The sequence below is a fragment of the Frieseomelitta varia genome, unplaced genomic scaffold (genome assembly GCF_011392965.1).
Source record: "Frieseomelitta varia isolate USP_RPSP 00005682 unplaced genomic scaffold, Fvar_1.2 scaffold_247, whole genome shotgun sequence".
Classification (NCBI taxonomy): Eukaryota; Metazoa; Arthropoda; class Insecta; order Hymenoptera; family Apidae; genus Frieseomelitta; species Frieseomelitta varia.
The window spans coordinates 978,941-1,255,134 of NW_025109976.1; the positions used below are offsets into that span (position 1 = coordinate 978,941).

Below are 276,194 nucleotides of genomic sequence, written 5' to 3' on the forward strand. Positions count from 1 at the left end.
GTAAGTTGAATTTCGAACGATTCAATCCCGTGTTGAAATACGGCCGCGCGTGTACGGCAACTTTGTCTGTCATTGCGTCGTATTCGTCGAAAACGTTAAAAGAGCAAGTATTCGATGCCACTCGCGATTCCACTCTCAGCAAGCCAATCCAAACAAATTCGAAGAAGAAACATTTCAACTTCGTCGTCAGGATTCACCTCGTGTTTTACTTGTCGGTTGAATCTACGAATGCTTCGATCTGGCAATGTGAAGGAAAAAGGACACCTTGTCGACAGCCTGATGGCCGCACATGTTGCAAGTGAACGGCTCATTGTAACCGTGATATCCCATATGAACGGTATACATTACCACATTGCCAAATATGATGTCGCAGTACTGACAAGTAAACTCGTGGTTATTCCCGAAACTGCACGACCCGTTAGCAGTTGACGACTGGGCTGACTGTTGCTGTTCTCCAAATTGTTGCGGCTCCTGTTGCATCGTCACCTGTTGTTCGTCGTCCGTGTCTTCCTCGAGTACCCGACGATCCAGTTTCACAGCCTTTCCCTTGCGTCTGCTGGTGCCGGTCTTCTGTTTGACGGCTGACTTTGACGGCGCGCTCGCGTTGCATTTTCTCAAATCCAGCGGCTCGACGTTGACGTCCATGCTTTCGGACGCGTTCGACGAGCTGGCCGTCCCGAAAAACGCAGGTTCCGCCGTTTTCGCTCCCGTATCGTCAGCTACCTCCTGAGTAACGCTAGTACTGCACGAGGCGATGTTTCCATCGGGACATCGGACCACCAGATTTTGTGGCGCGTCCTTCGGTACGCTCTCTTGGTCCATCGATTTCTCATATAAATATTCCATTAAGCCGTTAGATCTCATGTGATCCAATTGTCTGTCGACGTTGTTGTCTTCAGTTGAGTTCATGAACGGTAATTGGGGGAGTAAGTGAGTATAGGAGAATGGGAATTGGTTTTGCACGAATCCGGTCAGGCCGTTTATAGGAGCGGTACCGTTACTCACAACATCCATGCCATTCGTCGGAAAACTCGGTTGCCAATAGTGGTTTACGGGGGAAGGATTGGTGGTTTCAGGACTGAATTGAGTAGAAGTCACCGTAGCCTGTCCACCGTTATCGTCTGTCAAGTTATTTTTTGACATGCTACTGTGAGCGGCCTGTTGCCGAAACTTGACTCGGGATTTCGGTTTAGGACCGCGACGCGTCCCGTAAACGTCGATAACCGGCAGCGGGTTTGGCGAACCGTCAATGTTCAACACTATCGCGGGATCGTGTTTGTACTTTCTCAAGTGAAGTTTCAGGGAGTGGCAATACTTCGTAACATAGGAACAGTTGGCGCATCTATATTGATAAACGTTGGAGTGTGATTTCAAGTGACTGTTAAGCATTGATTTGTTCACACACGTATACGGACACTTGTCACACTTGAACGGTTTCGAGCCGAAGTGATTGCGCAAGTGATACTCGAGATGGTGTTTGTACTCGGTGACGAAAGGGCATTTCGGACAGGTGAGAAGCCTCTCGGCTTTGATATGACTGCGGCTGTGATCCCAAAACTCGAGTTTCGTGATTGCCACAAAGTTGCACTGTTTGCATTTGAATGTTTTCACTTTACCCTGAGAGTTCAATCGTGGAACACGGAGCCCTGGCTCTTCCGTTTCCTCCAGTTCCTGTTCCGAGCGTTCCGAGCGTTCCGAGCGTTCCGAGCGTTCCGAGGGTTCCGAGCGTTCCGAGCGTGCCGAGCTTTGATTTGGCGACATTCTGCTCTCATCCTGAACCGAAAGATGATTAAACACCGTTTTTACAAAGTCCGTCGCCTCGAACTTTGCCGCGTAATGGGTGGTCAAGTGTTCGGCCAACATTACTCTATGGAGAAAAAGGAAAGAAAAATTTCGTTGCTTCGCGCTTGTTTGTTTGTTTTTTTTTTTTTATTACAAGCGCGTGAAATTATAAAACGGATTATACGTTACCTATTCGGCGATGAGAAACTGCAAACGGGACATTGTAACAAGTCCTGGCTAGGATTTGAGTCCTCGCTGCCCTGTTGCATCGCGTTAGAAGTTGCAACGTTCATCGCCTGTTCCGGCTGAGGTTCGTTCACGTTACGCGATTTCTCATACTCGCCAGACGAATCGCCGTTCTGCGTGTTGTGCCCGAATTGCGTGTTGTTCTGCATGTTGTTCCAATCCTGAGAAATCGCGCTTTCCGGTGACAAGCTGCAATTAGCAGTGGACGTTGACGCTCTGCTCATCGGAGATGTGGAATTGTTCGTATAATGATCAGGTGATATCCCTGAATCGTTGTTTCTGTCTTCGGTAGATTTCTGTCTCTAAAAGATTATCGCGTGCATTAAGATTTTCACTCTGAAACACCTTCTCTCCAAAAGAATCTCTCTTGGCGAGACAAAGAAATAGGAAACAGAAAGACGACGACAAAAATTTTACAATAAAAAATACAAGTGAGCATTCGAAGAGCATTCAAGTCTCTAAAAACACAGTCACACTACGTTGCGAGTGAAGAAACGTTTCTGTAAAAAAAAAAAAAGAAAAAGAAAAAAAGAAAAGAAATGACCGATTGATCATTTTGATCGAAGTAGTTCGAGGATTGAGCCAAGCTTCGGCAAAATGAAGCGGAGCTAATCGAGTCCCTCGAGTTAGGTTGAGACGACATCTTGTCGAATGGCGGAAGGGGAAACAAGAGATGGCTACCGCTCGGGGAGGGTGAAAAAGAAAAAAGAAAAAATACGGGAGGGTGGACGAAGGGGAAACGCGTGGAGCGTAGAGAAAACGAGAGCGACGAACGAGTTAAAAGAGACGAAGAGATTCGATTAGAGAGAGGGGTTGAAACGATTAGTCACCACGGTTTTATCGACGCTACACCAACCGGGCGTGGTTGGCAAATGGTGAGATTCTTGATTTTTGACAATGTGTTGTTCCTGTTGCTGATCCGATGTCGAAGATCCTTGCCAATTGCCTGTCATTTTGTCGTCCTATTTATCAAAGGTAAACAACAGATTATTAATCGCGTTTAACCACGCGCTCGGTGTTGCTTCGACACCTTTTTTTTCCTTCTTCTTCTTCTTGTCGAATGTCGAGCATGTTTGAACAGGAATTCAAAGCAATCGTAATCGAACCGATAACGATGGAACGTCACCGATACTTTCGATTGTTATAACTTTACGAAAAAAAATATCGTACGACAATCGATCTCGTTTTCAAAGCGTGAATTTTCTATCTCGGCAGTGTCAGGTTCTTTTCTCCTCGAACGTGTTTCTAAGAATTGGAAAAATTGGAAAAATTATAAGAATTTCAAACGGCTGTGTGAAAGCATTGAACAATTTTGTTTATAAATATTTTGATTCTTCAAGATCGAAAGCATTCCTTTGAATCTTACTGCGCGATCTTTTCCCATCACCATTTCATTGAACTTTGAACATTAAACGACGGAATGTTGGAATCTCGTGAATTTTTGTCATTTAATCGTAATGCTCGAGATTTCATAAAATGGCGAAAAATGATCATGCAGCAAGATTCAAATAGAATTCCTTGAGAATGAGAGACTTTGATGTTCAAGAGCAATGCGCGTCTGATCGTGAGAAAAATTTTTCGATGTTATCACAGTTTTATCGTTCGATTCTTCTTGCTTCTTTATTATACATGTCTAAGATTTTTTTAGCGACAGTGTAATTTACTATTCTGGTAATTAGAGAAAATTAGAAAGTAGAAGGGTAAACGTGAAAATTCAAGAATAAATTTCGAAAGTTGAATATTTGTTTAAAGAAAGAAAAAAAAAAAACAGACAGGACTGTCCGACATGGATCAATCTTCAGATACAATACACGGTCTACGCGAAGGGTTAGCATTTGCTATGCGACCGTACGAATTTCCTTGAAGAAACGGTACAGACTGTGGACAGCAGCCTAGCCTGTGCCTATTCTAAAGCAAATTCCGAGTAAAATCATTTCACAATGTTTGTCTGTTGTCCTCGTCGTCCTTTCGTCTCGCGTCTGTTAGAAGAACAAATCACCTGCGATGTATGGATAATCAGAGAAATTAATTGAGCTCGTAACAAGCGAAAGAGCAATAATAAAATTGTTCCGACACAAAATTGTCCCTGTACCACTGGACGATTCCGAAAAACACAAAACGACATCCTATATATTAAGCATTATTATTTGTAATTTGCATTGATAATCCAATTAATTCTAGGCACCAGCTGCTTTAATAATGAAAGTCCGTTGAACGATTCCATTAATCTGAACAATTTTTCGCAAACGTTCAAGCTCGTATTTGTGAAAATAGCAAAAATTTCTTTGCTGTAAGTAAATAACAACGGATTATAGTTTAGTTCATTTGTCAAAGCAGGGCACGCAAGCCTAAGTGTTCGAAGATTCTGTTCTTGACTTTTGCATGGAAATTCCATTGTTCGTTTCACCCCGTACGAAGATGGCCATAAATAAAGCTCGAAGGCTATCTTTTCCCAATTGTTCTGAGCTACTTCGGGTACCGAGCTGAAAATAAAACAACCTTTTGCGAGGAATAAGATTTATTTAACTCAAACCCTTGGATTGCATGCAAATATCGGGTGAAGTGAGAAACAGATTTCAACTGGAACAGTGACAGAAATTTTTTACTCTGGTGTTATACGATCTTAATTAACACGTATGGTAATTTATTATGTAATTTAAACGTAACATTACGTTATATTACATCCGACAGATGTAAATTCGCGAAGTACGAGAATCGTAAGAGATTCGAAGAATATCGTCGTCGATTTTGCCCGCTACGGGGCAAAATTCTTTCCGCGACGCCCAAACACTCGCATTCCATAACACACGCACGCTTAACACAAGTCGATTAAGACCAACTCCTCGTTTGAACAAGAACAAAAAGACTTTGGCAAAGGTCGACGAAAGAGAAACTTTCGAAATTCTCAGCACAATCACAACAGTAAATAGAAAACTTATGACGGGAAGACGAAGCGGATACATGCTCGCTTGTAAACGCGAACGGAAAGAGGGAAAACGAAGTTATCGAAAATAACATTGAATGATCGTGTCGTACATTATTATTACTTGGTTATTTTTTTTTTTCCTTCTTTCTTTCTTTCTTTTTTCTTCTTTTCTTTTTTACAGAATTCAAATCGAAAACCGCTACGGGATATTATTGGAAGTATAAAACTATCAATCGACGATATCGAAAAGCAAACCTTTACAAACATACGTGATGTTTATTTGTACAAAGTTGAAACTCGTACATGGCCTGTGCTAGGCTAGAACACAACATATTATGGACATATCAGGACGAATAAGTGTAAATTCAAAAGACTGATTTAATGAGACGACGCGATGGGACAAACGTAAATTTCTATCCGCGTGTCGCCGTGTCGACGAACGCGAGCCATCGCGATTGAGAAAAACGATCGTCGACGAGTGTCGTTTTGCCGAGAAGAAAGACTTCGCCGGCTGCCTCGTGTCTTTTTTTAATGAAAATGAAAAAGAAAGAAAGGAGAGAGGAAAAAAAACGAAGAAACACAATGGAAGATTCGCGACCACGTTCAGGAGGGAAATATATAACGTTTTGTTTTTCCAACATCCTTGTCGCTCTCCCGACATGTTGAATTTCCTCCGTGTTTGTTTCGATCCTGTAACGCGATGTTATTGCCGTGTATCCGACACTTTTCGAAACACGCGAGCGAAACGAAACGAGACGAAACGAAACGAAACGGCTGACTTCGACGCGCGCGTGTATACCTTCGCCGGAGGAACGTTAACTGGCTCTCGCGTGGCAACTCTCGAGGAGAGATTTAAAATCGGCGTGCCGTTGCACGAATCTGCGCGAATTGAACGCGACGCACGATGGATATTGAAACGTTTTATTTTATCCGTTGTGGAACAAACGAGCAGCGTAAAAAAACGCATGCTCGAATGCCGGCCGAACGATCGGAGACCGGCGCGAAAGAGAAGAACCACGGCATCTCGTTTCACGATCGGCGACCTTCCTTTTGCAAAACAGGATTCTGCCCTTTTAAGTCGCATCATCGTGCTCGGGTCGTACTTGCAACATCGTAACAGGCAACGTTTGCTCGAGATAAATTTGAAAGAAACGAAAAACTTACCCGAAACATGGAGTGTCAAACTTCTGTCGCTTCCGTTCTGCTTCAATGATGAAGTGATCGCGGTCGTCGATGTGATTAATCCATAAAATTGGGAATTAATTCTTCCTCGTACTCACTAACAGTTAAATAATAATTGCTAACTTGATAAACGTTGGTTCCGTCACATGCTTCAATGTTTAACGAGAGAATGGTTAAACGAAACTACACAGGAATGGAATGACACAGAACAGAACAACACGCAAGGGAAGCTATCCCGCACTTCACGATCCTTCGATTCGGACTTCGATCACGAGACTGTTGTAAAAGTACTAACAACTAAGTCCCAAAAATAGCCGAAGGGGCAGTTACCCTCTCCCTTCTTCGGAGCTCGTCCAATCGCAACTAGGCCATCGTCCGGATTCACAGAGGTTTTTCAATGCCCCACCCTTAACAACACCGTGACTCCTGCGAATTCAAAGCTTCCCGCACTTTTTTGCCAACCAACCACTTCGCTGACCCTTCTACCACTTCCTGACTTTAACCACTCGTCCCCACATTGTCGGACATTTTTTTCCCGCCTTCTCGCCATTCTCCAACCCTTTTCAATTTTTTTTTTATTCTAGCCACGCCTGTGCAGATCGACGTTCTATCACCTCGGGACTTTGTCTACAGCGCGAAATAATAAATAAAATTGAATTGAAGCGACGTAAAATTACTTACGGAGAATTGTCACAAACAGGAACGGAAACTCTTTAAATTTGTAAAATTATTTATGAAATTGTTTAAAATCATATTCGGGTTGGAATTCTTTCATCTTTCTTTCTCTTCTTTCCTTTTCTTCTGGATAGTTTTCGAAATTTTAGAAGCAAGAAAAATGCTTCTAATTAGCACGAGAGATTTCGAGCCCGGTGGAAAATAACAGAGGTATAGGTAGGTACGAGTGTGCAGCCTTTTCTTTTTTTCGTCGAGCGCAGTGTGCTTTCTCTTCTGTTAGACAGATCGTCCACCCTTTTATGTTTGACGAAACTATTAGCCAAACTTAATATTCCCAAAGTTATTGAACGTTCAAAGAAGTTGTTAAAGACTTTGACAGAAAGTGAGGAAGAAAATGAAAAATTGAAAGGTATAAATACTTTATTTTTCCAAGGGTACAATTTTCGGAATAAGAGGAAGATGAAAAATAAAGGGAAACAAAAGTTTTCTAAAATTTACTGTCTGCTATATTTTAGAAAAGATATGCAAAGCTGGAATGAAGAATATAATAGAGGAAATGAATGAATAGAAAAATGTCGAGGCCCTTGACTAAGCAGTACATTAAGTACCGTAAATTTTAACCTCTTGATCCTATAACTCCTTCACAACTGAAGGGAGAAAAAATGTCAAGGCCATAAATGCTTTGTCAAAACTTTCTCTTTAACCCTTTCTTTCTAATCTGTTGTTCAAACGGAAGCACCTCCGCTGCAGTGTTTACGCGGGTTTTTACAGTTACGTACCATCTATCTTTCGAGTGAAAACGAAAAAGGCGTATGCGTTTCCAACAGTTTTACCCTGTTTCTTACACGCAACAACCGTACGACGACCTTGTTTTTTCAAAACTTAGAAAAAATTCAGCTTCGTCGTAAATTCTCCTCCCGTCGATGCTCGAAAATTTTTATGTCTCGTCAAAAAAAAAAGAGAAAATTACGCTTTGCGTGACGACATTTTGAAATTTGATCACTTTCATTTGATTTCAATTTAATTCTCAATCCGGCAAGGCACACAGATAGGGATCAATGATTATTGGATCATCACTTGTTCGACCATAAATATCATCTCTTACATTGTCTGAAATAAACTTAATATTTATGTGTATACACATATTTAAAGACAGTTATTGCTCTACTTTTAGCAAACGTAAAAGAGAAACTAAATCAACTTTACAGCGGAACAATCGATCATAATACAAATTGGTCTGGTTATTTAGGGATCTGTAACCCTCAGGGACGACTTTGCTTTCAAGAAAACCTTGAATAAAAGTAAAACCGTTCGCAGGGACCCAGAGACGAGATGTAGTAAATAATTTTTACATTTGCAAGGAAACTTTTCACCTCCTTCACATTTCCAAGGTTTCCACCGTATTTTACCTCGGTCTTCATCTTTTCGCGATAAAACTAACGAAAACTCAATAAGCGAGAATATCTGTTTAAGTCAACGACTATCTCCGTACTAGCAAACGATTAATCCACCGCACGCTAAATTTCTGAGGATTTGGACAACACGTGCTGAGGACTAGCACAATTATTCTGTCAGACAATAAACGCCAGCTTTACTTTCTAAAATATCCTTCTGCGATCCTTTTGTATTAGAAAATTTTCTGCAATCACTCGTCCAATATTTTTCCTCTAATTCTTCTTTATTCAATTTGCCGCTATTGTAGCGATAAGACTCTCCAAGCGCTAAGGAAAATATATTGAAAAATATATATACTGTGTAGTACAGTATATGCTTCAGTAATAAAAAAAAAGAGAAAAAAAGAATCTAATCGTAGGTGCTGCGTTGAACTCGTTCGTCCGAATTTACCTACTCGGCCTTTCAACTATAGCTAATAGGTTAATACCTGAACCGGCTGGAAATGACTTTAATTTAAAAGCCTTCTTACACTTTACTGCAACGACTTCGATCAAATTTTATTGGAGCAATTAGAGATATTGTGTTAAATGTCATACTAGATGAAAAGTAGTCCACCGCTTCTCACAGGTCTATGTTTACTTCCATTATCTCCAAGTAATAAATTAAATATGATGAATAGACTCATGGATTCACCTGTCGAGTCGTGGTACAAGTGAATTTACCAAAAGACCAAAAGAAAAAGAAAAACATCAATAAATTTGTCTCGCGAGAAAAGAAACTTTAGTAATTTAACAATTCGCAGGTACAATACTATTATTGTTTGCTGAAAAAATACAAGACTCAACTCGCAAGCCTTCAAATTAGAAAGTCTTGAGCTCCCATATTTATAATTTATGACACCGGAACAATCTGGCGAAACTTTCAAGCTCAATCTCTCAGCTATCTGTTTTTTCCATTTACTTCTTTTCTCTAACAATTTTCTTTGTTACTGCTATTTATTATTATTGCTTCCTTCAATCTGTGCTTTGCGAAAGCACCATCAGTTTTTTGTAAAGAGATGTTAACTGGTTACGCGGCAATGTTTTTCATTTTCGATCCGGGGTCGAAATCCAAAAATTTAGAGGGAAAGGGGAGAACCTTGCTGAAACGAGAAAGAAAGATGAGGGACAGAATATCTCACATTGTTAACCGTGTTGACTGGCATGGGCGGGGATTATGGGTCCACCCTTTTCACTCTTTTTTCCATCACAGTCGACCGTTCTGTCTTTCACCCTTGTTGACAAGAAAAAGAACTTATCGAGTTTACACTGTTGCGAATATATATAATTTGCGATCTTCATTTTCTGGAGTTCTCAATAATCGTCTCATTAATGAGAATTAATATCTCTCATCAATGTCTTCCCTCGAGATATCTCTATGCAACTTCCTTCGTTCAAATTTTAAGTTACACCAGTCTTTCAATTCGAACACTCAATCAAATTCTCTTTTTTTTTTTTTTTTCATCAGTCAAACGTTTTAGTAATTCTCTTCGTTCGTCCAAAGGATCTCTCCTCGCGAACTTGCACAATAATTGTCTAATAGTGCAAGTTGCGTATCGAAAAAGATTGTTCGCCGTGAATAACAACGAGAGATGGGAAAAACTCGAACGATTCACGTAAAAAAAAAAAATCGATCGGCGGAAGCGTGCATCCCCTTACCTGAGCGCGGGTGTGTCGAAGCTCGTTTAAACAGCTGCTCCGTAACCCCTTTCGCACCCCTCTCTCGAGACTCTCGAAATTTTGCCAGAAAAATATTTTTCCGCTCTGCCCCGCAGCAGCCACACGATAAATATATTGCACCCTCCCTAGAAAACTATTCTCTGTGTACATACATTGAACCCGTTGCCGAACCTGGTCGCCGTTCCCCATCTCGACGCGAGAAAACATCTATCTGTTGTTCTCGACGAACGATCTCGAAACGACTATGGAAATTTGCGGAAAAGGTGGGTAATTTTCCAGCAAATTCCAATTTCCAGAGATGATAATCGAGGAACTCGAGGAATGTTGACCCGTACACGCATTTTAATGAGCGCTCGTGGGTAAACGAGTTAGAAAATACATAACGAGCCGCGTTATCACAGATCCAACATGCGATCTAACAGTCTCTATCTTTTTAAAACCCGCTTTGACTCATCGCTCAGACTAATGCCGTTTTCTTTTTTTTTTTTTTTTTTTTTTTTTTATCACACAGTTGACCCTTGATTCTTCGTTGTCGCGACCAACTAATCGATTTCGACTCTTTGTGCAAACAAATACAGTTCCTCCGTTTGTTGTTGAACGATGAGAAGTGGAACGTTTTCTCGGGCAATTTTATGATAAAGAGATCCTCCTCTTCTTGTATTTAACTATCGAAAATTCGACGTTTCAGCAAATGTGAAAACTACGATAGCTGAATCTAACGTCACGGTGTTAATGAAATTTCAAAGTTTCACGTAACAAAATTTCATTTTACGTAACACGCTTGCGTAATATATTCACGAAAAAAAGGTTCTTCTTCCTCGAAATGTACCAAAAACCTACCGCGAGTAATTACATCTTTATTACGGATCCAGTCACTGGCTTTTATGCGTTCGTTATGCGAAGGTAAAAGCTCTAACAACGTCTTGCTCCGTTAAAGAAACCGGACTCACTGGTCCAACGGATCGGATGTTTCTAAGGGCGCAAGGTGTTTTTTCTACCACAATCCCCAATAATGCACCTCTCGGCTGTATTATTCTTTCGTTCGGGATTAGTCGAGACCATAAAACGATAATCTCAGAAACCCACGAGACAATGGTCGTTTGTTATCTTGTTTGGACGTTGTCTGTTTATCTCGGCAACTTACTCAGAAAAAAAAGAAGAAAGGAAAAAAGAGAGAACGGAGTCATCAATGTTTTTTCGGGATAAAATCCGATATGTGAAAAAAAGCGATACGATGCCGATGACGTGTGCTCTCTTAGTAAACTCTCGCTGTTCTCTCAAAACGAGGCTTGAAACGTCGAATACAAACGCCGCAGCTCCTTAACTTTTGATCGGGCCATTAAATGCCGCAATCGATCGTTAACGTTGTTATATCGTCTTTCAACGAGGGAAATTTTCGTTCTAAACTAAATTAGAAAGATAAAGCGAAGTTGAAAATCCACACAAGGGTTAAACGCGAGCTGGAAAAGAGGATTAACGTGCGGGAGATTTCCGCTCGGATAAAAAGAGAGGGGGCCGTTTTCTCTCCCTCGAGGATTTTTTAACGAAAGAATCGCATTTCCAAGAAAACGAGCGGAACGGTGAATGAGACGAGAAGTTTCGTGGCCCGAATTTCTGTACAACGGTTGTTCAGGGGTCCGAGAGAACTCGGCGAAATGAATAGAAAAAACGGCAGAACGGTGGCCAAGGTTTGTGTCGTCGAGGCATCGGTGACCGGTCGTTCGCGGCTGCAGCGCAGCCTGCAACGCACAAATGGTGCTCTTCTCTATAAGGACAAACAACTAACAGCTGACCCACGCTCGTGCTGGCTTGACCTACACTTATGGTTCATCTGCTGACACCATCCCTGCCCCTCTTTTTTTTTTTTCTTTTTTTATTTCGCAATATATACTTGCGACTCTCGATCGCGACAACGTCAGACATTTTTTGACATTTTGTTGTACACACCTTTTTTTCGTTTTTCATCTTTCACGAAAGTGACGTTCCGCACTGTATGTTTTTTTCCCCGTTGGAAAAAATATGTATGTAAAATGTAGAAATATTGTTATATATTATATACAATTACAGTATATTACATATACATTACGTGTACAGTGATATATCTCTGATTACAACACGTTACGAGTCTCGTTTTAACACTGTGAATCTTTCCCGGTTACCTGTAGCGCTTTATTTACAGCATAGAACACTCGTGACGTCGTAAAATTATATCGGATATAGCCAAAACTATATTAACTTATTCAAATTTAGACAGTTGAAAACTATCCACAGAATAGTCCGAATAGTTCGTTAACACTGAATTGAGACCGAGCGATTCGAGGCTCGTCTGAAAAAGGAAAGGGTTAGGCAGACCCTTTCGTCTTATCAACTGCTAGATCTTTCAAAACATAATACGCTCCCGTTGTAACAATTTCAAAATAGATAATGATTTCACCCAACTAAATAAACGTTTTCACCGATAAGATTATTTTTCGCAGCACCGAAATCTCTCAATTATTTCCAATTAGTAGAAATCTCTAATTAGTTAATTATATTTAAAAACTCGTACTCAAAAAAGTCGCAAGTTTGCGATATTCGTTTGAAATGCAGCTTGCTCCCGCCGAAAAGTAAAGGGTGCCGCCGCGGTCGTGTCAAGGGAAATGTCACCTCCCCGTATCATCGTCGGTTGAAAAAAAAGAGGGGTACAAACGTTCCTCAATATGCGAGGATCGATCCTTCCAACAGAAAGTTCCAGGAGCTTGGACATTAATCTCACTTTGCCGGGCATCGAAGCATTTTGCGATGGGAGGGGAGGGGGAGGGGGAGGGGGGAAAGAGGAAGAGGAGAAAAGAAAGGAAAAAATGGTGGCGTCGGAAAGAAACCCGTAAGTGACGACTTGGCGGTCAGCGGCGAGGTCGATGGCAGTCGCTTTTCGAAATGGATTTTTTTTCTCCCCCTGACGCATCTCCCCCATCCCCCCTCCCCCTCCCCACTCCCCCTTCCCTCGTCCCACCCTCCCGCGTGAAGCGGTCTGTCCGGATACTGCCTGCGGATTGAAGGGCTCTCGATATTCAGTGGCCGAATCCACTCCGTGCCAGTTCTACCCACAGAGTAGTCCGCGTGTTCTTTTTCGACCCCCTCGTCTTTCCCAGCCCTCGTCCTTTCTTCCTTTCTCCCCGGCTTTTTACCGAAGCCCGTAAATCGGGAAAACGGGCGTTCGTCTCTCTCTCTCTCTCCTCTCTTCCCCATCATCTCCCTTGTTCTTCCCTTTTTTCTTCTCTTTCTCTCTGTCTCTCTCTCTTTCTCGACTAGCTTTTTCCAAGCGCGTGGCGCGACTCACATCGCGTATAATAAACACACTCTGGTTCTGGGGGATCGTTAGTCGGCTGTCAGCCACGGAACAAAACGGCTCCCGTGAATCGAGAGCACTACGAGCATAGAAGAGAAAAAAAAAAAAGAAAAAGAGAAGATTATTAGACGGAAGGAACAGGTTTACAAAAAATTCGACTCACCCCCTGGGATCGTAACAAGGGGATCGATCTGACTGAGGGCACGAGTACGATGAAAAAAATTTTTTTTACAGGCTCCTCTCATCGGGGGGGGCGCAAGGTGTCGTTCAACAAGAATATTAGCTCGATATTAGCCTGCATACAAGCTTTCGGCCATCTCCGAAGATGTTCCTCTCGAATTATTTCCTATAAAGTAACTAGAAAGAATGCTGTTTGAAGCATCTGGCTCGTGCTTCATTCACGAGATCGGCGACCCCGATCGATAGATTTCGATCTCGGAGTTTTTCTTCTCTCTCCTTCAGAGTTAGGTTACGCACATCCCCGTGGACAAATATTATATTTGTTTGCGCAAATATTAATATAACAATTGAAAAATTTTATTGTCCAATATTGGAAGTACGAATGTATCTTTGTTGAACGCTCGCTCCCATCAAATTACCACGAGCAAACAAGCAGTTAAAAATCAGGACCGCGTGGCTCTCTTTCGGAAATCGGGAATACAACGAATACTCGGCGAGACGAATGGCAACGATGACACTTTCGGATCGGTAGAGACATTTTCGCGAAGGGCGCGCGGTTTCACGGTGCGAAAGCGCGAGCGAGAAAGGGGGAGGGAAACTCTGGGGCCGATGACGGGTCCAGATTCGACAGGACGGGATTGTAGATCGGTTACGAGCGGTGCGACTCGTAACCTGATAAATAAGAAAGCCGGGGGTCACGGTACCACGAGAGGGGTCAACTATTGAACAATACCGGGTGCGCGGCCTTTTCACCCCTGGGTTAATATGCGGGCGACTAAACATCAGCGCCGGACAATGCAAGATTTATAGATGGAAGCATACGTGACCATTGTCCAGCCAGATTCCGGATTGTCCAGCCCTAGCGCTAGAACCGAGAAGGATTTTTGCCGGGAAAACGGCTGCTTGCAGCCGTCCGTTCGCCTGAATCCGCGACGATTGCCGGGTGAGAAAGGCCGGGAATCGCATTTTCACCCCACATTACGAAAAATCGGACACCCCCGGCGGTCTGTGCGACCTTAATGACTGACCGGCTCTAATAACGAAATACGTTTCAACGTATTTACGATCCGAGAAAGCTGCGACCATTCACCGGGACGAAACGAAAAAAATCAGGCGGCCAGTCTCTCGGTGCACGTATCGATATTACACGTGTGGTAGAACACCATGTTCGTTTATATCAATCGCCTCGAGAGTAAATATCAGATAATCGAAAACACCTTCGGACAATTTTTGGTAAAATTTCGTAGGACTTGTTGAATTACAATCAGCCAAAAGTCAAAAAATTTTCATGCATACTATATTACACAAATATACGTGGGTTAATTAAGAAGTATCTTTGTCTTTTCTCAACAGTAGATGGTCATACGCGAAATAATATAATTTATCAACAAAATAAAGAGGTTGGTATAATTTTTGGTTTCTATAGACGGGAAAATGTTTAAATGTTGCATTTATACAACGTTGATCGTTAACGAATGAATCTCAAGCAGAATTTTAGTTCAAACAGCAAGTAAAGTCCATGTAAATGGCGTTCTACTTTACATTCCTCGAAACTAAAGTACAGTGTCATCGATTTGTCTCTAATCACCGTGACTGACAGCCGTATAAACAAAACAGCCGCGTAATCCGCCGGTCATTACAACGGATTTACGTTGTTGGATAACGTTCATCGTTTTCGGTCGAGCCGCGTAATCGGATTTCGTTCCTGCGAAACGAGGAGAGCGTGGATCTTGTCCACGTGGAGTTCCGATCATTTTCATTTATAGGCTTCCTTTTTTCTCTTTTTTTTTTTTTTTTTTTTTTTTGTATCGACTGGCGAGGGGCGAGTCGGCCCTCAAAGGGCGGAGCATGGGGCTGCTGCACCCTCCTGGCACCCCAAGCTACAGGGGTGGACAGGCGGGAGAAAAGGGAGGTCGTCGCAGGGTGACCAAGGCGCACGCGTTAATTCCGACCACTTTTCAAAACGTCCAGCTGAGTTTCTTTTTTTTTTCCCTTCCTTCCTTCCTTATTTCCGTATTCTTTTCGTTCGTGATCACCTTGACACGCGTATTCCGAAGTATCGCACTGCATCGAAAGTTAGACAGATGTTGTTAATAACAAAGAACACAATTGTTATCTTTACGAAAAAGAACACGTACTATTACGCGTTCGTGAAATATGTACAAAATATCGAAAACAGAGAGTCTGTTACAATGTTCGGTAGATAAAGCAAATGTCTGTTGCGGTCGTAAGAAGATAAAAATGTATAAAAATCCGCAATCAAGAATGATGAGATCTTTAATGTATATATTCCACACACATGCGTCTCTGACTGTACGCACGATCTTTTGCTTTGGAAATTCGTCGAGGGAAAAAGAAAAACAGGAATAAAAAATCAATTTTCTTTCATCTGCATTTCTGATCATTTTCAAAGGACAAAGGAATTCTCGGAAAATCCGCAAAAAGGGAACATCGAACGCCCATCGATGCCGACTCGGCTCTCGAACGTCCTCCTTCTCCTCCCTTGCTGGTTTTCCTCTCTTTTTCTTTTTTTTTTTTTTTTTTCTCTCGTCTTTTTGTTACCCTGCCACGACACACGATACGACCCCAAACGCGTGCTTTCCCCGTGATTTCCGCTTTCCGCCTCAGCTGCGCCTCTCCTACCCTATTTATAGAGCCATTTTACGTATATAACCGAGGATCTTGAAAAGAACACGGAACTCGACGCGCGCGCCAAGGTGCCTGCCCCCCCGTCAGTAAATTTCCTCGGGGATTCCAGCGAAGACACGCGTCGCCTCAAAAAATCGCGCACCCAAACCTCCTTCCTCTACCCACTTATCGCCTGAGTCGAAACACCCTGGACGTCAACGAGGATTAACAGCTTCTCTAACATGGTTAACCAGACTTAAACGAGCAATATCGCGTCTAATGGAAAAATTCTTTCCCCTTCCTTTAGATTTAATTTGATCTTCGTGCAATTCATACTTTGCGAGAACGTAACAAGTAAATTTGCATTATCGCAGAGTCTCACGAAATCTGCAGTCAAGTCGACATAGAGTCGACATAAGGAACGCGCGTTAAAGACTGAAAACTTTTTCTCTGTAGAAATGGCACCAGCTGATAATTTCTAAACGTCGAATGACGCGGACGTGGAGAGATCTATTGGAAAAACATTTTCTCCATTTTTTCTCGATTTTTCTTTACGAGTTTTTGCAGATCACTGGGATGAAGAAGCGATGTGACGTTTAAATGGGAAGCAGTCGACAAAAGGTCCGAAATCGTGGCCATTGAGAATACGTTTTAATGTACTGTGCCACGGTGGAAAGTAGCGTGGAGCAACGGAGAAACGCGCATAAAAAAAGAGGAGGTTCCCCGGTGCAAATGAAATCCGCATCATTCCGGACCGGATCGATCGATCTGCAACGTCATCCCACGATTGTTGACTGTTGGCTGCGCGAACGCCGACATATGGACGATTCTTAACGAGCCGCACGTTTTTCCGGAAAATGGTATTGTAGAATACCGCTTCTGAAACATTGATCCAGCATTCACAGCTGCGTTCGAACGTAAATAAGAACGTAAAATAATGAACTACGTGGAATTGAGAGGAAAATTCGAACTGTGTCGACTTCTGACTCTCAATTGGAGATTTAGTAAATCACAGATTTAGTAAATGTCCAAGTCTTTATATGTCACATTTTTCGCGACAGAGATCAGCTAGCGAGATTGAATCAAATGAAAAACTCGAAATCCAAGTAACATGACTCGAAATAATAAACTGTCACGTTTCTCAATGGCTCAATGAAGGTTGAGAGTGAAACAGAGAAATCACTGTTGCAAACCTGTAATCGAGTATTTTGATAGGGGAGGATTTGAAAGGGTAAAATAGATTTCAACAGGGACGATTATAAAGCCCCTTCGGTGAATGGGTCACCTGTTGCTCGGAGGGATGTTTTAATTCTTTTTTTTCTTTTTTTTACGTACACATCGATCTCACATTACAACCTGCTTGCACAATGGGTATCAACCTGTTGAGAGAAGGGGAGTTTTTTTGCTTCTATTAGACGCGATACACCATAGGGGAACAGCGTCGAGTTTTTTCGATCGACAAAAAATCACCCTGCATCGGATCGCTCGAACACAAGTGCAATTAATACCTGTATCGTTCCTAATGTCAAAGCTCACACACACACACACACGCGCGCGCGCGCGCACACACACACACACACAAATCTAGGATTTGCACCTAGAATTCAGCGATTTATTTTTAGCGTAAAAATAACAATACTTTCCCCGTTTATGACTCCTCCACGTTTTTTTTTTTTTTTAAACAAAAAAGTTAATCCTAAAAATAAGCTTGAGAGTTGCAATTTACGTTGCGATAAATGCACCATCGGTCGCGCAGAGCCTTCCTCTTTGATGCTCAATGTTTTTGTTGTTAAATAAAAAAAAAATATACGGGGGATAATTTTTTCCGAATGTAACCCTTTACCGTTACGTTGCAAAAAACGCGTGCCTCCTCAATCTTGCTGATGCTTTTTCTTTCGACCAATGGCGAAGGTACACGGAGGATTATCCGTTCTTGCGTGGTACGGGCAAGCTTCTGAGGGCACTTAAAAAACTGTGGACGCCGACAATCCAAGGCCCTGAATACTTTCTATTGCTGAAAAGATGCGCGAAGAAAGGGTTGAAAAAGTCCAGGTATCCGGTCGCTAATCTTCGTCTAACCCACGCGGATGGTTTTTTTACCTCGACAATGGGACCGTTTCTTCTTCGCTCAACTCGATTTGCTACGGATTTAGCCTGCAAATGTGTTGGCGAGAGGAAAAAAGAACGTTTGGAACCGAAATTTTTGCGCGTGTTAGGCCATTTCGCTCTTTGCTTCGTCGGAAAGTTTGCGAGAAAAACTACAAGAATTTCTTCGCTCAAAGGAACCGTCTCTTAATGAAAAAAATATCCCATCTTTGAGGCATTTATGAGGCATCGTTTCCTCCATCGAGGATGTAATTCTCTTCAATCCATTTGCATCACAGCTTCATTCAGCTTGTATTTATATACGAGTGGTTTATCAAATCGTTCGCATGTTGTACCGATTAAAAATATTTACTATTCGAGTTCGCGATGCGAACGAGTTAATCGAAACGGGACGACGCTGTAGACGGTCGTTCGAACACAGCCACATCTTTGTCAAGTATCCGTGAGGGAACGAGTAAGCGAGGCATACGTAAATAGGATGAGGCATTTGGAATGATCGAACGCATTTGGAAGAATCCATAAAAATACTCGTGAAGCATGCAGGACGTCATGGGGTTCGTAGCCACCCTCGCGCAAACTGCCACCGTTCCTTCCCTCATCGGTGTACAATCCCACCCCTTGCCAAATCAGAAATCTGCCGCTTCCATCTCGTCCCGGCAGCGATGGCTGATGCTCCTCGCATCGTGGAAAAAGAACACATCGGCACGGGCATTACCGTTTTTCTCTCCCGTTTCTTCTCGTCGATCGATCATTTCGCTGGGCCGAGACGGCCACGATGACTAACAACAATGGCGAATCGGGAACGCAAGGACGGACACAGAGGAAAACGAGAGGAGGCTTGGGTGCCTCGCAATTTGCGTGGGACGACGGTAAATGGGACATACCTATCGAGACAGACTTCGTCTACGTGGGTTACATACATGCGTATAGATACTTCCATTAAATCACCGATCAAAATATAGGTACAGATTCCAATATCAATAATACGATTTCCTCGTATTTCGAGTATTTCAATGGGAAATGAACGTGTCCGTCGTTTAATAATATGGACAAAAAAATACGCAAAAATTAACAAATAATGAAATGAATTGAACTGGATATGAAGTGTAAATGTGTGCTCTACACGTATGTACATCTTACGATCTTAGGATTTAAACATGCGAGATTTAGATAAAGGTATCCGGGAGGACAGAAGAACTAGCATCGTTTGTCAGTAAGTAAACAATATATATTTTTCATTATCGTTATTGCTAAGGCACTTGTTACCATTATAAAAATGTATACGTCACAAATTATTGCCAATGAGCATATTTAAATACTGATATTAAACTAATTCCTTCTCATAGCATAATCTCAGATATTATAGATATGTCCGCCCAAGGAGGATTCTTGCTGATTTATTTTCATTTTTCTGTTTCTGTTATTCGACTGTTATTGACAAAACGCTTTTCACCCTCGTGAAGTAGCACGTATTTTATTTCTTTTTTTTTTTTTTGTTTTTTTTCCTCCACGTTAACTCAAAGGCACTTCTGCTGGAGGCCCCCCTACCTCCCTCCCCCCCCCCTCCTCCTTACCTCTCTGCCCGCCACTGAACGTAACAATTAAATGGAGTTTAAACTAAAAGCAAGATACGGTATGGTAATATTAATATTATCGTTAACTAGCAATAAAAATAATACATTATATCTATCTGACTTGACACGCCTGGAAGCTATCGCATCGAAAGTAACGCAACGTCAGTTTCACGATTCTCGTTAACGATGGTAACTTTCCTGGATCGCGCTCGAGAATGAGTATTTGTATGTAATACAAACTTCACGCTACGATCGAGCATAATATACCATTGAACAGAAAACATAGCAGACACTGATAATAGGAAAGAAGATTTTGTGCCTTTTGACAAGGTTAAGATTGTGTGTACAATCAAACATATAAACTTTCGACATCAACCTCACAAGCCACGAGCGTCTTCTTTTACAGGTTACAGTATCGCTACGTAGGAATTTCTGATATCTCAGTGCGACAAAGAATCGAGTGAAACGATGATATCGCGCCAGATATTTTAAACAATTGTACAAATTGTTATTAATTTAATTTTAATGCCGATAATATGAAGCGTCTACCATGTTTTATGTCTCTGCGCGTAATTACTATACAGCGATCGCTTTCCAAGTTTCAGTCAAATGATACAAATAGTAACACAAATATCGAATGAATATTACATAATCGTTTTATTACTTCATTAAAAAAGTAAAAAGAGGTCGAATACTCGCGCCAGTCGTACAACTACAGTTGTAACAATAAAAAGATGAAAACCAAGCGTGCGAACAACCATAGAAACAAAAATCTAACTCGCGTCTCCAGGACTTTTCCTTGCTGCGAGAAAAGACAGAGGAGAGCTTATAGCTTTTCTTTTCATCTTTTCTTCTCACGTTTTCTTTTTTCTTTCTTTTTTCTTAAATTTATCAGCTTACAAACTCATACTCAACAAACGACCGCTATTGGCAGACGTAACTATGACGATTCAATTCAAAAATGATTAAGAAGACAACGTTAACAACGTTAATTTCAGTTATTCTCGAGAAAAATAAAATCTCCTTTTTCGTGTACTTTCAACCGCAAAAAAGAAACAAAAGTAAAACATGAAATAAATCAGTCGGATAAAATTAACGTGATCGTTATCTCTGACGCAGAGCACTTATCAACGTTATCGCCGCATTATTTCAACAAAAGAAAGTTACGTCAATCTAGGCTTTTTTTTTCTTTTCTTCGTTCTTTTTTCCTTCTTTCTTCTTCATTCTTTCCTTCTTTTGTGACATGTGCATACTCTTCAGCTGCCATGTAATTAAATACAGATATACGCATGTTGTCTCCTCTTTACCGTGTCGCTTTGATTACTGCGTTGTTTCGCGAAAAAACGATTACAAGATCAACGGCCTCTTTTTTTTTTTTTTTTTCCTTCGACGTTCTACTCCCAAAAGCAACAAGAAGTAAGAACGCGAAAAATCCTTAAGACTAAAAATATTCAAAGATACTCTATAAATATCATATACTCTCGTTTTTGTAATCTCGATTATAACGTATGTATGTAGTATAAAATGTAAGAGAATTTTACAATCTAACAATGATTTGAGAATACCAATAACTGCAATTCGTAACAAGTATAGACTTTACATATAAAAAAAATATATATATATATATATCCATTTTATGTTCCCCTCTTCAAAATATTTAAAAGGGTCTAAAAATGTGTTTGCTTAGTTTAACAATTACCACATGTTCATATAAACATCTCGTATAGGCGGACGGTTATTGCTTGAAAAGACAACGATCAATATTGTCACTCTCTTCGATTGCAAAGAAAAGGCACTTCGTTTAAGCATATCGCTTGTAAAGTAGTCTGAACATTATCGGTACTCGATTGCAGTGTATATATATATGTGTGTGCGTATATAGATATATACGGGGTGCGAAAAAAATAGGTGGCCAAACTTTGGTACCTACTCTATTAAAATCGAAAAATGTCTACAACTTGGGAAAGAAGAATTTTCCGATGAATGTTTACTCGACCCTTTTTGTTCCTTAGACACGGTAGAACACAATACCAAAGTTTGACCATCTGTTTCTTTGACACCGTGCATATACTTTGGACGCACGATTCTGTTTCGAATCTGAATCATACACGTAACACGATTTGTTCCGTATGCCAACCTCAAAGTATAGACAAGTGTCCGTTTGTTAAAAATGCTTCGATACTTTTAGACGCCGTTGCTTCCATAAAGATCGTATAAAGATAACACCGCTACATAAATCGACAAATATCGATTTATCGAACATTATACCCTCATTTGTATATATTGATATAAAGATTTCATAATAATTGCACTTCGTTCTCGTTTCATTTCACGAGTTGACAAACTCCGTGAACACAGCAGGTATGGTGTTTCTTCTCTTGTTAAATTTAAATCACACGCGAGATCCATGATCGTAAAAAAATCTGATATGTCATGATATCAGATTTCTCTTGTAAACCAACATGGTATAAATATAATTAAACAACAAGTTACTTGTCTACTATTGGGAAATATCATCAAGCTTTCTTCGTTCATTGCGTTCTCCTTCATTGGCCCGAACGATACGAACATTAAATAATGTATTATCCATAATATTCAGTCCTCTTTCTCGCTCTCTGTCATACGATGCTTTAGTATAGGAATACAAACTTATATACAAAATGTTGGAGGCAAATGCACTCACACACGCATACAAACATACAAACATTCAAGTAATTCAAACAAATCAGTAAGAGAGAAAGAGAAAGAGCCGAATACACATTTTCATTAACATGCAAGATGCCCTAAAAATCTTCAAATATAACGTCAAAGATCGTATTCTCCATCCAACAATTCCAATTGTTCTACGCAACAGGTGGCAAAAGAAAAGTGATAAGAAAACTCGTTCCACGAGAAGCCTCAACGATAATTACGGCCTGCTCAACACTCTCAATTCCTCAGGAAGACTCAACAAGCCTGCCATAAACACTAGATTTTAAGGCTTCGAATTTCACACTATTCTTTACCACCTCTCATCCGTTCAACAAACATGACGCATAACAAGAAATTCGTGATATACAGCTCAATAAGAAGTGTACAATCTTTCGAATTATCGTTCATATTTCTAGGACATCCCGTAAATGTTTCTGTATGCACATTTCTTTATATACGTTGAGCATAGCGCGTTTTGCAATTCAGTTTCATTCGACTTAAACTTTAAAATTTTTCTCGTCCACGTGCGTTTCTATCTTTTTCTTTTTTTTGTTTTTTTTTTTTGTTTTTTTTATGGAATTATCGTTGCTTTACTGATAAGATCCTTTAGAATCGTTCCATTCAGTTTTGTATCGTATTGAAATTGCAATTTTTTTTTTTTTTTCCTTTTTAACGAATCGATTTCATAAATTGCTTGCCTGTCATAGACAATTCTTTCCTCCATATTACAGCCATGTCAGCACGTTTTCAGGTTTTGTCGTATTAGGGTTTATCAACGATTGCACGTCGTCCAATATGTCGCTGCTAAAATCTTCGCTCAGCTAAAAACGAAATTACAAACACGTGAATATACGAATATTCGCAACAACCCTTGCAACTACATTTATCACATTGAGAGATTTAACAAGTACCTGCAACGATGGAACAAGATCGTCGGTCGAATCGATGTTATCGCTCAGAGTGGAGAGATCTGGGGTCTCCATGGGTGCGCCACCATCTGCGAAAGAGAAAAGCTTTTAATTTTACCGTTACGAAACGGGTGCAAAGTTTATGGTAAACGAGTCGTTGTCTCTTCCTGCGTGAGACATCGCATACAAGAACACCTCTTACCGCTTGTACCGTCCATGTTATCGTCGATATTTGCAAGAAAATCTTCCGGCGTGTGAGGAAGAGAATAAGCAGAACCGAGTCCCAGACCGCTGTCCGCGCTTTCCTGACGCGCATGTTGCTCGTTGATCCCTGATAAAAATGGGTCCATGGCGGCGTCGGTGGTGCTCTGTCGAAGCATCAACTCTTGCTGCAAGACGTGAATGATCGCGCATTTATTATCGCACGGACAAGAGGCGATCAATCGAACACGAGCAAGCAACAGTTCTCACCTGACGTATAATTTCCTGTTGCCGTTGTTTCAGACGCTCGCGTTCCATCTGTAGCGACTGGAGACGAAGTTTCTGTTGACACGCCTGCAATGTTTGATTACTCTGAATACCACCGCCGGTGGGCTGTTGAAGCCAACTTTGTGGTAACATGGCACCTGAAGTCGGAGGCCTTTGCAGATGCGTGGCTGAAATGAGAAAAACAGCGCGGCTAGAACACCCGACGAAGTATGAAAATGAAAGACTCGAGACTCTTAAGAAGCGATCTTTGGCAACAACTTACGCGATAAGAAAAAAAAGAAAAAAAAGAGAGAGAAACTTACGGATTCTTGGATCGAACCACGAAGTGGTGCGTGTCTGATGATTAATAAAGTAGATTTCTCCTTCGGGAGTACGCGCTTGCTCCCATCCGTCAGGCAATGGACCTAGAGAATTAGTGGCGCCGGTCGTGGATTTCCCATTGTCGACGGCGGCAGCCGCGGCCGCCACGTTCGCCGCGGCCGCTGTTTTTCGTGGATCCTCCCATGTCGTGGTTCGCGTCAGGTGGCTGGAAAATAAAATTATAACACGTTCAGACGTCGTGCTATTTTGCACGTATAGCGTGGTGGCCCCGTGCAGAAACTGAATACGCCACAGCAACGTACAGTTATCCACATATAGTAGGCGCATTCTAAAAATAGTTCCATTCAAAAGACGACGCGAAGGAGTAACCAGCAGGCGCCTTGGCGGTAGTTAAACGCACGAGTTTCCAACAGCATCGAATAAAACGTGTGAATTTCAAGAAATTTCCCTCGACCATCGATTTGTATAATATTGTACCACGTCCACGTCACGATCTCGTCGTCAATAAGGAACGACAGATGAACGCGTCATTTAATTCGCAGAAACGATCAGTCTTCTTTTTATTTATCCGTCGCGTGGTAGGTGGCGGAATCGAAGAATTGAGAAAGAAAGACAGTGGCACGAAATACACGATAATTCGAACGTGCATCACGATCGTATTTTCAACGATCGTTTCGCGGAAAACAAAAGGCTGTATGTATATCGTGTTTCTTTCTGAACTACCCGTTTTGAGAAGTTACCGAAACACACGACCGATCTGTGACTGAACGATGCTACGTGGGTCCTTGAAATGGATAGCCGTGTCTTCGATCGTTCAACTAATTCCTTCGGCTGAATAGGATCGAGGATCGTGGTTAATTAAATCGCAAATCGTCGAGAGACAGCGGTAGCAGTGGCGGCGACGGTGATAGCTTAGGACACGAGGACGTGATCGGAGTCGTGATCGTTTTGTCCGAAACGGCTTTACTTGCACGAAAACACTACGTCGTCGTTCTCTCTCTCGCTCTCTCTCTCTCTTTTGGGTCGACAAAAATAGCTGCTAATGGCTGTGATTGCCGATCTCCGTCGTCTCTCCTCTACCTAACGTATTTACCTTACTCACGTGTCATTTTTCAACCGGGGAGGAAGTGGAAAATACTACACCGTGCACAACCACCGCTCCTATTTACCATCGTGAAACGAATACCTTTGCGAACCGGCTACCATACCCGACTCCAAAGAAATTTTAGACAACGGGCGAACATGCGGCGCGCTTAAACACGACACCGATGGTTCGAGCTCCGAAAATTTTCCAACCGGGCCAATACGGACGTGTGTCGTGTCGCGCGAATGTCCAATCCCCGATCGATCCGCTCCTGTGACAGGTGAGCAAATTTCATCGGTGCAGTAGAAAGAGGTAAAACTGTCGAAACGGGAGCACGTTCTTATAATTCGAATAATTCGTCATGAGTTTCGAATCACCGATTCGCAGAGATATCGGATCGCTCGACATTTTGCCAAAAGTGTCGTTCCGTGGACGATGACTTAACGAGTCTTAAGTCATCGGGCGAGGGGGGGGCAGCAAACAAGTTGTCTAAATCCGCATCGGGACATGATATTTATCGTGTGTGCGTTACGTTGCGGTTCGCAGTATTTCCCGGCGAGAAACAAATCTCTTTACATACGGGTTAATAATACCCGTGGAACGGAACGCGTTTGACGTAGATTTTAACATTAAGAGCATTATCCAATCGGGATATATCTGATCGGGCGTGTTAAGCCGCGCCGTCGTTTCCCCCGAGATCCGTCGCCGTGCAGCTGCGGATCTCGAAAAGAATACGAGCAAAACACGGCGGCCTCTGGTCAATTCCTTCGACGCGATCTTCGGATAACAACGGGCGCGCGTGTGCGATCGAACCGCGAGACTTTCAAGTTCCCGCCTCGAGCTAGACAACAGAAAGAGTTGCCATCTCTCCAATTGCCCCGTGACTTTTCTCGAACATGACCCCTATCTCGTGGTCCAAAGAAATCTCCCCCCCCCTCCCCCCTCCCCCGTTGAAAATAACAGGAAAATCATATGGCTCTAATTATAGAGTAAGAAAGAGAGAGAGAGAGAATATTGAAAATCTATCGCCGAGAGGTGTGATCGGTGGCATAGCAAAATACAGAACGGCGGCGTGTTCCAAAAGCTACATGTCGCGGGTCTCTCCGGGAGCAGTTGGATGCGTTCCAAGAGAACCTGAGGTAGAGAGACAGAGAAAAGCGAGCGAACAACAACGAGAGAGAGAGAGAGAGAGAGAGAGAGAGGGAGAGAGGGAGGGAGAGACAGAGAGAGCTAGGTGACCGAGAGGCAAGAGTAGAGAAAGGAAAGAAGCGAGAAGAGGAAAAGAGGGAGAAGTAAGCAAGCAGACAAGCAAGCAAGCAAGCAAGCAAGGAAGCAAGCAAGCAAGCAAGCAAGCAAGCAAGCAAGCAAGCAAGCAAGCAAGCAAGCNAAGGAAGCAAGCAAGCAAGCAGGCAAGCTAGTAGGCGAACAGGCAACCAGGGAGCCGAGCAGGCAGCTCGAGAGCATTGGAGAATTACAAGAGGGTTTCTGTGTGGCGTACAGCATACGGACTACGATGTATTTTTACTCCGGACATCACGGCGCCGGACAACTCGTAAATAGACACTCTCGCACCGAGGCTCTCTTTCGCTTGCTTGCTCTTCTCTCCCGTCGTCGTCGTCGTCGTCGTCGTCGTCGTCGTCCTCGTCGTCGTCCTCGTCGTCGTCCTCGTCGTCGTCGTTGTTGTCGTTGTTGTCGTCCTCGTCTTCGCGTTCGTAGTCGTCGTCGTACGATTCTCATTGCATCCTTTCAGTACTCTCTTCCTAACCATCTATCTCGAGAAACTAACAACAACAAGACTATGATCGATTTATCCGAAAAGATCGACTGTTTTAATGGCTTGACAAGAACAAAACCTCTCGGCGTAAATAATGCTGTGAAGTATTCCTCCTCGTCGCAGCGTTTCGAAAATTGAAGCGACCTCTTTGTTTCGGAGTTGAGCGTACGAAACGTCAATAACGAGCATCGAACGCTCGATGCGAGACAGCGCGAGAAAGCAAAGGCCTCTTTGAATGAACGGAACCTACGAGTTCAGACACAACACCGGGCGGTGTACCAATTGAGGATCTTCGCTTCGGGAGTATATAAATTGTAGTTACAGAAGCACATACGCAGCGAATGAAACACCGGCCGCATCCAGCAAAAATACAAAAACCTACAGATATGAAACGACACGATCACGTGTATAAACAAAAAAATCTGCAAACATCGCAGTGATTAGCAGTAACGTAGAAACACTGTAACAGTTTTCTAATTGATGTGTCGTAAAATTCCCGCAACCGCTCGGATCGGCCGAAGCGATAAGTTATTCAATCGGCTGACAAAACATCGTAAATCGGCCGGAGAAACAAAATGACGAAGGGGAACAGAGAGCAGAAAGTTGGTGTTGTGTTGGTCGGTTGGACGGTTTAATAGTCGGATGGTTTAATGGCGATGCGGCGAAGGAAGCGGCGAGAGCGAATCTCGGCTCGGAGGACGTTCGATTCGCCTTGAACTTTCGATACATTCGTGGTATTCCCCGGAGATTTGTCCTCCTATCTGGCGTTCGCGTTCGCGCAACGCGAGAGACTCTCTCGTCCACGGTCTACAGGTGTGTCTACGGGGTCTTTAGCCTGGCCGTAGTGGCCGAGTAAAAACCTCCGCGGCGATCCTTACGCGAACGTCTCGGGCGTTATAACGCCGTTTGCGGAAAAGAGCACGACCTACTCCCCGTTCGGTGGAAAACATCGATTGCTATATAACCAACGTGCGCATAATATGACCGATGGAACTGCAACGCGTGGTGCGCGCTCGCTCGCGCGCGCGCGCGCGCGCACACACGCATACACGCGAGCGCGCGTTTGTAATACAAATAGATCGAACGTGACGCGCGCGTAAAATAAAGTCTGCCGTGTGTCGTTTATCTCGCGTTTTTAGCTCTCCTCGCGTCACGAATGTTATTTATCGTTCTGTTACCTTTCGCTTATCGAGAGGAACGTCTTTCGAGAGACACGGGCAGCAGGCACACCAAATGAGAAACGGATTATTCTCATTCGACACGCCACGGAAATGTGGCCGTTTCACGAGCAATCAGCACATAGTTGCCACTTGAATTTCTCGAATAGTTCTCCTCTCCGTGTGTTTCTTTCTCCTCTGCCTTTTTTCACTCTGCCTTCTCCTTTTTATCTTTACTGTCTTTTTTCTTTTCTTTTCCAGATAAAAGCTTGAAACACACGGGACCGACCGAGAGAGATAAAACATCGGGCACGACCGAAAGGAAAAAAACCGGTGGAAAACGCGTGTCCGTGTTGTCCGAACTGACCCTGAACACAACAGGATGCCGATGTCGCGCGCACGCGCGCAACTTTCACTACATTCGAAAATGCATAACTAAACGTCCTCGAAATGAATTTACGAGTAAAACGGCACGGAATACGTCGGTTCTCGTATTGCCGGTCGATTCCAACGAGCGGCCTCGCGGTTGTTATCGACGAGTTCGCAAGAGATTCCACAGGTTCGCACGAGGAAGTAGCCGCGAATCAATTGCCATTAGCATCATCAACTCAAGCCGCGCGATTACACCTCGCGTGTAACAGTATTTTCGATTCCTCGACCATTTCGAGCGCGGGCGTAGCTTATTACTCGCCCGATCGCCAGCAGCCTGGAATAGAAATATCGGCGTAGAAAAAAATGGGCATCGTGCGAGAGCCGAGCGACGAACGTGGGCTTTTCTGACGCGTAATACCCACTTTCGAAGCGATCTCTTTGTTCGCGCTACGCCCGATAGCGTAACCTTATTGGTAGGACGCGCATGTCCCAGACATTTTTGCGAAATTTCAGGAATACGTAAAACTCGGAGCAGAGCTATCGTTATCAGTTGGCAGAGATGAAACGAGATTCTATTCAGGCTCTACTTCCTTGAACTATAGAACTTCGAAAAAAAATACAAGATTACGCAACCGTTCCACCTTGTGGCTCGATTTTTCAAACTCTCCAGGAACTTTACTCGAAAAGTCAGCCCGCCAAAAATAAATCTGAAGAGAAACGAACGAACGAACGAACGAACGAACGAACGAACTCGAGTGAAGGAGTGGCCACAGCATTGTTGGTGAAACGAGCACGACAAACGAGATCCGTTTGGAGCAAACAAGAGGCCGAAGAGGGCCGTTTAGATTCCACGGATAAAACGTGATTCTACTCTCTGGTGACTAATGTTTCGTCAAATTGTACAGTTGACGGAAAACCTTGGACGCCTGGCTCGTCTCGTGTCTCGTGCGTTTACCTGGCGGCGAAACGTGGTTCTCGTAGCTGGCAACAGATCTCTTGTTCGAGGTAGTAGTGCGCGTCGATGAAACGCGAAGAGAAAAACAGAAAAAAAGAAAAGGAACGAAGAATGATCCCTCCCCGCTGGTTCGTGTTTAGTTTCGTTTCGTTTCGTTTCGACAGAACACCGTTGCTCCTCCTCGCTGGTATGTAATACGCGAACCTAGCTAACGGGATCGACGTATAACATTATACGAGGCGAGGCGGTAACAACGCGCGTGCTGCGCGTCGATCGCGCGGTAAACGAAAAATCCAAAAAAAGATCCCGACGAACGCTTCTACGATATTATATTGGTCGAATCGCGTGAAATTTCGCGTTCACAGGGGAACTCGGCTGTGATACCAGCGTCGTCGCTTTTTTTCTCGTTATTTTCTCTTGGCGCAATATAGAACACGCGGAGGATAAGGCGACGACGGAGAAAGGGGGGGAACGAGGCGAAACACTTCCTAGAAGGATTCAAAGAATCAGTTTGTTCGCGACTCGAATCGCACGTTTCAATTACGCAAATTAGATTCTAATAAGTCCCGCTTCTGGATAAGATCCAAAAAGCTCGGCGAGAGACGGGCCAGAGGTAATTGGACGAACGCGGCTGAGAAGAGAGAAGAGGGAATAAGAGAGAAGACACGGGTGCCGTCACGGCAGTCATTACTGCATAATACAACAACCGTGCGGCTGTTGGTTGGCTGCACTTCTTTTACCATCGGCCATTACCACCGAGCGACTCTACTCGCGGCCGCTCTGTTACGTCTCGTCTATCGACAACAGAGAGAATGCCATTGCTTTTTCTCGTTTCACGGACGATAATTCATAGTACCACTGGCGCACGGCAATTATTACTACACCCTACTGAACGATTAGACGATATATATATATATATATATGTATTTAACGTTGGATCGAACGCAGTTGGAATATACCATAAACCGATCAGAGAGAGAGAGAGAGAGAGAGAGGGAGGGAGAGAAGCGCGAGCCGAGAAACGCGATTAACCATCGTCGATACAAGGCTGCTCTCAAGCAAACGTAATTACGAGCGCCAAGCCGCTCCTTTCTTTTCTTTACCTTTTCCATATCCCTGCTTCCTGCATTGCAAATGATCGCGTTACCGATACCTACCACCGATTGACAAAAGGTTTTCCCTTTCGCAGAAACGGAAACAAACAGTTTCTCGCAGGAGATGCGTTTTAAAAAACAATGTTTCAAAGATTCACGCGCGAGTCTTTTCTTTAAAAACGTATTCGTGGTTAAAGTTGGGAAGGGAATCCTTTTAGAAACGTACGGAACGAACGGCGTTACGAACGTTAAAGAAGTTACGGTTAAAAAAGATAGACGGGAGAGATTGTCTAATTACGTTTTTACGTAACATTTCGATGGGACTCGCTGGCTCGCGAGCAATTATTAAGGACGATACATACCAGGAACGATTAAATAACGATTAACGAGAAAGGCCAGAACAGTCGTAAAATACGCATAAACGAGAAACGTTTTATCGAAAAATCGGCCGATTACGGTGACGATACCTATCGACGAGTTCTACAACTTTCACGATGCTATCTCGAGCAAAGGCACGATGTCCATTCGAGTTTCACACGTCGAAATCGCAGAACGTAAATGAAAACGATTTCCCTGAAAGAGATCTTAAGGGGAACGACGACGTCGATCCTGATTATACAGCTTTCGAGCTTGTCGGGTATGATTTACAGGGTATCATTTACAGTACACCTGGAAATTTTCATTTAGTTGAGTAAGGCACTGGCGTTTATTGTCTCAGTGAAATAAAAATGAAAGTCGAAGAAAATCCGGAGAGGGACGGAAGGAGAGAAGGGAACGGGTATCTGGTGGAGAAAAAAATGAAAAGGGACATGAATGAAAAATTCTCACGAACGGTGAATTGCAAATTCTCAGTATTCCGAAAACCTAGCCTAACGAGCATTCATTCTCACGAACTTTTAGCGGCAGGTAGAATTCGCAGGTAAAACAGGAATAGACGAGACACGTATAGTAAGTTCAGGTAAAAACTTTCTGAAAGAAAACGCACAGAGGACTTCTCGGAGTTCTTTTCCACCTTCTCTGTAAATCTCTCCCGTTCCTCCCGTTCGCAGAGAAGAAAAGGAGAGAAGAAAAAGACGAGACGGAGGAGAGCGAGATGACAATACTTGGAAACGAGGCGAAGAACAATACCGACTAAAGCGAATGAAAGCCCTTTCAGAGAGGCGAACGGTTGAAAGGAAGACATTGATGAATATTTACAAAAGCACACAGGTACAACTGAATGAACGAGAATCCCCTCGGCAGCAAGTATAATCGTTATCGACGAGCAGAAGCAAAGCGTATCGATTATCGCGGGGATATCTCTACGTGACATCAGCCACTCGATCAACGAAATCGTAATCAGGCGTGGACGAAGCAAACAAGAAAGAAAGTGTAACACGGTCGCGATCGATCGATGCCGAGGAAAACATGTAAACTCAAAGAAACTGAACGCGGCGATACTATACGGCGAACCTATATAGATATAATGCTTTAAATTTTTGTTACCACATCGAAAATCATTTTCCTCGCGGGGAAGATATTTCTCTATAAAGAGAACGAGCCAAACTTGGCTAGATGTACGATCTCTGAAAACTGTCTTCGTCACGAAAATCGTGGAAGATTGAGAATTGAACGCGAAGACTCGAGAAAATGAAAAAAAGACGTGAAAAGTGGGTGGAAGGAAGCGCACGGAGGAGGCGACAAAGCAGGCGAAGAACGTTTCCCACGACAGGTGACACGTGGGAATCTTAGCGACAGCGCAGGTGGATCAGGTTAAACGAGTGAGACGGAAAAGAGAAGGAGAAGGGGACTGGCAGAGATATCGAGTAGGCGGCTCGAGGGATTGACAAAGAAAACCGAGCTAAGAAAAAGACGAGACGACGGGATCAACGGCGGGGACAAGAAGGATACACGAACGGTCGGCAGTGGGGAGAGCCGAGAAATGGAGGAACGAAGAACAACGATGAGTAATCCGAGGTGGTGATAAAGACAGTAACGGCCTTGAGGTATGTGAGGGACCGCAACACACGACGAAAATGCGAACCAACCAACCAACCAACCAACCAACCAGCAGCAGTCGCGTACAACGGTGAACTGTTCCTATTCGGAGTAGGATTGTTTATTCAATGGTCACAGATAGGATCCACTTGGAGATGAGTCAATGATGTTGTGAAATGACTAAGAAAACGTCAGATCGATGTCGTCTGCTCTCATCCTTTTTCGTGTCTTCTGACTCGTCGTAAGGGGATCGGGCAAGCGTGAAACTAGCGTTTACCGAGAAAACCATAGAAGCTTCTCGTTCTTCATGAACGAGAGTTCTCTGTCGATAGATAACTAGTCAGGTTCCGTGCAATCATCTTGGAAAATTTTTCAGAAACCTGCGTGATTCGATCGATTAGTAATGAGAAAATACCCCCGGCCGGGTATAATGAATAGGAAGACGAATGTTGCGGGAATTAAGAAGAGAGGAAAGAGAAATTAGAGCAAAGTTCGAAAAGCGAACAAAAAAAGAAAAAAAAAGGAAAAAAGGGAGAAAGTGGACTCACTTGAGGAAGTAGATTTGTCCCTCGGGGGTGCGCGCCTGTTCCCATCCATGCGGCAGAGGACCTAGGTCGTCGACCGTACTGATGACGTCGTAACTGCGTTGCTTCTGGTGATGATGATGACGCGCGTGCGGCTGAGGCGCGTGCTGAGGCGCCTGCTGAGCCGAGGCGTAGGTTTGCTGAAGAGATGCCGGGCTGCTGTGGGCGCGAGGATGAGCAACGGTGAGGCTGGCAACGGCCGCGGCCGCGACTGCAGCCGCGGCCGCACCTGCAGCGTTCGATCCGGTACCAGTGGTGTTTCCACTTCCACCAGTAGCCGCACCTGCTGCTCCGGTAGCCGGTGTACCGGTCGCGTTACCACCGGGTGTTGGCCCGGCACCACCGACCGCCACCGCCGCGACCGCTGTACCGAACGCCGAATCTGCCGAATTCTCCCGGGAATGCGAAATCGAGGGACTCTTGCTACCAGTCGACGGTGGATTAAAGAAGGAATCTGGTAGATTGCGCATGCGCAGTGGCACTTGCAGCGGACGCTTCGAGTCTGGCTTCAGGACGCTGTCGAACAGCGCTTGTAGATCCGATTCTGAATTCTGATCGATTCTTACTACCAGATTACTCTTCGACAACTGGTCCACGTCCTGGTTCAGCGCCATTTTGGATCACGCACTCTACGCGCCTCGGCTGTGTCTTCTCTCTCTCTCTCTCTCTCTCTCTCTCTCTCTCTCTCTCTCTCTCTCTCTCTCTCTCTTTCTCTCTCTCTCTTTCTCTTTCCTCGTATCCTGTACACTCTGCTGCTACCTTTCGTTCTTCTTTGGTTTCCTCTCTCTCTCTTTCTTATACTCTTCTTTCCTCCTTTCCGTCTTCTCGCCTATCCTATCTGTTTCCTGTCCTTTTCTTTCGTCACCGTCGTTCCAAATCTTCTTCCCACCTCTGTCCCTCTCCGTTTATGCTACGCTTGCTCTTCTATGATACACCTATGGGCATTCGTACACAGTGCACCACCAGTCTCTTCTCTATTTGACCTGTACACCACACAGGCTCGCTCTCTTCCGTCACTCCTCGATCCCTCAACAACGCGATAGCCTCTTCTCTTTTCCACCTGCGCGTTTCGCGAGAAACAACAAAACAAGCAGGACAATGCCGCCGCCGCCGCCACCGCCACCGCCGCCGCCGTCGTCGTCGCCGTTGTTGTCGTCGTCGTCGTCGTCGTCGTCGTCGCTGCCGCTTTCGTATTAACTATCACAAGGTCCCCTTGTAATACTACCTTTGACAGTACCCTCAAGTTCCTCGATGAGTAATGTCTCCTCTACCTCTTACCATGGAATCGCGCACCAGGAGAAATCGACTCGTTTTGCTAGCCGGCCGTCTAGCAAACGAGTGCTAACGTTCACCGTGCGTGGACACGCGATTACGTACAAGGAGTAGAAACTCCGATGTATTCAACTGATGCTCCACTTTCCGCGCTATCTGCTGTCGGACACTCCTACTATGTTATATCCGCGGTATTTTCAAAATTTTAGCACATATCACCGATCAAATAACTTTCCCATCACTGAAACAACTTTCCAATTACGAAAATAAAGTCACTTTTGAACGAGAATGATACTATTTCGTTATTATGTTTTAGTCAATTCGACGAACGTAATTATAAAAGAATCGAAAAACTTACACGTTTTTCCTTGCTGTCTTCGATAGCTTTTTTAAATGAATATACTCTTGAAGCCTTTATTAATCGATTCTCTTACATTAAGATTTCAAAAGTTTGACAAAACAGAAAAAGGTTACACAAAAATAAGAAAAGTTTAATTTATGCCATTTGTATTCTTGCACTGTGAGATACATACTATTTTCCCTTTTTATTTCACTTAAATGTCAAGTTTAAGTTACCCGAACGTTGATAGCGGCAAAAATAAAAAACAACACAGCATATTTACAAAACCACTTTCTCTCGTTTATCGTTTGAATGATACTATAGTCTCATACTTGAATTATAATTTACAAAATTGAGAAAACTGCATGTACGTCGTGTAGTTTTGTAGCCAACTGATTGGTCAGCGCTTATTTGAGTCTTATTTTTTAAATATAATTTACATTGACGGCTTCCTTCATTGAAAATGAAATAATTCATTCATTCAAAATAAAAATTGTATCTTTATCTCTATTTCTACTTGTTCCTTCGTCGCTTGTTAAATAAGATGAATATAATCAACTCTCCTAAATTCAGAAACATTTCAGTTAGCTCTGCTATCTAGAAGACTGGATAGTCGATGGTTTCGATATTTCGGTTGTATGGTTACTTTAATTTATTGACAAAAATGTAACACTTCTATTTTAAATTGACTATGTTTTTACAACCGGAATGATATCTGTTTTATCCATATTAAGTTATTTGTGTAAATATTGAAGGTGTTTTTATTCAAGTAGGAACTCAAATTGACACAATAAGTGAAAATGTCTTCGAAGAGGTATTTAATTGTTTTTCCTTCGTGTTTTTAAACTTGCAGAACTTTACGAACTTGTAGATGGAAGTTATTTGTAGCCAGAAGGAGTCTCCTTTCGATCTGTAGCTTGTTTCGCTTGTTACATGAAACAATTGTACAGTATCGATTCTTTATTTCTTTGTTAACCTGCATTATCAATTTATTCATATTATTTATTATATCTAAAATTAGTTTATCTTTTGTGAATAATTTTGAAAAATATTGGTCTTACGAGTCTTTTGATTTGTTTCGAAATCGTTAAATCTATTTATCTAATACACTTATAGTTCAATTTTAATAGAAATAATAATACATCTATATGTAACACATCATCTATGTTACATATGTACATAGTGAGAATAAAAAAAAGTACATCCGAGTATTTTTATTGTTTTACATATCATGTGTCACAAATATCATTTATCTTACTGATTAGATATTAACATTTTTTTAGTGAATTAAAAAAGTTGTCTGAAGAAAGTTTAACTAGACAACCTGAAGAAGTATTTGATATAATATGCAAGTTAGGAGAAGGGTAAGTAAATAAAGATATAAAATGGCATTTAAAATCATTTTATTTCAATTGTTTTAATATCTTTCATTTTCATGTAGATCTTATGGATCAGTTTACAAAGCACTACATAAAGAAAGTGGACAAGTACTTGCTATTAAACAAGTACCTGTTGATACAGATTTACAAGAAATCATAAAAGAAATTTCTATCATGCAACAGTGTGATTCTCCGTATGTTGTTAAATATTATGGAAGTTACTTTAAAAACACTGATTTATGGGTAACTTCAAATATTAATAACGTAACAAACTATATTTTTTTATCTCTCTTATGTATGTAATCACAATGTGATTTCATAGATTGTAATGGAATATTGTGGAGCTGGATCTGTTAGTGATATCATGAGGTTAAGAAAGAAAACCCTTCAAGAAGATGAAATAGCAACGATTCTCAGTGATACCTTAAAAGGTTTAGAATACCTTCATTTAAGAAGGAAAATACATAGAGACATTAAAGCAGGAAATATTTTACTCAATAATGAAGGACATGCGAAATTAGCTGATTTTGGAGTAGCAGGACAATTAACTGTAAGCTATGAGATATAATTTTTATGTATATATATATATATTATGTATATATATTAATTTTAAAAAATATTTTCTAGGATACAATGGCAAAACGTAATACAGTTATAGGAACTCCATTTTGGATGGCTCCAGAAGTTATACAGGAAATTGGATATGACTGTGTCGCAGACATATGGTCTCTTGGTATAACTGCTTTAGAAATGGCAGAAGGCAAACCACCATATGGTGACATACATCCAATGAGAGCAATATTTATGATTCCAACTAAACCACCACCTAGCTTTAGAGAACCTGATCAGTGGAGTCCTGAATTTATAGATTTTGTCAGTGGGTGCCTTGTTAAAAATCCAGAAGAAAGAGCTACAGCAACTGAGTTGCTAAATCACGAATTTATAGGTAATATTTATGATAGTGAAACAAACTCATTTTGTTTTTTTACATGTATTATTCAACATGATATTTTATTACAGGTAATGCAAAGCAACCAAGTATTCTAAGTCAAATGATTGCGGAGGCTCATGAAATACGGGAAAAACAAAGCGTACATCGTGCTCATGTTATAAATAATGTGGCAATTAAAAATCAAAATCAAACAGAAGATTCGGTATTTATTTATGGGATTTATTATATGTGCGTATGTTCATGTGCTAACATTCATAGTAAATATTTGATGTTATAATTATAAGGACGAAGAAGATTGTAGTGGAACAATGAAACCTCTGCCAGAAGACACGGGAACTTTAGTACCGAGTCATGATCTTCCAGATACAGGTACACTTGTTTCAGCAATGTTAGACTTGGGAACAATGGTTATTAATAGTGACACCGATACCGAAGCTACTATGAAACGTAAGCACATAATATAACGAAACACGACAAGACATTAACAAAGAAAACAGGGTAATAAATGTCATTTATTTATAGGACACAATACAGGATCAGTGGAATCCGGAAAAAAATATCGGCCACTATTTTTAGATCATTTCGACAAGAAGGAAGCACCTGAAATAGGAAAGGTATAAGATAATAAGTATATCATACTATGTATATCATATTATATATAATACGTATATGCATAAAATTAATTCCTTAATCATTAGGGAAATGGACAAATTCTTGGAGTACACAATCAAGATAATGAAAATAAATTAGAATTACGAAGCCCTACAGAATCTCAGAGGTTTCAAAGTCATCTACAATTACAACTTAACCAGATTTCTCATCCTGTACAAGAACAACCTCATAATAACATATCCAAGTTCCAAAATGTTTTTACAGAACGTGATTTCGATTTCGTAAGTAATAATACACTTGCAAATTCTTACAGGAGATTAAAAGTTAGATTAAGGACTATTCTAGTACTTTCTTAGTACTTAAGTTCGATCGATATAGTGCCAATTTAGGCATCATTAAAAAGAACTTGAATATAGATAAACAACCATATCCTGCAGCTGAAGTTTCTCTCATACGAGGAACTACAGCAACGAATGGCTAATCTGGATGCAGAAATGGAAAGAGAAATTGATGAGTTGAGAAGAAGGTACCAAACGAAGAGACAACCGATTCTTGATGCCATGGATACGAAGCGAAAACGTCAGCAAAACTTCTAACAGTTTGGTTACTTTTTTTTATGCAAATAAGTGTGATGATGATAGATAAAGGGTGTACAGTTGTATAAATGAATAGATTTTATTCATCTCGTTCTTAGTTTCATCAAAGAGAAGAACATTGTTTACTGGCTAAATGTCTACCTGAAAAAAATAAGTAATAACAATTAAAAGTATTTTCTTCTGAAACAATGTTTTATCTCTTTTGGAATCAAGTACGAGTAATACTAGCCAATAGCCTCACGTCACCAATGTAAATTATTATACATGATTTAGGTGAACAAGTAATCATACTTAATTTTTTGTCATTATGTTTATCTATGTACTGTTATGCTATTATTATAGAAATATTATAAAATCGCTTTAATATTTTTTTTTAAATTAAAACTCACAGATTGATAATATAAATGAGAATAATTATACCATGTTCGCAATTTTATTTTTGGTGTAAAAAGAAATTGTGAAATTGATATTTGATTTTCATCTTATGCTAGTCACGTATTATGCCATTTATTTTACTAATAATATTACATTATTAATATCATCACTCACACGAAACTTACGCATGGAAGTTAGTCCGAAAATATATTTGTATAAGCTTATACGCTATTGTGTCGTTTACTTATGAAACAATTTCAAACAAATGATTGAACTTAGAACATATTGAAAAATTTTTTCCTTTACTGCCATAGATATGTTGAACGTTTATCTATTGATATAATTAAGTTACAAAATACCCAATTTTAAAGTTTCATGAATACAAATCAGAAATCTTTTAATAATATTATTGCACCATGCAAAATTACTTTGAGAGTGATAATATTTCAATGTGAAATACTTGACAAATTAACTTACTAAAATTAGTCTTCCGTATTAGAACGTATTTTGATATTTCAATTTGTTAAGTCAGTATTTAAATTGTTGAGATAATAGTCATAAAGTAATGGCAAGAGTCGTAATATTTTTTAGACCTATATAATATAAATTATAATATAATTTTTATTATAGTAAAACACATTTTTTATTATCATATTTGAAATCTTCAAATAAATTATCATTATTTTTTGTATTGATAAAGATTTCAATACACATTTTATACGTAACGCATGTTGAATGCACTCGTTATAAACATTATGACATAGTGGCATAATTTTTTGCTGACGTTGGGCTATTTTACAAGTAGCGGAAATAGATTTATAATACTTAAATACTATAGCCAGAACTGACTTTTTTGTTTATTTAGGAAGTAACAATACAGAATAACAACATATTTTTGATATAGAAGATATGCACATTATGGTCAGAAAAGATTTAAATATTAATTATTAAATCTAGTCTTTATATGGCCCTACCATGACACAAAAGATTATTAAAACAATAGTACTGAGTTTATTATTGAAACAATAGTATTTTCAATAAGAAAATCGGATAAGTTATATTCTTCAAAAAAAGTATTACTGTTCGAGAAAAAAATAGAGCGCACCAATCACTGCGACATACAATATATAAACGTGTTGCAATATTCTAACAGAAACAAATAAATTTTACTCATACAGAATTACACATTTGATAGAATATAAATACGTTTGTAGTAACAAATTTTCTATGTTCATCTTCCACGTGTATTATAAAATGAAAAAAAAAAAATCATGCGGAAGTAATATTGTAAAAAATAGTTATGCATTTCCATATATTTACCTATTATCTAACATTTAAAAAACGCGATAAAAATTTTTTTCTATAAAAACTTAAATAGTCCATGAAATAGAGATCTATGATATTTATGAATATACAATAATATACACATGTAGAAGTCTATTTCATAGGACAATAGCGAATCTGTTTACTTTTCATGTTAGAAAATGCTATCCTTTTATATTACAGTTTATAATTATTTGTTTACGAAGTCGTTCTAATTTTACGTTTTTCTTATGAATTGTACCATTCTCTATATGTTTGGGCAAAATATACAGACTGAAGGCAGAAAATTGTCTTTCGAACAAGCAATTACCTATCTAGTTAGTATTATAATCTCATTATACAGCGTAACCTATGAATTACTCTTGTTTAGTATTAAAGTAACATATTATATTAATTTTCATTTAAAACGAAGTAAAATGAAATACATCTGTTAATATGACACTGCCTTTTACATATTTGATTTGAACAATAATAAAGTATTATAAATACTACAATTTATTTTAGTTTTGTTTATCTATTTCACGAAATATTTGCATTAATTCTCAAATTTTTTTTATTATCAACAATATATTTATATATCGTACAATTGTTACAAGTTTTGATATCTAAGTTTGATATTTTACATTATTTGAAAATTAAAAATAAAAATAGCAAAAATATGAGTTAAATATTAATTTAAAAAATTTAAAACATTTCTGATATATTTCCATCTTATAGTTCCAGTATATTTATAAGTCATCATCACCGATCATACGAAATGCATTATTTTCCATATCGTATTCCATTGTTTGTTTTCCTTGAACCTTGCCCCTTGTATTACTTTTAACATCATTAGATTTTTTTACTTTTACTACTGAGAATCTGTCCGCAAGTTTCTTCATAATTGGTTCAGATTTAGAAGGTTGTGTAATACAACGATTCTGAAATAAAACCCAACATTATAAATAAATAAAATATAAATATTATTAAATTATCACCTTTTTACTTTCTTCAGATTCCTCATTTGAGCTTGACCCTATTATAATACTTTGGCCATTTCTCATGACATAGGTCCAGGATTTTTGAGGTATCTCCTATGAACAAGATATCTAATGTTTAGCAAAAACAATTTTACTTAGTAAATAAAATAACTTAGTAATTAATAATATTTTTTATTAACCTGAGTCTTATTACTATCAACAGTCTTTGATAATAATTCATCAATCATAGCTTGCAAGCATACAGACATTAAAATAGCTTGTTCTGAAGTAATTGTAATCCATTGTAATTGATTTTTAGCGATTAAATATTCAAAAGACAATTCTAAACTAAAATCCTCGCTTTCTTCATCGCCTCTTTCAGATCCCTAAAATTAAAATAAACTGAAACATGTTTCATAACATTAAAATTGACATGTATTAAAATATATCTTTCTTTTACAATTATTTACATTTTGCAATGTAGTTATACGCCAACAACGCATTCGTGAAACCTTAAATACTTCTTCACATTGTTCCCCATCATATAATATACGCAAATTTAATTCATTTCTACCTATAGCAACTAATACCTTTGAATTTGGTTGAGGATAATCACAAAAACATGGAGCAAACTGAATATACCCATGGTACTTTGAAACACGTACTATATCCAGATACTAAAACAATCACATTTAAATTTAATATTGTTAATTATTTATTCATGCATTGTATATATAGACTGCGAATGTTTATACACATAAAAATGTACAAGGTATATGCAAATATGTACAAAAAACATACAAAAGATGTATCAGATATGCACAAAAAATAAATATGTACAAGTATGCATCAAAAATAAACAAATATGCATGGATAATAAATAAATATACAAAATATGCTTTAATAAACATTAAAATTTGGGCAATTTATACCTGTTGTAATATATTCTGAGCAATTGTATCATTAATATTATCACTTTCACGTGTTGTTTAATATCAACACCAGTAGAAAATAGAAATCGTATTATTATGTATATTACGATTATCGCTAATGTCATATAACGATTTGACAATTTTATTCATCTATAATTGCAGCCAAATACAATCAAATAAATATAAAAATAATATATGCCTTTCAACATATTATTTTATATATCACATGTGCATTTAAAATTTGCATTTGCTTAAATATCCGCAATCAATGTACAAATATATATATGTATAAACATACTTCTTTTTTCTTTCCATGCTTTTGTAAATCAGTCAACTGATTTTTTAATTCATCTGTAATAAGAATCCATCCCCAGTGAATTTCTGCAACTGCTTGAATATATAATAAATTCATTGCCACTTCATCATTCATTAATTTAAGATCATATTCTATATCCCAATAATTTTTCCCCAGTACAATTTTACTTCCATTAATGTGTAGATGCTTAATAGTTATAAATGGAGATTCAAAATTTTGCAATTTTCGTAGTACTAAAAATAAGGAATGATGTATTCATTAATCATGTATGAAATATTGTAACAAAGACGTACTTACAATGAATACCATTTGTTTCATCTTGAGCAACAATAAATAGTACAAAATATGAGTAATATTGTTCAGATAGCCTAAGATTTTTGTATACCTTCTGTTAAATAAAATATGTTAATTCATTCTTAATTACTTTATACACTCATAGTTTGATATACAAAAAAAGTTACCTCTAAAACACTGCCAGAGTGATCTGCTGTAGAAACACTTATAGTTATTTTACAGCCATTCATGAGAAATATGTCTATAAATTCATTATTAGATGGGCCTCTAATAGTTTCTTGTTGCGCATTTAATAAAAATCCATTTAATATTTCTGAATTACTAACAACTGGATTTTGACCGATCGTTTGAATATATTTTTCCAAAGAAAGACGACGTTCCTCTTGCTGATTTGTTGTTAAAGAAAAAAATTTTTTAGGTGGAAATGTTGGAAGAGATACATCCAAATCTTTTGCTAATTGTTCATGAAGACTATGCAGTTGTTTATATCTCACAGTGCAATGAAATAATCCATTTATATAAATATTGTAACCCTGAAAGTTAAGATAAAATAAATATATATTAATATATAATAATACGTTGTAAAAGAAGTATACTTACCACATATGAACCAGCTGTATCAATAAATTCTTGTGTATCTGGTATAGAAAAGTGCATTTTTTATAAAATATAATATCAGTGTTTAAAATTTCTTTTATAATTAAAATGCATTATATATAGAGCACTACAATATAACAAATTTATAATAAATTATAATTTATACATGAAATTCATATTGTTATACATTGTTTTTTTATAAATACAAATGTTACTTAACAAAAACTTTCGACAAAATTAATATATGTAAACAGATAATCCAAAATGTACAAAAATATATATATAAATATTCCACATTATACATGGATATCAATCAAAATGTGTTTGTTTAAAGATATATGTAAATATATCCCGAAATATTACTCCATCTGGAAAATAAAATAATAATGAAGTATAAGGAAACTATATCAAATTCAAAGATATTTCAACTGTATGTTATCATGTAATGTGACAGATATTACAATGATTTAAATTCAAATTCACATATACTCGTTAATATAAATTATACATAATACTATTTCAATTTTGTATTATTTCAATCAATTAACCAAATATTAATTATATGAAGAATATGCATATTCTTTACTTACTTTCCCATCATTATTTATGACGATAGGCGTATTCATTTTACACCCACTCAGCAACTATATTTCTAGTGATTAACAGTGACGCATTTTTTAATACTTAATGTAAAATATTACAATGATTAATGATACAATCGAATATAATTTATGAGGTATTTTTTAGAAAAAATATATTTTGTAATTTATGTTTCACTTATATTTTATGTATATTTCTAATGTACAGTTTCCTAAATATCATTCATAACGTTATTTTTTGATGTTTTAAAATATATTTGATTTTTCTCATTTTTAATACTTTGTTTTGTAATTTCATAGGCGCCACAGCGCCTATTAATAACTTCTATTTTTAAATACACTAGATTAGACACTTATTTGAAAATTTCAGCCTATACAAAACTTTTTACTAGTACAAAAAATATTTTAACATTTCACTATTAATAAATATCTAAAATTTATATTCTGTATAATATAAATATACATATTCATGCAATAAAGTTACATTCTCTGAATCACTAAAACGAACAGATTCATATATTAAATTTTGGTGATATATAATATTTAGATTTTACAGGATTAGACAAAATAAAAATTTATAATTTTGCATAGGAGAATTATATTTTTAATGTGAAAATTAAAATAAATTTATATAATGTTTTCATTATACTGCCAGTTCCGGTTAATCTCGAACGATATATCGATTTGTACAGATGGCATGTTGAGTGTCTGAAACTTCTCTTTCCCATAGAAGGCTCGCGTTGAAATGTCAGGTGTGTTACACTCTTTCGAATATCTATTTTAATCACGTTTATCTTTCAATTTGTTGAAAAAATAAGAAATTTATTAAAGTATTTAATTAGTAACAAAGTGAAGAATTATTATACGATTCATATTTTTATTCACTATTGTAACAAACAATATTGACATTATAGAGCTAACCTAAAAGAATGTTTGTATTTTTGCAAGTACAATATTAATTTATAATATTAACATCTTCTCCACTATAATGGAACAAAAATCATTGTGTTAAAAATTGTTTACGATAGTTATAATATAAAAGTTACACCTTTGTATAATTATTTGTACATGATAAATTGAACAAATCTTATATTTTATTATTTATTATTCTTTCCTTGTTTATAATCTGAAATAATTATATCACTAAATTAACAATAATTAATTTTTATTTTTTTATTATTTTTAGAATGTTGATGCCAAAAAAGAATCGTGTAGCAATTTATGAATACCTTTTCAAAGAAGGTGTTATGGTTGCAAAAAAAGATTATCATGCACCAAAACACCCAGAATTGGAATGTATTCCAAATCTTCAAGTTATTAAGGCTATGCAGGTAATAATTACACATGATCTTCTGCTTGATTAGTATCATAAAATTTATTATAAAATTTGAGATCTATTCTATTTCTTATTTACTTTTTTAGTCTTTGAAGTCTAAAGGTTATGTCAAAGAGCAATTTGCCTGGAGACATTTTTATTGGTATTTGACAAATGAAGGCATTGAATATTTACGTGGATACCTGCATTTACCTCCTGAAATTGTACCTTCCACACTTAAAAGGCAAACTAGATCAGAAACTACAAGACCAAGACCTGCAACAGGTGCAAGGAGTGAAACATCTAGACCTACAGAAGATCGTGCTGGATATAGACGTGGCCCTGGAGGTCCAACAGGTCCTGGTGATAAAAAAGCTGATGTTGGTGCTGGTACTGGAGATGTTGAATTCCGTGGTGGTTTTGGTCGTGGTAAACCACAATAATATTTTAATGTAAGATAAATAAACATTTCTTAATATACAAGCATTGTTGTTTCAATTTCCCTTTTTAAATAAGGTATATATAAATAAGATTGACAAACAAAAATCAAGATTTATCATAATAACTTTTTAATTTATCTTTTGTTGTATTATAAAATTGTACATTTACTTACAAATTGTATAATTATATTTGTTATTAATATGTAAATTTATAAATGGAAGCAAATGGTAGGCAATTATTATAGAATTACAAAATGTTGAAATAAGTTTGATAAACAAATATATCATTTCTGACAATATGTGACAAAACCATAGTTTAAAGCGGAACATTACAGATATATATCTGTACTAAAGTAAGGTTCTCATTACAAATTTTTTATAATTTTATTGGAGATACAATTTTTTTGGAAAACAGATTTATATATATATATTAGCAGTACAATGTTGCTTTTCTTTTTAATTTTCTGATCTTATGTGAAATTTGTCGAATTCTTTTTGATTATATTATCAGAATCTTCTACTTTTTCCATTTTTGTACTAAAATACTAGTACCTATATTTATAACATAGCACAATGTGCATTTCCATGTCCATTTTCCATGTTTGCTATGCTTCAAAAAATAAATACATAGAAATTACTAGTCATCACTTGTAAATTTTACATAAAATTGACTTTAGATATATATTGAAATGAAGTAACTTAAACTTTATGGTTTAGCGCAATATATAATTTTATCGCTTGTCATATTTAATCAATGAATGTTATTAAGTTATTTTATATTTATATGTATTTCATTATAATGTAATATCCTCAATTTCTTAATTTGATAATTAGCAATTATACTACTACATTATTTATTAATATAAGCAATATCTCAATTTAAATATTTAATTACATATTTCAAAATTTTTAATATTTGCCAATTGTGAATTCCAATTAAAGAACAATTTGATAAATTTATTTAATTAAAGAAACTGCAGAAACATTGATTTTTTAGATATATAATTTTGTAGGAAAATACTTGAAATACAAAAAAATAATGTTATGCTCAGGATTAAACTAAATGGAATTAATCTTAGTTATATAAATACAAAATATTTTAAGTCTGCAATATTGAATTGTCATAATTTTACACTTGGAAGTTTTTTAATTTCATGCAAATCTTTTGTGATCTAGCAAGTTTGAATGTTTTATGATCTGTATGTATAAATACATGTTCTTATAAGCATAATCGCATACATATGTACATATAGAAATATATATATCATATGTAACACCTATAAAAACTACGATTAAAACCATAAAATCATATTTGCGTAGATTCATATTCATATGTAAGATTCATACATATGTAATACATATGAATTCTCTGAATAAGTTATGTTATCAATGAATTAGACATATTTTTTTAAAAGAAATAAAAATGGAGGCAATTTTTTAATCTAGAATGAACGTCCTAATAATCTTAGCTATTGTCACATCTCACTGTATCACAATTTGTACTCCAAAGGAGACAATTACCAATGCCACTATAACAAATTAGGAAAACTGCAAGAAGGAATACTAAACTACAAACAGTGCATGGTTTTCGTTCTAGGAAGAATCCAATTAGATAAAGTGCCATAAACATGACATGCGTTTGCAGTAGTGTCGGATTTACTGGCTTTGGTATCAGCAGCACTGGAATTAACCACTGTAGGCAATACATCTTCTTTACTTTGTTGTTAGAGATGTATTTGAACTAGTTGTTTCATCTATGGCAAAATCTCTGAAAAGGAGTGTATAAATTACTTTCTCTTAGTTTATTCGTAAATTCACTTTTTACATGCGCTACGACTTTTTCGTACCTTATTTGGAAGCACCATAATGTTCTCGAAACATCTCGTCCTTCAAAATTGAAACAATTTAATTACATATACCCATGCTAGTACAAAATATTTCTACTCTGAATTTTTCCAAATACATATAAGATTACACACATCTATAAATCAGATAGGAGCATACAGCTTACATTAACAGTTTAGCCTACTGTTTCATGAAAACAACCTTTAGATTATCTTTCAAAGTAAAAAAAATTTTTCAGTAAATTATTTTATCGTTATTTGACGTAATCTTTGTTAATAATGACTATATTTAATATTTATTATGTATATTTATTATCCTTTAATTTAACTTTTTCCATTCATTGACTAGAAATGAAATTGAGATGTCAAGTTTGCTTCATAGTATTAATTAAAAAATTTCTATTATTCTATTTAACGCGGGAACACCAAATAGCACTAAAATTTCTAAGTACAAAAAGCATAATATAACGAAAATAGATTTTGTTATTCGTAACTGTAATTGATCGAGAATTAGTGGATATTATGTCCTATATTATAATAACAAAATATTTTGAGTAAGATATTATATTATATAACTGTCTAATATGTATCGTAATAATCCAAACAAAAGTTCAAAACCAATTTTAAAATGTCAACAACAAACATGTGTCAAATCTAACGAAAGTTTAGAAAATATTAATGTTTTATCAGAAAAATCAGAGCGAACTTTTATTAGAAGTACTACTAAAATTCTTAATTTAATTAAAAAGCCTGTTACAAGTCATAAGGAAGAGAAACAAGAAAACAATATTTTAACTAAAGAAAAAGAAAATAATGCAGTTGTTATTAAGGAAGATTCATCCACTGATAGTAATACAATGTACATTTAATAACATGAATGTTTAATTTACTATAATACAGATCGCATTTAATTAATAATTTAATTTAATCATTTTATTTTCTAGTATTTTTAATGTAGTAATAGGCAAGAAATCTATGAGAAAACATAAAAAATGGGAAGATGACGGAACATTGGAAGTTACAGGAAAACATGCAATCCTAAAGGTGATTTATTCAGGAAACTATATATGTACACGAGTTTTTTATTAAAGTTATGAATAAGTTATATTTTTAAATTGAACAGAATACCGAAGGTAATATTATTCATAAAACCACAGTAAATCCAGAAGTTTTGATAGAAGGCTTTAGAATGTATATAGATAATAAAGAAATTGAGGTAAAAATAAGTATATACATTTTAATAATTTATCTGTATGAATTATTATACAAAATTGATATTAAAATATTTATAGATAATTGACAGGGTAAACTCTAAATACATGCCAAATAAATGTATTCCAGAAGTAATTTCAGAACCACCCACAAAGAAGTTGAAAACTTCAGGTTCTAAGCCATATCTTCCTTTAGGATCTTTACACAAAGGTATAATATATTAAACCAAATAAAAGATACTTTGAAACTAAATTTTATAATATATAAAATACATTAATTTTTATACATTATTAAAGATATGAAATTAAGATGCTGTCCATTGATAATGCCATCTATAAGTATTTCAAAAAATTGGGAAGTGAATGATGTATCAAAAAATGAAAAAGAAGTATCTGTAGATACTTGTTTAGTAAATGTACTCAGACAACATCAACGTCACGGTATTGTATTTTTATATGAATGTATTATGGGCTTAAAGGTACCTAACTATTTTGGAGCAATTTTGGCTGATGAAATGGGACTTGGTAAAACATTACAATGCATTACAATTATTTGGACGTTGTTAAAGAAAGGGCCGTATGGACATCCAATACTAAAATATATATTAATAGTAACTCCTAGCAGTTTATGTTATAATTGGAATAAAGAGTTCAAACATTGGTTGGGATTCCATAGAATATCTCCATATGTTGTAAATGCTAAAAACAAGCCAGAAGATTTCAAAAAACACATAAGGAACTCGGTTTTAATTATTAGTTATGATATGCTTATCAAATACAAACAAGAAATTGAACAAATACCTTTTGATTTAATCATATGTGATGAAGGTCATAGATTAAAAAATAATGATATAAAAACAGCAAAAGTATAAAATTCAATTTTAATTTAAGACCAATACGTGGTATAAAGTTTTATATTAAAGTTATATATTATATTTTTTTCAGATTTTATATAACTTGAATTGTAAAAGAAGAATTCTTTTAACTGGAACTCCAATACAAAATGACTTGCAAGAATTTTTTGCTTTGATTGATTTTGTAAATCCTGCTATATTGGGAAATAACATTGAATTTAAAAATTATTATGAAAAACCTATTGTTGCATCACAATGTCCTAATGCATCAAATAATATTGTATCTCTTGGAACTGAAAGAGCTAGTGAGTTATATGAAAAGACTAAATGTTTTATATTACGACGTACACAAGAAACTATTAATAAGTATTTACCTTCTAAACATGAATTTATTGTATTTTGCCGCTTATCAAATGAACAAGAAGATTTATATTCTCGAGTTACAGACTCGTGGTTTAATAAAACTGTATTACCAAATAATAGCATACCACATTTAACAATAATAACAGCTCTAAAAAAAATTTGCAATCATCCAGAATTATTTAATAATGAAAAAACTGAGTTTTTAAATATTGATACAAAAGCTACAAATAAAATTCCTAATATAAAAGATGTTACGAAAAAAACGTACTGTGGAAAAATTTCAATTGTACAAACATTACTAAGAAATTTAAAAAAAACGGATGAGAAATTAGTATTAATTTCATATTATACACAAACACTCGATCTATTGGAAACTGTTTGTGATACAGAAGGCTTACAATTTCTTAGATTAGATGGTACTACAACAAGCAATACAAGATCTAAGATTATAGAACGGTTCAATTCAACCACTGACAATAGTAGTTAGTATAGTCAATATTATTTGTGATTTGATTTAACTTAATTTAATAATTACTGGTAATATCCAATTTACACATAGGCTAAGTAAAAGTAATCAGTAAACAATTTTCTGAATATTTACATATCTATTGTAGAAATATTTTTATTAAGTGCAAAAGCTGGTGGAGTTGGATTAAATTTACCTGGTGCATCTCGACTTATATTATTTGATTCAGACTGGAATCCAGCATCTGATTCACAAGCTATGGCAAGAATTTGGAGGGATGGTCAAAAAAAAGATGTTTACATGTTACGGTTTGAATATTTCAAATTATAAATAAATATCAACATGTCACAAATATTCTTATAGTAATATAAATAAAATTTATAGATTACTAACTACTGGAACTATTGAAGAGAAGATCTTTCAAAGACAAATTAGCAAAGCAAGCTTAAGTGAAACTGTAGTAGACTTAAATTCATCCTCTTCGCTTAAATTGTCTACAGATGAACTAAAGGTTTGTTTGTAAACAATGTATTTTAAACAATATATATTTTAAAACAATGTGAAAAAAATAATATCTATATCTGTAGGATTTATTTACATTGGCAACAAATACAAATTGTTTAACACATGATTTAATGAAATGTTCTTGCAATGGCTATAAGAAATCAGAAGAAAAATCAGAAGAATCATATCAAAAAGATGACAGAGAATATCAATTTCTAGGAGATAAAGTGACAAAATCAAATTTAACTATAAACCAGCTTTTAAAATGGGAACATTACCAACAACCAATTTCGGATGAAATAATTCAAGTAGGAATAATTTAATATTGGATACTAAAATACTAAATATTACACTAACAATTTTTAAATGTTTTGTAGGAAATTATGTTATCAGAAGCATCTGATAATATAACGTTTATATTGAAAAATTCTGTAAATAAGAGTAAATAAGAGATTCAATTAATAAAAATATTTATTCCATATCCCATAAAAATAATAAGTATATAATTATAAAAGATATATAATTAAATTTTTATAATTTGTTTTTATATAAAATAATACTAATCCGTTCCAAGAAGTCAGGAGATTGTAAACGTTTTACAAGTTCAACTGTTTCTTCTGCATTAACTTTCAATAAAATGTCCTGATTCCATCTTTGAACTAAACGTTTAGTTGCCAATATAGACTAAAAATAGCATTTATTTAATGTAAATATATTAAAAAATGATATTTACAACTTATATAGAATAGATAATATTAAAGTATACTTCTGATGAAAGTTCTGTTAATTTTTGCAAATATGTCCAAACTTTGTTTAAATTTTCATATTCATATATTTCATTAACAAAGCCATAATGTTTAGCTTCAAGTGCAGTCATCTTGTGTCCTAAATACAACATGTCACTAGCCTAAAAATTATTTGAGTATTATAAATTTATTGAAAGTATAACATAATTTTAAATTAGATTACCTTAGATTTCCCAAAAATATTAGAAAACGTATATGTAGAACATCCTTCTGCAACAAGTCCTAATTTTGAAAATGGTGTTTGAAAGTAAGTCTGCAATGCAACATCTGTATATTAATTATAATTTAGTGAAAGTAAGAACTAAATAACATGTAATATAAAATTACGGTATTTGATGCATATATCAGATCAAATAATGCAAGCATTGTTACTGCAATTCCAATTGCGGGACCATTTACAACAGCTATTAAAAGCTTAGGATATGTAATTAATGTATCTATAAATTCTCTGAAAAATTATTATTAAAGTTTGTAAATTTGTAAGATTAAAGATTTAAAATTCATAAGTATATATATATATATATATACATACTTACTTATAGATATTAATTGTACTTTCAATATTGAAAGCACTATCATTTTGATTCATTAGATATTTAAAATCATTTCCAATACTAAAAAAGATTCCTGTACCAGTTAAAGTTACTACATATATTGTACTATCTTGAATAGAATTGTGTAAAATTCGTATTAAATCTTTGAACATCTATAAAATTGTGTAAATTTGTATTAAATCTTTATAAAAGTGTAAAAGTTTAATATTATAATATTATCTAATATTAATTAGATGTTAATTATATACAAAGAGTTTCAGACCTGAAAAATAATGACTGCGAAAAAATAAGTTGAAAAAAAAAGAATAAAATTTTTTCATTTCCGTTTTTGAAAAAATCGAGTTTGAATATTTTTGAAATACAAAAGATAAAAGTTAATAGTTATTCCACCTACCAAAATAAATAAAAAGTGTAGAATTTTTCCATATAACACATCTTGTCTTCAAGAAAATAGAATTTGAACGTGCTTAGTTAAAAATTGGCATAGCACAGATATGTATTTAAAATTCAATTTTCTCAAAAACAAAAGGTGAAAAAATTATATCCTACACTTTATACTGACTTATTTTTACAGCAAAATAACTCTCTTCGTTACTCATTTTTAACCAGTCCAAAATTTAATACTAGATAAATTTTTAAACTTTATTTTCTCGAAAACGGAGCTTTAAATGAAGAAATTTTGTTCTTTTTGTTTGACATATTTTTTAATTAGAATTATCGTTTCTGGTTCACCACCGGATCGGAAACATTCTGTTTAATGTGATGATTGATGTAAAATTATTATTATTATAAAAACTATATTTGTATTTGTTCTTTTACTTAAAATTTACATTTGCACCATTATATAATATTGTATTATATTATATTCAAATGAAATATTACTTACAGCAATAGTAATGGCATTTTTATTTTTTGGTCGATTTAACATAATTTTTAACATTCCGTTATCTATCGAACACAAAATATCGGATGAATTTTCATTATTCATTACGTATCAAACTATTTAAATTTTTAAATGCACACCGTTGCAAATTTGCAATTTACTTTAAATCTGACTTTATATCTGAAAAAACTAGAGTTGACATATATATATGTATTTCTACATAGCTCATGACTCATGAATCATAAAACAAGTGATTTATCTTTTATTTGCATGTCTTCCTATATATACAGAATATTATCTGCAACACGACGAACGATATGAGTTTTGAATTTGTATCGATGTTCTCTACAATAAGGTGGAAAAAAATTGTGTTCCTATTTGTTTAACCCAAAGTGACTTTGATTTAGCTATGAAAACAGTTTTCGAAATTTTTTTTTATTGAGACCTACTGTACACCCTGTACCGTTCAACTTTTGTTCTTCTCAACAAACTTTTTGTTAGATGCTGTAATAATTAATTTTAATTTTTCACGCCACAAACTTGCACTCCACAAGCATATATTTCAAAGATAATGCTATCAATTCCGCAAATAAATCTGAATCAAATATTCACTATAGTTTCTGAGAAATTATGCGCACACCACCGGCACTACTACTAACATAAACGAAAGTTGAATTTTTTTTCAATAGATCGAAGGATGTCCTTCTCGCACACTGTTGCTTTCTTTGTCTAGCGTCATTAAACAAGGAAAGCACTATCGTGCGACAAGGACAGACATATATGTGCGGTGGACAAGGAGAGCACTAGCATGCGACAAGGACAGACATACATGCGCGATAGAGGGCGATAGCGTGCGACAAAGACAGACATATACAGGGTGTTGTAATGCGATGCACCCACGCGATTTTTCACCCACTTACAGCCATTTGACAACAAAAAGTTTAGAACAAAAGTTGAACGGTACAGGGTGTACAGTAGGTCTCAATAAAAAAAATTTCGAAAACTGTTTGTTTTCATAGCTAAATTAAAGTCACTTTGGGTTAAATAGGAACACATAATTTTTTTCCACCCTATTGTAGAGAATATCGAGACAAATTCAAAACTCATATCGTGCGTCGTGTTACGGATCCGTCGTGTTAATATCCTGTATATATATATAGGAAGACTTATGCAAATAAATCACTTGTTTCATGATTCATATATGTATTATGCAATATAAATTAGGACTTCGTACGTAAATAAAAATTAGTGATATAAGTATCTAATATTTGAAAAAGTTATTAAAATATATTTCTTTTTCTTGTATAAGACACAATGAAATATTCATTTAAGTAAATAATAATATTATCTTTTACAATAAATTAATAATGTAAATAAATTATGAAAATATAAAATATCCATAAAAAGCAAATTTAAAAATATTGGATATATTTTAGATTTCGTAGCATTAAATTACTTGATTTAATATTGTTAATGAAATATATTTTTTCACATAATTTATACAAATCAAAAGATTTATTGTTCTGTAATAATAATATACACACTATAATTTTTAAACAAAAAGATCAAATAACATAGGAAAGTTCATTATGTATTTACAATGTTTATATTTTACTTTCATAAATAAATATAAAAGAAAAAAAGTAGTTATTTAACAAGTCTGATCTGTTGTTTTAATAATACAAGTAAATGTTACAAATGATCATCCTTATTTTTTATTACATAACTAGTATTGCTTATCAGTTAAATACTTGTTTTATAACTGATCATAATAGTGATTCTTTTTATTCTTAATAGTACCATTTGAGTAAACCTAAAATGTAAGATCTATCAAGATAGTACTTTTGCACTATACATGTGTTTATGATGTTATTATATTTGACATATATATTTATTCACGACTAGCATTTGCAACATGCTGTCTACTAAAAATTACCATGTTTATTGATTTCAAAATTATATTTTGTAATCACAGATTACATGGCCATATTACTGTCCCTACATATTTCTACAAAAATTATCATTTCATAAATAGCAATGTTTGTACATTATATATGATTTATATAAAACATAAATTTTATAAAGAATATTTAAATGCTTCTATAGTTAAGACTTAAAAATTTTAATTAAACAATTTTCACGCAGTACAATTAAACTAATGAAAATTATTACGTCCATTGAGAAGAGGAAGCTTTATTTGGAAATTAATCATAAATGTTTTCTATCAAGAAGATAGAAACTGTTTCAATTATTTAGTATTATACAAAGTGCGCAGTGCGAATTAAAAAAAAAAAGTTGTAATTCTATAAAAAAATGCATTTAAGATACATTTATTATATCTTATTATCTTTTATGTATAGTAAAGCATTTAGAATTAGATGTAAGAATCTCCTGATAAGTTAATTCGTAGTGTAAAATTATAAATTAGAAATATTACAATAACTTTGGTATCGTGAAATAGAAATAATTCATTCAAATATAATTTACACAAATAATTCATTGCTGCTATTTTGCTTTCCTTCTTTAATATTAAAACCATTTCCATCTACTACTGTCTTTACTCCTTCACCAAGCACTAGAATTAATAGAAGTAACAATGGAAAAGTTGGAAGTAATTAATTTTTAATAAAGAACAATAAAGTAATAAGTTTAATATTTAAAATATTAATATATTTAAGAAAACTATTACGGCTTCAAAACTTTTTCAATGAATTTCTTCATGTCACGCATCTCCTGTGAAAGTATTATTATTATATGAAATAATTAAGATATTATAATTTCACAACTATTATGATACTGCCTACCTCGTCGCAAGATGCGTGCATCATCCCTCTATATGTTTTGAATTCTGTTTGTGTCATGAATTGTTTGAGGACTGATGCAGTCAATTGACCCCATCTGTATGGTACTATTGGATCACAATCACCATGACATTGCAATAGTGGAGTATTTTTATTTCCTATTGCTTCCTATAAAATATGTAATATTAGTGATCATAAAATTATTAAGTATGATTTTAGTGTGAATATACACACAGCAGGAAATTTTTGATGCAAAGGAAGCCAAGCTGATAAAGCTATAACACCAGCTAAGGGTTCTGGGAATGTAAGAGCACTATATATAGCAAGAGCACCACCCTGACTGAAACCTCCAAGAACAATACGTTTTGTGGGTATTCCTGCTGCAACTTCCTCTGCAATTAAAGAATGTACCATTTCTGCAGCTCTACGAATACCTTCTTCATCTTCAGGACCACTTGGTTCCAAAGATCGTAAATCAAACCTATATTTATTATTTATTATTAATGTTGCATGAATTACTCTATATATTTATACGACTAATGAAAATTCATTACATACATATATTACTTACCAAGAAGGCATTCTAAATCCTGCATTTAATGTCACTGGCACTGTAGGCCTAAAATGATAAAGCTAAATAATATATTCACTTAGATAAAATTATTTAGAGTTCTTATTGAGTTATATAATGTAATTTTGATATCTATTATACATACGCAGTTGGACAAATAACTTTAATGTGAGGAGATCTAACTGCTCCCATTGAACTAGCCCAGCCATGACTATAGAACACATTAAATGCATAAAAATTATAAAGTTATACTGATTGAATTTAATTATACAAATTGCTATTTACCCTGTATCACCCAATCCGTGGAAAAATATAATCTAGAACAAAAATAAGATTATATTACATAAAAGTAATAAAATTACTTGTATAAATGTATATCATTAATTTCTTATATTCCAAATCCTACACGTATTTATTACATAAAGGTACTTGAATAGTACAAGTATTAATTTTTTTTTTTATTATTTTTAATAATGATAGATTTTAATCTTACGAAGATATATAAGTTTTAAATATAAGGAAAAATGAAAGCTAGAGTAGTACGAATATCACTCACACATTTAGAATTTATGTAATAAAATTATATTAAGAATAATTAACTTATGGTTAATTGAAAATCACTTTGCGTCAGGCATAACCAAAAAAGAGACATCTTGAAGAGATTTTCTGCTTACAGTTGCTGTATGTCTGGCCGTAGCTGCTATCACTACAGGACTCACTGTTGTCATTGTTCCTCGCTTTTTTGGACGGGCTGCGAGAAAACAGATAAAACGTATAACAATTCGGTAAAAATCGTAAATATAGAATGGCGGAAGATTCTTCTTTACACCGCTTGAAATTCCCCAAAGCAAAAAGAGAGGGGTAGATAAAAGTTATGCGCATGCTTTACGAAACCTCTTTTAAATGAAAATCTAAATTATTATGCGAACCTGCAAAATTGCCCATTATCAACGCATAACTGCAAAATATTTTTTTATTGATATAACGAAGTACCTAAAAATTCTGCAATTGATTCTTCTCGTAGTCGTTTGAAATTATCAAACAATCATAAATTAATATTTATAACAATAGTAGTCAGAGAATATGCATTTTCAAGAAGTGTTATAATTTCCAATCAAAATTTTTTTCTTTTTCTTTTTGTATGAAAATATTCATAATGAAATGAAATCAATGTTTAATAAGCTTGGTGCAAATGCAACAGAAAGAAAAATTCTCGCAACTCATAGACTATCTTTCATTTAAAATTAAGATTTCTTTAAAAGATTATCTTCTCTTGAAATACTAGTTAATTTTTACGTTCTTTATAGAGAAAAGAGAAAAAAATACATCGAAGGTATTGCAATTTAAAATAAACGATTCAGACCTTAGAAGCGGTCGAATCTTTGATTCTTGAATTTCAATTAAAACACATCAAAAGAAGGAAATGCAAAGGGACGCCACCTTGCAACGTATCGACCAATCAGAAACGAAGAGTGTCGGATTAGTTGAGCCTGCGACGTATACATTTTGGAATGCAAGTAGTGACCAGTGAAAAGATGGTGCTTTAATGGTGAGATATTCGTTCCGTGGTCGTTCCTAGCATCCTAGCCGACAAACCGTGGTTGCCAGCCATATTGTTTTACCGCAGTGTTTGTTTTGGTGCAGCCTAGTCAGAACACGAAGAAATCCGAAGGGATCGACAGAAAGGAAGACGGCAGAACTAGAGTGCAGTTAAAGAAACTATCCAGGCAGTGCGCGTATACGGTGATTTTGCTGTATTTTCCGGCATAATCATCGTACCTCGCGGGCTAAGCCCATAATCTGAGTGTCAGTTGTGAACGGGACGGTAGAAGAGAGAAATGGCCTGCGCCACACTAAAAAGATCTTTGGAGTTCGACCCGGTACATAGTCATGGTCGTCCTAGTAAACGACGACGATGTGTACCAATGTGTATTTCCCCTGGCACATCGACCCAAGCTAATTCCAGGCCACAAAATCCTTCGCCCTTCGGCGAAGTAACCCATAAACTGACGCCTGGTAATTACTTATAAGTTACGGCCATTTTCCTTTTTTTTTCCTTTCTATTTCGTTCTTTCTTACCGCGATATGACAGAGAAAAAATGAATGGTTAAATCGTAACAGCGATTTAAAACTTGAATTCGCGACGTTTAAATGGGGGGAAAGGTGCGGCGTTTAAGTAGGGGAAGGTGGATAAATCATATGGTAATGTAGTAACGGACATAGAGGATCAAGTCCCCTTTTTTCCGTATTTATAAACGTGTTTTCAGACAATTGTCTGATTTTATAATATTATAAATCGGCTGTTGAAATAAAATATGTTTATGTTTCAATGCGTCCCGTCTCTAGTATTTTTTAAAATGTTCTGCCCAAGTAATTAATTTGCAACAAATTATTAAATACTATTAATCAAGATTTTAAAAACTATATTATTTCAAATTTAGAAATTATCGTAATTGTCTTTTTTTTAATTGAACATATATATAACTAAATCTTTGAACAAAATTTAATATTCTAAAAAAATACAATACTTTGAATGAAAATAATCTATTTGTATACAGAAAAAATGGCTGCCAACATAAGAGAAGAGATTCGGAGACTGCATCGACGCAAACAATTGCATTTTAGTCCTCAAAACAATACTGGTGATTCTTCAGACATGGAAGGCCCTCCTTCTAGTCCATCTGCTTGTGGTTCAAATTCATGTAGTTATAGTGGAAAAGAGAAACCTTTATTTACATTCAGACAGGTGATTTACAATTTATCAGTTTAATTATTTTCTCAAACAAAAAAAAAACCTGTTCAACTAATCAATGATTTTATAGGTGGGATTGATCTGTGAACGAATGCTTAAAGAACAGGAGACACAAATTCGAGAAGAATATGATCAGATTTTAAATATGAAACTTTCTGAGCAATATGATGCTTTTGTTAAATTCACCTATGATCAGATACAAAAGAGATTTGAATCTGCAGCTGCGCCAAGCTGTAAATAATATTCATTAATTTGTTAATTTTTGAACAAATTTTCTTTATATTTTCAGATATATATTTATAATCTTTTTTTAATATTTCAGATCTATCCTAAAACCAGATTTTTAATTATAAGGATACGTTTCTGTGAAAAATATTAGGTAAGATATATATAATATGTCCATTTTAAGTGTTTACATGTAATTATTTCTATAAATATCAGAAATATAAAAAATGTTTCAGATAAAAGTTATGTGGTATTAAAGTGGTTATATTATGATAATAATTGTTTGACTTTGATTAATATCAGAATGTCACATTTAAATTTTTAAATGGATCGCTATATTTTTTATTGCTTATTTTTATAGCTAATATTGAGATGTATTCAAAATGTTGTTTTATATTTTCCATAGATTCCTATTGAGTTATCAACCCTAAAAATTTTCGCGTTGTCGGCATTAACCATTTAAAACGGACATATATAATGTTCACATAAGATTAAATTGTACACTTAACACCAGTAGAAAAAATATTTCATTTATTAATGATTATAATAAAATTTTCTATTAGTTTTTTTTATTATAGATTTCTACTGTGTGAGAAAAATTTTGCTTGAAATTTAAGTCGAGGAATGCAGCACCACTTCGTTCAAGAACATCTTTAAGAAATTCAAACTACGACTTACATTAAAAAATGTGTCTGGTAAAAACAAAAAAAAAAATATAAAAAAAATTAGTGATGTAAGTTTAGTAGATTTGCAGCAAACAGCAATCATACTACAAAAATTTACAATGTATACTATTAAAACTAACAATATTTGTACTGGCCAATGTTAGAAATGCGCTGGTATCAGGGAACTGTACTGAGATTCTAGTTATGTACAAACATGTAGGAATTATACACAGTGCATGATTATGCTTGGAGTCAAGAGCTTGACTTGCACAGGGTTCTGTAATATCACGTAATTGAAAATAGATCAAACTGTTCATTTCTTGCCCATTTTAACAAAAGATGAAATGACAAAGAATGATACAGATAATTCCTTAATTTAATAATACATGTATTAGATATTGCTCAATCATATGCGAATACTCTTGTAACGCAAATATAAAATAATGTATATTGAGGTTTGGCAGAAAGTACTGTGCATATGAAGAGATATTACATAATTAAATTATCTCTCGGGGAAAGTTGTTTTCGTTGAATCTTAGTGGTATTTTATTTTTGAAAATTGTAAGATAATTATATGCAATCTATTCAGAAAATCATATTTCAATGTTCTTTTGCGTATATGATTCATTGTCTATAAATTTTCAATGTAAGCAACATTTCCCGTATGGATGTGTTCGAATTTAAATAACGTACATAACTTGTAGAACTATGTACATTATTCGATATTTCGTTCCTTGAAGTCAAAAATTGATTTTTAAAATTTCAAGTCATTGATTTGTCGCGTTTACTTAAATTTTGTTGAGTTTTTGTTATGTGTTAATTTTTTTCTAGCAAAAATATTCCTTTATTTAATATACGAATATAAAAGTTTGTAAAGAATTCAAGATAAGATATAGTATGTAGCATTGTACGAACATATTGTCAAAAATGAATATTTGAAATAAAGATTTCATAAAATTTCGCAAATATTTCTGTTCCCTGGTAGCAACGACTTTCTTTATCATAATAAAGCAGTAAATAATGAATATATAATACTTATACCTTAATTGTGCCTATTAGATGCGATACATATTATCTAATGTTATTGATTTTTAAATTTTTAGTTTATACTCTCTCATTTTTATATTATATCTCGTGTTCCCTTGTTTTTTTTTTTTTTTGTATTTAAATAAATGAGGAAGCAATATGAATGAGGCTTTCTTGGTTGCTGCATGCATTTTGCTTTGTTGTAGCATGACATTTACTCACTGAAAAAACATTAGGTACCAAGAAATATTTATTCAAGAAAATTTCTGTGAACTTGTTACAATTTATTTTCATTCTAATATTTGTACATTGGAAGAGAGAAATTTTGTTTTCCTACCTATAAAATTACATTTTGAAAAAGGGCATTAAGAATTGCCTTATTCATTCCCGAAAGAAAGGTGTCTTTCAGTTACCAGAACAATTTGGGAACACAATGTTAGTGTTCATACACGATAATATACATAATATGTCAAATGTTTTCTTAGTGCAAAGTGCGAAAAAAGAAAGGAATATAAGTGGTTCTAATTGTCAATAATAAGTAATATCTACTTCAGAAAAACACTGTTTTCCATTAAGAAAAATTTTGTGAAAATATATTGACGAGATTCTTTAAGAACTCAAGGGATTAATTTCAATTAAAATACCTCCATATTATATTATGTAAACACTTATTATTGAAATAAATATAAATATAAGACTGATCACATGTATTTCTTTATTTTAACCTACTTAAATTAATTGAATGTAGTTCAACATATTTTTTTTTTGTATAAATGTTTAAAAAATAATTCATATATTGTACAAAAATATTCACACTACTGTTTAACCATGTTTTCTAGTTGAAAGTGCATGAACTACTGAGTCAGTTCCACAATATGTATAACAAAATTCTTACATACATGTTCCAATCTCATTAACTAACTTGTGTAATAAACTAATGCTATTAGTAGTATGGCTTCAAGTAAAGAAGCCCTTCCAAGACTATATGAAGTTCCCTGTTCTTGCTAAGAGACTGTCACTTCTGGGCGGGAAATAAACTTCTGGTAGTTCATTTAATTGGAGAAAGGGTGCCAAATGTTTCCTCTCTTGTTTTTGGCTTTTGTTGTAGCCATCAAAGTATTTAAGAAAACAACTCCAAATGGTAAGTTACAAAATATTAGCATCAATATGTAACAATGCAATATTTTTCCATAAACAATATTTAAAAAATTAGTAGCTTTATTTGAGCAATTTGTTTTTAAATTATAATTTCTTATTAATTACAGGAAAAGTCACAGTTTACCTTGGTAAAAGAGATTTCATTGATCACTTGGATAGCATAGATCCCATTGATGGTATTGTTGTTGTTGAAAATGATTATCTTCAGGGCCGAAAAATTTATGGACAGGTAAAAAATAAAAAATCTATATAAGATTATATATACATTCCTATATCATACATCATATGAAAAGAACTTTATTGCTTTATTCTTCAGGTAACAACAATTTTTCGCTATGGACGGGAGGAAGATGAAGTTATGGGTGTTAAATTTAGCAGAGAACTGGTTTTATGCCGGGAACAAATAGTTCCAATAAAAAAGGAAAAGCAAGATATGACACCAGTTCAAGAACGTCTTCTAAAACGTCTTGGAGCAAATGCATATCCATTTTTATTTCAATTTCCACAAAGTTCTCCTAGTTCTGTTACATTGCAACCTGGTGATGATGATCAGGGAAAACCATTAGGAGTAGAATATACTGTTCGAATATATGTTGGTGAACATGAAGAAGACAAGGTAATGTCCATAATTAAATATTTATATATAATACATATATATATGTATGTATATGTATATATGTAAATGTATGTATGTAATTTATAATTTATATATAGGGACATAAAAGATCATCTGTTGCATTAGCTATAAAAAAATTACAATATGCCCCACCTACAAGAGGACGTAAATTGCCTAGTTCTCTGGTTTCAAAAGGATTTACTTTCTCTCAAGGTAAACTGAATTTGGAAGTTACACTTGATAGGGAAATATATTATCATGGAGAAAAAGTAGCTGCAAATGTTATAGTTACTAACAATTCTCGAAAGGCAGTAAAAAATATTAAGGTATATATAAATATATGTAAATATATATACATATATAATGGCATAGTATTGTATTTAGCATAATTTTAATAACTAAATATTTTAGCTCTTTGTGGTACAACATTGCGAGGTAACAATGGTTAATACTCAATTTTCTCGACACGTGGCTAGTTTGGAAACACGCGAAGGTTGTCCAATTACACCTGGAGCATCCTTTACGAAGCAATTTTATCTTGTTCCATTAGCCAGTAGCAATAAAGATCGTCGTGGAATTGCTCTTGACGGTCATTTGAAGGTATGGTAAAAATAATATGATTCAATAAATAAATAAATATAACTCTCGTTGCATTCACTCTGTATATCTTTGTTGATATTTTAGGATGACGATGTAAATCTTGCATCTTCAACTCTTGTCGCAGATGGTAAAACTCCTAGTGATGCTATGGGTATTGTTATTTCTTATTCTATTCGAGTAAAATTGAATTGTGGAACATTGGGAGGTGAATTAGTTACAGATGTTCCATTTAAACTAATGCATCCAGCTCCTGGTAAATAAATTTTATTATTGAACACAATATTACTAATTAATTTAATATTTAACATATTCAGTAAAAAAATGATACTAAATAATTTATTTTTTATTTAATTTTTTTATTTATTAATTCCTTTATCTTTACAGGAGCTGTAGAAAAAGAAAAAGCTACTTTGAAGAAGAATAAGAGCATTGAAAGGGCACGATATGAGAATTCTTGTTATTCAAATGATGATGATGACAATATCGTGTTTGAGGATTTTGCTCGTTTGCGTTTGAATGAACCAGAGTAAAAAACAGCACTTGAAAAAAGAAAAATACTTATTTTGAAAGAATCTTAGATTCACAATTCTTTGTAGTAATTTTAAATCAAAATGTAATAGAAGTATATGCATATATGTAGAATTCGTCGATTCTAGGATTCTTTTGATATGAGTTATATCTAACAACTGAAAAAATAATAAAAGTACGGAAGGTAAAAAAAATTAGAATATCCATATATGACTATTGGTATATGGAACTGAATATTAATATATCAAGAACAATATAATAAAAAAAAAGTACAAAAAAAGCGAAAAGCATCATAAAAAATGTATATCGTCTTATAATTTCTATCCGGTAGTGGTGGTCGGTTAGAAATTCACATAAAGACGAAAAAAAAAAAGATTTTAAGTAAGCTTAATAAGTAATTTATATTTGGCTAAGATTAAAATTTTCCCGCCTTACCAGAAGTGACATGTATGCTATTAACTTTGATTTATGGTGATTATAACGTGTCTGTAAAATGTTCGTTTATTACAAACTGACATTGTTGAGCTATATCTGTATATTAGAAGAAAAATATAAAAATTTCAAAATGTTAATTTCTGAGTTTGTTTGCTTTATATTTAATTAAAAATATTAATTGTTTTGAATGAAAATAAGAAAAATGAATATTTACCAAACCCAGAAAATTATTTATTTTATAACTATACAAAATATTACAAGAATTTTAATAATCGCTCAGTCTTGTAAAGCATTGTTTATCAATGCTGACTGCATTTTGATTAGTCATACATATGTGAATAATATTCTTGATATGTTTGAATATATGCTTCTTTTTCCACTGGTGTCATTTCTGCTATTAATGCATCATTTACATCTGCAATAGCAACTGTTTTTCCTGCAACAGTTACAGTTGGTACAAGATCTTCATCTTCAGAATCCATTGTTTCTACTTCTCCTAAAAAAATTTTAGAAAATTTCGTAATTTAATTTTAATGTTAAAATGATAATTTTACAAGCTATTTAATACATTTTACAAAAATAATACCTGTATCAATAGCTTGCATTTCTGCAACTTCTTCATTGTCACTGCTATCACTAGATTCTTGAGGTAATACAGATTTTATAGCAGCTGTTGAATTTGTTCCTCCTTTTTTCTCATGAGCCAGTAATACAGACATTATATCTTCCCCTTGTTTATTATTAGTTGTGGTTGTATTAGTAGCAGTAGCTGCAGCTTTATCCAAAATATTTTCTTGTGCGTTAACTCCATCAGGCTAAAACAATATAAAAAGTAAGGCAAAAAATATTGCTGAAAGATATAACAAAATAATTTTTAAAACAAAAAAAACTAAATTTTTAACCAAAATTTACCTGTGAATCAGCGTTAATAACAGTACTTTCCATCATCCAAATTGGTCTTTCCTTTCTCCTGCTTGCTGCATTATCATCAATAGAATCATCGCCAATTGTAACATCTACTCTTGTATCTTCTACCATGAAGCCAGATGATGACCTTGTAGCTTCACCAGACCATTGTTCACCAGGTGCTCTTAGACTACTTGGTTTTCTTGTATCGATACTAAAAAAGGAGAATATAAATAATATGCAAGAACGTTGGTGCATTAATAACAATTTTATTAAAAATCTGTACCCTTTAATGGTATTTATATCAACTGGTTCAGGTTCTAATACTTCAGGAGCTAATTTGATACCTTCAACTTCCCTTAATAAAATATAAAGAGGTTCTAATTGTTCATTGAATTTAGCTAATAATAATCTTGAATCTTTTTTAGGAAGGGCAGACTGATCTTCTTCTACTACTTCACGGCAATATGTACATCTAAATTCACCAGTAGTCATATCAAATAACTGATCTGCCTATATTATATCATAGTAATAAGTATTTTATTATCAGTAAGTTTATAAGGTAATAAATCTATGTTTTACAAATATTCCTCATGTTTTATCTCTTTTACTTTTATTTGTTATATAACTAAAATATTTGAGAAATTATAATTTACAATTTATAATTTACCTCAAGATCAGTAAAAGTTTTTAAACAATTTGTACATTTAAAACTGGCTCTACTAGTTGCATCTCTTTCTTCAGTTTCCATTCTTTTTCTCATTAAATCTAATTTATATTTAACCACATTTACAAAAGTCTAAAATATAAAATGTAAAATAATTAATTTGATAAAAAAAAAAAAATAAAGGCTTTGTCTTACCTTATAATTAATAAAATAATAGTTGACTTTTTGTGCTTTTCCATCTGATCCAGTTTCCATTTTTAATCTAACTTGTATAAATTTATCATTACGTAATGTAGATATTCTAGCTCTTAACATTTTACGTTCAAACTTTAAAAGTTCACAAATATCATCTTCTTTCATACCTAATAAAATACGATAATGAAATGTTGTAATTACAATATTACTATACGTATATAGAATGTACTTACATGGATTTCTAACCAACATATCAACAATTAATGCATCTTCTATTGTATAAAATCCACGCACTACTAAACGTGCTAATTGCTTTAAACTACTGGGAACTTCTGTGACAAGTCTTTCTTCACTACTCATCTTGTTTTTAGTTACATGGAATAAAATATGAGAATTACTGCAAAAATTTTGATAAATCATTATAATTTTTACATAAATTATATTTATATTTCTGTTTGTATAATATACTTTATAAACACTTAGCACTTTATTAATTTCACAATTATATTGAAATGATGTTATTAATTATATATTTCATACAATTTACTATTTTCAGTTTAATTTGTCGTAAAAAATACTAACCTTTAAAGTAGTATAAGTAATATATTTATCATTAAATATTTCAAATAAATATCAATATAAACAAAATAAATTATATATTACAATATTAAATGTATATTCTTTCAAAATAAATAAAAAACCAATGGAAGAAAATACATTATTTCATTGTTTGATTAAATATGACAAAGCACCGTTCTAACGGACGCTTCTTTATCAGTATAATAGTTTTTAGGTTATGTATTCTTAATACAAAATTATCAAAAACTATCTGTCAAACAACAGGAATAAAGGAACAAAAAGATATATCTTTTTCATGTAATTTCATAAAAATTACTAATGGCTGCAATCGATAAAGTTAAGATTATTGTTGTTGGTGATTCTGGTAAGAATATATATATATATAAAGCAATTCTATAATACTTTTTGTTATTGTCATTACTTATTATATTATCTATCTATCTATCATTATCTATTATTTTGTTAATTACAACATAAATATTATATTTATTACTAAAATATGTTATAATTGCATAATTTACTTATATATAAAATTGTATTTCATATATTTCGTACATATTTCTATGACATCATTTGTAGGTTATCTATTACTTTTTTGACACACATACACACGCACGCGCGTTCGCACGTGATTAGATAATTATTAAAGATTTTTTTTTTTTTATATTTAGGTGTTGGAAAAACATCATTAACACATTTAATATGTCAACAACAACCTATTAGGAATCCTTCATGGACTATAGGTTGCTCAGTGGAAGTTAAATTACATGAATATAAAGAAGGAACCCCTAATCAGAGGAGATATTTTATTGAATTATGGGATGTTGGAGGAAGTCAAAATCATAAAAATACAAGATCTGTTTTTTATAACCCTACAAATGGTATAAACATAAAATATATAACAATGAAATAAAAATTTAACAATTATTAATCACTATTAATAATATAGGTATCATATTAGTCCATGATTTAACAAACAGAAAATCACAACAAAATCTTCAAAAGTGGCTTGAAGAAGTTTTAAGCAAAGATAGTAATTATATGAAATCAAAGCCATTTGATGATTTTGATCCTGAAAAATTTGTAGGATCTACGCAGGTAATATAAATCATTCCTAACATAATTTCATAATCTTTTAGCATGTTCTTTTATATAAATAAAATAATTTTTCCAGATACCAATTTTAGTTATTGGTACTAAATTAGATTTAATTGCTGAAGTCAGATCAAGTATACATAGACGTTCTTCAACTATTGCAGAGGAATGTGGTGCTGATGAAATATTTTTGGTATATCATTTGTTTTTTAATTATTATACATTGGTATTATTTGCTTCAAGTTAATGTTGTTTTTAGGATTGTCATCAAGTGAGATCACTAGCTGCTGGTTCTAGCTCTTCTGTCAAATTGAGTAGATTTTTTGATAAAGTCATTGAAAGACGATATTATTCATTAAAAGAAGGAATCAGTCCTGACAAACGAAGACTGCCAATGAGTAGTGTTCCTTATAGTTCTAAAATTTATCATAATGATTGAAATTCAGAGAAAATCCATTGTATCTATTTTTATCATTAATAGAATTTTTGTTCCTAAATTTCTTATACTACATTCCTAATTTGTATGAGATATATATTTGTTGTTATTGAAATATATATCTAAACTATTAAAATAAAATATTACAAATAATTATTTAAAGACTATTGTTAAGATATTTATGTATAAAATATAATAAAAATATACATTTTAAATTAAAATATTAAATATGTTTTATTTCTTATATAATTATATATAAATATAAAATATTTATTTAGTTGAAATATTCAAAATGAATGGTATTTTATATTTTGTTATTTTTACATAATATAGTTTGTGAACAAGGCTTTAAGCATCAGTATAAATTCTTATGAACGAATCATGTTTGATGATTCCATATTACTTTTTTAATTACGTCATGACAAAACGCGCGATAGATAACTTTTGAAATTGAATTTCTCTGTAGACGAAATTTTTTTTTAATAATATTAAAACATCATGAAAGAATCAATTTTGATAAATAACAAGAAAGGATGTAAACAGAAGCGTAAGTACATATAATTTGGTTATACATTTGCCAATTATTCAGTTTATCAAATTTATCAATATCATACTTCACACCTACCTTTTTCAATTTCCTAGTGTGCGTATTCTATTTTAAGGTAGATACATGTGATATGTTTTTATACGTAATATAAAGGTTATCATACATCATCTGTCAGCTAAAATTCGATAAATATGTGAATATTTTTAATCCTACTCATTAGACAATTTTTCTATATTTTGCTAATTTTTTAAATTAAATGTATATTTATCAAATATTTGTTCGTAAGAGTGAACATTTTTCTAATCTAATTATTAATAATATGTATAAGTAATGTACATAAGTAATAAATTATGACCTTTTCCTTAGGACATCTTTCTCTATGATGACTTACTTGTTACCAAAAAAATTTTTCAATCAAAACTATTTTACAAATTTGTCCAACAAATTTGTGCAACATATTCAAAGTCATGGATATGTTCATGATGTTGGTTTAATCGAAAAAGGCCCAGTTGCTATGTTAAAAAATAAAATTGCCAAAGGAGAGTTAATGGAAGATGAACATCAAATAAATGTTGCTAAAACATTACAAAGTATTTATGAAGAAATAAATGGATATAAACCTGAAGAATTCAACTTATTGGACAAATGGCTAGGTAGAAAAAGGAAACAACCACCAAAAGGGCTATATATTTATGGAGCAGTTGGTGGAGGTAAAACAATGTTAATGGATCTTTTCTATGAATGTTGCCAGGTATTATACTCTATAGTTCATATAATTATGGCATGTGGTTTTACCATCATTAATTAAATCAGCATATAATTGAAATATATTATTTTAGATAGAAAATAAGAAAAGAGTCCATTTTCACTCTTTTATGGTGGATGTACATAATAAAGTTCATGAAGTAAAGAAAAATATTGTACGAGATGTTAGTAGTACTAAACTTCAACCATTTGATCCAATACCACCAGTTGCCAAAAGTATTACTGAAGAAGCATGGTTACTTTGTTTTGATGAATTTCAGGTTTAATTCTAAAACATACAACTAATTATTTATGATTTAATTTAATATATATTAATAAAAGTTTATATATCATAGGTAACTGATATTGCAGATGCTATGATACTGAAACGATTATTTACTGAACTCTTTAATAATGGTGTAATAGTTATTGCAACTAGTAATAGAGCACCTGATGATTTATATAAAAATGGATTACAAAGAGGAAATTTTATTCCATTTATACAGGTTTTAAAAAATTATTGTATTATAAATTCTCTAGATTCTGGTATAGATTATAGACTAAAAACAGGACTTACAGATGAAAAGATTTATTTCATGTATGTCCACTTATGTACAGATAAAACATATAGTAAGATATTTTTTTTTAAAGAAAGATTAATTATTACAGAAAAGGAAAAGATGCAACAAGTGATGTGGACAAAGTGTTTAAATATTTATGCTCACAGGAAAATGATGTTGTGAGGTCTCGGACTATTTCTATAAGAGGTCGTAATGTTACGTTTGAAAGAACCTGTGGTCAAGTATTGGATTCAACCTTTGCAGAATTATGTGATAGAGTAGGTTTATTATTAAAAACTTTCATTACTTGTTTACAACATTATTATAAATAAATTTTCATTTGTAGCCACTTGGTGCTAGTGATTATTTAGAACTAAGTCAAGCATTTCATACAGTCATTATAAGAGACGTACCACAATTAGATTTTCGTCTTAAATCACAAACTAGAAGATTTATTACATTAATTGATACACTATATGATAATAAGGTAGGCTGAAATATATTTTATTTATTTTACACATTTAATCATTTAAATTATTATAAATATTTATACTGATATGAGCAAACATTTGTCAGGTACGAGTTGTAATATCTGCAGCTGTTCCACATACAAAACTTTTCGTGCCAGAAGGAGATAATGAATATACAGATGAAAAACGAATGCTAATGGATGATTTAAAAATATCGCATGGTTCAGTAAGTTATGAAACAATCATCATTATGCAGTTATTATTTTCCACTGTATAATTTTATAATTTTGTATTTTGTATCTTTAATAGGATGATCATAAATCTAATCTTTTTACTGGAGAAGAAGAACTTTTTGCTTTCGATCGCACTGTATCACGACTTTCTGAGATGCAAACAGCGCGATATTGGGAACAATGGCAACATTATAGATAATAATAATTTAAATTAATAAAAATTTCAATAGTTTTGTTTAGGAATTTTTTCATTTAGGTGATCAAATCGCGAACTATTGGTAGTTAACTTGTTGGTAATCAATTTTCAAAAAAGGTACAGTATTAATTTGAAAAGAATAATAAATACTTTCAAGTACGCTATATTAGAGATATATTAAATTTGCATAAAATATATCACAATGTATTTCAGAAAATATTTATAATATTTATTTCTAGTACATAAATTTATTTATTTTGTATTCCATTCATAAATGGATATTCAGCAATAAAGAATTGATATAATAAAAATTTAAGTATTAAATAATATCTAATAATAATTTAAATAATATCTAATATACTTATTAATAATTAGAAAATCGATCATTTTTCATTTTAGCAATCATTACAAAACAACTTCTTTATTTAAACTCGAATATCTTTAATGCTTTCCCAAATCAAAATTAATAATTAATAATGAAAAAATTAAAAATTACACTGATTAATGATTTGCATTTTAGAATAAACATTTTTTAATTTGAAAAAAGAGTATTTTAATTTTCGCGGGGTATATATGATGCATGTAATGTAGCATTGAATGAAAGTTGTATCATAATATTAGAGTAAAGTGGGAGAAGGATTATTAAGATAAAACTGAAAGATATTTATATATGTATATAGATAAATACATACATAAATTTTTTTTACTTTATCATCTGCTAATCGTAAGTTACAGGTCATTTCAATGTTATCAGTTTCTAAACAAAATTTATAAATATAAAGCAATCACATTTCTCTTACGTGTTGTTGTTACATTTACGCATTCAAAAAGATCAAATATTTTTGTAAGTTTTAAGAAAGGTATAATGGATATCCAAAAATTGGCTAATGGTAAGTTGAATTTAAAAATTTTTAATTTTTTCATGTTTTTAATTTTTATATATTTATGTTTTAGCTACAATGAATTTCGATCAATCTGCAATAGATGAAAAAGTTAATTCTATACGTTCTAAAGTTAATAAATTGGAGAATCATGTTAAAACTGCTTGGTTGGTAAAGGCAATAGGTTTCCTAGATTTGACTACTTTAGGAGGTGATGATACACCTTCAAAAATTGAAACTTTGTGTGCTAAAGTAATATTTAATTTTCTGTTAAAACTTCTGATATTTTAAATATAATGTATAAAAATTTTATTATAATTTATATATATATATTTATAATTACAGGCAGCAAATCCCCTTAAGTTACTAAATTATTCACATTTACATACTGCATCTGTATATGTGTATCCTATGAGATTTGTGGATGCAGTATCTGCATTAGAAAAACTTGATAAAGAACATAAAATATCCAGAGCTACTGGTAAATAATAAAATTTTATTTGAATAACTTAAATCAAAATGCAATGAAATATATTAAATATATTATTTAAATAGTGGGTGGAGGATTTCCATCTGGACAATTTCCATTGGAAACACGTCTTCGTGAAGTAGAAATAGGTGTTGAATTAGGAGCTGACGAAATTGATATTGTTATTAACAGACCATTAGCTTTGATGCAACAATGGAAAGAACTATATGAAGAACTAAAATCATTTCGTGCTGCTTGTGGCAATAAATGTTTAAAAGTTATACTTGCCACAGGAGAACTAGGTAATTTGGACAATGTATATAAAGCATCTATGATAGCAATGATGGCTGGAGCAGATTTTATTAAAACATCTACTGGAAAAGAAGTAATAAATGCTACCTTGTCTGCTGGAATTATTATGTGCCAGGCAATTAAGGATTATCATGAATCCACAAAAAGAAAGGTATAAATCTTTGTTTAACTAAAAGAAGAACAAAAAACAATATTATATAATGTTTCAGGTTGGTTTAAAACCTGCTGGTGGTATTAAGATTCCACAGGAGGCTTTAGAATGGATGATGTTGGTCCAAACGGAATTAGGAGAGGAATGGTTGTCTAAAGATTTATTTAGAATTGGGTCATCCAATTTAATAGATAACATAGTCGAAGCGTTACAATCAAATTAATATGAAATTTTTTAATTGTTTTTAAAATTTTAACTTTCAGAAACTCTTTTGTATAATGTTATTTCTATTTCCTATTTAATAAATGAATTATCTTACAATTAGTATTCCATTTCGGACATGGCGTTATTTATTAACGAAACTAATAAATTTTTAAATATTTATATATGCATTTCTACAAATTAGAATACAAATTTCTACAAATTAACTAAAGTATAGAAAAAAAAGTTGAGGACCTAATTAACAAAATACAATTACAGAAGTTCTCAAATTAATTCTTTAAATTAGTTTTTTTGCAAATAAAAATTTATTCAATTCACGGATATAAAATTCTTGAATTGAGGCACAAATTACATATGATTAATTAATTAGGTAGAAAATTGTGTAAGTAATATTTCTTAGAGTTAAATTTTTAATTTACTTCCAAGATAGATTATTTAAATTAATATTTAATTTAGACCGACAAATTTAATTTTCAAATTTAGTCGTGAAGAGATTAGTTCCAGTTTTTCATCACTATGTGGCACTAGTGTTTCTAGTATGAACAATTTTTATTTGTAAAAAGCCTTAATTTGGAATTTAGAAGATTAATTTGTGAATTTTTATAATTGTGTATTTCGTATCTTTATCTCTCTTCTTATGTACCGTTTGATACTGTTTATAAAATATACATGTAAAGAATTTTACAAATTTTGTTCTATAAATCATTTCATGTCGAGACCAAGAAATATAAATTTTATGGTTTTAAAAATTTAATAAAAATTAATTTGCATTTGAAAGCTGATGCTGAAAGCACATCTATGTTCCATGTTGATTCAAGTTTATCAGAAAATAAACATTATTTATATGAACGCTTCAATTTATTGAACAGAATTTTTATATATGCATTTTACATGTCAAATGGAATAAAAAAGAAAGTTGAAGAAGATTCAGAAACGTAGATATAATTATAAAAATTGATAAATTAATTCTTTTAATTAATTCTTTTTTGCAAATGAAAGTATGATTATTAATTATTTTGGCCACAGTGGCGCTGTAGAAAACTTTGAATGTGTGTAGTCTAGATGCGAAACTCATAGCCGATGGGCCACAGACGCTTCTCTCTTTTCCTGCTGTAGATTATCATTCTTTGAACGTTCCTTTCCTTTTTAGAAAACCAAAATGGTAAGTACGATTATTTGTTGTCAATATAAAATCCGTTTGCATCGACTGTATTATGTCCTGTATTTTTTAATATATGTGTAGAGTATAAACTAAATGAATTAAAGTGAATATTCCTATATGATGTGTTAAATTTATTTCATTATTATTAAACATGACATACGGCTAAGATGTGTATGTGTAGATTATCTTTTTATAACGAATCAATTTCTCATACGTATGTATAATAATAATTTTCTTATAAAAATAAATTTTTAATTTAACAATCTATGTGTATTATATTTTGAAGAAATAGAAGAAACGTGTAAATTCTAACCTAACCTATAATGTATAGACAGTATACATTAAATTGAATAATATTTTTGGTATTGAAAAGGCTGCAAAATTTATATAAATTGTTTTATTTAAAATGATGAAATGAAATGTGTAAAATTTGATTTTAGGCTCGTGGGCCCAAGAAACATTTAAAGCGTCTCAACGCACCTAAAGCATGGATGTTAGACAAACTTGGTGGTGTATATGCTCCACGTCCATCCACGGGACCTCATAAATTGAGAGAATCTCTTCCTCTTGTTATTTTTCTTCGCAATAGATTGAAATATGCATTAACTAATTGTGAAGTAACAAAAATTGTAATGCAACGTTTGATTAAAGTTGATGGTAAAGTTAGAACTGATCCCAACTATCCTGCAGGTTTCATGGGTAAGTTTATGAGACATTTTTATTTACTTGTTATATATACAAGGCTATATCGAAGCTATAATATTTTTTAAATGAAATATTATAGTCATACATTAGCCAAAAGTAAAATAAAAGTTCTTTATTTTGGTCACAGATTGAGTTAAATATTTTTTCTGTATTACCCAAAAAGTGCACATTTTATATATTATTTAAAAAAATATATATATATTTAAGAGAGACAGAAAATTAAATGTTGTTAATGAATTAAATTTGCTTTTTAGATGTCATTACCATTAATAAGACTGGAGAATATTTTCGATTAATTTATGATGTTAAAGGACGATTTACCACTCATAGAATTACTGCAGAAGAAGCCAAGGTTAATCAGTAACAAAAAATTCATTAATAATTCGTTAAAATATATTTATTTAATTGAAAAATTAAATATTTCTTCTTGCAGTATAAATTGTGCAAGGTAAAACGGGTTCAAACAGGACCAAAAGGTATTCCATTCCTGGTAACACATGATGGAAGAACAATTCGTTATCCAGATCCCTTAATTAAAGTTAATGACACTATTCACTTGGATATAGCATCTGGCAAAATTTTGGATTCTATTCGATTCGATTCAGGTATAATATTTTTTTGTTTTAAATTTTTATTTCAAATAAAAAATATGAAACTTACTAATTAATTGTTATTTTTTAGGTAATCTTTGTATGATCACTGGTGGTAGAAATTTGGGACGAGTAGGCACAGTTGTTAGCCGGGAGCGTCATCCCGGTTCATTTGATATCTGTCATATTAAGGATTCTCAGGGACATACATTTGCCACAAGGTATATTAAATATTTGTATTCTATTAATATTCATACATATATTCTATTTATATCTGTCTTGCACATTTTTTATTTTAAATTTTTACACGAAAAAGATTAAATTTCTTTTTATGATGGCCATAATAGAAGCTATAATACATTATAAAAAATATTGTAGTCAAAAGTTGGCCAAAATGAATTTCCTCCATATTTGGTCACTGATTGTTTTCACATAGACATGTTACATAGCATTACCCATTTAGGAAACATGAGTATTTTATATGTTGGCTAATTGTACCGGTTATTTAGGTTGAACAACGTATTTATCATTGGCAAAGGTACGAAGCCGTACATTAGCTTACCAAGAGACAAAGGTGTAAAGCTTTCTATTGCTGAGGAACGCGACAAGAGGTTAGCAGCAAAGGGAGTGAATTAATGTACAGAAAATGTTCAATAAACCGAGAATGATTTGGTGAATATAGATGTTCTTCATCTTTATCCCATATAATATTTACAAATAGTATTTTAGAACACATTAGAATAGCATGTGATTGTTCTTCATTAATCTCTCTCTTCCTCTCTGTTTCTACCACAATCATGTTTAAAACATCTTAAAACATATTCCGCTATTAAAAATACTGAGAAATATTTTTGGCTGTTAAAAATATGGTTCGGCTAAATATAGTGTTATAAAATCACGTAATTGGTCAAAGCATATTGTGCTGATTTGTTTAAATGATAAAAAGAAATATAAAGATAAAAGATGCGAGTATCCGTTGTTTATACTAAAGTTATTTCGATGGCAGCCAGATTTCAGTATTTAATTCTAATATTTTTCGTAACGTAGCATTATATTGTTCATCTCTATATTTTTCATTCTTCTTGTGGACTTCTTTGGCAGCTTTCAAGTATCTGTAAAGCAAGTTGATCGTGTATATTTTTTTCATATTTAAAATGATAAAAATTTATTGATATTGTTACTTTTGTATGGAAAGAACCACATTTCTGGTTTCCTTTTCTGCGATTTTTGTAGTGTCCGATAAAGATGATACGTAATCAACGGTGTTCTCAGATTTTATTCGCATCAGCGGATAAATGCGAACCCATCCTCCCTCCCTCGCACATGGTGTACTCCAATCTTTACCATTATCCCATATCGATGTTTTATTGTTGCTTTCTGGGTTATTACCCTGAAAACCTCGTGGAACGTACTTATCCACTAATAAGGGATTGTAACGAGACCACAAATTTGAAGAATTGTTGATAGTCGATTGTCTAAGCTGATGATTAAAATAAATATAAAATATAGTATTTCTGTCAATAGTTCAATATCTATCAATATTCCACTTTAGATGCATACGGTAGGCTGAAGTTCCGTGCATATGTTTAAAAAACCATCAGTTTCCCGATAAGTTCTCGATTTCTTTTTCACAGTTCGGTTTGTACAAAACTTGGAAGACTCTTCCGCCTCATCGTTAATCGAACTCGTTGACCATATTGTGAAAAGGGAGAGTCCAGTATTACATACTGGAAGACCTAATAAATCGAATAAATCGTGCAGCAGAGGTTTCTTCACTTCAGAGTCGATCTCGCAGTCATTACTTAGAGCCGGGCTAAGATTGACCTATCAAGATTGAAATATCAATTATCAGACAGTGGGAATAATTTTATTAACAGTTCAAACGAATAGGATGTCTGTTAACCTCCAGTAACCATGGTTTTAAATTTCTGTCGATTAATACGTCAAATCCGAAGAATTCGAAGCAATTGGAAGATTTTGGTATGCTCGCAGCTTGGCTCAGTATTGTTAAAGTAATTAAACAGGCTATCCGCTGCCAGAGAAACCAATCGTAGTATCCGGCTTGTTCGAAATATCTTCTCAATTGTCTAAAAGTCCATTTGCAACCTGTAAAATTCCGAATTATACTAGTTGTGATATAATTTACTAATTAACTTAACTAACGACTTTGGTGCTTTTATACCAGAACCGACGCGTTCCTTTTTCTCGGAATATCCTGGGCCCAATTTGTTCAACGAGAAGTTAGTGAGATGTCGGAAAGGATCGTTCAAATGCTCTAGTGAAAATTTTTCTGTAGCGAAACGTGCCAGTCCTTCCTTGTACAAATATATTGTCAAAGGGCGATACGATGGTACGCACACGTATAGTCGTAGATCGAATTTGTAACCACCGATTAGAAAGGGATTCTCAATATATCTTTGAACCACTGCGGCATTGTCGTATGTAAGATCGCTTAATTTCTGTAAACATTAGATTATGCATTTAACAAATTCATTGGAAGTTTTTTTTTTTTGTGTGTTCAAATCATTAATGTTCTTACACGAAACAAAAAGATTCCTTTTCCCTGACTTTGACCAGCTGGCTTACAGATCCAAACTCTATCATGCTCGCAACGGTTGCACTCTTCCGCTAATTTAGTATATTCCGAAGGCAAATTATATCCTACAGGACTAATGCGTCATATTTTTGACAACGATTGAACACGATTCTCACAATTTCTTCACTTCATATTCATAGATGATCATACCTGAAATCGTAGATCGACCCATGCATCTTCTTCATGCATCTAAGATGACGTATGAGATTGTCTTTCCTACAGATCGAACTCCCTTTCGGAATTCTGTTGATAAACTAAAATTTATGAGATTGAAAGCCGACGTTTCGCTTTGCAATTTTCAAATAGAAGATTTAGAACGCGTCATTACCTGCCACGGGAGTAATAGCTTGTAATGGGGTAAGGGGAAACCGCCGGACCGCCACCATAAATTCCATCGATCTTTGAATACATTATTTTCACCAGTATATTCCCTCCAGCCCCGTTCCGTACAAACCTGTGATCAAAGTATGCGATTCGCGTGTACATTCATTTGCCAACTTATTTACTGGCTAAAAGTTCATCCTTCTGATAACAGGAGATGACTCGTTCTAACGCGTGTCTCTCGAATGAATGGGACACGATAGATAAATATCTATTCAACTGGAATATTACGCATTCGGTAATTGGAAAACTTTTAGATATGCATGCAAAAATAGCAGCGAATGCCCTTGATTTATTTGTCGTGTTATTAGAGCATTAAGAATGATTACTTGCGATAGTCAAAAGCGAACCAAGGCCTCTAATTACAATTAAATTCGAGTATATCTCTTTTCACTATTACGGTAGCCTAGTTTTATTATTCTTTTCATACAACTTCAACATCGATTCGCCGCGGAAGGTCATCGACCACATTTGCACCCTGTTCTTATAACCCGAATTATTTCATTTCGTTTTAACAGCCTCACCTCCTCGCTCGTAATAATTGATAAATTAATTTTTACTTGACAAAGTGTTCACAGGAACATGATGCATGCTTATGACGAATGTTGCCGATAGAGGTTTAAAGCTGTTTCAAGCTACGTAATCCATGCTTTGCTGTTACGTTTAGATTATAAGGAAGGAAGAGGTGAATCGTCGTAATGGTATGCATGATCTAGTCTATTCTTTGCCTATTATTATTGCATGTCGCATTTAATAGCCGCGTTTCTAAAAATGGTGCACGCAAAAGCGCGTCGCATCTCGTTTGACTTTGCAAGTATGTACCGTGCATATGCACACTGTACGTACCTTGAAAAGTATTCAGTTCAAGGGCACGGCTAAGTTTGTAACCGTGTCGAACAAATTCCAAGCGACATAAAAGCGTGACGGAACGTATCCAACATTTATGTACCTACCGGTGTTACGTGTATTCATTGTATTTTAGATCTCGACTACCCACGCAATCATGACACACACTTTATTGAAACGCGACTCGCTCGATTTTCGTCTTTTCAATGAAGAGCGTCTAATATCCGTAGCGTTTGTGCTATCGGAAATAGCTAAAACCGATACAGAAGCGATACGTACCAATCGACGTACCAATTCTAAGGATATTAATACCTGTATAAGAAGATGCGGTCCTGAACCATTGTCGTTGAGCCTGAATATAAAAGGACCATCCAAGTATTTCACTGCCATATCGGAACATTATATTTTGGAAGACCGCGCGAGAACAACAACCGCGATTAACAGCATCACAACCTTAGTGTAATCAACCTTCTCCCTCGCAACAAACAGTGATTATTTTATCTCTCTGGTTATGCAAAAACAACGGAAAGAAGTTAACAAAGTGTGAAGTTATGCTTTTCTTGTAAAAGCTCTCAAGAATTACCGGTTTCCAGTCATTCTTGTATCAAGTATCAGTGTCAAGCAAACTGGAAAAGTCGCCGGTAACACAAAGTTCAAGAAATTCAAGATATCTTGTCATACCTCGCACTTTTCATTCACAAAACGTCAACGCGTAGCTCACAATTTCAAAAAATCGTTCGATTTATAAGACATTCTCCATTGTCTGTCGTTCTTTTGTTTTCATCCAGAAAAGTGTTCCCTAACGAATAGAACGAGTTATTCTTCGAAACATGACATTCCCTTATCGTCGATTAACGTTTGGTGTTTAAATATTTCTATGGTACCGCGTGTAATCCAGCCGGAATCTCGATTCTCACTGATGCACCGCCACGTTTCGGTCTACGCAATCGCTTTGACCCGGTCGCAGGTGCGCAGGTTGCTCGTATGCCGCCTTCCACGTTGCTTTCCAGCTTTTATGGGCTCTTGCTGGACACTGCAACCACGCGAGGACACCGGAAGTCTCATTGGTCGCGAGCTCCCGAAAGAATTATACCGAGATCCGGTTTAAGCGTACTGCGACTTTTCAACAGACCTATTCAAGTCAAGATTTGTACTTATAACTATAAGAAACAGCCACATTGTAGTAATGCATAAAAACTTGCAGTAATGCACATCATTGCAGCGATAACACGTTCTTTCTACCTCGTGCCAAAAACTTTAGATCTGCATTCTCTATTTATGCGTACCTGAAATATTTGTGGGAAAAAATCGAAAGATACATGTACGGTGTTCCTTGCGATTTACGTTTGCGGATACGCTGATGAGAATACAGTCATTGAAGTACACGATTGATAGACGTGTCACTTGCAAAAAGATTCACCGGAAAAATGTTTCGCGTGTCTGGCTTCGTAGGTAGGAGGTACTGCAAGGTTACTTTAACGATAAATCGATGAAACGTCCCTTACAGGGAACTACTTCCTGGTTGGACAGACGAAATGGTTAAGTTTATGACCGAAACGTATCTCTGATTGTCGTTGCACTCCCTCGGTGTTCCTTCTCTCTCAACTTAATCGTAATTTATGACGTGAACGTTTTCTGTAATATTGAAATGTTTTTTTGTTTCTTCCAACTCGAGTTCCACGGCTATCTTAGCTCTGCCCGTTGAGATCTTTGTTTCTTCCTTCTCGGAGAGATAATGGGTGTGAAGAAATAATTAGGCAGTGATATACACGAACATTTTAGTTTATTGTAAGCAACACGTAACACGGATACAGAAGCTCGTGCGATATTCAGCCAGTAGTCGATCTGATTAATATTAATTTCTAATTATAAATCGCGTTCCGATATTGCATCGATCTCGAATGCTAGATCAAATCAATTCCTCGACATCATTCACGCACCTCGACACACCAAATTACGCAATCATTGTCCTTCGATTAGCGAGTTTTGCTATCTAATCGTATTTTATCGTAGCTACTACACGACACGAGCTTGCAATAATGGCACAGAAATCGGTAACCTTTTTCTAAAATTACACGGCGATTGCTATCAAGTGCAAGTTTCTCGATCCCCGAAACTAGTTCCCTCACCATGTTTCGCTTTTAGTAGTATTACCCTGAAAGCCAGGCACCTTAAATCAATTCAAGCACACTGGCGAGCGTGTTTCCGTCGTACGTGACTGTTTATTCAATTTTACCTCAAGCTTTCCAAACGTTTGATCATGCTAAAAATGAAGACTACGTTCTCGGTAAAATGGTCGCTCGGCTAAATGATTGGAAGAAGATTCTGTTATTACGCTCGTTTCTCGACCGCCTGATTTCAGGGTAGGAGATTGGGTTCCGCCGGATGATTTACGACGAGATTCGCATGTACGAAGATATTTAGCTAAATGTGCTCTTCGATCTGACATGGGTAACAAGTGTCACTGGCAAACTCTCAGTTGAACTGATCATCCACGCGCGTGCAACACAATATATATATATATATATATATATTCGTTGCTTTCTCACAATGCACCATCAGCATTCAGATATTCGCGAACGAACAGATCTTGGATTTCGAACTTCTCTGGCATTGAGATTCGTCAATCGATTGTACAAGTCAGAGAGATTTCTCTTTGTTGGGAAACCTCAGGTATAGAAAGACAAGTGTCTTTCTAGCCTTCGTCTTTCATCGCTCGCGATTAGATCCAAGAGGTTTGCGTCAAAATCCAGTCCTGCCCGAATCAACGAACAAGCAGACCGACATTTTCGTGTTGGATACACCCTGGTAATGCGAAATATGTGATAATGCCAGTAATACTAATTGCTTGGATGACCTTTGCGTGATTCGACCACGGAGACTATGTCGGCGCGTTTATTGTATCGTTGCAGAATTTTCTGCGGCAACGATTTTATACGAGGTATTCGAGACCCGTCCGCCACGGATATACGATTACTCGTCGCAGCCATTAAAAGTGGAATCGCGCAAGCAGACGGAGGTTTGCGTCTCATCGATATTTTATGGCTGCTTAATCCACCAATTAGTCGTGGAATGTCGAGGCAGTAAAACTCGAGGAATTTTGTGCCGATGCAATGGCTTCTTAGATAGTTCTTCTTAACTTCTTTCGATCAAATGACAACTTAGTTTGGAGAAGTGTCGCTGGCATGAATTATATGAATGTATTTCACTTCTCTCTCTCTTTCTCTTTCTCTCCCGTTAGAATTAATTACGGTAGCAGCCTATATAAAATCGATGTTCGGCTTTAGTTCGTTACCGAGTTCGCGATTACTCGCATCACGTGGGTGCGACTTCATGGCGTATGGATAATCGTCGACATGATTCCGGGATATATAGTTGTCATTTTGGGCGAACGTGGTTGAGTAGTTGCCGTAGTATAATTACTTAGTTACGTAGTTACGTGGGCGCTTGGTAAATGGTATTAACGTTAAGCGAGCACGAGCGCGGCCGATCACGGAAATTCGAGAAACGTGATCGTCTTGGGAGCGCGATCCCCGAAGTACGAAGGACACTCTTTCTAATTTTCGATCGACTTTGCCGACTTCAAGGTATCTCTGCCTTCAAGCAGAGAGAGGAAGGTATTTAAATATCAAGGAAGTTACAATTAATCGATACAATTAGTTTCGCATTCAATTAACGTATTTCGTTCGTAAAATAAATATATTCGCAAATCGTCCTACGGTTATAACAGCCGGTGTTCTCAACACCGACTCGCTGGGTTAGTTGTCGTCGACCGAAAACATACGTATAACAAGAACAAGAAGTAATTTCACGGTAAAATACAATTTACGCAGAAAGGATTCGTGCTCGTAGAGTTGAGATACGCGTTTTCATCGCAATGTTTCTCCGCTTTTCCTATTTTTTTTCCTTTTTCTTTTTTTTTTCTTCTTTCTTTCGAACAACTCCCTTTCCCCTTTATTCCCCCCCCCCTCCCTCGCCCCTTTTTCCATGCGTTAGAATGCAACGAATTCAGGTTTTTAACGCGCATGATTTTTACAGAATGGACGACCGCCTTTCGCGTAGAAACTTTGGCCCTCGAGATTCTTCTTGCACATCTGCAACATACATACACCATCACAAACAGTGACGATTAAAATACGCTTCTTTGGATATCTCCGCGAGAGATCGATCGGTTTATTTCGAGAAACATTCTTGGACTAATTGCGTACCGTGCAGTTGAAACACTGGCTGTGGTAATTATTGTTCAGGGCCTCCACCCAGCGATCTCCAGCTTCGACTGGGAATCCACACGCGAAACATTTCGTCGTGAACAACTCGTTCCAATCTGCGAAAGTAACAATCGGTGAAATGGAATTCAACTTTCCACGCGTTTCTCTTCGGCCCTTCAAGCCGAATTATGAACGAATTGAACCAACCTGCTTCGCAGTAGGGCAATCCCTCTTCGAGGAAGAACGGGCTGTTGCCGAATAATTTGCCGCAATAGGAACATTTGAAGCATTCAGGGTGGAAATGCTTTCCAATCGCGTTCAGACAATCCTGCGTTTAGAGTCATCGATGAACTGACGAAGTTTCTAGGATAGCATTTTCGCTTTGAGAGAGAAAACTTACGCCTTTGATCTTGTTGTTGCATTTGTTGCAAGACGGAGCGATGAAACGTTCGAAGCAGTACTCGCAGTAGAGTTGTCCCTTTTCTTCTACGAATCCAATGTCTTGAAGAGGCCGGCGACACTGCGTGTTCACGCACACGAAGTGATCGGGGCACCAGATTTGTCCCAAAGCGGTGATGAACGGCCCCCTAAATCGTCGCGGCGATTAACGAGAATTTTTCAAGCGGTTCAAGCTGGTACTTCGATGCGAAGTAAAAGAAGCAAGACTTAGCACAGCAAAAGTAACGAACCTTATGCACTCTTTGTCGTTTTTACAGCACATTGGTTTTATGACGAGACCGTTTGACTTGTGATTAGTATTCTCTTCGTTAGCTGTTAACATCGTGCAAACAAGTTTAACATTGTTAATCACGTCAGAACAGGATAACGAGTTCAAGTTACTATTATTATTGTCAAAGTAAAAAAACTTCGTCAAACGATATACTCTTAAATGATACGTTTTTTTATCTACAGTAAGCAACTTGCAAAAGAAAAAAAAAATATATATATATATACACATATTTAGTACAAACGAAAACAGACTAGGAAATCATTGCCGATTCTTTAATCTGGCAGTATCTCCTGAGAGAAAAAGTTTTCACACGATATACAGAGATGTGCCCAAACTCCGTTCAACAAAAGTATTTAAAAAACACCATCGGTCCCTTCCCAAGCGCATGTCGATGGATCGATGGATCGACACGAAGAGCTAAAAAAAAGCGACTCAGTCGTCATCGTTCGACGACGGAGGACAGAAACTACCAAAAAAAAAAAAAAAAGATGGGGATGCGGCAAACAGTGAAAAAAGAAAAAAAAAACAAAACAACAAACACGGCACACCTGACAGCAAAGGAGGAGTACCTGACATAAGAGTTGCAATGGGCGCAGAGGGGCAATCGTGATCCCGGTCCGCTTGCTTGATTTAGGATTCCCCTTCCTCGCTTTGGCGCGCTGCTACCAGCGAAAGTTCCGCTCTTCGACCCGGCACCACCGAGACCACCGACTCCGGTACCTAGATCCGGGTGGGATGACAAATTTGGTGGGTCTACTAAACTCTGGGTATTGCTAGAGGGTTCACAATGGATACCGTCCTGACAGTAATTTTGGGTTCCACATTGATTTCCGGTTTGGCAACGGGTGTTAATCGAACATTGACCACCAGACTGGCGACTGGTCTCAGTGGAGCGACAGTAGCTTTGGGTTTTGCAGCAGTAGCTCTTAGTCTCGCAGCTTTGGCTTTGCTCTTGGCTTTGAGCTTGGGGCTTGTACAACTGCACTGTGGGAACGTTCTGGCTTGTTCTAGTTTTGGCAGTCAGTCGCGCGAGCTGCCCACTCAGGTTAGTGCGAGGCTTGTGGATAGGCTCGAAGGAGTTTTTACTTTGAGAGCAGGGTACGGGAGCGTCCTCGTCTGGTAAAGGGATCTGAGGGAAGGGGAGCTTTGCCCTCGAAGGAGGCACGCCAGGCTTGGAGCACGGCGCCACGCAAACGGATCCATCGGGGCACGGTGACACGCAGACACCGCTCTCCGGACAGTTTCTCGGGACGTTGAAGTCGCAGGAAGATTCTCGACCACACTGACCGGACGGCTGGCCACAGGTCCCGCCGAAGCAAGGCGAGACGCATACTCCGGAGCGATCGGGAGTTGGTATCACGCATACGCCTGACTTTTGGCAACAGATATTCGGCCCTTCGCATGGTACCACCACCACGCCTGCTTTGGTACCTTGATCAGACTGTGCTTTGCACGGCAGCACCGTTACGCCGGTATCTGGACAGGGTTTCGATGGCGGAGTTCCGTAACTAACGTGACGCACTTCCGTCGAGCTGCTATAAATTGGCTGAGCGGGAGAGCTCGCACCCGTTTGCGAGGACATGGGGCAAGGCAACGAAGGTTGAGAAGGACTTGTTCTACCAATGGCACACGCGCCCTTGGGTGGTTTCTCCCGTGGTTTCTCTGTTCTTTCCGGCAACGGTCGAGTTGGAATTCTCTTCTCGCACCTTTCGAAGTCTTCGGTAACTTCGAGCGATCTTCTCGTCACCGACTTCTTCTCTTCGCTCGTTTCTTCGCTGGTCATGTATCGTTTCTCTTGGTAAGCAGCGTGAACCGCATCCGTCGGCTCTTTGCCCGGATCGTCGGTACGTTTCTCGTCAAAATCGACGGTTTTCGATGCGGCATACTCGGCGTGCCTGTGCCCGTCGTCGGTGTCTTCGTCCACTTTGTAAGAAACGGTCTTTTTAGTAGGGAAGTGCATGGAACTTCGCTTCATAGGTGGAGGAGGATCTTCTCTGATTCTCGGCGCCTGGGCCTTCACGTAGCAGGAAGGCGGTTCCGGCGGCCCGTAAGCCGGTGATTTACACCTTCCCGGTGTTGGAGTCGGAGTCCTGTTCGGTTCGTACGTGTGAGTTTCGACCGCACCCTTTCTCGTAGCCACTAGATTTCTTTGATACAAGGGAATGGTGTCTGGTTTCTTCAGAGGTGCAGTTACACCTTTGCTGCACGGCGTCTGAGGCCGCGCGGACACGGAAATGTCTCTCAGACGAAAATCAGGCGGTGGAGTAGGCAAAGGTCGAGGAGTGGATGGTTTGGGAGGAGGAGGAGTCCGAGCGCTTCTTCCCTCGCCGAACAGAATGTCAGCAGGGGGACAGTGAGCACTTCCGTCTCCTGTAATCACGGGTGTCTGGGAACGACTCGCGATTTTCTGATCCTCGGGTCCGATCTCGCGACTGAGAGGCGTGTAGGGACGTTCCGGGGCGATCGTGAGTGCCTCCTGAAACGGAGAAATTGGTCGGAGATCTTGAGGCGGTGGTTTAGGTCGACACCTACGATCCAAGTATATAGTCTCTTCCGTGAATACTTCCTTCACGCTGGAAGACGTACTGAGAGGCGTGTAGGGTCGATCGGGCGCGGTTGTCAAAGCGTTCACCATTTCGGACTTCCACTCTTTAGGCGTGGCGTTCTGAAGAGCAGAATGAGGTATTGGTTTCGGCCCTGTATCAGTCTGCTTCATAAACTGCACGCGTTTTTTATTGCTCTCCATAATCTCCTGGGCCGGAGGATACTTGGAGCATACGCGTCGATCCTTCGGTGCCTGTTGATCCCTCAAGCTTTTATGGACCTCCACTTGTTCCCTTAAACTCTTTTTGCGTTCATCCTCGATGCATTTCCTTTTAACGCGTTCTTGAACCAGCACCTCTTCCGTGATCTCTTCGTAAGTCTCCTTGATGAGCTTCGTACGTCCAGGAGTGTCGCTCTCAGCTTCCGTCACTCGTTCCTCGCGTACCACCGTCCTTCCCAGAGGTTGTTCTCGAACTTCCTCCACTTCCTCTTCTTCCTCGAAAGTCACGTGTCTGCTTTGCTCCTCTTCCTCCTGTCTTCTTCGCTCCTCTTCCTCGAGTCGCTTTCTCCACCGTTCCTCCTCCTCCCGCCTCTTTCTTTCTTCCTCTTCCTGCTTTCGTTTTTCTTCCTCCTCCTCCTCTCGCTTTCTCTCCTCCTCCTCCTGTTTCGCTTTCTCTATCAGCTGTTGCACATCCACAGCAGAGGTTACCACCTCGGCAGACTCGACTACCGTTTTCTCTTCGGACTGCTCTTTTTCCACCTTTGTCGTCGTTCTCCTCATACAAACTTCCTCTTCCCTTTCCACCGTTTCCTCTGCCGTCGTTTCCTCTCTAGATTCTTCCACCGCTGGGGTACTAGGTCGTACCGGCGACGGCTCGACAGTTTTCTCCAGAGTCATTTTCGTCCTCACGTGCATTCCATCGATGTCCTCTTCGGACGTCTCCGTTATGAAGTCATGCTCTCCTTTGATCCCATCGCCATCTTCGTCCTCGAGATCATCGGCCGGTCTCAGGTCTATCACTTGCTTGTCGATCTCCGTCGTCTCCTCTCTCGTTTCATCCTGCTTCGTCACTTGTTGAGTCGGCAGCGGTGGCTTCTGGCTGATGGTCTGTTCTCGTCTGCAAAACTCCGATCGATACGTACGATGCTCCTCGCGGAAAGGCTGATTCCTCTCGCATATTCGTTCCCTCTGACAGATCTCCTTCTGATGGAACTTCTTGCACACTTTGGGTGGCTCGACACCGACGTAACTCTGTTCGTAAAGATTGCTGCCCGTGGTGACGGTGGCTGTCCATGGTTTCGGCACCGGTTGAACGATCCTCGTCGGCGTCAAAGATCTCCTGACGCTTTCGGCCGAGCTGGCTCTCGACGGCACCTCGGTTCTCGACTGTCTGCTGGTAGTCTCCACCAGCTCGACCTTTCTGTAAACCGGGCCTGGACAACTGACGCGATCCATCGGGTCCTCCTCAAACCGATAGCACTGTCTGGTGACTTTCTCCACCTCCCGGTCTGTGCTCTCGCCTCTCTTCTGCCCTCTCGTCAGGGCTTTCTCGCAAGCCTCGATGCAGGCTTTCTTCTCTTTCACCGCTTGTCTGCTTCTCCGATCGAGGGCAGGATTCGGATCGATGTACAAGGGGCTGGCAGTGGGATAAGTGATATCCTCGATGGGCTTCGGAGGTGGCCAGGCGAGGCTTTTCGACTTTACAGAGCTGGGACGGTAATCGGTTTTCGTGTTCTCGACAATCTCGTAATAGTAGGACTTTTCGTAGGTTTCCGTCGAGTTTTCTAGGGTCGTGGTGTTTCGAGGAAGTGAAGAAAGGGGTCGGGGTGTCGGGAAGTCGGAATTTTGCAGAAGTCGGAAGCGGGCGGAACGGAAATCAGATTGCGACGAGGCACACGAAACGTTTAACACACACGCGTTTGAATAACACAGGCGAGATTGGTTGGAGCGTCGGAGGTGTGTTAGAAAGAACGAAAGAAAAACAAAGAAATCAGCTGTGAGTAAGAAGCACGTTGACCGACACGTGCCCGTGATCCCTTTATCTTAAATTCATATTGTTAATGCTCGAACGAATGCTAACGAGCTACTGGATCGCGGGCACGTGCAGGATGCTAAATAAAAAGAAGCGCAACTTAATAATGAAAAAGAAGAAGAAAAAAAAAGAAATGATAGCAAACGATAACCAGAATAACGAAGGTGTACGTTGCTTCGTGATCGGCTGGCTACGTTTGTACGATGAGCAAAAAAAAAAAAAAGGAAAAGAAAAACAAACCAAAGCTTTGGCGACTAAAGCGATTGATCAGCGCGTTAATTGTCAAGCTATCGAGTGAGCAGTCGCACTTCTCCAAAATCGTTCGGCAGTCGACACACTCTGTGTTGTCACTGAACAATCTACAGATTCCAAGATCAATCGCGTCTCTAGACGATCGTGAGACAAAAAAAAAAATAAATAAATAAAGGGAACACGAAAATTTCGAGTGCATCTCGGAGGAGTCGATGCGAAGCCAGGTAGAGAATGTAAGTTAATCAACGATACTTTGAAGGATCTTGAAGATGTATGTACGTCTCACGTCTTATATATATATGTATATATAAATATATACGTAACAAGAAATGGAATGAGGAGGCAACATGTATTGAGCGAGAAGAGTTTGTTCGGCTTAACCATCGTTTTATTTCGCAGTAAGTTCTCAACACTTTACGAGAAAGAAATCATTTGTCAACAATGACGCACGATTCGAGCCACGATCTTCTTGATGTCGAAATCACCGATTCTTTCGATCGATAGCGAAGAGAAAATCGGGCAAATCGGGGAAACGGCCAAGGAGCTTTCAAGTTCCGTTTCGAATCGCTGTGTTCGAGATTGAAGAAGAATCGTGAGCCTCGAATATATAAATAATCATTGCATTGAATTCGATCTCGGCTGTCAGCACGAAGACGACGACGGCGTAGCTGAGAGCTACCGACTCATGCGAATGTGAGGGAGAAAGGTCTGGGTTTCGGGTTGAAAGATGGACCGGCTGAAAAAAGATAAGAAAAGAAAAAATTATGCCTGGAGGACTATAAACGATGCGTTTTCGACTTTTTATCCGATTCCCGATTTTGCAAACCGTTCCGTTTCGCTCGTGTATGTACGCGTGTATAAAACTTCTTCGCGTGTATGAGCAATGTAAGAAAAAAAAAGAAGAAAAAAGAAAAAGAAGCACGTATATACAGGAGACATCGACAAGGAAAAAAAAAGCAGCACGTAGACATCTCTATTTGAAGTTTGTTCACCGTTACATAAGCTCGTTCTATCGAAACAGACTTGACTCATTTGTACGCTATTCAGGTCTCGATTCAGTCGTCCCAGTTTCGTTTCGATCGGTCTGCATCATCGTTGCTCCATAGATCCACTCATAGCCCAATCGATCGAAGCCCAAATAAATGTGTTACCTCGATAGTGATAATGATAAACGATGACGACGATGTCGAGAATGTCGTAATGTAGAATGAAACGTCGCAGCTCTCAGGGTTCGTCGTCGCCGTCGCGAGAACGACGAGCGGATGAAAGCGGAGTTAGATAGAGAGCTTGCAAACGACAAAAAAAGAAAAAAAAAAGAACTCACGAAAATCGGTTGCGGGAATCGGCTCGAATGATCGAATGAATGAGCGGAGTTGCGAGTGGACAGAGAGAGAGAGAGAGAGAGAGAGAGAAAGAGAGAGAGAGAGAAAGATAATGCGAGGGACGCAAGCCAAATGGGGCGTATTAGCCAAAGTATTAGCTAGAAACTCGGCCAGAGGATTTGGATCAAATCAACCGTATCTCTGAAGGGCGTATTTTTTGGCTTTGGCGGTACCGAGAAGAGACCTATTTGCAACAATCGAAGACAATGCGAGGCCAAGGATAATAGGCGGGTGCCGCCATTAGAATTACACCGGATCGACCAGAGATCGTTCCTCCAGATACCAGAAACAGGAAAGTCGAGCTTGTCATCGGTAATTTATACGACCGCAATTTCCGCTTTTGTTTCCTGCCACGTTGACATGACTGTCTTGGCGTGCCTGTCGTAATTATCGTTAGAATGCGCGGCGTCGCGACGCGGAATTTCATGCACGTCAAGACGATCGAGACGAAAAAGCAGAGGTACTCGGAAGTCGTGCATCCATCGAGCAAGAGTGAATTCAACTTTTATCACCCGTGAATTCGTCGTTTTTCCCCCCAAGTTTTCCCTTTTGCCGTTTCAAACGCCGTTGCATAATGCGATCGTCGAATTATGTAATGACAAGCCGTACAAGATGGAAGAACGATTTCACGCACGTCTCGACGACGATATCGACGACGACCAAGAAATTGACTTTTCATCGTTAGATCGGCGAATCTAGAGCCGCGGCGTGTTACAAAGGAAGGAACTTACCGGTCACAGTCTGACTCTGTGGTCGAGGTAGAGTGCTGTTTCCCGAGTTCAGCAACGGCGGCGATGACACGGTCGATCCTCCGAAAGGTTTAGGACCAATTAAGTTGTTCGACGTTGGAGCCTGCGTGATAAAAGATACTCGATTATTATATTTTAATTCTTCGTTCGTTCGGAGTAAAGTGATATTGGTTAACACGGTCGGACGATCGATAGTAAGTAATAAATGCACAATGACAGTTTGCCTTTCAACTTTACAACAATACAGATATGTATGGTGTAATTTCATTAGAACGTGGGATTAACGAGTCGTGACAAACAACATGACAAATGCGATTAGTATCAGAAACGAACGACGAAACACTGGTGAATTACACATTCGCCGCTGCCTTGAGCTCACGTTGCATCGACACAGAAAAGAAAAAAATAAAAAAAAGAAAGAAAGAAAAAAGGTACGCCGATCTTATTGCGATCGCGACAGGGCTAAATTTTCTCGCGCACCAACCGTCACGAACTAAAGTTGTACGAATTCAAGCACAGGCGATATATTCTCCATGCTCTCGAGTCACACAGCAAGGGGGCATTTTCGTTTCGAGCGCTTTGTTTTTTTTTTTTCTTTTCTCTCTTTTCTCTCGGTTAAACGCGACGTACTTCTCTGGAGAACATATCTGGTATTCAAAGCAGCGGCACCGCGGTCGGCGTGATTTTCATCGGTTCGCTAAGGACGTACCTTACCAAGCGTAAGGTTTCGAGTGTGAGACGCTTAAGGCGAGCCGCGTTCGGATATTACCTGGACTGATCGGAAACTGGGTGGATCGACGGGCGACGTGCCAAGACGGGTGGGCTGCAATACATAAAACGACATAGAACGATGTCACGTGGATGAAGTGGCAAATTAAAAAAAAAGGGGGGGGGGAGGGCAAAGACGGGGCAACACGCACACTCGTAATCGCGCCAGGCTAATTAGTCACAGCTTCGAAATAATCGTCGACGACGCGCAAACGATCGAAAATTCGTCGGTTGACAAGCCTATTCTCGAGTCTGTTGTTGAGGAAGTTCGCGGATTAGAAGGACGAACAGGTCGAATATCGCAACGATAATTGTCACTTGACGTATGTCTTTCTTCGTCTGTCGTACTTCGATCGTCCCCATCTTTCACCGCGTTTTTATTTCTATCGCGCGTTCCATTCAACGCGCTTGATTCAGCGCGTATTTTAAACTTTACTGTTTACTTTCAAATACAACTCATTGCCAGAGTCGGGTGTTTCGGACGATGGGGGATCTTCGAAGTCGACAGAACATCGACGAAGCTTAAAGATTGTCAACTCGATGATTTATCATCGCGTTCGCATTGGAGAACGTTTGAGTAACACATCGGGCAATTGTCGGAGGGCGGTGTTGAACGACAGTTTTTCACAGTCGGGTAAATATTTCACCGGTATTTGCGAACCTCTGTGCAACCGGTCTGAATGGTGATCGTGCTCGTAAACGTTTTCGATTCCCAGTGGCAGTTGCCGTTGGTGATGCATCCGTTCCTATTCGGCGACGATAGCTGAGAGTTCGGGGATCCGTAATCGGGGCTCGAGCGATTGTAAGCCTGGAAAAGCGATTAGTGCCGAGCAAACGCCACACGAGCTAGTTAAGTCTTAACTATTATTTTTTCAATTCCAAACACTTTGGACACTTTCAACGAGATTAATTCGTCCAATCAAAATCAAATCAAATTTGCACCACAGTGGAGAACGAGCAAATGCCAAAGTGCGTCATCAGGCAAGTTTCGAAGCGGTCAAACGATTAAATTCGATGCCATTTGCGAGCGCGAAGCAATAACTGGATGCAAAATGGATCATGAAATCTATAAGTTTCAGCGTGTTAAACGAGGAATACTCACAGAGAATGGCTGAGGCGACGACGTATGATTGCTCAGTGGAGGAGACAACGGCGCGTTCGCGAGCGCAGCGGAAATCGTGCTCGCAGGAGCCTTTCCGCCTCTGTGGCATTTAATCAGCGTTTTATTTACACTCCATTTTCGCACGTATCTCCTTTATAATTCTATCGTATCTTTGTGACGTAACACTTACGGCGGTATGGTTATTGGAACCAAGCCAGCTGGTGCGTTCTGTCTGGCGACTAATTTCGCGTGAATGTCGCAATACAATTTATTGTTGATATTGTAATAGCCGACATTTTTCAGGGAAGTGCCGCAGGTGGAACACTTGAAACACTCTACGTGCAGATTTTTGTCCTTGATCCTTACGAAGACGCCTCTGCGGAAAGGAACGTTCGATTAAAGGACGTGCGTTTGATCGTTTTAACAAGCGTCAGTTGTTTCGTCTAAATATTGAAAGAAAAAAAAAAAGAGAAAAAAGAGAGAGAGAGAGAGAGAGAGAGAGAGAGGGACTCGATGCCTCGACGAGGGAGGCTGAGAACACAGGGATCATTACGTTATATTCGTTCGTGTATACTGCCCAGTTCGTGGCTGGTGATGACATATTAGGTGAAGTGAGTCTTGAGTTAATTCTCATGGTACGTATCGTTTTCATATTCTTTGAGGAGGAAATGTAGTAAAATTTAATAAAAGGAAACTGTGTAAAATATTTAAAAGCACGTGTGCGTATTTAACCGTGAAACGAGAAAGGACGTGTTGTGTAAAATTTTTCATGGCACGTGTACAAAAATTAAATGTTCGGTTTCTTAAAAACGAAAGAGAGATTCAAAATGTTGGTAAAAAGATGTATTCACAAAAAGAGATACTGAAAAAACGTACAAAAAAACACAACATTGGTACAAAAAGAAAAAAAAAACACGTTCAAAAAAACAAAAAAAAGGTCACAACATCGAAAGCATAGTTTACGCCATCCTGGTGATCACGTAACCAGAATAACACAAAAGAACGCTGATGACACGTTTGAAGATGGTGCGGTGAATGTCGAAGAATGATCACAGACGTGAATCTTGCTAATTAATTCCCATGAAAATTAAGCGAGGAAAAGCTCTTACAGTGGCGAATGATTTTTCACACTCTCCTGCCAACGTGATGAGAACCATGAAATTGAAAGATTCCTTTCTCGAAGGGGATGATAACTAACGACAGAGGCGACAGAGAAAGAGAGAAAGAGTGAAAGAGAGAAATTCTGTGCTTCCATTCAAAAAAACAGCAAAGCGTGCACGTGTAAAAAAAAAAACACCAATATCACCGATCATCGATTCACGACCGATAGATGAGAGGAGAAAAAACGCACGCCCTCACGCCTTCAGTCAAAAAGCATTTCGAGATGGTACCAGCGTACGGACAATATCGAGCAAAATCCAGACGGTCACAGTTCTGCGTACTCTTTTCCCCGTCAAGATCCGTCACGTTAGGAACGAGAGTCACGATTCCTGATCAAACGCTGAAAAATCAAAAAACAAAAAACAAAAAAAAAAGAAAGCAAAAAGATCCTAATACGAAAAACTTGAATCATCGTGTAAAGAAGATCGACTTCTCTCTCGGAATCGCGAACTCGTTCCTACCCACACACGTGACATTGTTCGTCTACGGTATGAAGACACATAGTAGAAGCGACATAATATCGTCGAGAAGCGGAAATTCTCCGGTCGGTTCCGACCGTGCAAGGGAAGAGAGGAGGATTTTCACGTAAATATGTAGTTACACGATCACTCGGTCGCAGTTGCTACAACGAACGCCCGACGACGCCGGGGAGGAAGAAGAGGACTCCTGCCGCTGCGCTGGACGTTTCGACGACGGACATTCATTGGAATTGAAGGCCGGACTACCGTGCAGAGCATGAAACAGAGGCGTGGGTGATCTCGGCGAAGTAGCCCTTCCGCCAACAGCATGGCTCACCGACGAGTAAAACTCTGTTCTCGAAGGAACTACGACATGGAAGTAGAGAAACCGTACTGTGACTCGACCAATACGAGAAATGCTCCGTCAAATAGCTCCGGAAAAAACAACGAGCAAACGAACTGTTCACCGTAAGGAACGTTCCCTTTCATCTCTTGTCCTCCACGTGTGCACCAACTTCCAAGTCGCGTCGGATCCCTCTGACGTACATACATACGTGATTCTTCGTGTAATTTTACGCGCTATCTTCGATTTCGTCGCAGTTAGAAATTGAAGCTCGAGAATTATCCGTCAGAGAGTCCGACTCGACGTTAGAAATTGAAACGTAAGCGCGCCGAATCTCTCGAAAGATTTATGTCCTATTTTCCTTTCTCGTTCTCGAGGGCCTCCGCTCTGAAAGAAAGAAAGTAACGACCGAGAGGGACACGGATGCGCCTCGGCGTCAACTTACACGATGAGCCTCTCGCATTCGGCACAAATGTTCTGTCCAGGTGGAAGGCTTGACTGCGGCGTGGACGGTTGCTGCTGCTTGGTTTCCGGTGCCGAGACTGGCCTCAGTCCTGCCAGAGCCGGTGAAGACGGCGTAATCACGCCGCTCTGCGCAGTTGGCTCCGCTATTTCGCAAAGAAGTTATCGTACCGGCATGCACCAGGCTAACTGGAGCCAGTTGATCCAATCGAAAAATCACTGGAGAGAGAGAGAGAGAGAGAGAGAGAGAGAGAGAGCCTTCGATGCATGTTACGCTCCTTTTAAGAAAACGTTTCGTTCCACGTTTTGCGCTCGACTACCGTTAACCTCGTTTATTAATCACTCTCCAGAGATTTTTCTTCGTTCCGTTTCGCGTAAAAAACCGCGTTGCACTATTAATTAATGACAAGACAGACAATAGACAATAGACAATAGACAGTAACTGGAATTCGTTCGCGGCAATTCGCGAAAACTCGACAGATAATATAACGGACGTGTCGATGCTTCTCATTCTCGTTGGAAGCTAAAATTGGAATTCCGTTTGGTGTTTCTAAACGCGTTAGTCTCAACTACTAACCAGGCTCCGGCGTCTTTGGCTCTTTGTCCGCTTCCTGGACCATCTTGAACACCTCGCTGTTCTCCGCGTTGTAGTTCTTCTCGTTCTTTTTGAAGTTCACCCTGCAAGCACAACCGCGGCCGTGTTACCGCGACCAAAACGAAAACCTCTCCGAACATTCTAACTTGCAACAGTCACGCCTTTATCTTGCGAAGAATGCTTACCCGAGCACGCCACCGGCCAGAACTTCCGCTTGCGCGGAAAGAGTCTCCGCGATAGTCTCCTCGCTGTAGATGCCCACCGGGCTGTTGTATTGTTTGTTAACGATGGACTTGATCGAACCGTCTCCCGTTCCATTGAGCTGCAATGAGACGCTCGTTAGTACAACGTTCGTTGCTGCTGGGAAATTTGGCGAAAGAGGTCGAGGTCTCGACAAATTGATACCAACGAATGGCTTTGGGCTGAAATTGTGGCCACTTCCGATGTGCGGCCCATCCTTCTTGTTGGCCGCCAACGATGTTTTCGTAACTGGAGCGATATTGCCGAGCCCGCCGGTAGGCGATGGCGACGGCAGGCTCGAACTTAGCGGAGTTACGTGCGGTTTCCAAGTGCCGCTACCTCTGTGAACGACAATAACGAAGGTGAACTTAACGTAACGTGACCAACCCAGTTCACCGAGCTGACAAAACGTTCCCGAGTTGGCGGCCGTGCCTGTCGCTACCTCTGTACTGTCAACTCGAAGTTGTTCCCAGCCCTCACGATAACGTCCTGCGCGTCCTTGTGCCTGAGATTGTACACCTCCGTGTTATTGACCCTGATAACTGCATCGCCGGCCCTCAGGCCAGCCGCTTCCGCCGGCGATCCGTTATTAACCTGCAATGAAAAATGTCCGCTTGAACAAACGAACGCCCGGACGCCGAGCAATTCTAAAAATGGGTTGCTTCGAATCTATCATCGATACGCGTCTATTTTTACGGGACGCAACAGTCGTCTCTCTTCTCCAGAGGAAAGTCAGAAGACATCAGTCAGCACGCGAGGACGTTCGAAAAAAGAAAAGGAAATTTCGCTAGAAGGGCAGAGACTTCGAAGATGAAGCAGAAGGAAGTCTTACTGAAGTCGTTTTCTGCTCGGTCTAAGATCTTGCGGATCTGTTCACGCGTTATCGAAGAAATCGCGAGAGCACGCTTTCGAGAGGTTCGAACAGTCGCGACACCGCCCCCCCCCCCCGTTCGTCGTTTTATCTCTCTACCGCCTTCAATTCAAGTTCAACAGACGCTTGGTAATTAAGAAAATGGATTATCTCGCGTGATCAACGAGCCGCCTGAAATCATCGTAATTTATTTACGCGTTACACATTTTTATAACCGCGATTTTGCTCAGCATTTAATCACGCTGTTAATACATTTGATAACCGATAGGCACAGAAGGATGCGCGCTCCATTTCGCCTCGGTCTCTTTTCGACCGGCGATTAAGAGTAATCGATGCGATTCAAATCGAGAGGAAGAAAACAGAACGGAAAGCTCGTTAAGTATCTCCTACCAGCCGAACTGCTGGCAGAATCGAGAATAATTAACAGACGCGCGCGTCGATCCAGGCTCACTTCTTTCTATAAATACCATTTCGATTGATTTATCGTCGTTATTTTTATTAAGAGACCTCGCGTATCGAAGCTACGAGCTTCTACCGATGCGCTCGGTAACTCGAATAATTTTTCCAGCGGTTGAAGAGAAGTAGCGGTTCCGATTCTTACGAGAACGCGCGCGCTCTCGAGCAAGACGGTTTTTTTTAACGATCGGCCGGCGTGGCGTTCGCCTCTCTGGACTTTTAAGCCCGCGCCACGAGGACGAAATCGGGGGCAGAGGACGATTTGTTCGATTTGCACGTCTGCCTCCAGAAATAGGAACGCGAGGCCGTTGCGTCATCAGGTTGTTGCCGTAATAGTTGGATACGTTTGCTGTACACGTTATTATCAACAGCGGTGGCCACCGTTCGAACGGCGAGGAGGGGTCGGAGTTCTCGCATTCCGCGAGAGGAGTGAACATCGGGGAGAAGATTCCAGGGCAGAAAAACGACGCCGAATTCGCCGAATCGCGGCTAACGGTCAAGGAACCCGTGACGGCCACTTCTTCTTCTGTCCTCTAGGTCCACGAAAACGTAGGACGTGAACGTAAGTCAGGGTTAAGCTCTGTGGTGGGCCTCTGTGTGAAAGCCTGCCTCCAAAAATAATCTCGGACCGGTTTAAAAATAGGCCCCCCCCTCCCCCTCCCCTCCCCTTCCCCCTCGACAACACACACGCATCTCTTATTTGTACACGTACACTCGGCCAAGCCGAATCAACGGTCAGAATGCAACCGAGATGCAACATAGTCTTATACGTATGACATATCGGAGCCCGAGAGGCCGCGTATTCATTCTACCAAACGCTCCTGCCACCGCGTGAACCGCGATGAATGGACGAGTACGCGCGGACATACGTGAGCGTTTCGAGAGCGTGTACCAAACTCGAGCCTGGGGGCGCATGCCTTGGGTAATAATAGCGTCTGACAATTTTGGATAAAAGTGTGCTTCGCCTGCAGCCCAACCACAGTCCTCGTAATGGGGTACGCTAATTTCGTAATTAATTCGGCCCCGGGGGAGGAGGGCGTGTTCAATGAAAAATGACGCACGAGCTTCCTTTTTACCACGGCGCGCGCGCGTCGATGGTTTATTTCTCTTGGAATAGAAAGCAGAACTTGCTAAACTCTTACGTACATCACGTCGTACCATGATCGACGAAAGCGTGTTTGTTGACGAATTACGTGAAATATCATTAAGTGTGAAAACATCTCGATGACTGTTTTTGAACAGGTGTAGGAGTCGAACGTGTTATTAACGAACGAATGTGCCTAAAAATACGCCCGAAAATACGTGTGGCAATATATATATACAAGTAGATATGCACTTGAATGCAGTCGAACCGAGAGGGAGAATACACGCCAAGGTGTACGAGGTACGCATTCCAATGGGCGGGTTATCAGAGACGGATCCATCCCACCTTCCATGCTGGAATGCATTTCTGCTCTTTTTTCTTTCTCTCACTTTGAGGACTTAAGGCTCGTTCATACGTGCGGCACATGGATCGAAAAAAGCATGGACAGGGAGAGGAGGGACCGGTCAATGACACCGGTTTTAATCGGACCAAATGAAAGGGAACGCGCGCTCGATGGAAATAAGTCACCGATACTTTCGCGTCTTCGCCTCCGTTCCTATCTCGCTGTTAACGTCGTGCCGTTATGAATTTCACTGCGGTCGAATAATTCTGCTAATAGAGCAGTATATGTAAGACATACGATGAAGAAAAAAAAAGAAGAATTTTATTGGAAGAGGTTCCAATGAAATTTGAAAGAAGAGATTCGGTTAGAATTACCGATTGAGCATTAACTTTGAAATACGATTAAATAATTTGATTAATGGAGAGCAGTATATGTAAAACATACGACAAAAAAGAAGAATTTTATTAGATTCCAAAGAAATTTGAAAGAAGAGGCTCTATTAGAATTACCGATTATGCATTAACTTTGAAATACGATTAAATAATTTTATTAACGGAAAGCAGTATATGTAAAACATACGATAAAAAAGAAGAATTTTATTAGATCCCAAAGAAATTTGAAAGAAGAGACTCTATTAGAATTACCGATTATGCATTAACTTTGAAATACGATTAAATAATTTTATTAATGGAAAGCAGTATATGTAAAACATACGATGAAAAAGAAGAATTTTATTAGACTAGATTCCAAAGGAATTTACCGATTAAGTATAATAAAATACGAGCTTATATAGAGTTTAAAAGAAACTCTTTGTAGAGTCTCCGGATGGGAACTTGAGGAAGCTTGGAAACGTTCGTCGAATATCTTCGATCATCATATAATCTCGTTTTTCGCGACTACGTGGCTTTTACATAATCGTGACGCGTACGTTGATAAACTTTATCCGCCGCATTCGCAAATACTCGGCGGCCACTCTAGTTTCGTCCGAATGCGGTTCGCGGCCACCGGGGGAAATGAAGGGAAGTTAACGGCAGCCTCCGTTGTCCTAAGGTGGAGCAGAGGAAACAGAGAGTGACGTCAGGCCGAAATTATTGGTCTACGTTCGATCTGGCCTTATCTTTTCAAACAAACTGTACACGATGCTATTCGCGCGCGAGATGTAACAATATACGTATGTATACGTACGACCGAGCCGAGTCTCGCGTGTACCCAAGTCGTAAACCTCCTTCTACGGAAGGCTGAATATCGATGACGTCTATATGCCTCCGGAGTCCGACGGTTCCACGATTTTTCGCAATTGAAAACGATCGGCCGTGTCAAAACACGTTAATACATCTACCAGGCGAATGTTCGCTTTTCCTTCGTTCCTTTCTTTAAGGAAAATCGCTCCAATTGCGACGAAACACAGCGTTGCATATATGTACGCGAGCACGCGTTTCAACGTGAGAGGTCAACGAATGTGTGAAAGTGAATTTGACTGTCTCGGAGGCGTGCACGATTAGACTCGATGACACATTCGAACCGGAAGTGCGTCGACGCCAGTCAGTCACAAAGAGTCCTTGTCGGGCTCTGCTGCTGCTCGAGAGAGAGAGAGAGTCGTCAGCGCGGGGGAGTCCGGTGACTGAAGGATCGAACTGGCAAGATGCGCCAGTCACTCTTGTCGATGACGCGCTCAGAATGAGCTCACCTCGCTTCTTCGTCAGCTGATAAAGAAAGCGAGCATAACATCGCCGATTAGAATTGTCGCGGCGTTTACGCGTTTTCCGTTCGACATTCGTCTCTAGTGACACACCGGTGGTAATACAACACCGGGCTGTCTTAGCAAACACACAAATGCGGAAATAAACTTTCTCAACCGGGCCAACTGTTTTCTTTTCTTTCTGTTTTTTTTTTTTTTTTTTTTTTTTTTTAATGGAGTAACATTTTTCTCGGAGGAGGTTCTAATTTTACGAGGGCGACGAAAAAGTTGGTCGCGCGAAAACGTCGGGTTTTAACAATGTCGTAATCGTGACGCGATCACGATGACGGTGGGTGTCGTATTACCCACGAATTCACGAGGTGCTACTCTAGCAGAGGCAAACATACGGGAGAAGACTGATTTCTGGTCAGACTTTTGGCAAATTTCCCGCGGCTGCCTCCCACTGTGTCTCTCTTCATTCCCGAAATCGAATCGGCATTTACGATGGCGCTTCTAAATCTTCGACTTCGTCATCGAGATACAATTTCACTCTGCCTTGTCTGGCCTTTCCTCGTTTGCCTCGCTGACGACGCGAAAAAAAATCCACGCATAGCACGGACACGCTTCGGAGAGCTTTTGTTTCTCCTGCGTATCGTTTCTAAAAAAAAAAAAAAAACACAAGAAAAAGAAAAAGAAAAACAGATCGGTTGATCGTTTTGGAAAATATTCCAATTACGCGCTGAAATCCAGAATTGTGGACTAATCAACGACCGTGTGTGCCAGCGACGATTGGTACGTGTATAATTTCACGAAGCGCGGAAAGAAACGCGCCAGTGAAAACGAGACGCGATGGAATTCGATGTGGAGCAGAAGGGGAGGGGCTCGCGCGACTCGCGGAGGCAATAATCGCGTGAAATAAAAGAACGGCGTGGCATCGTGGCAAACGGTGAACAAAAAAAAAAAAAAAAGGAAAAAGAGAGAAGAAAAAGATCGAGGAGTTTGGGAGGACGCAGTAAGAAATAAAAGCGATATTTTTATATCCACGGGTGTAAGCTCGTCTGTGGCGTCCGCCACCGGGCCTCGGCCTCTATTAATATCCACGGGCCGGGCTTCCTTTCGGTCTCCGCAGCAATTCTCTTTGCACCGGCGGACCAACGATCGACCACCGGAAAGAGAAGCTCCGATTGAAAAAGAAAAAACGAAGAAAATAATTTCGTGTCGCCTTGCGCCGAGCTTCCGCGAACGTTCTTCCGTTACGTGACTGATCGGCCAACGAGATTCCAACGGTCGGCAATCATTTTTATAAAATGACGCGTGTATAATTTTTATCGGCGACATTCTTCTGGAAGAACATTGAAAAAGGAAAGAGAAAAGGTTTCCAACGTTTCGCCGAAGAATTCGCGGATGAGTAGTTTTCCAATATTTTTATCGCAAACTCGACGATTACGCGTCCGTGTCCTTGGCTGCATTTGCATTTACGCGTAAAAGGAATAACGTATCGTCGAGCAAGCCTGGCTTGACTCGCTTCGCGAGTAGGCGGTTGCAACGATGAAAAAAACCGCGCGTATTTTATACGCGTCGATAGGAATTCGTTTTCTATCTTCTCGACTCGAGTTGAGAGAGCACATCACCGATATTGTCATATTGACAATTTCGTCGTACGTTGTTTCCCGTCCACGATGGGCCAAATGTATTTTCGTACCGTGTGCAACGTGGGGAGAGAGAGAGAGAGAGAGAGAGAGAGGGGTCTCTATACCTCTCAGAATCTGTATCTCCAGGAAATCTGGGCCAAAACTCCCACGAAAACTTGCACGGATCATTTTTCTCGACGGTGACATCATCATAAAAAAATTTCAATCACTCCGAATGCTTGAGAAACAAAGTCGAAACCTCGTTGATCTGCCGATCAATGTGTCGTTTAAAAGTTACAAGATACATCGCTTGCAAGTTCTTGACATCTGACAAGGAACACGACCTCCGTATTTTCTCAGCCAAATTGTGCCAAGTTTAAAGCGTTTATCGTTCGCCGATAATTCCGCTTTGCCTCGCGTTCGCTTCATAAAAGTAAGAACTTCGGTCAACGTGTTTCACGTGTTGTGCAATGTAAAGCGATAATGTCAGATACTATTGGACACCAGTAACTACCTAGGAACGAAGATAATCGAACAGTTTATTTAGGCTGATAACCAGCGAGTCGGTAAACAATGTTGAATGCATTTCTTGCCAGGTAGTTGGCGATTGCCAAGCATCAACAGGGGAGCTATCAGGCGACCGTGCCAGGATTCTTCGGTGCTCATCCTCCGTCATTGAACCGTTGCTTACGGATGTTAATTTATTGACTAACTAGAAGACCTCGGTAACTGCGGATATAGAGATACAGAGATCTCTTCATTCGTATTACAGAATATTCCAATGTGATCCCTCGGTCGGCCTGGATTAGATACCATCTATTTTCTCGAGTTTGATCCCGTCGCGTTCGAGGAACAAATCCCCATGGCTCAGATACGGGCTTCGTGGAAAGCCGGAAACTCGCGGTGATCTTTTTCCATTCGCTGGCCGGAATTACGGGGTTGCAGCCGGTTGCAGAAGGCAGCTGGCGACATTCTGCTCGAAATTCGCGGTCTGCGCCGCGCTGCTTTCGCTATCGCTCGTAAACAAATCTTGCCCGGTGCCCAACTCTTCGCCGCCTGGTGATCACGTTTTCTTCTTTGCAACACGGCGTTTAAGCACGGAGTCGAACCTCGCCAGACATAAACAGAATTCGCGAGCGGCAATTCGACGCGACGGCTTATTTTCGATAATGACGGAATAATATCGACGATATTATCCCCCTCTCTGTCTCTCTTCGTTTCTTCTCGTTTTTTCTTCGAAAAGAAAAATGAAAATGTATGGGACCACCAGGGGAAGCATCCCTGCGAAGCGATTCTCGCCAAATGTATTTACGAAAGTCCGCTTGGAACGACTTGAAGCTTCGTAATTTGCCTCGCAAATTTCGTTTCACGCGCCGCGATGCTTCATTTTTCAAACGGGGGGAAGGGAAGGGCGAATTCTGCGGATCGTTCTCCTCCCACGCGGCTGGCAAAATCCCAGCTATTGCCACATTCGTGTGTTAACCTTTGTCGGAAGGTACTCTCTCCTTTGGACAGGCAGGATATTTTCGTACGTGCCTGGGCTACCTGTTAACGTCAATCATTGCGCGATATTATCGTCGTACTCTTCATTTTTGAAGATGCCAAAGAACTCGTCAAAAATTAATCAAACGAGTATTTAACGACCGTCATAATTATGTTATCGTTTCTATCGAATCTACTGGTATTGCCATAGCCTTGAAGAATTATCGCCGAATCGTTCCTCGAAAAAGACACGTGATTATCCTCGTTAAAAGTAGATTTTCCCTTCGTATAAAACCGGTGATGACGATGAAGATGACTTTCAGCCTTAGATTACTGACGGATACAAGAGCGAAAGATCTAAATTTCTAGATTATTTCAATATTAATAATTATTTAATTATTTTAATAAGACATTTGTCGTAGGACAACTGCCACCGAACGAACGATAAGAAGTATCTATCCTTTGTCTACGTAGTGCGTTATTTTGGCAATTAGACATCAAGGCTGTCACGGCGGCGCAATAGAAAAAGAACGGGCGCGATGGTATACAATCGGCTAACGACACGCGAAATTTATGTCGAGTCCTTCCATCGGGTACGATAACGCGGCTCGCGTACGCGTCGTTTGCCAACGAAATCATCGCGTAACAACGCGCCCACGTTGCACCGACTGCACGGAATCACGGAAACCCGCGCGCAAATGCGCGCAGCTGCTCGCTGCAGATTACGAGAACGAGAATTCTATCCCGTACGATTATTCACTGTTCCAAGATCGTGCCAAATCTTCTATACGTACGATCTATCGTTTTTTTAACTTGTATGTCGGTCGGAGCTTGCTCCTCAACTTGGTCGGAGACATGGTTCTGTCGTTCGTCGGAGTGAAAAGATTACAAAGATTACGCGTGCGAGCACGTTTCGAATTTCATGTAACCGTGGCTCGTCGATAAGGGCTCGTAGTGACTTTTCTCGGCCCGCTTCGCGAGGATTGCGTCGACGATCGGTATTTTTAATCGATCGACAGGAAAATTTATTTTCCACGGTGACCAACGCGCGGTCCAGGAAGCACGAAGCATTGTCGACGACATTGTCGTCGTCGTTGCCTTCGTCTTCGTCGTTGTCTTCGCGAGCGGGGCTCGACCCGGCTTGCGCGTTTCGCAAAGGCACCTTCTAGAAATAGAACGCCCAAATAATTTGCCTCGGATTACCAGCGACGCGTCGCTGCTTCTCTCTCTCTCTCTCTCTCTCTCTCTCTCTCTTTCTTCTTTTCTCTCCTTCCTTTTTCCTCTCTTTTCGAACTGCATCGATTTTTCTAAAAACGTTCCCGCCCCGATTATTTCTCCGAACGCACGTTCGGCTCGATCGTGCGTTTCTCCGCCATCAGAGCCTCCAAATATTTTGCTGTTCGTCGATTCTTCAAACGTGTTCGCGCGCGATAAAAAAGCAACGGTATGCCAGACATCTAGAGAATCTTACGTGCTCGTCCGATGGAACTCCCCGTGATAACCTTTAAATAGATCTGTGCGCCAAGTGACCGGTTGGGATAGGTAAATAACAGAGCGATCGCTCGAGTTTCGTCTTCGAAATTTACGATCTAGAAGAGTCGCTAGGTATCGCTTCTCCAACCGATTAACACGACAGCAGGATCTATAAATCCAGTGGCGATAACCAGCCACGATGAAACGGTGAGCATCGTTGAAGCAATTACTCGCGATTAATTTGTAATTCCCGCCGGGTGGGAGCCGTTTGACACCGCCTTAGACTCGTATTTCTCTCCTTTTCCGAGAAACTCGAGGGCGGCCGGACGTCGTATGTATTTGCGGCCTCGTAAAATAAACGGAGCACGTGCTGCTAAGAAGGCCAAGTTCGAAACGTCGATCGCGAGATAAAACAGCGTCGGACACGCTTCGAAACGGGCGAAAAACCAAAGGTCTCGCTCGCGGTTCCCGAACATCGTTTTTTCGCGAAACGCGCCGTTTCGAGACGAGTTTTCCTCAAAATCGTACATCACACGCCACCTCCTCTGTTGACAAGTGCCAGCCAGCCAATTGAAATATTGTTTCACGATCGGCCGGTGGAACAACCTTTACAGGTTGCTCTTAAAATACATCGCGCCATTCTCTTGCACAACGATAATAAACATAATAACGAAAACGCTACTGGCTGTTCGAAGATTTGCGCGACATACGCGGCGCTGATCGACCTAACATCCGGCATGTGGTGGTATTTCGCCACCTTAATGAAATTTATCCGATCGAGCCGTCGAAATGAACGAAAGAAAGTGGAGAATTCACGCGAAAGTGAATGGCGATAGCGGCCAAAAGCTTCTCGTGTTACAGCGTGCCTCGTCGCCAAAACACGACGATACCCGACGACGGTCCGCGCGTTTCGCACGTAGTTGGCAGCGATTTCTACCGATGCGCGTGAAATAATTTGGCGTTTGCTAGCCCACGTTACGTAACGTCCACTCGCAGTTCCATTATGGCGAAAAAGCCAGTTTTCATAATCGTCGAATGCGTCGAAGGAATGAAACGATCCTCGGTATTACCCGATTGTTACCGATAGTTCGTCATTCGCTAATAAACGTCACAGTGATCAGTTACGATGTTTCGTTAAAACCAATTTCATTGAATTTCGTCGTTGATACGAATGTTTTACTGTTTCTTACTATGCAGGAATTATCTCAACGTATTTGCAGATCGTGAATTCGTAGAACACTTTCGATGATCATTTCATTCGAAGGTACGTGTTGATGATGACAAGAGTCATTGACGCGGCAAGTTTTAAATTTTTCTTAATCTCTTTATCGGAGCGGTCTGATAATAACAATGTAAAACCAGCGAATTTTTCGAAAACGAGGAGATCGATAGATAGCCAAGAGTTTGATAGTAGACACATTTAGAGCTGAAAGTCTCTAACTTCTAATTCGTCGCATTTTGCGTTTACCTAGCGCTCCATCCGATCTCGAAATAGTCACGTCAATAGCTAAATAAACTAAGCTAATAAACAAAGAAAACAAGGAAGATAAACAAAAAAAAAAAAAATAGCATCAGCTCACCTTTTGTACGACGAGCGGGGTGCCAAAATCCTTGCCCCCCTGAAGACGGAAGCCCCAGGGAGATCCATCGAACCTCGAGAGCTTGACGTTAATCAGCTGGGCCATATCACTGATATCTCTTTTAACGCAGTTGGTGAAAAGAGAAAAAAAAAAGAAGAAAATTGGAACTGAATCCTCTGGTGGACGGCGAACGAGCGAGCAAGCAAGAAGTAAGAAACAAAAGTTAGCTGGATACGCGTCGGTCTCTATATCTTATTGTTAGTCGCTAACTACGAATTCGAAACTGAAGACAAGAGTATGCACGTTGCACCGGTCACAGTTGACGGCTGCCTTTGCGAGGCAAGGGATCGCGCGGTTGGGAGAAACGGCACGTACGTTCCTGAAGAACGCGCAGACCGGAGTAAAGGTACAACGTGTAACAGACGTCGAGGACGGTCAGTCGGGCAGCGGGGCCTGCCTGGCTGCCTTCCTTCCATCCGATTCGGCTCTGCCGCGGTTCTGGCCGCAGGGGCGGGGATAGGGATAGAGACCTAACACGCGGGTAGGAACGAGACCGCGATCCAGAATTATCCGGGGGAGGGGGTGGAATGGAAAGCGCGACAAAGAGGAAGAGGAAGAGGAGAGGAGGGGGAGCAGACCGTAGATTTTCCACGCGAAAACGAAGGAAACCACAAGGCGAGATTTATCTGCTTCGAGTGTGTATCGCGGCCATTGAGCACGCGCAGAGGAGGGGCAGGCGACGCGATAGACGGCCAGGGATCGTCGACGATTTTGAATTAAACCGGTGAACCGGGAACGTTCGACGCGAAGACGAAATGCATACAACACAGCCTTGAGCGAGATGCATCTATAGAAAATCATCGTCGTTTTTACTACGCCGTTCAAGTGGATGGATCTGTATAAGAATAGAGATGGTTACGGTGAGGATTGATAAGCGGGGTTCGCGGAATCGCGATGCGAAGAGCGTCGGCAGAACCGGAAACAGGGGTTGATAGCGAAGTCGGCAGAATGGAAGGAGATACGGAAATGGTTTCTTTCACGAAACGAGGAGGAGTTTACTTTATGTAAAGAAGAGTGAGTGTGCTTATAAAGATGAAAGAGGGGGGAAAGGATGAGAACGATGGAATGAATGAGTTAGAATCGAAATATCAAGAGAGAGAAAGAGAGAGAGAGGGGGGGGGGGAATAAAACGAGGAAAGAAATAAGGGACGAGAAGCGACGAGAAGTAGAAGAGGATAAAGAAGGACACGTGGTGGTAGTATGTAGTGGTATCAGGATGGCATTCCCGACGTCTCGTATCTTCTTTTTCCCTCCGTTGTATCTTTCTTTCTCCCGCGGTGCCGATTCCTACCGCTCCACCTTCTGTCATTGCTCCCAGTGCTTCGACCATGAAGAGAAGCACCTTGCTTGCCACACTGTCCGCCCATGCACTTCTCTCCGCGATAATTTATTCGCGATTGTACCTCGAACAACGATCCAGCCGATTAGCCTGCACTGGCGATCACACGCGTGCAGTTTTCTCCCTGTGAGCAATATCAAATGAAACTTGTGTTAATTGTCGTTTGAAAACTACGATGCAATAAGAATTCGAAATTAAAGCAAAACGATTCGTCTGCCTTTTTCTACCTTTTTTCTTTTTTTTTTTTTTTTCAATACTTCGATGTACAGTCTTTTTATTGTTGCAAGACTGAGGAGTATTAAAAGATAAGGGTGATCTGCATCGACTCTTATCTAGCCTTATTAATTTTTCCTATCAATTATTCAATTGTTATGTAGTTTCATAGATAACGTTTCATAGTTATCCACTGATAGAGAGAAAAGATATCCTTTGAATGGAGTACAATGAAACTGATGTTGCCCGTAAATATGGCAGACATATAGTCACAGAGGGCTGACTGTCAGCTGAGAAATCAGTTATCTGACGATCGTGACTGAAGGTGATAGCGCGTGGCAAAATTTGAAATGCATTCGTCTGGGCGGCCGGACGAGCCTGGATTTTCGTGTTGTGTCGAGAGTGGCTGCATTTTCTGCGCCGGTGGCGGTCACGAGGGCGCGAACTAGTTTGTGAATCATGCCTAGAATGCTTTACATAAATTGCTCGGGACCGACGTCACGTTCTCGGACCCTAGGCATGAGACTGAGCAGGACAGAGAAAGACGGTGGAGAAAGAACGTTCGTTGGCCACAGCAGAAGTGACTCAGCCTCTCGTACGCATGCGGGGACATGGTTTGGAACAGAGTCGGAAACACCGGATAGGTGAAAGTATGCGCGACTCATCCGCGAATCAAACGAATCCGGCTCGTTCTCGGATATCCCATTGCGCGAAAGGATCTTGCCATGAGAAGCGCAAGCCAATCATTCGAATTACCACAGGTAATGATGACGAGGCGATCACAGCCTCGATGACACTTCTGCTTCTGGTTTCTTGTATGATTCTACGAATTTCTCTCGTGACGTGGCTGATCGTTCGTAATCCATAACCCACTTTATATTTCAATAGAAGGGACACTGATTCATGGAAGAAAGAGAACGATAATGGGACAGACAATTCGTCTTCGTGTTTCCAATAGTTTCAACTGACACGATGGATGGTATCGTTGAAATAATCGTTTTACGAAAAAGAATCAATCCTTTTATTAACGCTTAATCCGCGTAACACGTATATACGACACGCACACATACTTAACAATTAAGCTTTACGTTTTATATTTGATATTTCTCGATCGCAGCGCACGTATTTATATTCGTTTTGCTCTTTTTTTTTCTTCTTTTCTTTTTTCATCTTAAGTATCATTCGGTCATACGTATCGACGAGTTGTATCCGACCGCAAGGAAGAATTCTATTCTTCTTTTCGTCCATGTCTCGCGTGTTCAGTGACTGACGCTTCGAGTGCTCCTGTCATCCGGGATGCTCAACGCTGGAGATTTCTGAAATGAAAGAAACGCAGCAGCGCGTTCAGATCCATTCTCGAGTGTTTCTCTTTTTCTTCGTTTTTTTTAAGCCTCTTGCGCTGAATTGACGCGATACGCACGTCGAGAAACTTTTTGTCCCAAAATTGCAACATCTTCTCTGAAGATTTAGTTTTAAGTATATTTTAAGTATAACTCACGCAAAACAAATGATAAACCTACTACCTCTCAATAATTTCCAATCCAGTGATATCATACCGACGAGTTCAAAGTGAAAGCGACGAATTATTGTATACGGTTTGGTCACTCGTTATGGTCCGCAATCAGTTGCCAGCGCAAGTAAGGTGTAAGGACCTGAGGGATCTTTCAAATCCTAACCGGATACCTACAGCCCTTTCGATTATGTCCTCCGCGGCGTTCACTTTGGCAGGCCTAGCTGGAATTCCTCGCGTCGGCTCTCGATCCATCTTATGAATCATCTTGTAGACACTCGAGTTCATCAAGTGATCGTAGTTCGGTAGATTCGTCTTCTCGTACTTCTTGAAGTTTACCCTGCGTTCGCAAATCGCAAGCATTAGTAACAGGCTCGTCCCGGTTAATCGATCACGTTAATCTGTACCTCTCGAAAAGAAGAGGCTACTTTCAAACACACACACACACACACACGCAAGCGGTCGCAACTGCGTTATTAAATCATTGCTGTAAAAATTCGCAGATTCGCAAAAGATCGATGAGGAATCAAGCTTACCCCAGGGCTCTGCCTCGGATTACTTCCGCCTGGGAAGATAAAACCTCGGCGATCATTTCGTCATTGAAGAAATCATTCGGACACCTCCATCTGCGTCCGAGCGTAAGTTCGACCTGTTTAGCCTGGGGCCAGAGATCTTGCGAACGTTTCCTCTCTGCGCGTTGCTTTACTCTCTGCTGCAAACGTATGGGAAAGCGTTACTTCACGCTCCGCGCGGTCGTTTGAATCAATACTTCATCACGATTCAGGAATGCTTTTGACACGGGGGGTTACGGAGGAATCTGCGTGCTTCCCGTACGAACGTTTAGTGGAATGTGACATGACACGGATGATTTCCATCTCCGCGAAGATTTAAGGATGCAATTAGAGAGACACGTTGGTGTTTCGAAAGTCACGGATTACTAAACCTTTGGTTCGTGTTGTTCTCGGGATAATTTAAAAAAAAAAAAAAAAAGGGAAACGGAGCACATGTTTTGGTGGTTGAAGAACGATGAAGAGTCTCGGAGACGAGTACATCGACGTGATTAAGATAAAGTACAGGTTTTAGGATTCTGGAAGAGTGTAAAAACTGGATGACAGAGATGTAAAAACAACAGTTACTGCACATACAACTTTATACATTCCGTATCAGTCTCTAGAATACCTGCAACTCCTGAATAACTTGATCTTTTGCCGATAGATTTGGATCTGGTTCGAAACTGCCTATAATACACATATCGCTTCGTTTCCGTTATCTTTCTTTCACGATGTTACTCCTTTGTGACGATCGTTTTTTAATATCAGAAAGTAATGAAAAAATGTTCGCTAGATATTTACCATGGGATGGCGCGGGGCTTGGCGATTTCAAAACCTTCGTCTCGTACGAGACGACGAATTTCTTTACTCTGCTACCCTCCTCGCTCTTCACGGACAAGGTACCTTCCAGTTCCTGCGTCTCGGTCTCTTCCTCGTCTTCTTCCTCGCTGGCTTGGACGATCCGATGCTCTTCCGAATAAGCCGAGTACGAGATGTCCTCCGTGTATTCCGTCACATCCTGTTCCTCCGTTTCTTCCAGTTCCTGCGTCTCCGTCTCTTCCGTCTCTTCTGCCTCTTCTGCCTCGACCTCTGCCTCTGAAAGATCAGAAAAGTTGCGTCACGCAGTTGCTGTAGAATGATAAAAAAAAAAAAAAAAACGCCGCGGCGGATTTCACGAGAGAAATGGCCAGAGCAGATCGAATCGAAGGCAGAATCTGGCTCGTTTCGCAACGGAACGTCGCGTCGCGAGGCTCGACCGGACGCGGTCGACGCGTTGGCACCGCTTCAAAAGTCCCGAACGCATGAAATTTGGAAATATGCATGCGCGTAGGCTGGCACGAGATACCGATCGAGGTTCGTCCGCTTTGAAAATGTGTAATCTTAGCGAGCGAGCACACCTTGCTGCCTCTCGTCGTTGCCGGTGGCGCCGTTTTGCACACCGCTCAGCTCCATGATCTTCTGCAGTTGCTCCGACACGATTCTCAGGTGACTCTCGATCTCGCTCGGTAGCTGCTTCAACGCCAGCAACTGTCGTTGAACGTTCTCCAGCTGTTTCTCCAGGTTCATCTCCGTGCTGACCAGCTCTTTGATCTTCTCTTTGTCGACTGCCGCCGCGACGTTCGCCATCTCTTTCTCGATCTCGTTCAAAATAGACTCCTGTGCCGTTTGCTCCTGACTGTCCGTCTCCTCACCGTGGCTCTCCTCCTTGCACGGTGTTGTTCCTTCCGGTTGTTGTTGCTCGGTTTCGCTCTCCCCCTGCTTCGACTCGGCTTTCGATTCGGGACGCGACTCTGGCTCGCGTTCCTGATCCGATCGACAGCCGCCTGGCTCCGGTGTCGCCGATGGTGTCGCCTAAATTCAGACAACAGGCTACAAAACACGGGATTCGTGGGTGGTGAACGGTGAACGGTTCGTCTAGTCTGTCGTGCACAGAGACGTGGGACTGAAATGCATACGGAACGTCGGTTTTTCCATCTGCGTCGCTTTAATTTACATTTCATCTCACTCAACACGCCGGACGGGTCATCTTTTCAAATCCTTAAGTGGGCATAATTCAATTTTAGTTTACAATAGCTGGAGCTTGATTTACATTCGAATCGATGTACGAATAGAAATAAATTGTCGCTTTGCAACATTGGAAACGAGATGACAAAGGATTACGCAAACGAATTCAAATACACAGCGTATGATGCATATTAATTTAAAATTAGATGGGATTGCGACGGTACCAATGGTCCACTTAAGGATCAGTTGCGTATGCACTTCCAATCGTTCGTCATCGTTACGAGTACCTTACGTTCGATACGATGAATTAGTACTCGTTCCGTTTCCGGAAAAACAGATGGGATTTTGGGGATCGTCCCAATATCATTTCGACGTTAAGGGTTATCGAGAATTTTAGCATTTTGGGTGGCATCCATATCTATATATATATATGTATGTATGTATGTATACGCATTTTATTTCGAATGTACTATTTTCTCGACAATCCATCGTGAGTACATTTTGACATTAATTATACTACATGCATCGATCTGCGCGTGCATGATAACGCGAGATTCCAGAAGTTCTTGTTTCTATACTCTACATTCGTTAGACTAGATACCAATGAATCGACGTGCGAGTGCGATCATTTTGTAACTCTTTTTTTTTTCAAATATATATTACGTTACACATACTTGCAGGGCCGTACATTTTTCGCTGTTATCTTGAACATACGTTGCTGTTTTTAGTCAAGTGGTTAAGTAGAACATGTAGTAACGTTTAAGAGACAGACTGTCACTTTTGTCGTGAAAGATTAGTTCGTGCTTTTTTTTTTCCTTTTTTTCTTTTGTTTTTCTTTTCAATTAATTAATGTCGTTCACTGGCTGCACGGCCCCGAGAACAAGTACAACTATTGCTACCTCTATAGTTATGAGAAAAATGGTTACATTGGACAGAATGATACAACACACACTCTACGAACGATGAACACTTTTTTTCATGTTTTTTTTTTTTTTTTTCTTTCTTTTTTTATACGTTTACAGATGGCCCATGATGATCTAGCGTCTGTTAGGATGTCCTAGAACAAGTGATGTCGTTTTAAATCTAAACATAATAAATCTAAACGTAATCATTAGTAGTGCCGTCACGAGCGAACATATTTAAGTAAACGTCGTGTTGGACTTTGCTGTTGACACGAATATTATTACTACTTGTACATATACAACAAAATGATCGAGGTACAAGGTACGAACGCGTACGCTACTAATCTAGTGAAATCGACGCCTATGCGATTCGTTAGACCTTCGTAAAGAATGGTCGGCACGAAAGATAGCCTACGACCGTAGTCACGATCGTTGTCCTGCATCGCCTTTTTGTCGTTAATCGCTTGGTCAGCCGATTCTCTGACAAATTTCATAGGAAGCCAATTGAAGAGACTGGTTGCCAACGTATTGGTGAGGTTCGAAGCACCGGCAGAGATGCTACCTCTGGATGATCTTGAGAGCCGTCTACTGCCACGATGAAAAACCTCGGTCGAGATGAAGTCTTTGGAGGAACGGATCAAATTGAAGAAGACATCGTCCTCCTTCGTGGGCGATACAGACGCGCCGGTTTGGCGCGAGTTCAAGGACGAGCAGCCTGGAATAACGACGGAAGAATCGGCGATACCTCGAAGAAGCTGGCAACGAATGTAGTTTATGATTAAACCGAGTGTCTCGAAGTGCTTTTTAAAGACACGCTCGACGTAACGAGTCCGAGCGAAAAGTTTCTTCCTCGACGAGGAAACGCTCGAGCGTGCCGAGAAACGGTCGCGAAGATCCTGCAAATCTAAGAGCGCGTTTCTCAACAGATACGTCTCTAAATAACGACCCTTCGTCTTGATCATTGCCGAGCCTCTCCTCCTGCCTTTCTCGCGAACGTCTCTCGAGGATACCACGTCTTTGATACAGTTGATCAAGCGAGTAAGATTACGCCGAAGAACGCGCCGGATGTAATGACCCTTGAAGTACAAACGCTTGTCAATTCGCGACTTGGATTTCATAGAATTCGCGATATCGGAACGAAAGCGGACCGCAACGAATTCCACGCTTCGAACGACTATTTTCTCCGCGTAACGAGCTTTCCTCAATGAGATCTCTCTGTTCGATGACAGACGGTCGTACAACTTGCTCGTGGAAAAGCTATCGAACAATCCGATCATCCGCCTGATCCAATTATCTTCCCGTTTCAAGTACGTCTCGAGGTAACGACCTTTGATCCTGGACTTGGAAGATTTCTCGACGCTACAGCGGCGTGGAAATTGTTGAAACTGCTCCGTGCCGCTTTCCTGGAATCGTTCCCTGAACGAAGGAAGTTTTACTTTAATCGCTTTGTTAATGTCGTCGTAGATTCTCCTCCCGAACAAACACTTTCGGAGGTAATGACCCCTTGTATAGAAGATCTTGAACTTGCGTTTGTTCGGCGCACGAGGCGCCAACGCTACACTCTCTCTGTGTCTCGGCAACTGTACCGTTGCAACATTCGATCCCGAGTTCGTGCAAGTTTCAGGCTCGGCATCGAGCGAAGTCTGACTCTGGCGAATCTCGATCGGAGGTTCGAGACATGAAGAGGACACCACGGGACATGTAATGCCGGTTGGTTCGAGTGCTTGTTCCGAGCATAAACTATCATCGAGCGGCATTGACGAAACGATCGACGAATCGCTTTCCTCGAATTTCATCTCCGTTTCGATATTTTCCATGTTTACCTCGGGAGTGAGCGGTTCCGGGGTACTAGCGCCCTCAGGTTTCAGCAGACCCTTTGCTAGCAGTCGGTCGGTCACGCTCCTCTTTTTTTGTTTCTTTATCACGACTCTGTACGACTCGACTTCTGTCTCCTGTTGTTGTTCCTCCTGTTTCTTACGGGGCTCCGGCACCGGTCTCTGCGGTTTTTGCAGAAACACCGAGGTACGTCTCAACTGTTCGACCAGAGGCGGTTCAGCTGTGGCGATGTTCTGCAGCTCTTCGACCACCTTCGATTGTTTCAGAACAGTGACACGGGGCCTGAGTTTCTTGAAGTTCACTCTGAAACGCGTGTACTGTGACTATGAAGGAAAGTTCTGATCGTAAGATGAAGGGAAATATACAACATAGAGTAACCAAATGTGAATACCCCAGAAGGCCTTTGTCGGACAAGAGTTCCTCTTCTTCGAGGATCAATTGCGCAATCTCGTCGTCCGTAAGATTCTGATTCGGCACGATCTCGCTGTTGGCGTCCTTGGGCTTGTCCGGGAGCGGTTCCACTTCTGGCTTCACCTCCTCTTCGGCCGACTTTACATCGCACGTCGTTTCCTCGTGCCGCTCGATCACCGTCGTTTCCTCTTGCAGTATTTGCTCCGGGTAGACAGGTGGCAAATCTGCGAGCTGACAAACGTTCTTATACAGATCCTGACACGAATGAATAGAAAAATTCATGTCTCCGGGCAACGCTAAAATTATTAGCTGACTTGCGAGAGAATGCGTACCGGAATCTTGTAGGGAACGATATTCTCTTCGGACAGCGCCTCCAAAGCCTTCAGTGGATCTTCTTCTCTGTGTAACACAGTCGCGTAATTAATCGCTTAATTAACGGTGTTTCGAACTGAAATTTTTTCGATCGACCTCACACGGTGGTCAGTACACTGTTCGGCGAGCAACGATCTTCTAGGTGAATGGAATTGGAACGAAGAACGAATTTAACTGCTTTTCGAAGCTTAGTGCGAGCCGGTTCACGCGCAAAAGGGTAATGAGAGATCGTGGAACAAATGGTGTGCGGTGTAAATGCCAGCAATAAAATCGCCAACCAATGATAAACAGATTTCATTCTGGGTCACCTATTTATAAGTGTTGCAATTCGTTACCACACGTTGCCCGTACGCCGGGATATTCTAGCCGCGACGTGTTATAATAATGCACACGAAGCGTACAGTAACATCTCGATATTTCAGTCATTTTTCTCAATTTTTTCTTATTTTTTTTTCCTCTTTTCTTCTTTGTTCAAATATTACCGACAATATTCAGCTGATAAAGTGCCACGAAATGCAAATTCCAGCAGCATCTATCGAAGGATGCCTGTCATGAATCATGCGATACTCGAAATAAAGTTGCAGTTAAAAGTAGTTCAAGTTAAGCTTGCCCTCCAAGCGGGTCAATTCAGCGTGTCGTTGACATTGATGTCGAATTGTTTTCATAGCTAGCTCGCAGATCTACTTCCGATAGAAATAGAAGAATAAGAGCACTCCCCTCGAGGAGATACAGTTCCCTTATTCCGGCCTTAAATTTAAGTATTTACCTCTTTACACCCAGAACAAAATTATTTCCTGCTCGCATTAGCTCTTCGTGTGCCTGACCGTGTGTCAAGTTACTGATGGGTTGATCATTTAATCTCACGACCACATCGCCGACCTTTAAACCCATGCATTCTGCCAGGCTTCCCTCTGTCACCTAAGAAATGATCTTAAATCGATTTCCATTTTCAGTCAATTTATTTTTTACTCAAAATATATGAAAAAAAAAATATATATATATATTGAAATTTTATAAGATAAGAATCATAATTATTAAACGTGTTTCTGTATACGGTAAATGCAATTGCATTTGCAATTACATTTTCACTTGCAATTCGATAGAATCGATAATGTAGGAATTTCTACATTATTCTACCTTACCGATATTTCTGAGACCGTACTCCTGCAGATATGCAACCCATTCTACACTCGTGCATTCGGTTATACTAATGTTTAATGAACCATATCTAGCAATTAATTCGTGAGCTCTCTCGATGATTTGCAATTTATTTTTTATTTATGTACATGCATTCACGGCAATATATTTAAATAGTAGGAGGATAACGTACGATGAATAAAGAGAAAGTACGTACTCTGATGACAGTCAATGGCTGTGGAAAATCGCTTCCACCTGCCAATCGAAATCCCCATGGTGTGTTGTCGAATTTCGTGAATTTTATGCTGACAGCCATATCGTTCTACATCTGAAATTCATGTTTCCGCCATCACAACGACACGTAGAATACTTGCGATATGTCACTGGACTTCGAAGAAATTAGTCTCAAAATCGATTTCCGTGTCGATTCAATCGATTATATAATATAAAAAGAAAAAAATGAAATTGAAGTAGTATGAATCTGAATTTTTTCATAGACTAAACACTAAATGTTGTACGAAATTGAAATTTCAAAGGGTCTCGAAGAAGGATAACTTACGGTTACAAATTTGCAACTATTATCAGCTCGCAATAGTAAATCTAAAATAATTTTAAAGTAAATATGAAGTAATTTTTTGGATTAATATCACATTGACATTGACATTCTCAAACTAGCCAACCACGAAAAACAATGCTACAGTGAACAAAACACGTAATGATTTATATAGACTGAATACGAGGCATGTAAGTTTTTTTCTAAACTTCATTTCCGTTACGTAACGCTGATGTAAAAAAAGTGACAGGAAACAAAAGACCGATATTTTTAACGCCTGCAGCACCGCTATGGTATCCCGGATCGATTTCCGAATATCGACGACAATTTGTGATAAATTTGCTTTCTCGAAGCGCTGTGCTTTTTGGCGATTGAAAGATACGCAAAACTTAGAAAAAAAAAAAAAAAAAAAAAGGAAAAGAGTTTGGAATGCGGCGGCAACCGAGAGGAATTCGTAGTATGTACACGGAAGTGGCCGCGCGTCGGCCGAAACGAATATAGTTTAGCCAATGCGAGAATTTACTCAATGATTCATGATTCACTTGCCAGTAAGTTGTAAGAGAAATCGCCGTAGGATTGTTGTCGTCACGATGCACGATAAATGCACACCGAGGAAAATTACTGTTTCACCAGGTTCATGGAGCGTGCGGCCATCAAGCAAGCCGGTCGATACGACGAAAGGACCGATCGAACGAGCCTGGCCAAACTCTTCAACACGCACAAAACGATGTCACGATAATGTTTGCCAGAAGGCGATCGTAGCTACCGTAGTCGAACTCCACAAATACTCTTCTCTCCTCAGCCTCCCGTCCCCTTGTTATCCAATCGTAAAACAGTAGGAAGCAGGCTCGATCTATTTACTGATCGATTTATTTAGATTCGGGGCCTCGATTTCCTTCTTGCCCTACAGACTGTTTCGCTCTCGCAGTTGCTCTTTCGCCAAGCGACGATATCTGTCCTTCTCTGTAACGGAAAAACCGAACAACTTTTTTTCGTAATTTCGCGCCGAAATCAGACGAGCCGCAAATCGATTTAAAAATCGCAGTCCGCTCGCGCCATCTATCGACCGATTGACCATGTTTGAATTCAGTACTTCGCAATGAAACGCGCGAAACTCTTCAGTGCAAATTTTCAGCTTCAGAGTCAAGAGCAAATTGTTGTACTTGTTAATTGTCATGTTGTGAGATTTTTATGTTCTGTGAGACAGTGATGTGTCACGTTTATTCTACGTCGTGTGATTGCATCAAGTACGGTAGCTTTATAGTGAGTACACGCATCAAGTACATTACGAACTTTTAATTTATTGATAAATTTTCATGAAATAAAATGTGATATAAGATATTATAACGCAAATTTTGTTCTTATCGACGTAATCGATTGTCTTTCGATTGAAAATGAAATCATGTACGGGGATAAAACAGATCGAATTACGTTTATTATTATTATTATTATTATTTATCATCTTTCATTATATTGAGATAAAGTTAACGGATTGAATCGGCGCGAACTTTAGAAAAGGAAATCCAATTTAATTTAATTTAATTTAATTCTCTTAATTGTTTATTAAACATTGACCTATTATTATACTTACGCCTAGTCTTTAAGTCTTTTATTCTTCGTATAATTATATTTAATATTTATTGATCATATTTTTCACAACCATTTCTCGTATAAAAATTTTGTTTGTGCAAAACATATGATTGACACTGCCAACCATTACCGATAACGATTGAGTAGTACCATTGACTGCTAGTTAGTCAATGCTTTTAGCATTTATTTTCATATAACCTTTATGTTGACTGATACAACAGTTTGCAAATCTGACATGCTTGTATGTAAGTTATATATCAAAATGTAGTAATATTGTGTCAGCACAATACAAAAAATTACATATAAAAGTGTTTATGATTTAACGCGTTTAGAAATTTATATAAAAGAACATTTGAAATAAACACTGTCTATAACATAATTTCATTTAACATTTGATGGTTTTAAATAGACATATATCTATTGTAATATATTTCTAAATTATTATTAAATCAAATAATTTGCATTATTTTTGCAAACATATTTAAAATAATCAGAAATAAATGGATACTTTGACCATAACCAAGTTTAATAATTAAATTAATGACACAGTTCATAACAAACAACAGAAACAACTATTAAGAATATTCTTATATTCTTCTTAGTTCATAATTCTCTGAGAAAAATGGTGGATATAAAAAATAATACAAATGAAACATATGATTGTAATGAAGAATCAAAAATCAGAACTAACAGTTTTGATACTGTGCCATCAACACCTTCTTCATCGTCAGATTATTTGACAGGAGATGATAGTTCAGACAGTAAAGCTGCTATACCATTTAGTTTAAAATCAGTGGAAACTACACTTTCATTATCCAAGGTATAAAATAATTTATATAAATACAATAGATATTGTAATAATTCTTTATTTCACTTAACTCATTTTTAGGCTACTTCTGAAGAATATTTGAAAGATATGATAGAAAAGTGCAAACAAATGGTGTTAGAAAGTGCAGAATGTTCAGATGAGCGAAAATGGCTTGTTAGACGTTTAATAGAATTACGTTTAAGAGTACAAGAATTAAGAGAAACATCAGAAGAAAATTTGCTAGAAACGCAAGTCATTTTAGGCCATCATTTAGTACCACAAAAATATTACATAACCACTTCTGGGCCTGCATATTGTGATCATTGTAGTGGAGCTATTTGGACTATGCTCCAATCATGGTATATGTGTAGTGGTAAGATCCATTAAAATTAAAAATTATTGTTCTTACATGTGAATACTCATGATCTACAATTTTTGTTGTTATAGATTGCAAATTTTGTTGTCACTGGAAATGTTTAAATAATATATGTAGAGTATGTGTTCATGTGGTTGCTAGTGAAGCAGGTGGTTATACATATACAAAAGATATTTGTCCTGAAAAGGGTTTATCAAATCAAGGATATAGATGTGCTGAATGCAAAGTTCGAATAACATTCAGTAAGTAAAAAAGAGTAATTTATTTTTTTTTGTATATCACTAATTCTATATTACTACAATGTAGATAAACCAATTTTTATTACAAGCTTTCTCAAAAGGATTATCCTTATCTTGCTTTGGTAATCCATTTAGGAATACAGGTAAAATATTAATAGGAAATTTTTGAAACCATGGATTACAAATAAAAAAATTATTTTTATGCGTCAATGTACATAATAAGTTAATATATACATGATACTTTTAATAAGTTATTTATAAATATAGAGTCAGTATGGATTGAGCCACGCCTTTGCGATTATAGTGGATTGTATTATTGTCAAAGATGTCATTGGAACACTGTAATGGTAATTCCTGCAAGAGTAATTAGAAATTGGGATATGGAACCAAGGCTCGTATCCCGTGCTGCTGCACAATTGCTAACACTTTTAGAAAAACGTTCTGTTTTATTACTCGAAGAGTTAAATCCAAAATTGTTCACTTTAGTTCCAGATCTCTCTGTAGTAAAGGTAAAATAAATAAATATACTTTTATATCAAAGAAGTGAAGAGTTTTATGAATTCAAAATAAATAATAAACAGAGGATGCGGGGCGAAATGCAAATGATGAAACATTATTTGGTTTTGTGTACGGAAGCTAATAAACAAGGATTACCATGGAAAATTGGAATACGTACTCATATGATAGAAAATTCGGGAAATTATTCAATTAAAGATCTTGTTGATCTTAATAACGGAATCCTCTTAGAAGAAATTCGTACTGCATATGATATTATGCAAACTCACATTACCGAACAGTGCGAATTATGCAAGGCGAGGTAAATTTCAATAATTAAAGATTCTTTATTTAAGTCATTTTATAATTAAACTACTAAATATTTTAATGTACAGAGGTCATTTGTGTGAATTGTGTGGTAATGATGAAATTATATACCCGTGGGATGCAAGTTCTATTACTTGTCATCAATGTTCGGCTGTTCATCACCGTGCATGTTGGTCAAAACAAAATCACTACTGCCCACGATGCGCAAGGCTTCAAAAGCGACGTGCCTTGCAAGATCAACAAATTTCGGATACAGATGATTGTATTAAAGAAAATGGATTGAACACAAGTGAATCACTAAGTGATACAACATAAATGCCAAATATCACACTTATTGTGATTTCAGGTCTTGTGCAACTTTTTTATAAAATAAAATTAAAAGACATTCATAAGATTCATATTTTATAATATATAAAATATCTCGGATTTATTTTAAGTAGTAATGTTAGAAATATAATTTTAAAATAGATATATATATATATATCTATATATTTTTCTTTTATTATTAATTATAATTCGCGTAAACTTGTGAGGACAATTCAGATAATATTATTTTATAAATTGTTACTAGTATCTTTTATTAAAAAACAGGTGATATTTTCCTAAAAATTATTGTATATTAAATTCATTTCCGTACAAAACTGTTTTTTTTTTTCAATCAAAATTGAATTGCTAATTCATTAACATAACTGATGAAGATAAACACTTACGTAGTAAAAACGTCACATAAGACATTAAAAAAATTGTTACATCACATTTTCTAATCGTATTTTATGAGCAAAGATATGATTTCTATAACTCGCATATTTCTATTATATATCGCAGTTAGTTTGGCTGCCGCCAAATTCCTTAATTCTGATTCAACGGAATTAAAAAAAACATATGTCACTTCGGTAGAAAAGTCAATACGAATGCTAATAAACTCTGAAAAGAGCATTCAGGAAAATATTTTGACTACTAAAAATAATCTAAAAAAGTTAACATCTGGTGTGTTTACCAAGAGTCAAGATATATTAAAAAACTCAACAATTAGTGATATTTTAAACCCATTTAAACACAAAATTAAGGCAATATATCCAGGTATATACTATTAAATTTTTTAATAAAAATGGGTTGATAATGTAAATTTTGGGGACAGGGACATACTGGTGTGGTGATGGCGATATATCTCCAAATAAAGAAGATCTTGGTTTTTTTGAAACTACAGATGCTTGTTGTAAAGCTCACGATCTTTGTTCGGAGAATATTTCAGCAGGAGAAGAACGAGAAGGACTTCTAAACAATGGTATATTCACGAGGTAACTAATACTGTAAATTACGATTAATCGAAAAGGAATAAAATACATATTCTGCGTACAGATCATCATGTAACTGTGATGATGCGTTTTACCGATGTCTTAAAGAAGCTAATAACATTTTAGCTACACACATTGGAACAACGTATTTTAATATTTTAAGACCTCAATGCTTCAAGGAGTATTATCCCATTGTAAATTGTCAAAAATACGCAAAGTAATATATTTTATAATTTATTCAACTTCTTGTGTAAAATATTTTCTATATAATATTTATTATTATTAAATTTTAGGCATCATTTGATAAATAAAAAATGTAAGAAGTATAATTATAATTTTTCGCTGCCACAAATAATGCAATGGTTTGATAATCCAGATTTTTTATAATCTTCAATGAATTGAACAATGTAGTAATTTGTAGTAAGTTGCTTAATTGCTGTAGTAAAATAATTTTTTAATAGTCAAATATAATAAAAAGTAAAATATATGATATATATTACAAAAAAAAATTATTATTATTATTATTATCTAATAAAGTGCTTCTTATAGTTCGAGATGTTCAAGAAACGCTCCTTTCGGTGGTATTCCTCTTTTAATAATATGAGGTATTGTTTTAGGAACCATGCTGAAAAATAGATTAAATAGTTATAATTAATGAAAAAAGAAATTAAATAGTTATAATTTAAAATGAAGCTTTATTTTAATAAATAATTAACTTACGTAATGCAGTCAATAATAGGACATACTGAAAGACACAGTGTACAACCTGTACAATCATCTGTCACTAGTGGAATGTGAGTATCAGAATCAAATTTAATTGCTTGATAACCAGAATCAGCACAAGCCATATAACATTTCCCACAGTTTATGCACATATCCTAATGCATAAAATTACTTGCTCTTAATAAAAAAGAACAAACATTAAAATAATTAAAAAGCAATTGAAACATACGTCATCTATCAATGCTACCACTTGTTCTTTGTTATTCAAGTCCTTATACGTGCCAATATAATCTAAAGCTTTACCAATAACATCTTTTATAGTTGGTATAGGCCCAATAGGTTTCAAAGTAGGTCTCGTTATGTCAACAATTCTATCAAGCGGATTCGAGTTAGCTTTAATCTCAGCCATTTTTTGTTCTCGGAGTTTTTGATACTCTCCAAAATATGGTATGTTCTGAAACATAAAACAATCACTGTACATTCTGGTATCATTCAGTCAATTAGCTTTAACCAAAGATTGCATTTACTTTGCCAAGAGCATGTTGTAATACAACTGGTTTTCCTTTTTGATGTTTAAATGTTGGTGGACTCTGTCCGTCCCAATCTTTTACTTGTTCCAAACTCTTCAAATATAGTAAGGCTTTTAAACCAATCGTGTAATCATCAATCAAAGTAAAATCTTGATTCTGTACTGCGCTGCAAACCTATTTACCGTTTAAAAATAATACAATATAAGCAATATTATAACAAATTTGTATAAAAATAAAATGGCTGACTGATTCACCTGCAGAAGAGATGCGCCACAATGTAAAAATTGAAGAGCAACATCCGCTGAATCAATACCACCAATTCCAAGTATTGGAAATCCAGGAAGAGTTTTCGAAATGTTCGAAATTGCCCTTAAAGCTTGAGGTCTAGTTGCATTTCCTGACATACCCCCATAAGTTGTAGCTTTCTTAATGCCAACGGCTGGCCATGGCGTTGCATCTGCGTGTAATCCCATTAAACTTTGAACCGTATTTATGGCAGATACTCCATCAGCATATCCTAAAAGTAATTATAAAAAATTATTTCCTCAAATATTTTAATTATTTATATATGAAGAATACCTTGGTAAGCTGCTTTAGCTATTGAAACGATGTCAGTGATGTTTGGCGTTAATTTCACAAAGAATGGTATTTTTACGGCTTTCCGAACCCATCTTGAAATATTTCTTACCAGTTCAGGATCCTAACGTGTGAGAGTCTGTATAGTAGTTAATAATAAAATATTAATAAATTATTTAGAGTATATACTTGGCCACAAGCTAAACCCATTCCAGATTCTCCCATTCCGTGAGGGCAAGATAAATTTAATTCTAACGCATCAGCACCGGCTGTTTCAGCTTTTTGAGCAAGTTCTGTCCAGTCTTCTCTATTATATGTACACATAATACTAGCAATAATAATCTAAAAATAAATTTGAAATTTTTATTGTGAAGATGATCTGAAAATTTTATAATAATATATAATATAATATTTTATAATATATTTTTAAACCTTAGACGGAAAATCATTTTTCAACTCTGTGATACTGTTACACCAATAAGCTTCTGACTTTTCAGATATTAATTCAATATTCAAGAAACTACTTTGTTCTGGTCCGTAATGATGACGAGAAGTTGTGCCTTTAATTATTCGTGGAGACACATTTGTGACAAGATCCTAAAATATTGGTTTTTTCAAATAATTTTTTTGAAAAATATTTAACAATGATTTAATTACCTTATTCAAAGAAAACGTTTTTGTAACAACAAAAGCCCATCCAGCCTCAAAAGCCCGTCTAATCATGGTACTACAGGTGGTCGGCGGTGCAGAAGCGAGTCCAAAAGGATTTTCAAATTTTAAACCACACATTTCGACAGATATATCAACATCATCGATCGGAGTGTGAAATTTAGGTAACTGAGGAACCTCGGGTACTTCCAAATTATAAGAATTCTATTGAGTAGTAAATAAAGAATTGTTTAAACTACTTGAATACATATCTCTAATAAATGATTATTTCATGAAATTTTTAAAATTATAACCTGAATATATTTATGAATGTACCAAGCAGCTGTTTTTCCATCATTTACAGATTCAACGGTAGTATGAGCAACACCAGCAAGATCTCCACCGCAGAAGACACCGGGAACAGAGGTACTCATGGTTTCCATGTCTACTTCCGGTAAGTTCCACTTATTCATTTTAATGGGTGCCATAGCTTGCGTCACTTAAACGATACAATTTTTTTAAAAACATTTTTCTTTGTGAAGGAAACAAAATTTTAATGTAGGCTAAATTATTACCACTCAAATCTTGCAATCCTGAACCAAATGCACATATAATAAAATTTGCTTTTAATCGGCAAATTTGTTCCTCGTCCTCTGTCCATTCACCATTCTCGTCTTGCTCGGTTCGACAAAATTCTATTGCAATTATCTTTCCATTTCGGGTAATTACCTGCTTAGGTGATTGGAAAGGAACGAATTCGCATTTTTCTTCTTTTGCTAGGTCAAACTGAACACACATTGGAGAACGTAAATTATAAAATAATACAAAAAGAAACCCATATTTCGTTTTACATAACGGTAATTACTTCTTCAGGAACTGCTCGAATGTTAGTGAATCCTTTTCTAAATACCACGAAAACTTTCTTCGCACCGCATCTAAGGGCAGAGGTAGCACAATCGAAAGCTGTATCCCCAGCTCCGAGAACAACAACATTCCCACGGAGAGAAGGCAGTTCGTTGTTTTTACATGCGCACATTCCCGGTTTGCTAGCTTTCGCTACCTTTGGTAAAAAACTCTTCGACGTAAAAAAACCCATCTCTTCCGTAAGGTTTGAGAAAATTGGAATATTCTTCGCTTCCGGAAGGCCAATTCCCAAGAAGATTGCTTTATATCCGGAACTCTGGAGACTCTAAGAAGTTTCAACGTTAAAATCTGTTTAAGTTTTGCAATTGCATCGCAATGCAGTTCAATCCAATAATCACATAAATACCTGTATCGTTAGATCATTCTCGGATAATGCTTTGCCAAGTTCGATCTTCACTCCTAGATCTTTCACGAGATCTATCTCAAACGTAACAACGTCGTACGGCAGTCGATATTGCGGGATCTCTGACGAGCTTAAGCCACCGATATAATTTTCTTTCTCAAATATTGTAATATCATCATAACCCAATCGTGCAAGGAATGTTGCACAAGACAAAGAAGCTGGCCCACAACCAAGCAAAGCGATTTTAGTATCAGAATGTGGAACACTTTGGCCAGGAATTCTAGTTTGGGGTATGTTCATTTGCTTGAAAATCTAAAGAACAACAATTAATGAGCTATGTACGCTGTATTTGATATGTGGAACATTATCCGGAAACAGTTAATCTCCTTACATCTGTGGCGAATTGTTGAAGACCACCGATATTAATGGGTCCATCTTCAGATGCATACAAGTTACAGCCACCCACGCATAAATCACTTGTCGGACAAACCATACCGCAAGTAAGTCCGAGAGGATTATCGGACAGAATCGCTTTCGCTGCCCCATAATAATTCTTATTTGAAATAGAAGTTATAAAGGATTTAATGTCCAATTGCGTGGGGCATGACTTTTGACAGGGAGCATCCGCACATTTTAAACAACGCGCCGCTTCTTTTAATGCACTACGCTCGCTTAATGTGGTATGCTTAATGTCATCGAAATTCTTCGTCAAAGATGGACATATCTGCAAAATAATAATGTGACGATCTATTATATATAAAAACACCGTGCGTTAATTATAATTTATAATATTCATTGAGAAGAGATTTAGTTCTGTAATATATCTTACACTGCAGCTTTCGTTAATATTCCTCTTCCACTTTTTCTTATTTTCTTTGGTATGCGTCGAGGGAACAAAGTTAGCGAATGGTTTTATTCTCGGGTTCAAACTTAAAAGATTCTAAAAAAAGAGCGTTCAAAATTTAAAGTAAAATATGTTTCACTCAAATTTTGAATACCACGATACTCACTTCGATGTCAGGCACATCCTTGCTAAGCGTCGCAACCGATGCCATTTCTATGCAGCAATAAACTAAAATTTCGCACAACTGACGTAGATATTGTCAATAACTGAAGCAACTTACTTCGAGTTACCAAATAGACTGAATAGTTTACTCAAAGTTCAACTGTTAATATACTACTACTATTTGCATAGGTAGAATTTTACAGACAGTAATAATCTTTGGACCTTGTGTAATCAGATAAGCCTAAGAACATTCATTCGTAAATAAGTGGTGGAACTTTCCCACCACGAATCGAACTTGTCCATTCATCTCTCTATTTCTGATACTTCATAATCCTGTCAATCGACAGAAACACGTACAGTAAGATCTGAATTAACCGGTTCATAATTAATTCAGTCTCTGTTATTAGAAATCTCGATTGTTCGGAGTATTCTACTTGCTAAAAAGTTTGTGTTGTTATTATTCGTATCGTCTGAGCCTATCAATTATTATTCTTACGTGTTAAATGATAAGATAGCGATAACTTGTAAAAGTGAAATTGAAAGCTTATTACGTGTTTATTTATTTTTTCTCATGCTTCGATTATCCGTTTATTTATTTTTTCTCATGCTTCGATAATCCGACAATCGAGCAAATTGTCAACTAATACTTACAATTTCATTCAAATAAATGGAGTTTATATAAACGGAGTTATAAACTGCCGTATCAAAGTAGACAACTTTATATGTATTGCTGATTTTTTCAAAACTTACATTATTCAAACTGAATTAAAAGAATTACTTTAATTTTGACCAATTCAATCTGAACACAAGGAAACACTGTATTGCACTCGTAGGAAATATTGTACCTTGATTTACGAGATGCAATCGATTAACATTAAAAATTAACAATGGTATATTCCCTATAATCAAACATGATTACAGTCGGGTGAAATTGTCCCTTCCGAATATCGTTTAATTAAATATAAATACAAGGAAGTACCCTCTTCCTCGATATAATTACAGGACATGAAATCGCCTTGTAATCTTGCTCTAACTCTTTAATTAAATGTAAATGTTACGAGCCCACGAGGCAAATGGTAAACTGACATATGTTCAGTATTCTCACTATAAAGGTAGATTCAAGATATGGAATTGCAGCCTGAGTGATTTGTTTGAGAAAATGGACATTTTTACGGAGAGACAAGTTAAGTTAAGAAAAATCAGCCCCAATAAGCATTTGCAAAATAGTTTATCGATCATTTACTATTTAGGATTTTGGTCGGAATGGGCTAAGTATAAATATTTGTATAATATATACACGGCTTGTAGTTTAATATTTTTGTTAGCAATTACTATGGCAAGCGAAGTCATGTACATTATTGTAAATTGGGGAAATCTAGAGCTAATGATGGCCGCTGTACCTATCGTTATGTCATATTCTACGTATGCCGCAAAGGTATAATATTTAATGTATATCTGTTTATATATTTAGTCATCATGGTACAAAGTTTAAAAATTATATCGTATAGTGACGTAATTGTTTTAATATTTTCGCTTATCATTTCTATATTTATCAAATTATATGTTACAATGATATTTTATTGTATTTCCCTGATGAATATTTTTTATAATCTTCAACATATTCTTGTATTTATAAATAGATAATTTATATTATTCGTCATCATAAACGTATCAAAGATCTTATCGATATAACAAACACCGAAATGTTCAATCGAGATAACAATAAATACGAGCGTATCGTAACGTATTATACTTGGCAAGGAATTTTTCATCATATTACTTATCAAAGTTTTGGTGGCATAGCTATAATATCTTGGGGATGTACTCCAATATTATATCTAGCCAATAAAGCATCTAAACAATTACCAATGGCGGGATGGTTTCCTTACAACGTAACATCTACACCGGCTTTCGAAATCACTTGCTTGCATCAATTTATAGTTGTCTTTATAAGTTGCATCAACAATATAGCAATAGATACTCTTATAACAGGCCTCATAATGACTACTTGTTGTCAATTAACAATCTTAAATTATAATATTTCTTCGATACATTGCACAGTAGAAAAAGAACATACTATATTAAGTGATAATTTTGGTATTGGAACTTTTACCTTAGAGGTTTACAATAAATTATATGAAGATTTGAAACATTGCGTGAAACATAGTATTATGATATTTGAGTAAGTTTCTCAGTTAAACATATAAATCTGAACCTTTATTTCCCAAATATATTTATAATACAAATTATATTTTCAGTTTCTCGAAACAAATTCAAAATATATTTGGTACGTTAATATTTTTTCAACTTCTAGTAAATTGTATTATCGTTTGTCTAACAGCATTCAACATATCGCAGGTAAATCTTGCGTATTAATTATGATTTTAATCGATTTATGTAATTGTATTCTGTTACATTCACAGATGAAAGACTATGCACCATCTGAGTTATCTGGTGCATTATTATATATGTGTTGCATGACATATCAAATCTTTATATATTGCTGGCATGGAAATGAACTATATCTTCATGTATGTAACTGTGATAAAAAATTTAGTAGCAATTTTACTTATTTATTACTAAAATTGTACTTTACAGAGTATAAAGATATGTTTATCTGCGTACGCAAATAATTGGTGGAATAATAGCAAGAATTTTAATCATTCTTTACTTATCATAATGACAAGAACTCAATGGCCTCTTATTATAACTGTTGGAAATATTATGGATTTGTCTTTACGAAATTTCGTTCTAGTATGTATACATACATAAAAAATGATTTTTAAATGCATGTCCATACTTTGGTGAATTTGAACAATAAAGTAAAAGAGTAATATATTACAGTCTTTATCCTATACACCTTAATTTTCGAGTTATAGATGATTAAAGAAAAAGATAAATCTTGTACTTCAGTATATGTTACTGCACATCGTAATACGTCTAAACTTTATCTAATTTTACAAAAATATCCATTGCTATGAATTAAATAAATCCCAATCTTTATTTTTATTTTTGGTATAATTTAAAATCTATTATGTATTCAATGATGTCCATAATTTAGAAGAAAGGATTCAGAATGGATTTGAAACTATTCGAAAAATACTTGGTATTTTCGAGCGAGTGTAAAGAAATGCAGTAATATTCTATTGAAGCACAAGGTAATTACATGGAACATTTTCTTCAATTATCTATAACTCAAAAATCAAGGTATATATAGGATATGTATACTTATGTAGGATATAAGTTCATATGATATTTTTTACGGATTTTAATGTATAAATTCATTAAAATACGGACATGTATTATAAACATCTTGTATATATTAATCTATTTTTATTATGTTTTGTGATTTTTAGATTTTACGTATGTCATATTCTATTTTTACTGTTTTAAAAACTTCTACAGATACTTAAATTTATTAATGATTATAAATATTAAAATATTTAGAATCAGTAGAAAAATATTAAAAATATTTATTTAAAATTTATTAAACATTAATAAGTTTGATAAAACATTAAATATAAAAATCTACTAAATATAAATATAGTATATAATCAATATTAATATATAAAAATACAAATTTTTCAACAATTTTTCAATATCATTACATTATTGTATATATAAAATGTAAAATATATTATATATAAAATATAAAAAGTAAACATATAAACATACATTTTATAATACATGTATGTTTCAATATTTGTTGTAATACATACTTTATATATCACAATTTTGTAACCTTAGAACTTTTGTAATGACATGATTATAATGCTTCTATCATCACAGCTATCCCTTGACCTCCACCAATGCAAGCAGAACCAATTCCTAATTTTGCATTTTTTCGTCTCCTACAAAAGTGACATATCGTTTTTGTTAATTTATTTCAGATATTTACTAATTTCTTATTTTTTAATATTAACATACCTTAATTCATGTATTAAATGTGTAGTAATTCTACTACCAGATGCAGCCAATGGATGTCCAAGAGCAATAGCTCCACCATCTACGTTTAATTTATTAATATCTAAATCTAACTCTTTAGCACACGCTAATGTTTGAGCTCCAAATGCTTCATTAATCTAAAACAAAATATATAAATGATTATATATTTAATTTATACACCTACATTTAAACAAAATGTTTCCTAAAATTTTTACCTCGACAAGTTCAATATCATTCAAATTTTTATTCGTAACTTTAAGAAGTTGTCTGATAGCTGGAGCTGGACCAATTCCCATAATACTGGGTTCTACACCTACAATACTATATCCTACTAAACGTGCTAGCGGCGTAAGCTGTTCTGCCTTAACAGCTTCTTCGCTAGCTAAGATAAGTGCTGCTGCACCATCGCAAATGCCCTATATAAAAAAGTTATATATTCCGAAAGTATGAAGTATAATTAACTTTAATAAAATACAATTTAACATACAGATGCGGATCCTGCTGTAACTAAACCATCTTTCTTAAAAATAGAAGGTAATTTAGCTAAACTTTCAGGAGTTGTTTGAGGCCTTGGATGTTCATCTGTATTAACAACAACATCTTGCTTTTTTACAGTTATTGTAACAGGTGCTAGTTCCTCTTTGAAACGACCAGCATCATTGGCTAAAATAATTGAAAATCAATCTTTATTCATTTATCGTAATAATTTAAATAATTAATATGAAATTCAATATAAAAGACACTTACCAGCTTTCCATAATTGTTGACTTCTTAGAGCAAATTCATCTACTTCTTGTCTTTTTAAATTATATTGAGATCCAAGCTTCTCTGCAGTTCCACCCATAGGTATATTGCAATAAGTATCAAGTAGTCCAAGCCATAAAGCATCTTCAAATTCATACTTTTGGCCTAAAGCTGTACCAAAACGAATATTTCTTACAACAAAGGGAACTTGACTCATATTTTCTGTTCCTCCTGTTAGAACTATTTTAGATTCTCCTGTTAAAATACTCTGAAAATAATTAATTAATTACAAATTATCTCATATGTTTGCACAATATTTATTACAAATAAATTTTATTCCAGTTTTATCTATACCTGTGCACCATTAACAATTGACTGAAATCCAGAACCACATAATCTATTTACAGAAAATGCTGGTTTTTCTAAAGGTATACTTGACTTCAATGCAACATGACGTGCTAAAAAACCTCCATCAGCAGATGATAGCTTGTAAAGAATTGTAAATGTTACAAAAATAATGGAAATTTAATGAAAAGAATTAATTGATATGCATAAATATTTAACTACATACAGCTAATACATGTCCAAAAACAACACTATCTATTTTATCAGGATTTAACTTTGCAGATTGCAAAGCAGATTTTACAGCAACAACTGATAAATCAGTTGCACTTTTATTGGCAAATACACCACCCATTGTACCAAACGGAGTACGTTTTGCAGCTACAATAAAAATTCCTGTAAAAGAAGACATTATTTCAATATATATTTACATATTATTATTTTATAGCTTTTATGTAATTATATTTAAATTATAGCTAAAATAGTTTTATATTTTATATTTTATTATGTTAATTATTTTCGATCATTTAATCAGTCATATCTGGGTCCAAAGGTCGAAAAAAATATTTGCAAAACACCTAACATTTGTTAATATACATATATAACACATCACTTTTATAATACCATTAAATATACTTTTATATTAATATATTTTTATTAAATATAAATTATTTATTTATAAATTTATTTTACATTAAAACATTTTTTTTATTTCCTGTCACGAAAAAAATTATAAGTTTATGTATATTTATAATATTTATATATTTAAAACATTTTGCAATATATCAAGTTTTAAATATATTATTTTTTTACATTCATTCAAAGATACTATAGAAAGTAAATGAAAAACTTGGAATCTATTAATAAGAAATTTAATAAAATATTTATTTGTCTTCCTTAGTCAAAATATCTAGAGATTTTTATTTCTATATAATAAATATCTTAAATGTTACATACCTTTCGTTGCAAGAGACATTGTAATAATAGATCTTATTATAATAAACTATGTATCAAAAATATTCGCTCCGGGCAGGAGCGAATCGTAGTGTCCAGTATTTTAAATACTTACATACTATTGCAACTTTGTACATATATAAATGTGTACTTTGTACATATATATGTGTGTATGTAACAGCTCGTAAACAGCAAAAAACAGATGATAATAATTTTGCGAATGAGTCATTAATCTTTGCGATTTTACTAGTCATTAATCATTGTTACGAATAAAACATTTATTTTTAGGTTATTCAAAGGAATATAAGGCTTGAAACATGCATGCATTTTTATTGTAATAAATACTTTTATAAATATCAAGTTTCTTAAATATCACATGTTAAATTCGAACTTACAACTATATACGTAATTTTTAATCAAGTATCAATCTATCTTTGCATATATATCTTTTTTTTACGAGCGGAACGCATAGAAATTGACAAAAATTTACTTATTTTCATAAATTTCTAAATAATTTGTACAATTATTTATTATACAATTACACCCACAAAAACGGATGAAATTGAGAACTACTTATTCTATAAATTGAAATTTAATTAAAATTAAATGGTTTGTTTACAAGAGATACAATACTTTATTGTGAGAAATATGAGGAATCGTTTTATTTTATTCTTCATAAAATGGTTCACTGATGTCTGCTTGATATGCGTATTCTACTCCCTGTTGAAATCATTCATTAATTTTTAGCACTGCTTTTTTACATTCTAGACAAATTTTTACTTACTTCTTGAAAATGTTTGTACATTTCCTGTGCGACATGAACTGATGAAAAAGTAGCACGTAAAGTGCGTTTTTTCGGCGATGTCAAGGCATAATCAATTGCTGTCCAAACGCATTCTTTTCCATTTACCTTCGTAAAATAATAATGTAACGTTTATTAACTTGGAATCAGTTAAATAATTATATAATATAATATAATTTACCTCCATTTTTGTGTTCATACTAATAATCGTGTTGCTTACAACTTCATCTGTTTTATCTGCTTTTAATATTATTTTTTCACCAAAAATATTAGAATCATAATAAATAATTAAATTTCCTAGAGCTACAAGGTTCCATTGACTTTCTTTACTTGATCTAGTAAACAAAGTAGCCCTTTTTTCGAAAGTAATGGAAGCTTGATCATCATCATCATCATCTTCCTCTTCATCTTCATCATCATCATCGTCGTCGTCATCGTCGTCATCATCATCATCATCATCATCTTCCTCTTCTTCTTCATCCTCTACTTCATCTACTTCAACTTCACCTACTTCGCCTTCTTCTTCATTTACCTCATTTTCCCCATCTTGTGGTTCTTCTATTACTGGACCATCTACATTTTTTTCTCCTGCATTTATATAATAAAAGTTATAAACTCATTTAAAAAACTGTTTTAATTAAGAAGTAACGTGATTTAATTGACAATACAAACGCTATGTGCAAGCAGAAAGACAAAATAAAAGCCGTTATTTTATAAAAATTCATATAAATATCAAGTGCACACATTTAAAGTTGAGGTCAATGTTATTTTAATTGATGAAAAAAATTTAAATTGAGTTTTATATATTAATAACATTTTATTTAATGTTATGCAACTAAGAATGTATTTGTACAAATTAGTTTCTAATATAGATATCTATAATTATTTAGAAATTATTAACAAAAAAAATCCACAGATATTGATAAAATTTATAATAGTACATTAGTTTAATAACATAATTTTATGCGCCATAAATATAAAATGTCTTTGATTTTATTTTCTTGATTAAAAATGTGAAAAATGAATGAAATTAAATATGATTTAATAAAATAATTTTACACATATTTATATGATGATTAGTACCATTTTTTATCACAATTAATTTTACAATCAAATATATTAATCAAAAAATGTTTTTGAAACATAATTTCTTATAGATAACAAATCATTTTTTAAACAGATTTCTGCATGACTGTTTCTTCGTTACATATTTAATACTAAATTATAATATTTTTAAATAATAGTATATTTAATAATATAAAGCTATATTAATATGTTTGATAATAAAGAAATGTATGTTTTGTATGCGTATAATATATACGAATATACATGCAGCCACAAACAAGGATTATGAGAAGCATTATAAACAAGAGGTTTCAGCTTATTCCTTACGGCTTTCACTTAGCGATTGCTGGATTCTATCAACTGTATCCTTGAAATATTTTGCCAGTTCTGGAGTTTTAAATTTAACTGCTAGTTGCTCTATACATGGTTGTTCTTCAGCATAATTCATGCCTGCCCAGACCCAAGCACGATCCGTCGAAGTCATTTTACTAAAGGTAATGTCTGGAGTAAGTAAGATATTGCATACTACTTTATGAACTTGATATCGACGTAACAGTAATCTGTATCGGCCATATTTTGCATGATGTAAAATTTTCATTTCTCCAACTCCTCTTTCTTTCCACTCAGACCCATCCTTATTGTATCTGTATAATTTTGCTTTTTCGCAAAATACTATAACAAACATATGATCATTTAAAGATAGATATATTGTTTTTTCTTAAAGAATTATTTTAAATTATACCTTTCTCTTCTTCTTCTTCTCCTGTATGTACTTCAATAATGTCGGGTAGAGGTACAATAGGCTCAAAATGAGGATCATGTTCTTGATCATTTTCGATTTGATCATCTGTCTCCTCCTCTTCGTTTTCATCTTTCTTTTCTATTGTAACTTCTTTCTTTTTTTGTACAGATTTTGATTTTGATCCAAATACAACTGACCCAGCACCAGCAAAAGAAAAATTTGGATCTGCGAAATAAATATGTGTATAATAGTACTTTCTTAAATTGCTATTATGTAGATAATAATGTGAAAAATGTACCTGTTTTAAATGTAGATTGGGAACTTTGGGCTGCTAAAGTTGAAAATGATACATCTGTTGATGGAAAGAAAACCTCACCTTCCTTTTTTGTTTCACTTGTTGTTGGTGTTATTGTTTCAAAAGCATTGGTTGTCACAGGATTTGAAATTGTAAAAGATGATGTATTTGTACGTGAACCAGAGAATAAATCAGATGAAAATGATGCAGATGTATTAGGAAATACTGAATTAATAGATTTAGCAGATGCATCAAATGATGTTGAACCTGTGGCTGTGCTTTCAGAACTTTTTAATCCAGAAGTCCCGAAAATAGGAGTAGCATCAAATGCCATTGTAGTATTTGTAGTTATTTTTGGTTGAGTGTTGAAATTAGTTGAAAATACTGATTCAGAATTAGTTGTACTGACATTGATGGAACTGGGCTTGAGTAACTCAGAGGAATCTTTTTTCAACATTCCACCAAAAATATTTTTTCCTGTATTATCTAATTTTGCCATTTCAAATATAGATGTAGAAGTTGTAGATGGTGTCATAAATGAAAAAGATGTAGTTGATTCTATTTGCCCTTGAGAATTAGTGGGACTGCAAATTTTGAAATTCTCAGGTGTTAACGTATTTTGTTTATCAGATTTTTGTATTTCATTTGTACTGGACGCAGTTTGAGGCATTACAAAAGAAAAACCAGTCTTTTTATCACTTGAAGTAGTATCAATATTTCCAAATGGTATACTTGATGTGGTTGTTGTAGATAGAGAATTTGTTGTAAATTGTGGTGTGGTTGTACCATATAGTCCAGATTTGAAAACAGAAGAAACAATTGTACTACTAGTTGAAATAGGTGTTTGAATAATTGTAATTTCGTTAGATGTGTTGCTTGAATTATTAGATTTTGAAAGTAACTGTGTCCTAGATGTAATAGTCTGAGGTTTTTGACCCTCTGTAGATGTTTTTAATATTGATATTGCTTTTTCAGGATTTTCATCTGGAAGTAATAATGTATCTGAATCTTCTTTACAACCTCTACATCCAGGACAATCTGGTTTTTGTTTGTACGCGTAGAAATTTTCTGGAAGCTGAAACTTTAGTGCAGCTTGTTTTTCTTCGGGTGTTACTTTCATCTCATACAGAATTTCAATGTCTTGTGCAGAAGAAACTTCGGTAATTGCTTCTACTTTTGTTTCAATAGATTTTTCAATGGGTAGAAGCTTCATCTTTGCCTTGTCAATTGCATCTTTAAAATCATTTGCGATGTCGGATGTTTTAAAACGACATGCAAAAAGAGTGGGTTCGATTTCTCCTTCACTATAATCAGCAGCATTCCACATCCATGCTTTCTCATCCTTTGGCTGCAATTCCAAATTTGGAAGCACAAAATGATTTAGGCACAACTTCAATATTTGTTCACGTCTCATAACTAGCCTCAATCTGCCTGTTTCCTTATGCCGTAATAATTTTATGTTACCTATACCACGTTCTTTCCATACATTTTGCGATTTATAGTATCTAAATAACTTCGCTCTGTGACTATAAAGAACTTCTTCTTCCTCTTCTCCTGTTTTAACTTCAATTTTATCTGGCAATGGAATTATCGGTGAAAAATGAATGTCATCACTTTCCACTACCTCATCTTCACTATTTTCTTCACCACCAGACTTTGTTGGAGACGATTTGGATACAAAATTAAATCCAAACGGTTTTCCTGGTGTTCCAAAAACGAATGAATCCTTGCTCGCTGGAGTGTTTGATTTTTGTTGCATTCCAAAAACAAATTTTGCATTTGACGTATCCGTTTTCCCATCAGATTTTGAAGATGTAGATTTATCTATGGAAACATCGCTAGTGCTAGATAAACGAAATGAAAATCCACTTGTACTTTTTTTAGTAGCGTCTTGTGGAATACCAAAGGTAAATGTAGGCGTAACTCCAGAAGAGCTTGTACTTATTTGAAAACCATCAGTTTTTGGTTTGGGTGGAAGAGATGGATCTTTTGGTGTATCGCAAGCGACGCAATAGTTAGTTTCTGCTGCGTTGACTATGTCACAAGTTTTACATTTCCATGAACCAGCAGGCGGTTTAAACATTTGTGAAAGAGGTATTTGATTTGATGTAACAGTACTCGAAGTAGTTGATTTATTAGACATAGGACTTGGCGCCTCGCAAGCCAAACATTTTGCATCAGATGCGGCGTTTCTTGTATAGCAAGCATTGCATTCCCACGAACCAGGTGGTGGTTTAAACATTTCAGACAAAGAATTCTGTATTTTATTTGGTTGCGTATTTTGAAGAGTTTCTGATTTTTTTAAATTTTCAGCAGTTATACAGTCTTTTATCATTTTTTGCTGATTACCAGTAATTATATTACAAAATTGAGATGCTTGATTAGACGTTTTAAATCTTGCTGCAAATATTCCGATTTTATTATCCGAACCATATTGTATATTCCAATTAACAACTGTATTACTATTACTTTTGATTGTAAATGAAAATTTAGCAACAACATTGTAATTATAACAAACTTTCATATTGGTTTCGTCTATCATTAATAAGCGAATTTTATTTGTTTTGGAATTCCATAAAATCTTTATCTGTCCAGTACCTCTGTTTTCCCATTGTTTAATGTCGTTGTTGTAGTACTGAAGATTAACTTTCTCATTGAATAATACTTCTTCACATTCAATTTGCATAACAGATTTGTCTGAATCTTGAATGCCCACAATAAATGCTGGAATAGTTGAATTTCCAAAAGCAGGGGCATGAGGTCTTCTAAGTGAAAATTGAGAAGTACTAACAGAACTACTTTCGTTTGTAACAGCAGTACTAATTGGTTGTGAAGACGAAATTGGTGTGTTATGAATACTAACAGTTGGTACTGTTGTAGTTCCTGATTGTAAAGATGTAGTTGGTTTTGTAAATGGAAAAGTAAACGGTGGTGTGGCTATTGTGCCAGTGGTCGTGCTTTTTTGGGATGTAGTTGTAAAACTTTCAACACTTGTTACAGTCTTGTTAAACGTAAAACCAGCAAATGGACTAACTTCTGATTTAGTAGGAACTTTCGCAGGTTCAGTAATCGCTGGTTTTTGAATAACTGGTGTTGATGTAAATGAAAATCCACCAATAACTGTTGTAGGTGCATTAGATTTTAATTTGTCTGATGTAATGCTTTCTGTAGTCGAAGTTACATCTGTAGATTGTTTTTGAACAGTTTGCCCAGAAATAAATGGTGTTTGCTCTACAGCTTTCAAGTCTGGTTTTTTCTCTGATTTTTTAGAACCACTTAATGTAGTACTGATTTTAATTGATGATTTATCAGTATTTTCAGTTACTTTTTCAGAAATAAGACTTGCTTTAGCTTTATCAAAATGTTCTTTAAAGGAAATACCTTGTTCAACGGTTTTAAATTTAATACAAAACTTTTCTATTTTCAACTCTCCATCAGCAAAATCATGTGCAACCCAAAACCATGTTTTTTCATTATTTGATTTAGCAATTAACTCCATTTCTGGCACAATATAATGATTTGCACATACTTTTAATACTTGTTCCCTGCGCATAAGTAAACGAATTTTTCCTTCTTCATTTTTAAGTAATTTAACATTACCTGTACCACGTTCTTTCCATTCATTATTCACGAAACGATAAAGTCTAGCTCTTGTGCAAAATAGTGTCTCTTGACCCTCTTCTCCGGTCGTGACTTTAACTTCTGCAGGTAATGGTATCACAGGAACAAAGTCTGGTATTGGGTCATGTTCATGATCTGAACTATTTGCAGATCCAGTTGAACAAATAGTAGTTTCTTGCTTTGATGTCTCTGATACAGAAAGATTTGCTGGAGTAGTTGTAAGAGTATTCGACAAAGGTGGTAAGTTTACTGTTGTTGGTATAGTAGCTTGGGAAGGCATAGAAATTTGATAACAATGTGGAACAGTTTGTTCTGCGATAATTGGAGTAGAAGAACTACCTTGTCTGAAATGTGGAGGAATTGTTACACTAAGTGTTGGCTGGGTAATTGGTGCTGTAGTTGGAAGTGTATCAGAAGTGGTAATGGCAACATTAACTGGTGGAATTTTATTTACAGGAGCATCCTTTATAGTTGACTCTGGCTTTGATGTTTCTACTTTTTGCATTGGAATTTGCAATGATTGATTTGTCGGCGGTATAAATAAACTTTGTTGAAGAATATTTTCAGGCATTTTTGATCTTGTACTAGGATACAATACCGGCATTGAATAAACATTTGGTGGATATAAAGAAGGAATAGCTTGCGTGTTTGGATCGTTGAATGACATTCCTGTCGGATAATATCCTTGAAAAGTAGCTGAAGGATATACCAACTGAGAGTATGGATGTCTGTGAGAAGATTGGAATATATTCCCGGATATCGAAGACGCGGTACCTGATTGATTTGCATTGTAATTCAAATCATTGTAATCATCCTCGTTTAAAATACATAAATCTTCTTCCAGATTGGAATTAACTATTGGATTGACTATTTGAGTACGTTGTTTCTGAATTTCTTTTCGTAATTCTGTTACTTCTTTCGCTAATTTTTCGATTTTTTCCATTACTGTTTTATTCAATTCCAATATAGTTTTATTTTGCTCTGCTATTGATTGTATCTTACTATCCTTTGCATGTATCATTTGATTTAGTGAACGAATTTGAGCATCAAGGCGTTCAGGACTTGGACGTGCTTCAGAACGATTTCGAGATAAATCTAATATATCCTGATATGCCTTATAAGGAGTGCTAGATTGTTTTGGTGTGCGATGTACGTTTTTCTGTGGTGTACTCAAAATGTTAACTGAAGGATTTAATCCCGTTAATGTTGATATTTTTGTAACTGCTTGATCAGGAGCACTATGAGCAGAGGAATAACTTTCATCTGACATCCCATCGCATTCATTTCGACTTAAATCACCTTGTGACAGATCTGGATCGATTCTTTTTAATTTGTTTTCAATATTGGTAATGTATGTGGAAAGTAGCGAGTTCAAAGGATGTTTTGGATCTGTACTTGGACTGCGTAAGCGATCTAATGTTAGATAAAAACATTCTCTTGCTTTTGAAAGCATAATTATATGTTGCGATCTCATTTCAGATGTTAAACTTTCTCTGGGTATAGAACTGACGATCTCATCTGCAAGCTTTTCATACATTTGGCCTTGTTGAACTGAAGCTTCTGGACATTTTAGTGCCTGTAGTGCATCTATGGCTTTCTCATATTGTTTGTTGCGTACAAATTGTTGAGCCAGAAGCAATTTACCTTCTTCTAAAGCTTTAATTAATTCTGCATTGTTCATATCTTTTCCTTGATAGTTGAAAAATTTAGAATTAGTTATACGAATAGTTTGATTATTCTGTAATCTTTCAAGAAGCGGTATTGCAGCTGACCAATACATTTCAGATCGTGCTTCTAAATATGGTATGTCACTACTTTCTTGATCTATTTCTTTCAATATCTCTGCTCTATGATGAAATATTCGCGCTAAGTGAACTAAAAGAACAGGATGTAATCCGTGATTTCCGAGACAACGAATTACCTCTAAGCCTCTTTGTAATTCTAATCTCAATTCTCCAATATCATCGTCGAGTGGTTTTTGTTTATCCATAGAATATACTTTATAAGCGTAAGACCACCACTGTTCTTGAGCACAAGTACAGAGAGTATTGGTAAGATCTGCTGGCAATGTAGGTAGTTTTTCAGGATTCAAAAGCCCGCTCAATTGTTGTTCTTCAATTACTGAAGAAGTGCAGATAGCAGCATTCAAAAATGCATCGATATCGAGACGACTTAAACTTTCAGGAGCTGCTTGATGTAAATTATAAACAGAAAATTGTAATTCACAAAAAACATGAGATGTTTGATTTGGATGCGGCCCATTATCTTTATTTTTTGAGCTATGAGGTCTTGCTCTTAAACCAAGCCAAACTTGATGATGTAATGAATCTGGCCATACTTCTTCCGATATTTCATCAAATCGTTTAAGTTCATTAAATGAGCATAAACGTAATGGTGGATTTGAAATTGAAGAATTCGCGAAATATGATGTTGTTTTACGGTCCTGATATAATCGACCAACAAAGATTCTTTGGTATACTCGTTCTCGCCATGAACTTGTACAAAATTTATCAATTTTATCTAATAATTTCTTAGTATTATCACGGGCATAATCTCGAAGTACATGACCAGCTTGGCTATATCTGTATGCTCCTTCTCTATACCAAACATGTACTTGATTCTTAAATCTATCTTTCAAATGCATAGTCCATACTGCAGTAGGATCTATAGGTGCTACATGTAATGCAGTTAACAAAAGAGATCCACACAATCTACCTGCTTCAGACCAACTATCTTCAACAACTTTAGTTTTCCGTAAAATTAAATATGCTAAATGAAAATGTAATTGACCCCACATATGTAGTAACATGTGTTCAATAAAAGCAGGATGATTAGAAAAGTTTTTTGATTTAAATTCAAATAAACCTTGATCAAAACTGCAATATAAATATTTTAATTTAATAATTATATATATATATATTTCTAATAAACTATATATTTCATAAATGTACTTACTTAAATACTGCTTGTGTGATATCCGTTATACTTTTTCTAATAACATTACCCTGTTCTTTAAGGCAAAGTGCCGTGTATCTTTCTAACACGGAAATATAAAATATCCAAAATGTCCAATCTGACTGTTTATTCTCTTTACATTTCACAAGTAATTCACTTATTGATTGATACCAAACAATATTATTTCTGTGACAATGTGTTGCCTCAATTTCAGCTGCTTTATTATATGCATCTTCAAGTCTCTGATTTCCTACATAATGTTTGAGCAACTTCACTTGTAGATGCACATCTGTTTGTCTTACCGATAATTCAGCTAAAAAAAAGTTATATTATTATAAATAAATAAAATTAAATTATATCAAGTAATTACATAAGAAAAATTTTGATACTTACATAAAATAAGTTTTTCTAGATCGTCATCATTACCATTTGGTTTTTCTAAAGTTAATAATTTTTCCTTTAGCTCAAAAACTATTTGATGATGTGGAAATTTCTTATCAGCTCTCTCTACCCAGTATTGAATTTCATTCATGTCTATACTAACATCCATGTCAGGCAATAGCTCACATACTAAAAACCATTATTAACATGATGGTTTGAAATGTAAAATAACAAATTTTAAAAATTTAATTATACCCTTTAAAAGAAGATCATCTTGTTTTGGTTCTAATTCAAGAGATATTCTATATTGCATAAAGGCTGCTTCTTTTTGTCCCAAAGCTTCAAGAGCTTGACCTAATAATTTATGAGCCCCTGCAGATTTATCTCTTATTTCCAAATAATTTGAAACATATTTTTTTGCAGATTCATGGTCTCCAACTTGGTAATATAATTTTGCAATATTGTAACATCGAAGCTTTTTCTTTAAAAAAGAAACAAAAATATTAGATATCATAAACATCAAAAAAGAAAGAAAGCAATAATACAAACATATATATTAGAGTAAATAAACATTTGCACAACTCTGAATCATTTAAAAAATATTTGAACAAGTATAAAAATAATATTTTTTAATGAAATGCAAGATCAAAATTATTTTCTAAAAAGACGTTAACTGCTCTAGTTAGAAAAAGCCGCCAAACTACATATAAGTTAGCACATGTGCATGTATGTATCTTTTTCATAATCAAGTCAAGGCCTTTGGCGCTATGCAATACATTTGACATTACACATAAACATAACGAATTAATGCGCATATAAAATAAAAACGAAACGATGGTTTTAAGAAATAACTGAACACATCATTGTAAGGATATTTTACTAGTGTTTAAAAAAAAAACGGTTCTTTCTTTCAAAAAATAACCTTACCTCCTCTGAGCTTTTGAGTTTGATAAAAATGTCTTTCACGTGTCGGTCAACATCCTTTTTCGTTCGAAACATCTTCAGAATATAGTACAAAACTTTCTTTAGTAGCCGCTAAAAAAAATTAATCAATAATATTCGATTAAAATGAAATTAGAAATACCGTTATACAGTACGTAGTCAACGATAAGACTTTCTCTCATAGCGTAATAGCATAAAACGTTTTCAACGGTTCGTCCAAACCAGAAATACTAAAACAAGTGCTGCCCTCTATATACCTATGGAATTATTTAAAATATATACAATCTTTTGCAAGAGATATCCACGGCGCGGTAGTTATTCAAATTATTACCAAAAGTCAAATTTCGTAGTTTGAATTTAATGTGCATAATTGACGGAAAAAAAAATTACGAAACATATTAAAAGTCATTGATGCATCAGCCATTGTAATCAGTGTGAAGTTATAAGCAAAATTTAAAATGAGAAACAGGCAGCCACTACAAAGGCAACCGTAAATACGATAATCAATGTTTATTTTGACAGTGTAACGGTGTTATGTATATTTTACTTTTTTTACAAGAATAATAACTAATATTGTATAAAATGAATATGAATAAAATATTATACAATTGTTGGATATTTATTTTCAAATTAATACAAATATTAAATTTATTGTTAAAATCATGTATGAAATATTTTGTTAAAATGAAACATAAAAATGATATAAATATATTATATCATAGCGAGAATTTTTTAGTAGTTTCCAAGCCATATGATATGTGTATTAATAGCAATAATCGTGAGAAAAGGGTATGAAAAGAATATTTTTAAGTTATGGACACTATACTTATTAGTTTGATAAATATTAAAATTTTTAGGATACACTGCAATTTGAATTAAAAAAAATCTTACCAAAATTAGTCAATCCAAATTTATTTCATGAATTTCATTTTGTACATAGATTGGATTATGCAACAAGTGGTGTGATATGTATTGCATTAAATAAAAAGGCAGCTCGAGCTGCTTCTAATGCATTTGAAGCAAGAACAGCCAAAAAATTTTATTTGGCACTACTTCATGGCCATATTAATGAACCTTATCTTATTATAGATAAAGCTATTGGTTGGTAATTAAAACAAAACGTTAATACTGTTAATCTGAAAAATTATGTATTAATATTAACATTATTTTATTAGGAATTGATGTCAGAGAGAAAGAGGGAAATCATAAAATGTGTATCAGTGACAGCTTATTTTGTGAAAAACCAAAAAATTCATATACAATTCTTATAGTATTAGAGAAAGGTTTCAGAAATGGAAAACCAGCTACTAAAGTACTATTATGCCCTGCTACAGGAAGAAGACACCAATTAAGAGTACATTGTTCATATATTGGTCATACTGTGATTGGAGATTATACATATAGCGAAAGAAAAGATATAGAACCTTATAGAACATTTTTACATTCCTTCAGGTATTACATATATATGTATATATAATTAAAAAGAAAAAATTATTATATATATAAAAAGATTATTTGTGTATTTATTATTTATATTTTTTAAGGCTTATATTGAACAATGATATTGAAAATTTAGATGTAAGAAGTACAGATCCATTTGTAGCTTCTGATCCAAAGAATCAATGGTCACCAACAAATGTTGCTAGGATATTAGATGAAGATATATTTTATGATATTTATAATCTCTTGCAATTAAATAAACACTGAACTTTTATTTTGCTTTGTTTAACTTATTGCTTGAACTCCACATCCTTGTATTTTAAATGGAATAGTTATTTCTGGTAAATTTGATGACAATCTCACGCAAGCGTATCTCATAGAATCTATTCTATAAAATTCTATAGAACTAGTTATCATACTTAACCAAGTTGCCCCCAAAGTTGGTCGTACGGTTGAGTTATCATTAAGTATACTACTATGTATAACTGCTGCTACCTATTTATAAATTTTCTATGAAATTTTTATACTAAAATATTCATTCATAAATATTCATATTATATATAGTATATATAGTGTTTATTCTTTTTACCTGATTAATACAAACTACACAAATATTATTTCTACATAATTTATGTAATTGTTGTCCAATTGTTCTCAAACTCTTCGCCCTATTATTAGATTCATCATTCCAGTCTTCTACTCTATATGGAGCAGCAATTGAATCTATAATTATTAATCCTATTTTTTTTGCAGACATTAATATTGGAATTCTATGAAGCAAACATATTTCCAATTTCTCCTACAAAAATAAAAGATTAAATATTGCATTAAAAAGTTATTGCATTAATTAAAAAAATATATATTTTAATTACAATAGTTGATATGTGTTCTACAAATACTGAATCACCGTTTATTCCATATTTTTTAGTAATTTCTAGTTTCTGTATCAATTCCTGTAATCTTCGTGATGGAAATACAGATTCAGTACAAATATATATTGCACCTATATTAATCATTAGATACTTAAAAAAAATATATATGTGACAAACAAGAAAATGTTAATGTTTATTTATAACTTTATGGAGAATATAATTTATAAAATACCAGCAGCAAAACCACCTTCTTTCATAGGTAATTGTACTGTCAGGCATAACTGTAAAGCTAATTGTGTTTTTCCTGTACTTGCAGCTCCATAAATTTGTGTAATACCGCGAGTAGTAATACCACCTTGGAGTAACTTATCAAACTTCGAACAACCTGTTGTGAGAAACTTCTCACATTCCTTTATTATTTTTGCGTTAACTAATTTTATGAAACAAAATAAATAATATAATTTATTAATATTATAATATGTAAAAAAATAAAATATTAATACCAAAATAGTTTTCCATTATTTTTTTATTGTCAATACACGAATTGTTCAATCATTCAATATAAAAATTATCCATTGTACAAGAAAACCCTAGTTAGGTATACTGCGAACCAAAGATAGATGGCAGTTATCTGAAACACTTGAGTGAAAAAAAAACTAAATTCATGAATATGTAACTTTATACACGATGTATCGATTATATATATAAAGAATCCAATATACATTATATTTTATAATATACATCAAATTTTATTGGACAGGAAATTTTTATTATTCTAAGTTTTGTAAATTAAAATTAAATTTTAGTTTCACATAACGTTTCTATATTTCAAACTTACTGAAATGTTTTCTGGTAATATTTTAACTATTATTTTTTTTTCATGACTTTTTCTCTCCTCTTCTTTATATGTTTTTTTATTTTTGTTTTTCTTTTTTCTGCCTGTTGTTCTTTTATTGCTTTTTTTCGTGCCTTTAATGAAATATATATATTATTATACTTCATATACTATCACATATAAATGTATTATAAATGATAATTGTATTACCTTTTTACTGTTTGGACTTTCATTCCGTGGTCGTGCCGAGTTAACAAACTTTGATTCATTTTCTGTATTTTCTTCCTCACTATTTTCGACTTTAGAATCATCAGTTTCTTCAGACGAATTATCTTTTTCTTCTGTGTTATCCATTTCCTTCAAGTTTTTACTGAGAATTTCAGGAGTATCAATGGGCTTAGACAAGTCTGATTTTAAGCCAATAAGAGTTTTATATATCAAATCCTCTTTTCCAGATTTAGCAAGTTTAATGTCACGTTCAATGTCAATTACCTAAACATTATATTGAAGTATATATTATAATTTAATACATGTATACATGAATAATTAACATGTATACATGTATATTTACATTCCACAATATTACCTGACTTAGGTTTTGAGGAATATAAGCTTGCTTAAACACTTGTTCTTCTATTTGTTGTTTAGGATCATCTTGGTCATTCTGTTGTGACATTTGTTTTGATTTTATATCTAAATATTTATCCAAATTTTCTTCTGTTATCGTTGGATCCGTTATAAAGTCAAATAATGCCTTAATAGACATCACACCTACTTTATTCTTCTTAAAAAATTCTACAAAAATATTAAAATATATAACTAAAATCTTTATAAACCTTGTTAGTAAAATCATTATGAAACTTACCAGTGACATTTGTACAATCTTTTCTAAGAAATTCAAGTGCCATAGGATGATCATGTTCAACTGCTTGTGATACATCTATTATTACAATAGATTCATCATGATATAACATATTATATTCACTTAAATCAGCATGAACAAGCTTGCATTTATTATACAATTTCCACATTATTTCAATACATTCTCTGTATAATTTTCTTGGTTTAGAAGCGGTCAGAACAACATCTTTTAATTTTGGTGATGGATAACCGTTAGTTCCTATAAAATCCATTAGTAGCACATGACTACGTAATAAAATTGGTTTTGGAGCAATTACATTTCCTTGCTGAAGACGAATTAAATTTCTAAATTCTTTCTCTGCCCATGTCCGTATCATTTTTCGTGGATTATTTCGACAATATCCGTTACGAAAACGGAATTCTCCTGTAACATATTTGTCTCTATCTTTAAATTGTAAAATTGATGTTTTATATATTTTTATTGCAAATTCTATTCCTGTTTTTGATGTTGCATGATAAACATTAGCTTCCTTTCCAGTTGAGATACATCCATTAATTTCTGCAATTATACCCTGATTTAAGAGTTTAAACAATATCATTCTTGTACGGGGATCTAAAACTTGTTCAACAGTTGCACGATCATGTTTGTCTTTTGTTCTAAATCTTTCTCTTTCAACACGTTTATCATTTTCAATCAGGAGATTTGTTGCATGCCCTGGTAAATTTGGACCTTCATATTTTTCAATATTAATTTTATTAGCATAACGACGAAATAATTTATCTGATGGTTGATAATTAGTAATCTTATTGGAAACATTTTGTGTATTAATATTTCGTGTTCGAATATTTTTGGTAATATTTTTTGAATCAGTTTTACTTTGATTCTCATCCCAAATAAAATCACTATTTTCTAAATTATCATCATAACTCTCATAATCCTCGTCTTTTTTATTGCTTGAAATATGTAGGTTTTGCACAGCTTTGGGCAATTGATAACGAAATAATTGTTGACACGTTTCTAACCTGTAATAAGATCAAAATCAATATTTTTCATATGTTATTACAAATAATATATGTAAATACTTCGTCTCAGTTTCATCAGCATCACTGAATTGATCTTCTTCATTATACCCATACATGATAAAATTTTATTTCTTTGTATCTACTTTATATATCTATACTAATATAGAAGAACTAGAATGTGAATATCACAGTTTTCAAAAATTTGGTACAAATTAAGTTACGATACTTGTGTTAGTAATTATCTTTTATAGCCTAGTTGCAACATACATACACACATACACACATATATATATATATATATATATAAAGGCGTATCTCGAATAATATAAATGCTTATTTGAAAATAAGTTTATTTCGATTTTGTTAATTATAAATTATTATATATTTATACTTACAATTTAAACACTTAAATAATTTCTGAATCAATTACCTGATATTTATAATAAATTGTTTAATAACTTTTCATTATTCCACGCTAAATATTTTTTAGATATATTCAAAACTATGTTCTCTACAATCTTTATTATCTATGACTAATTTGTAAAATATCTATTTGTTTACATGCTCAGTATTTAAATTATAAAGTTGTGAGTGATGAAATAGACTAAGATTTTAATTATAATTTTTCATTGAGAAATGATTATATTTGTAATAAGTGGACAATATAATACAACAGAAATATCTATAATGCAATATAATCAAATATTAAAAATTTTCAAGTTTTTGATACGTTAAATTATAAATTTAAAAAAAATACATATAAATAAAATAATAATTTTTTTAGTAATTGGTATATTATGATAAAATTTATGAACTATTTTGTTTAGAATTTTTAATGTTGTAAGTAATATAAAATGTTTCTTTTTGGATTTTATAAGCTGGTAACTATTTTATAAAAATATTTTATAATATGACTGTGATATCTGTAAATATTCTATTATAAATAAATAATAAATATTCTAATATTAAAAAAATCAAAATTTTATGTAAAATGTAACATTTTTTCTTTTAGGTAGTGAGTTAAGATTAAATATTTAAAGATGCAAAGTATTATACAATCTATAGAGCAATGTAATGTTATCCGCTATACATCTTATAGAACTGCAGCAAAAATGCAAATTTTGCATAAGGAACTTAATAGTAAGTTAATATACATATATATATATAATAAGAATTAATATGATTTATCATATTCTTATTACTTTTACATTACAATAATTACTTTTTTTATTGTGTATTTATTCAATAACAATTTTATTGTGTTTGTATTCAATAATAGTATATATTTTTTTACAGTGCAATATGTTCAATTACAATTAATTGCTGGAGTTTTTGAACGGCATAGACTTTCAATTACAGAAAATTGTGTGAATTTAGACTCAAGTGAAATTGAAGATGTTCTTTCTGATATTTATTTTGCAGCATGCAAAGAAAATAGTACCAATTTTGATGTTGATTTTGTAACAAAATTGGCATTAAATTATATTTTAACAACATATGACAAGTATAAATATATTATTATTTAAATTGTTAATTAAAATTGAAAAAATAGATAATGTTTTGCTATTTAAATATAGGCAATGTGCTAAGACTGTTTCTGTATTTTCTGTGAAAGTTGCTTTAGTACTAATTAGCTCTGGAAGATTACAAGAGAAGTATGGATATCTTTATCAACAATTAGCTGATCATAATGCATGCTTATCCAAAGCTAGTTTACATTCATTACTGACAAATATCTGTAAAATTACGGAAATGCTTGGAGAAAGTGCAGCATATGGATCTCAAAATATCCAATCACATATTGATAAGTGTTTTTCAAAAGTATGATTGAATATTATTTTAAATTTGTTTGAATTAATAATTATTTATTAATTCAATTATATTATAATTTATAATATTTTACAACATTAGTCTCAAGGATGTCTTGGAGTTACCGAATCAGAATTTGCAGCATGGATTATGCAAGAACCTCCCTTACTTGTTTGGGTAACAACATTTAATCGTATAAAATCTGCAGAATATAGTATGTACATTTCATATTTTAAAATATTTAATGACAAATTTTAAAAGATTAAATATAAATTCTTCTTTTCAGTCATACATAATGTTAGGTGTTCATCTTGTAAAATAATACCAATTCAGGGACCACGATATACATGTCTAAAATGTGCATCATATCATCAATGTCAACACTGTTTCTTATATGACAAAATATCTGGAAAGCATAAATTGAAACATCCAATTCGTGAATTTTGTACTAAGGTATACTAATGTATAATTTTCAAACTACAGGCCTTCAGGTGTAAGCTATGTGCTTATGAAAGATATTTTTACATTGCTCTTAACTTCATAAGAGATCAAGTAACACTATATTATTCTGTAATAAGGCCATAAAAGCCTTGAAAAAATTTCTGATTATATTAATATGAAATGTTATAATATTTTTCAGACTTCAAATCGAGAATTAACAAAATTAGTCATTGAATTAATAAGAAACAAATTGAGATTATGTCCTGCTAGATCTATTGAATTAAATGTTGATGAAAACATTCCACATATAAGGTTGTTATTCTAAGGCAATATTACGATATATAAATGTATTTAATTTTATAATTATTTTATTTTATAAATTCTATATTTATTATAGTAATGAAATAACACATACTGATTGCGAATCAGTAAGAAGTACAATGAAAAGACGAGTTTTAAGTGATCCACAAAAAGAACTACAAAGTATAATTACTCATCTAGAAGAGGAAAATAAACAATTACAAATTGAATTGCTTGATATACAGGGTACTAAGGCAGAAAGACTTCAACGTCATAGAGTTACAATCGAATCGCAATTACAACGTTTAAAATTATTAAAAGTATATCGTTATTTAATAATTGATATTATTAAAGTCTAATGGTATAATATGAACTTTAATTTTTTGCAGAGGTGTTTGTTTACTGATAGGATTCGTATGCCTCAAGTAATTAATCATATGCAAAGTACACCAATGGTTCCTGCTCTTTCATCAAGATTAACATGCTTGCCTATAAATTTTGAATTAAGTCCAATTATTCGACAAGAAAATGTAGAACACATTTCAGATGTAAATGTTACAGATATATTACAATCAAATAATTTCACTCGAACTGGAGATTGTATTAATAAACAAAATCATGACATTATGGATTCTGCAGAAGCATCTACAAGTTTAGGATTCAGTAATGTACTAGAACCTACTCAAATAGAATTAAGTACATGGATTGGAGGTACGTTGTATCTGTTTTATTATTTTAAGATATTAAACATCTAATAGAACATTAAAAAATTGTGATTTCATTAATTTATATATATTTAACTTAACTTTTAATTATTAGGTACAAAGAGATTAGAAATGAAGCCGGCTGATAGTGGTTTTTCTCAATGGCTGGGTTCTAACAATTCAGATAGTAAAGGAGAAAAATATTTAATAAAAATGACAGCTAACACTGAAAATGAATCGCCTTTAGCAATATCTGATTCTCTCATAGGTATTCACAGAGATAATACACCATCGTCTTTACAAAGACCTGATAAGCATTCACAACATAGCAGTTTGCAAAATATTCAAGGCGATCTAAATGATATATTAGATAGATTGCAAAATATGGTTACAGATGATCGTCTATTGGATGGTATTACTATGAATAATATATATTACTATATAGTATACTATAGGTACTATAAATAATATATGTGTATATATATATATCAATATTTTTATATAAATTATTGTTTTAGAATCTTATGTTGCTAATGACAATTGCAAATTAAAACGTGCTACCACAGAAATGGAAGATTTATTAACAGGACTTATTCAAGGTATGGAATCCCGAAAAAGTAAGCTTACTACTATTGTGTAGTAAATTTATTAATTATAATTAATATTCTGAATTTTCATCATAAATATTTACAAAATAAATATTTCCGTCCATAAAATAAACTTCAAATCATAATTATGAAGTATTAATATTAATTATAATAAAATTTGTAGTGTAAATGTAATGTGTAAAAATAATATATAATTATGGCAACATTGAAGTAACTTTTTACAAATATTAAAAAATGTACGAACGTACAATTTTCAAACATTATAACAAACTTCTTAGTTTACGTTAAATGTAAACTTCAGATACATGAGATAAGCATACAAAATAGATGTATATCAAAAGAGTAGTATATTATTTAATAAAAACTTTTTTTAAGAAAGATTCATGTGTTTTTTTTTTTGCTAGTTTACTTAACAAAATAAAAATTGTCTTATAAAAAGATGTAAATAAGATTCATCATATTGATGAATGGACTAGATCATCATTTAATGTAGTAATTTATATGTCAATAATATAAAATATGTTCATTTAGAACATATAGAATATGTAATATATTATTACATATCTTTTTCAACTAACAATGTATCCGTTAAATAAGTAACTTTTAATCGGGAAAAATGTAATTTCTCTGATGGTAGATTTACTGTCCATGCCATTACACGAATATCACGATTATACCATTCTTTTATAATACGCCTAAAATAAAGAATATACATATAAATAACTACTACAAATAATTACTTAACATTATACATAGAACTGAATTTAAGTACATACGGATTTATTATATCTTTGTGCAATAATACAGTAGATACACCCACAATGTAATATGCAAAATGATGGAACACCCATTCATAAATATGATCAAACAAGCACGCTACTATATGTTTAAGTGGATTGCTATATTTCACTGGACCTAGAACATCTAGAGCTGAATATGACAATCTTGAAAAAAAATGTGGTCTCCATGCAAGACCTGCCACAATTCGAGGTTCCTTTCTTCTAATCTGTAATAATAAAATTATTTGACACAACTATCATTAATTTTTGTATCGTGTCATCATTTTTAATATATTTTTTACCATATATACAATAATAGGATTAAAACTGGATATAACTGCTCTTTGAAATAATTTTGGATACTTTTTATATGTATCTAAAATTACTTGCACTATTTCCATTTTGGTTTCTTTTATATCAATAATTATTCTTTGTTCATTTGATAAACATATTTCTAGAGCTTCATGAAGCAATGGAATTTTTTCACCTTCAATAAATTTATCTCTGTAGTACATAAAAAAAATTATACATAAATATCATTTTTGTAATATCTTGCATATATAATGTAACGTAATATTTTGTAATACATTATTTATTTACTTAAGTGGATGATTATGGGAAATATCTAATTGTTTTAATTGATCCCAGGTCATGTCTTTAATCATACCAGTTTTTCCAGTAACTCTATCAATTGTTGGATCATGAAATACTATAGGCACATTATCTTTTGTAAGACATAAATCAAGCTCAATTGCTGTACATCCTTTTTCTTTGCTCTATAAAATATTGAATATTCATACATATTCTGATCACTGTTTTATAGTGATATAAGATAAACTAAAATATATTATTTTTATTAAAGTAATCAATTTTTGTTAGTAACAACACTATAGCTACTATATTAGTATCTATATTTGTATTATAAAACTGCTTTTGTTAAAAGGTGTCAAATAAACTAGTTAATAAACAAACAAATGAATTTGTTATTTTTTCAACAATTGCCTAATGTAAAAACAAAAACCATTATTATATATAAGATTTTACATTACGAAAGGCTGTTAAGCTGTTCTCAGGGAAATCATATCCTCCACCACGATGAGCCACCACTCGCATGCAATATTGTTCTCCATTACCATGATCTTTGAACATAGTATTATCTTTTTTCAATGAAAGGGGATTTACACCAAGCACTTCTTGCACAATGCTCAAATTTGGTGGTGGAATCCTTGCTATTTTTAATCCAACTGCGATAATAAAAGAACCCCAAACAATCCATGGTATGCAAAAATTGTAAAAGACACTTATTAAGGTACTCCAGATAGTTTGTGAAAATATCCACAATAAAGCACTGTTCAGAATTAGTTCAATAATTCCATGCATTTTTCAGAGAAATCTTTAGTCTTGTTAACGTTTTTTAAAAGAAAATATGAGTTATTAACTCTACGCATACAAAAACTTTAACTATGATATTGCTGTACGGCACACTGTATTACTTGAAAATGTAATTTTGCACATTCTTGTCAACACTCTTTAAATTTCTTAATATACATAGCTATGTCTGATAACACTTGTTTACACTACAATATCAATATGACAGTATTGAACAAATAGATAATTTAATATCTTTATGTCCCTGAAACATTAAACATTCCTTTAATGATATATATATATCTTTTAAGCGCGATTAAATCTTAAATATCAATTATCAGAACTTTTAGAAATTGTTAATTAGAATTACATTTTATTAATCGTACTTTATAATATAATTACAATAAATGTTAGTGACAATTACTATGTTATATTTCAAAGTAACGTAAAAATTTAATTTAAATTGTAGATTCTTTAATTATAGATACTGACACAATACTAAAACTCAGTTTATATGAAAGATACTTATCAACAATGCTGATTTTTTTATGACAAAAATATATAGATACATACGTAACACCACATACAAGACATATAACAACACGCATTGGCGCTACTGATGTTAGTTCACTATACCAATTACATAAAATTTATGTAGGTATATAAGATGAGTAAAAAAATATATTTATAATAGCAAAAATTAATTTAATATTTTATATAATTTAATTTATTATTAATACATACAATACTATAAATTACATACTGTTTACTTTCGGAAATGAAAATATGACATTAAATAATATTTAATGAATTGAAGACAATTCACATACTTAATGTAACATTTTACATTTACCATTATATTATATTAAAAAAATATATAAATGATTTTATAAACAAAAAATAATAAAAAATAATAAAGCAAAAAACATTTGAATGGAAAACAATGGGAGATTCATTAGACTTTTTAACAAAATATCATAATATATCTAACAAACTAAAGAAGTAAGTATTTCATTATGCATATTTTTTTATAGAATAATTTAATCCGTTTTATAATAAAATCAATATAATTATTAATAATTAAATTTTAGACGATTTTTAAGAAAACCAAATGTTGCCGAAGCAAGTGATCAATTTGGTATGTTATGAAGATTTTACAATATACAGTGTAAGATAAAAATTTTATTAATATCAATTATTTTATAGCGACATTAGCAACTGAATGTGAACAAAAGGAATTATGGCAATATGCAGGTTTATGTCTATTAGATGCTGCTAGATGTCAAGAAACATTAGAGAATATTTTTTCTGAATTAAATTTCTTAATAAAAGCTGGTCGAGAATTTCTTGTGGCTGATAAGAAAGATAAAGATATAGGATGCCCTTCTATGGGACAGGAAAATACACAGGTTTATTATTTTTGGAAATTAAATTAACTATTAGCAATATAACTATATTAAAGTTACAATTTGTTGTATTAGGCAGCAATAAGTTGTTTTGGTCATGCGTTAGCACGATGTCATAATCAAATAGGATTCAATACTATGTCTGCTGGCTTAGCACTAGAACTAGCACTAGCTTTGGGTCCTACTCCAGCTGGCATACAACAATTATGTAAAGCTATTGATATTTTCCCAACTATAAAAGCTATTAATACATTAGTATCTTATCATATTAAGCAAGGTAAATATTGATTAAAATGATTGTAATTATTTATTATAATTAAGTACAAAATATTTTACTAGGTGATTATGTATCTGCTTTACAAATTTTGAATGATTTTGTTGAATTTGTTGAAAGTTATATTAATGTTGGTGCAAGAGGAAATTACAGCGTTATATTACATAGGTATTGAATACAATTTAAAGTAAAAAAATTTTCATAAAATTTGGAAAATAATGGATTTATTAATTATATTATTATATAGGTGTGAAGTAACTAGAGTGCTTTTATTACTTATACTTCAACCATCACCACAAAGACTAGCACCTTGTTTAGCACAAGTCTTAGAGAAGTATGCATGGGTAGAAGAAACTACAAATAATGGCAAGTGTTCTACCATTCTTCTTTTTACTTAAATAATTACTTAAATAATTGTAAACAATAAAAATACTAATAAAATACGAATTGCAGATTTTAATATGTGTGAAGATGAACTGTTATTGTTACAATCATTAGTATTGGCATGTCAGTCACATGATTATCAAGCATTGATGGAATTAGAAGGGGAATTGTGGATTTATCTAAATGCTGAGCAAAAGGAATTATTACATAAGTTAATTCAAGTTTTAACAATACAATAAATGGACAGTATTATATTTATATGAATAATTAAGAAATTAAGAATATTAAAGTTATAAATGATATTTTTTATTAAATATTTTATATTTATTTTATTTAAGTAATACGTTTAAAAAACGTTTCTCTTTTTATATTTAATATTTCATATTTTAATATCTTATTTAATTTAAATTTTTATAGAGAAAGCTTAATAAATTAATCCGTTAAAAGCTATTTGATGATGTAAGCAATAAGTGTGCAGCTCTCGTATATGAGCCATCATTCCTCCCATTCTTGTAAAGGAGGTAGATAAATAAGTATGTCGTATCTGTGTGAAGTGTGAAAGGAAGAACTTGTTGCTGAAAGCAAGGACTTTAGAGGGTCGAACTGTACAGTGTGTGTATTTCTATATATAATGATACATATGATGGTATTGTAGAAGAGGGGATTGCGTTCCACGAATATACTAAACTCCACTTTCTTATACCTGAAGATGAGGCAAGTCTCTGAGGTAGAGTCAGTGATTACGTGGACGTGATCACGGCTTTATGTTAGTTTGACATATTCGCTATTTGTAATTTTATTTTATTAAGGTAATAATTAATGTCTCTTAAGTGCAATTCTATATGTGTACCTTTATCTCACTTTAAGTTGATAAAAGTTTATATTTGTTATATGTTTAAATATTAATTTTTATATTTTCATCTGTAATACAAGGTAAAAGAAAATATCATTATTTATGAATATTATAATTATTTAAAAAATAATATAAAAAAAGTAATACATTTTACGTATACTTTATAATAAATATAAAACTATCAAATAAGTTTTTTTATATTCATTATGCTTAAATTTTAATGCAATAGAAAATTACTAATATGATAAGTTACAAATGATATTTTTAATTTCTTATTTTATTTCTATGTAAAAAAAATAATAAAAAGTTAAATTTCTTTTATCCATATTTCTATTGCGTAAATGAACGTTAAGTGCCGAAAGTATCTGATTCTATATGGTACCGTTAAATTCAATAGTCAAATTTTGAATACATATTAGTATCTTTGTCTAGTGGTTAACAAAGCCAATATTTTTTTAAATCTTTGCTAGGATATTTATTTTTTACTTTTTTTTCATACTTTATAAAGAACTTTTAAAAATATGATAAATAAAAACTTTATTAATTCTGAGTTAAATGTGTTTGATTTAATAGAACAAATTGATTGTTTTTAATTTTATATTAACTAAATTCCTATTTAATGAATATATTTGTAATTATTATTCAGGAATTATTACAGTAATCATATATTTTGATGACCTTGAACTCTATACGATACAGGTGAATGTCCGAGAAACACCTGCATACTTTACCTTGTACTTATTACAAACTATATTTACTATTTTCGTTTGCATAAATATAGTATGTGAAATATATGCAATGAAAATAACTTCAATTGAATACAAATATAATTCTAATGTGATTGTAAAAAAAAATAATATGTATCATAATTAAAAAAAAAATTTCCCCTTTTATGCATAACAGTTCAATTTAAAGAATTTTTTAAAGGATTAGGTTACAAATTTAAACATGATAATTTTTACAATATTATTATAAAATGTTTAAGAAGACATATATCATATATGTTATAAACATATTTTTTCAATAGCAATATGACCAAAGATTGGAAAACTATTTTTGTAACTGGAGGTGCCGGTTACATTGGAAGTCATTGCATCGTCGAACTTTTAGAGAGTGGATATAATGTTGTTGCAATAGACAATTTTGCTAATAGTGTTACTGAAAATAGCGGCGAATCCGCAGCTCTTAGAAGAGTGGAACAAATTACTGGGAAAAAAGTTATATTTTATAATTGTGATCTCATTGATCGAGACAAACTTGAAACAGTTTTTAACAAGGTATAAAATATAACTTAAAAAAAAAGAATTACCTTATTTCTGTAATATTTTTTTAATCATGCCATATTTTAAATTTTAGCATAAAATAGATTGTGTAATTCATTTTGCGGCAATAAAAGCGGTTGGTGAATCAATGCAAGTACCGTTGCATTATTACCGAAATAATATCATCGGTGCCATCAATTTGCTAGAGGTATAAATATAATTGAATAAATCTTTATATACATTTTTATAGCATAATAGTATAATAAACTAATAACTATAGTATAGTATAATGAATTTAATCTTTTTATAAGGTAATGAAAGTTGCTGGATGCTTTCAATTAGTATTTAGTAGTTCTTGCACTGTGTATGGCGAACCAAACGAACTTCCAATTACAGAAGAACACCCAACGGGAAATATTACAAATGTATATGGTAGAACAAAGTATTTTATTGAAGAAATGCTTAAAGATATATCAAGAGCTGAAAAGGTACATTTTAAATTTGAATTTCGGAAAAAATCAGAAAAAATCAGAATAATCTAATTCAAAGCTGAACAATGAATATTTTAAATATGTATAAAATCTTCATTTTTATTTAACAGAATTGGAATATCATTTCACTAAGATATTTCAACCCAGTAGGTGCTCATCAAAGTGGTTTGATTGGAGAAGATCCCACAAAACCGTTTACGAATTTAATGCCTTATATAGCGCAAGTAGCTTTAAGACATAAGCCTGAACTCGTCATTTTTGGAGGTGATTACTCTACAAAAGATGGTACAGGTATGAATAAATTTTCTTATTTCTCATACAATATTGTAAACACATACTGTTTAAAATAAAAAATGGTGAAATATTTATTCTTTATAGGCATCCGTGATTATATTCATGTCATGGATTTAGCTGCTGGTCATGTAGCAGCTTTAAATGCTTTACACAAACGACATTTGAGGCTAAAAATTTATAATTTAGGTACTGGTAAAGGAGTGTCTGTACTTGAATTAATTAAAACTTTTGAGAGTGTCACAGGAACAACGGTGCCATATGTTATAAAACAAAGAAGAGAGGGTGATATTGTATCTATGTATGCAAATACAGATTTAGCAGAAAAAGAATTAGGATGGAAAGCTAAATATAATGTTGAACGCATGTGTAAGTAAAATAATATTTTCATTACATTTTCGCATCGAATAAGATTTCTTATTTAATATTTCTTTAACTTAGGTGAGGATTTCTGGAGATGGCAAATGATGAATCCACATGGTTATCGTAGTTCAGTAAAAAATGGTATTAGGGAACATGTAAATGGCACTTTATAATACTGTTACTTCATTATTATTAAAGAATTATTAATTTATGATAATAAAAAGTGTAATATAAAATCAACAATATTGGAATATTTTCTTTTTTTTTAATTCAATACTAATTAATTAACTTATTTACATCTGTGTTAGTATTGTTTTGAGTTTCTTTTGTTTCTTGTATCATTGTATATAATGATAAGTGTTGAAATTTTAATACTTCAAGACCCCAGCTTGTCCATTTAGGAAGTAAATATCTAGCAAATATTTCTAAACATCTTGGTTCATTTGGAAGATAATCTTTCATAACTTCTATAATTCAAAGTAATATCTTTATATATCTTCAATAATTTTTTTAAATATAAATTATTATTGATATATGATTTTACCTGTAAGTGGTGGTTTATGAGAATGTACAGCACTTGGTATACTTATCAAAAGTTTACCATTAGGAATATTTATTTCATTTCCATGTAATACAGATCCCAGAACTAACAATTCATAAGGTTGTTTACCAGGAGTAAAATTGAAATTACATATTGTATTGCCTCCTTGAGTAATCTAAAACATAAACATAAACAGAGTAAAATACAACTTATTTTTCTCTTTTCACAAGTTTTAATAATTTATAAAATTTTGATTAAAATATATGCTTACTTTTACCCAATACCATTTTGCTCTGTATGTAACACCCCATGATGGAAATATATCATTAAAGATACTATGTAGATGACTTGGAGCATTGGTACACCATATTGCCACAATCCCATTTGAACATAATAATTTGCCAATTGGTATTTTAGCCAATTCTTCATTATACATCATTTTGTAGCTGTTTAACAAGAAAATATATAAGACAATTTGTACAAGAGTATAAAATATTATTTACAGAAAATTGCTATCAAGAATTGAAATGTTTTTATTTATAAAAAATACAATTAATCAATGTGATAAAATTAAAATATATAAATACTATTTCAATATGAGGCTTTTTGATAAGTTGCATCTAAAATCTTATTTACCCATATGCTCACAAAATTGAGAACAAGAAAAATTTATACTATTATCAAAGTACTTGTTCTCTTTAAATTGTTCAGAGAGCTTTCTTTTTTTACTGGCTTATATTGAACCATACTAGATCACCTAGCTTGTGAATATTTGGTTTTTTTCCTTCTTATGGACTTGTTCCACCAAGGAGGATCCAACAATATAAAATCATATTGGTTATTTAGGCCCAGTTTATTTGCAATATCTCTCACATCATAGCAATAAAATTTACATTTTTGAGGGAAAACATATCTTTTTTCCTTTAATTCTGATGTAACAGCTACTTCCATATCGTTGCAACCATAAAAATTTTCCTCTTTATTGCAAAATGTGTCCTGATAAAATTTTTGTGAAATCAAGCGTGCTGCTTCATTGTTATCAGATGATACGTTAGTAGAAAATAATCCCTCTGTTTTTACAATCGAAATTATTTTGTTAAATGTTTTCTTGATGTAATTTATCTACAAAATAAATAATATTAATTATAATTATTTTGTTTGATGATTAGACTATCAATCAAATTCTTTGTTTTTCACTACATACTTCTTTTAAATCTTCATCTGGTAAAAGTTTTAAACGTTTCCTTTTTTTAGTTTTACATTGTAATGAAATTCCTTCTTGTTGTTCTGATTGAATTGTTTGATTTTGTCGTAAATACTGAGAATTTATATCAAATAATATTTCATTAAAAATTAGTTTACACTGTGTATTGTCATTTTTTACATTTGTATAAATATTATTAAGGTATTTTAAATGAGATATTATCCATCCTTCTTCGGTTGAGAAAATTAAACTCATAATTGATAAATGTACTACACACTAGACATAATTATACACCTTTAATTTATTTGATCTGATAGTTTTCTTATTTTTTTGTGCATAAATAAGTAACTTTTCAATATATTTTGGTTATAAAAATGTATGCATTTTTTATATTCAGACAAACTTCATAGCGTTATCGTTACTATAGTAACATGGATGTTAGTTTAAGAAAATGGCGACTTTAGGTTAGAATGTACAGTTATCAAACTTGTATCTTAATTTTTAATAATATTACACGATATTTAATCATATCACAGTGAATTTGAATTTTGATTACACATTTAAGTGAGAGAAAAAAAATAAAAATGAGAATTGCTGTAGAAGGTTGTGCACATGGTGAATTAGATATTATTTATGAAACTATTCAGGAAATAGAAAAAGTTAATGGAAGAAAGATAGATTTACTTATTTGCTGTGGAGATTTCCAAGCAACAAGAAATTTAAGTGATTTAAATTGTATGGCAGTACCTGATAAATATAAAGATATGTGTACCTTTTATAAGTAAGTTATTTAACTCTATGTTTGTCAAAATGAGGATAGTTAAATAATTTAAATTAATGTTTTATTCTTTATCATTATAGATATTATTCTGGAGAAAAGGTTGCTCCTGTGTTGACAATATTTATTGGGGGTAATCATGAAGCTTCCAACTATCTTCAAGAACTACCATATGGAGGATGGGTAGCTCCCAATATTTATTATTTAGGATATGCTAGTGTGATAACAGTAGGTGGTATTAGAATTGCAGGATTATCAGGTATTTATAAAAGTCAACATTGGATGCAGGGACACCATGAAAAACCACCATATACTGAAAATACAATCAGAAGTATATATCACACCAGAAATTTAGAGATATTTAGATTAAAGCAGGTAATACTTTTTTTTTTAAACAAAAAAATAATTTTTTGTTCATTATATTGTGTCATTCATTATTATTTTATTTTCAATATTATTCATTTTATTTATAAACTATCTTATTTGTAGCTTTCTGGTAATATTGATATTTTCTTGTCACACGATTGGCCATCAGGCATAACTAAATATGGAGATGAAAGTATTTTATTAAAAGGAAAACCTTTTTTCAAGTAAGCTAAATTGCTAAAAATCTCTTGTATAAAACATATTAGTTTTTGAATATATGAGCGTTTATATCTTATTATTTTATTACAGAAATGATATTGAGAATAACATGCTTGGTAGTCCACCATGCATGGAACTTTTGAAACATCATTACCCAAGCTATTGGTTTTCTGCTCATTTACATTGTAAATTTGCAGCTCTTGTTCCTGAAAAAGGAGGAACAAGAATAACTAAATTTTTAGCCCTAGATAAATGTCTTCCGAAAAGAAAATTTCTTCAAGTACTTGAAATAGAACATAATTCTGATTTACCATTGAAGTTACATTATGATTTAGAATGGTTAACAATATTATATTTGACAAATCATTTATTAAGTGTCAAAAATGGAATTCATTATATGCCTGGACAGTATGGTAATATTAGATGGATATTTACACCAACTGTAGAAGAAAAAGCAATAATTTTGAATAAATTTAATTGTAATTTACAAATTCCATTGAATTTTACACAAACTGTAAAACCATATAATCCCGATAGTACAGATGTATCAGTGGAACCACCACAATTGATAGTGAATAATCAAACAACTCAATTTTGTAATACTTTGGGTATTGATGATCCATCTGTTTTACTATTATTAATGAATAATATAAAAGAGTTGAAATCAAATGAATCATTGATGGAAACATCATTTGAACAAATATCAAGTTCTCATGAAATTTCAATTTCATGTGATGAAGATAATGTCTTAAGTTCTACATTTGATGGAAGTATAGCTAGTCGAACATCATCAAATTTATCTCCAAAGAGTAACATTGAAGAACAAGAATCAGAAATAAATAACAGTAAAGATGTTGAAAGTTTTAATAGTTTATCATCAGGAATAAATTATGATTCTACAGATGATAGTAAATAATACATTATTATTTTATTATAATGTACATAGTATTTCTTATGTAATAATATGTTGTATATGTAATAATTATTTATATTTCAGGTAATTATATCATTCAAACTGAACCAAATCGTAAGAAATTTAAACGTCGCAATTATTCTATATATTCAAATACATTGTAATCAGAATAATTTTAATTTGGAATGCCTAATTTCCAAAAAAACAATGTATATGAAGAATTTTTATGACTATTGTAAGCGAATGTTAGCCACGCCGGCCGTTCCTAGGCGTGGGAAGACTTCTTTGCCTACTCGGTAGAAGCCACTCACGGTTAAGGACCAGGTGACGGTCCCAAAGTTTATGACGGATGTCCGTAAGGTTCCAAAGTTTATGATGGATGACTGTAAGGTCCCAAGGTTTATGACGGATGACCGTAAGGTCCCAAGGTTTATGACGGATGGCCGTAAACCAAAACTAGGGTACCCGGACGAAGGTCAGAACGAAGGATATATATATATATATATATACCCGAAGGGGTGCACGGAGGAACAGTCCGTCAGCAGAACGTCATCTAAGTCGAACGTCGGAGTCGGTCTAGCGCGAGAATATACACTTTGTCCTCAATGAGAAACGATTTGTTAGAATCTTTGCTTACACTATGTACAGTTTTAAATTTTATTTTTTGTAAAAAGTCTTTTTTTATTAATATATTATTAATGTAAGAATAATGTATATTAATTTTTTATTTAATAAATATGCATCAACTGTTTGCATCCTATTTTTCTTTATTCTTATTTTGTTAACGTATAAATATATATATATATATATATATATATATATATAAAATACGAAGTACATATGTACATCTCATAAATGTTAGGTTAGAAAACTATGTTTTCGTACGAAGTGATACCGACAGTAAACCGAATAAACTCGAAATAATTTACTTTATTCCTAATAATTAAAATATGTTTTCATAACAATGATACTGTACTAATTATTTTTAATAAGTTAAGATAAAATTATTTAATCATTATTGATATAAAATGGATAAATTAACAATTATTTCGGGAACATTGTTTCTTGCCGCCGATGTATTTGCAATTGTTAGTCTTGCTATGCCCGATTGGATTATTACTGATGTCGGTGGTAAATAATTGAAGTTACATTTTTTTGCTAGTTTGTTATAATAAATGCATAAGTTCAATAGTATTGTTATTTATGTAATTCAATATATATAAATATATGTATATATATATTTAATTATATGTTTCTCAAAAACAATTTTTTCAGGAGACACGAGACTAGGACTGATGTGGTCATGCATGACTTTGTATAATAGACATCAAGTTTGTTACAGTCCAGAATTGCAACCAGAATGGTTTATGGCTCTTGTTTGTATTTTTGTTGGTTGCATTTTAATAACAGCCACTATAATATTATTAGCTAGTTCTCATTGGGATCGTAATGTTATTCCTTATGCAAGATGGGTGGGATTTACAGCTAGTAAGTGGAATTAATAATTACTTTTCACAAATAAAATTTTATTATTAAAAAATATAAATTTATATTTTAGTGGTACTATTTTGCTTAGCAGCTGTTATATTTCCAATGGGTTTTCATATTAATGAAATTGGTGGACAACCATATCAATTACCAAATTCACATCAAGTTGGTATTTCTTATATACTTTTTGTTTTAGCTTTATGGATTACGGTAATTTCAGAATTATTTGCTGGCAAAGTTTGTCTCCCACATTTTTAGCATCTTTCATTTTCTGAATGTATCTCTTGTATCTGTCTGATATTGTTGATAGTTATTACGTATTTCGTTTGTAATTAGTGTAAAGAATATGATCTGTTATTATATAACTAGAAATAAGTAATTAATAGAAGTATTAAAGGGTTTTTTTATATTCTTTATTTATTAAAATATATCATTTGATTGCAATTTTTTAAAATGAATTTTAAATGTTCTTATAGTATTATGATAAAAAGGAGTAATAACAATATGAGAAATGAAGTGTCAATATTTGAAACAATAAATATTTTTTAACAAATGATAATCAAGTTTTTATAACATATATACATATTTTTATTAATTTTTATAAACCTTAGATATATATTTTAATATTTAAACAGGTGAATCATAAGACTTTACAAGCTCTGTTTTATCTAAAAGTATAGTAGAATTAATTTAAATTTTATATGACATAAAAGAGCTGATTATTTTGAATATTTCTGATAACTGCTTAAAAATGGAATGCAATATATTAATCTTTTTTTTTACTTAAATAGCTTTTATAAAATTGAATATTGAAATAATTGTAAATGTATTTATTTCAAGCATTTTTAAAGGAAGACTACAGAAACAGATAATTAAAATAAACTTATTCTGGGTCGATATGCTTCAGGATAAAACGACTTATAATATTTTATGTGACTCAACCTGTTTATATACATGTACATATATATATATATATATATATATGTTATCTAAATATATATATATATTTATATATATTTATAGGAAGTATTATTATACTAAAAGTATTTCTTATCTACATTATGTCAGAAATAGAATGTAAATAAGATGTTTTGCAATGGGATTCTATAACTTTACTGCTTTATCAACTGATTATATTTATATATAAAGATAAATATATTTGAACTAGAAGCAATTAAAGTTTGACAAAAATGTAGTAGAACAGGAAATATAAAATTATACACAGTCCAGAGCAAAACAAAATATTTAACATATTTCGTGAACATTTTTATACTTTCGACAGATTTCGCTAATAATCTTGAAATTGCTAAAAACATTCTAATAACTAAGACAAAATACAATCATTTCTAAATTTAAATTTACAATCATTAAATTAATTAATTCATTAAACTAATTACAAATGATAGAAAAGTGTTACATGTGTTAACATGTATAAAACGAAATATATGAATATTTTTTTTTTTTTTTTTTTTCGTTTTTTAAAGATCGCAATTAATTATAGACACAAATTTGACACGTGACAGGGTAGTTTTGTACACAAATTTCATGTTTATACAATCTTCCGCATTGATAACATTAGTATTCCACCTTACCAATTATTTCTTTGATTGAAAATTTATATTTTTATTTTTCTTGAATATAAAGATGCATTTTAACAATATCACGGAATATGTATGTAGTTTGAATAGTTTTTAAATTATTTTTTTATAATTAAAAAATAATTATTGTATGCTACAAATAATTGGCAGGTTGGAATATTATAAGGGCATAGGAAGGTTATTTACAAAAATAACTTAAGGTGCATCTTTTTTCAAATATATATAAAATTTGCATTTCATAGAAATTTTGTCATTAAAGTAGAAAAACTTTTCTCTATTTTTGCTTCCTTTTCTACAAGATTATTATGTATATCTTTTTCTTATAGATTGTATATTCATAATCAGAGTAAGAAAGATATGTACAAGAGGTTGTGACATTTAATATTTTGATAAACTGTAATGTGCAAGCGCTTATTAACTTCGATAGAATTATGAATGCCAAAATTAAAACTCCTCTTTAACTTCAACTTTAACTATTATTTATTTCGCGTACCAAGAAAATTCGTAACTTTATGCATAAAACTCGTAACAACAATCTTACGTACAAATGTTTCATGGAAGTACAATGTATTAAAAGGAAATACTTTTCTATTTTTTCATGATATACATTAATAAACATTCTCTGTACTCAGATACAAGTATCAACAAGAACTACAAATCTGTAAAATCTATTCTTTCAAATTGCCTCTTTAGACTTAGAATATAGATTTTTTTTATACGTAATTAATGTTTTTCGTTTTAACGTATTTTACCACTATTTGATTGATTATTTCCAATAGTGTCACATCGTCGATAATATAATAAATATGGAACTCTTGGAGGAGTAGGCTTTAATACATTACTTTCAGAAACACCTTTTAATGAACTGTCATCGTACCTGACCCAGCCACCGTATCCCACATGAAAAGCGTCTGTAACATAATGACCCTTTGTTGCTTCTTTTCCATCATGATAAGTAACAGCAAATAATTTATAATGCTTTTGTTTTGGAGTTAATTTCTTTATGGTATTTGGCGACAGGAATTCTGGAACAATAAATTTTACATTTTAATTTATTTAAATTTATAAATTTAAAGACAAATATCAATAAACTGTTTACTAACTGCTATCCAATTTTAAATCAATTGGAAATTCTACACTTTTTAGAATTTTTGAACATCCATTTAGTTTGTAGTCAAACCATTTTAAATGTAATATGAGAATGATAGGTAATTCTTCTAAGGTAACTTGCTTCCAAGCTTCTATTTGTTGTTTTGTTCTACTACATGTCATTCCTTCTAATGGATCTTTTCCGACGAGAATTTCGAGTGCACCCTTTACAGATTCTGCTTTCTAAAAGTAAAGTATTTTGTATTAATATACTATTATATTGAAATTCTATGTTAGTTTTTTTATAATATTAGTACTTCTATGTCAAGTTGTAGCGTAAAAAATGGTTGGACGTTATCTGTTGCTTGTTCTCCTACTCGTGATACTCTAGATCTCAATTGTCCGCGAAATATATCTGATAATGGTGTCCTTCCAAATTCTGTACACCGTGTAATAGATCCTTTATTCTTTGGACCCATAACCTACAATTTGAATCTTGATATTAGTACTTTTTTCGATAATTAATTGTTAAATTATTTAGCTAAATTATATTTTACCTTCCATTCTTCTTCTCCATTGTTATAACTTACATTATTTTCAATATTATTTGTTACACTTTGGTCATTATTTACTAATTTAATAAGCTGAAATAAATAAATGTATTATTAATATCAATTATGTATATCAAAACATACATAATGATATATTATGCCATTAAAATTCAAATTAAGATAAATGTTATCATGATCGTACTTCAAGCATTTCATCATTGATACCATTCAGAAGACACGAGAGAAATTCTTCTGCATCTTCTTGCCGTCCTTCCACAGAAAATACACCTGCAGCTGACATATTTTTTAACATTGTATATACATAAAAAGGTTCAAAGGCCACTCCACATTGTATATCTACTATTGTATCTTCCCCTCGTTTATTTGCTCTCTCTTTTCTAGCTAATCGGGCACCATCTGACAAAGGTGTAAATTCGTGTACAAATTTTACCCTACATAAAAGATTAAACATTTTTAGGAACATTATTAAAATCACACAGTATATGCTTAATTTAATTCTTTGCAGTCATAATAGCTGCGTGCCTAAATTTTCCAATAGTTGTCATTATTTTTACCCGTTTATCTAGTCAATTACTGTTAATATTTATGATGAGCTATTTTAGTACTATTACAAATAATGGAAGAAATACAGATAATACAAGGGATTTAGAAGGGACACAGATAATGTAAAAAAAATACAAATTTCTATGGGAATCCCTGCAAAGAAATAAAAATTTCAAAAGAATTACCGTTAGCTTCGTGAATTTACTTAGGTTTACAATGTGGCCTCTTTATTTGATACAACCGAACAACAGAAACCTCTGTCGTAAAGAAATAAAAATTTTAAAAGAACTACCGTTAGCTATTGTAATGTGAATTTACTTTCACATTACAATATTATATTGTAATTTCGTAATTACAATTATTTCTTTATTTGGTAGGACCGAAAAACTAAAATAAATACAGACTTTTATAACGCACGTTAATTGCCAAGAAGAAACAAAATTAACTTAGAGTATTCAAAATTAAGACGTATGATGTACGTTATTTTTCCGCATTATTAGTAAAATCAATCTTTTGGATAATGCAAAATTTACACTTCATTTCGATTTCATCCATATACTACGCCAAAATGTGTGTAGAACAAGATAGTATCATGTAACATTAAGCACGCATATGCCGGGCCCAGCCCAGAGTACATAAAGAATTGTTTGCTGGGCAGTGCCTGGACTTCGACTACAAAGAGTTAACATTTAAAAATACTAAGTTTACATTAAAAATTCCGAAAAATTTACTTACATGCTATCAATAAGTGGAGTAGAAGAAGATCTCATTTTATTGGAATTTTTAGAATGTGGTAGGGCCATCAAAAGATTGTAAAAAGGTGGACAAGCAAGCAAAGCTTGTAATATACTATTAATGTAACAATAATTGCTACGGTTTGTTAATCCTCTAGGTAATAAACTCACAGTTTGTTTATCCATCTGATAGCTTAGTAAAAATTCTAAAAAAAAAAAGATTGAAAATATGGTAAATATATTTAAATAAAATGTATTTATTAATTTTATTAGAATAATACTTACCACCCATACGAAAGGCAATAGGGTCATTAAAATGATTTTTCAAGGTTTCTCTCTGTGATTTCTTACTTTCATTTATAATACTTTGCATATTAGATGAAATATTTTCATTTGTAAATACCGTTGTACTATTAGGTTGATTTTTTTCTATTGACTGTGATAATTCTTTTGATGTCACACTATTCTCTCTGATTGATAGAGGATTAATGCGCGCTGTTGGTTTATAAGTTGATGAATTTGACTGTGTTTCTGCACTTCCTCTTTTCAAGATACCAGCCCAAGATAAAATTGGAGATGATGTAGTAGGCACAATTACTGGAGTATTTGCTGTATTAGAAGAGTTATTTGGCGTTTTAGTGATAATTTTGTCTTGTATATTTTTCGTAGAAATATCTTTCTTGGGTATTTCATTTTCGGTTTTAGAAACTGGTTTTGATGTTTCAACAACAGTAGTTTTAATACTAGAAACAGTTTTATTTTTATATTCTTTATCAGTTTCTCCATTCTGTTTTACTTCTAATACACTATTAATATTTACGCATGGTACGTTTTTCTCAGCTCCATTACACTTTTCATTTACAGTAGATACAATATTATGTTCTATTTTGACATTAACTGGTGGTACTTTTCCATTTGTATTTGAATTTTTTCTATTAACATTATTATCATCTACACTGTTAGTACATTGATTTACTTTATTGTTATTTACAGTTATTACTGTAGTGACTATATTGGTCTGTGAAGAATTATTTTCTTCAGTTGCTTGATGAAAAGGTTGCTTGATAGGATGCGTAACATTTTGCACTCGTTTCTCATGAGATTTTGTAGCCTGTACTTTCGTACATTCTTGAGTAGGTTGAGAAAGCATAGGTCGAGCACATCTTACATTCCCTGAAGGATGATGATATGGAGGATATCCATAACCAGGTTGTGTATGAGGATGTGTACTTGTATGCGTATGAATATTTGGCTGATATAAAGCTAATGGAGGATAATGAACGTGACCAGAAAATTGTTGTTGTTGTGTCTGATCTGGATACATAACCACAAAAGACAATGGTGGGTGAAATTGGCCTTGTTCTCCTATATATCCAGGTTGCATGTCACTTGTAGGATTTATTCCACGATTGAAATTATCTCTTCTTATCCCTCTTCCTCGATTATTCCTTCTATTAGTTTCCCTATTACAACTAACATCCTGAATTTCATTTCCAAGGTTATATCCAGGATGAGAGTAATTCATAGCAGGCATAAATGGCTGTATATGAGCATCTGGAACAGGATAAATTGGTGGTCCTTGCCAGTCGCTACACATTATTTGTTGTGTGTACGATGGTGGTGGTATTGCTAAATGAAAAATGAATTTGTAAAATACACAAATAAACATAAGATATATATAATTTTTATTTAAAATAATTACCATTTTGATACCACTGATTATGAACTTGTGGAATTTCTGTTATAGAAGCACTAATATCGTTATTAGATTCAACTGTGTCCCATGGCAATTTCAAGGTATCAACAGTGACATTAGATTTTAAAATGCCTATTAAATGATTCTTATCATTGTCACTCAAATCATTTAAATCCAAAAATTGAAAAAGAAGCTAAAATAAAGCATTAATTTAATATCTTTATTATCTTATAAATGTCTTATGTGTTAAAATAATTTGTATAATATTTTTTTGTAATAAAATATTGCATAACATATAATTTATTTCCATTACATAAAAATGGATTTTATGTAATAGATATATAATATTCACAAATAATTTTAGGTCAATCAATAAACACTCACTAAAATTAGTTCATGCATATAAATACTCTATTTTCTTTCTTAATTAAACAATTATTAACATATATTAATTTTAAGGAATTATTATAAAGAATTTATTATAAAAGTATATGTATAAGTAAAAATGAAAATTAATTTACAATAATACAATATTGTATAATAATAAATATGATTTTCCTACTATTACACGACATCGTAACATTTTTATTAAGTAAATAATATGTTTCGTGAATTATAATTGCTCTGTAATTAATATTAGTTTCAATTTCATCTTCTAACCAAGGCTAACCTCAAATCCCATAATCAAAAAATTATTAAGAATAATATGTGATTTTATATGTCGTAATTAATAAAAAATTTTATCGATATATCATACCTCATTTTGAACATCCATGGTTAAATCCATATAGCAGTATAAAACATTAAAAATAATACCAGCAGAGAAACATGAGGCTCCGGTGATTTGTATCGGCAGTACAAAGGGATTGAACTTGATGTTATTAATTTTATTTTCTATTTGTATGGAAATTATAAAAAAAGAGAAGTGGATTATAAAAACACAGTATTTGTTTATTTCTATGCAACAATAAAATGAGGAAGGACACTATAACACTACTAACAAATTACACAGTATAAATGACCATACTCCGGCAGTTCTGTAGTTAAAATGGGCCAAGCACGTTGCTTCACTACTGTTTCTTTTGTTCACGAGATTGGCGTCGCCACTAGCGTTTTGCAGAGACATCTATACTAACTTTCCCGCTTTCTCGTTCCCTCCCTTTTTACATTGGTCAACATAAGACATTATCTAAATACATGAGAAGTTTTCATTAATTTATACATTTTATTTTGCTTCAGTTTATTATTATTTTTTTTTCATTAAGTCTATGTTATATTTGTAAGATTTTTTGGAAATTAATTCTGTAACTGTTACTTTTATGCAAAATACAAGTTTACATACAAATACAAATGTTTAAGGTATAATTTATTATTTTTCAAACAGTTTTGGTAAATATAATAAAAAAACTACATAGTTTAGCTGTTTTTCTTTGGAATTTTATTCTAGTAACAAACTATTTTTAGAAGTTCTTATTCGAGTTCTTAAAAGTAAAGTTAGAAATAAAATGATTCGTTTTGGTTACGGCCCAAATTTAAAGATATTTATTATAGCTTGAAATTTCATGTCACACTGATTGTATAAAAAAATTGGTTTTGTTGTGTCCTTTATAATTTATAATAATTTTTAAATAAAAATAATTTTTAATTAATTTGTAGATTTAGCATATTTTTTAAAATAAATACTCTAAAGAGTAGCAAGAGATGATAGTAAGGAATATCCATTTTGTAAATCCGAGCAAACCGAGATTGAAATATCTCTTTTATTTTGCAACTCACAAAATAGAAAATTCTCAAATTCTCGAATCACGATGGCTGCTTTTTTATAATTTTATATATTTTTTTTATAATTTAACATTAATTAAAAGAAAAGTGCAAATATCAAAATTCAAAATTCGCGGTATTTCATTTATGCATAAATTGATATGATTGGTTCATCGTTAGAAATTTTCTGATAGGACACTTTACTTTTCCAGCAAATCATTTGAATTCTATTCGCTCCCGCTCAAATTGGGATTAGTCCATTGTCTAAAACGGAGAAGTCAACATGTGCCTTTCTGTATCGTGATATTCATTAATTACGTAGTGCTTTTAACATCATTTTTCCATTGTTTATATCCACGTTATCATTAACCTCGTTTAATTAAGGTATGTTTTCACACAATTTATCGAATATCACTAATTTGTAGCTAAATTATCTTTTTTTTTTTCTATGATTTTCGATCGTCCACGTTCACCAGTAGCTCATATTTGAATTTCTAAAATGACATTTGATCTTGAATATTGTTTTATGCTTAATAATTCGTTTTTTTGGTACATTTATTTGAAAGTTTTGTCTTTTTTTTATACAGATTGTATGTGATTGGGGAAAAAAGTTTAAAATATTAGGAAGATGTCTTGACTACATGATCAATGAACGGTCAATTTGGTATCTTTTTATGGAAATATGGTAAAATTTATTTATTTTATATATATTTTATATCCGTTTTCTATTTTGATGAATAATTAGTAATATTTATTTAATACTCGATCAGCACATTCTTAACAAGTAATTTTCGCAAAGAAACATTAACGTCAAATCTAAACGTATTTTGCGCATCGCGTCGTTTGAATACTGCGCAGCTTCTTTTAAAAAACGATAAAAGTACGCCATATTTGATTAGTTTTACAATGCATATAGTAATATCCAATCTGCACAGTTAGTGTTTGCTTTGTTATATTATTTTGAATATTCTCTAAAACACAATAGTTTTTATTAAATTTAATTAGTTGTAATGCGAAATTAAAATTGATATATTCGCCGATTGTTATATAAAAGTATGTTATATAAAACTAGTCTTTTATTTTCCTTTTATATATATTTTTTTAACATTTACAGGTTTTGCAATTAGACACAACCTTTTCTGCAACTCAAGAATGTAAGTAGTATCTTATGTATTGTGCTTCTTAAAGTTTTAACATTGAAATAGATAATAAAAAGATTTAATTATATATTAAAATTTCAAGTTTGAATAGAATTTTATCTTAAACTTCTTAAGGAATCAACAATGTTTTCCAAAGTTATAATATTTCATATGTTTTATTAAAGGTTTTTTACAACTTTCACTCTATTCTTTGAGGTGGATGCAGGGTTGTTTCAAAATTTTATTTCTTATTAATATTTATTTATTATTTATTAATAATAAAAAAGTCTGATTTTAAATTTTTATTACAAGTTCCAATTGTAGTAATCAAAATTTATTAGAATTTTAATATTTTTTAATTCAACATATGTTCATACAATTTCATATTATTTTTTGAATAATTATGACTATGTTTCTCAGAATAAATTGTAATAATTTATATTTCATTAAAGATTTTTTACTCTTTCTTCTTCTTCCTGTCTTCTGGAAATTCTCTAGTGTTTCGTAAGCCAAGAATGTAAGTAACTTTATATTTTATTTTATACTATGTATTTCAATTAATTCTATGTCTTGTATTTTAATTACTATTAAAATTAAAAAAAGAATTCATTTGAAAATTTTCATTACTAAACTGAATATCATCGTTAAGATATTGTTTAATAACGATTTATTTTCATACTTATTAAATAATGAATACTGTTTTTGAAAATAGATTTGTTCTATCCCTTATTCTTTCCATAGGATTTGACAATTCCTATTTGACGATGGGCACAATCAGTTTTCTTGGACCAGAATAATGTCGATGAACATTCTTCGCATCTAATCGTGAGTCGCATATTTTTTGTTCCTCTAATCACCCAATCATGTCGTAGGAAAGCTCCGAATCGACACGGGTGATTGGTTGTATTATGTAGAACTTTTGCCGAGCATAATGACCGCGGGTATTTATTATACCTGTGAATAATAACATTTTCTTGTTTGTATTTTATTTATTAGTTCAGGATAGGTTTTCTTGCACATTACGTTTTTGAATATTAATAATAATGCAATAAATATTAATAATTATTAATATTATAGCATTGATATAATAAGAATAAAGAATTGATTTAAAGAACAGAATATTTATAATTATACGTATTTGATCGGAATTATATACATAATTATTTATAAAATTAAAAATTGAATACAATTACTTATAAAGATGAAATGTCCATATGAGCAAATCTAAAATATTTATATATAAAATATCTATATATTCAAATAAAGTATGAATATTTGAATAAATGATAAATGTTAGAATGATTTTGTTTTACTATTTTGTGGTGAAGGAGTCGGATACCCCCCGACTTCGTTACTATAAACATTATAGTTTGAATTGAAATTCTAATAATTCAACAATTCTAATAATATGTATTATAGATGTTAGAGATTTACAAACAGTATTCAATTTATTTAATTTATCCATGCTTTATATTAATATGGAACTGAATTATTTAATTTCCATAGTCAATGTAATTTCAACAGAATTTCAGATATGTATTAGGAATCTAATACATAGAGTGTATCAAACATGTGCAAGAAAACACTTCACGACAGGTTGATTTCAGAATCAAAGCACTGGTTTTAAATGTTACTATTGTGTTTTTAAAGATGTACTTTGATGAAGAAATCATTTAAGGATATTTCTATTATTATCACTTAGAATCCATCATTATTGAATGCCACTTATTTGCATTTATTTGCATTGAATCTTAGTCTTTTTTTCAATAAATAAATAGTATTTTAACTTTATTAACATATATAGCAGTTAGTAATTTATTAAAATCATCAAAATAAATTATAAAGTAGAATCATTGAAAATTGAAGTAAAATGATTAGCTCGTTAGATACAAAATAGACATGTTAACCATTTTTTTTAGTTCAGGATTTTCAGATTTAACCGTTCCACGTTTATTGCTAGGACTTCACTCACGTGCTCAGGTGCTACTTGGGTGGGAGAAAGGCAATGGGTGTGACGACCATAGTTTATAAGCTTAATTTTTCAACAACTGATAATGTGTTAGCGTATCGTGCACGATGCTATTTTCCACATGTGTGTGTGTGTGTGTGTGATTAGGATGTGGAATCGCGCCGTTTTTATTATTCCATTCATTATAAGTTGAAATATTTAAAATATTTATGCACTGATTTAAAATTTATTATAACAATGCATATTAAACATATTAATAAATGTAATTATATTGTTAACTGATCACTATCAATGATAATGATGATTTCTATAGAAATTGCATATATTTTTTCTCAATTATTAATATTTCATGTATGATTGTAAATACAAGCGTGCTTTAATCACGTTTTACGCAATGGTCGCTAGCTATTATCAGTTGATTTTAGGAAAATGGTACGTAAATTAGAGTCTGAATGTTGTGTGCTAAGCTCGGGTGTCGGAGGCGTCCCGTGACGTTCTCCCTAGTGTAGGTCGCGCCCGAGTGTATGTGTGAGAATCGTGGAGTGAATGTGTTGGTATGCCTGTCTTTTGCCATTTTTTAAATATAGCACGATGTGTAGGATAGGTAGCATACTATCTGGTGTGAATGTGTTTAATTATAAGTAGGTAGGGCCGGGCAGGTTGGCACAGTCTCTAATCGCGTGTCCCCTTTTCGCGTGTCCAACCTGTTTCAGGAAATCTAATTTGAAAAATCGACAGTGAAATTGGTACAAATGGCGCATACCACTTGCTTCTGGTTTTACTCTTCGATTTTTCGAATTTAGTATCGCGGTCGCGGTCGTGGGTAGGTCGCGAGTAGGTCCCGAAACGAACGTTTGTATAGGTATTGCTCGAGCACGCACATGCGAACGAACAACGATCATCATAATCGATGGTCATCCATGTGTAATTAAATTAGCTTTCGCGATTTATTTTTTCATTTTACCTTTATAAGTTATTTTTTAGTTTGCGATTAGAAAGACTCGAGCTTAGATGTAAGTTTCAGCGGGCATTGTGCCCGAAGAAAAGAAGAGGCCCGGCAAATTGCCATAGAAGAAGGCTGCAACAAATGGCTTCTAATCCTCTGAATGGGAAATTCATTCAGAGCATGAGAAGTCATTCTTGTTATTATTTTGTCACTATGCTCGCTTTTAGTATTTGTTGTAGCAGTAGTTTTTTTTTTTTTGACCGATGGATATTTTGGCCTATTTCCCCAAATCAAATTGCGGTTGTTTTATTAGTCTTGCAAATGATCGGTTTGAGCTAGCTTTGCTATGGTCAAAATTTCGCGTTTTAAATTAGAGTTGCGAATGAATATCGACTTGAATTAGTGTTGTGAATTATAAAATTTCGCGATTATTCTTAGCATTGTTTTTTATTACAAAATACTTCTATCTGAATTTTAATGAAATTTTATAGTATTACGATGAGTCATTATCGCGAATAATGAAAGTAGCTTTTAATTTAATTAGAAATAATGATTTTTATTTAATTCATATTTTAAAGATTAGTGTCGCGATATTATTCCATCGCTATTTTTTTTTTATTAATTTTACAGTTAGCGTTGCGTTAATGATCGCGTTTCTTAATTAGTGTTGCGTTGATAAAATACCCATTCTTCCACTGGGATTAGTGGAAGTACAATCCTGGCTTCCAGCATGCAGCTGTACAGAAGTAATCATCAGCAACCTTTAATATGGTTGTGTCAAAAAAAGGAGTGCATAGATTTACTAGTGTTGCGGAAATAAATTAATATGCCTTTATATGGTGTAAGCTTTCGGGAATTTTGTTTTTTGTCTTTTTCCTTTATTGTTGGTAAATTAATTATTATTATCGTCGTGATTTATTTTACAGTGATATTACTGTCAGTAAATATCTGTTATTAAACATTTTTGTCTAAATTGTCATGCTTCTTTGAACTGTCGAACTTTTGAAGTATTAATTCAATAAATAAATTTAACAATTTATTAACTTGAAAAAGTTTCAAATACACGTAAGTGTGAATATGAAATTAACGAAATATGTATGAATGGTAACTCAAAAATAAAGTAGTATGCACAAAAGAAAATGATTAAAAAAGAATGATTGAAAGAGATAAAGAGATTAAGTTTGTTTCAGTGATCGTCGATCAGAAGATTCATATCCCAGATCATGTTAAATATAATATTTTACTCTTTTTTTTATATTTCATTTATTGTTTGCTCTTTATATTTTTGTTTGCAATTGACCGTGTGCGTCTTTAATAGTTAGTGAAGCCGAAGCTGAGAAATGAGGTTTAGAGGTTCTTTTTCTTTAGCTTCTTGTTTTTTTAAATTTTCAGATTTATATTTTTGCGCCGGTTTAGTTAAAACTCCTTTTGCTGTTTGTTTTATATAACGACAAAATTTGAGCGCTTTGTAAATGTACACAAAAGGAAAATTTGTTTGCAATTGAATGAATATTAGAGTTTTGATATAAGAGGAGGGAGAATAGGCTGCGGTTAAGGTAGGGGTCTTCACTCGCAGCACCTCCTCATGGTGTGACTTGGACAATTATTATTATTTAACGTGTAATTATTAATTATATTTTTACGTACTTTATACATAAAGTCATAGATAATATAATTAAAAATTAGACAAAAATAATATAAGCTAACGACCGATCATTAATTTTATTATTTTTTTTTATTATTGTTTCAACCACTGTGTTTCTCGCAATTCAAACTTTTAATGCAGACGTTGACTGATAGATAGAGCTTGTGTCGTAGATCGATCGGTAACTCTTCACAAAATCGAATGTATCGATAGTACCGAGCAATTAAGCGACTTCTGTTCCCTAAATCGCTACTAGAGGGTACTACTTGTACCATGCTTATAAAGAGTGGAGTACTCGCATATTCAAAAAAACGCGCGAAATTACATTTTGCATATTGCGGATAAATTTTCTATTAATTATACATTTGTAATAAATATCTTGTAACTTCTATATATGTACATTTTTCATATGATTTCAAATTTCAATATAATCATGGTAATATAATCGTGTCTCGTCATAGTGTGTTCATGAAATTTCTAAATAAAAATGATAGTTTTCTATTACTGTCAACCACTGTATTTTTTTTTTTAGAAATCACTTGGTCGATCCACTGCTTTCCTATTAACTGCAGCAAAAGTCATACGGCACGAAACAGAAAAGTCTGGTTAGTTAGCCAATATGTAACAGCTCACTGTTTAAACAATCTATTAGCCTTTTCATGAAATCTGTACGAATGAACAGTGTCGTTCCTTCTAACAATCTGAACGTGTCTCTCGTCATTGAGATTTCGCGCGACGAATTCTCGGCAATTCGGCAAATATACATTTTTTATTATATACTTTAGATGTTCGGTATGAATACGATTTAGAAATTTCAATGTTTCAGGAAACATTACCGAAACATTATTATTTTAGTCTTGTCCATCTAGATCGTTTAAATTGGTCATTGTGAGGTGCTGCGACTTGTCGCGCGGTTTCGCGTCTCCGTAGCTCCGTTTATTACCGTAATCCCGTGGCGTCGATAAGCCCATTACCGCGTGTCTCTACCGATGCCTGGTAATGTATGCGCCAGAACGTAATAAAAATCGACTTACACGAAACGGCCGGCTAGCCTTCGAGCCAAGCTCTCCGCGTAGGGGACGCGTATGTACCAAGCGCCAGCTTCTATCTGGCGGCACGCTTTTAGGTGTCGCTAAAACTTTAATCAAAGTCAGATTAGCCACGGAGGGACGACACCGTGCCACGGTGGCTGGAGTCGGGAATGGGTGGGCAGGGGGTCGGGCGTTTTATTAAACGGGACTTGATTAGGGGTTGCCAAGATCCTTTCAGAGTTTGTTTTCGACTGGTTTCCACGGAGCTGCTTTCATTACGTCCCGGTTTCGCATAATTGACGCGATCGTTCGCTAGGGGAAAAAGTTGGCCACTCTATCACCGGCTCGCTTCTTCTATTGTCACACCGGAAATTACAGATTATTCATCTTTTTCCTTGCACCCTTTCGCCCCTTTGTTCGCTACTTTCATCTTGAATTTCCATCATTGTTTTAGAAAGAATGGTTCTTTTCGAATGATTTTTTTTTTTTTTTTTAACAAGGCTAAGTTCCCAAATATAGAATATTTCATATCGTTTTTAATACATATTTAATGCGATCGTCGCTTGAGGGAAGAATTTCGCACCAGTGCCACGAGTTTCGTATTTTCCGTAAACCGAAGTTAGATTTTTGCGTTCTGCGTGTCTTAATTCAGTCTTTTGTTTCGTAGTTTTACATCTTAAATATTTTAGAGCTGACGATTCGTGTCGAAAGCAATATTAAATAAGTTGTGAGATATTTGATAGATTGAAAATTGAAAGAATTTTTCGACTGATTTTGTGGACTGATTTACTCGCGTATGATAACGATCTGTTAAAGACAAACCGATTAAAGGATAACTTGGTGTGAAAGACGTTTAGACGTCAGTTATAGAATGATTGAAAGTGATACAGCCCGTTGGTAATCCCTGTAATCCCGAGAGTATAGCTTCGTGGACGTTTCCCCAGGCAAGTCGTCGAACGCGAACTCCCCACGCACTGCGATGTTTGTATTCTCCCCGCGGTAATAATCGGTCTCGATCATTCTTCGATGACGACCCTTCCGCTGTGACATCTTCTATGTATTAAATTCATTACATCGTGTCGTATCTCTTTTTAAGTAGAAAATAATGAATCGGCACGAATTTCTCCATTGTTAAATTTAAAAAAAAAAAGGAGAAAATTTCTAATCGTTAGTTTAATAACGTGTGTAGTTTCGATCAGACGTCGAGTGAAAATTTAATAACGGTATCTGCTCGATACTCGTGTCGTGTCGAAAGAAAGATGCTGAGAAAAGAATCTCGAGAGGGTGTACGTACGTATTCACGAAGGAGACGAATGTCACGCGGGGAGATCGGCGTAACCGCGCAATAACAACCCTCCGGAAAGTTGGGGCAAAGGTTGACGCAGTCCTGGCGATGTTTACGTCAAAGGGTCTCCACCTTCCTCGCCCTTCCCTCCGGCTTAACGCTAATGAATCTGATTTGCATCTGATCCCGACTCCCGACAGATCTTCGATCCTACCCTCGACCGACCCGTTGCCGGATTATTTAAGGATGCTGCCGCGCGTCGTACGCGTCCGTGATTAATTACGCGATATCTGTTTCGAACAACGTATCGTTTCCGCCTGAAACCGGGTTATCGGTAATTTTTTTGTTTTCATCGTTTTTCTTTCGTTTTTTTTTTTTTTTTTTTTTTGGGTTCTTACAATATTTCTAGCATAAAATATTAACGCTGGAATTATCGACGATTTAGATCACAAAACCTGGATCAGAGAAGTTAGAATGAAAGACACGTGGAAAATCTGGACTAGTTTCAACGAAGAATTGTGAACTTTCCGCGTGGGAAAGTTTGCGCAACAGTCGATGAAGATGAGATTACAAGGGAAAATAGGAATAGATCGTTTTCGAGATCGTCTTGGAAAACGCTAATAAATCGCCACTGTCAGGGAGAGCAAACGATTTTTATTCAGGATGTACGGGTCAGTGATCCCGTGTCCAGAGAGTAAATCGTTTTCGTCGACAAAGCGTCCGGTTATTTGACGTTTTACAAACGATGCCGCTTTATACGAATTTGTTCGTTAACGTGGAAAAATAATCGGGAGTGTAGAAACGAAGTTTCTGTTTTTTTTCTTTCTTTCTTTTTTTTACGTATGAAAAGCGTCGATTGAATCGACTTGAAATCCTTTCGAGAGGACTGCAGCTCGTTAACCGTTGAGTTACGAGGGAATAATTAGATAAAAGTAAACCAACCACGAATTTATGTTCTTCTGCCGGATTCTTTTATCCACGGGGAAGATTTACGTGAAAAGGAGGACGATTCCACGGGATTCGTTACCTCTTTCCACGACAGGTTCGTGTTTAATGGGCGGGGTGCCCTGCGGATACCTTCGCGCTGCTCCGCCTTCGACGCGATTACATTATTGCCCGGACACGAAAACTCGTCGTTCACTTTATCATTCATCGCGCCGGGAAAACGACGCGCTGCATATTTTCACGATCGTATCGGCGAGGAAACAGATGGAAAATTATCTCGATCTCGGTTTTTTATCGAGTTGTGAGCACACGTACGGGACGTTGAGAAAAAGCGAGCAATTGCGCGAGATAACAGCTTCTAGAAAATTAACGATGTTGTTTACCAACTTCTTCTCCCAAACTGTTGTCAGGGCGCGCAAGATAATTTTTATTGCCATCGCGATTAAGGAATTCTTTGTCGTTTTAGTTTTTCCTTTCGAATAATTAAACGAACAAATAACACGAGATCGTGAATCTTGTTGCAGCGTGCTCGATCATTCGTTATTTAATTAAAAACTTAGGTATCAATGGGTGTTCTACTCTGTTCTTCATTTATATTTCACCCTCGGTCATATTTTCGATACATTAACACACCGCGGCCATGTCGGGGATCGGCACGTGTTTACTCGAATTATAACCGTGTGATTTAATATTTTAGTCGATGTTTCACGCGGACGTCTCTTCTAACGTCTCGCGGACAGTACGGACGTCTGTGCAAATTCATTTATAACAAACTCGAAATAAATGTTTGTTTCATTCACTAAATTTGCCTCGCTTATTGTTGGCATGCCCTCATATCTTTTCATATTACATACATCTCTAAATGTCCCGTAATTGCAGTTTATCAATCACCGACTTAAACTATCTAACTTTGTGAATTACAAAGGGCAATGAAAATTTCCAAAATTCATGCATCTTTCTCACCAAACAATCTCAGTCCAGACAAATATTTGATCTCGTCGTGCACGTGTCGCCAAATGGTGTTTCGCGTTAAATGGCCAACCGGGGCTTTACATATATTTACTCGTGGTTACCGATTCTATTTGCTTAGGACAGTAGGGGGATGAAACGTCAGAATTCGGCCGTAAAAACTCAACGATCGTACAATCGTCATCGTTGACACGGTATATAACGCCACGGTTGACTTTCGAACAGGGAAGGGGAGATTTGGAAAGCACGTGGCCCCCGGAGGATGAATTAAAATCGCGCGCCGGGTCAACGCCGAATATTCCGCACTTAATCACGCCGCTTGACACGCGGGATTACATCGCGCGTATAATCGGATAGAATATCGTATATTAGATTTTATGGAGATTGAAACTATCTTCAACTTGCGGGTTACCATTATTAGATATTAATCCAAGGGGAGCTGGTGTGACTTTTCGGTGATTTATCTCGTTCTTGCCTCTCTGTTCTATTTTCAATCCTTTGACGAATCGAAGCAAATCCATCAGTCATACTATTAGAAATTTTTCATCTCGGACGCAATTAATATTTCATTTCCTGACAAAAGTTGAAAATGCCTGCGCGTCTTCCTGCGAAATATATTTGTTCTTTTAAATTATTCGTACCGAAACTATGGATCATTACACGGGTTGATCCTTGAATGATGATTTAAATTTGAATGATTCATATCGTTTCTCTCAAGAGGAAAAGAGTTAAGATATTTCAAGTGTCCACGCAATAACATTAAATTAATGATGTTGGAATATTAGAATCGTAAAGGTTTAACTTCGAATCTTCCGGTAATGATAAATTGGATTTGTAACGAACTATCGACTTGACCGAATAAAATATTCAACGTCTCGTGTACCATATACTATATACCATTCACTATTCACGCGATCGTTTGGATTTATGGCCATAGATACAGGATTCCGTGAAATCGGGATTAAGAGTTGTAGCTTCGGAGCACGGGTCCGTGGATTACGCGTGTTTACCCGGATTTTTCTCGCGTGGGTCGCGGCGCTCGCATACATACGTACATATAAACCGTGTGTCCTTTTTTCACGTTTTCGTACAAATGAGTGGCGCGACGCGCGTGTCTATGGAAAAGTCGCCTTTTTCCTCGAAAAACGATGGAATCCACGGTGGTTCGGTATAACGATCAAGTTGTCACGATCGTTCGTTTCCAGTTCATAAAGCCTCCCCGCGTACAATGGTGGCTAACTAGGCGTGGTTCGCTTTGAAGAGGGTCACCTGGTATATTATGCGGTGGCAGAGCCGTATGTGTGCGTGTACGCGCACTGGGTTTCACACCCAGCTACATCTTTTGACAGGTTGATACCATGCTACACGAACGTAACGCGTGTTAAGAACGACAGAGTTGCCTGTCGTGACACTGCCTTGCGCGCTACCCCAGTAAGAAGCTTCTGGCTAATAGTGGCAACTTGGTGACTTGTTTCTTACTTACTATCGGTCGCCAAGCAAGGGAATTATTTTATATTTTAACTAGACACTTTCGACAGTAACAATTAATTGTTCCAGATCAGAAGTTGTTTTATATTTCAAAGATTCGCTTGATATCGTTTCACCTAGATTCTACGATCTCAAGGTGAAATTTCAAGGAATTCGAGTATCCATGATGAATTATTGTTTGCTCCTTAGTTGGTTTTGCCCGTTCGATTAATGTCGAAGAATAATATTATACAATGGGATAAAGGAACGGAATAAGGGTTCGATTTCTCGGATTAGAGATGGTTTGACTTTACAAAGGGTTCCATCGTTGATTCGGATGCTGTTTGGCCCGAGGATCCTCCTCCCACTTTTCTAATCAGAATTCTTATCCTAAATCCTCATCTCTGCCGTTCTGCGCTTCCTGATGTTCGTATATACATACACCGACAAAGTGACAAGTTTTATCTGTGCCGAGGGATCTCGATAGCAAGGTGATGTATACGCGTGGGCGTGGCACCTCTAAGGACCAAATTATAGTCCTGCGATGGACACAGGAACGTTAGGACGGCATCAGGTCCAGGAGACACACGAAACTGCCTCCTGAACCTAGCTCTTGTCTCTCTCTCTTTCTCTCTTCCTCTCTTTCTCTGACCCTTTCCCCGTCTGCCTCGTCTTTCCGACATTCTCGCCCTGCTTTCCTTTCTCGATGACAGGTGTTTGTTCTCGAGAAGCGAGCGTTCTCTTTCCTTCTTCTCGTCCTCTTCTGTTTCGTGAAAACGAAACCTTTCCGAGAAAATTTTCATCTCACGTGAAGTGGAAACAGCTGAGAGGCTGTTCGTTCAGAGTTCGAAACACGAATACTTTCGGAACGTTGTGAATCGTGATTTACGAAGATTTTTCATCGCGTCGTCGTTTACCACCGATGAATAGCTTTCACGAACGCGCGGTCAGCAACGGGGTGAACGCAAAAAACCAGCTAGCCTTGTTACTCGTCGCACGATGATGTACCTTTCATCGAGCCAACCTGCCTTAAAGAAAAGCACACGACATTTTATTGCAAGACATTAAGCAAACTCGGCGTAGTCTGTTAACGTCCTCGATTAAATTGTCTGCAACGTAACGCGCGTGCAAAGGTAATCGCGCTGCGTAAAAGCGTAAATTCGTTGTGCAAGGGAATTATTCTTTAACAATTTGTTGCGTTTGTTGTAAACGATGTTATTGTTGGTTTATCGCGACACGGGGCTACAAAATAGGTATATATAATGAAGGAAAAGGATTGAGCTGGAAACGCGTGGTCTTGTTTGAAAATTACGAGTATGTAAAAGTAATAAATATACACATTTTTCTACTCTTAATTACTAGGAATTTAAAAGTACAAGGATGTAAAAATAGGATAAAAATATATAAAATATCCAAAATGGGATGATGAATGTTCCGACAGTAATTGAATAATCATTTTCTCAGTGTATTTTCAAAATAGTCTGCCTGCAACGAGTATACGTACATTTAAATGTACGTATTTCATTATTTTTCACAACAAGCGAAGCGTTTAAAGAATACCGACCAAAATTCCCTAAGAAGATTAGTGCCATCGGTTGGCATTACCGTTCCATTTTGATTCGACATCGTGTCGGTGAAACAGATTTCGTATTATTCAGTTTGGATAAGCTGGAGACCTGCAGGCTGTGAAAAGCCTTTTCGAGCCAAGTAACCGATCATCCGAGTTTTCTTTTCCCAGGGCAACCTTTTCTTACCGCCGGTTCCTTGTATATCTTCGAGATCGTTGTTTGTTGCTCCTGCGGATTTAAGCGCGCAACCCTATTGGGACTCTCTCTATGCGTTGCGAGACGACTTTGTCACCACGGAATAGAGACGGATCTTTTTTACTTTTCCGCCTCCGGAATGATCGCGATGACGAGGCACCGTCTCTTGAGATTTCTTTTTCAACGAGACCGTGAAATACCGTAAAAAAATTCAGAGGTTTTCTGTTCTCGTCATCGAACGGGTAATCTCTCTTTCTAATTTTAATTCGTCAATATTGCAGCTCTCGCACGTGATAAATATACGACGATATAAATATTCATCGCGAGTTTGAGAATTCGTTTCATTCTTCGTCTCTAGTGCTTTAGTAAAGTGCTTTAAACATGTCTAATCTAATCTTCGTTACACCGAACGTATAATGTTAATTCGACTGAGAATCTCTCCGAATGGATGTTCGTGGAAATGGTCGTTTGGTGAAAAACACGAGGTCCAGGAGAGACCACCCCGAGATACGCGGTAGCCATGGGTATTCTTGTATCTTCACAGGATCTCTATGTTTTACAAGCCAGCTGTGTATCGTCCTGCATTGTTGGTCCTTTATGTACCGCGTGCTCGGTTCGCTCGAGTGGTTCGGCTTGACTTCGCGCGCTGTTTGTTCTCAGGTTCCCCGAGCATCCTTCCCCGTGTACACCGTCAGAGAATCATCCTCCCGCTTGTCGGCTTAGCTTTCCGGGATTACAAGGATTTCTTTATTTTCTTACCGTATCCTGTCTCTGCCTCCTTTTTTTATTCTTTTTCCCTGGGATGATCGACGTATATTCCGCCCTCTCCCTCACTCTGCGATTCCCATTGCTGCAGTACACAATCTCCACGCGATAACGCGTTGCGCGTTTGATTCTTCTTCACTCCGGTTCGGGGATTCCATCCTTGTCTCGACGATTTCTTAAATATCGAAGGTTACGGTCATTTCAGGAAAAAAGTGGCTCGACCACGTTGAAACGGCCGCTTCGTTAACGATCTGCTCATAAAACCGGCCGCGGTATTTAAATTTCGTTTCTCTCCCCTCTCCCTCGTCTCTTTCCTCCTTTTCTTCTCTTTTTCTCGTGCCCGCGACGAAGCAAGCGAGGCTCGCGCGACCAATGATTCACAACCGGTCATTATGGTCAACGTCGATCGCGTTGCCATTTATATAGCCGGCGGAGGGAATGACGATCGGGATCGTGTCCCGTGGAGGTGAGCGGTTTCGTACCGGGCCGACCTGAACGAGAGATAAACGAGAAACGTGCAACAGGCGTGAATGAAACAATGGCGGGCCACGTGTCGACCAATCGGAGGAGAGGCAAGAATCCTACCCTGCGTGCACGATCTGCTGTTAGGTGGAGCCTCTCGCGGTAGATCAGAGCGATTCCTCAATCCTTTCGCTGGCGAGTAGATCGCGCGTCGTCCCGTTTTGCCTCCGCAAACTTCTTTTTTTTTTTTTTTTACGTAACCTTAATTCCAACTTGGTCGCGACCAGTTTTTTCCCCTCCGCGTTTAACGACAAAACCGTAGTTAACTTTCGCCGTAGTTGAGATTCCTCTTGCCCTCTCTGTGCCTTTGCCTTGGAGAAACGTCGATACTTTTAGGAAATAAAGGCTTGAAAATGAAACTTTAGAAATTAGAGATTCAGAAACATTAGAACCTGAACAATTGTTGGAACAGGTATTCTTATTCTTGTCGGAGATTTCTATTCTGTCAAAAATATTTGTACTCCTGTAAGTAGGAATATTAGAAATACCGAAAATTGATCACAGATCGTGGACTTTCGCGTTAGGGATTAGCCGGCTCCGAATTTGAATACGACGACGGTACAGATAACTGGCGACTGTTTAGTGTTGCACGCGGTACGCGAAGACCACGCAGACCGCGCCGGTGTAATTGATCGACATCAAGGGGGTACATCACCGGCAGATGTTCGAACGCGCCCTCGCCTCCATCTGTCTCTTTCATAAAGTCCTGCGTCCGTTGTGTGGTACGGGGCCCTGGCTCGCTGCGTCTACATACCTGCGCGAGTATACGGGGTGATTGCCGAGTTCCATTCACCGCTGATAGCGTAATTGAATTTCGTACGAGAGGAGAGAACGTTGACAGGATGACAGATTGCGTTCGTCCAGGTACAGAGAGCTTTTGGAGCTTGATCTTTCGGGGACAACAAAGTAGCTCGTGTTACTTGGGGGATCCTCCTTTTCTTTTTTCTTTTCTACTCTCTCGCAGACACGTAATGTAATCAATTTACGTGTGATTGGAAATTTGATGGATCGAAATTTTGTAAAATGACCTGTAGCAAAGAGAGAAAGAGAGAGATCTTAGTAATACTGGAGAACCGGTGAAGATTCCAAGATTCTAAGAACTCTGTGTCTAATTATTCGTGTTATCGCACTGTTTGGAGCATTTCACCGCGTGTCACCCGTTAGATCCGCGTAAGTTCGGTACAATGGCTTCGGTACAGTCGGGAGGACTGGTGGGTATACCTAATAGGCACCTTTATACGAGAGATTCAGGCTCGCTATGGGAGGCGTGCCGCGAAAATTGCGTCATTTTTCACGCTCGCGAGCGCTCCCTTGACCGATTCAAAAATTCGCGCGTCATCTTTGGCCCGGCAGCGGGACAAGGACAGCCGAAGGATGGGAGCCAGAAGGGTGAGGAACACGGTGTCGCGGTAGGAGGATGGGAGTACAGTAGGGAGGATGTGTGTCTTGCTGCGTCCGATAAGATCGCGAGTTTATTAATTAAGCTCTGCAGTTGGACGAGCCTTTTGAATTCCGTTGTAAACACGCATCGGGCCCACCGCCTCGGACTTGTCGGATATTACGCGTAGTCAGCCGTCCAGGAGATACCTCTAATTCGACGATCTGCCCGAGAGAGGATCCACTGAAAATATTTCGACGCGTCAAGTACATCTCCTCTGTTATTCACGAAGTAGGAATGTTCGCGCGGTGGAATGCGTGGAACGTTTAACCAAAAGTGAAGATTTTTCTGCAGAATTTTCCTCAACGCGAGTAGTATACGTGGGACTCGAACGAGTATATTTTCGTCTTTCTTCATCCCGGAGACTCTCGTCTCCGGGGGTTGGAGGGAGGGGAGGGAGACAACTGGCAGACACGGTTGAGGGAGATACAATGGAGCTGAAAGATTTTCGAAAGCATCCGATATAAAAGCAAAATAGCGTATCTCGGCATCGAGAGTGGAGGCCGATCATTATGAATTTCGTGCGGTTTTTTCGGCGTAATAAATTAGTCAAAGACGCTCATCAATTTTATGACGGGAGTCCATAGAGAACCGATGCCTAAAACATGGCCCGTCCCAGCACTGCCAGTTCTGGATAGCCTCGAACGTGATGGATGATTTTTCTTTCCCATATACACATCCACCGAAGATACAGGGTCCCGTCCGACCGATCTTTCTACTGGCTCTCATTTGCGCACATACCTATACGTGCCACCCACGTGCGTGTAACCGCGCACGGCTCTGTGTGCGCACGCGTTTCGCAGCGAGACCGTGCAAGCCAGACACATTAGCGAGCCCACGGATGCGATTTCATGAATAATAAGTGGTGCGAACTGACTCTGTTTCCATCCTTGTACCAGTTATCCCCGTGAACTTGTCCGTAGTAACGAGATCTTCCGCCTGTTTTTCTCCCATTAGCTTTTTCCTCGCGCTCGCCGAGTTAATCGTCGAACCGAATCGTTTTACTCGACTCTTCCCTTCGAACGATCCTTCCGCAAGTACGTGCCGAGTACAGTAGAAGAGAAGCTAGCAGAGATATATTTATTGGACCACCCACCGGGACATTTTCAATACGTCGAGTTCGAATAACGCGAAACGAGATATTGCGCGTCGTCCACGAATTCACCTGACTCGACTCGTCATCACCTGATCGATTCGTCGAAAATCACGGGACCAGAGAGTTCGGTCGAGGAATTCCTTCCGTCGATGGCTATTTACATACGTCGATCTCGAAGAAGGGATCGTTATTTTGGCCCACGCGAGGAACTCTCTCTCTCGTCGATACAATATTCATAAGCGATCCTCTATCGTTCGCACGATCGCTGGCCCGATTGTTTTCCACGCGGTGGCGCGCGCGAGCGAACGAAAGACCTTCCTTTCGAGACGAGGAGGAGGAGGAGGCAACCGCGTTCCCGCAATAGACAAAGAGAAGAAGAGAGGAGAAGAGAGGAGAGGAGAGGAGAGGAGAGGAGAGAGGAGCCTAAAGGACGAACAGCCGGGACGACAGGGCCCAGAGAGGCCGGGAGAGTTTTACACACGTAAGGAGAGGATCGATATATCGGTATATACGGAGGGCGGAGGAATGATAAATGGCCGTGTCGAGAGATGCGCGGATAACATAATGAGACGTATTGTGCCGGTGAGAGAGACCCACGAAGACCGAGCTCGCTCTCTCCCGGGACTTCAGACCCCGAAGAAATTTCGCCTAGCCACGGAGAATCGTGTTTCTACCTCGACTTCTTTTTTCCGGGAATTGGCAGTTTTCAGGACGGGCCCGCCTGATTTTTGAAACGAAACGAAACGCTACTTCTGTGAAAACCAGTCCCTCGCTTCTCGAGTTTTATCATCTTACGTAGCCGTGTACGAGTCTCGAAAGACGGTCGGGGACGAATATCGCGGAAACTGCACGCGTCACGACCGAATACGAAGCTTCTGGTAATTAATAACAGAGGGTAGCTTTGTACGGAGCCGATTAAGGTGAGACGTACCGCTGTGACAGATCGGTTACTCGACAACGGCAGCCTTCTTGCAGACTGACCCATTGTCTTCCGGCGAGAGGTGTTCCGCGTAGTTTGTCATCTCTGGACGCGTGACGTGAAACTCTCTCTGCAAACATTCCTCGGCTTCGCCTTCCCAATGTTATTCATCTTCGCGAGAAAGAGGGGACATGAAATTGAAGAGGAACGAAATAATCGGAAATTCGTATCGTAGAGTCTTTCAATCTGTTTTCCTTGCCGCATTGAGAAAGTTCCATTATTACACCGCGGATGAAGAAATGGAAGTTGAAAGATTTCCGAAAAATGCGCCGTCCGTTTGTCGCATTTATAACGCGCCCACCAAGTGCCAAACTTTACGAAGGATATACAATAAGCAAAAGTAAAGAATCTTCGACTTTCAACCAACCAGCATATTTTGACACAATATCCGTTTGATTATCGATGCGAATATCCTTATGGCCAAAAGTAAAATCAAGCATCCCTTGGCTCGATCGAGAGAGGTGACAGGTTAAGAGACGAGGAGGTCATGACGGGTTGGTTGTTCGGTGGAGCGATGACAGGGGCTTTCTCGGGGCTAGCCAACGTCACCTCGTCCTCTTCAAGAACGTGCTCTCGGGCTTTTTCGGGGGATGACAGAGGGAGGGAGGTGTGGTGAGAAGGAAGAAGAAGCGCGTTGAAGAGAAAGCTTGGCGCGTGAGAGGGGGTGTGAGCGCAGGGGTGAAACGTAGAAGTTGGAGGTTAGGCTAGAGGTTAGATAGGATAGGGTGTGTCGTCATGGCTACGCAGCAGGGGGCGGGGCAATCGATACACCCTCGCTTCACGCACTAGGCACACGCAATGCGTTTATAACACAATGAAACAATGACGACCACCGCAGCAAAGGAAGGACGTTAAGGGACTCGGAGGGGAGGCTTACACGGGGTACCATTGCGCCTTCTATTTCCGAATATATCGATAGACGACACATATTCAACGACACTTCCCAGTTTGTGCCATGATCGACGCGCGATCATCGCCGAAACTTTATCTAGATATAGATATTCGGTTCGCTTTTTCACGTGTGACTGTGTATTTACCTGCCGGATCTTGCTACGTCCATTTGTAGATTTTTTCCTTGTCGGCGAGAGGAATGAGTTCGTTTAACGAACTGTTGAAATTTTTCTCCGAATTTGCCGATGGTTCTTGGAAAGATTAGCCACCTTGCTTTTGCAGATTTCGTATCGATCGGCAAAGGACAAGGTTGAACACGATCAGCCTCGGTATTTCGGTGAGTGTTAAGCAGTGAGAAAGGTAAATTCGTTGGTCGGAAGACAAAATCGGATCGAGGCAAAACCGGCTCTATTGTCACTCGGAGCGGCGAAAATCTCGCTAGGCTCGGATCCTGGCACGTCGTTTCCAAGATCGTGTAACGAAATCGCCATTGTCCCAGCCCGGACAGAGCCTCCCTTCCCTTTTCTTCCCTTTTTCCTTTTCTTTTTTCCGCCCCCGGAAGATTTTCGAGCGTTTCATCTTGCGCGGCGCGGCGGCAACAATGCGAACCGGCACCGCCGACAATAGCCAAGAACCACCTGAAAACTTACTCGGACAATGAGCTCTCGAGTGTATCATTCGGTCGTTTATGAGCTCGCGCTCGTTTATCATTAGACCAACCGACATTTTTCATCGCCGTGGCAACGCGTGGCGATTTCGAAGGGTTTCTTTTCTATTCTCCGTTTCTTTTTTTTCTTCTTCAATCGCTTTTTAATATCTCGTTTCATTATCCAAATCCAACGGCGAATAATTGAACGACGAGAACATGTTCGCAGATGGTGCGGCTTTAGATAGCTGGGGCCAGGTTGCTTTCAAGTCCGTGGTCTGCGGGTGAAACTGTCTGAGGGACGATTTTCAAAGTTCCACTTTCCCAGACGAGGTAAGGGGCCATCGGGGTGAAAAGTACAGGCCGCGAGTAGTGATAGCAGCGCGAGTTCGTGATCGCACGGGACAAGAGCGTAGCCTCGAACCGGCGATCACGATAATAGAAAGTTATCTGGTTGGAAGTCATAGATTGACTCGAAGATACATTCGTGTACTGGAAACGATAGGGATCGCTTTCGGGCCGTGGAGGGTCTGACAAAGGACAGAAGGTGCAAAGGTGAAGCGGTTCGCACGGTGTGATCCAGCTGGAAACGTTTTACGCGGGTTCGGACCCAGAAAACATTGACGATCTTCCAGAAAGAAAAAAAAAGAAGGAGAGGAGAAAGAGAAAAGAAGCAGAAAGAGAGGAGGAAAGAAAGAAATCATTAGGCGTCCAGAAACTCGGTGGAACTCGAGAAATGCAATAACTCAAGGGATACGCTCTTGACACCCGAAGCCAGCCCGCTTCTCTTGCCCTAGGCCAGAAACCGCGCGCACCTGTCCAGGTAGGCGGAGTTGCACGAGTCCTCTTCCAGGAATCTGTGGCAAGGAAGGCTCCAGCCTGTCTGCCAGGATCAGGATCATCAGGATCGTCAGTTTTGTCTAGGAGAATTCTCGGTGGGGGTCGTCTTAATGAGTTTTCGCTCAAACGCAGTGATCTTTTTGGCGCGCATGACCGAAATTCTGTATACCTGGACGGTGGGTGACGGTCGCGCGAGCGTGGTGCGCGAGTCGACGTTCCGCGCGTTAAGAGGGCTTCTCGTGAATCGTATCTATGATCTTGCTGGCAAACGCAAAAGCATGCCGCGAGCCGGACGTTTATTACGGGAGGGCACTTTTGTGGCGCATGAAAGATGCCCCGGTCGCCGCTGCCGCCGTCTCCGACATCGCGGACCACTAATTTTATTATCACCGTATAAATTTAGAGCGACAAAGACTTTATGTATATTCATTTCGGGCCTTGGTACACGAAAGCGTAAAAGAGATATTACCAGCGCGATATCGCGCGGGAACACGCGCGCTGTGTGGCCAGATCGCGTTACGATCCGTACTCGGGACATTCATTTAAAACGTCATCGCTTCATAAATCAAAGCTCGCTAAGCGCGATCGCGCGCACTTCCTCCCCGTTCCGATCGTCGTTACTCACCAATCTTCGCCTTGTATCGCAATTGTTTCTCTACTTTACTTTGCAATGAGAATTGTCGGAAATTCTTCATGTCAGATTCTTTTTCTCCGTACGAATCGACGTCTCGAAACTTCGATCTACGTAGCATCCAATAAGTTTGTTATCAGAGTTATCAGACGACTCTCCTCGCGATTCCCTTCCACGTGGAGTCGCGCAACAACGGTAGAACCACCTGTACACGCGTGCACAGGAAAAGGCAAGCGAATGATACGATGAACAGGGACGAAGAGAAGAGGATCGAAACAACCAAGCCAGCCAGCCAGCCAGGCAGGCAGGCAGTCAGGCAGCCGGTTTGGAAGGCAGGCGCGGACATGTGGGCCGCGAGAGTGACGGATGGCCACATCGCATTTCGCGGCTCCATATCTCCCCGATTTCGCGGGTGTAATTCCCGTAAAGTCGTTTCGGGGCCCTGTTTCGTGGCCAGTGCATAGTCGCCGCGCATAACCTCTTCCTCCATCGTTCACCCGCTCGGATCTTTCACCGTCTTTTTCTAACCATCGTTGGCCCGCCGCTGCCTTGTCGCTGTCCGCCTATTTTCTTTTCCCTTGATTTCTGTCCGCGGTCGCTGCTTTTTTATTTCGCCCAGCCATCTCCTGCATACCATTAGCCGCCGAACGTTAACAGACCCGGACGACCTCTAGCTTCGTCGGTAATTACCGGATCATAGCCGAAAAGCTCCGAGACCGGGCCAAGAAGAGAGGACGAGGAAAGAGAGGAATGGGAACATTGGCGGATCGCGGAGATCCTTCGCTCTCCTTCGTCGTCGTGGGAACGCGCGTCGCGCTAATGCGACTGCTCCCTTGAGACTTCTTTGCTCCATTTGCCACTTCTGAGCGTCCTCGTACTCGTTGATTGCGTTGTTCGGGGGGGTGAACCGAGATTTGATGCGCACACCTCAACTGCGAAAGGGTGCTCGGATTTATGACTGTGCTTCGCGCCTCGAATTTGACCACGAGAGAGTCAGTCTCGCATTGGTACCGACGTAGCTTTGCGTTTAATCGGCAAATATATTCCGAATTATCCTGTCTCTAGGAAGCAGAGAAATTTTGAAAATTCAGGTCCCAAATAGAGATAACAAAAATTCAACGATAAACAAAGGGACAATTAAAATAACTTGCTGTTAATTTCAGTAAATTGGGGGTGAGAAGAGTTAGACTATGATAGAGAAATTTGTACGTTTCTCAACATTGAAAACAGGTTGCTCTACGTCTTCTTAAATCCAAGATTCTTCAAGTTCTTCGTTCTGTTATAACGAAGTTCGGCCGATCAATCTCACGGGGACTGTAGCTTTTAATTAATTAAAAGAAGAGCACCGGGATCGTTAATGTCACTGTACTTCTCTCTTGATCTCCAATTCAAAGCTCTCGGCGAGCGTTCTCGCGACAGGCAGTCAGGGAATCTCGTTTTGCGGCAACGAACGATCCTCTCCCACTGCCTCTTTCTGCGTGGTTCCTTTAAGCAACAAAAAGTGATTAATTACGCTTCTTAGGCTCGCGACCGGTGGCTCGTTGTTTCCCGAAGGTTGTTCGGTGAGCATCGTTTCAGCAACAATGTGGGCCCGCTCCTCTCCGCGCTACGTAACTCTCTCGGCCTCATCCTCCCGTCCGTGATCCTCTCGACCGAGGAGAATCGATCCTGCTCTCGGCATTGTGTCCCTTTTTGTCCGGCCACGCCGCGAGATATTGCCCAGCCGAACTTTACGTCGACTCGTGACCCCTCCCTCTTTCCTTTTCTCTCTTTTCTCTCGTTCGGCCGGTGCTCTCGTCGTTTATTTGCCCGGTGCAATGAAACCTTAACGATGTTCGAATTCCCATGGAATCGTCCCGTTCGACGATTCCACCACTTGGCCTCACCATCCCTTACCACCTTATAATTTTTACGACATTACGAATCAATCATTAAAGTTCAATTTTTCACTGACACTGCAAAATATACAGTGATCCGAATCACTGCAAATATACAACGATCACTACCATTTGCTTTTCATTAGTAGTATATTTTCTATTGCAAAGACTCATTTTGTAAAAATGAGTCGTCGTTGGTCAAAAGTCACGGAAAACCAACTAAGAGCTATCGAGGATAAAATTGCTCGACGGTGGAAAAACTATAAGCGTGTGTGTGTGTGTGTGTCGAATGAAATAATTAATACACGTGTGGCACTCAATGAAGATATTTCGGTCAATGAGTCAATGGGGTTCTTCGTAACCCAGCCAAGTCGACCAACCAACCCTCTGTGCAAACTCATAATTAGACCCCGGGGGCTGCTTCTGACACGTTCATTCCCCATTTCTCCGCCCTATATATATATATATATATACGTACATAAACGCCTATCGGACAGCGAGTCGCGTGTTTCGTGCACCGCTACCTTCTCGATTACTCGCGGGAGGAAGTACAATCGATTACGCGCGTGTTCAATTCGTTTCTGTGAAAAATTCTCTACGTGATTTTTCTGTTTCTTCCGTTCGGTACAAGAGTGTGCAATGTTACGGAGTAACAATTACTATAACAGTAACAGTAAAAATTACAGAGGACGAAGTCGATGCGATTCAAATACAGGAGGAACAGAGAGTAAAAAATTAATCGAGCAAAATTAGTGGGATACGATAAAGATATATGAAATAAATAACAACGAAACTTGTCGACTTACGAAATAAAATCTCCTTTCATTAAAATTCCATAGAATTTTAAAGCACTCTAACGATCGTTGACTTTCCTAGAAAAAAATTTTCCGCGTGACGTTGGAGACAGAGAATCCCGATTTCTTTGGTCGTTTCCACGTTTATCGTCGATGTCGGCAACATCGCGTGGACAATAACATTACTATTGGCCGTTCGAGGAAGGCGTTGACCACGGATTAATTCGAAAGTAGACTGTCCTCCCGCGCAGCGCGAACGCCACGAGCATCGGCAAGTAATATAAACGGCGGAACTTTACGATTCGCCGTATTTTATATTCCCCCAGCTGCGAATGCGAATCTTGGTAAACGTTCGGCCAACACGTAATTGCGTAGTTCTCACCGGCGTGGCGTTGCTCGAATAAACCCTTTGCTTTAAGAATCGGCCGGCTCGATAACGAGCATTAGCTTACCACTTTTCATCGGCGAGAGCGACGTGGCATCAAAATATCCAGGTAGCGTGGTAGCATGCGAATACCTGTTACTTGTAACTCGCGTTTCTCGGCCGCGGAATTTCTCGCTGGTCGTCCATTCCGGAGTAGTAGGTATCAAGTATCACGATGGCGATCCTCCGTCAGCCAACACGGTGATAAATTGCCTTGGTAATCGTATAAAATAATGAACAATTTGTCCCTAGTTCAACGATTGAATGTGAGCTTTATTTTTTTTTATGTTTTGCTGTCTCTTCATTTGCACGTGTGTATATATTTTATTAAACGCGTCTGAGTAATTCGACGAGAGAATATATAATATCGGGCAAGCATCGAGTAGACGAGACGTACGCGGGATCGTCGTAAATAATGCAAACAATCACGCGATTTCTCGTTCCCCCCTGTTTTCCACGAGTAGTCGCAGCAGCGTGGAGGCGCGAATTCATCGTCCAAGGACAAAGGGTATCGCAGGAACCACGCGGTAACAGTGTGTAAATCATAGTCTTCATACGCTCTCCCGTATCGTGTTTCTCCCTTTCTCACCCTCTCGTCGCGTAGTTAACATCCGCTGGATAAACTGACGCGGGAGTATCTCGAAATATTTCTATGAGATTTTTTTTTTTTTTTCGTGCACATTTGACATCTTAAAAGCCGTGAAGAAGATTTGAAGATGGAGAAAGATTTGTAGAATATCTTCAGCTTTGTTGATTTTATTTAATATTACAGATATTATATTATACATTTTTGTCATGGAGAAATCGTAGGATTAACTATCAAGAGACGATTATAAATTTGGGGAATTTATTACAGTGTATAAATAATTTTTGTAAAGTATTTCTGGCCACCGACAGCTTTAGTTTTTTCAAATCTCACAGCCCTCTCGTAATCTGAGATTCCGGAAAAGAGGATAAAAGAGAAATATAGGGGGCCGGTGTATAGACAGTCCCTGACGTTTTTCGCATACCGCAGCGTTTACGATGCGCATACGATGTATGCGCAATCGGAAGTGAATAGATATTATTACGAGCTCGTGAGTGATATACGGTCACGCTGGGCCACTTCTCCTTTGTGCCGTCCCTTTTCTTTTTCCCTCTGTTTATTGCGCTACTATAACAGCTTCTGCCACACGATCCGCCGGAAATCAAGGCTCGAATCGTGCACGTGCGAGACGTGAAACGGAACGAGAACGCCCGCTCGTTCGCACTGATATATAACCACTCGTATCGAAATTATCATCGAACGTTGCTTGTTAAATTAAAAAAAAAAAAAAAAATTGCGGAATCGGCAATTGCTCGTCACTTTCCAACGTAACACAGCGAGATAACGTCCATTGAAAAATTTATTAACGACATATTCGTTACAAGTACGTTCGTCAAAGATCAAAAGACAGAAAGAAAAAGACGGAGATCGTAAATTTTGAAAGACATACCGGGAGAAGTTTATTATTCATCGGGCGGCGAGTCAATATTACACAGAGTACGAAAAAAGGGGGATATCGTCGGTGAATTAGGGAGTGAACAGACAGCTCATCCTTAAAACGGGGATCGTCCATGTAGGTGTGTTGCCACGGTTCCGTGCGTGTTTCTGCTCGCGAGTATTTTTTCGGGCTGACTGAGTCAACATCCCGAAATACGTGTGGTTTGTTTGCGTAACTGGCCGGAGTCGAATTGATATGGTTACAAACACGGTAAAAGCAAGTATGCATCTGCCTAGCGTCAATTAAGCAACCGGCTCGAGGAGCTGCTCTCTGCGTGCTCTCGTTCCTCCAGACTTAAATAGTTCTAGTCTGCCTTTTCTCCTCCTCCCCCACCTTCTCCCGCCCAGTTTCATCGTTTACCGACTCGTTCCGATTCGATGTTGCTCGCCGTACGAACTAAATTAATTACAAATCCTCCTCGTGGATGTAATGGCTCGTAACTATGCCGCGTTCGATTCGTCCATGCGTTCTTCGGCAATGAAACAAACATTCTAGCATAGACTCTGTTCGTCTCGCAGACTCGATGTTTCTAGTTATACGCTGCTTTCTGAAAGAGAGAGATTATGAAAGATCTCGCGTAAAAGTGACGTCGTAAATATCGTGCAAAGCAATAAATATCCACGGTACAAGATATTCGTTCGGAGACAAGCTTGGAGAATAACGAGTCTCGACGCTCGCGGTTCGTGGCGAGGCCCCACGCGCACCACGCACGCGATGCGTACACACCGCGTCGCGGTTCTTTGCCGAAAAGGAGACTTGTTCGGCTTGCAAGCGAATATTTACACGAGACCTCCTCAAGCCTCAAGATGGCATATATTGAAAAATGCAGATGCAAAAGTTTTTCTCGCAGAATTATGCTTGGCGCATTCAACAAATTGGCGATTTTTCTTGCTCGCCCCGTCACTCTCCCGCCCTTTCGCGCAAAGACCTCTCCTCGTCTTTTCTACCGTTCCACTGGGACGCGGAGGAAAGCTTTATTGATGAGATCGTTAATACGTTCGATCGGCGAATGTTTTGCCGACCGTTCGGACGTCTATCCGTCGCGATCGGCGACCACCCGATGTGCCTCGTCTCCTCAACACACTGCAAAAAGGATTTAAACTCCCTTGCTAAGCGATCGCTGTCTCTCCTCGATTATTTAAACGTTATTTTTCTCCTTTCTTATCCGGCTGCCTTCTCGTTCGGCTCACTTCCTCGTTGCCTCGTTTCGCGTAAGTTTTCGCAAAATTTAACAAAAAAAAGGAAACAAAGAAGAATGGAAGAAATTCTTGCTCAACTATTGATGGAAATCGACATAACGGGCAGATCGAATGCAATTAGCGATTCTCGGTAATCTCAAATTCAGTATCTCACGAAGATATTTCGTCGTTTGTTAATGAACGTCGTGTCTGGAGGCTCTCCCAACATGCCAATACAAATTCCACGTATAAATGCAACCGTTCAATCGTGAACTGTTCAGCTCTATCGAGTACCTATTTATTCCGCGACGGGAATGCGCGTTGGCCGACATCCTCGAAATCGATCGACATACGTCAACCGATGCAAGATAACGCCGTGGTATCCTTGCTAGATGTCCGACCACCGGATCCGCTCCGAGAAGCTCGGTATCGATCATCGTCGTGCCGGCGCGCATTTCGTCTCAATACGTCGTCCATGAGGCCGGGCGCGCGCAACTTGAGGACCTTTTTTTGCCCGGTCGCGTCGTCCACCGCGGGGACCAAACGGAAGAACACGGGGAAAGAAGATAGGGAAGAAGGGAAAGAGAGGGAGAGAGAGAAAGACTGGAGGAGAGACGCAAAGGAGAAGAATTGGGACCCTCACGACTTATCCGCGGATTGGCAGACGCTGACATACATATTGCATGCCGGCGACGACATATTTATTGGCATCTCTATACACTCTACCGCTAAAACATTGCTCGTTCAGGCCCCGTCGCGGATCCCCACAAATGAATAAAGTATTTCGTGCTCTTGGTGTGCCGCTGCCTTTCGCCGGTGTTTTTACCGTGGTGCGCGTGGACGTTTACAGCGCCGACGATTTTGCACTGGCCCGTTTCGCCAATGATCGATGTCGAAATTACGCTAGAGACCCAGCGTCGAGACGATCCGGCGACTTCGATTTGTACGTGTTTCCCTCCACTTGTCGTCTTCTTCTCCGGTTTCTTTCGCCGCGTGGCGGATCCCGGTTTTGCCGGGATTCTTCGGTCTCGCTGAGACCCTGGAGGATTATCCGTCGATATCGAGTAATTAGGAGTCGAGGAAGTAGCTGAGTTTTTAATGAAGCGATTCGAGGGTCGATGATGGTAACGTAGCTTCTCTCTCCCTTCGGTTGTAATCTTAGGTTACTGGCAAAATTTTCTAATGCTTCCTATTTTTCTGGGCAACTGAATTACCACTCTTATCTCATTCCATGAAGAGGTGTTACTCTCGCTCTAGGATCCCTAATTTCTCGAATTTGTATATGCCGACGAATTATTTTCTTCGAACGATATATCTCTGAGCAATCGGAGCGTTGTATTCAAATTACACGGAAATTACAGAATAATCCTGAAACTAGTAGCTCGTTACAACGAGGTTGAGTTTCGGAATAGAAAGCACGTTAGAGGCACACCGATCGGAGTGATGCTCGTTTTTGTTGAATTTATTGGTGGAAAGGTGCTAATGGCACGGTAGCACCATTTGCGTATCGATGAGTTATGGCCGGCGTATCCAGCTACTAAATTCAACTAGCTTGATAGATGAAACGTAACCGGAGTATTGGTGTATTAGGAGGCAAGGTTAATCGACTGGAGCTACTACTGACGTCTAGGACACGGGCCATTTCTCTGACTGTCCACTCGCGCGGCGGATTTATTATTATTATTTATCTCGTATCCCGGATCGAGTTACTTTCGACGATATTTCTAACGTCAGGACCGATAGGCCTTCGTATTCTGTTTCGGTAATTACAGTGTAGATATGTATCGTTTTGCGAGGGAGAGAAAATCGCTACCAGAAACCTCTGCGGTACGATCGCAATTAATCGAGCATCGAGCCAATCGATCGTTCATTATACTTCAAGTCTGCGTCGTGTAACGTACTACTTCGCCGGGGAGATTCAACAGAATTTGAATTTGACTATCTTATCTACGCTTTAATTACCATGGAGAACAACGAATCAAGATATCACTGACTTAGAAACGAATCAAACCGCGACCACTGCTTCGAATCTCGTCCGTTTCAGTTTCAAACTTTGCGAAACTCTGCATATCTGCTTGATGAGAAGGATACGGTGAAATTGTAAAATAGGGCATGATGTAAGATTACAATTTTCTAGTAGACAATTAGAAAAATTTATTTTTTACGATATGAGTCAAACGAAATGAGTTGTTTTTATATTAATTATTTTCAGGGGAGATTATTTGCATAGGTAAAACAAGAGAAAGAAAAAACAAAACAATGAGTAATGCCATTCATCTCTGGTTAGATTCTACATTGACATTTCACAGCTTTTAAGGAAATTGTTATTCGTCTCAAATTATTATCTATCACCGGTAGCAATAGTGGTTTTCAACCAATGACCGATTCTACTCGGTACATGGCTATATCAAGCAGGTATATTACGAAGAATACATACATTCCTCCTTCCTGTTTTCTCGAAACAACCTACATCTTACATCTCGACCAACCTTGGACTCTCCATCTACTCCGGAATCTCGCCCCCGAAGAGTAAAGAGCACGAGGACGTTATACAATGGGACAATTTCTGAGTTGATTTTGCGTTAGGCGAACGAGATTGGCAGTCCGCGGTGCTTGGCAGGATAGGACAGGGTCTGAGTAAGCGTACATTGTTGTACGTACGTGTAGGTACAGTAGCAGCTCTCGGTGGCGATGTGATCCTGTCGGAGACAGGACTACGTTGCCGCCCCCGCGATTACAGACGACGAGAATGAGGACGAGGATGGGGGCCATCCCCGAACGTCTCTGCCTCTGACAGCTCGACCCTCCCTCTGGCCCCCTTCAACCACCCCCTTCTCGATTCCTTTGCTTCTGTCTCAGTCGATAGGTATATATCTTCCACTGTCTTTACCTATTTCAACGAAGCACGATCCGTTACGTCGGGCAATGGAAACCGGGTCTCCTTCGCAAGCTCTACTCGACAGTGTACCTTCCTCGTGAATCGATCGATTCAGTTTTGCTGTCTCTGATTGCGCTTGATGAATGTGTGTAACTCGAGGGATTGTTTTATCACCATTCTACGGCTGCATACGATACGGATCATAGTTTGTACCGTATGTATGGATACGATTTTGATTAATGCGTATAATAATTCGACGGTGTTCAGTTTTATCTTTTAAAAATTCAGCGAGTTAAGGGTAGGTTTTCAAAGATTTCGGAGTCTCGTTCTCGTCTTTATTGGCGTGTACAGTCGAAGGGGCCAATAAATCGTCAGGACTCGTCAACAATATCGGAGCGAATCCGCACAGGAAACGCAGGCTCGTTTAAACATTTATCCTCATCGCGGAGAGAGACGAACAGAGCCATAGGTAGTATCTCTTTAAAGGTCGACTGGACGTCTGCGTTTGGCGGGGGGTCCGTTGGGCCATCGGTCGGTTCGAAGCCTAGGGCCACATTAACATTCCACCACCGAAATTATTTATAGCTTCATCCGAGATATCTCGAGATGTAAATCAGACATTCCTCTAATTTGGGATCCCCGGTTTGTACAAATGGCCCCCGTAACGCGCTCGTTCAGTTTTAGACAGTTTCTTCAGGCCCGTACGTGGGTGGAACGTGTTATTTCTTCGTCTCGGGATGATTGGCGTGCATCACTGACCGTTTTACGTTGACTGCGCGCGATCGCGTACAGGTACCTCTCTATATATCAGATCCTTAAAAATCTTTGGTCATCTCGACCATTCGAAAGGTAACTTTAATGTCGTAGATATCCCAACATGGACGTTACTGTCCAAGTTTCCTCGAGTAGAAACAAAAGTCTCCGTCATCTTTGCTTCTCGTAATTGAGGATTTAAGGGCCGAAGACTATAAGCTTCGAGACGATTGAACTTCTTCCGAGGATTGTAAACTTCAAGAAATATCTACCGCGACGGCAACTTTTCAGTCGTGTCACAATCACTTATCGTTACCACGTTCGGGGAGAAATCGAACGACTGAAGAACTGGTGTTTCGAGGAGGCGAAACGCGATCGAACGGCGTCTTCATTACTGCCTGCAGGAATCGTGCAGGAATCCATCAACATCCACGAGGTTCGATCGTTCGATCGAACGGCCAGTTACTTCGATTCGCTACTAAATACATCGTCTACTAGCTCTATGTGAAAGCTATGAGCTCTATCTCGAAGTAGACGAGAGAGAGATAGATAGATAGAGAGAGAGTGCAGGGGACAGAGAAAGAACTGCTTAGTAGTAATTGGCGTGCAAGACGGATGGCGGTACTTATTTGCACTCGGTCTTTGGAATTAAAAGTACCGAGCGGTGCGCTCATTAATCTCAACGTCCGCGAAGAAAGAAGATTCTTGGACAGAGATAGCGCGGTGTAGAAAGAGAGACGGAGAGCCAGGGAAGATGAGGAAGAAAGACTCGGTGCTACTGGCGAACGCGTTCTCCACAGGATGTAATCGCCGAACAAACTGAAGGTCCGCGGACAATTTCCATCAACAAGATTTACAGAGCCTCGGACGTAATCAGCCTATACCTCCTTCTTGGCGTGCTCGGTTGCTCTTTGCTTGACCCTTCTCCGCTTTCCTTTTCGTCGTTTCCCTTTCCACGTTTTCGCGTATATTTGTTCCTGGCAAACGAAGCGCCATCCACGAGTAACACGATAGAAGATTGAAGATTCAAGAAAAAGAACGAGCAGAATAAACGACACATGGAAGATACTTCATTGCGACGTTTCTCTTATTCTTTCTACGTCTTTCTACGTGCGTTCAGCTTCTTTTACGTATCAAACGATCGGCTGAAAGACAAGAGACAATAAAATAGAATCGTAAGAGAACAAAGAAAGGGAAGAACCAGATGGTGTTCTCTATCTTCTACCCCTCGATGTATTTCTCTTCGAACTTCTTGAAGTCATGGTCTACGATGTCTTCGTTCGCAAGCACAGAGAGTGCAGGATAGATAGGAAAAGAGGAGAAAGAAAGAGAGGGGGACTGAACAAAGAGGTAGACGAAGGAGCAGAAGGAAAAGGGAGAAGTTGGAGTTCCACCCTAAAGATTCTTCTTCCATCTTCCCGAGGTTATGGTGCCCGACGAGCTGACTTCGGGCGCAGCTACCATTTCTCGGGCGGTGATTGGCCCCGCGGGGGGTGGCGCATGCGCACTGGCTGCCTGCTCCCGCTGCCCACATTAACATTCCTAACCTCACTTCTTGCTGCGCTCTTTGCGCGTGATAGATTGTGCGAGGCGTTTTTGGATAGGTACGAGCCTTACCGGCTCGTTCTTTTTCTTTCACTTTGCTCTCGCTGCCTCGTTACCGAATCGAAACTTCTCCCCCCCCCCTCCTACCCCTCCACCCTTTCTCACTTTTGTTCTCCACAAGGGAAACGAGACAGCCATCTCGTTCGAAGCTAATGTCTTACGGACATTATCTACATCTATCTTAAGATCTCTGCTTTTTTACGACAATTATCATCTATTCTTCTCTCTTCTTTCCACGTGGATCCTCTCGTTCATCGATCCGCCGATTTTATAATTGACTCGGTCTCTGTCAGAGGACAAAAGGGCTCCATAAGGCGATAGGGACATTTTATGATCGAACGACTTAATTGCCATTCCCGTATTAGACGGGTGGTTGCCGATCGGCGATGCGGCTCGTTCCCCCGCCATGTGTTTACTCGTGTACGAAGCATAATCGCGGGACTACTCAAGAAGGTGGGCAACCGTTAATGCGAGGGGCATATTGGCTCGACGGGGGTGCGCGGCCGATGCAAACTCGAACGCAACCGCGAACGTAACGCTGTATAACTCGAGGATGCTTTGTTTCAATCTCCTTCTCTCTCTCTCTCTCTCTCTCTCTCTCTTTATCTGTTACCTTGTTTCGTTCTTCTCGACTTCTCTCTGTTGCACATCGTCCTCCACCCTGGTTTCTTTTCTCGTTTCGGATTTTTCGCTCCTCGTTCAACCTTTTTGCCCCGTTCTATCTGCGGCTTTCTCTCCCATTCTCATTCCCTTCTTCCTTCGTCTCTGTTTTTCGTCTCGTTTTATGCTCGCGAGCGCGTCCGCTGGCGCGCATACACGCACACACACGCGATCCTCGCACGTGATTTAATGCCTCCCGAGCTGTGCTCCTTATTTATGCACCGAACATGCATACACGCTTAGCTTTAGCGACCGTAGCGACGGTTAAGGCCGGTACCTATATCCTGTGCCCGACCGACAAGCACCGGGGCCCCCAGCCTCGCATATACGGACCTCGCATATTATGGAGTCTGGGGCCCCGGCGACGATATTAAAAGAAGGAGTAAAAAGGAGCGGAGCCAGAGGTGAAGTGCACACGCGAGAGAGCCCAAATATAGACTCCGCTCGAAATTAGTAACTTCTCTTTGTCCACAGTTGTTGCTCGCGTGTCGTACGAATAGCCAACGGAATACCGAAATCGAAGTTCGAGCGTCTGCAAAAGCTGGTTTATGCTAATGCTTTTTGATAACGATCCCTTTGTCGTTGGTGAAATTTCGGAAGTTTCACGCTGCGATCCATGCGCTCGATGAACGAGTTTCGATCGTAACGAGTGCAAAAAAGTCAAATGTATTTTACCGGCCGATGTTGCTCCGATCTTTCGGATGATCTTTATATGGTAAAAGACGAATCGTACGGAGAAAAAAGAGGAACAAGACGAAAAAGGGAACGGAACAATTTGTCAAGACCAAGTCAAGAGCCATCTGTCTGTTGCTGTGACCGGGGAATCTCGGGAACGATCGCCGGGATCGTTTTATTCGTTTGTAATCGGTCGCGTATCAGCGTCAGCCAAGTATTTCGAGAATGCAGAGTCCACGGTGGAAGTGAGGGTACGGCAATTAGTTGCTGGCAGTGGCCGAGCCGAACTCTTGGCGAAAACTTCCACCTGCTTTGAACGCTATTCTCGCGATTCTCGATAATTTCAGGAGGGAGGGGAAAGTACAACGAGAAGGAAGAGTAATGTAATAATTCACTTTTTGAAACACATTTTATACCATACGAGCGATACAAATTGTCGAAAATTTATCGAATTATCAATTTCACCGTACCGAGATCTGAATTTCAAGCGGAGAGATGTCGATCAACCATATGAAATTGTATAAAATACGATCATCGACAAGAGAAGAATATAACGAGATAACGAGACTTTCGCTAGAATTGTGAATGTCCACGTACATATATCGAAGTTCACCTGCCTGTTACTTCACTGTGTAACGATTGAGCGATCGTCGATAAAACCGATGTGCGTGCGATGTAAGTTAACAACACCGATTTTGCCGAAACGTTTTGCGAATTTACAACAGCCACGACAAGTATCTCGAGCGTATCGAACGGCGATCCATCCGCGAGATAGGCGACGAAGGCTCGTTACGTTTGCTTCGAGGACAGGTTTGCTCCGAGTACGCCCAGCTTGTAGTAATTATAAATTAACGCGTCAATTAGGGGCGTGCGAGTTTCGTTTATTATCAATTAGTGACGTGGACGAAATTTGTTGGCTCATCGATAGCCCCGGTAATTGGTGTAAACCGTACGGTGTACAACGTTTTAATGCCGCCTCTTCATCAGTCCGCCGTGGCGGTGCTTCGTCGTTCTCTCGAAGCGAAGCTCATAAGCGAAGTCGCGCATCCTGCGCGAGGGGGAACTTTCTACGTCTTCGATTCGTTGCGTTCCATAAATTCGTTTCTTACTCAATTTCACGCGCGCGTAACGAGCAGCCGTGATGCACGCGGTAACTTTTGACTCGGACGATAATTTTTCACCGTCCGCCGACCGTCAGTGGCCGAGAGTGAAAGGATTCTAACGCGTTTAATATCGTTCCCGCCGTTAATCCGGCTTATCCGGATGTCGGTGAACCATGGTTAACGAGGAGTATCTGTCTTGAGACGCTATCGAACCTCCGCCATCGATACAATTCTTCTTGTTAATTCCTGTCATTCTACTGTTAATGCAACGTTTCTTTACAAGTTTATGTTCAACTGGTACACGTACTTGGTTCATTCGATTCTGTTAAGCGGAAATAAATGAATTTCATACGTAGATTTAAAAGTTACCGTTGATTTGATCGAGCAGTGGTACTCGATTAAATTTGTTGTAGATTATTACGACCTCTAAAGTAAATTAATCCGTATTATCGTTAGTAACACCTTAAAAATTTAAAGGAAAAGTGAGTTTAGAGCTTTGGTAAAAATTTTATCTTATTGCTACAGCATTAACTTCAAATTAGTAATTCAGAGAAAGATTTAGAGGAAAATTGCCGTAATAATATTACATGGAATGAAAGGAGAAATTATCAGCGGTGTTAAGGAAATTTGATTCGTGGAGAGCGCGATTAAATTTCTGCCGCGGGAAAATCGATGAATTTTAATAGGACGTAACGACGCCGTAACCTTAATCCGATTTATCGTGGATATTTTTCTGGCGTTCGATATCTCCAGCGTGTTGTATCGTTAACGAAGCCGTGCAATCGTCGAGGTGATTCGCCGCTAGCTCGATGATAATGGAGGCCGGTGCGGCTTGAAAACACCGACATTTCGTATAATTACCCGTTTCCCTTGACCGGCTACTTAAGCTGGTCACGTCAGTTCCCTTAACCCTTGCGCTACCAGCAGTTAAGGATCGTGTAAACGTCCGGGCCGAGCGAGCAGTTTTAATTGCTACGCGTATCTTCCGCGCGTACCAAGATGTGATGGAAAAGAAGAAGAAGAAGAAGAAAAAGAGGAACGCGTTGTTGAGAGAAAGGAAGACAGGAGGAAGATGAGGAACAAAACGGAGAAAAGATGAAGGTAGATCCGAGCTTCGAGAAAGAGGACCACGAAGAAGAAGAGGAGGAAGAAGAAGAAGAGGAAGAAGAAAACGCAGGAGCAACCATGGCGGGAGGAAAAGAATTTTAATTGCCAGGGCAACCGAAGAGCGTCCGGCTTATGGCTATATAGCAACCACCATAAGGTTGAGGTCGAGCCTGCTGTCCAGTACAGAGCTGGGAACCAAACAGCTTGGTAGCCAATGGGATCATATATCAACTACTGCTCCGGTAGGCAGAAACAAAATGGCGTCCGCGATTAGATTGTTGTTTCATCCCGGGATCGAGTCTCTTCACCTTCGTTTTTTCCCCGATCCTACGAAATACACTTTGCGCTTCGTCGTTCCGCCCAGACTGAACATCCTCCCTTGGCTCCGTTTCGTCCGCCATTGTTTCGTTTCCTCGCAGACTCGGGTCGTTCAAAGTCGCTCAACCATTTAATAAAATTGCGATATTGGCCGCTGTGACTGTACTTCGATGATTACACAGCGCGTGTCGAGTCGATGAAATCTCGAGGAAGATGTTCGAAACCCTTGACCTGCATTTTCTCGCGCCACCAGCACCTTTCGACGTTGCGAGGAAACCAAGGTGCGCGAAACACGTGTTAGCGTAACTCGACGAAGGAGGAGAGACGGGTGTTCCGAGCGCAATTAACAGCGGGGGATGCTAATTTTGACCTATATAACCGCGTAAAAATGCTGGACGAGCATGTGCAATACAATCGTCTTAAAGGCGTTTACGTTCCTGACCTGTCGAGAGCGCCGGCCACCTGCTCAAGGATTTCATGCTCTTATCGCGGCTATATCCGTTACGTCAGTGAACCGATCCGGGTAGGAACGAAATCCGGAAGAGTAATACGCGGCCACGGTGATACGTAAAAAAAGACAGGGCGAGCGTTGAAGTAGCACCGCTTTCCTGGAGGAAGTTGTATTTCAGCCAGTTTACAGCTGATGTACTTATCGGAGGCACACGGTTTCCCGGTGATTTTATTGTCTATTTTCGGACGAGAATTTTGAAACAAATGAGAACACGATTTCGATAGATTTGATACTGTAACTACCACGATTGAATTTTCAAAGAGAATTTTCTTTTTCTTCTGTAATTGATACAACTACATAATTCAATCAATTTATGCAAATTCCATATATTATATAAAATATATAAAATTATTAAATTATTAAATATATAAACATATATAGAATTATTAAATTATTAAATATATAAACATATATAAAATTATTAAATTATTAAATATATATAAATTTATTAACATATATAAAATTATTAAATGATTAAATATATAAAATAATAAAATTATTAAATGATTAAATATATAAAATAATAAAATTATTAAAATTATATTTATTATTAAAATAATAAAATATATAAAATTATTAAATTATTAAATATATAAACATTATATATTATATAAAATATAATTCCATATATTATATAAAACATTATATTATACACTGTCCTGCCAAGTAATTCTACTCCGTTAATTCTGTCGCACATCATGCCAGACATACTTGTACTCTTTTACCGTGCGCGATAATGAAAATTAGAAAACGACCAAATCGAACGATCTCGACTAACGATTATTCTTTTTCCCTCCGGTTAGACTACAATAGAGCTTAGAGGATTACGTTATTCGTGCTCGTTAAGCGGAGGAAAACAGCGACGGTGCACCTTGCGCAATGCAACGCGAAACAGGGACACGGTAGTATCCATCAAGGTGTCGGAGTTGATCTAGCTGTGTGTGTGTGTGTGTGTGTGTGTGTGTGTGTGTGTGGGTGGGTGGGTGGTTGGACTCAGCTGTTGTTACACCTGCCCAGCACGCAGCCAGTGTGAGAGTCGCTGGTTGCGCGAGAGAGCACCTTTATATGCACTGTCCACGTCGGCTCCGCTGCATTTACATACGCGGTTCGCGCGAACACAATGTAATTGTTACCTCATAATGCATGTTCCGTGGCGCGTCGCGTCGTTTCACCTGACGACTCACTCGAAAAGGAACTCGTTTCTTCGCGAAGTCGATTTCTTTGCAATTCTTTCGCCCCGTAGTGTAAAATAAACCGAGAGAACGAGAGGCAGCCACGAAGGCTGGAATATTTAGTTTGTTAATATTAAGAAAGGGCAGCGTGTCGTTGTGGAAGCACAGAGGTTAGAGATTCCAGATGGGAGATTGATATGAAAATGAATCGGGATCGTGGCCACAGCCTTGGCTCGTCGCGCTTTGCAATCGGTATACACGATCTAGATTGCTATTAATTACACGCTACTCGACGTTCGCGCTTGTTTTCCCATTTCGCGAACCTCCTTTCACCTACCGGTTGTTCGAATCTTGACATCTTCACGCTTCTCGTTTCTCCTTTCTCTCTCGCAGACTTAATGAAGATCGAAACTTCGTCCCATTGATTCTGCGTAATTGATACGCGCAGTAATTCTTCCCGAGGAACACGGACGCATCGAGTGCCCTCGGTGGGCACAGTGCCTTGTGTTTTCATGGGTCCACCATTAATTACCGGTGTCGTTGAAACGCGGCCGATATTCAGTTACAAAGTTTAACGGCGGTGCTCGGTTTTCTGGAGAGGCTTTTCGAAAACGTTGAAAGTCGTCTTTTCGCCGGGGCTTCTTACTTTACGATTATGGCATCGTGTGGAAGACGCGCGGGCACGCACCGGCTCGGTTAAGACTGTAACAACGGGGATAAAAAACGGATGGGCATAAAGTAGACAGTTGGAGACGGGGAACGAGGTTTTGACTCAAGAGAACAAGAGAGAAAAAGAGAAAGAAAGTGTGTGTGAAAGAGAGAAAGAGAGAGAGAGAGAGAGAGAGAGAGAGAGAGAGAGAGAGAGAGAGAGAGAGAGAGAGAGAGAGAGAGAGAGAGAGAAACGTAGACCGTTTCTGGCTGGCTGCGTGACTCGCGGCTACGTGGAAACCCAGGCGATTAAAAAAATATGACGAGCATTCATTTCCACGATCATAAAATCATTAGCATAAGAATTCCTCTACCTGCTCGCCACGGACACACCGGGTTCTCCGGGTTCTCCGGTTCTCCTCCGGTGGTTGGGGAGGCTAGGCGCCCCCGGACTCGTTCGATTTTCGTCGTCGTGTTTTTTACAAGCCGTTCCGGCCTGATTTATAAACATATAATGTGACGAGGGTGTGGTCCCGCTACCACATAATGATAGGCCAACGTTAATTACGTTTGGTTAAGTCGTTTAAGGAACTCTTCCTCCCTCTCTTCCTCGCTCTCGTGCTCCCTTTCTCTTTCGGGACACGGGGCACACGGGGTCCCGAACGCGACTGCTACGCGAAAATTACTGCCCGCTAGCTACGCCGTAATATATTAGCCAAAGATTACAATGTTCGCCGCCTTGACGTGTATCGTCGCAAACGAATCGGTGTTCTAAACTCGATTGCTCTCTCGAATTTGTTCACGTCTGCTGTTGTTAAGAGTCGAATAGAACTTCTCTTTCCACACCGCTTCTCACCAGTGTTCCTTCGGTCTTCTTATAAAATACGACACGATCGTTTTGGTTTCCTCCAAACTCGACGAGCACACTGTGGTAATTAATGTGTTTTATCTACGAAAATAAATTGGAACATATCCGGTCAATTTCTTCCCTAAGCCTTCGCGGTCCGTTGATTTTGTTAGAGTGCTACTGATCAAGTCCACGTTAATTTTGTAAATAAAATGAGTATGATACATTCTGAACAAAAATCTCGGAGAATATTCGTAACGATACTATGTTCTATAACGGATGTCGTATCGTGTTTTTTATCTTCTTCGAGTACTCGCGAAATGATCGAATTCGAAAGTTACTGAAGTTCGGCAAAATTTTGCGACGAAAATTAGGAAATGTTTGTCTATATTTCTCCCGGTTGGATCAACTGCCGAATGATTTCCAGCGTGGAAAGCATTGTTCTCGCTGGTCGGAGCTACAGGAATTCCCTAGTCAGGCCGTACGAATCTTTTTGTAGCGGGCAGCAGGAGAAATGATAAAATATTCATCCTCGGCCCCGCGCCTTTCTTTCGAGAGTCGTGTGGAGATCAAACACCGTTGGCTAGACTCCCACAGTCTAAATGGTGAGGCGAGTTGAAATATCGCGTTGGCCCTCCCCATATGTTAATCTCCGCATTAGCATAATACCGTGATTCTTCAAGGATCATTTGGAAATGCAAATAAATAATTTATAATAATAAGAGCAGACGGCCTGTGTTGTGGCAGGCTGCGCATTGCTACGTCAGCGGGGCGACCACTTTTCGCCCCGTAGTTGCGTCGGTAAATCTAATCGAGATATCTGCTGGTTCGTTGCTCCTTTTCTTGTCACGACAAAAACCGCTGGTTGTCCGAGGATTGGCCTATTTTCTGCCTCGCTACCGTTTCGTCCTTCGTCTTCTCGATTCTTGCTCGCCACGCTCGCCGTCTCTTCCCTCTACGCTAAACGTCTGAAAGTGGCGAAAGATCTTCGTCAGACTTCAATTTCAATTGTCACAGTGAAATTTCGAATTAGGGAAAAAGATTTTTTGAAAGTACACTCTTTGAAGAACATAAAACAAGACGTTAACGAGAGAGTTAAACAATTAAATTTGTGAACTTTTCTTTAACTTCTTACGCTGAAATGACGTGCCAAGCACGTCGAAAATTTTTTGTTCCAAAATTGTAAAATTTTTCTCAGTTTTAAGTGTATTTTAGTAAAACAAAATAGGCAAAACAAATAATAAATTCATTATTTCTCAATAATTTCTATCCAGTGATATCATACACCGACGAGTTCGAAAAAAAAGCTTGTATACGAAAAGTTATTGTATACGCGTTTGGTCACTCGTTATGGTCCGCAATCAGTTGCCAGAGCAAGTCGGTTAAAACGCAAAGTCTTCTTCGATCACGGGACTAAACTTTTAAGCTATCAACACTGAATGGGACGAAAAGTGAGAAAACAGTCCAAGTAATAGGCTCGTGAACTCCTCGGAGCTTGGTTTCTCTTCTGAACGAGCGTAGCGGACTTTATGATTTTCCGTGGCAAGCCAGCGGCCATATCGGGCGTATTCAGCTACTTTACGATCTCTAACCAGCCTTGAATTTACGCGGACGTTTATAACCAGGCCACGCGAATGAGAACGGGCGTTTCGGTTTCCCCATCGGATATCCTCGTGAATCCAAAACGGTGCCTTTGCATAAATAGAATCGTGTGCGTGTGCAGGGGATAACGTAGCCGTGTGACGTGTCTTTGATGTGTTACGTGTTAATATACAGAAATATGCCTCTCGACTGTTCCATCTCCAGGCCTCTAAGGGTCCCATAATGGGCCGAGGAATCTCACGAAAACCGTGAACGTGTCTCGAGAAGTCGTCGCCCTTTTTTCTTTTTTTTTTTTTTATGAAGTTACTATTACATTATCCGTTTCGAAGCGTGATCCTGGCTCACAACAAAACGTCGCGAGGTCTCGCGATTGTTAATTGCGTGCTTGGAGCTTCGCTCGAGTCGTTCTTTGACATGCAACGCGCATTCGATGCGCGTTAAATTACACGGATCCTGTAAACGTCGCTGCGGTGTAGCTTTTCCCCGTGCGTTCGAACGGAAGATCGTCTACGAGCGTTAAGGGTTGCTAACGAGGAGAGGCTTTTTCCCCTCCCTTTGCTACACGCGCCTTGGTCGAGAAAAGAAGAAGCGAAACAGAGAGGAGATCGCAACAACACCGGGGTACAACGTACACGGCCCGAGCTAATCACGGAGATCGTTCCACCGGTCTGACAGATGCTCGTGTATTTTGCATAGAGTGGATTTATAAATCCCTTATCAGCTTATTATCTGGCGAGAGATTCCCCCGCGCGCGACGGTCGAGGCGAGGTGGAACGATACGAGAAACGTGGCAGCGGTCAAAAACGACCACGAACTTGCGCAGGACGAAGGAAAGGGAAAGGGAGAGAGAGAGAAAGAGAAATAGGAGGAGAAAAGAAGTGGGAATATCTGTGTATACGCGAATGCGTGCAAGTGGAAGGTAGAAAGAGAACTCGCGCGACTCTCCAGTACCAAGAGGAATCACAGAGAGGGGAAAAAATAGTATATATACAGAGAGAGAGAGAGAGAGAGAGAGAGAGTGAGAGGGGGGAAGCAGAAAGAGGAACGATGAAAAGTAGTGGGGAAGCAAGGGTGAAAGAGGCGGAGGGAGATACAGTGACAAATGAGAGCGACTACAAATTGCACTTTCCGGCTCTCATTCTCATTCGACTCTCGTTTCTCTATCTCTCTCTCTCTTTCTCTCTCTCTGTTTCTCCCATCTGGCTCTGTTCCTCCCATTCGCCGGATCGGAGCAGACGGGTAAATGTTCGTTTGGCTCTCCTCTTTTATTCCTCTTCCACACGGCCTACCTCCATTTATCCTCTTTCGTGATAATACTTCACGCTCGAATAACGAAAACTACTCACAGCGGGTCGGTGCAATTCCGGTTATTGGTAAGGACCATCGCAATATTCGTGCCCGCTACCCTGGTCCCGAACTTTCATTCTCGTCGCTCTCGTACTCTCTCTCTCTCTCTTTCTCTCTTTCTCTCTCGTTTGCACAGACTTCTCTCCGCCGTTTCGTTCTATCCGACCGTGTGAAATTAAACCTGACTCTGTGCTGGACTGATTTAAACACGAGCCCAACCATGCTTGGTATCGCGTTAATGACCGATCTCGATCTCGCATGGACGCGCGAAATTTGAATTGACTTTTCGGTAGATCGATCGTAGTATACTACGTTAGTAGATTTCAATCCTATTTAGACTAGAGTAGAAATTTATTTATTCGACCAGTTGGTTTTACATGTTCTAAATGTGTCTTCTACATGTAGATACCTGTAGGAAATACTTAAGTGCGAAATTGATAATGTTTGATATGGTGAAACATTCACAGACTCGCATTTACTCTCGAAGATGTAGCTTGCACAAAGATCCGGCAGTCTAATAATAACCTTTCTAACTCCGAATGTCCCAGAATTCGATCGCAGCAAAGACTTTGCTACGATTCTACGAGCATAAATTCTCGAGGTCGTAAATTTCTGACGTCCGAAAGGCAATTGCGAGCGGTCGATCCTTCGAGGCTAGCCTAATTTCCAACGGAACTCGAGCATCCGCGAAGAAATACGCGGCGACCGCGAATACGCCAACCGGCCGGCCGGTTTGTATTTACTGAGAGAATTTCTGTTGGAACGGTGGGGGCGAGGATGTTATATCGTGGCAGGGGCCAAAGAGTAGTGGAGGTTCGGGTATTCTCGGTAAGCACTCGCCTCGTCGCGTCGTGGCTTGCTGCCGTTGTAATAACCCCCGTAGATCATACCGGCGCACGCACACAAACGTCGCCGAGTCTCCTTCGATGCAACAGAGAGCAACGCCACGGCCTCGAACACCGTGGCAGGTATTATTCATTGAATGGGGAAGCGACCCGATCCGGCTCCGAAACACACGACACAGTTTCACTTGGCGGGAGCAGCCCTTAACCTCTTAACACCGGTCGTTTCGATCGTCTCGAGATGCTTTATCGTGCTAAGTCGAGGAGGGACGAGTAATCGATGTTCCGGGCCGATCGATGGGCTCGCGAGGAATTTGCTGGGCTACAGAGAGCAGCAGTGGCTTTGCGCTCGTTATCGTCGATGATTGCCTGAATAATGGCGATAGTCGATAACCCAGAAGGTTGTATCGTTAATCGAATTAATCGGTCGAATGTTAAAAGGAATCGATAACGATCCGATTCTGGCGCCTTGAAGCAGGAATCTGCGTATGTAGTTGTTAAATGGTTTGCTTCCTCGGCGACGACGATAAAAGTCCGTGACAAGATTTTATATTTTAAAATGATGAGACGAGGAGGTGATGGTTCTCGAGATACAATCGAGCAATGAGAGAAGTGTGTACCGGAACAGGAGGAAACGAGTGAAGGCACCGAGGAGGAAAAAAAAAAAGTGCGTTCGAGACGACTGTAACCCGTATAACTCGTACTAACGGACAGATTTATACGGGGTTCGTTGGAACACGACGCTCGGTGAGAACTGTCTCGAGAATTCGATCCTTCATCATGGTCAAACTTCTCACGAGCAACATGGTTGCAGCTTCTTTGAAGCCTCGGTATAGATCAAACCGCGTGTCATGTTGAAAACTCGGTACTTCGTCATGATCAACGTTGTTACAGCTTTTTCAAAATCTTAATACGCGCCAAATTGTGTGTGTGGGAATTATCTCGATCCTTCGTCGTGTTCTCAAGCTTCTCGGGGTTAAAGGATTAACAATCTTTTCTGCGCTCGCTGATTCTTCCAATTCCTCTAAATGTTTGCAACTTCTCCTAGGAGAAGGCGCTTTCCTACGCCACTCCGTTGAGTATCTAAGGCAGGCATCTCATCGTCCAAGGCACGCGAACGTTCGGGTTCACCCGGCACCGATAAATCACGATGATGCTCGAATCTTCACAATTGCATTATTTATGAAACTATCAATAGGGTAATTTATTCGCGGGAGCTGGCCGCGCGATTCTTCAACGGCGGTGCCTGAAAGCAGGATTTATCGCCGACCGGGCGAAAAATGCAACGCTTTTTAATCCGGAGTCTGGTGTCCGGCGCGGTCGAGTCGCGCGAACCTACAATGTTCCCTGTGATTTATCAATCGGCTCGCGGAGGATTAACAGTCGCCGCGGAACCGGTAATAGTCGATCGATCGATATTAAAAAAAAAAAAAAAGAGAGAGAAACGACAACTTTGAACGAGCAACACCGCGTGTCCGCTAAATTAATGGATCCACCGGCACCGGCGAGAAAGAGTTCTCGATTAATCGATTAAAATCGTTCCCCCCCGGGGGATATTCGCTCGTGGCGTCTGTTAATCCCTCTTATCTCGCGTCTAGTCTAGAGCCTGGCAGCCTGGTTTATGGAGCCCTGTACTTGTTACTTAAAACACGGTTTTCGTAAAAACGAGTCGAAAGCTTGTCGGCTTTGTTGGCGTTTTCGTGACTGAACGAACCACACGGTAGATCGTTAAGGCGAGTCGCGCGCAACGCGACTCAATGATTTATCAATAGCTTTGCGAAGGATTTACAAGCGGTAGAGGACTGGTAATGAAAGCCAATCGGCCGAGCCTTTTAATCCTCTTACATCGTTCTACGTCGCTTCTGCGGAAGTGGCCGCGCCGATCGTGTTCATCTGGTGCTAACAATTAGATTCTTTCTCGCAATTCTCATCACCTCTCTTTCTTTGTCACCTCGATTTCGAGAGAGTGTATATCGTTGATAAATTCTTCAAACTGTTGCCTCTCTATATAAATTCTTTATCGAAGTAGTTGGTCGTTATTCGAGTAATTGGTCCTCCGCTACTCGACTTGAGCGTATTTCTACTTTCTTTTATTATTCGTTTACTTCTTTTTATTATTCGTTTATACTTTTTTTTATTATTCGTTTGTGTTAATTAGTACTTAGTTAATAAAGTTATTAATACTTTTTTTTATTATTCGTTTTTAAGTTAATTATTATTTATTCTTTACTGGAAGGAATTAGTGTCTACAATTTGGAAACTCGGGGAAAGAATAGGAGACTAGCAAGATAGTAGTGGAGATTGGAGACTCAACCAATTATCCTCCTAATTGAGGTGATTTTCGCGCGTTGGATGTCGCACGTGTGTACAACTGTGGGCGATGGGGTCACGTGGCACGCGACATAGCTACGTGTAGGCGTGAAACGCACGGTGTGGCTCTCCGTACGCTCTCCGCGTTTCTGTATAAAGTCGGGAGAACCGCGGCGCGTCACCTTCCATCTCTGTTCGTCTCTTTCTCTTACACTCGGTGTTTCGTGACTGGCTGGCATTAATTATGTGTCGTGCCCTTTAATACGAATCCTGGCTTTATGAGCGACGCGCGGGAACACGAAGGAAAGAGAGAAAGAAAAAAAGAAAGAAAGAGAGAGAGAGAGAAAGAAAAGAAAAAAGGGGAATGAGAGCGCAGGAGAAGACAAAAGGACGTTCCCGGGGACGGAATTATTTTTTCGCGTCTGGTCACTGGACCATGGAATCCTCTTTCTCCCTTCTTCGTTGCCCTGTTCCTCGTCTCTATTTCTCTGCGTGTCTTCTATTTCGTCGGAACGATATTTATTCGGCGTTCTCTGACGAGGGTCCAGCTGTTTTCGTCCATCCGTGATTTCTGTGAAACGACGAGAGTTTGATTGCGGTCCGGTTGACTGATTGGACGGTCCCGAGTTTGGACGCTCGAGTCACGCTTGCGAAAAATATTCGCGAATCTAGCTCTTCTCTCCGCTCGATTCGCTCTGGATGCTGTAACGATCCTCTCTGTCTTCTCTCTTTCTCTTGCTTTTTTTCCCTTTCTCATTCCTTTGGTTCTTTCGCGGCACGAGAAAACGGTAACCGGTCGAATTCGAAACGAAACGCGAACCACAGGGACGACGAACGATGGAGCAAAAAGGAGAAACGACGATAAAGTATAGAAAGGGAGCGTTCACAAAAAGCAAGGGAAAATCCATCGATCACGCGAGGCGATGCAAAGACACACACGGGGGAGAGAATGGTACGAATGGTCGGTTGCTCTATCTGGCGAGGATCTCTCATCCGGGGCCGTGTGTCATCTCAATCGTCCCGGCCGAGGAGAATTCCTTCGTGTTGGTGCGCGGCCGTTTCAGCTAATAAAATCATCTGCATCCGGGCCAGAAATTATCTGACGAATTCATCTGCTTATCGAGCAATAAAATGGCCCTTCTCGCGCGTCCGCCTCTGCCCGATGCCTATCTCTTCTCTCCACCTTCTCTCCTGGTCCATTCCACATGTCTCGCGTAGGTGCCTAGACACCGTCGTGGCGCCATTCCAGTCGAATCTTTCCTGTACGAACACACGTACTTGCTATACACGCGTGCATGTCCTTCCCTTGCTTGACTGTTTCTTTTCGTTTTTTTTTTATATCTGACCTGTTCGACACTCTGGACTGACGCCGTACTCCTTTACGGATTCGAGTATCGGGTCGGGAGGGTAGGGGAGCAGTGTAATAAGAAATGTTTTTTTATATAGAAATCTTACATAGAAATCTCGGAGCCTTCGCGAGCTTAGGCTCGTTCCATGATTTTACTATGTTGGTATTTGTTGGTTGAAGTTAGCTTTGGAACGTCCAAGAAAAACTGCGCGGGAAGAAAGATCTCGAAGAGAGTGAATATTTTATTATTATTTTATTATTTATATAAATTAAAAGATTCTCAGAGAGAGTGTCTCGGTGTATCGCGACGCGAGAGGAAACTAATGTTCCGATCTCTCATTGTCGGGGCAGTAAAGTTCTCCAGTGAAAAGGTGCAAGTATATAAATGTTATAAAAGAAACGTTAATTCCGTTGCGTTAAAGTTATTATTTATTGATACAACGTAATCTCAGGGCCGAGATCAAGGGAAGATTGCTTAGTCGGCCGATATTCACCCGAAACTGCGCAGGAGATTCCTCGTCGCATTTTATTATCTCGATCGTTCATAAATTTCGTTACAATACAAGTATAAAGTATCCACCGCCTCCGCGATACGAAAAAGGTCGAATCTTGGGGTCCGGAAGGTATCTTCCCGTGCAGCATTGTCATTCGGCCAACTTTTCAATAATCAATTATGCGACATTAAAATCGTATATTTATGAATTCTCTCTTTATGAATCGTCTATAGAAAGGTTGACAAGAACCGAAATCAAAAAGTAAAAGAAAAAGAAAAACGATTCTGATGTTAAAATCTGGTATGATAAGGAGCCAAATTATTTTCGATCGTTTCGAAAATTTCGAAACGAGCAGGTGTAGATGATTCAGTACCAATGAATAAACCAGACAGTCTAATATATCGTGTCATTAGTATATTTAAGATCTTTGTAAAACAAATATTATAATATGAGGAAGGCCGTGTTTCTCTCTGATAATCTAAGCACATATATAACGGAAAGGAAAGAAACATGTATAGATAATTATAGTTGCAATACTCGAATTACGAACTCGTTTCGTGCCCTCGAAAATCACTCGCTTCTCTTTCTGTATTATTATCTTTATTTACAGGATATCACACGTAATAGAAACAATATTGATATATTATTAATACATTATAATATATATTGTACCTATAATAATATATATTATATTTACATTATTAATATATATCAATGTATTATTTCTATTAATAGAAAGGTAATACAATATTTTACAAGTGGAACGATCATTGGCTTTCCCATCAACCAATTAAATGAGGTTTTCTGTCTTTCGTTCGATGACATTAACTAAATAATATCGAGTGATAGTAATATATACAGTATTATTTCTTTATTCGTATTTCTATATACGATTTCTTTAAATTCCTGCTTCTTCGCGCAAGCCACGCGGCTTGGAAAACGTCGTTTCGCTTCGCAAGTTTTAAGTAGTAGTATCTATCATATACCTCACAGTAGAAGTTGTGCTTGAGGAACAATATCAAGCCGGAACTCGTCGCTAAGAATCGTTCTTGGCGCTTCGCGATTTAGAAATCGAGGCACGAACGTGGATTACATGAACTCCAAAGACTTTGCAAATTATTTACCCAATTCGTAACGCCGTGATTGCTAGGACACGATTTTTCGTGTTCAACAACACGTGACACCTCTCTTATTTTTACTTTGTCATTAATTCTCGCTTTCTCACACGCCTTAATATTTTTTTTTTTTTACTTCTACATTATTACAACGCCCATAGTTCTTGATTTAAGATTCGTATTTACAATCGTCGCACCTCGCAGTCTACGTAGAGGTAACTTTTGTGTTTGGTTCATGGCAACCCGAATTCCCGACGATTATCACGCGTGCAGTATTCCGTTCGCGATTAAACTCTTGCGATATCAACTTGTTAATATAATTATCATCTTGCCATACTCCTCTGTCGACACAACGACGACAGTCGTTGCAAATAAATATTAACAATAACTCGGAAAATGTTTTTCACGTTCTAACTTTGGTCGCGGGTAGTATTATCTATCTTAATATCTTATCGACGAATCAACGTTTCAATACAAGCTCACCGCAGAGTAACTTAAATTTCCAATAAATCTTAAGTTAACCTCTTGCGCTGGAATGACGTGCCACGCACGTCGAGAATTTTTTGAAATGAGAATTCAAAATTGTGATATTTTGTCAATTTTAATTATATTATCAAGTGAAACAAATAGACGAAACAAGTAATAAATTTATTACTTCTCAATAATTTCTATCCAGTGATATCATACCGACGAGTTCGAAAAGAAAGCGACGAATTATTGTATACGATTCGGTCACTCGTTATGGTCCGCGTCAATCGGTTGCCAGCGCAAGTGGTTAAGTATCTTCCTCTCAAGAAAAGAAAAAAAAAGAAAGAATTTAATTGATAATAATAACTAAAGCCTTTGCCAGGCATACTGTATTTACCTATTTAAGTATTTAATTATACTCACGAGAGAGACTAATCGATGATCGCTAAATTTAATCAAATTAATATTTATCCTAATTTCTATTATCCAGTTGAATGTGCCTTCTTCAGTTGTTTGGAGATCTTTCACGGATGCGCGTGTCCTTCGAAACTTCTTCCTGAACGTCCGACGAGACTCAATTGATTGTCCATTTCTATACTTGATGGTTTACAGTGGCTTTAAGTTCCATAAGGGTCCGATCGGTTCTCGACAAAGAACTAGTAGGCAGTCGCCTGGTGATGCATCAACGGGTTGAAGTGGTGCGGGCCAAGATGATGGGGTGGCGGTGGGCCCGGCAATGGACTATGCTGAGGACCAACCGTTGGCGGCTGACAGACGTACCATTCGGTCAACTCTGGCCCTCTGGTCGAAGGATGACTCGACGGTGGATTGGTCGTGGTGGTCGTCGGGACGACCGGAGGCGGCTGAGGAGACTCGGTGTGCCCGGTCACGGACAAACTACCCCCGCTGCTGCTGCTCTCTTCACCCTCGCTTTCATAGCCCCCTCCAATCTTTCCCTCGCCCAGGGTCATGCCGTGCACCTGGAACCAAGAGGCGGAGCTTAACGTTAGATACACTCTCGGGGAAATTTCTAGCTTAGTAGCCGAGCCTTCCAAGTCGCTGCTCTCCCTAAGGGTTAGAAGCCCGATGAACGTTGTATCGGTGGTAGAGGGGCGAGAAAGATGGAGAGAAGACAGAGAGATGAGAGAGAGAGAGATACTTTGCGAGTTGCAACTGTAAACGAACTCGGGTGAAGGTCGATTCTGATTGTTAAAACTTCGTGTATACCTACTCCTACTGCGACCGGTCAAAATGATTGGCCCTTAAAAAGAAAAGTAATTTCTTACACTTGAATGTACATACTAGTCAACTTGGTATCAGCAGCAGGTCCTCTATATCACTCTCACTTTCGGACTCCCTTCTTTTGCCCTCTACGTTTATTCAAGATATTCTCTAATTCGTCGGATGTGTCAAAAAGGTCATCATCTTTTTCCATCATATTTTCAGTTTCAGAAAGTTTCTGTTCATTGGCATCTGAACAGTCTTCGTCTATGTTAATTATTTTTATTCTAACAACCTTTTTTTTTTTTTTTTTTGAATACCTTGATATTTTTAGGATAAATATTTACGGAATAATACACTGAATACGAAATACAAAATTTAGGTCAAGGTATTGCGAGTTTATATTTTCTTTCCTCAAAGTTGCACTTGAAATCTAAAGAAAGTACTTTAGAACTTTTATACTACGATGCTCTTTTTTTTGGAATTGTAAAATGTCATTGTGCCGCCTGTGGCCTGCGTATACTCTTATAATGAAACATTGTTATCAACCATTCACCTGCATAACTTAATAGCACCTCCACTAGATAGCTGGATTGTATAGTTTCAGAAGAGTAAATATCAAATTTTTCAACCTCTTTTCAACATCAAATTGACCGGTTATAGGTAGGACAGGCTACATATACTTCTCGGAGGAAAGAAAATAAGAGAAGTGAATATTGAAAAATTTATTGTATACATATTTTAGGAAAAGTGGTAAAGGTAAATAGCGTTGTAATTGCATGCAAAAGTTTGAAAACAGTCAGTTTGACTGGTATGGTAGGTTTAGTATTAAAGACAGTTGAAAGATCCAAGGATGATATTTAATTTCGGTTATATTATTTCATATTATAAAACTAGAAGAAGAAAATAGAAGAACACCGTTGACATAGACACGTTGACCTTCGAATGGATTATAAATTTACGTTTCCATGTAGTTGGAGCGAATTTTCGATCGCGGTAAGTTATCGTTTCGAAGATCAAGCGAGTATCCACGAGCAAAATGAGTAGATACGCGTTGGCGAAACCGAAGGAACCCGGGATCAGACAGACGAGGATCAAATCTTTGGCCTATCTCACTCTTTCTAGCCGTTCGTTCATAATTCAGTGAGCAAATCTCGGCGACTGCCTTCCGCGAATCACCGGCCGGCGAAAAGCGTGGAGAAGCGAAAAGGTGCTCGCTTCTATCCGACGAACCTATCGCGCACGTATCTCGGGAGTTGCCGGGAGTTTTGGACGGTTCTGCTTCTCTTTTCGCCTCTGTCTTTCTCTTTCCTTTCTGTGTGTGCCACAGATAATTTCCTATTAAGATTCCGTAGCCGTTCGTGCGTGAACCTTTGCGCGCCCGGATACCCGCGTTCATTTTTTTTTTTCTTTTTGCCCGTACCGAAATGTCTACTAGTGTGAAACGAAATGGCAAACGCGATAGGACCCTTCTCGATACATACCTTACCTTGATTACGCGTTTACGTGCATGCGTGCAAGACGATACGAAGGGTGAACCGAGTGGACGCATTCGACAATCGCGCGACAATGGAACAACCAGAGGGTCGTTAGGCTTTCGAATTTAATTCTGCGTCAAGTAATAATAGAGAGAACAAAAGTACGTGTAGTTATAAGTAAAATAACTTCGGTGTATTCTAGTGTGCAGTTTTGGATGAAAGCGTATTTCTCTAGAGTTCGGAGTTCGTTCGAGTAATAACTTCTTTATTTGGAATTTTTCTATTTTCTTCTTCTTTACTGCGACGAATCGTCAATGATAACTTTGAACTCGTCAACTTGCAATTTTTATATAAATTATAAATATATTTTGTATAAATTATAATCATATATTATAAATATATATATGAATAAATATATATTAATAATATATTATATAAATTATTATACATATATTATAATTACATAAATTGTTATACATATATTATAATTACATAAATTATTATACATATATTATAATTAACATATATGTATAAATTATAATCATATATTAATAATATATATATGAATAAATATATATTAATAATATATTATACAAATTATTATACATATATTATACATTATTATATATTACATATATATGTACATTATAATTATATAAATATATACATATATATGTACATTGTAAATATATAAATGTATAAATTTCTAGATAAAAGAGAATCTAATTAACAGATTGATAGTCCCTTGCAGTAGAATTAATAGAATTGCAATACTAATAAGAATTGGAAGCAGATTGATTGACAGTTTGACAGGCAGGTTGATAGCCATGTTGGGTTGAACTTAAATATTACATACTTTCATATGCTTGCGCAACGAGCTAGGGTGGGTATAGGATTTATCACAGCCGGTAACTCGACAATTGTAAGGCTTGTCGGACGTGTGGACGTGACTGTGCTTCTTGCGGTCGCTGCTGTTCGCGAACCGCCTCTCGCAGCCAGAGTATTCGCACTTGAACGGTTTCTCGCCTGGAAAAAAGAAGACGGGAATTAATGACTGTGTGTAATTGAGTCGGTCGTATTCTTGTCTTGGGCACGATAATTGGAAACTGCTTCGGGGTACCAGGGGAAACTAATAGCCCGGAATAGAAATGCAACTGCTACATGCGTCTTCTCGGCCGTTAACGCATAAGATTTCGTACAAGTAATGGAATTTATATAAAATTCGGAAAAAAATATATCTCTATATACGGTGGAGGTACTCGTTTGTACGAACAAGTTATCACCGAGTTCTCATTATCCAAATTGCAATTCAGTTAAACACGTAGAAACATACATATATTCTTACTGACAGTTAGACCAGATGATTAGTCACGTATAACGAAGAGAAAATGACCGACAATTATTTCATTAATACGTTAAACACACTTTCCCAATGAATGCATAAAAATCCACGGACAAATACATTCCATTGGTCATGGAGCAATTTAATTCATTCGAGCTAAGAGACGCCCTGATTAGGCGACCTCGAACATCTTGTTCCCCGACTAGTTCGCACGAACGAGGTTCCACCGTTGTTTCAAAGAAAATGCAAATACTATCTGCGCAACACGATCATCGAAAGTTGTTCCCAGTGAAAAGCAGTTGCATTTCGAACCGGAACGGCCGGGCTGTTCGCAATTACAATTATCACGTGGCTGTGGAAGCAACGGGGGTGGCGGAACACGGAAACACGCGCGGGAACAGGAAAAATATTTTCTCCGGGGCAAAGAGGAAAAGCTCGCGGGCTTCTCGCTGTAGCTACAATAATAGGTAGCTGGAACGCGATTACATCGTATCGCGGACCGTTTCATCACGATTTCGTGGATATCTTGATGAGCACCGGTGGAACATTCTCTCCGGCGGCGGCAACAGCGGTGGCGGTGGCGGTGGCGGTGGCGGCTCGTCTTGGCCCCGGGGGCGAAGAGAGGCGCAATGATATCGAAGAGATAAGCTCTCCCCTGCACACGAATGGCCGCCGTCGTCGGGGCGCAACGAGACCGTGTGGCGTGACTCTTATTTATTTCCACCGGAAGTTGACTGGAATATATTTTACCGTCGGCTCGCCCAACCCCCGGCCCACCCCCGCGCCGCACCCCACCGTCCGTAGACTCCCTTTTTCCGGCACTTCCTCCTGGCGCTCTCTCGCAGAAGTGCGGAGACGCGAGAACAGGAAGCGCAAACTTGGCGGATTTTTTATGGGGAAAATGGTGTGGCCAACTTTGTTGCCCTCCCTCGCTCGAGGGAAGCTGCGGAAAAAAAGGGAACGTCGCTCAGGGATTCGCGTGATCTTGAGTCGGTGGGACACTGAAACGAAAATCCGTTTCGCGTTTCGTTTGGACATGTCTCATAATGATTAAATTCAGGGTATTCATAAGATCAACATCACCGATGACCATTAGCTTTAATAGAAAAATAAAGGTTAAATATTTCATCAATGAAATATAAAATTTTTAACGATGGATGACAAATTATTAATAAAATAATAAATTAATTAATAAAATAATTATTGATATTAAAGTTCAAATAATTTCAATTGTATGATTTTTTAATAACGATAAATTTAAAAATTTATTCATCATAAAATTTGAAATAAAATATAATATCAATGAAATAATTGTAATTATAAATAATATAATAAAATTATGAAATGAAATGAAATTGAATATAGTGAATTTGAATCTGGAAATGTTTATTATATTTCATGTTGAAATTTCGAAATTATTATATTTTTTGTTGAAATGTTCAATTCTCAAAAGATTCTCTTCTCAACGAAACGTCTTATCTTAATTTATTTGCTTTCTTATTGGAAGCCACAGCGGAAAGAGTCGATTTACAACTTGATACACTTTGCTCTTGTCTCTTCTTCGTTAATAGAAGATTTACAGATTTAACAGCAATTACTCGCAAATATTTTTATTCCAATTTGTAATTAGAAATTGAAACGATCAGACTTGGTATCTGTGCAACAGAGATTGGATTTGTACACGAATGGATGTAACGTGTTCACGGAGTAAGACTTATCAGCGTGTTTTTTAGTTGGGAACGAATCTCGAGTCAGTTTTCACCGACGAAGGATTGCCGTCGAGCGACAAAACGGTAGTAGTACTCGTAAATCACTTCTAGCGCGTTGCTATCTCAGTGAAACTTAAATGACTCGATCAACATCAAGGCGTAATTAAAATAATAAACGCGCATTCGCGTTTCACGTTTCTGAATAATTCAAGTCGCGGCGGCCGCGATAGGCAAACGGCGGGATCCATTTTTCTAGCCGGTGGTATCGCGAGAAAAGTCCTAGCCGTCGACGCGGAATAGTTACGTACAAAGAAGCGTGATGGGTTTCCGCGTACGTGCGAGCGCCGAACGTCGTTATTCATCTCACGTGTGAAAAGCGCGATAACATTGCCATGTTACAGTGACGTATCGCCGCGACACAGATTATATTTAAATCGCTCGGACGTGGAGTGTGGGTACTTATGGCAACGGCGTCATAAGAAGGCGTCTTAAATATTTATGAAGTTGGAAAGATAGCGAGCTCTCGCGCCTTGTGTCGCCGTCTTATCTGACGTTTCACATGACTATGCCTCAACCTCCCCTCCCGACGTGACGCCATCGGTGAGATTTCAACGTTGTTCGCAATTTGCGCAGGATATACGCTGCTGCTGCTCGATACGTCACATCGAGAAACTTTATTGGAGAAAATTTACGACCCCTGTTTATCAGCTCGAATATTTCTATTAGAAGATTATTTAGTATGTACTCTTATTATGGAAGAAGACGGTAGTTTTTGGTAATAAAATTACCTGATATATATATATATATATATATGTTCTTTTGTTTGAATGATTGAATTTTTTCATATATCTTATTTTCTTGCCTTCGTGCATCATCAATGGCCAGAATGACCAATTTGCAATTTTTGTTGGATATTTTACAGATGTAAAACAGTGTATCTTTAGAGATTTAAATGATTTCTCGTAAAGTGTACAAATAAAAATTTGTGTACTTCGTCGTGTATTGTAAAGTTTTCTATTTCTTTTTTTTTTTTAATTTAACATCTCTGATGGAAATTTTACGTTTTAATCGCCCGATAGGTCTAGTGTTATATTTCAGTCGTTGGTAGTTCTAGAGTTAAATGATCAATTCACGAACTTCAACACAACCTGCATCGAGTCCAAATTCGAAAGAAAGATGCAAAGACTTTCGTATTTCGTTATCGCATAGTTTGTTCCATTGTTGCAGAATCTCGCACGTGAGAGTTCTCCGTTTCGCTTGATTCATCGCGAACGTTCTTCACCTACTGATTCGCACCTCCTCCAAGAATCAATCGAGGGAGACGAGGGTTTTTCGAGCCTAGGTGCCAACGATGCTCGGTTATCCCTGTCCCGCGCGTATAAAAGGGATAATGTGTCTCTGGGATTCTGTGGCGCGCTCCTTCCAAAAACGGGGACGATTAATAACTTTTCAAATCTGTCCCCGGCAGGGTCGTGAGCCCGTCGGGGCCGCTTCGGTAGCGAGCGCGTTGGCAAATAAATAGCAGATAAATAAAAGCTCGCGTCTCTCCTACGTCGTGCATTCTGTCGTGCGCGCGCGGGGTTGCGTGTGCAGATGGCAACAATATGCCGTGAAATATTGCCCCCGTTGGTCGTATGCGGGGCTCCGCACGCGTGTGCGTGTCTCGTCCAATGAGAGGAAGTCTCGATACACGTCTGATCTCCGAGAAGAAGGTTGAAAGATGTTTTGAAAAATTTTAAGGAAACATTGATATCGCGACGGTGAGATGGTTAAAAACTTGGTAAAGTTGACGTTAGGTAAAGTTGTATGGGAGGAAATTTAATTCGATACGTTGTTATTTTTCTTGCTATACTCGTGTGATTCGATCCATAATTGTGATACATACAGTATAATACTAATAACATATTCGGTATGGAAATTAATTTTCATTAAACATTTTCCTATTATTTTCCTAGGATTTTCGATTCAAACTGGGATCGATCCGAAAGCTGGAAGAATACATTGTGCCATATCTTTACGATTTTTCTCTCGCCTGAGGGATGAACTAATTTCTACGTCAATTCTAGCACTTTCAATTTTAAATGTCTCTGAGGTTCAAGAACGATCCGACCTTTTGATTTCCTTGCGCAAAAGTGTCCTGCATAATGGTAATAATATCGGCAGTGAAACAGCGAAGCGAAGCACACAGGCACATTCACGAAAGTGCATTGTACGAAAGGGAAGAGTAACGCAAAAGAGTAAGCTTGCACGGGGGACACGTAGACGCGTATACACATAAAGTGGAGATTCATGGTGCAGCGGGTTCCATACAGAGAGAGAGAGAGAGAGAGAGAGAGAGTGTGTGTGTGTGTGTGTGTGTGTGTGTGTGTGTGTGTGTGTGTATCGTGGCCGAGGCAAAAGGGAGCCCCGAAGAGCAGTTCCCGAAGGGCAGTGTGTAGGCACCGTGTTATGACTTTCAGAATGGGGAGGCACAATGGCCCAGATCCGCGCCGGATAAAATAGTTATTATAATCGTTTTGGCTACGGCCACGATCGAACAGCGCTACGAGAGCGCGAGAGAGATAGCCGAAACTTTGTGTGTGCACGCGTGTGCGTTTTCAATTCGTATAGAGGAGCCGATGCAACGCGAATTCTCGGGGCTCACGATGCACCCACGTCCCGAACTCGGATAGTCTCCCAGCTCTTTCTAAAGAGAGCAGCTTGACGTAGAAATGACTGGATCAGAAAAAAATACCGATGCCAATCGGAGCTCGACGAGCTTTGAATCACATTCGCGCCACTACTGTGCTTGTAGAACTTGTTACTGAGAACGAAGATTCGTAATTTCTAGTCATATGAACACTAGAATTCTCGAAGATGCTAAAAACGTTGTTGGGAAGATAGTTATTGGTAATATTTAGCAATTTCGTGATGCCTACAAACATGACCTAATCACGATATACTTTTACGATGTGCCTCGCATTTTTTTTTACATCTTTTATAACACGACAAGACCGATTCTTACCTCGTCGCTTCTTTCTTTCTTTTATTTTTATTTGTAATTTTTTACAAAATAATTTCGCTTATTTGGACTATCGTCGGATTGTAACGTGATTTCGAGAGCAAATAATTATCTGTAACTGTATTGTTTCTTTTTCTTTCTTCGCTTTCCATCTGATTGATTTCTCATTTTTCGTCTATTCTTTTTTTGTTTTTAATTGCATTATCTCGACGACTGATCGATAATAGACTTTGCTAGTCTAGAAATAGTCTAGAAAAATTTAGTATACATTAATACTGGTTTTAATTTAGTCTTGTCTTTCATCCTTGCAAACTGCAACATCATAATCTCGTGGCACAAAAATTTTTCTTTTTCTTTAAGGGAAGTCGAGATGAATCGGTCTCGCTCTTTGCAAACAAGGATGTTTAACGACACGTGAAAACTAGATTAGACACAGTGCAGATAAAAGAGATTGGGAATCAAGGGAAACAAGTCAACCTTTTCCGGTTAAATCGAGAAACGTTTTCGTCATTTAGGAAGAAACCATGGAAAACTACGAGAACTCGCGTTTTAAAAGAAATTCGCAGCACCGGAAAAGATTTATAGCCAGATGCACTTCCGTTTCGGGAAAGGACTCACGATACTCCCGGAGGCTCTTTCGTCGACACGGTTCACACCTTGAAGAGAAACCGGGTACAGAGGCACAAACTGGAATTCCATCTTTCCTCGAACGCTTTTTAGTAGGAGACTCATTGAACTGCAGAGTTTTCGAAAAATCTCCGGAGTGATATATGGGCGTTACACCATTGTACACCTTTCAGGCTCTCTCTGCTGCCCTTCTCTTTCTTCCGTTGGCCATCGACAGATAATGGATGATTTCTCGCGACCATTATGCTGGAAAAGGACACCAGGTACTAGGTTAACGGACATTGTTGCGAGGCATAGCAGGAAACCAAACCAACCCTCCTCCCCCCCACACGCTCCGAGACGATTTTTCGACCGGTCTCTCTCCCCTACTACGTTCTCGCTCGTTGCCCATCCTCTCTCCATTATCCAAACGTTCTCGTGTGGATAATTTTCTTGTTATTCGTTCGGCATTAGTGAAAACCGAGGAATCATCCCCTCGATGTGTTCCGATCGCTTATTCCTCGGCGATAAGATCCACGAAAAGTCGACGAGATCGAGGTCCCGGAGGATCGATCTTGCCACGGATTAGGACCGGTGAGATATTGGATCTAGATAAAACCCAGGGAGGTTCGCGTTTTGTAAATTGATTGCGCCGTACCCTCGTCTCCTCTTCTTCTTCTTCTTCTTCTTCTTCTTCTTCTCCTCTCTCCTCCTTCACTTTCGTTCCTCGAAACTTCTCCACCGACCTTCCAGCCAGTGATTTCTGTCCTCCAGTGGCAAGAGTCCGAGAGATCGAGACGCGCAGATAGAGAGAGGGAAAAGAGACTGGACGAGATCGCAGTCGCGCGCGCGCGGGGTTATGATCGATGAGCTTTCCGTGTGGCGGTATAAAAGCGGCATCGAAACGTGAACGTCGCGATTTAATGAAAGCCGCACGAAACTCTCCTCGACGCCAGAGTCCTTCTTCTTCTTCTACTTCTTCTTCTTCTTATGCGCTCTCTCACTCGGTGTTGGAATTAGAATCGAGATCGTGATCGGATAATCATCGGCCAGGCCGAAAATGGAAGTGTCTGGTACGCGCGATTCATTGCATCACGATTCCGTTTTACGACGCCAGCCACTTCGTGCGTGTTCACCTGAACTTCTGGCTGGTATTCTTTCACATTTTCGTCGTCAATCCGCGAAACGACGCTTGTAACTTTCTACTGGCATTTCGACGTGTCTGATGAACTTCGGCGAATATAGTTCAATTATGTAGATGTAAATTTAGATAGACGTCGGATTTACTATGTGAGAAATGCTCGAAGATTATTACAGAACCGGTTCTGTTCATTAAAAGTTGTGGTATTTTGGAAACTCGTGATTAAACACCAAAACATCATTTGAATCGTGTTCATTCTTGTAAAAAAAAGGACAAAAAGTAGCAGAAAATAAACACCAGAATCCTAATAAAATCTCGTATAATCGATTCCATGATCGTCATCACGAATCATGTTCATTATACTGACAAAAATAAGCACCAGAATCTCGATAAAATTTCCTACAATCGATTCCACGAAAGGTGGAAAACATTGTCGTTAAATTTCTCTTTTTCGCGACGAATATATCGAATACATGCCCGGTGTTCTTGCACCAAGAAGAGATATGAAATCAGGAGATTCCGTGGCGATTTTCCAATCCCTTCGGAAGACCGACCGACCAGCCGTGGGTAACTTTGCTTCGGTAAGACGCGTCATTCAACGGCCGTTCCCTTTATCTTATCCGGAGGAGATCTGTAAGCTGGTGTTTCGATGCTGTCCGATAGAGAGGACCGATGGACCAATGTATCATGGACCGAAAGCCATGTATACGTGTTTCGAGAAACTGACGTGCGCAGAGGGACGTTTGGAAGAGCGGAAGAAAATGAAGAAATAGACGAGGAAGAAGAAGAAGAGAGGGCCGACAAACACTCGAGTTACCTTCGTGGTGAAACATCTGTCGATGGCGCTCTCCCTTTCAGAGGCAACATGGTGGAATGATCGGCGCATCAACCAGTAGTTACGTTTACCCACGGATTTGCGGTTCTTTTTTTTTTTTTTCTCTCTCTCTTTCGAGCTCGCCTCGTGCTTTTCTCCGGCCCCTCGACTTTTCCCTTCCTCGTTTTCTTCCTCGTTTGCCGATTCACCGCGGCGGAAGCGTTCCCTGGCCCTCTGGAGCATCCTTGATTCTTCGCCCTTTTCCAGGCAGGTTCACGTGGATACGTCCAGGAATCTTTGTTTGCACCCGGAAGCTTTCCGCTTTGCCTTCCTTTTCATCGTCGTGCTCGAGTTCAATGTAAATTCAACATTCTATATAGATATCGAATTTACATTAACAGAGAAACGTTGTCGCGAGCTTTCACCGTGGATCGTAGTTATAACCTCTTGCGCTGGAATGACGTGCCACGCACGTCGAGAGTTTTTTGTCCCAAAATTGCAATAGTTTCTCAGTTTTAAGTATATTATTTAAGCATAACCCAGGAACAAAACAAATAATAAATTTATTACCTCTCGATAATTTCTATCCAGTGATATAATATCGACGAGTTCAAAATAAAAGCGACGAATTATTGTGGACAGTTTGGTCACTCGTTATGGTTCGCAGTCAGTTGCCAACGCAAGTGGTTAAATCATTTCTCTTGAGACACGAGAAGAAACTGTGTGTTTGATATTTTCGTAACTTAAATAGAACTCTATCATTCGGAGTGTGAAGAATTTTGTCAATACGTGACTTACAGTCAGTCATTTCTATTGGAATATGGACGTCCACGATTACTTTTCCATGTCAAACGGTCAAAGTAACGAGATTATATCGCATTTTTCGCCGAGAGAGATTAGAGACTCAGAAATCATTTGAAAACAACGCGACCAACGGTATCTCCAAAGATCAACTTCTTCCCCGAAAAAGCAGCCTCTTTTTCGCCGGATCCAGTTGCTCCGGGCCAGAGCCAATGTACGTGTGTGTGTGTGTGTGTGTTTCGTTCCGAAAAAAATCGCAGGGGAATCTCAGTTTCTCGAAAATTCGGTAGCCCGGTGTCCTGCACGTAGGTGCAGTTTAGAGTCGTATATCCTCGCCTGTTATCTGAGTCGGGATGCTACCGTTGTGACTCGCACACGCTCTCCTCTAGCTCGCGTTCACTTGATTATCTCTGTCTCTCTGTCTGTCTGTCTGTGTATCTCTCTCTCTCTCTCTCTCTCTCTCTCTCTCTCTCTCTCTCTTGCGCGCCGGTTTACACGACGTTTATACGTGTTTATGTAAACTCTGGTCGCAGAACACACGTGTTGCTGCTGGCGGTTGCTGCTGTCGCTGGCAACTAATCTTCCCTTTCCACTCTTCGTCCTTCTTTCTCTCTCTGGTTTACGTTGCTCTCTGGCTGTTTCCCTGTTCGAGGTCCTCTCTCGTCGTCGTCGTCGTCGTCGTCGTCGTCGTTGTCCGTAGTCCTCTAGGCTTGGAAGTCAGATCAAACTGGGAGATTTTCAGAAACCGCCGGTATAAAAGATAGGGGCGCCATGGCCACGGTATGCCGCTGCCCATCTAGAGTTACCACAGGGTCGGTATATCCCGAGAGAGAGGTCTCTCGCTCTCCGGGCTTTATCCTCGTGAAAACAGAAAATCCTCGTGGATTTCGGTTTCATCCCGGGCCCCTGACTCCTCTTTGATTACACGGAAATTGATACTTCGATCCATGGAATTTCGAGGTGGCGGTGGTGATGGTGAGGAGGAGGAGGAGGAGGGGGAATGTGTTAAGGTTGGTTGTTGACCCAGTGAGAGTTGAAAGACAGAAACGGTCCCGCGCGCGAGAGCAGGTTAAGAGGAGGTGATCTCTGGCTACCGTGTACGGCCCTGGGGCCAGTAGGGGCCTCCCCGTATGCAAAGCGCGAGTTATTTATTCGTGGAAGGTGGCATTTTTTTGGACACTGACCCGCGCGTATATAGTTGTCACGGCGTGCCCCGTATCTTTGCACCGATCTACCATAATTGAATATCTTCGCTGGCAGCAGGGAGGAGCGTGAATTCTCTCGTGCGCTTCTTTCGCGGACAAATTCTGAGAAACTTCTTAGATTCTGGTTGTAACTTAATAGGTCAGAACGACGTCAAAACATGTCCAGTAGTAGGCACTCGTGCGGTATCCATCAAGGACTGAGCAATAATTTCTATTTCAGTTTTTGGAAATTTTGAAAGATTACGTAATCTGGAAGATATAGTGGCGAGAATGCATCGCACAAGTACTTTTTGCATTTGCGATGTTAAAAAATAGAATTTGATAGTGAAAACTGATTGCAAAAGACTGCAACGGTACGCTGGTCTTTGATGCTTTAGAAACATCCTCGCGGTTATTGCTGATAAATTAATTTCACAGCTACTATATTTTCCACCATTTTCTGATGGAATCTTACAATTTCAACAACGTCATCCGTGAAAAAGTGTGACTGTATCTATTTTACATCGTTCTCCTCTGTCGTTCTCTGCTGGAATCTTCGCGTTTCCAGGACGTTATTCGCGTATATTGATGCAAAACGCCTGATCCCAATATCTGGGGGATGCTCGTCCGATGTCGTAGATCCGATGGTAAACGGTTACCGCGCGGCTCGAACGGGCAATATCGGAGCGTGTGCCTCTCGACACACAGGTACACAAACAGAGCGGCGGCAACACACGCTGGAGGGCCCTCGACGATCGGCATTGAGGAGCAAAAGTAGGTGCGCGCCCTTATCCCCCTATTCAACAGCCACTGAAAGTCTCGTCAACTTTTGCACGGGCTCGCGGAGAAAACAGCAAACAGATTTGCCCGAGAGAGGAGTTTCCTGCCTCTCTTTCTTTCTCCCTTTCTGTCCGCTTAAATAGAAAAGAAAGAAGGGGGGGCTTGGCGGCGCGGAGTTTGGACCGCATTGTTGCATCTTTGTGCACCGGTGCTAAACGGCACGGAGGAGGAGGCGCACGATGAACGAAAGGAGAGCGAGAAAAATGTGCAAGAGAGAGACGGGGAGAAAGAGAAAGCGAGACTGCTTGTTAGGGGGCCTATTGTTGAGGATTTTTCACGAAAAGGAACTTTCCGTGCGCGGTTCGAGTCGCCGAGAAGCGCTTGTGCGCCGATCGAGAGAAGTTTTTCGCTTTGACGTAGAAGACGACCGCGAGAGAGACGGCGAATATCAGCGGTGGCCAAGTGAGAACGAGAGGGAGTAATCGGTGAAAAGAAAACGCCGGCGGATTAGCATTTCAGGTTTTGAGAACCGGAACGAATTGTGTTTCGAGTGCCGCTGTACGCGTATACGGCTACTTAGGTCCACTTCTGTCGCTCTTAACCCTCGACAGCCCTCGCTTCAGCCGTCCCTTGTGTCGCTCGCCGATCGAGAGTTCCAAAAACTGTGCGGAATCTTTTTCACAATTTCGAACTCGAAACTGCAAACTGTTGTCCTTTCTCTTTCTTTTCTCCTTTTAATCGACTTTTTAAACAACGAGACATCTTCTCGAGACACGCGCTCGAAGAAGAAAACATCGCGACGCGAATGAACACGCTCGAGAGAAAGTCTCGAGGTCGGATCTCTTCGGAAAAGTTTCGATTCTCCCCTCGTCGGTGGCGTAAAGGCGTTACAAGTACCCTCCTCGGAGGCGTCGAGAAGGAAGTTGGTGATTTACGCGCGACCAAGGATTAAGCGGGGAAACGCGCGGCGGATACTTCGAGGGAGTATAAAGACGCGAGACGAACACGGTTACAGGGAAGAAGCTAACGAGAGCAAAGAGAAAGTGTGTGTGTGTGTGTGTGTGTGTGTGTGTTACCAGGTAACCGAAAGAGAGAAAGAGGGGGGGGGGAGGGGAGGGGATCGCGCGGCTTTTCGAAGAGGCGATGCCTCATCGAGCATTTTGAAGCCGAGACACGATGTAAATTCACCGGTTTTCGTTCCACCGTCGTGCTTTTATTCGATTCGCTCGGGCGAGGATTAAATCATGTTCAAGAAGCTGGGAAACACTGGTAGTATACGTCACTGTTCGTGTAACCGGTGCTAGATTAGCGAAAGCCCTGTGCAGTAATAACTCAGACAGTCCGTTTAACCTCTCGCGCTGGAATGACCTGCCACGCACGTCGAGAATTTTTTGTTCCAAAATTGTAATATTTTCTCAGTTTTAAATATATTTCAGTGAAACAATATAGGCAAAACAAATAATAAATTTATCACTTCTCAATAATTTCTATCCAGTGATATCATACCGACGAGTTCGAAAAGAAAGTGACGAATTTATTGTATACGGTCTGGTCATTCGTTATGGTCCGCAATCAGTTTTGCCAGCGCAAGTGGTTAAATCGTATCCCTACTCTCGTTTGAAAAATTCAGCTGCACTTGGTAGATAAATTTATCCGATACAAAGTGAACCTGTTCGTGGATTTCGTTAATTCGAGAACATCCTGGAATTGAAGAATTGCTATCAGAAACAATGCTAGACAAATCGTGGTGGAACGCCGAATTAAACGCACTTTAGTCACGGTTAATTTGGTTAGCCAACCACGTTTAGATCATTAATAGATGCTGGCGCAAGATCGATCGGTATTTATTGACTGTCGATGATTCGACGATTTCTACGGGCAGCCGTGGATCGTCGACGGACTTTCTCATCTCTCCACCCTCTTTCCTCTCCCTCTCGATCTGTGTTTCGTGCGCAAGGAAACGAACTTTCGAAGTTGACGCGGTACGGCCTGGTCTCGTGTGTGGGCCAGTTTTGGGTTTATTAATGGACAGAACTGACTCGCTCTCTCTCTCTTTCTCTTTCTCTCTCTGGCGATTAGACACAGGGCGTGGTGGAGAGATTGCTAAATCAGATCGCGTTCCAGAGCTGCAGCCGCATTAACCTCCGGCTATTAAGCGAATACCTCTCGACACTCTTTCAGTCTGGAATTCCAACCCCTGACCCCAACTCTCCTTGTCGTTACGATTTCTTCATAAATGTCTGTTCAGTTTTTATTCTATCTCTAGCTCGATCAATTCTGAATTCTCAACTTAAATTAATCGTGTCACGAATGTAACTGTTTATTCAACATTCTCAGTTTTCATAAAGAAAAAATACCTTTGCTTTAAGTATACAAATAACATCTGTTTCTTTATGCTGAGTCAAATAATTATAATATCGACGATTTGCCAAAAATACGAAAGACACCACGAAACAAACGCAGTTTAGAAGGGGATGTTGAACAACTTCACCACAGCCCCTAGAAATAATTTCTAGCGAAGCAGAAAATAAACAAAAAAAAAAAAAAGAAAAAGGAAAAAAAGAGAACAGAAATCTCTGGACACGTTCGACCAGCGAATTTCGAGCTTCTCGCTTCGAGCCGTTGTCCGATAGGGGTGAGAGCCTGAGGTGAGCCGTGTGTTTTGCGAAGGGGCAAGGGGGCCAATCGGCGAACGAAGGGGAAAGGATCGGAACCGATGGGGATCGGTGGTCGAGTGGGAGAGTGGGAGAGAACATAATGTTTCCCACAGCGCGAGGAGTTGTATATTTTACGATATGGCGAGCAATTTGACATCTCGCGCGGGGCATAATTCACGCCCGTGTGTGCAGGCCGTGCGTGGCCTGGACCTCGCCACCCTCCTACGTTCGCCGCAGTGATAGCAGACTTTGTTTGTCGGTGTGCGTGCGTGCGTGCATCGACGCGAGGAACACGCGAGAGTGCCGCATGAAGGATAGCTCGTGCACGCGTGCACACGCATCGGTCGGACAGGTATGCTCGCGCGCGCGCGAGTCCCAACCATTAAAGACTGTTGGACTGTTTCGTTTCTTTCTTCGTTTCGTGGTTTTTGTTGGGGAACACTCTCGAATCATCCCTTGTTCGTTCTTCTCACATGAAACCTGCTGTTTCGAAACTGGAGAAACGTGCCATTTTTGGTTTCTTTTATTCGGTTCAAAATAAATATTTCAGTAAATATAATAATATTGAATATCTCAATATACATTTCGAGACAAATTTCAGTTAGAAGTGAAATTCAAAGAATAGATGTAGTACCTAGTTCCCCTTCTGAAAAAAAATAATCAGTAGAAATGACGAACGTTTCTGGTAAAGAATCCTCCTACTCTCTTCGCCTATTTTTCATTCTCGTTTCCCTCAACTCAACGAGCACAGCCACGTAAAGAGGCGTGTTCGATCAGCGAGTCTCGTTCGGGTCGTCTACCAGGCGACCCTAATTGATTGTTAATTATTTCTCCACCGATGATTAACGAACTGTAGGAATGTCGTCAGAGTCTGTTCGTAAATGGGTGTTTGCCCGTGTCTCGTTTCTCTATTTCGATTTCGCTGCTACAGTCGAGAGTCACCGCTTTTTACGGGAGTATATCGGAAGGTTGGTTTTCATCGCGGTGAACGTCGTGAACGCGTGATTAAACCTCTCGACCGATCGTCCGGCCATGGTTGTTTGTGCAACCGTTCCTCACAGTGATTTTAGGATTTACGACGGGAAGAAACTCGCGAAACCTGTGCAATCCTTTCCAATGAATGATCGACGAGTGACAGCCGAGTGAAAATACCCGGCGGCGGTGGTCGTTTGCCCCGTAGGAAAGCGTACGGTTGGTACGCGGAAGCTGAATTCTAATCTCGCCGCGAGCCTCCATATACCGGCCAGCAGATTCGAAGGCACTACGCGTGCCTTTTTATCGCTGATACGCCGTTGGCGTGCTCGCGTGTCGTTTCACGCTGGAATTTTATTTATCGAGACTTTTCGCTGCCCGACGCCTGGACGTTCTCTCTCGATGCGTTTTTTGCCCGCCTCTCTGATTAATGCCTCGCGTTACAAAATCCAGCCCCGTGTTAGATCTTCGTCGACGGTCTATTACGCTGGCTCCGAGATGTAATGTGAAATTATCGAAGGGGGGGGGGGGTGAAAAAGTATACGCGCACGAGGCTTCGCAGCAAAGCCAAAAACAAACTCTTTGTAAGACGTTACTTCATTTTGTAAAACGTTGAAATCGACGTCTGAAGAAGCTTCGAAACACCTTCGAATAACTCCGGCACGTAGTTTTATCGTAAAACATCGCACGCTTTGCAATAAAAGTTCGCGGCGATCAGAATTAACTGCCACTTGCGCATGGCAAACTGATTGCGGACCATAACGAGTGACCAAACCGGTACACAATAATTCGTCGCTTTCTTTTCGAACTCGTCGGTGTATGATATCACCGGATAGGAATTATTGAGAAGTAATGAATTTATTATTTGTACTTAAAACTGAGAAAATATTATAATTTTGGAACAAAATAATTGGCACGTCATTCCAGCGCAAGAGGTTAATATCCGAGCATACGGTATCTTTCTATCTTGTAAAACATTCTTTCAAACGATGAATTTAGGGTTATCAGACTCTTTGTCCAAATGTTGATGGCTCCAATCAATGCCGGATCGTTTGGGGGATTTTTTGCGAGGCGGTTACGATATGTTCAAATAACGTACACGTAGTTTCTTTTAGTATCTTCTGGGACAATTTAGGCTTCTTATCAGCATGAAGAAATTTATTGTCTTATTTTGACAAAGGCTTGCCTTTTCATGCTGGCAAGAAATCCTAACGTTTGCCACACTCGATCGCGGTTATTGTATAGCGCTCGCTTATTGTTTTGTCTTATCATCGCCGAGCCTGTTATGTTTATTGTCCTATATGAACGGTTGACATCGATCGTTTGATCAGTATACAACACTTTAGTTCACCTAAATTAGGGTAATCAAACGGGCTCGTATTTTAAACTGATTGGCTAGAATTCGTCAGTCAACGTGTATAAAATAGGCTTGTTGACAACGGATCAATCGAACGTGACGGGAGATCATCATCGTGTGATCTCTATAATCGCATAATTCGCTACTCACGATCGTCGATCACGTCAGAATCGCTTCGCGCCAGTCATTCTGCAAAATTTCAACTAAATTAAACTAAACCATAGGTATCGACCCATCTCTCAATCTTTGTGTGACATTAATTTATAATCTCCAGCGGAACGCTCTTAATTATTTAAGAAGTTTGTTGATTCAAAAAAAAAGAAGAAAAAATACAGAGACAAACTTCGTTGTTACAAAGTTTTAATCTGTAACTTATATTTTAATCAAATGGCCCTTATTTAATAATAATCGTAGTCCTCCAAAGATCCCTAAATCCGAAATTCTAAATAAAATCAAACAGTTGCCCATTAGAGGAGAACCCAAACTTTCGCACAAGTGAAGAAACTCAATTAATCAAGAAAAATCTTTCACAGCTTAATATATTTTATATGAATGCACAAACTTTGAACAGAAGATTCTCCACTATCGACCTGGCTTCTTAAGATCATCTGAAGAGAACATTCCAATTTTCAATTGACACAAATCTGTACTACAAAATATGAGTACCACATAAGTAAGCTAATGAGCTCGATGTCGACGTGATTTTAAACTTGCACAAAAAAAAAAAAAAAGAAACTGAACGTCGAATATTTGCTTCCTTTCCTCGATTACCTCGGTGAATTTCACTGGAGGATCCAGGTAGCCCGGATCGACGATCAAGCGTTTCAGAGAAGACGGTTTCGCGTTGCGTTTTACCGTTCCTCGGTCGCATCCTAATTAGCCGCGAACAATACGCAATCTGCGTCATCTATACGCGGCACCGATTCCTGTGCGTTTGCCTAACAACCCATTCTGCCGGTTGCGCCGCAACAGGCAATAAATCCGCGTAATCGGGCGACCGGTAACGCGCGCGCCACGATTTTAACACGTGTACAAACTCGCTCGATCGTTATCGGCCGCGCTTTCCAGACAGAGAGTCAGAGTTTTCTCTCCCCTTCGCAATTTTTCCGACATCAACCCGCATAGTTCCGCGTTTCCGCATCCGTTCTACGACACGCTCGAGATCGCTGTACACCGAAACCGGATGTTTTACGGTGATACGCTTTTTACAGGAATTTGTTTTCACCGTTGGAGAAGTGTCCACTGTCGAGATTAATGGACGTTCTCGTCTTAATTGGGGGGGAATCGAAAATTGTGAACTCGAGTATCGAGAGAATGGAACGCGGTTCTACTTTAATTGGGAAGAGAGTATAAATTTCACCGTGGAATGCGGTGAAAATAATTAGAGAAGCAGTTGGATAATTTATCTCGGCGAGGTGGAGTTATGATCGTGATTAACCGTGCCGTAAATTAAAATTTTTGTCATGTATTTTTGTTTTAAATCTGCAAGGCAGCATTCAAGCGATAAGTAACGCAAGTGATGAAATTAATACGCTTTAACGTGTCGACAAACGATACGTTATCAAACAACGCGCAATAGAAACAATAGAAATTAACTATTGAATATTTCCTTTATCTTAATTATCTCTCTGAAATTTACGATACGAAGAACGATAGAAGAATTCCTTCTGAATCTAATTATAACGTGGACTAGATCTCGCCGGGCTAGAAGTCCCGTTGGAAAGGGACAGGCTCGAATTCAGAAGCCTTAGGCCACTTAAATCACAAGAATCCTTTTCGCGAAGGGATCAGAAGTTACGCAACGGCTCACGTCAGCAGCGTGTCAGAGATTCGTACAAGAGAATAACAACACGTAGCCTCCGATAATTTCCCCTGCCAAAGGCTACTACACAATGTTGGATTACGAAATTAAATTATAATACAAAATTGCCTGGACTTTGAACAACTTTCAACAGGTTCTGCAGGTTCTGTTAAATTTCGATTTTTTTCGTACAGTCATGCACAGATCTTTCTTTAGTGAAAAAATAAAAAAAAAAAAAAAAATAAAAATCGAGATATTGCTGAGAAGTTAATGGGATCTCCGTGAAATTAATTGAATTACATAATTATCCCAGGATTACGAAATTAAATTGTAATACAAAATTGCCTGAACTTTGAACAACTTTCAACAGGTCCTACAGATCTTGTTAAATTTCGATTTTTTTCGTACAGAGATCTTTCTTAAAAAAAAAAAAAAAAAAAAAAAAAAAAAAAAAAAAAATGAATAAAAATCGAGAAGTTAGTGGAATCTTCGTGAAATTAATTGAATTCTTAATTCGTTCGACGACAAATTATGCCCAGCATCGACCACTTACATAATTGTCCCAGCCCCCGACTATATTTCGTTCGTCCCGGTGCGCGATCTAGATAAGCCCGCGTCCTTTACGAACTAGATTCGTGGCATTCTCCGGATGCCTCCTCCCGGTATTCCTGGTATTCCTGTCGAGTCTCGCAGGAATTATTCCTGTTCTCGTAAATTTATCTCGTAACATTTGGTACAGTTGAAAAACGAGAAACAATATTTTGGAGAAACTTCTTGACAAATTTTAAGGAATTTTGACTCTTCATAACTGATGGAACATGGCGCCCAAGATATTTTTAGAGCCTCGATATTCCTGATTCGAATATTCACCGTCTTATGGTCTGTGTAACAATATTCGCAAGGATCACACGCGTATAGTATATAAAAGGTCCCACGATCGTCAAACGAGGGGTCCAGTGCCAAAAGTCAAGCGAATATCCTTGGTACACGTTGAGAGAGAAGAGAGAAAGAGAGAGAGAGAGAGAAAGAGAGAAAAGGTCCTTGCGTGCGCTCGCACTAACGACCTATGTAAATGTTCTATCTGTTATCCTTGTCCCTTATCATTATACTCTCCTCCGTCAGCGATTCCAACGGAGCATAGGAAAAGAGGGAAAGATGAAGTGAGAGAGGAAATGGAGAGGAAGAGAGTGGATGGAAAAGGAGAGAGGAGAGAAAGAAGGTCCAGCATTCCAGAGTCCGGTCTCGACCCGCGACCCTCGCCCCCTAAATCATCCAACGCAGCTAGGCCGTAATTCCGTTTTGTTTTCTCCGCTCTTCCCTCCTCGTTCCCTCTTTTTTCCTCCCTCTCTTCGTACTCTCTTCTCTCCTTCTCTATTTTCTCCGTTCTGTTTTTTTCTTTTTCTTTTTCTTTTCTTTTTTTCACGTTTATTCCTCCGCCTTTTTTCGACCTTTCCTACCAGACCACGGAGACAACCACTCATCCCTTCTTCTTCGTTGTGTTCTTCTTCTTCTTCTTCTCCTTCTTCTTCTCCTGCTTCGTCGTTGTTGTCTTCTTCTTCTTCTTGTAGACTTTCTGCTAATGCGAGTTTGGCGAGATTTGACAGAGGGACTTGGACTGTGGGAAAATAGTTTGTTGGAAAGGACGAAGTGACGAGACCCATTGACACGGTTCGCGCGAACCTTTGACTCTCGGAGGAGATTGAAACGACACATGTGGACGGTGTCGATGGTGTGCAAGATGAACTAACGATTCTCGACGGTGAACGTGACGATGCGTTGTGAAAGGATTCACGCGGAGAAGATGAGTTTGATCTGTACGAGCGATTAGTTCGATATATCGGACAACGGTGGTTCTAATTCAACGTTCGTTATCGCATCGCGAGGACGTTGGCGTGCTTCATATCACGCAGGAACAATCCAATGATTTACCAATATACAGTATACGTGATACATATACAAGGATATTGCAATTTTATACTTTCGGTGAAATTGCCTGAAGAATCATACGAAAACCACGTATCACCTTCCGTGTCGTAAACGATTTCTCCTATTTCTCTTCTCCTATTCTCACACCGAGAAACAGATAAATACATTTCATACATCACTTGAAAATCCACAATGGACGAATCCGAAGGTACTCTAATTTCACGTAATCCAGAGGCAAGCGAAAGAAGTATCCTTCGACATGGTCAAACCATGGTCTCGCCCCTCTATACCCGGTCGTAAACGATACGCCTATTCTCGCTACGCGGAATCGCGTATCCTCCAAGGGAGAATCCCTTCCTAAGGCGTGTCCGGATGATCCGGATACCTGGTGTTGTCCCATGGTGGCATTCTCGTGGTGCGTGCGAGTCCTTTGGACGCGTAGGACCAGGCAAGTGGAACACGGCGACGAAGACGGGAGAGTCGGTGTGTACCGGGTCTCTCTCAGCTATGCCGGTGCTGCCATTTAAACGGCGAAAAAAGTATAATGTTACGGACACTCGATATTTTCTCGATGATCGTCATTGTGGCCGCGGCCGTGTTTAGCGCGCGCTGGCAAGCGCATTATTCCGCGCGCGGTGCTACCGTAACCGCGGTGGCAACCATCCACCGTCGAGTGATTTACCCCGTCTTCGGTTACCCGCTCCTTCTCTCATTGTTGCCTGCTGCCTACACTGGCACAGTGGAAGCTGGAAAGGGGCCGGTCACAGCCTCTTTGGTGAAAGGTCGGGTTTTGCCCACTTTCGGCGGGAGCGTGTTACGTCAAACGGGAATTCAATTCCCCCCTTCCGCCGGTGGTGGATTCGTTTCGACGAATCACGGAAATTAAGTGTACTTTAATGACGACTTATAGAGCAGGTTGTTCGAGTGGAATGTAGTACGGATGATCAATAGATCGTGGTGACACTTGTGTGAGGTCTTGGGACTTAGTATTTGTACTTAAGTATAAATACTAAGTATACTATGTTAATGTATAATATAATATACTAATTAATGTATAATTAGTAATATATAATTTAATGTACAGTTTACTAATATACTAATTAATGTATAATATAATATACTGAGTATATTATGTTTACTTGTGTTTGCTGTACAGGGTGTTTCACGAAAACCAGGCCACCTTCTATTAGCGATAGTACGAAAATCGTTCCTGACGTAACTGCTTGAAGAGACGAATAGGGCAGAACTTTTTTTTTTAATGTTTCTTTCAAGATCATTTTTTTTTTTTTTATGTAGGAAACGTGTATTTTTTTCTATTCCATCGCGTAGAAAAAATACATTCAGTTATGCCCCTAATGATTCAAACTTAATAATAATTCGAAATTCATGGTTTATCTCACGACAATGAAGGTTTGCTAGGAATAGGATAGAACGAAAGTGTACAATTGCGCGTATCTGTCTTCACATATTTCTTCCAGGATAGAGAAAGCTAACTGAAACTAAATTCGTTTCGACGAGGTGTTGAGAAACGTTTGTATGTATGTTTACGAAATGCCTTCTATATACAGAGGAGAAGCAACTGCGAGAAAATATTTAGAGGCAATTGCTCGTCTGGATCATTGCTCTCGATCGAGCTTCTGGCTCTCGATTCTTTACTTTACCGGGTGGATTCTCGCCGTGTTGAAAAATATCGCTTGTTAACTAACGGAAGCGGCCAGTCGGACGATCGTTAAGCAGACTTTTTCGAGCGTGTCCCACTCCTCTCTGCTCGCAAACAGAATAATACACGGCCGCTTAGCACCCGTTCCATTTTCACGCCGTTATTTTCACCCAGCGGTTCGATCGTAATCCGCTTCCTAGCTCTTCTGAAAACGAGCTACTGTACCATCAGGAAGATGGAGGGAAAAAAGAAAAAAAAAAAGGAAAGAAAAGAAAAAGGAAAAAGCGTACTCTGGCCAGAAGGGAGATATCTCGAGTTATTTTCTCGTCGAACCGAGCCCCATTGCGCGGAGGATAACCAGAAATGTTTGATTGCTTTTTCCTCCTCCCCTCGTTGTTCGCGGCGAACGATACACCGTTGCACCTACGCATTTGCGTCAGCAGAAAACTCGCGCGCGATTATCGCGACCGCCCGATTTAATCCGATTTCTTGGGATTTCCGCTGCAATAATATCCTGTTTCCGGTGGAAACTGTGACGCAACTGTGTACGTAACTCGCAGCGAAACGGGGAAACTGTTGGATCAGAATCACGTTACAAACGTGACTCGCGAAAAATGCATATTTAGAGGAATTTGCCACACTGGAAGCAGTCACTGTCAACTAAACGTCAACTAAACTTTAAAAATTTTCAAATAAAAGAGAATTTAGTTCGAAGTTAATATCTACTCCGAAAAGTGGATGCTCTTCGCCGTACGAAGTATAATTCAGACTCGGATAGAACTATTCTTCCAAAATTCCCTGAAACGAAATTGAGTTCAACGTCACGACTCGAGAAATCTGTCGCAATTTTCTAAAATGAAAATTAAGGTTCGATGATTCTGGCGGAGAGACACAACCCCTCGTGTGACAACGTTGTGATTTTTAGCATTCGAAAGGTTGACCGTTCGAGAATAAAGATCGAGGAGGGGCGGGCGAAGATCGGTCGGTTTCGGCGAGCGGGCTGAATGGAGCGGGCTCGCGGCGAACGTGACAAACAGGTTTCTCATTAACGCTGCAGCTTGACGAGAAGCCTTCGAAACCGCGCGACGCTAATTGTGAACTAACGCGACACGCGGCTACCCACTCGGGAGAGGGAGATCGGTAGGAACACACCCCTAGGTGATCTAATGGAAAACGACGCGCGCTGGGTCTTATCGATCTTCCTTCGTTCTAACCTGTACGATCCGGTCACGATCTATTACTCGTTCCGTGGATCGTGAAGCGCGATCGCCTAACGCGACAGGATGCGTAAAGGGGAAATACACAATAAAATAACGTCTGGTGGTAATTTTTCCACGGGGCTTGCTTGAATAACATTAAGAGATAGAATCTAACGATCTCGATTTACATCAACTTTTTACAATGGAGATCGTCTCTGACTAATCGGTGCTCATTAAACTACTGATTAAATTATCGCGAAGCAAAATGTGGAACGGAGTAATACCGAGGATCGCAATCGATCACGCCACTTCACGCCACTTCTTCTTGATTCCCGGCGGCTAATTTCGGGCAAATTAATAATACAAATGAAGAGAGCGTGAGGGATAGAACGATAGTGAAGTATATTTTCCGTCTTTTTATACGAAGCTCTTTCTGTGCAATTCTACATTAATATCTCTCTCTCTGTCTGTCTGAAGTATTGGTTGTCATAACGTTATTATAAAACTTGTTGTATAAGCGATAAGTGTAATCGTTTATTTTTTAAATGAAACATTTTTACGTTACTCAAGAAGCAAGGATATTATTTCTTTTGAAGACTTAACATGCTCAGGGTGTTTGAGCGACGATCTATATACCATTTTTTTTTATTTTTAAAAGAAATAATTTCAAGCCCAAACAACTTGTTCCCGTTCTTGGTCGCGTCGTATTGAAGTGATTGCAAATTAATATCGAGATTACATTTCACGTTGTTCCCGCGTGACGCTCATTGTCAAATACGTAACCTTTCTTCGTGCACAAATACCTTACGGGACAGTGGGAAGGAAATTCTCCGGCTTGGGCAAATCGATAAGCGAGGCGTGTACGTGCGCGCGGAGAAGATGAGGGAAAAGAGACTTGGCTGGCGCGCGTGGCCTCGTTATTTTTTCAGCTGACTGAGTCTCGAGAGTGTACGGCGAGAGAGCGAAAGGGGTGGCGATCGACGCAATAATTAACCGGTTCTGTTTTTCTAGAAGCCAATCAACCGTACGCGGGCCACCGATGTATCTATTTATCGCGGGTTTCACGTCCCAAAAATGGGCACAGCACGCGGGCTGTCTCAGGACAGCCGACGCTCCCGTCTTGCATTTCGATCGCCATTGCTTGTCCATCAAGCCCCGACGCGCGCCATTAACTGTATCAACAGCCGCTTCCGCCTTCGTGAACCACGTCCCTTGTAGCTGGTGTTCATTAACGCGAATGGAATCGACCGTACAATATCGTCGTCGTCGTCGTCGTCGTCGTCGTCGTCGTCGTCGTCGTCGTCTTCCTTTTCGTTTCGCCTTCGGACGCTGATTAAACTGCGCCGAAGTGTTGGCATGTATCGATGTCGACATATCGCTTCCCTTTTGTATTAAACGACAGTGATTAATACGGTAGTTTCGAAAGTGGATCACGCAGTCTTTAAATCATCGGAGAAGTGGGCGACGTAAATTGCGAGAATTCGAAAAAAAAAACTCAGGACACGCGCACCTTTCGTTACGTTCTTCGAATTTTCGCTTTAGCTTTCGCAAGAAAATTCTCGTATGTTAATTTTTCAAAAGAATTTCAGAAAAGAATCGTATCTCTCTGCAATTCGATTTCCGAGTTCGCGCGTGGCACAAAAATTTTGCAACAATTTTCGAGTGGTCTGAGGACCATAACGAGTGACCGAACCGTATACAATAATTCGTCGCTTTCTTTTTCTTTTGAACTCGTCGGTATGATATCACTGAATAGAAATTATTTAGAAGTAAGAAACTTGTCATTTGTTTTGCCTGGGTTACATTTAATTATACTCAGAACTGAGAAAATGTTGCAATTTGGGACAGGAAATGCTCGACGTGCGTGGCACGTCATTCCAGCGCAAGAGATTAAACGAACGACGTAAGTTTTGACTGTGATTGAAAAAAATCTTCCGAGCTTCCGCGAAGCCTCGCAACGATTTTTCCCTCGTTCAATCAGCTCGACGATCTTCCGCCTCGACCAGCCAGTTGGCCAGCTCCTTCCCGCCAAAGCGACCCGCTTCGAGAATAGAGTCGTCTGAATTTAAACCGCGATGTTGGGAAGGGATTATCGACAGGTTGAAGGCGTGTTGAACGTGCCTTCCACGAGGAATATGGTCGGCAATGGCGAAGACGGCCGGGGCTGTTACGACTCTTTGAAAGAACGTAGCCAGCGGCTACGAGCTGCACTCTTTGCCCACTCTCGCGAGCAGTTTGTTTGCAACAAATCTCTCGGTCCAAATCAGTTTCAAATAATATACGCAGCTCGGCCCTCGGGGCTACGCGATGCAACCCAGCTGCAGATTTCAACGCATGAATCCTCTTTTAATGACCCTACGAACTATCAATGCCTGGCTACCGTACAATAAGCCTCGCGGACTCTACGCTCGCCTCGATCTCTTCATTCTCCGCCATTCAGTGCCATTTTGTGCGAGGGTTTATTGTGTCTCGCACTTTGGACTTTTGTGAGAAAAGAATCTGTGGAATATTCTTACAATTAATTTTCTGGTAATTTTCATTCACGCGATGAGAATTAAATAAAATAAAATTCAAGCTTTCGTAGTATTATAATACAATCCGTTTGAAAATCTTTTTACAGTGAGGCGGAAATTCTTTTAGATCGAAGTTACGTTACGTATTTCGAGAAATAAACGGATGAAGGTTTCGGCACGATAAATCATCTTTGAAAGATCAGGCTTGAAAAGTTTTTTTAAACTCGCGCGAGGACAGTTAATTCCAGTAACTGGAATTTATATAATAGTCCGCTTACGTGATAGACGTTCACGTTCGGGTAAGTGGATTCATTCGACAGGAGTGCATTAATAATCAAGCAAACTGCACGGCATGTTTCACGGTTTTACGTTCGCTGCGAGTAAAAGATGAAAGGGAACACGTCAATAGCATGAGAAATCACCGCTAGATAGGAGCCACACTTTAACCAGCTAATAGTCGAAGCAACGATACCCGACGTGCAAGAAATATGGAAAATAACTCAATTCCAAGCTAGAATCTACGTTCTAAATACCGTATATACGAGAGCTTTCAGAATCGGAGATACTCGCCGATAAAGTCATTTTCGCAACGAGCCTGTAATTATTTCGAACAGCGTACAATTCTCCCGTTTGTGCGTGGCGCGCGGACGAATCGTGGCGAACAAGAAGACCGGAATCGTTATCGCGATTTTATATCGTCGGTTCCGCGAGAACGCCGTCGCGTTTCTAAGGATACATGTTTTTTTCCGCGGCAACCAACAACCGGCCGACAGAGCGCATTTCCGGCAGGCTGTATCTCTCGTATTCGCGTTCCACGCTGTCAAAGATGAGCAAACGACCGGTGTCGGGCGCGATCGATGAAGGTGTAGGCGGTCGAACAACAAAAGCCACGCGATAGAAACAGGGGAGCTCGAGGGGTGGTTCTTTTCTTTTTCTTTTTATTTTTATTTTTTTTTTTTTTTTTTTTTTTTTATTGGTGACTAACTTTTCGAGCCATGCACGCGCGGAACGCTGTCTCTTGTGTTTATCGATTCGCGAGCTCATTTTCAGACTCGTTTACACGTCTTGACGATTTTTTTGAATCGCGTCGTACTTTCTTCGATGTTTGGGAAAATTCTTCTGACACGTTGCACCGTTAGTAGGTATTTTATTGTAAGTAGAGAATTTTATTGTAAATTAATTGGCCACCGTTAATAACAATGACGCGAAATTTATATTGCTACTTGGGAGATTCCTTAGTAAATTGAAGAAATCTCTATCTACAACTACTGCTTAATAAAGGCAGTTTGATCCTACTGTGATTCATTTTATTGATAATCATTTGAAACAGTTTTGCAAAAAATGCTTTTGACGAAAACACTTTATTTTCGAATTACGGACTGTAATTAATTTTTAATATGTGGATATTCTACGCAAAACGTTAGGTTGTCTTCAAGATCAAATCCCTTACTCTAATTTATATATCTAATTTGTATATTTTTACATATATAATCAGTAAAGATCTCCATGCTTTCTCGCACAAGTTCTATAAATATAAGGACATTAAAAGCATTGCATTGATAAGTATATTCTACTATAACACTTATTATTCAGAAGTCAAAGTTAACTTCTAAAAATCAACTGCTTTCAAATTCCCCCTATTAATCTCGGAATGAAAACCGTGTCAAAGATAAGCGAATGGTTTTTCCACAAAATTCTCGCGTCACGATCGCGTTTATTAACACCTTGTCAAATCGTCGAAGTGCTACGCTGAGCGTCGAAGAAATTCTTGATCAGCCGATACGTATGTAGATCGAGATAAGCCCCGGACAATTTAGATCTCCCTTTCGCGACACTGATTTACGAAACGGAACGGTTAATTGAAAGGATCGTGAACGAGCAGCGACAGGGTGTTTCGAAATCGTAGCGGTTGACGCCGTTTAACGCGGCTGATTATCGATCATCGTGGCCATCGTGAAGGCCCTATATTCGTCCACGTGGCCGTCGGTCCCCCCCCCCCCCCCCCCCTTCCCGAGGCGAGTTTCAACTCCTTCGATTCGATACTACCTACTTCTCCGATTATCGAGGCGTGCTTAAAAGATGGCACATTCACGCGGAAAGATTTCGATGATTCGCCGTTGTGATAATATCGCGCGGTCGATGCGCTTTCCGCGTGTCTGTCTCGCCTCGACAGATCGCGCCTTGTCATCGTTTCGAAAATCGTTCGCCACCCTCGCGGGCAACGTGTCTCGATCGATTTCCACCGATCGAACGTCCACCAGGGAATTCGTGGAATTTCCTTTCGCCCCATTAAACAGGCCGCTCGATCATAATTAATCGTTCGTTCGAAATTGCAGGCAAGACTGGCCGGGAAGGTCGATATTCATGATTCGAAGCTGCCGCGGCGATGGATGCGTCACGTGTTCCCGTAGGATATATATCGATACCGATAAAATAATTTGTATTCGCCTTTGGAATCCTGATTCTAATCGGGGAGGAGGGGGCGGGAAGAACGTCGGTTTAGCGTGTTTCTGTCGACGTCACGCGGCCTTATCACAATAGCCGACCCGGCTTTCCATATTGGCCTCGCATAAATCCGATCATGCATCTCTGATTCCGATCTCGCCGACCGCCGCCATTAGTTACCGGAGACTTACAATGTTCCTCGCGGAACGGAGCTTTATAGCGTCGTCGATCGTCGTCGATCGTCGTCGATTTCCTCAGAGTGCCAGAGAATACTGTCTTCTCTCGCTTCCTGGCATCGTTTCCACGTTTCCTTTTTCTTATTTCCCTTTTTTTCTTCCAGACTTCTTCCGCTTCCTATCCTCCTACGTGTTTTAACCTTCGAGCCTCGCTCGTTCTTCTTTGTCACGTCTTGTTTTCACGTTGAAGTTTTCAGAGTAGATACCTGTTCCAGACAGGGTTATGCTTGTTTGTTAAACGTATGTCTTTATAAATTAGATATATTTTAGTTATTTTTTTCAATAAAATTCTTTATATCGTTTCGAACATTTCACCACAAAATATCTTCCAATGGTTTCTCTTCGTTAAAAATTTCTCACGATCTTCCTTCTGTCCACTTCTTCTACCTTCGAGTAACAAGATTTCTCTTCCAGCGAAATCGACCTTCGCTATGATCCAAACCATCCCTTCTCTCTCAATACTCCGAACGAAACGGTTCACCAGTCATTTAGGGAACAGCGAGACGGATCAAGACAATCGACTTGGCGAAATTTCTTTCCATGCAAACGAGCGTGTCGACCTCGTCGACACCGACACGACACGACACGACACAACACGACACGACACAACACGATGCGACGGGGGGAAAAATTTTCAATCGTTGCGTGTTTCGTCAGCGCAGCGAAGCCATTTACTCGGCCGGCTCCCCCTTTTTTCTATCCTCGACACGTTCGTCCCTACTTAACGCTTATTCCACAACACAACCCCCGTCGACGACTCATCCCGTATCATCCCCTTATTCTACGCGTCTCTAACCCTCCGAAAATCCTGACCAATGGCGTATCGTCCAAGGGGGATACCATTGTCGATTCGACCAATCGTCGCCACTCGTAACACGTACACGCAAGAATCGACGCGTTACAACGCTATTCTTCCTTCTATTTTTCCCTTTTTCTCTCCCCTTCGTCTCTCTCTCTCTCCCTCTCTCTTTCGCGAGTATCTCTGTCTAACTTTCTCGTCTCATCCTCCATTATCGACGAGGATAGTCTCTTTATAATGCATATCAATTTGCGCCTAATGGCTGACACCGTTCCAACGGGTCGCATCTGCGGATTAATAGGATCGTTCCTTATATCCCCGGCGCACGGTTTTTTAACGCACGCCCGCGCGCGCGCACGCGATCATTGTCCACCGTTGGACAATGGAGAAAACGAGACTCGAACTGAGCTTTCCTACGAACGATGATCGCACGCTTGTAACACGCTCCTGATAAATCTGATAAACGTTGGAATTTCCGCACTTTGCAACGTAACTGGCGAATAGAGGGAGACGTTGGCTTCTCGAATCGAGTAGCTGAAAGAATGGAGAGAAAATCTTTGGAAACGGTTGTTGTCGGTGGGATACAGTCTTGCCGAACTTTCCGCGCGGATACTTTTGCCCCAACTTCTTCGGCGAAGCTTCGGTGAGAACGTTTCCACGAGAACTTTTCGGCTCGATTGCAAAACAATCTGCTGAGAACTTTTCGCGCCAGGTGTTAATAATCGCGACAGGAATGGCCTGTTTTCTCTTTTTTTTTTTTTTTTTTGGATTTGTATTTTTGTACGTTTAAAGCCTCTATGTTGGCCGTGAGAATTTGGAAATTCGGGAGAAGAGAAATATCTCTCCAAGCAGACTTATTTTCCAGTAATTTTAAATTTTTGCGATACGAAATTGATTACGGCTTGCACCTAAACTCCAAATGAATAAAACCTCAATCGAGTACAGTTCGTATAAGATTCGAGAAATTTTCCCTTAGGCACCACTTTTGCCACGTTTTGCCAAGCAAATTTAATCAGACCTCTGTTCTCCAGAGTGAACGGGGCAACACGTCGATGCCCGTTCACGAAGATTGTTGCGTAACACCAGTGAATTCGCGCGAGCCAAAATATTTGTCCGAGCTGTTTCCACGATAAAAATAAAAAACAAAGAATTTCAGCGCCGAGTCGCTTTTGTCCGTTGATCGCGGCGGAGAACGATGAAAGAAGGGTGGAGGGCGAGGGCAATAAAGGGGCATCGTGAGCGTACACGCGCGTGAAACGGGGAACGCCTGGAAACAAAGCGTGAAGCGGTGCGTGCAACGTTTTTTGAAAATGCCAATTTATTTCGAAAGGGGTCGCAAGAGGGCCTCGTATTCGTTCACCGACGCGCCAACTAAATGAATTTTAATTGATTTCTTTCCTCGCCTAGTCGGGCCGCGCTGTCGACGCGAATGCAAGAACGTGACGAGCATTTTGGAAATTCCAATTCGACGGATGCAAATATCGAGGAGGATCTCCATGCACGGAATCTCCGGTTTTGTATATTCGAAAAGTTCCCCCCCGAAGAACTTTCGTTCTTACTTATCTGTCTAAAGGACGAGCGTTTTCAAATTCATTCTTGCGATTTAATTGAATTGTGTGTGTTCCGTGATTAAACGAAATTCACAGTCAGTGTTTTCCAAAGTAGAAAGCTACAGGTTTTCGTAAATAAACACCAACGACAACAAATACATGGAATTGCACTTAACATTATAATTGTTAAGTATATGAGGCGCGGATAATATTTCGTGGATAAAATATTTTTATAATGTCAGATAATTATAGAACGCGATTTTCATTCCAAAGTAGAAAGCTGCAAGTTTCTGCAATTAACACTAACATCGATCATCCACAAATACATGAAATTGTACTTAACATATAATTATAATTGTTCAGTATGAGACATGAATAATGTTTCGTGTTAAGTGTCTACGTAATGTTAAATAATTATGTGATAAAACACATTTCGTGGGTAAAATGTCGCAGTCGTCGTTGATTAAAATCGACAGAAAAGTCTCTCAAGAATCCCCAACAATCAGTCTGCCTAGTGTCATTTCGATTATGCATATACATTTACATTTCACAATGTGTATACAGTGAGCAACAAAAGTATTCGAACGGCATGATAGAAAATAATTGATTATACAAAAATTGTATAATAAATTGCAATTTATTGAAACAAATTGTTTTTATACTATTGTATTTATACATTTGCTAAATATATGCAAAGTTAGAGAAAAATTAAACAATAAGTAAACAAATTACATAACATTTTTCACGGTTAAGTACATATATAAGACAATAACAAAAGTATTCGAACGCTGAATTACAAACACTATACATTATAAACATAAGACTGTCGCAAGGTCTAAATGTAAACAAAAGATCTTCATTTCCGCCAGTATTCGAGAGCAGACGGAACCGAAAGTTAAACGTTAACCTGTAATTTAAAATAATGAGTAGTAAAACATCAGAGACAAGTAAACTCGAACCGAAAGTTAAACGTTAACCTGTAATTTAAAATAATGAGTAGTAAAACATCAGAGACAAGTAAAATCGAACGAGAAATTATTGTTGAATTGCACAAAGAGGGTAAATCATATAAAGAAATTGCTTCTCTTGTAAGCAGAAGCAAATCAACAGTTCATTATATAATAAAAAAGTATAATACGAACGGAAATATTGGAAATGAACAAAGATCTGGGCGTCCAAAAAAATCAACACCACGGAAAGAAAAATTGCTTCTGCGTGAAATAAAGATCCATTTACATCTGCTCCAAAATTGGCAACAATGGTTGTTTACAAATTTCAATATACAAGAAGTACACGCTCAATTATGTCGAAGAATGTTAGGGAAATTTCCATAGTAGAGTCCCACGAGAGAAACCATACACTAGCAAGAAGAATAAATTGCTTCGTTTAAAATTTGCCAAAGAGTATATAAATAAGGACATAAATTTTTGTGAACACTGTTATTTTTTCGAATGAAAGTAAATTCAATTTATTTGGGTCCGATGGTAAGAGAATAATATGGAGGAAGCCAAATAAGTGGTTGGTTTCAAAAAATTTGAAGTCTACAGTGAAAGATGATGGAGGCTCCGTAATGGTATGGGGCTGCATGTCCGTCAATGGGCCTGGAAATCTCGTATTATATTATATTTAAATATTTTAAAAGAAAATTTAATCAATGGTGTTGAAAAATTAAATGTGTCAAGAAGTTTTTGCTTCCAGCAGGCCCTAAACACACAGCCAAAATAGTACAAGAATGGATCTTAGATAATGTGCCCCATACATTACCCAGCCTACCACAGAGCCCTAACTTAAATCCCATCGAACATTTATGGGAAGAACTCGATAGGAGACTTAAAAGAAATAATATAACGAGTAAAGATTCTTTAAAACAAAATATCCTAGCAACGTGGCACTCTGTGGATTCAAGTGTTACCAAAAAGTTAGTCAATAGTATAGAAAATCGTCTTCGAGAGGTTATTAAAGCCAAGGGTGGCCCAACTAGATATTAAAATGCAATATAATCACATATATTGCATTCTATCGTGACTGTTAAAATTGCGTTCGAATACTTTTGTTATCCCTTATACGTACTTATCCGTGAAAAATGTTATGTAATTTGTTTACTTATGGTTTAATTTTTCTCTAACTTTTCATACATTTAGCAAATGTATATACAATAGTACAAAGACAATTTGTTTCAATAAATTGCAATTTATTATACAATTTTTGTATAATCAGTTATTTTCTATCATGCCGTTCGAATACTTTCGTTGCTCACTGTATGTAGGTATATTACGTGTACATATTACAATCTGATACGCATAGCGTTATGAACGTGTCAAAGGTCATTAATGGGCTAACGCGTACGAGACGCAACTAATTTCGTTCCGGCAACCGGCGAAGGAGATTCAACCGGCGCTAGTCAGACACGATTGACGGACGACGGCCAGCGGACAGCTCTCGTTCGACTCAACGTGAAAACAGGCACAGCAGCTACTACGCGATACGCGAGGGTCGTTAAACGATGCAGGTGTGAAATCCGTGCGAACGGAAATGCCGAGGGGAGGGGACGGTCGGTACGCTGAAATATGCGATAGAATATTTACAATTCAATTACAGCTTCCTTACGTTAATCTATAGCGAGAAAAAAACGTTTAAACTTCGTCGATTCGCAGAATTATCCATAGACAGACCAGTAAACGTCGTGTACGTAAGAACACCCAAGTAGAGGCTGGAAAATCTCCCCTCGATTACTGTATCGAAGTGTAATCAAGTAACAACGTCCATCCAGCGACAGATGCACTCGCTAATGGACTTACGCGTCCCCGTGGTTTCGAGAAACCGAATCGCGAAGACCCCGGCGTGTTATACTCCCCCCGAGAGCGGGGATAAATTGAAATGAAAGGAAAAAGAAGAAAAAGAAAGAAAGAAAGAAAGAAAAGAAGGAGAAGTAATAAAAACGAAGGAACGTTGCTCAAGCGCGCAGACACGATCATCGTGGTAACGGACAGACAATAAAACTACAAGGTGAAATTAGTAGTGACTGTCGAGAAAGGAATCCCGTAACAGCAGCCGGTCGTGAGAGAAAGATCCGTGTGGCTGGGTGGACGCCTGGCGTCTGTCCGTCGGGTGCCGAGCCAACGAGACGAGCTTGTCGCGTCCTCGTTCTCCCCGCGTCCATGTGTAACCGTATGTAAATACATTGTCCGGGAACGGCGGGCATAAAACGGTACGATATACGGCCTGGTAATTTCTTAATTGCGACCCGAAAAATTCTTGTCATCGTAAACAGCCGGTTGATTGTATTGAAACGAGCGTAGGCGCCGGGGGCGTTTCGTGGACGAAATCGAAGGCTGGTTCAAAATAAGCCGAGTCCAGAGGAGTCAGAAGGGGAAGGCGATGCTAACTGCCCTCGCTCCTTTATTTATAACGTCTCTCTCTCTCTGACGTTTAACCATTTTGTCACTGGAAATCGTCGCGATTTCCGCGCGACTTTGTTGTTCTTTTTTGTTCGACTGCCCCTGTTTCGTTTTCTCTTTCACGCACGTAGGTGCGTTGTTGAATTAATCGACAAATCTACCCTTTCTCTCGTTTCGATCACGACATGGGATTTGTCGCAAGGAGTATTCGTCTTCCCACGATTATTTAGCTTTCGGTAAAAGTTTAGGACGTTACGGACGAACGTGCCGGATCGTGGAACCGACTGATTTGATCCGGTACGAGGAGTTCGAGGAATCTTCTCAGATACTCGAACGTTAGCTACGAAGAAAGTTGGGAGACTGTTGAAACTATCGAGTAACAAATACCGAGTAACGTACCCTTAAATCAGAGCAAAAATCGATCACGACGCGATGGTGAATAAAATGTATACAACACGTGCACGACACTTACCAGTGTGTGTCCTCTTGTGGATCTTCAGATTCTCCGACCTGGCGAAGACTTTGCCGCAGCCAGGGAACGGGCAGGGAAATGGTTTCTCACCGGTGTGCACCCTTATGTGATTGACGAGCTTGTACTTGGCCTTGAAGGCCCTGCCGTTACGCGAACAGCCCTGCCAGAAACACGCGTGCGTCGTGCACTCGGGACCGCCCACGTGCTCCACCGTGAGGTGCGTCACGATATCGTGGAGGGAGTTGAAGAGTTTGCCACATAGCTTCCTTCCGGGTCCGGGCGCGTCCTGATCTACCCACATGCAGGACATTTCTTGCCGTTGGCCGCCGGCTACGCCGCTCGTTCCAGCACCGGCGCCGTTCCCGTTGCTTCTCATGTACCTGAGGAACGCGCCGTGTGGATGATGGCTCGGGTGGCTAACGGCTGGATGCTGCTGATGATGAATCGACGCCGGTGTCAGATGAGGAGCGCCTAAGTACTGATGATGAGGCGGTAACCTCGAGTCCTGCGGATAGTGACCGGGATAGTGGCTGGCCGCCAGTGGATGTTGACTCGGATGGTGTGGAAATTGTTGCATGGTGGCAGCTGTACCGTCGTGAAGCGGCGTGAACAGTCCCAAACCGCTCTCCGGTGTGGTTGGGTTCGCGGTTGCGTTGAACTCATGTTCCCGGCGAAGGAGGAAATCACGAGCCGCGTAGCCAGGGTGATGGCTCATGTGGTGGCCCATGTGCGGTGCCATGTGCGAGGCCGGATGGGGATGATGAGGGGGATAGCCTTGGGGGTGAAAGTGATGATGCTGTTGAGATGGTGCTTCACCTGGTGCTGGCTGAACACCTGTGCCAGCGTCTGCAGATCCCGCTGTGGCACCACCACCACCGCTCGGTGACAGTTTGATGCCCAGATTGGCCAGGTGATGTGGGTGCGAGGACACGCCATCCAGGAAAGCGTTCATCATTGTGATGAACGAGGCGGTTGCGACTGTTCGAGAGTTTTCAGTTGAGACACGATTTGTTCATATTTCTATTTGCGGAGCACTTTTCGTGCCTCGCTGATGGACGGAGTGTTTCCCAAAACGTTTCCCGAAGTGCTGACGTTATCGTTTGAAAATCCTGTACACTGAGGGGGTTGTATCACTAGTAAAGTACACTGTCCGAGCAATTTCACTTCAGTTCACTACTAGCGTCTCGTTCCTTCGGTTTCCTGAACTTTTCTCACTGTATACTTCACCGAGCGTCCCAGCCGTCCTACAAAATCCTCGTGTACGTCACCTCTTCGCGCGTCTCGCGCGCCTAGACTCTCTTCCTTCGCGTCGACCTAGACAACAACGACTTTACCCAAGTGTAATAACAGTCTTTCTCTACTTACGTCGGAGACATCCCTCGATCAACATCGAGCGCAGTTTCCTGTTGCATGTTCCGCATAGAGAAGGAAGAGAACGCAGGAGAATACGCCTCAGCGTACGACGACGAACACACACCATTCGCGTGCACACCTTGAAAACGTATCGAATGTCGTGCGAAGATGAAACACTCGTGGCGTTCCTTGCTGCGTTCACAGCAGGACTGAGACTCAGCACCGAACTCCCGCCGAGGAGCAGTTCGGGCGATTTCGGCATTCACGAACTTGGATCGACCCTCTCTCTTGCCCCGTCGATTCCCTTGTTCCTTCTTCTCCTTTCATCGTTCAGCTGTTCGAGCACGTTTCTGTCACTCTTCGGCGCCGTTCTTGCTCCTTCACCTGCGGGAACCGACCGCAGCAGTGGAGCTCGCGTATCCTCGATTGCTCGCCTCGCCTTCTGGAAACACCCTTTACCCCCACTGAAGGCCACTCGTTGCACGGTGGATGCAAGCACTGGCTCCACCAGTGGTAGACGTTCCCTGGTGGATACCAGCGTTTCATTGGCGACGTTGGCACCACAGGCAATTGGGGATCCGCTTCAGGGACTCGGGCCTTTCATGTCGATTCAGCCGGTTTTCATGGGCGGGAGACTCGACAAGGCGCATGTCGGAACTCCGCCTTCACGAGCACGCCTTTCGTTGCGAGGATGGCTTCAGCGTGTTGAGGTACTCGTCGCTCGGCGATCTTCCGCGTGGAACGACGTTCTGCAGCGTGGTTTTTCTCTCTCTCTCTCTCTCTCTCTCTCTCGTTTTTTCTTTTTTCTAGTAGCTGCGGATATCGGAGCTAGGACTCTTGCGATTTAGGGCGAGAGAAGGAAAGGAGGAGAGGAGGAAAGTTGAGGAGGAGAGGAGGAGAGGTCAGAGCGCATGGGAGTGTGGACAAAGTCCAAGGGAAGCTTGGAAATTTTGGTAAATCACTCTCTGCTCCGATTTTCGAATCGACGGTCGTGCTTTCGCGAAAAGAGAGTTCACAGTTGTCGGATGGAGGAAATTTGTGAATATCGTCGTCTATGTTGGATTCCTCGGTACACCCGTCATGCGCTCCAATTTTTGCATTGTGGTCCAAGCTCCGTTTCCGAGTGGAGACAATTTGTAAATTTCGGAGCTCGTAAATTTGGATCGCTTTTGACAAATCACTCTTTCCTTCAATTTTCGTATCTCGAAACTCCATTTCTGTGCGGTGGTAATTTTGAAATTTTAACCACTTGTGCTGGCAAACTGATTGCGGACCATAACGAGTGACCAAACCGTGTACAATAATTCGTGCTTTCTCTTTGAACTAGTAATAAATTTATCGTTTATTTTGCCTGAATTCTACTTAAATATATTTAAAACTGAGAAAATATTGCAATATTGGGACAAAAAATTCTTAAACGTTGAAACGTTAAGTAGTTCATCACATTAGAAGCTTAATTCGACAAATTACAAAAGGCCCCCTTAATTTGCCAAATCGCAGGCTCCAAAATTGAATCGATGGCGTTCGCCTCAGACACCCTATTACTCCTAAAACGTGTCTCTCGCCCATTCATCAACACCTATCACAATATTTCCCAAACGTTGTTGCATCGCCTTTCTGCCAGTAATTCAGCCAGTTTTTCATCCTCGAGGAGCCAGAAATGTAGTGCGATTCTGGCTTCTCGATTGCAGCGCGAGACGACGCACGTTCGGTGCAATTTACGTTGCTGTGCGATTAGTGGAAAAAATATTAAGCCGGTCGTAGAGGCGGCGAGTCACGCGAGCCACTCGTTTGTAAATTATCACGGGGAAACGAGGTGGAAATCTTCTCGTTTAACGATCAACCAACCCCCGCTGGAGTAAATCGCGTATGCGCGCGAAATCGCGCGATGCTCTTTCCTCCTTCGTTGCTTGCTTTTATCCAATTAGCCGAGTTTACTTACCTCCAACGTCGATTAATTACACCAGACGCGTCGGTGTTTCTAGCTTTTCTTCGCGCTTCCGGGTACCGCGTAATATGCTCGCGAATCGAGACACGGAAGCTCGCGTGTTCCAGTACATATGTGCCTCGATATTTCAGTGTCGAAATTCCTTTAGCCAATTTCCACGTTCCTTCTTCTTCTTACAGTCGTTGGAAAAATTATTAAAGAGGTTTCAAAGGTTAAAGGTAGTTTGAAAATTGGTCAGCTATTACCCAAATTAGGCAAATTACCCGGTCGCAGGATGGCATAATTATTAAATTTTTATAGGTAACTCTAATTAACGATCGGATGTTGTACTCCAATAAACGAATGATTCGTAAGGATTATTGAAGTACTCTTTGAAGAACGAACAGATGGTAGATGATTTGTTAAACTGAAATTTCTATCTTCCACTCGTTCTTGAAAATGAGGATAAATGTACGAAAGTTTGAAAGAAAAGTGAAAATATTTATTTAATTTTTTAATCAGATAAAATTACTTAGTGGCGAGATGAATTCCTATGAGTCGTTTCACAATCAAATACCTATTATCTTGTTCATTTTTGTAGACTAGAAAGGAACTTTAACAAAAAAATTTTTTTATTATTATTAAGCATTTGATTTGCTTATAAAATTTGCTTAAAACAATATTTACTTATAAAAGCGTTTATTTCTAAGTTCCTTTGTATTGCCGGTTACATTTCTGTCTGAAAAACAATGCAAGATTTATTACTCTTATTATTTCCATAATGCAGAATTGTTTTTAGAATATGTACAGATTAGGTAATGAATATCACGAATTTAACGTGAATCGAAATCAATGAGAATGAAATCCATGGATTAAGTTGAAAATCGAAATTATATCGAGTGATCAACTCTGTCCATTATATTTTCTCCTATTTAACTTTAACTATTTAACTCCTATTTAAAGTTCGAGAAATTTCGAGGAAGTGACAGCGAAACAAAGAACTTGTATTACTTATTTACTAAATATTAACCTCCATTTAAATGTATGTTTCTCGCGTTTAGGTAATTTCTGGCGTAACGTCGTGAATTTTTTATCGCGAGTAAAATCGGTCGTGTTTCGCGTTGCACGTGTTTTTTTTTGTCTCTCGCGGCGTTCACTCGCTGCCATTGGACATATTAACGAAGCTTAATCATGCGCGTGAATAATGCATGCACATCGAGTGTTTAACGGGGTGCCTCATTGTCGCGGGAAAAAATTGCGTCCCATTATGTCCGTAATGGGCACGGTGGCTGACTATTCGATATTAATAACTATCATAAAGCCGTGGACTCGTGGCTCCTTGGTGCACCGAGGAGGTACGTCTGAATGATGCTTTCCATCCACCTTCTGTCGCTTACTAACAGCACGACCCGTTCGTTCCTCCGGCACACACATCGATCCTCTTGTGTTACCGGATGATCGGACCGCGGTACGAACACGTGCGACTTTGCCCGCTGCATTTTGAACCGAATTCAGGGACCATTTTTATTAGAAGTCGTAATTTATGCCTGGGTGACGTCATCGCCGTTTTATCATTTCAATCACCCGAGGTGCTTCTGGTACTTTTTTTAAACGCTAGTTTTGTCACGCTTACAAATTGAACGTGGTGTCGTTTGAAATATTACTCTGTGAATATTCAAAGACTTTTCAAACTCTAGCGGGGGATTTGTTAATTGACAAATTCGAGATAAATTAAACTCGGATAATTTAACTTTTTTTTCGTCGAAAATTCATTCGCTTCAACATTCGAATTTTCAAGAATCTCTTGAAGAAATTTTCAGAACATTACATTCCAAATTCAGTATATCACTTAAAGAGTTAAAAAAAAAAAGTCACGACGATCTCGTCGCGAATGTGATGTATCTGGTATCCGGACGAAATTAAAGAAAAAAAAAAAAGTTGGAGAGTACCTTTCGATTTTTCAAGAGCGAAAACCACGGGCGATTATTAACGATCGCGGGCGAACGCAACTCAACGATCTCGGCATTGGCGAGTATATTCGCGAACGGACCATCAATCTGAGGGTGCACGATGGAACTTTCATCAGGGGAGCGCGGTTACAGGGTCGCGAAACGCGAACACGATGCACGCACCTACGCGATCGTTCGCGTTGGTTCCGCAAGAGCTATCAACAAGACCCAGACATTGTTTCGTTCGTTCATCAGTCACGGTGTTCGCGGTGCAGTCATTGCATTTAATTAATCGTTAATTGCCGCGTCGTGAACAGATCGTTGCGTTCCATCATGAGTCCACCGGTCATGACCAGTGTCGGTAATGAGTTGCCGAAGACTTTGTTTTGCATTATGTTTGTAGGAAAATTGGCGCGATCGTCAGACACTCCAAGATGGTGTTGGAAATTTTTTATTTTTTGGAGTACAGTGGAACGTCGATCATTCGAATTTCGATTATCCGAATGTATATCCTTAATTAAGATAAATTAAATATTAGTGAAAAAAACTAATTGTTTGAGGAAAAAAAGCGAAAGTCATACAATATAATATTAGAAAATGTACGTAAATCAATATTATTAAAATTTCAAAGTAACTTAGATAATAAGAAAATAATTTTCTAAATCTAAATATAGAAGCTTGAAAATAGCAAGTGATGATAAGTAGATCGAATTGCGTGCTATTCTAATTCTTTCTAAAAAGGGTCCTTCAAGTTTCGAATTTTTAGATCTTTTTATAAATTTTTTGCAAATTTAGAATCTTTCTAGTCTTACAAAATTCAGAAGGAAAATGTTTGTTGATGACGAGTCGGTCTTTGACAGAATAACGAGGATGAAGAAATGAGAACGATTTGAAAGGGGAACAAGAAAAGTATAGAACGATTGTAATTGTAGGAATGTACATTTGCTATCCCTACTCTAATTCAATGCTAGAAATGTTAGAAATTTTTATTTTTTATTTTAGAAATTTTATTTTTATGATATTTTTAAAACTACTTCCTGACTTTCTTGCTATTATTATTTAGGAAAAATCTTCGTTTTCGCTCTTGCCGTGTCAGCCTTGTATTCGGTGTGCAAATACACGAAAACGAACATCGTCGTGATTCTTTACGAGAACCCAGATAATTAGGAATGTCTCTAGGGAATTTGCCAGATTACCAAAATCCTATTGGAACCGTTGAGGAACGAGATTTTCCCGAAAGACGGGACCAAAGAACACCGGTGCGACGCGCAAAAGTTTGTAGATGCCACGGTTAGATGGAAAGACAAAGGGAAAAGGAACCGATCCGACTTTCAGATCTTGTCTCAAAGTCATTAGAGACACAACGATTCCTGTCGGTCATTTGTAACAACCTGTTTTACACAGTCATTCTTTTACCTAGCAACTTCTTTAAATTTCTTCTCCGATAGTTGCGCCTCTAATTTTTTCAGGCAAAAAAAGAAAAAAAAAAAAGTAAATACGTTATCGACGGAAATTTCTCTGATAAATTTTTGGTTAGAAAAAATTCTCATGATTCACAGATGCAGAGTTCTCGGTTAAAATAATATCAAACGTTTGGTTCTTTAGTGCGATCTTGTGGTTCTACGAAATTTCACTTTCTCAAAAGAGGTTTAAGTTACGCAGGGAGTATTGTATTCATTGTTAATTGTGTCTAGAATGTCGGCCATTTACGTAACAACGAGTTACTGAAAGAGAGTAGTAAAAATTATATGGGAGGTTATAAAATACAAGAAGTTTCGTCAAGCTTTCATTTTGACAGGGACATAAACTGGGTGAATTGTTCCCATTTTACTTGAGCAGTAAACCTATTTCGATTTAGGTTTTACCTTTTTAATGGAACTACCTGCAACTCGTGATGCAACTGTCCTTATTGCAGGATAACTATTCACACAAAATTGTTTTACAAGTTTATCAACAATATGGCGAGGAAGTATTGTCTTCTTTCAACATTATTTATGATACTCAGTCCTGGAATTTTGTTGTAAATATTTAATTCCCTCGTATCAATTGTTGTAGAAGGTATTATCAATTATTTGTTTCACATTCTATCTATCCTGTGCAATTTTGTATTTTGAAATTTTGTGCAAATGTAGAAAAAAAACCTGTAGTTTAGTTGCAACAATTTTTGGAAAAGCAAATTTTGAAAAATCAAAGGACGGACAATTACGGGAGATATGTAAATGGAATTTGTTCGAAACGCCATGAAAGTCAAGATCAAAGCAAAATTGCGGCGCGAGGGATGACAGAGTGGGCGGCTCGAGGTTGTTGGAAGATAAGATTTCTACGAGCGATGCAAGTGTAGATAAAGATCGATCGGTACGTTTGAGAACGGATCACTGGACAAAAATATTAGGGAACTCTCGTGGTGATCACTCGTACAGTTCAGCCGAAACTGGTCCCCACGAAAATGAAAAATCTCTGGTATATGATAATAAAATTTATTTATCTTTTTCCCTGCCGCATAGACCGTGCTAGTCATTCTTTGCCGGACAACCGTGAAGATGGAGAGAAACTGTACGACCTAGTCTGCGAGCGCCCAACGTCAGGAACGATGAAATATCTTCTCTCATTTTCCAGGAACGGAGAAGAGAAATTGGTCCTGGGATGGAACATTTGTCAACGATTTTTCCGCATTTTGGGGAGCAATTTTCGAAGTTTGCACCCTCATTGTTATCTGTTGCACGTTCCTGATATATTACTACCATTACCATTTCGACCATTTTTCTACAGTAACACTATTCTAGAAAGTATTCGCCAGGTATTGTTTAAATAGAAAATTCTTGAATTTTTCTATCCAGAAATTCTCGAAACTCTTAAATATCAGGCCGATCTTGACTCGAGGAGAAATTTTACTCGCGTAAAATACGCAGGATACTACGATATTTTACACTTTAATTTTAATTAACTTGTCAGGGCACCAATCGTTTTAGAGAAATCGACTGGTAGAATTTCGTGAAAAATCGTAACGAGGAAAGAAACAGAACGTTCGGAGGAAGTTGTCGCCGAGGCTGGAGCAATGTTTCTCAAGAGGCGAAAGGGATTCTGGCATCTAAAACAAACTCTTACCCCCAGCAGCCTTTATCCGCCGTATTTTTCGCTGACAACCTCCTTCTAGTGGCTTGATTTACGACTCGCGTCCACCGAGAACGCCAGGACAGGATGAGAAGGGAACGAGAAGATGGACGAAGAAAAAGAAAAAAAAAAAAAGAAAGTAAGGAGGAACGAAGGCGGAGAGGAAAACCGTTTTTGGAAAGCATTAATATTTATAGTTGGCCGCGTCACGCGGCATAATTTTACGAGAGAATTTTACAGCTACGCTCTTTCGCAAACGCGATCTTCCCTCTCGTTCTTCTCTTACGCGTATCGCTGCTCATCGATGACAGTTTACGACACGTATCGGTCCGCAGGAAATCGAATCGTTTCTCGTTCTTTTTCTATACCTGCATTCAAGTATAAATGAGGGAGATTTAAAACTATAGAAGTTTGTAACACGCGAGACTATTCGAGAATATCTGAGGCAATTTGCATAATTAATTTTGCATAATTGTAAATGTAACCAGCAAAATTTCAAGATCAGAATCTGCAAGAAAACAAGAAAAAAATGTTATATAAAGTTTGCTGCAATATTACGTTACGCGTCACGACTTTTATCCAAAGCATTGAACATCGGAAATTAGTCATCCCTCGTGTGACGATCGTCCCATCGAACTCACCCCCATCCATGAGAATAATTCAATAATTCGTCAATTTTTCTTGGTGGAGAAAAAAGTTGGACGACGCCCGTTCGTTAACGAACGAACAGAAGACAACGATAGACAGACGGATAATTGGCGGGCGGTAGGGCAATAAATTCCTATTAGCCGGAGGCGATCGATCGATTAATAAATATATTAGTAACTACGGTTGTCTCTGATGAAAATACAACGGCGCACAATACGTGGTAAATGCGAGGGTTGGGGGACGCCGCGGCGTCTGTTGCCCGTTTTAGTTTTATTTGTGTGTCGATGTTTTGGCCGGCCCGCGAACAAAGACGATTCGTTAGGCGACTTACCCCCACGATAGCGGTCTTACCCCTAAAAAATGATCGTACACCCCCCAGTGAGCAGCAGATGCAACTTCCCTTTGGCTATCCCTTGACCCTTCAGCCATGGACCCAATGCGTAGGTGTAGGTATACGTTTTCCCTCTGTCATATTTTGTTTTTCATCCTTCTTTTCCTTCCCTCCTCGAGACATCCCACCGTTTATTGGACGATCGTCGAAGATCTTCCGATTAGATGATCCTTATGAAACCACTACAGCAACACAGTCTCGTAGATAAGAATTGGATAAATAATAAAATATCGTACGTGTGTATTTCGTTGATTATCTATACTGATCTTCCGAGATCAAATATCTGTTATTTTGAAAGAACAGCAGTGTTTTATTGTTTTCCTATTAAAAGTTATTTCGCAACAGTCTGCGTAATCTTGAATAGTTTAAAAAGTTTAAAGGATAAAAGACGCTGGTCTACGAGCGATTAAAACATTTAATACGAACGAATAATTTTCGCTGTTTTTATTTTCTAGTTATTTTATAGGAAATTTTAATGTTTATATTGAGACAGATATTTATTGACATTTAACAGAAATGAAAAGTTTCCACCGTTTTTTTAGTTTTCTGCTTCGTCCTTCATTTAGGGAAAATTTTTATTCATAGGAAATCTGGGGCCATAGAAAGTTGCAAATCATAGTAACGAGCGGATTCTTACAGCCAGTGCTGTATATTCATCAACGTTGAAACAGAACCATCCGTATTTGCATACGTGAACTGGAGAGAATCGTAGGCGCCGGTCGAGTGTCTCAGAGGGGTGGAGCACGAGTCGAGCACCCCCGTGGAGGGACTCGTGGACTTGCTGGAACCACCGAAACACCAGGGTAAAAAATGGAAATGATCGTAATTACCAGGATTCTCGCGGTCGAGAGAGCAGGTTATAAGACAAAGGATGCGTCCTCTAGCTCAACGTAGTTCTCGCCACGCCCAATACATATTTTCGACATCTTGGTCACGTAGATCCAGCTTGTGGACCGCCCTTGTCGTCGCCGGCTCTTCTCGACGAGATCTCTCGCAGAGACAACTGGCCTGATCTTGTAACCGAACGTTCATTACGCTCCAAGATGCAAGATAGTCGCGCCGTTTCTTCGGCCTTCTTTCTGCCACCATCTCGTCGAACCAAGATGTTTCCTTTGGCGATCGACTTAATTACATCTGACGACATTCGTCTCTTCCTCTGTTTCTCTTTCAGGTTGATCATTCATCGAGTAACTCTCGTTTATATTGTAAGATTAATTTGTAATTTAATTTTACGTTAACTATGTTGTCACGACGAACAAACTTCATCAAAACGGGGATCAATCTTAACCGGATTTTTCATTCGTTCAATTTTCAAAAAGTCAGTTCCGAAGAGTGATCGACAGTAGACCGAATCACTGTCCACCGCAATATTCTCAACATCGACCTCGAATATCAGAGCTCGAGCATAATCGCGGCGATTTTCTCGAGCAGCGGGCACAATGGCTGGATGATTTTTAATAAAACGTCCAGTCGTACGTCCGCCGTCCCGTATCATTGTTAATCCTTTGTGTCTGGCGAATCAAGAACACACCAGATATTGAGCCGATTAGTACAACAAAGAAGAGTGCACTCAATCAGCTCAGTAGCATTAAGCCTGCGTCCTATTGCGAGGAGGACGTTCCAATATAGGAACAATACGGGAATTGTGTCCGCGATCTTTCCTCATTTACGCAACAATCCGTTTCCATTAACCCTTTCTCGAAATAACTCGACTTAACTCGACTCACTAAACTCTGTATCCTGTATCCTGTCGTTCCTGTTCCTGGCTCCTTTCGTTAGCTTCCCCCCCTCGTTTCGTCCTCGAGTCTGTCCGAAAAATCTGGAAAATCGTCTTCGTTGATTAAGGGACAATCGAATTTCCACGATTTCCTTCCCCTTGGGAAACGTAGGGCGGAAACGAGGGCTAATTTTCTTAGGAAGAGAGTCTCATGGCGATCATGGGGCGGGGGAGAGGCTCGGGGCCACCGGATAGACCGCTAATGAGAGAACAGTGAGAGGAGTGGGAAGGGTGGTCGGCGAATACGGAGATGAAAATGAATTGAGTGAATGGACTTGAAGTGCTCCCGAGTGGCGGGAAGTGAGCAACTCCGACGAGAGTGAGCTGTGCCGGCCCCTCTCGCGCGCTCCTCTGCTCCTTCCGGGACATCCGACGTCATCTAGCTGGCTAAATAGCTCGAGCCAGGTTCCTTCTTCGTCGATGATTTACTATTTACACGGGGGCGCAAACCTCGATGATTGTAATACGTCAGTGTTACATCGGGCAAAGTAATCACTAGTGGCGCATTTTGTGATTTCTCTGGTAGTACGTAGAGCAAGTTTTGATAACAAACAGAGAGAATAACGCAAGATATAAAAATATTGAAATTTGACTCGACTATTTTCAGAATTTGGTCAATATATTTTCACGATCAATTTCCCTTGGTTTTTTTTAAAAGCAAAATTTGATACCCTCCCTCTTGTTCCAAGTGATAAATTTTTGAAAGATCCTACCTTCCGAAGCTTTTCCAAACCATAAAAAATTGGCATAAAAATATATGTGCGAACGAGCTTTCTCCTTCATGAAATTAATTGAGAATAAGAGATTAACCTATGAGAATTTAAAGAATCTAGACACTGGACAGAAATAATTTAGTCAAGAGCAAACAAGCTCATAAATCCTATTAAAAAGTAAGTTATTATGCCTTCTTCTGACGTTCTTATACGTTCACCATTTATAAACACGTTTCTGTTGTTGAAATGATTTACTGGCGTATCGAAGCTCATTTGAGAAAAAAATCAACACGTACGACAAAAAGTTTATTTTTTCTGTCTGGTTTACGAGACGAGAGATGTGCGATCGGTCGTTCGAAAGGAAAAGAAAAGAAGAAAAAAGAAAGGAATTTGAGTGAAAAATTTCTAAATCGCACGGTGCGATGCCGTGGCTATTTGAACAAGTAATTTCCGAACGGTAAACGGCAAGGCGAACGCTTCGTGACATTCCCTCGTACGATTAATGCCACGCTTGTGAACGATTAATCACAGAAAGGTGCAGCTAATGATTTCATACAGCATATAGCTGTTTCTGTACAAAGTGGAAGAAATGTGTGATTCAGAATCGTCGATTTGATTCCGTGATTAATGTCAGCGAGTATATTTCGTACATCCGAGCTTTTCGTGAACGCGTAAATATCTGTTCGCAACGATGCGCCAATGAAATTTCAAAACAATTTTCACGTAATAAATACGCAACGAATATTCGTAAAAGGTGATCTCGCGAGCTCGTGTAGTTGGTTTTACGAACGCGTTAACGTCGCAGGGTGCACGCGGGAATTCGAGCCGCGATTGGTCGGCCGCAATGAACGCCGATCGGACGTACCTGTCTGCACCATCGAGCAGAGCGGATAGAAACGAATTGAAAAGAGAGACAGAGAGAGAGAGAGAGAGAGAGAGAGAGAGAGAGAGACTGGTCGATATCGTGTGGGTGATGACTAATAGATTTCGTGCTCTGACCCATCCATCTCGCGTTCTCGAACTGTCTCGACATAAATCGATCTTGCCGAGTCGGTCGCGTCTACGAAACGCAGAGACTATCGATAGATCCTTCGACTCGTTTTCTTCTCCTCTCTCTTTCTCAGTTTGTCTCTTTTCTTTCTTAGCATGCATTTATAATATCGGTTACGATCCTGTACCAACGAGAGAGAGACCTGAAACGGTTTGTCATTACCGACTATTCTACGGGCTATCTTCTGTCAGAAGACTGGTAAGTTCGGGGACTGTGCTCGTACGTGTCCACGAAAGAAATTAGTCTATTTCGGAGAAAGAGTTTTTGAGTTGGTCGCTCTATATTCGTGAGGAATTAATTAAATGAAGATCACAGAAAATAAACGATTTTATTCTATTAACACTGTAACAAACGAACTCGTCAATGTAACCGATTTTAGACTTCGTTTTCTACAAGTGCTTAAAAGACGTGGATACTCTTGTCGAAATTAATATTAATTTCGTAACTGTACGAATCTATTTATTTTAATTATCATTTAATATTATAATGGCTTATACGTGGAATGTTTTTTGATACGATTGTTCTAGTGGTAAAATTGTTTTTTTTTTTTATTTTTAGTTTCGAGATAAACTATATATTATCTCATTGTCGTTGTATTACTTATTTTCTACCCCTATTGTAGCAGTGTGTTCCCCTCAATTTCGGCTCTAGATGTCAATCAACCAGAATTGTTAAAACGATCGAAATAACCAATTTGTAATTTTTCTCAAATTCTTTATCGTGTCAGAAACATCTTCCTGTTTCTTACCTCCTTTGTTGTAATTCCTCCAATGCAAGTTTTACACTATATAGCTTCAGTGTTAAACGACTGAATTACAATAATCGTCTGGTTCACGGGCTGAACTGATACTCGGGGGAGATTCTTCAAATTCGATCCGCAACAAAGAACCCATCGATCGTGAGGCCGCGGCGACTCGTCTGCGCGCCGAGCGGAGGAGCCCGGGCTTAATCTCAATTAGCAAATTCGTGCCGTCCAGCAGAATAATAAATTACACGTCGTTAGAGCGGTCGCCGGCGATCGTCACGCTTGTGCACGCGGGGGGGACGTGCAAGAAACGCGGCTGAACAAGGGGAACCGGGGAAACGGCCGATTAAACGAACGATAAAAATGCACCGGGGGTGCAATTTACAAGCCCCGGTCGTTGGACCGCGGGATAATTGTCATCGCCGATGTCCCGTGGTACTGTGGCGCCACTCACAGCCAATTAGCCGATGTAATTAAAGATTACACGGCGATCGCCGCGCCGCCGATCCTGAATTCCGCGGCCAAGTTCAAGGCGGAACGACGGCGACACCATCGTTTCTCTCGTTCTTTAACTCGTTCGAAACAGTTAAACCGTTGCAAGCGGTCGAGGAGAGAAGTGGAACTTTGCGATAAGAGGGGGGGAGAACAGTAAAATCAACCCTTTACGATTCTCGCGAGGGCATAATCTGCTAGACGTCTCCATACTTTGTCGTTCGCGACGTTCGCTCGGTGTACCCGATGTTTCTGGCCTTTGAATTATCGTCGCTTCGATCCTCCGAGATGAAATTTTGATTTGAAAGAGATTGGGAGGGATTGTGCAGAATGAGATCCGTTGATCAGGAGTGATCTGATTTGGTTAGGTTTGTCATTCGTGGGCAGCATTTCACGATGCTTCTAACATTCTATTGGGGCACGAAGTTAGATTTTGTTGTTTTGGATTCCGCGTAAAGGAATGGCACTTGTGGTTTCCGAGATGAAATTTTGATTTGAAAGAGATCGGGAGGGATTGTGCAGAATGAGATTCGTTGATCAGGAGTGATTTGGTTAAGTTTGTCATTCTTGGGCTAAGTTTGTCATTTCACGATGTTTCTAACATTCTATCGAGGCACGAAGTTAGATTTTGTTGGATTCCGTGTAAAGGAATGGCACTTGTGATTTTTAGAGAGTTCTACGTTGCAACCGCGGTCAATGATGACGTTACAATATCTTCTTGATAGAAAAGAGTATCCCTCCTCCTAGCACATCTTTTTATAATTTTATTTATGGCAAATCGAAGAGAGGGGGAAAGGAGCGTAGATGACCAACTACGAAATTTGCTTTATGAATAAGTGTGTTCACTTTAGGAAGGTTAGCACTGAGCCTCTGGGTCTCAAAGTCACAGAGCCAATACTGTCAGATCTGATCAGTTATCCAACGCAATATCTCCAGTTTGCTCGATGAACGAGACTTTCTCTCTTCAGCGCGTCTTTTTAAGTTTATATTTCATATTTTTCCGGTAAGAAATCGCAGGGAGGGGGAAAGGACCGTAAATAGCCAACTACTGGAATTTGCTCTATGAATGCATTTGCAGGTCACTTTAGAAGAACCATTGCTGGCTCAGCAATATTGCCGAGTCAATATTGTCAGGCCTGATTATCCAAAAACTTTTACAGAAACTGAGTCTTTTACTAATAAATCTGGTCCGTTTTTTTTTCATTCGACGATCATTCGCGTATTCCAAAGAGAGCGATCGCGAGATCGTTCTGGTAAAAACGATATTGTTGAACAAATTACGAGGTTCGAGATAGCCCCCGCCTCCGTGCGGCGGCAGCTCGTCCGAAAGATTTACGTACTCCGGTAACACGAATGCCAATAAATAGCCGATTCAGTGGCCGGGGAACAATGAGTGGACGTTTTCCTCGCAAAAAGGAAACTTTGGCAGGACGCGACGATCCGGTTGTGCCAGACCTCTCTTGAAATATGACGAGTCGTAAATATTTCTCGACTGGAAATATTTTGTCACCTTTATTACCGAGCTTTTTGTTTGATCGTAAATCCCGTGGTTAGCCATGTTAAAACATCGTTTGCTGGTACCAATTTAACTTTCTCTGACGATGCTCCGTAGATGGCCCGTTCGCAGTTCGAAACGTTTATCTGGATTATTTTGCAGTATTCTTCTCTGCGTATTGCGCAACGAACAAACTTCAAGATTTCAAAGACGTAAAACTTGAGGTATTTCTTAAAAACAGAAGTAGAAAAAAAGAAAATAGTTTTACAGATTTTCAGAAACAAAAAAAACACAGGCTAGTTGGAAATTCTCGGTAAATCTAATTCCCTAGAAGAGAATATTTTCCTTCGTGATACACGTTAACGCGTACAGATATTACGCTTAATTTTATCTCTTTCCATCTTTCTCTTCTTTCTCTCTTTTTTTTTTTTTATTTCGTCCGATCTCGATCGAATAGAAAGGATCGCACGCATTATTATCTCACCAGCAATTTACTGCCGATGATATTATATTTCCCGAGCAAATAATAAAAATACCCGGCCACGTCGTAAATAATTGGACGGCTCGAAGAACGAGGTTCAGGATCTCGGAGCATCAGTTTCGACAGCGTTTACG

General features: G+C 37.9%; 36 protein-coding genes and 1 long non-coding RNA gene across 83 annotated transcripts; 18 read left to right on the forward strand and 19 right to left on the reverse strand.

The window, feature by feature from the left end:
• Nucleotides 1-77: 77 nt before the first annotated feature.
• LOC122528229 (protein hunchback-like) lies at nt 78-6,189 on the reverse strand. Its single transcript, XM_043653149.1, has 4 exons — nt 6,119-6,189; nt 2,862-2,990; nt 1,972-2,330; nt 78-1,867 (listed from the first exon to the last, which is right to left on the reverse strand). The coding sequence occupies exons 1-4, from the start codon at nt 6,125-6,127 to the stop codon at nt 223-225; spliced, it is 2,142 nt and encodes a 713-aa protein (XP_043509084.1). The 5' UTR covers nt 6,128-6,189; the 3' UTR covers nt 78-222.
• Nucleotides 6,190-19,372: 13,183 nt separating this feature from the next.
• Nucleotides 19,373-34,526, reverse strand: LOC122528221 (transcriptional coactivator YAP1-A). The gene is made up of 6 exons (XM_043653123.1): nt 33,111-34,526; nt 24,131-24,354; nt 23,811-23,995; nt 23,542-23,728; nt 23,343-23,428; nt 19,373-23,252 (listed from the first exon to the last, which is right to left on the reverse strand). Exons 1-6 carry the CDS (start codon nt 33,758-33,760, stop codon nt 23,157-23,159), a joined length of 1,428 nt encoding a protein of 475 aa, XP_043509058.1. The 5' UTR covers nt 33,761-34,526; the 3' UTR covers nt 19,373-23,156.
• A 449-nt stretch (nt 34,527-34,975) lies between these two features.
• LOC122528223 (40S ribosomal protein S10-like) lies at nt 34,976-45,490 on the forward strand. Of its 3 annotated transcripts, none has more exons than XM_043653131.1 (3): nt 34,976-34,983; nt 44,879-45,023; nt 45,115-45,490. In XM_043653131.1, exons 2-3 carry the CDS (start codon nt 44,880-44,882, stop codon nt 45,448-45,450), a joined length of 480 nt encoding a protein of 159 aa, XP_043509066.1. In that variant the 5' UTR covers nt 34,976-34,983; nt 44,879; the 3' UTR covers nt 45,451-45,490. The 3 variants fall into 3 exon arrangements, with proteins under 3 accessions (XP_043509066.1, XP_043509064.1, XP_043509065.1); XM_043653129.1 differs by lacking the exon at nt 34,976-34,983 and adding an exon at nt 44,342-44,444; XM_043653130.1 differs by lacking the exon at nt 34,976-34,983 and adding an exon at nt 44,398-44,522.
• Nucleotides 35,356-40,489, forward strand: LOC122528219 (serine/threonine-protein kinase 3). Of its 3 annotated transcripts, none has more exons than XM_043653120.1 (10): nt 35,356-35,572; nt 36,042-36,122; nt 36,200-36,380; nt 36,460-36,687; nt 36,765-37,083; nt 37,158-37,291; nt 37,374-37,536; nt 37,612-37,703; nt 37,788-37,982; nt 38,139-40,489. In XM_043653120.1, the coding sequence occupies exons 1-10, from the start codon at nt 35,559-35,561 to the stop codon at nt 38,295-38,297; spliced, it is 1,566 nt and encodes a 521-aa protein (XP_043509055.1). In that variant the 5' UTR covers nt 35,356-35,558; the 3' UTR covers nt 38,298-40,489. The 3 variants fall into 3 exon arrangements, with proteins under 3 accessions (XP_043509055.1, XP_043509053.1, XP_043509056.1); XM_043653118.1 differs by having other exon boundaries at nt 35,357-35,572; nt 38,118-40,489; XM_043653121.1 differs by lacking the exons at nt 35,356-35,572; nt 36,042-36,122 and having other exon boundaries at nt 36,199-36,331; nt 38,118-40,489.
• LOC122528220 (sorting nexin-17) lies at nt 39,503-44,022 on the reverse strand. Its single transcript, XM_043653122.1, has 9 exons — nt 43,684-44,022; nt 43,097-43,461; nt 42,664-43,029; nt 42,500-42,590; nt 42,185-42,435; nt 41,425-41,631; nt 41,155-41,340; nt 40,973-41,068; nt 39,503-40,915 (listed from the first exon to the last, which is right to left on the reverse strand). Exons 2-9 carry the CDS (start codon nt 43,151-43,153, stop codon nt 40,724-40,726), a joined length of 1,446 nt encoding a protein of 481 aa, XP_043509057.1. The 5' UTR covers nt 43,154-43,461; nt 43,684-44,022; the 3' UTR covers nt 39,503-40,723.
• A 229-nt stretch (nt 45,491-45,719) lies between the features above and the next one.
• Nucleotides 45,720-47,474, reverse strand: LOC122528224 (bladder cancer-associated protein). The gene is made up of 2 exons (XM_043653132.1): nt 47,295-47,474; nt 45,720-47,215 (listed from the first exon to the last, which is right to left on the reverse strand). Exon 2 carries the CDS (start codon nt 47,153-47,155, stop codon nt 46,913-46,915), a length of 243 nt encoding a protein of 80 aa, XP_043509067.1. The 5' UTR covers nt 47,156-47,215; nt 47,295-47,474; the 3' UTR covers nt 45,720-46,912.
• A 150-nt stretch (nt 47,475-47,624) lies between these two features.
• LOC122528218 (DNA repair and recombination protein RAD54B-like) lies at nt 47,625-51,170 on the forward strand. Of its 3 annotated transcripts, none has more exons than XM_043653115.1 (10): nt 47,625-48,150; nt 48,236-48,335; nt 48,415-48,507; nt 48,584-48,713; nt 48,800-49,368; nt 49,448-50,201; nt 50,334-50,493; nt 50,570-50,696; nt 50,773-50,997; nt 51,067-51,170. In XM_043653115.1, the coding sequence occupies exons 1-10, from the start codon at nt 47,876-47,878 to the stop codon at nt 51,136-51,138; spliced, it is 2,505 nt and encodes an 834-aa protein (XP_043509050.1). In that variant the 5' UTR covers nt 47,625-47,875; the 3' UTR covers nt 51,139-51,170. The 3 variants fall into 3 exon arrangements, with proteins under 3 accessions (XP_043509050.1, XP_043509051.1, XP_043509052.1); XM_043653116.1 differs by having other exon boundaries at nt 47,626-47,845; XM_043653117.1 differs by having other exon boundaries at nt 48,068-48,140.
• Nucleotides 51,149-53,678, reverse strand: LOC122528222 (enoyl-CoA delta isomerase 3, peroxisomal). 4 transcript variants are annotated; one of them, XM_043653125.1, is made up of 7 exons: nt 53,382-53,678; nt 52,936-52,997; nt 52,032-52,201; nt 51,823-51,943; nt 51,659-51,748; nt 51,456-51,596; nt 51,149-51,373 (listed from the first exon to the last, which is right to left on the reverse strand). In XM_043653125.1, the coding sequence occupies exons 2-7, from the start codon at nt 52,987-52,989 to the stop codon at nt 51,221-51,223; spliced, it is 729 nt and encodes a 242-aa protein (XP_043509060.1). In that variant the 5' UTR covers nt 52,990-52,997; nt 53,382-53,678; the 3' UTR covers nt 51,149-51,220. The 4 variants fall into 4 exon arrangements, with proteins under 4 accessions (XP_043509060.1, XP_043509061.1, XP_043509059.1 ...); XM_043653126.1 differs by lacking the exons at nt 52,936-52,997; nt 53,382-53,678 and adding exons at nt 52,312-52,325; nt 52,612-52,869; XM_043653124.1 differs by having other exon boundaries at nt 52,936-53,678.
• Nucleotides 53,679-54,397: 719 nt separating this feature from the next.
• On the reverse strand, nt 54,398-57,177 carry LOC122528204 (acyl-protein thioesterase 2). The gene is made up of 7 exons (XM_043653085.1): nt 56,979-57,177; nt 56,590-56,621; nt 56,450-56,515; nt 56,305-56,352; nt 55,968-56,214; nt 55,737-55,901; nt 54,398-55,665 (listed from the first exon to the last, which is right to left on the reverse strand). Exons 1-7 carry the CDS (start codon nt 57,030-57,032, stop codon nt 55,618-55,620), a joined length of 660 nt encoding a protein of 219 aa, XP_043509020.1. The 5' UTR covers nt 57,033-57,177; the 3' UTR covers nt 54,398-55,617.
• Nucleotides 57,178-57,753: 576 nt separating this feature from the next.
• Nucleotides 57,754-59,972, forward strand: LOC122528186 (akirin-2). The gene is made up of 6 exons (XM_043653051.1): nt 57,754-57,853; nt 57,949-58,320; nt 58,863-59,050; nt 59,127-59,289; nt 59,379-59,435; nt 59,860-59,972. The coding sequence occupies exons 2-5, from the start codon at nt 58,143-58,145 to the stop codon at nt 59,387-59,389; spliced, it is 540 nt and encodes a 179-aa protein (XP_043508986.1). The 5' UTR covers nt 57,754-57,853; nt 57,949-58,142; the 3' UTR covers nt 59,390-59,435; nt 59,860-59,972.
• A 1,951-nt stretch (nt 59,973-61,923) lies between these two features.
• On the forward strand, nt 61,924-64,446 carry LOC122528184 (arrestin homolog). 2 transcript variants are annotated; one of them, XM_043653048.1, is made up of 7 exons: nt 61,924-62,113; nt 62,238-62,359; nt 62,447-62,746; nt 62,845-63,072; nt 63,158-63,346; nt 63,431-63,599; nt 63,731-64,446. In XM_043653048.1, the coding sequence occupies exons 1-7, from the start codon at nt 62,047-62,049 to the stop codon at nt 63,874-63,876; spliced, it is 1,221 nt and encodes a 406-aa protein (XP_043508983.1). In that variant the 5' UTR covers nt 61,924-62,046; the 3' UTR covers nt 63,877-64,446. The 2 variants fall into 2 exon arrangements, with proteins under 2 accessions (XP_043508983.1, XP_043508984.1); XM_043653049.1 differs by lacking the exon at nt 62,845-63,072.
• Nucleotides 64,447-64,498: 52 nt separating this feature from the next.
• LOC122528183 (general transcription factor IIE subunit 1) lies at nt 64,499-67,287 on the reverse strand. Of its 4 annotated transcripts, XM_043653044.1 has the most exons (9): nt 66,660-66,861; nt 66,311-66,474; nt 66,078-66,244; nt 65,886-66,014; nt 65,502-65,728; nt 65,222-65,429; nt 64,896-65,124; nt 64,584-64,805; nt 64,499-64,550 (listed from the first exon to the last, which is right to left on the reverse strand). In XM_043653044.1, the coding sequence occupies exons 2-8, from the start codon at nt 66,435-66,437 to the stop codon at nt 64,630-64,632; spliced, it is 1,263 nt and encodes a 420-aa protein (XP_043508979.1). In that variant the 5' UTR covers nt 66,438-66,474; nt 66,660-66,861; the 3' UTR covers nt 64,499-64,550; nt 64,584-64,629. The 4 variants fall into 4 exon arrangements, with proteins under 4 accessions (XP_043508979.1, XP_043508980.1, XP_043508978.1 ...); XM_043653045.1 differs by lacking the exons at nt 64,499-64,550; nt 66,660-66,861 and adding an exon at nt 67,212-67,287 and having other exon boundaries at nt 64,558-64,805; nt 66,311-66,437; XM_043653043.1 differs by lacking the exon at nt 64,499-64,550 and having other exon boundaries at nt 64,558-64,805.
• Nucleotides 66,859-68,347, forward strand: LOC122528185 (rab-like protein 3). The gene is made up of 5 exons (XM_043653050.1): nt 66,859-67,020; nt 67,328-67,537; nt 67,606-67,754; nt 67,831-67,944; nt 68,011-68,347. The coding sequence occupies exons 1-5, from the start codon at nt 66,975-66,977 to the stop codon at nt 68,188-68,190; spliced, it is 699 nt and encodes a 232-aa protein (XP_043508985.1). The 5' UTR covers nt 66,859-66,974; the 3' UTR covers nt 68,191-68,347.
• Nucleotides 68,348-68,640: 293 nt separating this feature from the next.
• LOC122528205 (putative ATPase N2B) lies at nt 68,641-71,147 on the forward strand. 6 transcript variants are annotated; one of them, XM_043653087.1, is made up of 8 exons: nt 68,641-68,734; nt 69,101-69,485; nt 69,574-69,759; nt 69,835-70,076; nt 70,148-70,316; nt 70,385-70,525; nt 70,615-70,734; nt 70,818-71,147. In XM_043653087.1, the coding sequence occupies exons 2-8, from the start codon at nt 69,114-69,116 to the stop codon at nt 70,938-70,940; spliced, it is 1,353 nt and encodes a 450-aa protein (XP_043509022.1). In that variant the 5' UTR covers nt 68,641-68,734; nt 69,101-69,113; the 3' UTR covers nt 70,941-71,147. The 6 variants fall into 6 exon arrangements, with proteins under 6 accessions (XP_043509022.1, XP_043509026.1, XP_043509021.1 ...); XM_043653091.1 differs by lacking the exon at nt 68,641-68,734 and adding an exon at nt 68,831-68,849; XM_043653086.1 differs by lacking the exon at nt 68,641-68,734 and adding an exon at nt 68,837-68,927.
• Nucleotides 71,148-71,622: 475 nt separating this feature from the next.
• On the forward strand, nt 71,623-73,071 carry LOC122528226 (deoxyribose-phosphate aldolase). Its single transcript, XM_043653143.1, has 5 exons — nt 71,623-71,827; nt 71,892-72,070; nt 72,164-72,299; nt 72,374-72,750; nt 72,809-73,071. Exons 1-5 carry the CDS (start codon nt 71,803-71,805, stop codon nt 72,971-72,973), a joined length of 882 nt encoding a protein of 293 aa, XP_043509078.1. The 5' UTR covers nt 71,623-71,802; the 3' UTR covers nt 72,974-73,071.
• A 926-nt stretch (nt 73,072-73,997) lies between these two features.
• Nucleotides 73,998-76,106, forward strand: LOC122528227 (40S ribosomal protein S4). The gene is made up of 6 exons (XM_043653144.1): nt 73,998-74,134; nt 74,575-74,833; nt 75,094-75,191; nt 75,273-75,444; nt 75,521-75,650; nt 75,939-76,106. The coding sequence occupies exons 1-6, from the start codon at nt 74,132-74,134 to the stop codon at nt 76,063-76,065; spliced, it is 789 nt and encodes a 262-aa protein (XP_043509079.1). The 5' UTR covers nt 73,998-74,131; the 3' UTR covers nt 76,066-76,106.
• On the reverse strand, nt 75,695-80,306 carry LOC122528225 (probable tubulin polyglutamylase TTLL2). 9 transcript variants are annotated; one of them, XM_043653134.1, is made up of 10 exons: nt 79,836-80,306; nt 79,565-79,757; nt 78,354-78,479; nt 78,176-78,279; nt 77,969-78,098; nt 77,612-77,888; nt 77,333-77,535; nt 76,990-77,253; nt 76,611-76,909; nt 75,695-76,541 (listed from the first exon to the last, which is right to left on the reverse strand). In XM_043653134.1, exons 2-10 carry the CDS (start codon nt 79,640-79,642, stop codon nt 76,421-76,423), a joined length of 1,602 nt encoding a protein of 533 aa, XP_043509069.1. In that variant the 5' UTR covers nt 79,643-79,757; nt 79,836-80,306; the 3' UTR covers nt 75,695-76,420. The 9 variants fall into 9 exon arrangements, with proteins under 9 accessions (XP_043509069.1, XP_043509070.1, XP_043509074.1 ...); XM_043653135.1 differs by having other exon boundaries at nt 79,934-80,305; XM_043653139.1 differs by lacking the exon at nt 79,565-79,757 and having other exon boundaries at nt 78,176-78,268; nt 79,934-80,306.
• Nucleotides 80,307-81,018: 712 nt separating this feature from the next.
• Nucleotides 81,019-107,382, reverse strand: LOC122528228 (PDZ and LIM domain protein Zasp). Of its 3 annotated transcripts, none has more exons than XM_043653145.1 (16): nt 106,878-107,382; nt 96,722-96,873; nt 96,449-96,620; nt 96,225-96,361; nt 96,022-96,122; nt 94,783-95,005; nt 93,211-93,396; nt 93,021-93,120; nt 92,580-92,726; nt 91,920-91,973; nt 91,133-91,253; nt 84,760-88,519; nt 83,861-84,047; nt 83,668-83,788; nt 83,461-83,576; nt 81,019-83,346 (listed from the first exon to the last, which is right to left on the reverse strand). In XM_043653145.1, exons 1-16 carry the CDS (start codon nt 106,980-106,982, stop codon nt 83,269-83,271), a joined length of 5,760 nt encoding a protein of 1,919 aa, XP_043509080.1. In that variant the 5' UTR covers nt 106,983-107,382; the 3' UTR covers nt 81,019-83,268. The 3 variants fall into 3 exon arrangements, with proteins under 3 accessions (XP_043509080.1, XP_043509081.1, XP_043509082.1); XM_043653146.1 differs by having other exon boundaries at nt 84,760-84,910; nt 106,878-107,361; XM_043653147.1 differs by lacking the exons at nt 91,920-91,973; nt 92,580-92,726 and having other exon boundaries at nt 84,760-84,910; nt 106,878-107,359.
• Nucleotides 107,383-109,486: 2,104 nt separating this feature from the next.
• LOC122528195 (altered inheritance of mitochondria protein 21-like) lies at nt 109,487-118,595 on the reverse strand. 4 transcript variants are annotated; one of them, XM_043653066.1, is made up of 12 exons: nt 118,312-118,583; nt 117,430-117,540; nt 116,842-116,993; nt 116,036-116,102; nt 115,684-115,934; nt 115,280-115,595; nt 111,948-112,401; nt 111,352-111,645; nt 111,179-111,237; nt 110,536-110,711; nt 110,177-110,339; nt 109,487-109,805 (listed from the first exon to the last, which is right to left on the reverse strand). In XM_043653066.1, the coding sequence occupies exons 2-12, from the start codon at nt 117,526-117,528 to the stop codon at nt 109,749-109,751; spliced, it is 2,088 nt and encodes a 695-aa protein (XP_043509001.1). In that variant the 5' UTR covers nt 117,529-117,540; nt 118,312-118,583; the 3' UTR covers nt 109,487-109,748. The 4 variants fall into 4 exon arrangements, 3 of the variants coding, with proteins under 3 accessions (XP_043509001.1, XP_043508999.1, XP_043509000.1); XR_006306513.1 differs by lacking the exons at nt 109,487-109,805; nt 111,179-111,237 and having other exon boundaries at nt 110,197-110,339; nt 118,312-118,594; XM_043653064.1 differs by lacking the exons at nt 109,487-109,805; nt 110,177-110,339; nt 110,536-110,711; ... (1 more) ...; nt 111,352-111,645; nt 111,948-112,401 and having other exon boundaries at nt 112,992-115,595; nt 118,312-118,595.
• A 70-nt stretch (nt 118,596-118,665) lies between these two features.
• Nucleotides 118,666-122,054, forward strand: LOC122528197 (differentially expressed in FDCP 8 homolog). Of its 4 annotated transcripts, none has more exons than XM_043653073.1 (8): nt 118,666-119,028; nt 119,958-120,175; nt 120,245-120,536; nt 120,611-120,781; nt 120,868-120,921; nt 121,046-121,287; nt 121,360-121,595; nt 121,669-122,054. In XM_043653073.1, the coding sequence occupies exons 2-8, from the start codon at nt 119,978-119,980 to the stop codon at nt 121,913-121,915; spliced, it is 1,440 nt and encodes a 479-aa protein (XP_043509008.1). In that variant the 5' UTR covers nt 118,666-119,028; nt 119,958-119,977; the 3' UTR covers nt 121,916-122,054. The 4 variants fall into 4 exon arrangements, with proteins under 4 accessions (XP_043509008.1, XP_043509005.1, XP_043509006.1 ...); XM_043653070.1 differs by lacking the exon at nt 118,666-119,028 and adding an exon at nt 119,495-119,600; XM_043653072.1 differs by lacking the exon at nt 118,666-119,028 and adding an exon at nt 119,505-119,596.
• Nucleotides 122,055-122,247: 193 nt separating this feature from the next.
• On the forward strand, nt 122,248-123,322 carry LOC122528202 (phospholipase A2-like). The gene is made up of 4 exons (XM_043653083.1): nt 122,248-122,680; nt 122,739-122,898; nt 122,960-123,112; nt 123,189-123,322. The coding sequence occupies exons 1-4, from the start codon at nt 122,374-122,376 to the stop codon at nt 123,280-123,282; spliced, it is 714 nt and encodes a 237-aa protein (XP_043509018.1). The 5' UTR covers nt 122,248-122,373; the 3' UTR covers nt 123,283-123,322.
• Nucleotides 123,323-123,337: 15 nt separating this feature from the next.
• Nucleotides 123,338-127,820, reverse strand: LOC122528194 (dihydropyrimidine dehydrogenase [NADP(+)]). The gene is made up of 16 exons (XM_043653063.1): nt 127,650-127,820; nt 127,469-127,579; nt 127,031-127,363; nt 126,643-126,951; nt 126,238-126,561; nt 125,948-126,158; nt 125,687-125,871; nt 125,382-125,597; nt 125,157-125,321; nt 124,914-125,066; nt 124,728-124,848; nt 124,403-124,665; nt 124,146-124,322; nt 123,848-124,072; nt 123,616-123,773; nt 123,338-123,520 (listed from the first exon to the last, which is right to left on the reverse strand). The coding sequence occupies exons 1-16, from the start codon at nt 127,692-127,694 to the stop codon at nt 123,439-123,441; spliced, it is 3,078 nt and encodes a 1,025-aa protein (XP_043508998.1). The 5' UTR covers nt 127,695-127,820; the 3' UTR covers nt 123,338-123,438.
• A 176-nt stretch (nt 127,821-127,996) lies between these two features.
• Nucleotides 127,997-131,058, forward strand: LOC122528199 (odorant receptor Or1-like). Of its 2 annotated transcripts, none has more exons than XM_043653077.1 (6): nt 127,997-129,080; nt 129,286-129,827; nt 129,904-130,003; nt 130,069-130,176; nt 130,244-130,399; nt 131,002-131,058. In XM_043653077.1, the coding sequence occupies exons 1-6, from the start codon at nt 128,697-128,699 to the stop codon at nt 131,056-131,058; spliced, it is 1,347 nt and encodes a 448-aa protein (XP_043509012.1). In that variant the 5' UTR covers nt 127,997-128,696. The 2 variants fall into 2 exon arrangements, with proteins under 2 accessions (XP_043509012.1, XP_043509010.1); XM_043653075.1 differs by having other exon boundaries at nt 127,997-128,089; nt 128,971-129,080; nt 130,244-131,031.
• Nucleotides 131,059-131,317: 259 nt separating this feature from the next.
• Nucleotides 131,318-133,791, reverse strand: LOC122528198 (3-ketoacyl-CoA thiolase, mitochondrial). Its single transcript, XM_043653074.1, has 8 exons — nt 133,634-133,791; nt 132,906-133,072; nt 132,689-132,820; nt 132,338-132,602; nt 132,078-132,253; nt 131,806-132,006; nt 131,573-131,727; nt 131,318-131,496 (listed from the first exon to the last, which is right to left on the reverse strand). Exons 1-8 carry the CDS (start codon nt 133,650-133,652, stop codon nt 131,412-131,414), a joined length of 1,200 nt encoding a protein of 399 aa, XP_043509009.1. The 5' UTR covers nt 133,653-133,791; the 3' UTR covers nt 131,318-131,411.
• A 449-nt stretch (nt 133,792-134,240) lies between these two features.
• On the reverse strand, nt 134,241-144,666 carry LOC122528193 (RANBP2-like and GRIP domain-containing protein 1). Its single transcript, XM_043653062.1, has 10 exons — nt 144,419-144,666; nt 143,747-143,972; nt 143,504-143,680; nt 143,111-143,423; nt 136,538-143,031; nt 136,240-136,464; nt 135,825-136,169; nt 134,614-135,020; nt 134,415-134,540; nt 134,241-134,350 (listed from the first exon to the last, which is right to left on the reverse strand). The coding sequence occupies exons 1-10, from the start codon at nt 144,488-144,490 to the stop codon at nt 134,297-134,299; spliced, it is 8,439 nt and encodes a 2,812-aa protein (XP_043508997.1). The 5' UTR covers nt 144,491-144,666; the 3' UTR covers nt 134,241-134,296.
• Nucleotides 144,667-144,727: 61 nt separating this feature from the next.
• On the forward strand, nt 144,728-146,147 carry LOC122528200 (RNA pseudouridylate synthase domain-containing protein 1-like). Of its 3 annotated transcripts, none has more exons than XM_043653080.1 (4): nt 144,728-144,923; nt 145,374-145,534; nt 145,609-145,885; nt 145,978-146,147. In XM_043653080.1, exons 1-4 carry the CDS (start codon nt 144,892-144,894, stop codon nt 146,138-146,140), a joined length of 633 nt encoding a protein of 210 aa, XP_043509015.1. In that variant the 5' UTR covers nt 144,728-144,891; the 3' UTR covers nt 146,141-146,147. The 3 variants fall into 3 exon arrangements, with proteins under 3 accessions (XP_043509015.1, XP_043509013.1, XP_043509014.1); XM_043653078.1 differs by lacking the exon at nt 144,728-144,923 and adding an exon at nt 145,001-145,222 and having other exon boundaries at nt 145,291-145,534; XM_043653079.1 differs by lacking the exon at nt 144,728-144,923 and adding an exon at nt 145,064-145,222.
• LOC122528201 (DNA repair protein XRCC3-like) lies at nt 145,928-147,370 on the reverse strand. 2 transcript variants are annotated; one of them, XM_043653082.1, is made up of 5 exons: nt 147,249-147,370; nt 146,993-147,175; nt 146,746-146,876; nt 146,463-146,672; nt 145,928-146,368 (listed from the first exon to the last, which is right to left on the reverse strand). In XM_043653082.1, the coding sequence occupies exons 1-5, from the start codon at nt 147,262-147,264 to the stop codon at nt 146,159-146,161; spliced, it is 750 nt and encodes a 249-aa protein (XP_043509017.1). In that variant the 5' UTR covers nt 147,265-147,370; the 3' UTR covers nt 145,928-146,158. The 2 variants fall into 2 exon arrangements, with proteins under 2 accessions (XP_043509017.1, XP_043509016.1); XM_043653081.1 differs by having other exon boundaries at nt 146,978-147,175.
• Nucleotides 147,254-149,705, reverse strand: LOC122528196 (serine/threonine-protein kinase RIO1). 2 transcript variants are annotated; one of them, XM_043653068.1, is made up of 6 exons: nt 149,525-149,704; nt 148,446-149,464; nt 148,167-148,375; nt 147,791-148,072; nt 147,584-147,714; nt 147,254-147,384 (listed from the first exon to the last, which is right to left on the reverse strand). In XM_043653068.1, the coding sequence occupies exons 1-5, from the start codon at nt 149,578-149,580 to the stop codon at nt 147,613-147,615; spliced, it is 1,668 nt and encodes a 555-aa protein (XP_043509003.1). In that variant the 5' UTR covers nt 149,581-149,704; the 3' UTR covers nt 147,254-147,384; nt 147,584-147,612. The 2 variants fall into 2 exon arrangements, with proteins under 2 accessions (XP_043509003.1, XP_043509004.1); XM_043653069.1 differs by lacking the exon at nt 147,584-147,714 and having other exon boundaries at nt 149,525-149,705.
• A 758-nt stretch (nt 149,706-150,463) lies between these two features.
• On the forward strand, nt 150,464-153,706 carry LOC122528190 (dystrophin-1-like). Of its 3 annotated transcripts, none has more exons than XM_043653056.1 (11): nt 150,464-150,604; nt 150,761-150,968; nt 151,042-151,285; nt 151,376-151,487; nt 151,560-151,726; nt 151,914-152,026; nt 152,112-152,334; nt 152,404-152,725; nt 152,834-153,130; nt 153,237-153,317; nt 153,490-153,706. In XM_043653056.1, the coding sequence occupies exons 1-11, from the start codon at nt 150,505-150,507 to the stop codon at nt 153,492-153,494; spliced, it is 1,872 nt and encodes a 623-aa protein (XP_043508991.1). In that variant the 5' UTR covers nt 150,464-150,504; the 3' UTR covers nt 153,495-153,706. The 3 variants fall into 3 exon arrangements, with proteins under 3 accessions (XP_043508991.1, XP_043508992.1, XP_043508990.1); XM_043653057.1 differs by lacking the exon at nt 153,490-153,706 and having other exon boundaries at nt 152,834-152,905; nt 152,987-153,130; nt 153,237-153,450; XM_043653055.1 differs by lacking the exon at nt 153,490-153,706 and having other exon boundaries at nt 153,237-153,448.
• A 90-nt stretch (nt 153,707-153,796) lies between these two features.
• Nucleotides 153,797-156,064, reverse strand: LOC122528191 (glycerophosphodiester phosphodiesterase 1-like). 3 transcript variants are annotated; one of them, XM_043653061.1, is made up of 6 exons: nt 156,047-156,064; nt 155,150-155,738; nt 154,706-154,881; nt 154,408-154,609; nt 154,103-154,332; nt 153,797-154,021 (listed from the first exon to the last, which is right to left on the reverse strand). In XM_043653061.1, exons 2-6 carry the CDS (start codon nt 155,483-155,485, stop codon nt 153,883-153,885), a joined length of 1,083 nt encoding a protein of 360 aa, XP_043508996.1. In that variant the 5' UTR covers nt 155,486-155,738; nt 156,047-156,064; the 3' UTR covers nt 153,797-153,882. The 3 variants fall into 3 exon arrangements, with proteins under 3 accessions (XP_043508996.1, XP_043508995.1, XP_043508993.1); XM_043653060.1 differs by lacking the exon at nt 156,047-156,064 and adding an exon at nt 155,966-156,041; XM_043653058.1 differs by lacking the exon at nt 156,047-156,064 and adding an exon at nt 155,860-155,889.
• Nucleotides 156,065-156,352: 288 nt separating this feature from the next.
• Nucleotides 156,353-157,835, forward strand: LOC122528179 (40-kDa huntingtin-associated protein-like). Its single transcript, XM_043653031.1, has 7 exons — nt 156,353-156,475; nt 156,565-156,611; nt 156,680-156,882; nt 156,955-157,156; nt 157,219-157,321; nt 157,401-157,519; nt 157,607-157,835. The coding sequence occupies exons 1-7, from the start codon at nt 156,417-156,419 to the stop codon at nt 157,774-157,776; spliced, it is 903 nt and encodes a 300-aa protein (XP_043508966.1). The 5' UTR covers nt 156,353-156,416; the 3' UTR covers nt 157,777-157,835.
• A 68-nt stretch (nt 157,836-157,903) lies between these two features.
• Nucleotides 157,904-161,037, forward strand: LOC122528178 (UDP-glucose 4-epimerase-like). 3 transcript variants are annotated; one of them, XM_043653029.1, is made up of 7 exons: nt 157,904-158,264; nt 159,418-159,667; nt 159,747-159,860; nt 159,964-160,140; nt 160,254-160,434; nt 160,522-160,803; nt 160,876-161,037. In XM_043653029.1, the coding sequence occupies exons 2-7, from the start codon at nt 159,422-159,424 to the stop codon at nt 160,968-160,970; spliced, it is 1,095 nt and encodes a 364-aa protein (XP_043508964.1). In that variant the 5' UTR covers nt 157,904-158,264; nt 159,418-159,421; the 3' UTR covers nt 160,971-161,037. The 3 variants fall into 3 exon arrangements, with proteins under 3 accessions (XP_043508964.1, XP_043508963.1, XP_043508965.1); XM_043653028.1 differs by having other exon boundaries at nt 157,905-158,346; XM_043653030.1 differs by lacking the exon at nt 157,904-158,264 and adding an exon at nt 158,362-158,470.
• On the reverse strand, nt 161,029-162,988 carry LOC122528177 (N(6)-adenine-specific methyltransferase METTL4). The gene is made up of 5 exons (XM_043653027.1): nt 162,543-162,988; nt 162,096-162,460; nt 161,610-161,784; nt 161,342-161,513; nt 161,029-161,264 (listed from the first exon to the last, which is right to left on the reverse strand). Exons 1-5 carry the CDS (start codon nt 162,795-162,797, stop codon nt 161,074-161,076), a joined length of 1,158 nt encoding a protein of 385 aa, XP_043508962.1. The 5' UTR covers nt 162,798-162,988; the 3' UTR covers nt 161,029-161,073.
• Nucleotides 162,989-162,993: 5 nt separating this feature from the next.
• Nucleotides 162,994-166,859, forward strand: LOC122528230 (lariat debranching enzyme-like). The gene is made up of 9 exons (XM_043653150.1): nt 162,994-163,323; nt 163,404-163,695; nt 163,810-163,910; nt 163,996-164,813; nt 164,903-164,932; nt 165,059-165,063; nt 165,847-165,949; nt 166,094-166,306; nt 166,377-166,859. The coding sequence occupies exons 1-9, from the start codon at nt 163,127-163,129 to the stop codon at nt 166,562-166,564; spliced, it is 1,947 nt and encodes a 648-aa protein (XP_043509085.1). The 5' UTR covers nt 162,994-163,126; the 3' UTR covers nt 166,565-166,859.
• A 1,130-nt stretch (nt 166,860-167,989) lies between these two features.
• Nucleotides 167,990-173,607, reverse strand: LOC122528176 (ubiquitin carboxyl-terminal hydrolase 10-B-like). Its single transcript, XM_043653026.1, has 9 exons — nt 173,296-173,607; nt 172,545-172,731; nt 171,128-172,471; nt 170,844-171,048; nt 169,747-169,996; nt 169,551-169,637; nt 169,311-169,475; nt 169,008-169,236; nt 167,990-168,929 (listed from the first exon to the last, which is right to left on the reverse strand). The coding sequence occupies exons 1-9, from the start codon at nt 173,323-173,325 to the stop codon at nt 168,643-168,645; spliced, it is 2,784 nt and encodes a 927-aa protein (XP_043508961.1). The 5' UTR covers nt 173,326-173,607; the 3' UTR covers nt 167,990-168,642.
• A 968-nt stretch (nt 173,608-174,575) lies between these two features.
• Nucleotides 174,576-175,447, forward strand: LOC122528248. Its single transcript, XR_006306518.1, has 3 exons — nt 174,576-174,683; nt 174,887-174,984; nt 175,414-175,447. It is a non-coding gene; the product is annotated as an uncharacterized LOC122528248 (long non-coding RNA).
• A 47,742-nt stretch (nt 175,448-223,189) lies between these two features.
• LOC122528207 (zinc finger protein ZIC 4-like) lies at nt 223,190-261,649 on the reverse strand. 2 transcript variants are annotated; one of them, XM_043653093.1, is made up of 4 exons: nt 261,293-261,649; nt 259,928-261,241; nt 226,421-226,590; nt 223,190-223,845 (listed from the first exon to the last, which is right to left on the reverse strand). In XM_043653093.1, the coding sequence occupies exons 2-4, from the start codon at nt 260,880-260,882 to the stop codon at nt 223,522-223,524; spliced, it is 1,449 nt and encodes a 482-aa protein (XP_043509028.1). In that variant the 5' UTR covers nt 260,883-261,241; nt 261,293-261,649; the 3' UTR covers nt 223,190-223,521. The 2 variants fall into 2 exon arrangements, with proteins under 2 accessions (XP_043509028.1, XP_043509027.1); XM_043653092.1 differs by having other exon boundaries at nt 259,928-261,649.
• Between the last annotated feature and the right edge of the window lie 14,545 nt (nt 261,650-276,194).

Coding starts and splice junctions, on each gene's coding strand:
- LOC122528195 (XM_043653064.1), bottom strand. CDS start 117,528: ATGGCTGTCAGCATAAAATTCACGAAATTCGACAACACACCATGGGGA. Junction 116,994..117,429: donor AGCCATTGACTGTCATCAGA/GTACGTACTTTC, acceptor ATCATTTCTTAG/GTGACAGAGGGAAGCCTGGC. Junction 115,935..116,035: donor TCGTTCCCTACAAGATTCCG/GTACGCATTCTC, acceptor AACGTTTGTCAG/CTCGCAGATTTGCCACCTGT.
- LOC122528220 (XM_043653122.1), bottom strand. CDS start 43,153: ATGCACTTTTCTATACCAGATACACAAGAATTTATTGATACAGCTGGT. Junction 42,591..42,663: donor ACTCTGGCAGTGTTTTAGAG/GTAACTTTTTTT, acceptor TTTATTTAACAG/AAGGTATACAAAAATCTTAG. Junction 42,436..42,499: donor TGAAACAAATGGTATTCATT/GTAAGTACGTCT, acceptor CCTTATTTTTAG/TACTACGAAAATTGCAAAAT.
- LOC122528226 (XM_043653143.1), top strand. CDS start 71,803: ATGGATATCCAAAAATTGGCTAATG. Junction 72,300..72,373: donor TAAAATATCCAGAGCTACTG/GTAAATAATAAA, acceptor TTATTTAAATAG/TGGGTGGAGGATTTCCATCT. Junction 72,751..72,808: donor ATGAATCCACAAAAAGAAAG/GTATAAATCTTT, acceptor ATAATGTTTCAG/GTTGGTTTAAAACCTGCTGG.
- LOC122528176 (XM_043653026.1), bottom strand. CDS start 173,325: ATGGATTTAACCATGGATGTTCAAAATGAG. Junction 171,049..171,127: donor TATTGCCTTTCGTATGGGTG/GTAAGTATTATT, acceptor TTTTTTTTTTAG/AATTTTTACTAAGCTATCAG. Junction 169,237..169,310: donor CGCTACAACTTGACATAGAA/GTACTAATATTA, acceptor CTTTACTTTTAG/AAAGCAGAATCTGTAAAGGG.
- LOC122528200 (XM_043653078.1), top strand. CDS start 145,016: ATGAATATGAATAAAATATTATACAATTGTTGGATATTTATTTTCAAA. Junction 145,223..145,290: donor GCAATAATCGTGAGAAAAGG/GTATGAAAAGAA, acceptor TAAAATTTTTAG/GATACACTGCAATTTGAATT. Junction 145,886..145,977: donor ACATTTTTACATTCCTTCAG/GTATTACATATA, acceptor ATATTTTTTAAG/GCTTATATTGAACAATGATA.
- LOC122528202 (XM_043653083.1), top strand. CDS start 122,374: ATGAGCAAAGATATGATTTCTATAACTCGCATATTTCTATTATATATC. Junction 122,899..122,959: donor AACAATGGTATATTCACGAG/GTAACTAATACT, acceptor TTCTGCGTACAG/ATCATCATGTAACTGTGATG. Junction 123,113..123,188: donor AATTGTCAAAAATACGCAAA/GTAATATATTTT, acceptor ATTAAATTTTAG/GCATCATTTGATAAATAAAA.
- LOC122528191 (XM_043653061.1), bottom strand. CDS start 155,485: ATGCATGGAATTATTGAACTAATTCTGAACAGTGCTTTATTGTGGATA. Junction 154,882..155,149: donor GCTTAACAGCCTTTCGTAAT/GTAAAATCTTAT, acceptor AATATTTTATAG/AGCAAAGAAAAAGGATGTAC. Junction 154,022..154,102: donor CACAAAGATATAATAAATCC/GTATGTACTTAA, acceptor TCTTTATTTTAG/GCGTATTATAAAAGAATGGT.
- LOC122528228 (XM_043653145.1), bottom strand. CDS start 106,982: ATGGCCCAGCTGATTAACGTCAAGCTCTCGAGGTTCGATGGATCTCCC. Junction 96,362..96,448: donor ATTTCAGCCCAAAGCCATTC/GTTGGTATCAAT, acceptor GTCTCATTGCAG/CTCAATGGAACGGGAGACGG. Junction 88,520..91,132: donor ACAGAGTCAGACTGTGACCG/GTAAGTTCCTTC, acceptor CCACGACCCTAG/AAAACTCGACGGAAACCTAC.
- LOC122528223 (XM_043653131.1), top strand. CDS start 44,880: ATGTTGATGCCAAAAAAGAATCGTGTAGCAATTTATGAATACCTTTTC. Junction 45,024..45,114: donor AAGTTATTAAGGCTATGCAG/GTAATAATTACA, acceptor TTACTTTTTTAG/TCTTTGAAGTCTAAAGGTTA.
- LOC122528179 (XM_043653031.1), top strand. CDS start 156,417: ATGGGAGATTCATTAGACTTTTTAACAAAATATCATAATATATCTAAC. Junction 156,883..156,954: donor TGGGACAGGAAAATACACAG/GTTTATTATTTT, acceptor TTGTTGTATTAG/GCAGCAATAAGTTGTTTTGG. Junction 157,322..157,400: donor TACAGCGTTATATTACATAG/GTATTGAATACA, acceptor ATTATTATATAG/GTGTGAAGTAACTAGAGTGC.
- LOC122528197 (XM_043653070.1), top strand. CDS start 119,558: ATGTTGACTGATACAACAGTTTGCAAATCTGACATGCTTGTAT. Junction 120,782..120,867: donor CAAAGTTCGAATAACATTCA/GTAAGTAAAAAA, acceptor TTTTATTACAAG/CTTTCTCAAAAGGATTATCC. Junction 121,288..121,359: donor CAGATCTCTCTGTAGTAAAG/GTAAAATAAATA, acceptor AATAATAAACAG/AGGATGCGGGGCGAAATGCA.
- LOC122528205 (XM_043653086.1), top strand. Junction 69,486..69,573: donor TTTTCTATGAATGTTGCCAG/GTATTATACTCT, acceptor ATATTATTTTAG/ATAGAAAATAAGAAAAGAGT. Junction 70,077..70,147: donor GATGAAAAGATTTATTTCAT/GTATGTCCACTT, acceptor TAATTATTACAG/AAAAGGAAAAGATGCAACAA.
- LOC122528218 (XM_043653115.1), top strand. CDS start 47,876: ATGTATCGTAATAATCCAAACAAAAGTTCAAAACCAATTTTAAAATGT. Junction 48,508..48,583: donor TAGATAATAAAGAAATTGAG/GTAAAAATAAGT, acceptor AAATATTTATAG/ATAATTGACAGGGTAAACTC. Junction 49,369..49,447: donor ATGATATAAAAACAGCAAAA/GTATAAAATTCA, acceptor TATTTTTTTCAG/ATTTTATATAACTTGAATTG.
- LOC122528190 (XM_043653055.1), top strand. CDS start 150,505: ATGCAAAGTATTATACAATCTATAGAGCAATGTAATGTTATCCGCTAT. Junction 152,335..152,403: donor AACGTTTAAAATTATTAAAA/GTATATCGTTAT, acceptor AATTTTTTGCAG/AGGTGTTTGTTTACTGATAG. Junction 152,726..152,833: donor ATTAAGTACATGGATTGGAG/GTACGTTGTATC, acceptor TTTAATTATTAG/GTACAAAGAGATTAGAAATG.
- LOC122528207 (XM_043653093.1), bottom strand. CDS start 260,882: ATGATGAACGCTTTCCTGGATGGCGTGTCCTCGCACCCACATCACCTG. Junction 226,591..259,927: donor CCACAAGAGGACACACACTG/GTAAGTGTCGTG, acceptor TCTTTTTTCCAG/GCGAGAAACCGTTCAAGTGC. Junction 223,846..226,420: donor CGTTGCGCAAGCATATGAAA/GTATGTAATATT, acceptor TCTTGGTTCCAG/GTGCACGGCATGACCCTGGG.
- LOC122528198 (XM_043653074.1), bottom strand. Junction 132,603..132,688: donor CAATTGTTAATGGTGCACAG/GTATAGATAAAA, acceptor AATTATTTTCAG/AGTATTTTAACAGGAGAATC. Junction 131,728..131,805: donor ATGATATTGAACTTGTCGAG/GTAAAAATTTTA, acceptor ATTTTGTTTTAG/ATTAATGAAGCATTTGGAGC.
- LOC122528185 (XM_043653050.1), top strand. CDS start 66,975: ATGGCTGCAATCGATAAAGTTAAGATTATTGTTGTTGGTGATTCTG. Junction 67,538..67,605: donor TTTTTATAACCCTACAAATG/GTATAAACATAA, acceptor TTAATAATATAG/GTATCATATTAGTCCATGAT. Junction 67,945..68,010: donor GTGCTGATGAAATATTTTTG/GTATATCATTTG, acceptor TGTTGTTTTTAG/GATTGTCATCAAGTGAGATC.
- LOC122528230 (XM_043653150.1), top strand. CDS start 163,127: ATGAGAATTGCTGTAGAAGGTTGTGCACATGGTGAATTAGATATTATT. Junction 164,814..164,902: donor TTATGATTCTACAGATGATA/GTAAATAATACA, acceptor TTTATATTTCAG/GTAATTATATCATTCAAACT. Junction 165,950..166,093: donor GATTATTACTGATGTCGGTG/GTAAATAATTGA, acceptor CAATTTTTTCAG/GAGACACGAGACTAGGACTG.
- LOC122528229 (XM_043653149.1), bottom strand. Junction 2,331..2,861: donor GGTGTAGCGTCGATAAAACC/GTGGTGACTAAT, acceptor ATAATCTTTTAG/AGACAGAAATCTACCGAAGA. Junction 1,868..1,971: donor AGTTTCTCATCGCCGAATAG/GTAACGTATAAT, acceptor TTTTCTCCATAG/AGTAATGTTGGCCGAACACT.
- LOC122528219 (XM_043653118.1), top strand. Junction 36,381..36,459: donor TTAAAAACACTGATTTATGG/GTAACTTCAAAT, acceptor GTGATTTCATAG/ATTGTAATGGAATATTGTGG. Junction 37,704..37,787: donor AAGCACCTGAAATAGGAAAG/GTATAAGATAAT, acceptor CTTAATCATTAG/GGAAATGGACAAATTCTTGG.
- LOC122528204 (XM_043653085.1), bottom strand. CDS start 57,032: ATGACAACAGTGAGTCCTGTAGTGATAGCAGCTACGGCCAGACATACA. Junction 55,902..55,967: donor TGCATCAAAAATTTCCTGCT/GTGTGTATATTC, acceptor CATATTTTATAG/GAAGCAATAGGAAATAAAAA. Junction 55,666..55,736: donor TGCACGCATCTTGCGACGAG/GTAGGCAGTATC, acceptor ATACTTTCACAG/GAGATGCGTGACATGAAGAA.
- LOC122528221 (XM_043653123.1), bottom strand. CDS start 33,760: ATGGCGCTGAACCAGGACGTGGACCAGTTGTCGAAGAGTAATCTGGTA. Junction 24,355..33,110: donor GGACAAATCTACTTCCTCAA/GTGAGTCCACTT, acceptor TTTATTTTCCAG/CCACCTGACGCGAACCACGA. Junction 23,429..23,541: donor TAACATGGACGGTACAAGCG/GTAAGAGGTGTT, acceptor TCTCTTTCGCAG/ATGGTGGCGCACCCATGGAG.
- LOC122528194 (XM_043653063.1), bottom strand. CDS start 127,694: ATGGCATCGGTTGCGACGCTTAGCAAGGATGTGCCTGACATCGAA. Junction 126,159..126,237: donor TTCGAGCAGTTCCTGAAGAA/GTAATTACCGTT, acceptor ATGTGTGTTCAG/TTTGACCTAGCAAAAGAAGA. Junction 124,666..124,727: donor AGCTAAAGCAGCTTACCAAG/GTATTCTTCATA, acceptor AATTACTTTTAG/GATATGCTGATGGAGTATCT.
- LOC122528183 (XM_043653044.1), bottom strand. CDS start 66,437: ATGAGTAGTGAAGAAAGACTTGTCACAGAAGTTCCCAGTAGTTTAAAG. Junction 65,125..65,221: donor TTATTAACGCTGATTCACAG/GTAAATTTTGGT, acceptor ATATTGTTTTAG/CCTGATGGAGTTAACGCACA. Junction 64,806..64,895: donor AATGCAAGCTATTGATACAG/GTATTATTTTTG, acceptor AAATTTTTTTAG/GAGAAGTAGAAACAATGGAT.
- LOC122528186 (XM_043653051.1), top strand. CDS start 58,143: ATGGCCTGCGCCACACTAAAAAGATCTTTGGAGTTCGACCCGGTACAT. Junction 58,321..58,862: donor AACCCATAAACTGACGCCTG/GTAATTACTTAT, acceptor ATTTGTATACAG/AAAAAATGGCTGCCAACATA. Junction 59,051..59,126: donor CTTTATTTACATTCAGACAG/GTGATTTACAAT, acceptor ATGATTTTATAG/GTGGGATTGATCTGTGAACG.
- LOC122528224 (XM_043653132.1), bottom strand. CDS start 47,155: ATGTATTGCCTACAGTGGTTAATTCCAGTGCTGCTGATACCAAAGCCA.
- LOC122528178 (XM_043653029.1), top strand. CDS start 159,422: ATGACCAAAGATTGGAAAACTATTTTTGTAACTGGAGGTGCCGGTTAC. Junction 160,141..160,253: donor ATATATCAAGAGCTGAAAAG/GTACATTTTAAA, acceptor TTTATTTAACAG/AATTGGAATATCATTTCACT. Junction 160,435..160,521: donor CTCTACAAAAGATGGTACAG/GTATGAATAAAT, acceptor TATTCTTTATAG/GCATCCGTGATTATATTCAT.
- LOC122528225 (XM_043653134.1), bottom strand. CDS start 79,642: ATGGCAGTGAAATACTTGGATGGTCCTTTTATATTCAGGCTCAACGAC. Junction 77,536..77,611: donor AAAGGAACGCGTCGGTTCTG/GTATAAAAGCAC, acceptor GGAATTTTACAG/GTTGCAAATGGACTTTTAGA. Junction 76,542..76,610: donor GTGGTTCTTTCCATACAAAA/GTAACAATATCA, acceptor CTTGCTTTACAG/ATACTTGAAAGCTGCCAAAG.
- LOC122528201 (XM_043653081.1), bottom strand. Junction 146,877..146,977: donor AGAAGGTGGTTTTGCTGCTG/GTATTTTATAAA, acceptor TGATTAATATAG/GTGCAATATATATTTGTACT. Junction 146,369..146,462: donor GTGTAGTTTGTATTAATCAG/GTAAAAAGAATA, acceptor ATTTATAAATAG/GTAGCAGCAGTTATACATAG.
- LOC122528199 (XM_043653077.1), top strand. CDS start 128,697: ATGTTACGAGCCCACGAGGCAAATGGTAAACTGACATATGTTCAGTAT. Junction 129,081..129,285: donor ATTCTACGTATGCCGCAAAG/GTATAATATTTA, acceptor ATTTATAAATAG/ATAATTTATATTATTCGTCA. Junction 130,177..130,243: donor GAAATGAACTATATCTTCAT/GTATGTAACTGT, acceptor TGTACTTTACAG/AGTATAAAGATATGTTTATC.
- LOC122528196 (XM_043653068.1), bottom strand. CDS start 149,580: ATGTATGGGTATAATGAAGAAGATCAATTCAGTGATGCTGATGAAACT. Junction 149,465..149,524: donor GCTGATGAAACTGAGACGAA/GTATTTACATAT, acceptor ATCTTATTACAG/GTTAGAAACGTGTCAACAAT. Junction 147,715..147,790: donor AAAGTCCAAACAGTAAAAAG/GTAATACAATTA, acceptor ATTTCATTAAAG/GCACGAAAAAAAGCAATAAA.
- LOC122528222 (XM_043653124.1), bottom strand. CDS start 53,037: ATGAATAATGAAAATTCATCCGATATTTTGTGTTCGATAGATAACGGA. Junction 51,749..51,822: donor TGATATATGCATCAAATACC/GTAATTTTATAT, acceptor GTTGCATTGCAG/ACTTACTTTCAAACACCATT. Junction 51,597..51,658: donor ATATTTTTGGGAAATCTAAG/GTAATCTAATTT, acceptor AATAATTTTTAG/GCTAGTGACATGTTGTATTT.
- LOC122528177 (XM_043653027.1), bottom strand. CDS start 162,797: ATGAGTTTAATTTTCTCAACCGAAGAAGGATGGATAATATCTCATTTA. Junction 161,785..162,095: donor ACCAAATATTCACAAGCTAG/GTGATCTAGTAT, acceptor CTTGTTAAACAG/CTACAAAATGATGTATAATG. Junction 161,265..161,341: donor TCATAAACCACCACTTACAG/GTAAAATCATAT, acceptor TTTGAATTATAG/AAGTTATGAAAGATTATCTT.
- LOC122528184 (XM_043653048.1), top strand. CDS start 62,047: ATGTTTCCTCTCTTGTTTTTGGCTTTTGTTGTAGCCATCAAAGTATTT. Junction 62,360..62,446: donor GCCGAAAAATTTATGGACAG/GTAAAAAATAAA, acceptor TTTATTCTTCAG/GTAACAACAATTTTTCGCTA. Junction 63,600..63,730: donor ACTAATGCATCCAGCTCCTG/GTAAATAAATTT, acceptor TTATCTTTACAG/GAGCTGTAGAAAAAGAAAAA.
- LOC122528227 (XM_043653144.1), top strand. Junction 75,445..75,520: donor TTCTATTCGATTCGATTCAG/GTATAATATTTT, acceptor GTTATTTTTTAG/GTAATCTTTGTATGATCACT. Junction 75,651..75,938: donor GGACATACATTTGCCACAAG/GTATATTAAATA, acceptor CCGGTTATTTAG/GTTGAACAACGTATTTATCA.
- LOC122528193 (XM_043653062.1), bottom strand. CDS start 144,490: ATGTTTCGAACGAAAAAGGATGTTGACCGACACGTGAAAGACATTTTT. Junction 143,973..144,418: donor AACTCAAAAGCTCAGAGGAG/GTAAGGTTATTT, acceptor TCTTTTTTAAAG/AAAAAGCTTCGATGTTACAA. Junction 134,541..134,613: donor GTATGAACACAAAAATGGAG/GTAAATTATATT, acceptor TATTTTACGAAG/GTAAATGGAAAAGAATGCGT.